General features: G+C 44.7%; 1 protein-coding gene and 1 long non-coding RNA gene across 3 annotated transcripts in view; both read right to left on the bottom strand.

Annotated features, from left to right (window-relative positions):
* Positions 1 to 109,681: 109,681 nt before the first annotated feature.
* On the bottom strand, positions 109,682 to 224,381 carry LOC142309876 (uncharacterized). 2 transcript variants are annotated; one of them, XR_012754024.1, is made up of 4 exons: positions 224,315 to 224,381; positions 224,140 to 224,227; positions 223,874 to 224,058; positions 109,682 to 110,344 (listed from the first exon to the last, which is right to left on the bottom strand). It is a non-coding gene; the product is annotated as an uncharacterized LOC142309876 (long non-coding RNA). The 2 variants fall into 2 exon arrangements; XR_012754023.1 differs by lacking the exon at positions 109,682 to 110,344 and having other exon boundaries at positions 223,314 to 224,058.
* Positions 224,382 to 243,885: 19,504 nt separating this feature from the next.
* Positions 243,886 to 288,358, bottom strand: part of URB2 (URB2 ribosome biogenesis homolog) — a 279,036-nt gene continuing 234,563 nt past the window's right edge. The window contains exon 9 of the mRNA XM_075351698.1: positions 243,886 to 244,363. Within this exon, the coding sequence (XP_075207813.1) occupies positions 244,163 to 244,363 (201 nt within the window). The 3' untranslated portion in view covers positions 243,886 to 244,162. The remainder of the gene's footprint in view (positions 244,364 to 288,358) is intronic.

The raw sequence follows: 288,358 nt of genomic DNA on the forward strand, positions 1-288,358 counted from the left end.
GTCCTCCATTTCATCATGTTCTCCTGCACCTTCCTCAACATTTCGCCTGCTACTATGCTCCCTTGTTGATCCCTGTCCCCCATGGTCCCATGCCTGCCGCGTTGGTGATGATGAACGTCTGGACCTTGGTGATGTAGTTGTGTCTTGCGCATATGAATCCTCCTGTAGTTCCTCTCCTTCCTGTTGTCCCACCCCCTGACTCCGAATAGTGTTTAGCGTGTGCTCCAGCATGTAAATGTCTGGAATTGTCATGGTGATAATTGCATTGTCAGCACTAAACATATTCGGCGACATGTCGAAACTGTGCAGAAGGGTGCATAGGTCCTTGATTTGAGACCACTCCATCAGGGTGATCTACCCCACCTCTGCATCTCGTTGGCCCAGGCTGTACGTCATGACGTATTGCACCAGGGCTCGACAGTGCTGCCACAGTCAGTGTAACATGTGGAGAGTCGAATTCCAGCGTGTCGGCACATCGCATTTCAGGCGATGAACCGGCAGGCCGAAAGACTTCTGGAGCGATGCAAGTCGCTCAGTAGCAGTGGTTGAACGGCGGAAGTGAGCAGACAGTTTTTGTGCCCTGTTCAGAAGGCCATCTAGGCCGGGATAGTGTGTTAAAAATTGCTGGACAACAAGGTTCAACACGTGAGCCATACAAAGCACATGTGTCACCTTGCCCAGGCAAAGGGCCGCACCCAGGTTTGCAGCATTGTCGCACACAGCCTTACCAGGCTGCAGGTTGAGTGGAGACAACCATTTATTAAACTCAGTCTCCAGAGCTGCCCACAACTCAGCCACTGTGTGACTCTTATTTCCAAGACATTTCAAGCTAAAGACCGCCTGATGCCATTGCGCTCTGCTGCCAGCATAGTAATGAGGGGTGCGTGATTCCTTCTGCGCAGTTAGATCGCTGGTGGCCTGACCAGGCAGGCTTGGGGCGGAGGTGGAGGACCCAGAAGAGGTGGAGGAGGCAGAAGCAGTGGCGGAACTTGGACAGACAGAGAATTGACACACAAGTCGTGGGGACGGCAAGACTTGTGCAGCAGACCCTTCACCATCTATCACCATAGTTACCAAGTGCCCAGTCAGCGACATGTAACATCCCTGTCCATGCTTACTGGTCCAAGTATCGTTGGTGAAATGCACCCGTTCACACACAGAGTTTCTCAAGGAAGCAGTGATGTTGTGTGTGACATGCTGGTGTAGTGCAGGCACACCTTTCTTAGAGAAGTAGTGGCGACTGGGCATCTGGTACTGGGGCACAGCGACAGACATAAGGTCTCTAAAATCCTGTGTGTCCACCAGACAGAAAGGCAGCATTTCAGTAGCCAAGAGCTTACAGAGGGATAAAGTCAACCTCTTAGCTTTGTCATGGGTCGCAGGAAATGGCCTTTTATTTGTCCACATCTGAGGGACAGAGATCTGGCTGCTGTGTGTAGACGGTGGTGAGTAGGGTGTCCCTGGAAAAATACAGGTTTGTGAGGAAAGTGCAGGCGTAGACATGATGTTGCCTTCATCCAACGTTGGTGCTATCGATGTCTGAGAGAGCTGTATACACGCACTTGTTTCCCCTTTCAAACCAACGGACGACCTACCAAGCAAACTGCCTGTTGCGGTTACAGTGGTGGAAGTTGTGCATGGAAAACCAGGTGTGACAGCTGTCCCCACAGTCCTAGAAGAAGAAGAGCATGCGGATGCACTGGAAGGGGAAGGCGGTGGACGGTTCGCTCCGCTAGGCCGCATTGCAGCACGGTGAGCTTACCACTGGGACATATGATATTTATTCATGTGACGATTCATGGAAGAAGTTGTCAAACTGCTGAGGTTTTGCCCTCTACTAACAGAATCACGACAAATTTTACAGATCACATAATTTGGCCGATCTTTTGCTATGTCAAAAAAGGACCAGGCTAGGCAAGACTTAGAGGGCATGCGACCTGCTGAGCCCCCCCGACTAGTGCTCAGAGGCACAGTGGTGGCTGAGGATGCAGTTGTAGATGTGCTACCAGTACTCCGACTCTGTCCAGGAAGGCGCAAGGTAACTTCGTCATCAGTTGCATCCTCCTCCACCGCCTCTGTTGACCTCCTCGAGTGCCTGACTGTGGGTTGATAGTAGGTGGGATCTAGAACTTCCTCATCAATTGTTGTGTTTGCACTCCCCTCCCCTTCAGACCGAGCCTCTGCCTGCCCTGACCGAATATTTAAGTTGTCATCCCAATCTGGTATCTGCGTCTCATTGTCATCAGTATGTTCCTCATTGTCTAATACAACAGGTATTTCAGTTTGTGAATAAGGGTCAACATTATGCTCTGAAACTTGTTCATCACGGCCTGAATCTGAGTCACAAAGGTTCTGGGCATCACTGCAGACCATTTCCTGGTCTGTACTCACTGTAGTTTGGGAGCAGACCTCTGATTCCCAGGCTATAGTGTGACTGAACAGCTCTGCAGACTCAGCCATCTCAGTTCCACCATACTGTGCAGGGCGGATGGAGACTTGAGAGCTGGGAGAAAGCAAGTGTGATTGGGATGACAACTCAGAGGACTGGTGTTTTTTGGATGCGGTAGTTGAGGTGGAGGAGAGGGCACTTGTTGGACCACTTGAGATCCATTCAAGCATTTTCTTTTTTTGGCCATCATCTACCTTTGTTCCAGTTGTTCGTGTCCGTAAAAAAGGGAGCACATTGGATTGTCCACGGTAAGTAGTAGACATCTTACTTTTGCTGGAAGATGGTCTATCTTCAGCAGATGTTAATGGAGCTTTGCCACCTTCCCCACGGACAAACCCTTTTTATCCTTTTCCAACACGCCTCTTCCCCTTTCCACCAGCATTTGTCAATTTGCCACTCATTTTGATTGCGACAAGATTGTGCACTTAAAATGTGGTAGTAAAAATTGAGAGGTGGTGTAGATTGCAGCGGTGGTCTATCTTTATTAACAGCAGAATAACCAACAATAACTATCCCTGACAATGCAACTACGGCCCTTAAACTGGCAGCATAGATTGCTAGTATAATGGCTTAGTAACAATGAGTTTCAGTGTGCAATGCAGAGGTGCTGCAAATAGCTTTGCACTAGTGGGACACTAATGGAAGTCCAACAGCCACTTTTAGGATGCCACTAAGTTTACTCAGTGTTTGCTAGTATAATGGCTTAGTAACAATGAGTTTGAGTGTGCAATGCAGAGGTGCTGGACATAGATTTGCACCAGTGGGACACTAATGGAAGTCCAACAGCCACTTTTAGGATGCCACTAAGTTTAATCAGTGTTTGCTAGTATAATGGCTTAGTAACAATGAGTTTGAGTGTGCAATGCAGGGGTGCTGCACATAGATTTGCACCAGTGGCACACTAATGGAAGTCCAACAGCCACTTTTAGGATGCCACTAAGTTTAATCAGTGTTTGCTAGTATAATGGCTTTGTAACAATGAGTTTGAGTGTGCAATGCAGTGGTGCTGCAAATAGCTTTGCACCAGTGGGACACTAATGGAAGTCCAACAGCCACTTCTAGGATGCCACTAAGTTTAATCAGTGTTTGCTAGTATAATGGCTTAGTAACAATGAGTTTGAGTGTGCAATGCAGATGTGCTGCAAATAGATTTGCACTAGTGGGATACTAATGGAAGTCCAACAGCCACTTTTAGGATGCCACTAAGTTTACTCAGTGTTTGCTAGTATAATGGCTTAGTAACAATGATTTTGAGTGTGCAATGCACAGGTGCTGCACATAGATTTGCACTAGTGGGACACTAATGGAAGTCCAACAGCCACTTTTAGGATGCCACTAAGTTTACTCAGTGTTTGCTAGTATAATGGCTTAGTAACAATGAGTTTGAGTGTGCAATAAAGAGGTGCTGCACATAGATTTGCACCAGTGGCACACTAATGGAAGTCCAACAGCCACTTTTAGAATGCCACTAAGTTTAATCAGTGTTTGCTAGCATAATGGATTAGTAACAATGAGTTTTAGTGTGCAATGCAGAGGTGCTGCAAATAGATTTGCACTAGTGGGACACTAATGGAAGTCCAACAGCCACTTTTAGGATGCCACTAAGTTTACTCAGTGTTTGCTAGTATAATGGCTTAGTAACAATGAGCTTGAGCGTGCAAGGCAGAGGTGCTGCAAATAGATTTGCATTAGTGGGACACTAATGGAAGTCCAACAGCCACTTTTAGGATGCCACTAAGTTTACTCAGTGTTTGCTAGTATAATGGCTTAGTAACAATGAGTTTGAGTGTGCAATGCAGAGGTGCTGCACATAGATTGCACTAGTGGGACACTAATGGAAGTCCAACAGCCACTTTTAGGATGCCACCAAGTTTACTAAGTGTTTGCTGGTATAATGGCTTAGTAACAATGAGTTTTAGTGTGCAATGTAGAGGTGCTGCAAATAGATTTGCACTAGTGGGACACTAATGGAAGTCCTACAGCCACTTTTAGGATGCCACTAAGTTTACTCAGTGTTTGCTAGTATAATGGCTTAGTAACAATGAGCTTGAGCGTGCAAGGCAGAGGTGCTGCAAATAGATTTGCATTAGTGGGACACTAATGGAAGTCCAACAGCCACTTTTAGGATGCCACTAAGTTTACTCAGTGTTTGCTAGTATAATGGCTTAGTAACAATGAGTTTGAGTGTGCAATGCAGAGGTGCTAGACATAGATTTGCACCAGTGGGACACTAATGGAAGTCCAACAGCCACTTTTAGGATGCCATCAAGTTTAATCAGTGTTTGCTAGTATAATGGCTTTGTAAGAATGAGTTTGAGTGTGCAATGCAGTGGTGCTGCAAATAGCGTTGCACCAGTGGGACACTAATGGAAATCCAACAGCCACTTCTAGGTTGCCACTAAGTTTAATCAGTGTTTGCTATTATAATGGCTTAGTAACAATGAGTTTGAGTGTGCAATGCAGAGGTGCTGCAAATAGATTTGCACTAGTGGGATACTAATGGAAGTCCAACAGCCACTTTTAGGATGCCACTAAGTTTACTCAGTGTTTGCTAGTATAATGGCTTAGTAACAATGAGTTTTAGTGTGCAATGCAGAGGTGCTGCAAATAGATTTGCACTAGTGGGACACTAATGGAAGTCCAACAGCCACTTTTAGGATGCCACTAAGTTTACTCAGTGTTTGCTAGTATAATGGCTTAGTACCAATGAGTTTGAGTGTGCAATAAAGAGGTGCTGCACATAGATTTGCACCAGTGGCACACTAATGGAAGTCCAACAGCCACTTTTAGGATGCCATTAAGTTTACTCAGTGTTTGCTAGTATAATGGCTTAGTAACAGTGAGCTTGAGCGTGCAATGCAGAGGTGCTGCACATAGATTTGCACTAGTGGGACACTAATGGAAGTCCAACAGCCACTTTTAGGATGCCACCAAGTTTACTAAGTGTTTGCTAGTATAATGGCTTAGTAACAATGAGTTTTAGTGTGCAATGCAGAGGTGCTGCAAATAGATTTGCACTAGTGGGACACTAATGGAAGTCCAACAGCCACTTTTAGGATGCCACTAAGTTTACTCAGTGTTTGCTAGTATAATGGCTTAGTAACAATGAGCTTGAGCGTGCAAGGCAGAGGTGCTGCAAATAGATTTGCATTAGTGGGACACTAAAGGAAGTCCAACAGCCACTTTTAGGATGCCACTAAGTTTACTCAGTGTTTGCTAGTATAATGGCTTAGTAACAATGAGTTTGAGGGTGCAATGCAGAGGTGCTGCAAATAGCTTTGCACCAGTGGGACACTAATGGAAGTCCAACAGCCACTTTTAGGATGCCACTAAGTTTAATCAGTGTTTGCTAGTATAGTGGCTTAGTAACAATGAGTTTGAGTGTGCAATGCAGTAGTGCTGCAAATAGCTTTGCACCAGTGGGACACTAATGGAAGTCCAACAGCCACTTTTAGGATGCCACTAAGTTTACTCAGTGTTTGCTAGTATAATGGCTTAGTAACAATGAGCTTTAGTGTGCAATGCAGAGGTGCTGCACATAGATTTGCACTAGTGGGACACTAATGGAAGTCCAACAGCCACTTTTAGGATGCCACTAAGTTTACTCAGTGTTTGCTAGTATAATGGCTTAGTAACAATGAGTGTGCAATGCAGAGGTGCTGCACATATATTTGCACTAGTGGGACACTAATGGAAGTCCAACAGCCACTTTTAGGATGCCACTAAGTTTAATCAGTGTTTGCTAGTATAATGGCTTAGTAACAATGAGTTTGAGTGTGCAATCCAGTGGTGCTGCAAATAGCTTTGCACCAGTGGGACACTAATGGAAGTCCAACAGCCACTTTTAGGATGCCACTAAGTTTACTCAGTGTTTGCTAGTATAATGGCTTAGTAACAATGAGCTTGAGCGTGCAATGCAGAGGTGCTGCACATACATTTGCACTAGTGGGACACTAATGGAAGTCCAACAGCCACTTTTAGGATGCCACCAAGTTTACTAAGTGTTTGCTAGTATAATGGCTTAGTAACAATGAGTTTTAGTGGGCAATGCAGAGGTGCTGCAAATAGATTTGCACTAGTGGGACACTAATGGAAGTCCAACAGCCACTTTTAGGATGCCACTAAGTTTACTCAGTGTTTGCTAGTATAATGGCTTAGTAACAATGAGCTTGAGCGTGCAAGGCAGAGGTGCTGCAAATAGATTTGCATTAGTGGGACACTAATGGAAGTCCAACAGCCACTTTTAGGATGCCACTAAGTTTACTCAGTGTTTGCTAGTATAATGGCTTAGTAACAATGAGTTTGAGTGTGCAATGCAGAGGTGCTGGACATAGATTTGCACCAGTGGGACACTAATGGAAGTCCAACAGCCACTTTTAGGATGCCATCAAGTTTAATCAGTGTTTGCTATTATAATGGCTTTGTAAGAATGAGTTTGAGTGTGCAATGCAGTGGTGCTGCAAATAGCGTTGCACCAGTGGGACACTAATGGAAATCCAACAGCCACTTCTAGGTTGCCACTAAGTTTAATCAGTGTTTGCTATTATAATGGCTTAGTAACAATGAGTTTGAGTGTGCAATGCAGAGGTGCTGCAAATAGATTTGCACTAGTGGGATACTAATGGAAGTCCAACAGCCACTTTTAGGATGCCACTAAGTTTACTCAGTGTTTGCTAGTATAATGGCTTAGTAACAATGAGTTTTAGTGTGCAATGCAGAGGTGCTGCAAATAGATTTGCACTAGTGGGACACTAATGGAAGTCCAACAGCCACTTTTAGGATGCCACTAAGTTTACTCAGTGTTTGCTAGTATAATGGCTTAGTACCAATGAGTTTGAGTGTGCAATAAAGAGGTGCTGCACATAGACTTGCACCAGTGGCACACTAATGGAAGTCCAACAGCCACTTTTAGGATGCCACTAAGTTTACTCAGTGTTTGCTAGTATAATGGCTTAGTAACAATGAGTTTTAGTGTGCAATGCAGAGGTGCTGCAAATAGATTTGCACTAGTGGGACACTAATGGAAGTCCAACAGCCACTTTTAGGATGCCACTAAGTTTACTCAGTGTTTGCTAGTATAATGGCTTAGTAACAATGAGTTTCAGTGTGCAATGCAGAGGTGCAGCAAATAGATTTGCACTAGTGGGACACTAATGGAAGTCCAACAGCCACTTTTAGGATGCCACTAAGTTTACTCAGTGTTTGCTAGTATAATGGCTTAGTAACAATGAGTTTTAGTGTGCAATGCAGAGGTGCTGCACATAGATTTGCACTAGTGGGACACTAATGGAAGTCCAACAGCCACTTTTAGGATGCCACCAAGTTTACTAAGTGTTTGCTAGTATAATGGCTTAGTAACAATGAGTTTTAGTGTGCAATGCAGAGGTGCTGCAAATAGATTTGCACTAGTGGGACACTAATGGAAGTCCAACAGCCACTTTTAGGATGCCACTAAGTTTACTCAGTGTTTGCTAGTATAATGGCTTTGTAACAATGAGCTTGAGCGTGCAATGCAGAGGTGCTGCAAATAGATTTGCATTAGTGGGACACTAATGGAAGTCCAACAGCCACTTTTAGGATGCCACTAAGTTTACTCAGTGTTTGCTAGTATAATGGCTTAGTAACAATGAGTTTGAGAGTGCAATGCAGAGGTGCTGCAAATAGCTTTGCACCAGTGGGACACTAATGGAAGTCCAACAGCCACTTTTAGGATGCCACTAAGTTTAATCAGTGTTTGCTAGTATAGTGGCTTAGTAACAATGAGTTTGAGTGTGCAATGCAGTAGTGCTGCAAATAGCTTTGCACCAGTGGGACACTAATGGAAGTCCAACAGCCACTTTTAGGATGCCACTAAGTTTACTCAGTGTTTGCTAGTATAATGGCTTAGTAACAATGAGCTTTAGTGTGCAATGCAGAGGTGCTGCACATAGATTTGCACTAGTGGGACACTAATGGAAGTCCAACAGCCACTTTTAGGATGCCACTAAGTTTACTCAGTGTTTGCTAGTATAATGGCTTAGTAACAATGAGTTTGAGTGTGCAATGCAGAGGTGCTGCACATATATTTGCACTAGTGGGACACTAATGGAAGTCCAACAGCCACTTTTAGGATGCCACTAAGTTTAATCAGTGTTTGCTAGTATAATGGCTTAGTAACAATGAGTTTGAGTGTGCAATGCAGTGGTGCTGCAAATAGCTTTGCACCAGTGGGACACTAATGGAAGTCCAACAGCCACTTTTAGGATGCCACTAAGTTTACTCAGTGTTTGCTAGTATAATGGCTTAGTAACAATGAGCTTGAGCGTGCAATGCAGAGGTGCTGCACATAGATTTGCACTAGTGGGACACTAATGGAAGTCCAACAGCCACTTTTAGGATGCCACCAAGTTTACTAAGTGTTTGCTAGTATAATGGCTTAGTAACAATGAGTTTTAGTGTGCAATGCAGAGGTGCTGCAAATAGATTTGCACTAGTGGGACACTAATGGAAGTCCAACAGCCACTTTTAGGATGCCACTAAGTTTACTCAGTGTTTGCTAGTATAATGGCTTAGTAACAATGAGCTTGAGCGTGCAAGGCAGAGGTGCTGCAAATAGATTTGCATTAGTGGGACACTAATGGAAGTCCAACAGCCACTTTTAGGATGCCACTAAGTTTACTCAGTGTTTGCTAGTATAATGGCTTAGTAACAATGAGTTTGAGTGTGCAATGCAGAGGTGCTGCACATATATTTGCACTAGTGGGACACTAATGGAAGTCCAACAGCCACTTTTAGGATGCCACTAAGTTTAATCAGTGTTTGCTAGTATAATGGCTTAGTAACAATGAGTTTGAGTGTGCAATGCAGTGGTGCTGCAAATAGCTTTGCACCAGTGGGACACTAATGGAAGTCCAACAGCCACTTTTAGGATGCCACTAAGTTTACTCAGTGTTTGCTAGTATAATGGCTTAGTAACAATGAGCTTGAGCGTGCAAAGCAGAGGTGCTGCACATAGATTTGCACTAGTGGGACACTAATGGAAGTCCAACAGCCACTTTTAGGATGCCACCAAGTTTACTAAGTGTTTGCTAGTATAATGGCTTAGTAACAATGAGTTTTAGTGTGCAATGCAGAGGTGCTGCAAATAGATTTGCACTAGTGGGACACTAATGGAAGTCCAACAGCCACTTTTAGGATGCCACTAAGTTTACTCAGTGTTTGCTAGTATAATGGCTTAGTAACAATGAGCTTGAGCGTGCAAGGCAGAGGTGCTGCAAATAGATTTGCATTAGTGGGACACTAATGGAAGTCCAACAGCCACTTTTAGGATGCCACTAAGTTTACTCAGTGTTTGCTAGTATAATGGCTTAGTAACAATGAGTTTGAGGGTGCAATGCAGAGGTGCTGCAAATAGCTTTGCACCAGTGGGACACTAATGGAAGTCCAACAGCCACTTTTAGGATGCCACTAAGTTTAATCAGTGTTTGCTAGTATAGTGGCTTAGTAACAATGAGTTTGAGTGTGCAATGCAGTAGTGCTGCAAATAGCTTTGCACCAGTGGGACACTAATGGAAGTCCAACAGCCACTTTTAGGATGCCACTAAGTTTACTCAGTGTTTGCTAGTATAATGGCTTAGTAACAATGAGCTTTAGTGTGCAATGCAGAGGTGCTGCACATAGATTTGCACTAGTGGGACACTAATGGAAGTCCAACAGCCACTTTTAGGATGCCACTAAGTTTACTCAGTGTTTGCTAGTATAATGGCTTAGTAACAATGAGCTTGAGTGTGCAATGCAGAGGTGCTGCACATATATTTGCACTAGTGGGACACTAATGGAAGTCCAACAGCCACTTTTAGGATGCCACTAAGTTTAATCAGTGTTTGCTAGTATAATGGCTTAGTAACAATGACTTTGAGTGTGCAATGCAGTGGTGCTGTAAATAGCTTTGCACCAGTGGGACACTAATGGAAGTCCAACAGCCACTTTTAGGATGCCACTAAGTTTACTCAGTGTTTGCTAGTATAATGGCTTAGTAACAATGAGCTTGAGCGTGCAATGCAGAGGTGCTGCACATAGATTTGCACTAGTGGGACACTAATGGAAGTCCAACAGCCACTTTTAGGATGCCACCAAGTTTACTAAGTGTATGCTAGTATAATGGCTTAGTAACAATGAGTTTTAGTGTGCAATGCAGAGGTGCTGCAAATAGATTTGCACTAGTGGGACACTAATGGAAGTCCAACAGCCACTTTTAGGATGCCACTAAGTTTACTCAGTGTTTGCTAGTATAATGGCTTAGTAACAATGAGCTTGAGCGTGCAAGGCAGAGGTGCTGCAAATAGATTTGCATTAGTGGGACACTAATGGAAGTCCAACAGCCACTTTTAGGATGCCACTAAGTTTACTCAGTGTTTGCTAGTATAATGGCTTAGTAACAATGAGTTTCAGTGTGCAATGCAGAGGTGCTGGACATAGATTTGCACCAGTGGGACACTAATGGAAGTCCAACAGCCACTTTTAGGATGCCATCAAGTTTAATCAGTGTTTGCTAGTATAATGGCTTTGTAACAATGAGTTTGAGTGTGCAATGCAGTGGTGCTGCAAATAGCGTTGCACCAGTGGGACACTAATGGAAGTCCAACAGCCACTTCTAGGATGCCACTAAGTTTACTCAGTGTTTGCTAGTATAATGGCTTAGTAACAATGAGTTTGAGTGTGCAATGCACAGGTGCTGCACATAGATTTGCACTAGTGGGACACTAATGGAAGTCCAACAGCCACTTTTAGGATGCCACTAAGTTTACTCAGTGTTTGCTAGTATAATGGCTTAGTAACAATGAGTTTGAGTGTGCAATAAAGAGGTGCTGCAAATAGATTTGCACTAGTGGGACACTAATGGAAGTCCAATAGCCACTTTTAGGATGCCACTAAGTTTACTCAGTGTTTGCTAGTATAATGGCTTAGTAACAATGAGCTTGAGCGTGCAAGGCAGAGGTGCTGCAAATAGATTTGCATTAGTGGGACACTAATGGAAGTCCAACAGCCACTTTTAGGATGCCACTAAGTTTACTCAGTGTTTGCTAGTATAATGGCTTAGTACCAATGAGTTTGAGTGTGCAATGCAGAGGTGCTGCACCTAGATTTGCACTAGTGGGACACTAATGGAAGTCCAACAGCCACTTTTAGGATGCCACTAAGTTTACTCAGTGTTTGCTAGTATAATGGCTTAGTAACAATGAGTTTGAGTGTGCAATGCAGAGGTGCTGCAAATAGATTTGCACTAGTGGGATACTAATGGAAGTCCAACAGCCACTTTTAGGATGCCACTAAGTTTACTCAGTGTTTGCTAGTATAATGGCTTAGTAACAATGAGTTTTAGTGTGCAATGCAGAGGTGCTGCAAATAGATTTGCACTAGTGGGACACTAATGGAAGTCCAACAGCCACTTTTAGGATGCCACTAAGTTTACTCAGTGTTTGCTAGTATAATGGCTTAGTACCAATGAGTTTGAGTGTGCAATAAAGAGGTGCTGCACATAGATTTGCACCAGTGGCACACTAATGGAAGTCCAACAGCCACTTTTAGGATGCCATTAAGTTTACTCAGTGTTTGCTAGTATAATGGCTTAGTAACAGTGAGCTTGAGCGTGCAATGCAGAGGTGCTGCACATAGATTTGCACTAGTGGGACACTAATGGAAGTCCAACAGCCACTTTTAGGATGCCACCAAGTTTACTAAGTGTTTGCTAGTATAATGGCTTAGTAACAATGAGTTTGAGTGTGCAATGCAGAGGTGCTGCAAATAGATTTGCACTAGTGGGACACTAATGGAAGTCCAACAGACACTTTTAGGATGCCACTAAGTTTACTCAGTGTTTGCTAGTATAATGGCTTAGTAACAATGAGCTTGAGCGTGCAAGGCAGAGGTGCTGCAAATAGATTTGCATTAGTGGGACACTAAAGGAAGTCCAACAGCCACTTTTAGGATGCCACTAAGTTTACTCAGTGTTTGCTAGTATAATGGCTTAGTAACAATGAGTTTGAGGGTGCAATGCAGAGGTGCTGCACATAGATTTGCACTAGTGGGACACTAATGGAAGTCCAACAGCCACTTTTAGGATGCCACTAAGTTTACTCAGTGTTTGCTAGTATAATGGCTTAGTAACAATGAGTTTGAGTGTGCAATGCAGAGGTGCTGCACATATATTTGCACTAGTGGGACACTAATGGAAGTCCAACAGCCACTTTTAGGATGCCACTAAGTTTACTCAGTGTTTGCTAGTATAATGGCTTAGTAACAATGAGTGTGCAATGCAGAGGTGCTGCACATATATTTGCACTAGTGGGACACTAATGGAAGTCCAACAGCCACTTTTAGGATGCCACTAAGTTTAATCAGTGTTTGCTAGTATAATGGCTTAGTAACAATGAGTTTGAGTGTGCAATCCAGTGGTGCTGCAAATAGCTTTGCACCAGTGGGACACTAATGGAAGTCCAACAGCCACTTTTAGGATGCCACTAAGTTTACTCAGTGTTTGCTAGTATAATGGCTTAGTAACAATGAGCTTGAGCGTGCAATGCAGAGGTGCTGCACATACATTTGCACTAGTGGGACACTAATGGAAGTCCAACAGCCACTTTTAGGATGCCACCAAGTTTACTAAGTGTTTGCTAGTATAATGGCTTAGTAACAATGAGTTTTAGTGTGCAATGCAGAGGTGCTGCAAATAGATTTGCACTAGTGGGACACTAATGGAAGTCCAACAGCCACTTTTAGGATGCCACTAAGTTTACTCAGTGTTTGCTAGTATAATGGCTTAGTAACAATGAGCTTGAGCGTGCAAGGCAGAGGTGCTGCAAATAGATTTGCATTAGTGGGACACTAATGGAAGTCCAACAGCCACTTTTAGGATGCCACTAAGTTTACTCAGTGTTTGCTAGTATAATGGCTTAGTAACAATGAGTTTGAGTGTGCAATGCAGAGGTGCTGGACATAGATTTGCACCAGTGGGACACTAATGGAAGTCCAACAGCCACTTTTAGGATGCCATCAAGTTTAATCAGTGTTTGCTAGTATAATGGCTTTGTAAGAATGAGTTTGAGTGTGCAATGCAGTGGTGCTGCAAATAGCGTTGCACCAGTGGGACACTAATGGAAATCCAACAGCCACTTCTAGGTTGCCACTAAGTTTAATCAGTGTTTGCTATTATAATGGCTTAGTAACAATGAGTTTGAGTGTGCAATGCAGAGGTGCTGCAAATAGATTTGCACTAGTGGGATACTAATGGAAGTCCAACAGCCACTTTTAGGATGCCACTAAGTTTACTCAGTGTTTGCTAGTATAATGGCTTAGTAACAATGAGTTTTAGTGTGCAATGCAGAGGTGCTGCAAATAGATTTGCACTAGTGGGACACTAATGGAAGTCCAACAGCCACTTTTAGGATGCCACTAAGTTTACTCAGTGTTTGCTAGTATAATGGCTTAGTAACAATGAGTTTCAGTGTGCAATAAAGAGGTGCTGCACATAGACTTGCACCAGTGGCACACTAATGGAAGTCCAACAGCCACTTTTAGGATGCCACTAAGTTTACTCAGTGTTTGCTAGTATAATGGCTTAGTAACAATGAGTTTTAGTGTGCAATGCAGAGGTGCTGCAAATAGATTTGCACTAGTGGGACACTAATGGAAGTCCAACAGCCACTTTTAGGATGCCACTAAGTTTACTCAGTGTTTGCTAGTATAATGGCTTAGTAACAATGAGTTTCAGTGTGCAATGCAGAGGTGCTGCAAATAGATTTGCACTAGTGGGACACTAATGGAAGTCCAACAGCCACTTTTAGGATGCCACTAAGTTTACTCAGTGTTTGCTAGTATAATGGCTTAGTAACAATGAGTTTTAGTGTGCAATGCAGAGGTGCTGCACATAGATTTGCACTAGTGGGACACTAATGGAAGTCCAACAGCCACTTTTAGGATGCCACCAAGTTTACTAAGTGTTTGCTAGTATAATGGCTTAGTAACAATGAGTTTTAGTGTGCAATGCAGAGGTGCTGCAAATAGATTTGCACTAGTGGGACACTAATGGAAGTCCAACAGCCACTTTTAGGATGCCACTAAGTTTACTCAGTGTTTGCTAGTATAATGGCTTTGTAACAATGAGCTTGAGCGTGCAATGCAGAGGTGCTGCAAATAGATTTGCATTAGTGGGACACTAATGGAAGTCCAACAGCCACTTTTAGGATGCCACTAAGTTTACTCAGTGTTTGCTAGTATAATGGCTTAGTAACAATGAGTTTGAGAGTGCAATGCAGAGGTGCTGCAAATAGCTTTGCACCAGTGGGACACTAATGGAAGTCCAACAGCCACTTTTAGGATGCCACTAAGTTTAATCAGTGTTTGCTAGTATAGTGGCTTAGTAACAATGAGTTTGAGTGTGCAATGCAGTAGTGCTGCAAATAGCTTTGCACCAGTGGGACACTAATGGAAGTCCAACAGCCACTTTTAGGATGCCACTAAGTTTACTCAGTGTTTGCTAGTATAATGGCTTAGTAACAATGAGCTTTAGTGTGCAATGCAGAGGTGCTGCACATAGATTTGCACTAGTGGGACACTAATGGAAGTCCAACAGCCACTTTTAGGATGCCACTAAGTTTACTCAGTGTTTGCTAGTATAATGGCTTAGTAACAATGAGTTTGAGTGTGCAATGCAGAGGTGCTGCACATATATTTGCACTAGTGGGACACTAATGGAAGTCCAACAGCCACTTTTAGGATGCCACTAAGTTTAATCAGTGTTTGCTAGTATAATGGCTTAGTAACAATGAGTTTGAGTGTGCAATGCAGTGGTGCTGCAAATAGCTTTGCACCAGTGGGACACTAATGGAAGTCCAACAGCCACTTTTAGGATGCCACTAAGTTTACTCAGTGTTTGCTAGTATAATGGCTTAGTAACAATGAGCTTGAGCGTGCAATGCAGAGGTGCTGCACATAGATTTGCACTAGTGGGACACTAATGGAAGTCCAACAGCCACTTTTAGGATGCCACCAAGTTTACTAAGTGTTTGCTAGTATAATGGCTTAGTAACAATGAGTTTTAGTGTGCAATGCAGAGGTGCTGCAAATAGATTTGCACTAGTGGGACACTAATGGAAGTCCAACAGCCACTTTTAGGATGCCACTAAGTTTACTCAGTGTTTGCTAGTATAATGGCTTAGTAACAATGAGCTTGAGCGTGCAAGGCAGAGGTGCTGCAAATAGATTTGCATTAGTGGGACACTAATGGAAGTCCAACAGCCACTTTTAGGATGCCACTAAGTTTACTCAGTGTTTGCTAGTATAATGGCTTAGTAACAATGAGTTTGAGGGTGCAATGCAGAGGTGCTGCAAATAGCTTTGCACCAGTGGGACACTAATGGAAGTCCAACAGCCACTTTTAGGATGCCACTAAGTTTAATCAGTGTTTGCTAGTATAGTGGCTTAGTAACAATGAGTTTGAGTGTGCAATGCAGTAGTGCTGCAAATAGCTTTGCACCAGTGGGACACTAATGGAAGTCCAACAGCCACTTTTAGGATGCCACTAAGTTTACTCAGTGTTTGCTAGTATAATGGCTTAGTAACAATGAGCTTTAGTGTGCAATGCAGAGGTGCTGCACATAGATTTGCACTAGTGGGACACTAATGGAAGTCCAACAGCCACTTTTAGGATGCCACTAAGTTTACTCAGTGTTTGCTAGTATAATGGCTTAGTAACAATGAGCTTGAGTGTGCAATGCAGAGGTGCTGCACATATATTTGCACTAGTGGGACACTAATGGAAGTCCAACAGCCACTTTTAGGATGCCACTAAGTTTAATCAGTGTTTGCTAGTATAATGGCTTAGTAACAATGAGTTTGAGTGTGCAATGCAGTGGTGCTGTAAATAGCTTTGCACCAGTGGGACACTAATGGAAGTCCAACAGCCACTTTTAGGATGCCACTAAGTTTACTCAGTGTTTGCTAGTATAATGGCTTAGTAACAATGAGCTTGAGCGTGCAATGCAGAGGTGCTGCACATAGATTTGCACTAGTGGGACACTAATGGAAGTCCAACAGCCACTTTTAGGATGCCACCAAGTTTACTAAGTGTTTGCTAGTATAATGGCTTAGTAACAATGAGTTTTAGTGTGCAATGCAGAGGTGCTGCAAATAGATTTGCACTAGTGGGACACTAATGGAAGTCCAACAGCCACTTTTAGGATGCCACTAAGTTTACTCAGTGTTTGCTAGTATAATGGCTTAGTAACAATGAGCTTGAGCGTGCAAGGCAGAGGTGCTGCAAATAGATTTGCATTAGTGGGACACTAATGGAAGTCCAACAGCCACTTTTAGGATGCCACTAAGTTTACTCAGTGTTTGCTAGTATAATGGCTTAGTAACAATGAGTTTCAGTGTGCAATGCAGAGGTGCTGGACATAGATTTGCACCAGTGGGACACTAATGGAAGTCCAACAGCCACTTTTAGGATGCCATCAAGTTTAATCAGTGTTTGCTAGTATAATGGCTTTGTAACAATGAGTTTGAGTGTGCAATGCAGTGGTGCTGCAAATAGCGTTGCACCAGTGGGACACTAATGGAAGTCCAACAGCCACTTCTAGGATGCCACTAAGTTTAATCAGTGTTTGCTAGTATAATGGCTTAGTAACAATGAGTTTGAGTGTGCAATGCAGAGGTGCTGCAAATAGATTTGCACTAGTGGGATACTAATGGAAGTCCAACAGCCACTTTTAGGATGCCACTAAGTTTACTCAGTGTTTGCTAGTATAATGGCTTAGTAACAATGAGTTTGAGTGTGCAATGCACAGGTGCTGCACATAGATTTGCACTAGTGGGACACTAATGGAAGTCCAACAGCCACTTTTAGGATGCCACTAAGTTTACTCAGTGTTTGCTAGTATAATGGCTTAGTAACAATGAGTTTGAGTGTGCAATAAAGAGGTGCTGCAAATAGATTTGCACTAGTGGGACACTAATGGAAGTCCAATAGCCACTTTTAGGATGCCACTAAGTTTACTCAGTGTTTGCTAGTATAATGGCTTAGTAACAATGAGCTTGAGCGTGCAAGGCAGAGGTGCTGCAAATAGATTTGCATTAGTGGGACACTAATGGAAGTCCAACAGCCACTTTTAGGATGCCACTAAGTTTACTCAGTGTTTGCTAGTATAATGGCTTAGTACCAATGAGTTTGAGTGTGCAATGCAGAGGTGCTGCACCTAGATTTGCACTAGTGGGACACTAATGGAAGTCCAACAGCCACTTTTAGGATGCCACTAAGTTTACTCAGTGTTTGCTAGTATAATGGCTTAGTAACAATGAGTTTGAGTGTGCAATGCAGAGGTGCTGCACATAGATTTGCACTAGTGGGACACTAATGGAAGTCCAACAGCCACTTTTAGGATGCCACTAAGTTTACTCAGTGTTTGCTAGTATAATGGCTTAGTAACAATGAGTTTGAGTGTGCAATGCAGAGGTGCTGCAAATAGATTTGCACTAGTGGGATACTAATGGAAGTCCAACAGCCACTTTTAGGATGCCACTAAGTTTACTCAGTGTTTGCTAGTATAATGGCTTAGTAACAATGAGTTTTAGTGTGCAATGCAGAGGTGCTGCAAATAGATTTGCACTAGTGGGACACTAATGGAAGTCCAACAGCCACTTTTAGGATGCCACTAAGTTTACTCAGTGTTTGCTAGTATAATGGCTTAGTACCAATGAGTTTGAGTGTGCAATAAAGAGGTGCTGCACATAGATTTGCACCAGTGGCACACTAATGGAAGTCCAACAGCCACTTTTAGGATGCCATTAAGTTTACTCAGTGTTTGCTAGTATAATGGCTTAGTAACAGTGAGCTTGAGCGTGCAATGCAGAGGTGCTGCACATAGATTTGCACTAGTGGGACACTAATGGAAGTCCAACAGCCACTTTTAGGATGCCACCAAGTTTACTAAGTGTTTGCTAGTATAATGGCTTAGTAACAATGAGTTTGAGTGTGCAATGCAGAGGTGCTGCAAATAGATTTGCACTAGTGGGACACTAATGGAAGTCCAACAGCCACTTTTAGGATGCCACTAAGTTTACTCAGTGTTTGCTAGTATAATGGCTTAGTAACAATGAGCTTGAGCGTGCAAGGCAGAGGTGCTGCAAATAGATTTGCATTAGTGGGACACTAAAGGAAGTCCAACAGCCACTTTTAGGATGCCACTAAGTTTACTCAGTGTTTGCTAGTATAATGGCTTAGTAACAATGAGTTTGAGGGTGCAATGCAGAGGTGCTGCAAATAGCTTTGCACCAGTGGGACACTAATGGAAGTCCAACAACCACTTTTAGGATGCCACTAAGTTTAATCAGTGTTTGCTAGTATAGTGGCTTAGTAACAATGAGTTTGAGTGTGCAATGCAGTAGTGCTGCAAATAGCTTTGCACCAGTGGGACACTAATGGAAGTCCAACAGCCACTTTTAGGATGCCACTAAGTTTACTCAGTGTTTGCTAGTATAATGGCTTAGTAACAATGAGCTTTAGTGTGCAATGCAGAGGTGCTGCACATAGATTTGCACTAGTGGGACACTAATGGAAGTCCAACAGCCACTTTTAGGATGCCACTAAGTTTACTCAGTGTTTGCTAGTATAATGGCTTAGTAACAATGAGTTTGAGTGTGCAATGCAGAGGTGCTGCACATATATTTGCACTAGTGGGACACTAATGGAAGTCCAACAGCCACTTTTAGGATGCCACTAAGTTTAATCAGTGTTTGCTAGTATAATGGCTTAGTAACAATGAGTTTGAGTGTGCAATGCAGTGGTGCTGCAAATAGCTTTGCACCAGTGGGACACTAATGGAAGTCCAACAGCCACTTTTAGGATGCCACTAAGTTTACTCAGTGTTTGCTAGTATAATGGCTTAGTAACAATGAGCTTGAGCGTGCAATGCAGAGGTGCTGCACATACATTTGCACTAGTGGGACACTAATGGAAGTCCAACAGCCACTTTTAGGATGCCACTAAGTTTAATCAGTGTTTGCTAGTATAATGGCTTAGTAACAATGAGCTTGAGCGTGCAATGCAGAGGTGCTGCACATAGATTTGCACTAGTGGGACACTAATGGAAGTCCAACAGCCACTTTTAGGATGCCACTAAGTTTACTCAGTGTTTGCTAGTATAATGGCTTAGTAACAATGAGTTTCAGTGTGCAATGCAGAGGTGCTGCAAATAGATTTGCACTAGTGGGACACTAATGGAAGTCCAACAGCCACTTTTAGGATGCCACTAAGTTTACTCAGTGTTTGCTAGTATAATGGCTTAGTAACAATGAGTTTTAGTGTGCAATGCAGAGGTGCTGCACATAGATTTGCACTAGTGGGACACTAATGGAAGTCCAACAGCCACTTTTAGGATGCCACCAAGTTTACTAAGTGTTTGCTAGTATAATGGCTTAGTAACAATGAGTTTTAGTGTGCAATGCAGAGGTGCTGCAAATAGATTTGCACTAGTGGGACACTAATGGAAGTCCAACAGCCACTTTTAGGATGCCACTAAGTTTACTCAGTGTTTGCTAGTATAATGGCTTTGTAACAATGAGCTTGAGCGTGCAATGCAGAGGTGCTGCAAATAGATTTGCATTAGTGGGACACTAATGGAAGTCCAACAGCCACTTTTAGGATGCCACTAAGTTTACTCAGTGTTTGCTAGTATAATGGCTTAGTAACAATGAGTTTGAGGGTGCAATGCAGAGGTGCTGCAAATAGCTTTGCACCAGTGGGACACTAATGGAAGTCCAACAGCCACTTTTAGGATGCCACTAAGTTTAATCAGTGTTTGCTAGTATAGTGGCTTAGTAACAATGAGTTTGAGTGTGCAATGCAGTAGTGCTGCAAATAGCTTTGCACCAGTGGGACACTAATGGAAGTCCATCAGCCACTTTTAGGATGCCACTAAGTTTACTCAGTGTTTGCTAGTATAATGGCTTAGTAACAATGAGCTTTAGTGTGCAATGCAGAGGTGCTGCACATAGATTTGCACTAGTGGGACACTAATGGAAGTCCAACAGCCACTTTTAGGATGCCACTAAGTTTACTCAGTGTTTGCTAGTATAATGGCTTAGTAACAATGAGTTTGAGTGTGCAATGCAGAGGTGCTGCACATATATTTGCACTAGTGGGACACTAATGGAAGTCCAACAGCCACTTTTAGGATGCCACTAAGTTTAATCAGTGTTTGCTAGTATAATGGCTTAGTAACAATGAGCTTGAGCGTGCAATGCAGAGGTGCTGCACATAGATTTGCACTAGTGGGATACTATTGGAAGTCCAACAGCCACTTTTAGGATGCCACTAAGTTTACTCAGTGTTTGCTAGTATAATGGCTTAGTAACAATGAGTTTTAGTGTGCAATGCAGAGGTGCTGCAAATAGATTTGCACTAGTGGGACACTAATGGAAGTCCAACAGCCACTTTTAGGATGCCACTAAGTTTACTCAGTGTTTGCTAGTATAATGGCTTAGTACCAATGAGTTTGAGTGTGCAATAAAGAGGTGCTGCACATAGATTTGCACCAGTGGCACACTAATGGAAGTCCAACAGTTACTTTTAGGATGCCATTAAGTTTACTCAGTGTTTGCTAGTATAATGGCTTAGTAACAGTGAGCTTGAGCGTGCAATGCAGAGGTGCTGCACATAGATTTGCACTAGTGGGACACTAATGGAAGTCCAACAGCCACTTTTAGGATGCCACCAAGTTTACTAAGTGTTTGCTAGTATAATGGCTTAGTAACAATGAGTTTGAGTGTGCAATGCAGAGGTGCTGCAAATAGATTTGCACTAGTGGGACACTAATGGAAGTCCAACAGCCACTTTTAGGATGCCACTAAGTTTACTCAGTGTTTGCTAGTATAATGGCTTAGTAACAATGAGCTTGAGCGTGCAAGGCAGAGGTGCTGCAAATAGATTTGCATTAGTGGGACACTAAAGGAAGTCCAACAGCCACTTTTAGGATGCCACTAAGTTTACTCAGTGTTTGCTAGTATAATGGCTTAGTAACAATGAGTTTGAGGGTGCAATGCAGAGGTGCTGCAAATAGCTTTGCACCAGTGGGACACTAATGGAAGTCCAACAACCACTTTTAGGATGCCACTAAGTTTAATCAGTGTTTGCTAGTATAGTGGCTTAGTAACAATGAGTTTGAGTGTGCAATGCAGTAGTGCTGCAAATAGCTTTGCACCAGTGGGACACTAATGGAAGTCCAACAGCCACTTTTAGGATGCCACTAAGTTTACTCAGTGTTTGCTAGTATAATGGCTTAGTAACAATGAGCTTTAGTGTGCAATGCAGAGGTGCTGCACATAGATTTGCACTAGTGGGACACTAATGGAAGTCCAACAGCCACTTTTAGGATGCCACTAAGTTTACTCAGTGTTTGCTAGTATAATGGCTTAGTAACAATGAGTTTGAGTGTGCAATGCAGAGGTGCTGCACATATATTTGCACTAGTGGGACACTAATGGAAGTCCAACAGCCACTTTTAGGATGCCACTAAGTTTAATCAGTGTTTGCTAGTATAATGGCTTAGTAACAATAAGTTTGAGTGTGCAATGCAGTGGTGCTGCAAATAGCTTTGCACCAGTGGGACACTAATGGAAGTCCAACAGCCACTTTTAGGATGCCACTAAGTTTACTCAGTGTTTGCTAGTATAATGGCTTAGTAACAATGAGCTTGAGCGTGCAATGCAGAAGTGCTGCACATACATTTGCACTAGTGGGACACTAATGGAAGTCCAACAGCCACTTTTAGGATGCCACCAAGTTTACTAAGTGTTTGCTAGTATAATGGCTTAGTAACAATGAGTTTTAGTGTGCAATGCAGAGGTGCTGCAAATAGATTTGCACTAGTGGGACACTAATGGAAGTCCAACAGCCACTTTTAGGATGCCACTAAGTTTACTCAGTGTTTGCTAGTATAATGGCTTAGTAACAATGAGCTTGAGCGTGCAAGGCAGAGGTGCTGCAAATAGATTTGCATTAGTGGGACACTAATGGAAGTCCAACAGCCACTTTTAGGATGCCACTAAGTTTACTCAGTGTTTGCTAGTATAATGGCTTAGTAACAATGAGTTTGAGTGTGCAATGCAGAGGTGCTGGACATAGATTTGCACCAGTGGGACACTAATGGAAGTCCAACAGCCACTTTTAGGATGCCATCAAGTTTAATCAGTGTTTGCTAGTATAATGGCTTTGTAAGAATGAGTTTGAGTGTGCAATGCAGTGGTGCTGCAAATAGCTTTGCACCAGTGGGACACTAATGGAAATCCAACAGCCACTTCTAGGTTGCCACTAAGTTTAATCAGTGTTTGCTATTATAATGGCTTAGTAACAATGAGTTTGAGTGTGCAATGCAGAGGTGCTGCAAATAGATTTGCACTAGTGGGATACTAATGGAAGTCCAACAGCCACTTTTAGGATGCCACTAAGTTTACTCAGTGTTTGCTAGTATAATGGCTTAGTAACAATGAGTTTTAGTGTGCAATGCAGAGGTGCTGCAAATAGATTTGCACTAGTGGGACACTAATGGAAGTCCAACAGCCACTTTTAGGATGCCACTAAGTTTACTCAGTGTTTGCTAGTATAATGGCTTAGTACCAATGAGTTTGAGTGTGCAATAAAGAGGTGCTGCACATAGACTTGCACCAGTGGCACACTAATGGAAGTCCAACAGCCACTTTTAGGATGCCACTAAGTTTACTCAGTGTTTGCTAGTATAATGGCTTAGTAACAATGAGTTTTAGTGTGCAATGCAGAGGTGCTGCAAATAGATTTGCACTAGTGGGACACTAATGGAAGTCCAACAGCCACTTTTAGGATGCCACTAAGTTTACTCAGTGTTTGCTAGTATAATGGCTTAGTAACAATGAGTTTCAGTGTGCAATGCAGAGGTGCTGCAAATAGATTTGCACTAGTGGGACACTAATGGAAGTCCAACAGCCACTTTTAGGATGCCACTAAGTTTACTCAGTGTTTGCTAGTATAATGGCTTAGTAACAATGAGTTTTAGTGTGCAATGCAGAGGTGCTGCACATAGATTTGCACTAGTGGGACACTAATGGAAGTCCAACAGCCACTTTTAGGATGCCACCAAGTTTACTAAGTGTTTGCTAGTATAATGGCTTAGTAACAATGAGTTTTAGTGTGCAATGCAGAGGTGCTGCAAATAGATTTGCACTAGTGGGACACTAATGGAAGTCCAACAGCCACTTTTAGGATGCCACTAAGTTTACTCAGTGTTTGCTAGTATAATGGCTTTGTAACAATGAGCTTGAGCGTGCAATGCAGAGGTGCTGCAAATAGATTTGCATTAGTGGGACACTAATGGAAGTCCAACAGCCACTTTTAGGATGCCACTAAGTTTACTCAGTGTTTGCTAGTATAATGGCTTAGTAACAATGAGTTTGAGGGTGCAATGCAGAGATGCTGCAAATAGCTTTGCACCAGTGGGACACTAATGGAAGTCCAACAGCCACTTTTAGGATGCCACTAAGTTTAATCAGTGTTTGCTAGTATAGTGGCTTAGTAACAATGAGTTTGAGTGTGCAATGCAGTAGTGCTGCAAATAGCTTTGCACCAGTGGGACACTAATGGAAGTCCATCAGCCACTTTTAGGATGCCACTAAGTTTACTCAGTGTTTGCTAGTATAATGGCTTAGTAACAATGAGCTTTAGTGTGCAATGCAGAGGTGCTGCACATAGATTTGCACTAGTGGGACACTAATGGAAGTCCAACAGCCACTTTTAGGATGCCACTAAGTTTACTCAGTGTTTGCTAGTATAATGGCTTAGTAACAATGAGTTTGAGTGTGCAATGCAGAGGTGCTGCACATATATTTGCACTAGTGGGACACTAATGGAAGTCCAACAGCCACTTTTAGGATGCCACTAAGTTTAATCAGTGTTTGCTAGTATAATGGCTTAGTAACAATGAGCTTGAGCGTGCAATGCAGAGGTGCTGCACATAGATTTGCACTAGTGGGACACTAATGGAAGTCCAACAGCCACTTTTAGGATGCCACTAAGTTTACTCAGTGTTTGCTAGTATAATGGCTTAGTAACAATGAGTTTCAGTGTGCAATGCAGAGGTGCTGCAAATAGATTTGCACTAGTGGGACACTAATGGAAGTCCAACAGCCACTTTTAGGATGCCACTAAGTTTACTCAGTGTTTGCTAGTATAATGGCTTAGTAACAATGAGTTTTAGTGTGCAATGCAGAGGTGCTGCACATAGATTTGCACTAGTGGGACACTAATGGAAGTCCAACAGCCACTTTTAGGATGCCACCAAGTTTACTAAGTGTTTGCTAGTATAATGGCTTAGTAACAATGAGTTTTAGTGTGCAATGCAGAGGTGCTGCAAATAGATTTGCACTAGTGGGACACTAATGGAAGTCCAACAGCCACTTTTAGGATGCCACTAAGTTTACTCAGTGTTTGCTAGTATAATGGCTTTGTAACAATGAGCTTGAGCGTGCAATGCAGAGGTGCTGCAAATAGATTTGCATTAGTGGGACACTAATGGAAGTCCAACAGCCACTTTTAGGATGCCACTAAGTTTACTCAGTGTTTGCTAGTATAATGGCTTAGTAACAATGAGTTTGAGGGTGCAATGCAGAGGTGCTGCAAATAGCTTTGCACCAGTGGGACACTAATGGAAGTCCAACAGCCACTTTTAGGATGCCACTAAGTTTAATCAGTGTTTGCTAGTATAGTGGCTTAGTAACAATGAGTTTGAGTGTGCAATGCAGTAGTGCTGCAAATAGCTTTGCACCAGTGGGACACTAATGGAAGTCCATCAGCCACTTTTAGGATGCCACTAAGTTTACTCAGTGTTTGCTAGTATAATGGCTTAGTAACAATGAGCTTTAGTGTGCAATGCAGAGGTGCTGCACATAGATTTGCACTAGTGGGACACTAATGGAAGTCCAACAGCCACTTTTAGGATGCCACTAAGTTTACTCAGTGTTTGCTAGTATAATGGCTTAGTAACAATGAGTTTGAGTGTGCAATGCAGAGGTGCTGCACATATATTTGCACTAGTGGGACACTAATGGAAGTCCAACAGCCACTTTTAGGATGCCACTAAGTTTAATCAGTGTTTGCTAGTATAATGGCTTAGTAACAATGAGCTTGAGCGTGCAATGCAGAGGTGCTGCACATAGATTTGCACTAGTGGGACACTAATGGAAGTCCAACAGCCACTTTTAGGATGCCACCAAGTTTACTAAGTGTTTGCTAGTATAATGGCTTAGTAACAATGAGTTTTAGTGTGCAATGCAGAGGTGCTGCAAATAGATTTGCACTAGTGGGACACTAATGGAAGTCCAACAGCCACTTTTAGGATGCCACTAAGTTTACTCAGTGTTTGCTAGTATAATGGCTTAGTAACAATGAGCTTGAGCGTGCAATGCAGAGGTGCTGCACATACATTTGCACTAGTGGGACACTAATGGAAGTCCAACAGCCACTTTTAGGATGCCACCAAGTTTACTAAGTGTTTGCTAGTATAATGGCTTAGTAACAATGAGTTTTAGTGTGCAATGCAGAGGTGCTGCAAATAGATTTGCACTAGTGGGACACTAATGGAAGTCCAACAGCCACTTTTAGGATGCCACTAAGTTTACTCAGTGTTTGCTAGTATAATGGCTTAGTAACAATGAGCTTGAGCGTGCAAGGCAGAGGTGCTGCAAATAGATTTGCATTAGTGGGACACTAATGGAAGTCCAACAGCCACTTTTAGGATGCCACTAAGTTTACTCAGTGTTTGCTAGTATAATGGCTTAGTAACAATGAGTTTGAGTGTGCAATGCAGAGGTGCTGGACATAGATTTGCACCAGTGGGACACTAATGGAAGTCCAACAGCCACTTTTAGGATGCCATCAAGTTTAATCAGTGTTTGCTAGTATAATGGCTTTGTAAGAATGAGTTTTAGTGTGCAATGCAGAAGTGCTGCAAATAGATTTGCACTAGTGGGACACTAATGGAAGTCCAACAGCCACTTTTAGGATGCCACTAAGTTTACTCAGTGTTTGCTAGTATAATGGCTTAGTAACAATGAGTTTCAGTGTGCAATGCAGAGGTGCTGCAAATAGATTTGCACTAGTGGGACACTAATGGAAGTCCAACAGCCACTTTTAGGATGCCACTAAGTTTACTCAGTGTTTGCTAGTATAATGGCTTAGTAACAATGAGTTTTAGTGTGCAATGCAGAGGTGCTGCACATAGATTTGCACTAGTGGGACACTAATGGAAGTCCAACAGCCACTTTTAGGATGCCACCAAGTTTACTAAGTGTTTGCTAGTATAATGGCTTAGTAACAATGAGTTTTAGTGTGCAATGCAGAGGTGCTGCAAATAGATTTGCACTAGTGGGACACTAATGGAAGTCCAACAGCCACTTTTAGGATGCCACTAAGTTTACTCAGTGTTTGCTAGTATAATGGCTTTGTAACAATGAGCTTGAGCGTGCAATGCAGAGGTGCTGCAAATAGATTTGCATTAGTGGGACACTAATGGAAGTCCAACAGCCACTTTTAGGATGCCACTAAGTTTACTCAGTGTTTGCTAGTATAATGGCTTAGTAACAATGAGTTTGAGGGTGCAATGCAGAGGTGCTGCAAATAGCTTTGCACCAGTGGGACACTAATGGAAGTCCAACAGCCACTTTTAGGATGCCACTAAGTTTAATCAGTGTTTGCTAGTATAGTGGCTTAGTAACAATGAGTTTGAGTGTGCAATGCAGTAGTGCTGCAAATAGCTTTGCACCAGTGGGACACTAATGGAAGTCCATCAGCCACTTTTAGGATGCCACTAAGTTTACTCAGTGTTTGCTAGTATAATGGCTTAGTAACAATGAGCTTTAGTGTGCAATGCAGAGGTGCTGCACATAGATTTGCACTAGTGGGACACTAATGGAAGTCCAACAGCCACTTTTAGGATGCCACTAAGTTTACTCAGTGTTTGCTAGTATAATGGCTTAGTAACAATGAGTTTGAGTGTGCAATGCAGAGGTGCTGCACATATATTTGCACTAGTGGGACACTAATGGAAGTCCAACAGCCACTTTTAGGATGCCACTAAGTTTAATCAGTGTTTGCTAGTATAATGGCTTAGTAACAATGAGCTTGAGCGTGCAATGCAGAGGTGCTGCACATAGATTTGCACTAGTGGGATACTATTGGAAGTCCAACAGCCACTTTTAGGATGCCACTAAGTTTACTCAGTGTTTGCTAGTATAATGGCTTAGTAACAATGAGTTTTAGTGTGCAATGCAGAGGTGCTGCAAATAGATTTGCACTAGTGGGACACTAATGGAAGTCCAACAGCCACTTTTAGGATGCCACTAAGTTTACTCAGTGTTTGCTAGTATAATGGCTTAGTACCAATGAGTTTGAGTGTGCAATAAAGAGGTGCTGCACATAGATTTGCACCAGTGGCACACTAATGGAAGTCCAACAGTTACTTTTAGGATGCCATTAAGTTTACTCAGTGTTTGCTAGTATAATGGCTTAGTAACAGTGAGCTTGAGCGTGCAATGCAGAGGTGCTGCACATAGATTTGCACTAGTGGGACACTAATGGAAGTCCAACAGCCACTTTTAGGATGCCACCAAGTTTACTAAGTGTTTGCTAGTATAATGGCTTAGTAACAATGAGTTTGAGTGTGCAATGCAGAGGTGCTGCAAATAGATTTGCACTAGTGGGACACTAATGGAAGTCCAACAGCCACTTTTAGGATGCCACTAAGTTTACTCAGTGTTTGCTAGTATAATGGCTTAGTAACAATGAGCTTGAGCGTGCAAGGCAGAGGTGCTGCAAATAGATTTGCATTAGTGGGACACTAAAGGAAGTCCAACAGCCACTTTTAGGATGCCACTAAGTTTACTCAGTGTTTGCTAGTATAATGGCTTAGTAACAATGAGTTTGAGGGTGCAATGCAGAGGTGCTGCAAATAGCTTTGCACCAGTGGGACACTAATGGAAGTCCAACAACCACTTTTAGGATGCCACTAAGTTTAATCAGTGTTTGCTAGTATAGTGGCTTAGTAACAATGAGTTTGAGTGTGCAATGCAGTAGTGCTGCAAATAGCTTTGCACCAGTGGGACACTAATGGAAGTCCAACAGCCACTTTTAGGATGCCACTAAGTTTACTCAGTGTTTGCTAGTATAATGGCTTAGTAACAATGAGCTTTAGTGTGCAATGCAGAGGTGCTGCACATAGATTTGCACTAGTGGGACACTAATGGAAGTCCAACAGCCACTTTTAGGATGCCACTAAGTTTACTCAGTGTTTGCTAGTATAATGGCTTAGTAACAATGAGTTTGAGTGTGCAATGCAGAGGTGCTGCACATATATTTGCACTAGTGGGACACTAATGGAAGTCCAACAGCCACTTTTAGGATGCCACTAAGTTTAATCAGTGTTTGCTAGTATAATGGCTTAGTAACAATAAGTTTGAGTGTGCAATGCAGTGGTGCTGCAAATAGCTTTGCACCAGTGGGACACTAATGGAAGTCCAACAGCCACTTTTAGGATGCCACTAAGTTTACTCAGTGTTTGCTAGTATAATGGCTTAGTAACAATGAGCTTGAGCGTGCAATGCAGAGGTGCTGCACATACATTTGCACTAGTGGGACACTAATGGAAGTCCAACAGCCACTTTTAGGATGCCACCAAGTTTACTAAGTGTTTGCTAGTATAATGGCTTAGTAACAATGAGTTTTAGTGTGCAATGCAGAGGTGCTGCAAATAGATTTGCACTAGTGGGACACTAATGGAAGTCCAACAGCCACTTTTAGGATGCCACTAAGTTTACTCAGTGTTTGCTAGTATAATGGCTTAGTAACAATGAGCTTGAGCGTGCAAGGCAGAGGTGCTGCAAATAGATTTGCATTAGTGGGACACTAATGGAAGTCCAACAGCCACTTTTAGGATGCCACTAAGTTTACTCAGTGTTTGCTAGTATAATGGCTTAGTAACAATGAGTTTGAGTGTGCAATGCAGAGGTGCTGGACATAGATTTGCACCAGTGGGACACTAATGGAAGTCCAACAGCCACTTTTAGGATGCCATCAAGTTTAATCAGTGTTTGCTAGTATAATGGCTTTGTAAGAATGAGTTTGAGTGTGCAATGCAGTGGTGCTGCAAATAGCTTTGCACCAGTGGGACACTAATGGAAATCCAACAGCCACTTCTAGGTTGCCACTAAGTTTAATCAGTGTTTGCTATTATAATGGCTTAGTAACAATGAGTTTGAGTGTGCAATGCAGAGGTGCTGCAAATAGATTTGCACTAGTGGGATACTAATGGAAGTCCAACAGCCACTTTTAGGATGCCACTAAGTTTACTCAGTGTTTGCTAGTATAATGGCTTAGTAACAATGAGTTTTAGTGTGCAATGCAGAGGTGCTGCAAATAGATTTGCACTAGTGGGACACTAATGGAAGTCCAACAGCCACTTTTAGGATGCCACTAAGTTTACTCAGTGTTTGCTAGTATAATGGCTTAGTACCAATGAGTTTGAGTGTGCAATAAAGAGGTGCTGCACATAGACTTGCACCAGTGGCACACTAATGGAAGTCCAACAGCCACTTTTAGGATGCCACTAAGTTTACTCAGTGTTTGCTAGTATAATGGCTTAGTAACAATGAGTTTTAGTGTGCAATGCAGAGGTGCTGCAAATAGATTTGCACTAGTGGGACACTAATGGAAGTCCAACAGCCACTTTTAGGATGCCACTAATTTTACTCAGTGTTTGCTAGTATAATGGCTTAGTAACAATGAGTTTCAGTGTGCAATGCAGAGGTGCTGCAAATAGATTTGCACTAGTGGGACACTAATGGAAGTCCAACAGCCACTTTTAGGATGCCACTAAGTTTACTCAGTGTTTGCTAGTATAATGGCTTAGTAACAATGAGTTTTAGTGTGCAATGCAGAGGTGCTGCACATAGATTTGCACTAGTGGGACACTAATGGAAGTCCAACAGCCACTTTTAGGATGCCACCAAGTTTACTAAGTGTTTGCTAGTATAATGGCTTAGTAACAATGAGTTTTAGTGTGCAATGCAGAGGTGCTGCAAATAGATTTGCACTAGTGGGACACTAATGGAAGTCCAACAGCCACTTTTAGGATGCCACTAAGTTTACTCAGTGTTTGCTAGTATAATGGCTTTGTAACAATGAGCTTGAGCGTGCAATGCAGAGGTGCTGCAAATAGATTTGCATTAGTGGGACACTAATGGAAGTCCAACAGCCACTTTTAGGATGCCACTAAGTTTACTCAGTGTTTGCTAGTATAATGGCTTAGTAACAATGAGTTTGAGGGTGCAATGCAGAGATGCTGCAAATAGCTTTGCACCAGTGGGACACTAATGGAAGTCCAACAGCCACTTTTAGGATGCCACTAAGTTTAATCAGTGTTTGCTAGTATAGTGGCTTAGTAACAATGAGTTTGAGTGTGCAATGCAGTAGTGCTGCAAATAGCTTTGCACCAGTGGGACACTAATGGAAGTCCATCAGCCACTTTTAGGATGCCACTAAGTTTACTCAGTGTTTGCTAGTATAATGGCTTAGTAACAATGAGCTTTAGTGTGCAATGCAGAGGTGCTGCACATAGATTTGCACTAGTGGGACACTAATGGAAGTCCAACAGCCACTTTTAGGATGCCACTAAGTTTACTCAGTGTTTGCTAGTATAATGGCTTAGTAACAATGAGTTTGAGTGTGCAATGCAGAGGTGCTGCACATATATTTGCACTAGTGGGACACTAATGGAAGTCCAACAGCCACTTTTAGGATGCCACTAAGTTTAATCAGTGTTTGCTAGTATAATGGCTTAGTAACAATGAGCTTGAGCGTGCAATGCAGAGGTGCTGCACATAGATTTGCACTAGTGGGACACTAATGGAAGTCCAACAGCCACTTTTAGGATGCCACTAAGTTTACTCAGTGTTTGCTAGTATAATGGCTTAGTAACAATGAGTTTCAGTGTGCAATGCAGAGGTGCTGCAAATAGATTTGCACTAGTGGGACACTAATGGAAGTCCAACAGCCACTTTTAGGATGCCACTAAGTTTACTCAGTGTTTGCTAGTATAATGGCTTAGTAACAATGAGTTTTAGTGTGCAATGCAGAGGTGCTGCACATAGATTTGCACTAGTGGGACACTAATGGAAGTCCAACAGCCACTTTTAGGATGCCACCAAGTTTACTAAGTGTTTGCTAGTATAATGGCTTAGTAACAATGAGTTTTAGTGTGCAATGCAGAGGTGCTGCAAATAGATTTGCACTAGTGGGACACTAATGGAAGTCCAACAGCCACTTTTAGGATGCCACTAAGTTTACTCAGTGTTTGCTAGTATAATGGCTTTGTAACAATAAGCTTGAGCGTGCAATGCAGAGGTGCTGCAAATAGATTTGCATTAGTGGGACACTAATGGAAGTCCAACAGCCACTTTTAGGATGCCACTAAGTTTACTCAGTGTTTGCTAGTATAATGGCTTAGTAACAATGAGTTTGAGGGTGCAATGCAGAGGTGCTGCAAATAGCTTTGCACCAGTGGGACACTAATGGAAGTCCATCAGCCACTTTTAGGATGCCACTAAGTTTACTCAGTGTTTGCTAGTATAATGGCTTAGTAACAATGAGCTTTAGTGTGCAATGCAGAGGTGCTGCACATAGATTTGCACTAGTGGGACACTAATGGAAGTCCAACAGCCACTTTTAGGATGCCACTAAGTTTACTCAGTGTTTGCTAGTATAATGGCTTAGTAACAATGAGTTTGAGTGTGCAATGCAGAGGTGCTGCACATATATTTGCACTAGTGGGACACTAATGGAAGTCCAACAGCCACTTTTAGGATGCCACTAAGTTTAATCAGTGTTTGCTAGTATAATGGCTTAGTAACAATGAGCTTGAGCGTGCAATGCAGAGGTGCTGCACATAGATTTGCACTAGTGGGACACTAATGGAAGTCCAACAGCCACTTTTAGGATGCCACCAAGTTTACTAAGTGTTTGCTAGTATAATGGCTTAGTAACAATGAGTTTTAGTGTGCAATGCAGAGGTGCTGCAAATAGATTTGCACTAGTGGGACACTAATGGAAGTCCAACAGCCACTTTTAGGATGCCACTAAGTTTACTCAGTGTTTGCTAGTATAATGGCTTAGTAACAATGAGCTTGAGCGTGCAATGCAGAGGTGCTGCACATACATTTGCACTAGTGGGACACTAATGGAAGTCCAACAGCCACTTTTAGGATGCCACCAAGTTTACTAAGTGTTTGCTAGTATAATGGCTTAGTAACAATGAGTTTTAGTGTGCAATGCAGAGGTGCTGCAAATAGATTTGCACTAGTGGGACACTAATGGAAGTCCAACAGCCACTTTTAGGATGCCACTAAGTTTACTCAGTGTTTGCTAGTATAATGGCTTAGTAACAATGAGCTTGAGCGTGCAAGGCAGAGGTGCTGCAAATAGATTTGCATTAGTGGGACACTAATGGAAGTCCAACAGCCACTTTTAGGATGCCACTAAGTTTACTCAGTGTTTGCTAGTATAATGGCTTAGTAACAATGAGTTTGAGTGTGCAATGCAGAGGTGCTGGACATAGATTTGCACCAGTGGGACACTAATGGAAGTCCAACAGCCACTTTTAGGATGCCATCAAGTTTAATCAGTGTTTGCTAGTATAATGGCTTTGTAAGAATGAGTTTTAGTGTGCAATGCAGAGGTGCTGCAAATAGATTTGCACTAGTGGGACACTAATGGAAGTCCAACAGCCACTTTTAGGATGCCACTAAGTTTACTCAGTGTTTGCTAGTATAATGGCTTAGTAACAATGAGTTTCAGTGTGCAATGCAGAGGTGCTGCAAATAGATTTGCACTAGTGGGACACTAATGGAAGTCCAACAGCCACTTTTAGGATGCCACTAAGTTTACTCAGTGTTTGCTAGTATAATGGCTTAGTAACAATGAGTTTTAGTGTGCAATGCAGAGGTGCTGCACATAGATTTGCACTAGTGGGACACTAATGGAAGTCCAACAGCCACTTTTAGGATGCCACCAAGTTTACTAAGTGTTTGCTAGTATAATGGCTTAGTAACAATGAGTTTTAGTGTGCAATGCAGAGGTGCTGCAAATAGATTTGCACTAGTGGGACACTAATGGAAGTCCAACAGCCACTTTTAGGATGCCACTAAGTTTACTCAGTGTTTGCTAGTATAATGGCTTTGTAACAATGAGCTTGAGCGTGCAATGCAGAGGTGCTGCAAATAGATTTGCATTAGTGGGACACTAATGGAAGTCCAACAGCCACTTTTAGGATGCCACTAAGTTTACTCAGTGTTTGCTAGTATAATGGCTTAGTAACAATGAGTTTGAGGGTGCAATGCAGAGGTGCTGCAAATAGCTTTGCACCAGTGGGACACTAATGGAAGTCCAACAGCCACTTTTAGGATGCCACTAAGTTTAATCAGTGTTTGCTAGTATAGTGGCTTAGTAACAATGAGTTTGAGTGTGCAATGCAGTAGTGCTGCAAATAGCTTTGCACCAGTGGGACACTAATGGAAGTCCATCAGCCACTTTTAGGATGCCACTAAGTTTACTCAGTGTTTGCTAGTATAATGGCTTAGTAACAATGAGCTTTAGTGTGCAATGCAGAGGTGCTGCACATAGATTTGCACTAGTGGGACACTAATGGAAGTCCAACAGCCACTTTTAGGATGCCACTAAGTTTACTCAGTGTTTGCTAATATAATGGCTTAGTAACAATGAGTTTGAGTGTGCAATGCAGAGGTGCTGCACATATATTTGCACTAGTGGGACACTAATGGAAGTCCAACAGCCACTTTTAGGATGCCACTAAGTTTAATCAGTGTTTGCTAGTATAATGGCTTAGTAACAATGAGCTTGAGCGTGCAATGCAGAGGTGCTGCACATAGATTTGCACTAGTGGGACACTAATGGAAGTCCAACAGCCACTTTTAGGATGCCACTAAGTTTACTCAGTGTTTGCTAGTATAATGGCTTAGTAACAATGAGTTTCAGTGTGCAATGCAGAGGTGCTGCAAATAGATTTGCACTAGTGGGACACTAATGGAAGTCCAACAGCCACTTTTAGGATGCCACTAAGTTTACTCAGTGTTTGCTAGTATAATGGCTTAGTAACAATGAGTTTTAGTGTGCAATGCAGAGGTGCTGCACATAGATTTGCACTAGTGGGACACTAATGGAAGTCCAACAGCCACTTTTAGGATGCCACCAAGTTTACTAAGTGTTTGCTAGTATAATGGCTTAGTAACAATGAGTTTTAGTGTGCAATGCAGAGGTGCTGCAAATAGATTTGCACTAGTGGGACACTAATGGAAGTCCAACAGCCACTTTTAGGATGCCACTAAGTTTACTCAGTGTTTGCTAGTATAATGGCTTTGTAACAATGAGCTTGAGCGTGCAATGCAGAGGTGCTGCAAATAGATTTGCATTAGTGGGACACTAATGGAAGTCCAACAGCCACTTTTAGGATGCCACTAAGTTTACTCAGTGTTTGCTAGTATAATGGCTTAGTAACAATGAGTTTGAGGGTGCAATGCAGAGGTGCTGCAAATAGCTTTGCACCAGTGGGACACTAATGGAAGTCCAACAGCCACTTTTAGGATGCCACTAAGTTTAATCAGTGTTTGCTAGTATAGTGGCTTAGTAACAATGAGTTTGAGTGTGCAATGCAGTAGTGCTGCAAATAGCTTTGCACCAGTGGGACACTAATGGAAGTCCATCAGCCACTTTTAGGATGCCACTAAGTTTACTCAGTGTTTGCTAGTATAATGGCTTAGTAACAATGAGCTTTAGTGTGCAATGCAGAGGTGCTGCACATAGATTTGCACTAGTGGGACACTAATGGAAGTCCAACAGCCACTTTTAGGATGCCACTAAGTTTACTCAGTGTTTGCTAGTATAATGGCTTAGTAACAATGAGTTTGAGTGTGCAATGCAGAGGTGCTGCACATATATTTGCACTAGTGGGACACTAATGGAAGTCCAACAGCCACTTTTAGGATGCCACTAAGTTTAATCAGTGTTTGCTAGTATAATGGCTTAGTAACAATGAGCTTGAGCGTGCAATGCAGAGGTGCTGCACATAGATTTGCACTAGTGGGACACTAATGGAAGTCCAACAGCCACTTTTAGGATGCCACCAAGTTTACTAAGTGTTTGCTAGTATAATGGCTTAGTAACAATGAGTTTTAGTGTGCAATGCAGAGGTGCTGCAAATAGATTTGCACTAGTGGGACACTAATGGAAGTCCAACAGCCACTTTTAGGATGCCACTAAGTTTACTCAGTGTTTGCTAGTATAATGGCTTTGTAACAATGAGCTTGAGCGTGCAATGCAGAGGTGCTGCAAATAGATTTGCATTAGTGGGACACTAATGGAAGTCCAACAGCCACTTTTAGGATGCCACTAAGTTTACTCAGTGTTTGCTAGTATAATGGCTTAGTAACAATGAGTTTGAGGGTGCAATGCAGAGGTGCTGCAAATAGCTTTGCACCAGTGGGACACTAATGGAAGTCCAACAGCCACTTTTAGGATGCCACTAAGTTTAATCAGTGTTTGCTAGTATAGTGGCTTAGTAACAATGAGTTTGAGTGTGCAATGCAGTAGTGCTGCAAATAGCTTTGCACCAGTGGGACACTAATGGAAGTCCATCAGCCACTTTTAGGATGCCACTAAGTTTACTCAGTGTTTGCTAGTATAATGGCTTAGTAACAATGAGCTTTAGTGTGCAATGCAGAGGTGCTGCACATAGATTTGCACTAGTGGGACACTAATGGAAGTCCAACAGCCACTTTTAGGATGCCACTAAGTTTACTCAGTGTTTGCTAGTATAATGGCTTAGTAACAATGAGTTTGAGTGTGCAATGCAGAGGTGCTGCACATATATTTGCACTAGTGGGACACTAATGGAAGTCCAACAGCCACTTTTAGGATGCCACTAAGTTTAATCAGTGTTTGCTAGTATAATGGCTTAGTAACAATGAGCTTGAGCGTGCAATGCAGAGGTGCTGCACATAGATTTGCACTAGTGGGACACTAATGGAAGTCCAACAGCCACTTTTAGGATGCCACCAAGTTTACTAAGTGTTTGCTAGTATAATGGCTTAGTAACAATGAGTTTTAGTGTGCAATGCAGAGGTGCTGCAAATAGATTTGCACTAGTGGGACACTAATGGAAGTCCAACAGCCACTTTTAGGATGCCACTAAGTTTACTCAGTGTTTGCTAGTATAATGGCTTAGTAACAATGAGCTTGAGCGTGCAAGGCAGAGGTGCTGCAAATAGATTTGCATTAGTGGGACACTAATGGAAGTCCAACAGCCACTTTTAGGATGCCACTAAGTTTACTCAGTGTTTGCTAGTATAATGGCTTAGTAACAATGAGTTTGAGGGTGCAATGCAGAGGTGCTGCAAATAGCTTTGCACCAGTGGGACACTAATGGAAGTCCAACAGCCACTTTTAGGATGCCACTAAGTTTAATCAGTGTTTGCTAGTATAATGGCTTAGTAACAATGAGTTTGAGTGTGCAATGCAGTGGTGCTGCAAATAGCTTTGCACCAGTGGGACACTAATGGAAGTCCAACAGCCACTTTTAGGATGCCACTAAGTTTACTCAGTGTTTGCTAGTATAATGGCTTAATAACAATGAGCTTGAGCGTGCAATGCAGAGGTGCTGCACATAGATTTGCACTAGTGGGACACTAATGGAAGTCCAACAGCCACTTTTAGGATGCCACCAAGTTTACTAAGTGTTTGCTAGTATAATGGCTTAGTAACAATGAGTTTTAGTGTGCAATGCAGAGGTGCTGCAAATAGATTTGCACTAGTGGGACACTAATGGAAGTCCAACAGCCACTTTTAGGATGCCACTAAGTTTACTCAGTGTTTGCTAGTATAATGGCTTAGTAACAATGAGCTTGAGCGTGCAAGGCAGAGGTGCTGCAAATAGATTTGCATTAGTGGGACACTAATGGAAGTCCAACAGCCACTTTTAGGATGCCACTAAGTTTACTCAGTGTTTGCTAGTATAATGGCTTAGTAACAATGAGTTTCAGTGTGCAATGCAGAGGTGCTGGACATAGATTTGCACCAGTGGGACACTAATGGAAGTCCAACAGCCACTTTTAGGATGCCATCAAGTTTAATCAGTGTTTGCTAGTATAATGGCTTTGTAACAATGAGTTTGAGTGTGCAATGCAGTGGTGCTGCAAATAGCGTTGCACCAGTGGGACACTAATGGAAGTCCAACAGCCACTTCTAGGTTGCCACTAAGTTTAATCAGTGTTTGCTAGTATAATGGCTTAGTAACAATGAGTTTGAGTGTGCAATGCAGAGGTGCTGCAAATAGATTTGCACTAGTGGGATACTAATGGAAGTCCAACAGCCACTTTTAGGATGCCACTAAGTTTACTCAGTGTTTGCTAGTATAATGGCTTAGTAACAATGAGTTTGAGTGTGCAATGCACAGGTGCTGCACATAGATTTGCACTAGTGGGACACTAATGGAAGTCCAACAGCCACTTTTAGGATGCCACTAAGTTTACTCAGTGTTTGCTAGTATAATGGCTTAGTAACAATGAGTTTGAGTGTGCAATAAAGAGGTGCTGCACATAGATTTGCACCAGTGGCACACTAATGGAAGTCCAACAGCCACTTTTAGAATGCCACTAAGTTTAATCAGTGTTTGCTAGCATAATGGCTTAGTAACAATGAGTTTGAGTGTGCAATGCAGAGGTGCTGCAAATAGCTTTGCACCAGTGGGACACTAATGGAAGTCCAACAGCCACTTTTAGGATGCCACTAAGTTTACTCAGTGTTTGCTAGTATAATGGCTTAGTAACAATGAGTTTGAGTGTGCAATGCAGAGGTGCTGCACATAGATTTGCACTAGTGGGACACTAATGGAAGTCCAACAGCCACTTTTAGGATGCCACTAAGTTTACTCAGTGTTTGCTAGTATAATGGCTTAGTAACAATGAGTTTGAGTGTGCAATGCAGAGGTGCTGCACATAGATTTGCACTAGTGGGACACTAATGGAAGTCCAACAGCCACTTTTAGGATGCCACTAAGTTTACTCAGTGTTTGCTAGTATAATGGCTTAGTAACAATGAGTTTGAGTGTGCAATGCAGAGGTGCTGCAAATAGATTTGCACTAGTGGGACACTAATGGAAGTCCAACAGCCACTTTTAGGATGCCACTAAGTTTACTCAGTGTTTGCTAGTATAATGGCTTAGTAACAATGAGCTTGAGCGTTCAATGCAGAGGTGCTGCAAATAGATTTGCATTAGTGGGACACTAATGGAAGTCCAACAGCCACTTTTAGGATGCCACTAAGTTTACTCAGTGTTTGCTAGTATAATGGCTTTGTAACAATGAGCTTGAGCGTGCAATGCAGAGGTGCTGCAAATAGATTTGCATTAGTGGGACACTAATGGAAGTCCAACAGCCACTTTTAGGATGCCACTAAGTTTACTCAGTGTTTGCTAGTATAATGGCTTAGTAACAATGAGTTTGAGGGTGCAATGCAGAGGTGCTGCAAATAGCTTTGCACCAGTGGGACACTAATGGAAGTCCAACAGCCACTTTTAGGATGCCACTAAGTTTAATCAGTGTTTGCTAGTATAGTGGCTTAGTAACAATGAGTTTGAGTGTGCAATGCAGTAGTGCTGCAAATAGCTTTGCACCAGTGGGACACTAATGGAAGTCCATCAGCCACTTTTAGGATGCCACTAAGTTTACTCAGTGTTTGCTAGTATAATGGCTTAGTAACAATGAGCTTTAGTGTGCAATGCAGAGGTGCTGCACATAGATTTGCACTAGTGGGACACTAATGGAAGTCCAACAGCCACTTTTAGGATGCCACTAAGTTTACTCAGTGTTTGCTAGTATAATGGCTTAGTAACAATGAGTTTGAGTGTGCAACGCAGAGGTGCTGCACATATATTTGCACTAGTGGGACACTAATGGAAGTCCAACAGCCACTTTTAGGATGCCACTAAGTTTAATCAGTGTTTGCTAGTATAATGGCTTAGTAACAATGAGCTTGAGCGTGCAATGCAGAGGTGCTGCACATAGATTTGCACTAGTGGGACACTAATGGAAGTCCAACAGCCACTTTTAGGATGCCACCAAGTTTACTAAGTGTTTGCTAGTATAATGGCTTAGTAACAATGAGTTTTAGTGTGCAATGCAGAGGTGCTGCAAATAGATTTGCACTAGTGGGACACTAATGGAAGTCCAACAGCCACTTTTAGGATGCCACTAAGTTTACTCAGTGTTTGCTAGTATAATGGCTTAGTAACAATGAGCTTGAGCGTGCAAGGCAGAGGTGCTGCAAATAGATTTGCATTAGTGGGACACTAATGGAAGTCCAACAGCCACTTTTAGGATGCCACCAAGTTTACTCAGTGTTTGCTAGTATAATGGCTTAGTAACAATGAGTTTGAGGGTGCAATGCAGAGGTGCTGCAAATAGCTTTGCACCAGTGGGACACTAATGGAAGTCCAACAGCCACTTTTAGGATGCCACTAAGTTTAATCAGTGTTTGCTAGTATAATGGCTTAGTAACAATGAGTTTGAGTGTGCAATGCAGTAGTGCTGCAAATAGCTTTGCACCAGTGGGACACTAATGGAAGTCCAACAGCCACTTTTAGGATGCCACTAAGTTTACTCAGTGTTTGCTAGTATAATGGCTTAGTAACAATGAGCTTTAGTGTGCAATGCAGAGGTGCTGCACATAGATTTGCACTAGTGGGACACTAATGGAAGTCCAACAGCCACTTTTAGGATGCCACTAAGTTTACTCAGTGTTTGCTAGTATAATGGCTTAGTAACAATGAGTTTGAGTGTGCAATGCAGAGGTGCTGCACATATATTTGCACTAGTGGGACACTAATGGAAGTCCAACAGCCACTTTTAGGATGCCACTAAGTTTAATCAGTGTTTGCTAGTATAATGGCTTAGTAACAATGAGTTTGAGTGTGCAATGCAGTGGTGCTGCAAATAGCTTTGCACCAGTGGGACACTAATGGAAGTCCAACAGCCACTTTTAGGATGCCACTAAGTTTACTCAGTGTTTGCTAGTATAATGGCTTAATAACAATGAGCTTGAGCGTGCAATGCAGAGGTGCTGCACATAGATTTGCACTAGTGGGACACTAATGGAAGTCCAACAGCCACTTTTAGGATGCCACCAAGTTTACTAAGTGTTTGCTAGTATAATGGCTTAGTAACAATGAGTTTTAGTGTGCAATGCAGAGGTGCTGCAAATAGATTTGCACTAGTGGGACACTAATGGAAGTCCAACAGCCACTTTTAGGATGCCACTAAGTTTACTCAGTGTTTGCTAGTATAATGGCTTAGTAACAATGAGCTTGAGCGTGCAAGGCAGAGGTGCTGCAAACAGATTTGCATTAGTGGGACACTAATGGAAGTCCAACAGCCACTTTTAGGATGCCACTAAGTTTACTCAGTGTTTGCTAGTATAATGGCTTAGTAACAATGAGTTTCAGTGTGCAATGCAGAGGTGCTGGACATAGATTTGCACCAGTGGGACACTAATGGAAGTCCAACAGCCACTTTTAGGATGCCATCAAGTTTAATCAGTGTTTGCTAGTATAATGGCTTTGTAACAATGAGTTTGAGTGTGCAATGCAGTGGTGCTGCAAATAGCGTTGCACCAGTGGGACACTAATGGAAGTCCAACAGCCACTTCTAGGTTGCCACTAAGTTTAATCAGTGTTTGCTAGTATAATGGCTTAGTAACAATGAGTTTGAGTGTGCAATGCAGAGGTGCTGCAAATAGATTTGCACTAGTGGGATACTAATGGAAGTCCAACAGCCACTTTTAGGATGCCACTAAGTTTACTCAGTGTTTGCTAGTATAATGGCTTAGTAACAATGAGTTTGAGTGTGCAATGCACAGGTGCTGCACATAGATTTGCACTAGTGGGACACTAATGGAAGTCCAACAGCCACTTTTAGGATGCCACTAAGTTTACTCAGTGTTTGCTAGTATAATGGCTTAGTAACAATGAGTTTGAGTGTGCAATAAAGAGGTGCTGCACATAGATTTGCACCAGTGGCACACTAATGGAAGTCCAACAGCCACTTTTAGAATGCCACTAAGTTTAATCAGTGTTTGCTAGCATAATGGCTTAGTAACAATGAGTTTGAGTGTGCAATGCAGAGGTGCTGCAAATAGCTTTGCACCAGTGGGACACTAATGGAAGTCCAACAGCCACTTTTAGGATGCCACTAAGTTTACTCAGTGTTTGCTAGTATAATGGCTTAGTAACAATGAGTTTGAGTGTGCAATGCAGAGGTGCTGCACATAGATTTGCACTAGTGGGACACTAATGGAAGTCCAACAGCCACTTTTAGGATGCCACTAAGTTTACTCAGTGTTTGCTAGTATAATGGCTTAGTAACAATGAGTTTGAGTGTGCAATGCAGAGGTGCTGCACATAGATTTGCACTAGTGGGACACTAATGGAAGTCCAACAGCCACTTTTAGGATGCCACTAAGTTTACTCAGTGTTTGCTAGTATAATGGCTTAGTAACAATGAGTTTGAGTGTGCAATGCAGAGGTGCTGCAAATAGATTTGCACTAGTGGGACACTAATGGAAGTCCAACAGCCACTTTTAGGATGCCACTAAGTTTACTCAGTGTTTGCTAGTATAATGGCTTAGTAACAATGAGCTTGAGCGTTCAATGCAGAGGTGCTGCAAATAGATTTGCATTAGTGGGACACTAATGGAAGTCCAACAGCCACTTTTAGGATGCCACTAAGTTTACTCAGTGTTTGCTAGTATAATGGCTTAGTAACAATGAGTTTGAGTGTGCATTGCAGAGGTGCTGGACATAGATTTGCAATAGTGGGACACTAATGGAAGTCCAACAGCCACTTTTAGGATGCCACTACGTTTACTCAGTGTTTGCTAGTATAATGGCTTAGTAACAATGAGTTTGAGTGTGCAATGCAGTGGTTATGCAAATAGCTTTGCCCCAGTGGGACACTAATGGAAGTCCAACAGCCACTTTTAGGATGCCACTAAGTTTACTCAGTGTTTGCTAGTATAATGGCTTAGTAACAATGAGTTTGAGTGTGCAATGCAGAGGTGCTGCAAATAGATTTGCACTAGTGGGACACTAATGGAAGTCCAACAGCCACTTTTAGGATGCCACTAAGTTTACTCAGTGTTTGCTAGTATAATGGCTTAGTAACAATGAGCTTGAGCGTTCAATGCAGAGGTGCTGCAAATAGATTTGCATTAGTGGGACACTAATGGAAGTCCAACAGCCACTTTTAGGATGCCACTAAGTTTACTCAGTGTTTGCTAGTATAATGGCTTAGTAACAATGAGTTTGAGTGTGCATTGCAGAGGTGCTGGACATAGATTTGCAATAGTGGGACACTAATGGAAGTCCAACAGCCACTTTTAGGATGCCACTACGTTTACTCAGTGTTTGCTAGTATAATGGCTTAGTAACAATGAGTTTGAGTGTGCAATGCAGTGGTTATGCAAATAGCTTTGCCCCAGTGGGACACTAATGGAAGTCCAACAGCCACTTTTAGGATGCCACTAAGTTTACTCAGTGTTTGCTAGTATAATGGCTTAGTAACAATGAGTTTGAGTGTGCAATGCAGAGGTGCTGCAGATAGATTTGCACTAGTGGGACACTAATGGAAGTCCAACAGCCACTTTTAGGATGCCACTAAGTTTACTCAGTGTTTGCTAGTATAATGGCCTAGTAACAATGAGTTTGAGTGTGCAATGCAGAGGTGCTGCAAATAGATTTGCACTAGTGGGACACTAATGGAAGTCCAACAGCCACTTTTAGGATGCCACTAAGTTTACTCAGTGTTTGCTAGTATAATGGCTTAGTAACAATGAGCTTGAGCGTTCAATGCAGAGGTGCTGCAAATAGATTTGCATTAGTGGGACACTAATGGAAGTCCAACAGCCACTTTTAGGATGCCACTAAGTTTACTCAGTGTTTGCTAGTATAATGGCTTAGTAACAATGAGTTTGAGTGTGCAATGCACAGGTGCTGCACATAGATTTGCACTAGTGGGACACTAATGGAAGTCCAACAGCCACTTTTAGGATGCCACTAAGTTTAATTAGTGTTTGCTAGTATAGTGGCTTAGTAACAATGAGTTTGAGTGTGCAATGCAGTAGTGCTGCAAATAGCTTTGCACCAGTGGGACACTAATGGAAGTCCAACAGCCACTTTTAGGATGCCACTAAGTTTACTCAGTGTTTGCTAGTATAATGGCTTAGTAACAATGAGCTTTAGTGTGCAATGCAGAGGTGCTGCACATAGATTTGCACTAGTGGGACACTAATGGAAGTCCAACAGCCACTTTTAGGATGCCACTAAGTTTACTCATTGTTTGCTAGTATAATGGCTTAGTAACAATGAGTTTGAGTGTGCAATGCAGAGGTGCTGCAAATAGATTTGCAATAGTGGGACACTAATGGAAATCCAACAGCCACTTTTAGGATGCCACTACGTTTACTCAGTGTTTGCTAGTATAATGGCTTAGTAACAATGAGTTTGAGTGTGCAATGCAGAGGTGCTGCAAATAGCTTTGCACCAGTGGGACACTAATGGAAGTCCAACAGCCACTTTTAGGATGCCACTACGTTTACTCAGTGTTTGCTAGGATAATGGCTTAGTAACAATGAGTTTGAGTGTGCAATGCAGAGGTGCTGCACATAGATTTGCACTAGTGGGACACTAATGGAAGTCCAACAGCCACTTTTAGGATGCCACTAAGTTTACTCAGTGTTTGTTAGTATAATGGCTTAGTAACAATGAGTTTCAGTGTGCAATGCAGAGGTGCTGCAAATAGCTTTGCACCAGTGGGACATAATGGAAGTCCAACAGCCACTTTTAGGATGCCACTAAGTTTACTCAGTGTTTGCTAGTATAATGGCTTAGTAACAATGAGTTTGAGTGTGCAATGCAGAGGTGCTGCACATAGATTTGCACTAGTGGGACACTAATGGAAGTCCAACAGCCACTTTTAGGATGCCACTAAGTTTACTCAGTGTTTGCTAGTATAATGGCTTAGTAACAATGAGCTTGAGTGTGCAAAGGGCAGAAGGGTATAGTGGCAGGGTTGTGGGTCAGTGTACAGGAAAGGAAGCCTCATTTTCTATCCCTCATAATGGGGAAATTCAGCGAGGAAGTCCCTGACCTTAGCTACACAGTTATCTTCTGTAGCTGTTAAAATCTGTTTCCACGGACCTGACTGTCACCTATGGCTCTGAGCCTGCTGTTATTATTAGCCCTTACAAGGGCTAATAGAAACTTCTATCCCTATTCTGTATAGCCCTGTGTGTAGAGTGTACACAGCAGTATCGGAGACAGGAGCTACGCCAGCGGTGACTGACACCCAGACGCAGAAGGCAGATAATGGCGTGCTGGAGGAAAATGTCCGTTTTTATAATGCAGGGACATGTGACATGGACACCCTATCACACATGCCGTTTCTTCTCTGGCTAAAAGTCCACTTAGCTGTGTGTATCTGGGATTGGCTGACATGCTGGCCCGCCCCACTACACGTGCGCGCTTAGGGAAGGAAGACAAGGAAAAAAAAAATGGTGATCGCCATTATCCCAGCAGCAGTGATCTGAATGCGCTGTTCCCGCACACTATACGCTGAAATTTCATAATAGTGTGAGTCACAGAGTGACTTACACTATTACAGCGGAAAGCCAGCTAGTAATTAGCTTGTCTTTTTGCTGCTAGAACCGTTCTCGAACGTAACTAGAACTATCGAGCTTTAGCAAAAAGCTCGAGTTCTAGTTCGATCTAGAACAGCCCCCAAAATCACTGGAACCGCGAACTGGAGAACCATGAACCACGAACAGCGCTCAACTCTAGCGGAGACACCATCACATGTTTCTCAATGCTGGCAGGTAACTAGCCAGGTCTTTCACCGGGAAGGAACAACCACGGAAAGGGCAGTCTCCAGTCACGGAGACCACCTATGCCAAAACATGGTATCCATCCACAGTCAGCTGTTTCGGGGTATTTGCCCCTCATCAGTGTGAAGTAGGAAACTGGCTAGTGGGAGCAATGCCTAGTAGAAGACAATATAGGTAAGGATGAGTGACCTTAGGGAGATCAACATCCAGCACTGCGGAGCACCATCACGTGTTTTCTCAACGCAGTGATTCTAGAGCAATGCCCCCTGGGAAATATGCAAATCAAAGAAGCCATGGAGACACCATCACATGTTTCTCAACACTGGCAGGTAACTAGCCAGGTCTTTCACCGGGAAGGACAACCACAAGAAGGGCAGTCTCCAGTCACGGAAACCACCTATGCCAAAACATGGTATCCATCCACAGACAGCTGTGTCGGGGTATTTGCCCCTCATCAGTGTGGAGTAGGAAACTCGCTATTCGGAGCAATGCCTAGTAGAAGACTATATAGGTAAGGATGGTTGACTTTAGGGAGATCTGGTTGTTCCTTCCCGGTGAAAGACCTGGTTAGTTACCTGCAAGCGTTGAGAAACATGTGATGGTGTTTCCGCGGCTTCCCTGTTTTGCATATTTCCCAGGGGGCATTGCTCTAGAATCACTGCATTGAGAAAACACGTGATGGTGCTCCGTAGTGCTGGATGTTGATTTCCCTAAGGTCAACCATCCTTACCTATTGTATATAGTCTTCTACTAGGCATTGCTCACACTAGCTAGTTTCCTACTCCACACTGATGAGGGGCAAATACCCCGAAACAGCTGTCTGTGGATGGATACCATGTTTTGGCATAGGTGGTTTCCGTGACTGGAGACTAGAGTTGAGCGCGGTTCGTGGTTCGTGGTTCTCCAGTTCGCGGTTCGAGTGATTTTGGGGGCTGTTCTAGATCGAACTAGAACTCGAGCTTTTTGCTAAAGCTCGATAGTTCTAGTTAAGTTCGAGAACGGTTCTAGCAGCAAAAAGCCAAGCTAATTACTAGCTGGCTTTCCGCTGTAATAGTGTAAGTCACTCTGTGACTCACACTATTATGAAATCTCAGCGTATAGTCTACGGGAACAGCGTGTTCAGATCACTGCGCTGGGATAATGGCGATCGCCATTTTTTTTTTTTCTGTTCTTCCTTCCCTCCCTAAGCACTCGTGTAGTGAGGCGGGCCAGCATGTCAGCCAATCCCAGACACACACACAGCTAAGTAGACTTTTAGCCAGAGAAGTAACGGCATGTGTGATAGGATGTCCATGTCACATGTCCCTGCATTAGAAAAACGGACATTTTGTTCCGGCACGGCATTATCTGCCTTCTGCGTCTGGGTGTCAGTCACCGCAGGTGAATCTTCTGTCGCCGATACTGCTGTGTACGCTCTACACACAGCGCTATACAGAATAGGGATTGAAGTTTCTTTCAGCCCTTGTAAAGGCTAATAACAGCAGGCTCAGAGCCATAGGTGACAGTCAGGTCCGTGGAAAGAGGTTTTAACAGCTACAGATAAGAGCGTCTGTGTAGCTAAGGTCAGGGAGTTCCTTGCTGCATTTCACCATTAGGAGGGATAGAAAGTGAGACTTCCTTTCCTGTACACTGACCCACAACCCGGCCACTGTACCCTCCTGCCCTTTGCATACTCAAGCTCATTGTTACTAAGCCATTATACTAGCAAACACTGAGTAAACTTAGTGGCATCCTAAAAGTGGCTGTTGAACTTCCATTAGTGTCCCACTAGTGCAAATCTATTTGCAGCACATATGCATTGCACACTCAAGCTCATTGTTACTAAGCCATTATACTAGCAAACACTGAGTAAACTTAGTGGCATCCTAAAAGTGGCTGTTGAACTTCCATTAGTGTCCCACTAGTGCAAATCTATTTGCAGCACCTCTGCATTGGACACTCAAGCTCATTGTTACTAAGCCATTATACCAGCAAATGTGAGCAAGGATGGTTGACCTTAGGGAGATCAACATCCACCACTGCGGAGACACCATCACGTGTTTCTCAACGCAGTGATTCTAGAGCAATGCCCCCTGGGAAATATTCAAAGCAAGAAGGCCTGCGGAGACACCATCACATGTTTCTCAACGCTGGCAGGAAACTAGCCAGGTCTTTCACCGGGAAGGAACAACCACGGGAAGGGCAGTCTCCAGTCAAGGAGACCACCTATGCCAAACATGGTATCCATCCACAGACAGCCGTTTCGGGGTATTTGCCCCTCATCAGTGTGGAGTAGGAATCTGGCTAGTGGGACATTGCCTAGTAAAAGACTATGTGAGCAAGGATGGTTGACCTTAGGGAGATCAACATCCACCACTGCGGAGACACCATCACGTGTTTCTCAACGCAGTGATTCTAGAGCAGTGCCCCCTGGGAAATATTCAAAGCAAGAAGGCCTGCGGAGACACCATCACATGTTTCTCAACGCTGGCAGGAAACTAGCCAGGTCTTTCACCGGGAAGGAACAACCACGGGAAGGGCAGTCTCCAGTCAAGGAGACCACCTATGCCAAACATGGTATCCATCCACAGACAGCCGTTTCGGGGTATTTGCCCCTCATCAGTGTGGAGTAGGAATCTGGCTAATGGGACATTGCCTAGTAAAAGACTATGTGAGCAAGGATGGTTGACCTTAGGGAGATCAACATCCACCACTGCGGAGACACCATCACGTGTTTCTCAACGCAGTGATTCTAGAGCAATGCCCCCTGGGAAATATTCAAAGCAAGAAGGCCTGCGGAGACACCATCACATGTTTCTCAACGCTGGCAGGAAACTAGCCAGGTCTTTCCTGCCAGCGTTGAGAAACATGTGATGGTGTCTCCGCAGGCCTTCTTGCTTTGAATATTTCCCAGGGGGCATTGCTCTAGAATCACTGCGTTGAGAAACACGTGATGGTGTCTCCGCAGTGGTGGATGTTGATCTCCCTAAGGTCAACCATCCTTGCTCACATAGTCTTTTACTAGGCAATGTCCCACTAGCCAGATTCCTACTCCACACTGATGAGGGGCAAATACCCCGAAACGGCTGTCTGTGGATGGATACCATGTTTGGCATAGGTGGTCTCCTTGACTGGAGACTGCCCTTCCCGTGGTTGTTCCTTCCCGGTGAAAGACCTGGCTAGTTTCCTGCCAGCGTTGAGAAACATGTGATGGTGTCTCCGCAGGCCTTCTTGCTTTGAATATTTCCCAGGGGGCATTGCTCTAGAATCACTGCGTTGAGAAACACGTGATGGTGTCTCCGCAGTGGTGGATGTTGATCTCCCTAAGGTCAACCATCCTTGCTCACATAGTCTTTTACTAGGCAATGTCCCACTAGCCAGATTCCTACTCCACACTGATGAGGGGCAAATACCCCGAAACGGCTGTCTGTGGATGGATACCATGTTTGGCATAGGTGGTCTCCTTGACTGGAGACTGCCCTTCCCGTGGTTGTTCCTTCCCGGTGAAAGACCTGGCTAGTTTCCTGCCAGCGTTGAGAAACATGTGATGGTGTCTCCGCAGGCCTTCTTGCTTTGAATATTTCCCAGTGGGCATTGCTCTAGAATCACTGCGTTGAGAAACACGTGATGGTGTCTTCGCAGTGGTGGATGTTGATCTCCCTAAGGTCAACCATCCTTGCTCACATAGTCTTTTACTAGGCAATGTCCCACTAGCCAGATTCCTACTCCACACTGATGAGGGGCAAATACCCCGAAACGGCTGTCTGTGGATGGATACCATGTTTGGCATAGGTGGTCTCCTTGACTGGAGACTGCCCTTCCCGTGGTTGTTCCTTCCCGGTGAAAGACCTGGCTAGTTTCCTGCCAGCGTTGAGAAACATGTGATGGTGTCTCCGCAGGCCTTCTTGCTTTGAATTATACCAGCAAACACTGAGTAAACTTAGTGGCATCCTAAAAGTGGCTGTTGGACTTTCATTAGTGTCCCACTAGTGCAAATCTATTTGCAGCACCTCTGCATTGCACACTCAAGCTCATTGTAACTAAGCCATTATACTAGCAAACACTGAGTAAACTTAGTGGCATCCTAAAAGTGGCTATTGGACTTCCATTAGTGTCCCACAAGTGCAAATCTATTTGCAGCACCTCTGCATTGCACACTCAAGCTCATTGTTACTAAGCCATTATACTAGCCAACACTGAGTAAACTTAGTGGCATCCTAAAAGTGGCTGTTGGACTTCCATTAGTGTCCCACTAGTGCATATCTATTTGCAGCACCTCTGCATTGCACACTCAAGCTCATTGTTACTAAGCCATTATACTAGCAAACACTGAGTAAACTTAGTGGCATCCTAAAAGTGGCTGTTGGACTTCCATTAGTGTCCCACTAGTGCATATCTATTTGCAGCACCTCTGCATTGCACACTCAAGCTCATTGTCACTAAGCCATTATACTAGCAAACACTGAGTAAACTTAGTGGCATCCTAAAAGTGGCTGTGGGACTTCCATTAGTGTCCCACTAGTGCAAATCTATTTGCAGCACCTCTGCATTGCACACTCAAGCTCATTGTTACTAAGCCATTATACTAGCAAACACTGAGTAAACTTAGTGGCATCCTAAAAGTGGCTGTTGGATTTCCATTAGTGTCCCATTAGTGCAAATCTATTTGCAGCACCTCAGCATTGCACACTCAAGCTCATTGTTACTAAGCCATTATACTAGCAAACACTGAGTAAACTTAGTGGCATCCTAAAAGTGGCTGTTGGACTTCCATTAGTGTCCCACTAGTGCAAATCTATTTGCAGCACCACTGCATTGCACACTCAAGCTCAATGTTACTAAACCATTATACTAGCAAACACTGAGTAAACTTAGTGGCATCCTAAATGTGGCTGTTGTACTCCATTTCTGCCCCACTGGTGCCAAGCTATTTGCAGCACCTCTGCATTGCACACCTAAGCTCATTGTACTAATCCATTATACTAGGAAACACTGAGTAAACTTAGTGGCATCCTTAAAGTGGCTGTTGGACTTCCATTAGTGTCCCACTAGTGCAAATCTATTTGCAGCAACTCTGCATTGCACACTCAAGCTCATTGTTACTAAGCCATTATACTAGCAAACTGTGCAGTCATTTTAAGGGCCATAGTTTCATTGTCCGGGATAGTTATTGTTGTTTTTTCTGCTGTCAATAAACGTAGACAACCGCTGCAATCTACACCACCTCTCAATTTTTACTACCACATTTTAAGTGGACATTCTTGTCGCTAGCAAAATGAGTGGCAAAATGACAGATGCTGGTGGAAAGGGGAACAGGCGTGTTGGAAAAGGAAAAAAAGGTTGTGTCCGTGGGGAAGGTGGCAAAGCTCTATTAACGTCTGCTGAAGATAGGCCATCTTCCAGCAAAAGTAAGATGTCTACTACTTTCCGTGGACAATTGGATGTGCTCCCTTTTTTACGAACACGAACAACTGGAACAAAGGTAGATGTTGCCCAAAAAAAGAAAATGCTTGAATGGATCTCAAGTGGTCCAACAAGTGCCCTCTCCTCCACCTCAACTACCGCATCCAAAAAACACCAGTCCTCTGAGTTGTCATCCCAATCACACTTGCTTTCTCCCAGCTCTCAAGTCTCCATCCGCCCTGCACAGTATGGTGGAACAGAGATGACTGAGTCTGCAGAGCTGTTCAGTCACACTATAGCCTGGGAATCAGAGGTCTGCTCCCAAGCTACAGTGAGTACAGACCAGGAAATGGTCTGCAGTGATGCCCAGAACCTTTGTGACTCAGATTCAGGCCGTGATGAACAAGTTTCTGAGCATAATGTTGACCCTTATTCACAAACTGAAACACCTGTTGTAATAGACAATGAAAAAGGAACATACTGATGACGATGAGATGCAGATACCAGATTGGGATGACAACTTAAATATTCGTTCAGGGCAGGAAGAGGCTCGGTCTGAGGGGGAGGGGAGTGCAAACACAACGCTTGATGAGGAACTTCTAGATCCCACCTACTGTCAACCCACAGTCCGGCACTCGAGGAGGTCAACAGAGGCGGTGGAGGAGGATGCAACTGACGACGAAGTTACCTTGCGCCTTCCTGGACAGAGTCGGAGTACTGGTAGCACGTCTACAACTGCATCCTCAGCCACCACTCTGGCTCTGAGCACTAGTCTGGGTGGCTCAGCAGGTCGCATGCCCTCTAAGCCTTGCCTAGCCTGGTCCTTTTTTGACAAAGCAAAAGATCGCCCAAATCATGTGATATGTAAAATTTGTCGCGATTCGTTTAGTAGAGGGCAAAACCTCAGCAGTTTGAAAACTTCTTCCATGAATCGTCACATGAATAAATATCATATGTCCCAGTGGGAAGCTCACCGTACTGCAATGCGGCCTAGCGGAGCAGACCATCCACCGCCTGCCCCTTCCAGTGCATCTGCGCGCTCTACATCTTCTAGGACTGTGGGGACAGCTGTCACACCTGATTTTCCACACACAACTTCCACCACTGTAACCGCAACAGGCAGTTTGCTTGGTAGGTCGTCAGTTGGTTTGGAAGGGGAAACAAGTGCGTGTGTACAGCTCTCTCAGACATTGATAGCACCAACGTTGGATGAAGGCAACATCATGTCTACACATGCACTTTCCCCACAAACCTGCATTTTTCCAGGGACACCCTACTCACCACCGTCTACACACAGCAGCCAGATCTCTGTCCCTCAGATGTGGACAAATAAAAGGCCATTTTCTGCGACCCATGACAAAGCTAAGAGGTTGACTTTATCTCTCTGTAAGCTCTTGGCTACCGAAATGCTGCCTTTCCGCCTGGTGGACACACAGGATTTTAGAGACCTTATGTCTGTCCCTGTGCCCCAGTACCAGATGCCCAGTCGCCTCTACTTCTCTAAGAAAGGTGTGCCTGCGCTACACCAGCATATCGCACACAACATCACCGCTTCCTTGAGAAACTCTGTGTGTGAACGGGTGCATTTCACCACAGATACTTGAACCAGTAAGCATCGACAGGGATGTTACATGTCGCTGACTGGGCACTGGGTAACTATGGTGATAGATTATTATTATTATTATTTATTTATAGAGCACCATTGATTCCATGGTGCTGTACATGAGAAGGGGGTTACATACAGAACACATATACAGGTTACAGTAGACAGACTAGTACAGAGGGAAGAGGGCCCTGCTCTTGCAGGCTTACATTCTAAAGGATTTTGGGGAGGAGACAGTAGGTGGGGTGTAGGTCGGGCGGCAGCTCCGCACGGTGGTCGGGCGGCAGCTCCGAACGGTGGTGAAGCAGTGAGGTCATTCAAGGTTATAGGCATTTCTGAACAGATGAGTCTTTAGGTTCCGTTTGAAGTTTGCAAGTGTAGTAGATAATCTGACGTGAGGCAAGGTGAAGATGGTGAAGGGTCTGCTGCACAAGTGTTGCCGTCCCCACGACTTGTGTCAATCGTCTGTCTGTCCAAGTTCCTCCACTGCTTCTGCCTCCTCAACTTCGTCTGAGTCCTCCACCACCGCCCCAAGCCTGCCTGGTCAGGCCACCTGGTCACTTCTGCTGTTCAACCGCCGCAGCTGAGCAACTTGCATCGCTCCAGAAGTCTTTCGGCCTGCCGGTTCATCGCCTGAAATGCGATGTGCCGACACGCGGGAATTCGACTCTCCACATGTTACAGCGACAGTGGCAGCACCGCCGAGCCCTGGTGCAATACGTCATGACGTATAGCCTGGGCCAACGAGATGCAGAGGTGGGGCAGATCACCCTGATGGAGTGGTCTCAGATCAAGGACCTATGCACCCTTCAGCACAGTTTCGACATGGCAACGAATATGTTTAGCGCTGACAATGCCATTATCAGCATGAGAATTCCAGTCATTTACATGCTGGAGCACATTCTAAACACTATTTGGACTCAGGGGGTGGGACAACAGGAAGGGGAGGAACTACAGGAGGATTCATATGCGCAAGAGACAACAACATCACCAAGGTCCAGACATTCATCATCACCAAGGCGGCAGGCATGGGACTGTTATGATCCGGAACCATGGAAGATCACCACAAATCATTGGCAAAAATGTGACAAGAGCCTTGGCAACTAATCTGGCCGCCATCCCCTTACAAACCAACACAACTAGAAGTAGCCGAGGGGTGAACTAACATCCTGTGCACCGCGAACCCAGCTGGAGAACTGACTATCCTAAAGGTAGGAAAGATGAATAACTCTCTGCCTCAGAAAATAGACAAGAGTAGCAAGCCCCCCACATTCAAAGACTGCGGTGATATAGGAAAAACACAATACACAGGTAGATGACAGGATTAGCAAAAAGGTGAGGCCCCCGCTGACTAAAATAGGAAAGGACAGGAAAGGGACTGATGGTAGCCAGAGAAAAACCCTGCAAAATACCAACTTCCTGATAGTACAAAAAGGCCCTCAGATCGCTTGATCTGAACTCCGTCCTATACCAGGTGCCCTTGTCATACCAATGAACAGAAAACAAGAATAATAACACATCCAACAAGCCATAAACATATGGACCCAAAGGAGCTATACTCCACACAGAACTGCAGGGAGTTCCTCAACAATCCACTGAGGGGAAAAATCCCTGGAAGGAAATAAACTGAAACCAACCACAACAAATGACAAACCCAGATAAGCAAAAGAACCAGGCAATAAATAAAGAGCAAGAACTTATCTGGAGTGGATGTGATGTAGAGCAGGATTAAGCAGGCTAGAGATACAAAGAACAACTGACATCCGGCAACAGCCTGCAATCAGACCAGGACTTAAATAAGCAGAGAGTTAGGAAAGGAAACACCCACTGCACAACCCACCTGGTCTCTGTCCAAACCCTTCCTGGCCACCAGAGGGAGCCTCCCAGCAGCCAAGACATAACTAACATTCACAACAGTACCCCCCCTTGAGGAGGGGTCACCGAACCCTCACCCATGCCACCGGGTCGCTCGGGATAAGCATGATGGAAGGCGCGAACCAACCTGTCCGCATTAATGTCAGAAGCCACAACCCAAGAGTTATCCTCCTGCCCATAACCCTTCCATTTCACAAGGTACTGAAGCTGACGCCTACTGCGACGGGAATCCAGAATTTTTTCAACCTCATACTCCAGATCCCCTTGTACCAAAACAGGGTCAGGAGGCGCTGCTGCAGGAACTGCCGGCTCCACATGTTTCTTCAACAAGGACTTATGGAAGACATTGTGAATCTTAAATGATGCAGGCAGAGTCAAACGGAAAGATACAGGATTAATAATCTCCAAAATCTTATAAGGTCCAATAAATCTGGGCTTAAATTTAGGAGACGGAACTCTCATAGGAATATTTTTAGAGGACAACCACACCATGTCCCCTACTTTAAACCAGGGACCAACAGTCCGACGCCGGTTGGCAAACTTTTGGGCAGTTTCTTGGGACTGAAACAATTTATCCACTACCTGCCCCCAAATCTGCTGCATTCTGTCGACCACCGAATCCATCCCCGGACAGTCAGACGCCTCAAGCTGCCCTGAGAGGAACCTAGGGTGATACCCAAAATTGCAGAAAAAGGGGGACACCAACGTGGTAGAGCTAGCTCTTTTGTTAAGGCCAAATTCAGCCAAAGGCAAAAACGAAACCCAGTCATCCTGATCCACAGAAACAAAACACCGTAAGTAGGTCTCCAGGGTCTGGTTAGCCCTTTCAGTCTGACCATTGGTCTGAGGATGAAACGCCGAGGAGAAAGACAGCTGAACACCCAATTTGGAGCATAAAATCCTCCAAAACCTGGATACAAACTGCACCCCTCTGTCAGAAACAATGTTTTCGGGAATACCATGCAAACGGACAACATGTTGCAAAAACAAAGGCACCAACTCTGATGAAGATGGCAACTTAGATAGGGGAACCAAGTGGACCATCTTGGAGAATCTGTCACAGATCACCCAAATCACAGTCATTTTCTGAGAGACGGGAAGCTCTGAAATAAAATCCATAGAGATGTGCGTCCAAGGTTTCTTAGGTACAGGCAAAGGCAATAATAGCCCACTAGAACGTGAACAACAGGGCTTGGACCTAGAACAAACTCCACACGACTGCACAAAACGACGGACATTTCGGGACAGGGAAGGCCACCAAAAAGAGCGTCTCACAAGATCCCGAGTACCAAAAATGCCAGGATGACCCGCCAAAACAGAGCAATGAACCTCAGAGAGTCCTGGGTCTCTCCATTGGTCTGGGACAAACAGTTTCCCTGTAGGACATCTCTCAGGTTTATCCCCCTGAAATTCCGCCAGTGCCAACCGCAGATCAGGCGAAATAGCCGAGAAAACTACACCATCATTCACCATCATCGGATAGTAGACGGTTCGACAACCTCCAAAGAGTCAGCGCAGAAACTCCTGGAAAGGGCATCGGCCTTAACATTCTTGGTGCCTGGCAAAAAAGACACCACAAAATTAAACCGGGTAAAAAACAAAGCCCACCTGGCCTGCCGAGGATTCAACCTCTTGGCCGATTCCAGATAGATGAGATTCCGGTGGTCCGTAAGCACCACAACTTGATGCCTAGCCCCCTCCAACCAATGCCTCCACTCTTCAAATGCTGCGGTGATATAGGAAAAACACAATACACAGGTAGATGACAGGATTAGCAAAAGGTGAGGCCCCCGCTGACTAAAATAGGAAAGGACAGGAAAGGGACTGATGGTAACTGTTATGATCCGGAAGCATGGAAGATCACCACAAATCATTGGCAAAAAGGTGACAAGAGCCTTGGCAACTAATCTGGCCGCCATCCCCTTACTAACCAACACAACTAGAAGTAGCCGAGGGGTGAACTAACATCCTGTGCACCCAGCCTGAAAACTAACTATCCTAAAGGTAGGAAAGATGAATAACTCTCTGCCTCAGAAAATAGACAAGAATAGCAAGCCCCCCACATTCAAAGACTGCGGTGATATAGGAAAAACACAATACACAGGTAGATGACAGGATTAGCAAAAGGTGAGGCCCCCGCTGACTAAAATAGGAAAGGACAGGAAAGGGACTGATGGTAGCCAGAGAAAAACCCTGCAAAATACCAACTTCCTGATAGTACAAAAAGGCCCTCAGATCGCTTGATCTGAACTCCGTCCTATACCAGGTGCCCTTGTCATACCAATGAACAGAAAACAAGAATAATAACACATCCAACAAGCCATAAACACATGGACCCAAAGGCGCTATACTCCACACAGAACTGCAGGAAGTTCCTCAACAATCCACTGAGGGGAAAAATCCCTGGAAGAAAATAAACTGAAACCAACCACAACAAATGACAAACCCAGATAAGCAAAAGAACCAGGCAATAAATAAAGAGCAAGAACTTATCTGGAGTGGATGTGATGTAGAGCAGGATTAAGCAGGCTAGAGATACAAAGAACAACTGACATCCGGCAACAGCCTGCAATCAGACCAGGACTTAAATAAGCAGAGAGTTAGGAAAGGAAACACCCACTGCACAACCCACCTGGTCTCTGTCCAAACCCTTCCTGGCCACCAGAGGGAGCCTCCCAGCAGCCAAGACATAACTAACATTCACAACATGGGACCATGGAGGACAGGGATCAACAAGGGCGCATGGTAACAGGCGAAATGTTGAGGAAGGTGCAGGAGAACATGAAGAAATGGAGGACGAACTGTCCATGGACATTAAAGACTCAGCGGATGAGGAGACCATGGTCAAATTTCAGTTGAAAGAGGTTGGGGGGAGATGTCAGAGGAAGAAAGCACGGTTAGCACCTCTATGCCACAAACACAGCGTGGACTTGGTCCGCATGGCTGCGCCAGACACATGAACGCCTTCTTGCTGCACTACCTCCAACATGACCCTCGTATTGTCAAAATTAGAAGTGATGATGACTACTGGCTTGCCACACTATTATATCCCCTGTACAAGTCCAAATTTTGTGACATAATTCCAGCCATAGAAAGGGACGCACATATGCAGTAGTATCAGCAAAAGCTGTTACTCGATCTTAACTCGGCTTTTCCACCAAACACCCGTGGTGCACGGAGTGAATCTCCCAGTTGTAACTCAACAAACATGGGACGGTCTCGTCATCTTCAACAGTCTAACTATACCAGCAGCACCGTATCTGGTGCTGGTAACAGCAATTTTATTGAATCTTTTCATAATTTTTTTAGACCATCCTTTGCAAAGCCACCAGAGACAACAAGTCTGACACATAGTCAACGGCTGGAGAGGATGATACAGGAGTATCTCCAAATGAACATCGATGCCATGACTTTGCAACTGGAGCCTTGCTTATTTTGGGCTTCAAATCTTGAAAAATGGCCAGAGCTATCCACTTACGCCTTGGAGATCTTGTCGCGTCCAGCTGCCAGCTGAACGTGTCTTCAGTGCTGCTGGGTGTGTGCTGACAGATAAGCGCACGCGTCTATCCAGTGACAATGTGGACAGACTAACGTTCATCAAAATGAACAAGTCATGGATCCACAAGGAATTTACTACCCCTGTGTCATCCTGGGGAGAGTAAATGCTTGTGTATTTTGAATGTGCTTGATGCAAATCTAGCTGTGAAGTGTACAACTAGGGCACAAGTGCTGCCACTGATGGGGTGTCTGTGTGGCCCAATTTTTGGAAAAAAGGGAGACTCCGCTTGGAGTAACCCTTGCTTGCAGTGTTTCTAAAAATGAATCAAGATGAACAGAGCTGGGATCAGCAAAGACTTTGCTACCTACCCCGGTGTCATCCTGGGAAGGCTTAAGGATGGCGTAATTTTGAATGTTGCTGCTGCAAATCTACCTGTGAAGTGTACAACTAGGGCACAAGTGCTGCCACTGATGGGGTGTCTGTGTGGCCCAATTTTTGAAAAAAAGGGAGACTCCGCTTGGAGTCACCTTGCGGTGTTTTGGATGATTTTAGAAGGGCATGCCATGCCTATATTTGTGTCTCGTCCTCTTTTTCCTCATAACGCTGTTTTGTTTTCGCATGAGAATTTGTTCTTGTCACTTTCCCATGTGTTTGTTTTGTGTTGTGAGTTGTTTGTCACCTTTTGGACACCTTTGAGGGTGTTTTCTAGGTGTTTTTATGTGTTTGTGATTGCCTCCCATTGTTTCCTATGCGGTTCGAGTGGTTCGCCGAACCGAACTTGAACGAGACCTCCGAACTGGAGCCGAACCACGACCGGTTCGCTCATCTCTACTGGAGACTGCCCTTCCCATGGTTGTTCCTTCCCGGTGAAAGACCTGGCTAGTTACCTGCCAGCGTTGAGAAACATGTGATGGCGTCTCCGTGGCTTCTTTGTTTTGCATATTCCTGAGGCTAAGTCCTCAGTTCGGGCTACAGCGCATGCTCCCACACTTAGTGCGAAAAGCCTCTTTGCACAGGTACTTGGACTCCGTGCCATGTCAAAGTCCTGTGTTGTGCCTAGACAGCATGCTGAAGCTGATAGTCTTTTTTCTGAGACTTTTGTTCATGCTACTGAGCATGCTCAGGCACTTAGTGCATCAGAGGCTTTGTCCGGTAATGAACTCTTTGGCCCTGCCAATGACGTGGCAGGCCCATATAGACCACAGGGCATCTAGTGTCCTGATGATGTGGCCAGGCCACTCCGGACTGGCTTGCAGAGGCCCGCCCCTATGACTTGTCACCTCATTATTGTTGGTCAGATGATGACTGGTGAGGTGTTTGGGTCGTGGCTGCCATGAGGTCATCATTGAAGTTGCGGTTACGAATAGGCCGCTGGTTATGTCACCGATGACGTGTCACTCTGCTTTTGTCTCCAGGAGGTGCATTGTGGTCCACCCTGGGTTGTGGCTGAACCAGGTTATAAAAGGGGCTGGAGCCAACAAGGAGGTGCACAGTCTTCTATTATGCTCAGAAACAGCACACCTCCATGTGTTGAACCCATTGCGGCTTTAGGCCAGAGGTAGGCAGGGATAGGGCGTCGGTGCAGGCCGCCACCACAGTTGGTAACGCAGAACAGTTAAGACCAGCTCCTGTCCTACCAGTCCTGCTAGTGCAGCCCAGTGGCATTAACTGAGCTGCTGCTGCTGTCCACAGGTGTGGCCCCTACGAACACAGACAGCGTGCCCAATGGCCCCTGTGTTGTTAACAGGGAGTTCCTGGGCTGGGTGTGTGTGTGGACCCTGTGACGCTAACAGGGATCCCAGTCTCCAGATCTGAGTGTCGTCTAACTTGGTTCAGGCTACTATTAGTTTCAGAGCCACCCAGTTCTGTATCCTCCGCCTAATCTTTGAGTTGCCAACATCTCCTTTTCCATCTGGGAGCACGGTGGACACCGACTGGTGATTGGGATATATACTTTTCTCTTTATTTTCTTCTTTATTTTTTTATATAGCGCTAACATAGTATATACCACCTTATCCAAATCTGCCAGTCCCCCCGTAACAGATGGTGTTTCTTCAGCAAATGTTACTGTTGCTTAACCACCAAGCCCACGGACACAAACTTTTTTCACCTTTCCAACACACCTGTTCCCCTTTCCACCAGCATCTGTCCGTTTTCAACTCATTTTGTATATGACCAAATTTGCAACTCTGCAGAGACACCCTACTCAACGCCGTCTCAGCACAGCAGCCAGCCCTCGGTCCCTCAGATGTGGATAAGTAAAAGACCATTTCCTCCTAGCCACGACAAAGCATTGAGATTCACTCTGTGCAGCACTGGTGTTTAGTGGAAAAGCAGATCTAAGATTGCGTACCACCTTCTGCTGATACTCCTGCATACGTGCGTCCCTTTCTATGGCAGGAATTATTTCCCCAAATTTTATCTTGTACTGGGGATTTAACAGTGTGGCAACCCACTAGTCAGCATTACTTCGAATTCGGACAATCCGATTGTCATGTTGTAGGTACTGCAGAATGAAGGCGCTCATGTGTCTTGCGCATCCAGGAGGACCAAGTCCTTGCTGTGTTGGTGGCGGAGAGGTGAGAATCATGCCTCCTTCCTCTGCACTCTCCCCCCAACCTCGCACAAACGAAATGTGAGCAAGCTCTCCGTCATCTGCTGAGTCTTCCATACCCATCGCCAGTTCGTCCTCCATTTCTTCATGGGCTCCTGCACCTTCCTCAACAGTTTTGCTGATACTATGCGCCCTTCTTAATCCCTCTCCCCCACCGTCCCATGCCTGCTGCCTTGGTTTTGCTGACCATCTGGACCTTGTAGATCTTGTTATCCCTTCCGCATATGACTCCTCCTGTACTTCCTCCCCTTCCTCTTGTCCCACCACCTGACTCCGAATAATGTTTAGAGTGTGCTCCAGCATGTAGATGACCGGAATTGTCATGCTGATAATGGCATCGCCAGTGCTAAACATCTTCGTCGACATTTGTAAACTGCGAAGAAAGGTGCATAGGTCCTTGATCTGACACCACTCCAGCAGCGTGATCTGCACCACCTCACAGATGCTGCAACATGTGCAGATTCAAATTCCAGTGTATCAGCACATCGCATTTCAGGCGGTGAAATGCCAGACCGAAAGACTTCAGGAGCAATGCAAGTTGTTGAGCTGCTGGGTGTGAACGGTGGAAGTGAGCACATAGCAAGCGTGGCCGCCACAGAAGCCCATGTAGGCCGGGATGGTGGTTTAAAAATTGCTGCACAACCAGGTTCAACACCTGAGCCATACAAGGCACGTGTGTCACACTGCCCTGACGAAGGGCTGCACCCAGGTTTGCATCATTGTCGCACATGGCTGTTAAAGTGTTAAGTCACCACCGGAGTACTCTCCAGCAACTTGTACTCCGATCGCCAGGTGACACCGTGTTCCTTTCGTACATAGTGCTGATGATGGGAGAGGAGTCGTTGCCAGCAGCGCCGGTGGCCGCAGCTTCTGCACAACCACTGGGCTGGGTTACCTTGAGATCTGCTGTACCACTGGCTGACTGTAGGTGGTGGTTGTCTCACAGCGGAAGTACCATTATTCACCTACAAACAATGGGAAGACACAACACCCTTTTTTATGCCCTTCCTGTCTGCTGACCACTGCCAGACATAGTTCTGAACTTCGGGTTCCTGTTCCACCCAGTTCTGTTTTGTGATTTTGTGTGCTGACTACGGCTTGTTTCCTGACTACGTCTCCTGCCTGCTGTTTATGTACCTCGTTGCCCGATCAGCATTTGACCTCTGCTTGTTTTCTGATTAAGTCCTGGCTGTCTGATTCTGTTCATGTTTCTCAATTCATGGTTTGACCCTGCCTGACTACTACTCTCTCGGACTTCAGCCTTCCACAGGTATTGATCACCTTGGGCCCTGTGTAATTCCACAGGGTTTCAGGGTTCAGGGGGTCCTGCTTGGTGAGTGGCTTCCCTCTAGCCTATCCTTTACAGCCCGTCTGTGTTGATCCAGGCAGGCATTACACCGTGCCCTCTGCAGAAGGCCATGTAGGCCGGGATAGTGGTTTAAAAATTGCTGGAAAACCAGGTTCAACACGTGAGCCATACAAGGCACGTGTGTCACATTGTCACAGCGAAGGGCCGCACCCATGTTTGCATCATTGTCACACACGGTCTTCCCTGGCTGCTGGTTGAGTGGAGACAACCATTGATGAAACTCGGTCTCACTCTTCAGAGCTTACTGTCCACAACTCCTCAGCGGTGTGACTCACATTTCCCATACATTTCAAAGTAAAGAGTCGACCGCCTGATGCCGTTGAGCTCTGCTGCCACCATAGTAAGGAGGTATGTGGGATTCCTTGTGCGCAGTTACAACGCGGGTGGCCTGACCACACAGGGTTTGGGTGGAGGTGGAGGACCCAGATGAGGTTGAGGAGGCAGAAGCAGTGTAGGAACTTCTACATACAGAGAAAGGATTAACACACAACTCGTGGGGACGTCAAGACTTGTACAGGAGACCCTTCTCCATCTCTCCCCATTGTAACCCATTGTAACGCCTCTGTCCATGCTTAGGTGGGCCAAGTATCTGTGTTGAAATGCACCCTGTCACACACAGAGTTTCTCAAGGAAACGGTGATGTTGTGTGCGACATACTGGTGTAGCGCGGGCACGCCTTTGTTGGAGAAGGAGTGGCCACTGGGCATCGGCTCTTGGGGCACTGCGATGGGCATAAGGTCTCGAAAATCCTTGGTTAAAAAGGTTGGAAACGCAGCATTTCCGTAGCCAACAGTTTCCAGATGCTGAAAGTCAACCTCAAAGCCATGTCATGCCCTTCTAAAAGCATATAAAACACAGCAAGGGGTCTCCAACCACAGTCTCGCTAGTTTCCAAAAATTGGGCCACACACACACCACTTGACTGGCATCAGTTGTCCCCCAGTTGCAATCTTCCAAAGATGCTTTGCATGAAGCACTCTCAAAAATACACCTGCCTTTCGCCTCCCCAGGATGACACAGGGGAAGAAAAGTCATCTCTGATCCATGACTTGTTCATCTTGGTTCATTTTTTTTAAAAAAAGGGGACTCCAACCACAGTCTCCCTTGTTTTCAAAAATTGGGCCACACACAAACACACACACACACACACACACACACACACCACTTGACTGGCATCAGTTGTCCCCCATTTTCAATCTTAAAAAGATGCTTTGCATGAAGCACTCTGACACAGGGGTAGAAAAGTCCTTGCGGGTCCATGATTTGTGGACAGATGCGTGCGCTTATCTGTCAGCACACCCCCAGCAGCACTGAAGACACATTCCAAGAGAATGCTGGCTGCGGGACATGACAAGATCCCCAAGGCATAAGTGGCGAGCTCAGGCCATTTATCCAGATTGGAAGCCTAAAATGAGCAAGGCTCAAGTTACACAGTAATGCCATCAATGTTCACTTGCATCTACTCATAGATCTGTGTCTCCTGCTCTTTTACCTCGTCCGGCTGTTTTGTTTTCGCATGAGTATTTGTCCTTGTCACTTTCCCATGAGTTTGTGTTGTCTTGTGAGTTGTTTGTCACCTTTTGGACACCTTTGAAGGTGTTTTCTATGTGTTTTTATGTGTTTGTGATTGCCTCCCATTATTTTTTATGGGGTTCGAGAGGTTCGTCGAACGGTTCGCCAAACCGAACTCGAACGCGGCCTCCGTTCGACGAACCGAGCCGAACTCGAGCCTCTAGAGGCTCGCTCATCTCTAGTGGTGACTAGTGTCAAAATATTTGGCTGGTGTTGCCTGATGTGGGACTGGTGTTGTGCGGGGCCCTATCTGTGACTACCTGCTTGCCAGGGTGTCATATTTACCTTCACTATCGTCCCATACGAGCACTCCCAGAGCCTATCACTACACACAGGAGCAGACCTCATTATACTCTAGCTATGTAATAAGATTCTAACACCTCATGCAGGTGCAGTGCACAGCACATTGCTACCAGGGCGCTATATGACAAACTAATCATGTAACACCTCTTGGCACGCACCCGGACAGGAACGCTCATAAACCTGGAAACACACAGCACTCTGTGACACGCTCAGACAATGGTGGACACCGCTCTGTATCTTGAAGATCTAAATCAAACAATCCTTAATCTCCAGCACGGTAAGGGACCATCTGACTAAACGACGTACCAGCGATTCCAACCATGATGTGACCTGGTCAGGATCGCTGGAGTGTTGCTACATGGTCGCTGGTGAGCTGTCAATGAGGCAGATCTCACCAGCGACCAGATACCAGCCACCAGCGACTCGTGGAAACGATGCTGCGCTTGGTAACCAAGGTAAATATCGGGTAACTAAGCAAAATGCTTTGCTTGGTTACCCGATATTTACCCTGGTTACCAGCGCACACTGCTTAGCACTGGCTCCCTGCACTTGTAGCCAGGGTACACATCGGTTACTAAGCACAGGCTTCGCTTAATTACCCGATGTGTAATCTGGCCACGTGTGCAGTGAGCAGGGAGCCAGCGCTGGCAGCCTGAGAGCGGCGTACGTTAGTAACCAAGGTAAATATCGGGTAACCAAGCAAAGTGCTTCGCTTAGTTACCCGATGTGTTCCTTGGTTACCAGCGTCCGCAGCTTCCAGACGCCGGCTCCCTGCTCCCTGCACATTCAGATCGTTGCTCTCTCGCTGTCAAACACAGCGATGTGTGCTTCACAGCGGGAGAGCAACGTCTAAAAAATGAACTAGCACTGTGTGTAACGATCAGCGATTTCACAGCAGGGGCTGCATCACTGCTTCATGTCACACACAGGGAGATCGCTAATGAGGTCACTGGTGCGTCACAAAAACCGTGACTCAGCTGCGATCTCGCTAGCAATCTCGCTATGTGAGAAGTACCCCTAAGGCACCCTTTCCTCACCAACTTCTTTTTCACAATGTGAATTTTTTTTACTTCTAGCGTTTTTCAATAGAGTTTTATGAACTGTGCATCAGGTTGCTGTGTGCCATAGTACTTGGCTCTGCTTGTGCTTTTTTTCACATCTTGTCATTATAACAAGCTTTATCATTATGCTATAATAACTTGGTACAATGATTTCATGTTTTTGTACTTTTCATATATACTTTATCTGGCACTGTTCATTGACTATGGTATTAATCGATATGTCTGATTTAAATAATGACATTATATGATAATATGAACCCCCGTTACCTTCAGGTCACCTCAGGGTATTCAGGGACCTCACGTGCTGGGAGTCTTCTGGTCTCAGGTATGTCAGGTTAACTTCAATAGGAATCGTGACGCCACTCTCGGTAATTGCGGTCAGGGGGTGACCGCCACTGCAGTTTAGAGAGCTTCTGGGGCCGATGGTAAATGAAGTCTGGTGTTATGGCTCCTGAGAGTGAGGCTGACCCCAGGGGCTCAGGTGTGTGTAGTACCACAGGTCGCAGAAGAACTCACACACAAGCTTTCAGGGTTTTTACTCACTTTCAGATGATAGGGTGAGACAACCCGGGCGATGCTATGACGAACCAGTTTGGAACCAGGTATCCTTCAGGCTGATCCAGGGGTGACTGCTGACTCACCTTCCTAGCCCTTCTTGTGTGGGGTGACCCCTGACTTGTAGTACTGCGGGGATCACCCAGGGAAGTCACAACTGCTGTTCTCCCCTTTCTGGCCCGTTTGCTGACAGTGTGGACCAAGTAATGCTGGCTGCTTGCCTTCTTTAACTTATGGGCCCCCTCGTTGCTGTTGATGCTGCGGACTCTGTGTGGTTCGGTGAGGTACATCCAGCACCCTCACCAACAGGTTTAGCAGGCCGAGTAGATGGGTTCCTACTCTAGGGACCTGTTTCCCCGTGCGGGCCTGGCCTACCGGTAGTCCTATTACTCAGCCACCTCTTCACTAGGTGGTTTTCAAGCAGCCCTCCTGGGTAGCCACTCTCCCCCGCCAGCAGCCACTACAGGGGCAGGGTCTGACAGTGTCCTGCTCTTATGCTCTACACCTCAGACGCGGCTCCTCCACTCCTCTCCTCTGACTGCCACTGCACACTCTCTAGCTTCCAGTCCCACTACCCAACACTAGCTGGGATGCGAGGGCTACGCCCCCTCCCTGGGTCTGCCCAGGGGTCCCCTCTAAGCTGTGTGTGTGTACTGGTTACTACATGTCTGTGTCTGTCAACACCCTAGTCAGCATTTGGGATTAGCTGTTTTGTACTGACTCAGCCTGAGTGCAGTTCTCAGTGGTGCCTGAACAGGTCAGGGGCGCCACAATATGTCTTTTCAAACCATAATTTTCCATGTTCCATTTTCTTATTTTCTCTTGATCATGTTCCATGGTTGTATGTATATATATATATATATATATATATATATATATATATATATATATATGTGTATATGCATATAACATTGATGAGATTAATGTATGAATATAGAGATACGGGTTAATGTACTTATCTTGTGAATTTGTGTTCTAATTACTGGATGTTCTTATGTTCTTTTGTAATTTGTATATTTTTTTCATATATCACCAGTGAATTGAAGAAGGTCAATAAATTGACCGAAAGGTCTTCACAACTGGATTGAAAATATAAAATAAATAATATCTGATTTTTTTCAATTGGAGTGCCTGGTTTTATTGATTATTATTACGGCTTTAGAACCTACCTGTGCACCCACTAATAGTCAGAAGTGACGTGTTTTTGTACAGTATTAGGTCTGCAGTCCGTTAAGGTTCCAGCTACTCTGGTTATTTTCTGGGTTTCCGAGTTATTGCTCTTTTTCTGATCCTCCTAGGTCACTGGATCAAAACAGTAGCATCGGCCATACCTAAGATTCTAGGGTACTCTAAAGAAGGAGAAAAGGAAAAAAAAAAAAAAAGAAAGAGGGCCGGAATTTTTTTTTTATGTGTTTTTAACTCTTTACAGTATCTCTGGGTGCCGTGGAGGATCTTGTGCTGCAATGGATGTTACACAATTAGCTGGGAGAGTCGATCAGCTTACGTCTCAGGTTAAGGATATATCCGATTACCTTGCCCAGACACCTGCTGTAGAACCTAAGATATCTTTACCGGATTTGTTCTCTGGGGATCGGTCTAAATTTTTGAACTTCAAGAACAAGTGAAGGTAATTTTTTGCCTTGAAACCTAAAGACCCCATTACACGCTACGATTTATCTGATGATATGTCGTCGGGGTCACGATTTTCGTGGCGCACTTCCGTTGTCGTTAACGACGTCGTTGTGTGTGACACCTACGAGCGACTCCGAACGATCTTAAAACTAGCGAAAATCGTTGATCGTTGACACTTCGTTCATTTTCAAAATATTGTTCATCGTTTCAAATGCAGCAGACATATTGGTACATTTGACACCCTGCCAACGACGAACAACATCTTAAGTGCATCCGTCATCAGCAACGCGGAAGTGTCGTTACGAGCAATGCTCGACGCCTCTTCCGCTCTGATTGGTGGAACCAACTGCGTTCTGATTTGGCAGCCATGGTTGATAAGGCGGACACAAAGTATCATTGACGTCCTTGCGACTGCCCGCAGTCCTGTGTGTGTTTCATTACAGAGCTCTGCTGTGACGTGTGTGTTATTTCATTTTCAGCAAATATATATTGTCCTATTTGGGTAGGTTTATATTTGTTTAAAATTGATTTTAATACCTTGTTTTTGTGCATACTTCCGGAGTTAAAAAAAACACTGAGCCCTATCCTGCATTGTTCACATGTTCATACACCTGTAAGCATATGTTGGCTGGTTTTTTTTTGTTTTTTTTTTTTTAAAAAACATTTAAAAATTTTGAAAAAATTTCTAAAAAAACCATCCAAGATGTTTGTTACACTAAAAACCTTTCACAGCGGGGGCATGCCTTGACATGGCCGAGTGAGGACGTGCACCATTCTAGCTCCACAGCACATCCAGCACAATCCACCGGCATCAGACCATTAGGATGGGCAAGACTAGCATCAAGCGATCCAGGGCACGCTCCTCTACCCGCCCGGGGCCACAGAGAAGCGACAACATCATTCCCTACCTGTCAGGAGTGAGGAATCTGTCAGCTGAGGCTCCCATGCGGCCTGCTCATGTACCGCCCCGCGGCCTTGGCTGCGGCCACCGAGCCGCTCGGATCCGTGCTCGCGTTCTACGGGTGGTGGCTAGAGCCTCTCACGGACCCGGGGTTCATGTCGCTCTGCAAGGGAGTTGGCGCTACACGCAGGGATGTGGGGTGTTTGGTTTTGGGATGATAGTTCGTGACGCCACCCACGGGTTGTGGTGATTGTGGACACCACCGCTGCAGTGAAGGTACGGGGACTCCTGGGAGCGGTGTAGTGGCGCAGCTAGGTGTTGACCCCTCCGTGGGTAGGAGATGTTGGTCCCGGGGCCCGGTTGGTGAGGGCCGGGGTGCAGGGCGCAGTGTTGCAGTGCAGCGCGGTGCGGTGCCTGATGGCACTGGTGTACTCACTCTGATATAAGACACTGGAGTCGCTGGTAAACCAAACGGAGTGATGAACGGGGCCCGCAGCCGGCTGCAGCTTTTCCAGTTAGGTTGGTAATGTCCGCCTTTCTCCTGCACCTGTATGTGAATCTTGACTCCTGTGCCTAGGCACTGGTAGTCCGCACCCCGGCGTGTAAGTGTCGTAGGAGCCCGTTTGCCCGCAGACGCTGGCCCCTTGGATCTCTAGCCTTTGGCAGTGGCACCTATCCGGACGGGTTGGGCTGTTGCCTTCAATCGGGACTTAGGTGGGAATGAACCCCTGAGGTCCAGACCGCAATCAGTTGATTTGACTATGGTGGTGGCTTATAGCCTAGCTCAGGGTCTGAGTACCCTGCCTGGTGCTCCGGTATCCAGTTGGTTCGGTTCCGGCGGGCCACTACCCTGTCCCGGTCCCTTACGGTTCCACCGGTCGTATTCCCGGTCTTCTGCAGGCGGCCACTACTGTCTGCCTGCCTGACTGATTGGGGGTCCTAGGCTCCAACCCAGGCCCCTAGCAAAACTGTGCTCCTTTCTCTCCAAACTCAAACTCTTTCTCCACTTGACTCTCCTGCCTCAGGCCAGCAGACTCATCGGGGGGCGTATCTATCCGCCTGACTCCGCCCACCTGGTGTGTCTGTCTGACTCTGAGGGAGGCAATCAGGTCTTTGTTGACTGATGGTACCTTACTGGGGTGGGGGTGTATGTGGTGTGTGTAGTGACCTGTGACCCCTGGGGGTCCAGGGCGTCACACTCAGGAGACGGAGCCGGAGGATGCGGCTGATATCCACGCGGCGGGGGAGGCAGGAACCTGCCACCATCAGGAGCCAGCCGAGGTCACTGTGGAGAGGGGTGAGTGCCGGGATGCCCCGGGAGGAGCCCCGATCCCAGACCCTGGGGGACGCTATGCAGGGGAACCGCCATCACAAGATGGCCGATGGAGCCAGCAGAAGGCCGCACTGCCAGAGGGATCCCTGTAGGGAGAAGCACCGGGCGGCTCCTGCGGGGGGGGGATGGAGACCCACATGAAGTGCTGCTTGCCTGGGCAGCTCCTATGTGTGACTCTATCTCTGCTGGGTCACAGTGTGGAGGAAGCACTGGAGGGCTGAGTGAGGCCTATACAAATGCACAAGATGGTGCACAAGCTGACAAAAGTCTCCCCTCTCCCCATCCCACAGATGAAACAGAGGCACCAGCGTGGGCATTACCGAGGGGGACCCCCACCTCCAGCAACTCACCTCAGTGGTCGTCGGGCTGTTCCTGGGCAGGCAGCCCCCCCTCAGGGCCCACACATATTGCCAGAAACGCTGCGCCATCTTGCTTCGGTGCCACACCAGCCTGCTCCCCAGCAGACAGGGCTTGTATCCTTGAGGGAGGTACCCCACATGTCCAGCGCACCACAATGGACTTTTTATGCAAATCCGTGTGGCCCTTACCAGATGGGACCCCCTGGCCCCTCCAATGGCCACTGTGGGAGATGATAGGCCGGCCTCTTTGGCGGATCTCCGCATGCTTCTTCAGGTGATACCTACTAAAAATGATATAATGGCCATGGCAAACCAAGTTGTGGCGGAGTGCAAACAGGAATTCGCACAATTCCGATCAGACCTTTCATCTCTCACCTCCAGAGTAGATGATCTCTCTTCCGCCCAAGATTCTAATACTGCTTACATACAAGTGCTGCAAACTAAACTACAAGAACAATCCAAGCAATTGTTTTCTCTACAACAAAATATTGATGACTTGGAAAATCGAAACAGAAGAAATAATCTCCGTGTAAGGGGCTTGCCCAAATCCATCGCTCCAGCGGACATTCCCTCAGTTTTGATCTCCATCTTCAACAATCTTCTCAAACGTCCACCGGGAACCAGAATCGAGCTTGATAGAGCTTATAGGGCGCTTCGTCCCATAGATCCAGAGAACCCCAGACCAAGGGACATTGTATGCCGCGTCCACTTCTATGGACTTAAATAAGCCATCCTGCAGGCGGCTAGAAAGAAATCCAGCCTTACCCATAATGGGAAGCCGATAAGGATCTTACCGGACTTGTCCAGACATACCCTGGCCCAGAGAACGGCCCTTAAACCTCTACTGGACTCCCTGAAAGAGAGGGGGATCCAGTTCCGGTAGGGCTTTCCCTTTTCCTTGTCTGTTCGCAGAGGTTCTATAAATCATGTCCTGCGTTCCCCGGAGGACTTGCCAGCATTTTTGTCCGGACTGGACCTGACAACTATGACTCTCCCCCTCTGGCCCGACACTCTGCTTCGTCCCTGGCACCCGGGGAAGAGCTCTGGGCCACCCAAAAATCCAACAGCACGTGAGCAGATGACGGGCCTGCCGCAGAGGGTGGACCGGCCTGGAGAGAGGAGGCACCCGCGCTTGGGTCCCCAGAGGTCTCGAGACCAGACCTGAGCAGACTATTCGTGTCCAACAGAAAGGTGACTGGTGTCTTGGGTATCCTCCTAGTGAGCCCAACTGCCCTACACCTGGGAGGATGATTATAGGGGGGGGACGACCTGAGACCCCTATGTGGCCCTTGGACGATTAATGTTTCCTCTTTTAGGTTATTTGCCCAGAAGTTCAAGTATTAATTGTCTACTCGGATGCCGGTATTTCATATAGTATCATCCGTTTATTAGTGCTTACTGTTTTTTTCCTTTACAGGAGCTGTTCTCATGCTATACCTTGCCATTTTCTCCCCACATAGGTCGGGAACCTCTGCCCTGCCGGTTTGTGTTGGGCATGCTCCCATGGTGCGCAATGGAGCGCCTTGAGCTAAGCGCAGAGACTGTCCCTCTGCTTGTTTGTGTGTTCTTTGTTTTCTCATCTTTTGTTTCTTTTCCGCCTTTTCTTTCCTCTAGTGGCTCTAGCACGCGGCAAACCCGGGCAAATGCCGGGGCCCTGGACAACCGGGGGGGGGCCCACTCGCGAGTGCCGGGGACCGCAGTCCTCGGCAGGAAACTGAGGCTTCCATCCCTTTAAGGTGCTGCATCTTCCTGGTTTGAACTTCATGTGTGGGCAGAGCTACCGCGCAATGTCCTGCTCCAGTCCCACAGCACAGATAAAGGAGGCGCAGTGCCAGCCAGTGACCCCCAGCACAGCACTACCCTCCGGCGCTGTGTGGGCCCCCTCTCCACCAGTAATTTGAGCGGTATGTTCTACACTCCTCCTCCCCACCCAATCTGTATATGCCCTGAGTCCCCGCTCCCCAATTTATGGACCCCAGTGAGTTGTATGGATTTCCCCCCCTCTGAGAGGTATGTATGTCCTGGCCCCCAGAGCTGTGTGGCTGTGTGTTCGGACCCCCCAGAGCCATGTGTGTGGGTCCCCCAGAGCCACGTGTGCACATTTCTCAGATGTCCCATCATAAGCTACAACCCCCTGCATTGTAAGGAGATAACTACAACTGTGTGTGGTGGACCAGAGCCGAGTGCGTGTCTAGATGGAGCAGAGCTGAGTGCGTGCCTGGGTGGAGCAGAGCCAAGTGCATGCCTGGGTGGAGCAGAGCCGAGTGCGTGCCTGGGTGGAGCAGAGCTGAGTGCGTGTCTAGATGGAGCAGAGCTGAGTGCGTGCCTGGGTGGAGCAGAGCCGAGTGCATGCCTGGGTGGAGCAGAGCTGTGTGTGTCTGCAGCAGAGCTGTGTGTATGTGTGCAGTAGAGATGTGTGTCTGTATGTCGCGGGCGGGGGCCAGTTCCCCGTCGCAGGGGCTGCTCGGGGAGATCACGCTCAGGTCCGATACCTTCTCCTTGGTGGCTCGAGTGGGCTGGACCCGGGGCTCAAGCAGCGCTCCTCGCCCACGAGGGAAAATGGGGATCGGGTTGGTGATCGGGTGGGTGAGTGGCCGGGGCCGCTATGGAGATTGTTCGTGACGCCACCCACGGGTCGTGGTGATTGTTGGCACCACCGCTGCTGATGATGGTGGGGGTTCCCGGGTGGCGATGTTGTGGCGCAGCTAGGTGTTGACCCCACATGGTGGCGTTCAACAAAGGAACAGGTATCATGACAGGAACGGGTTGGGTTCTTTAAAACTCTTCAACTTCGGGGATTAACTTACAGGGCATTGCTACCGTTGCGGCCGGGCGGACTGCCGGGGCCGATGTCCTCTGAATTGATTGCCGCTCCCATTGCGGCCGGGCGAACTGCTGGAGCCAACATCCTTTTTGTGGCAGGCGGGTCACTGCCAGCTGCTACACGGGGAGTCACCACCGAAACTTTGGGGTCCGCTGCTCCTGCGGCCGGAGCGGAGGCCGGCATCAGGCTTAGGAGCAGACACTCTCCATCTGCTCACCCTTGGTCTTTTCGTGGCACTCCTTCTAGCAACTTTTTAAAGTTTTCCTTTCGCTTCCGGTCCTCCGGAGCTTCACTTCTGCCCGCGTTCCCAGGGGGTGGAGCCTCTTTTTTGCACCCACCGCTCGGGGAAGACGACTCGAGCAGGAAACTTTCGCGGCCAAGATGGCAGATCCTTAGATTTTTCTGCGGGACGCCGCTGACGGAAACCACAAGGCGCACTTCTACTGGTAAGTAGACTGGTTCTATCCTGTTCGCAGAAGCCATGTTGTCGTGGGCGGGGGCCAGTCCCCCGTCGCAGGGGCTGCTCGGGGAGATCACGCTCAGGTCCGGCACCTTCTCCTTGGTGGCTCAAGTGGGCCGGACCCGGGGCTCGAGCAGCGCTCCTTCCCTACAAGTTAAAATGGAGATCGGGTTGGTGATCGGGTGGGAGCGCGGCCGGGGCCGCTATGGAGATTGTTCGTGACGCCACCCACGGGTCGTGGTGATTGTTGGCACCACCGCTGCTGATGATGGTGGGGGTTCCCGGGTGGCGGTGTTGTGGCGCAGCTAGGTGTTGACCCCTCCATGGGTAGGGGGGTGTGAGTTCCGGGGCCCGCTGGGGTGATGACGATGGAGCTGCTGGAGGGGTGCAGGGCAGGGCGGCGTAGCATGGCGCTCTCCTGAGGGCACTGGTGTACTCACTATCCAGATTAAAGTCACACAGAGTCCTTATAGTGAACCAAGGCCGGATGCCGGTAGCCTCTGCAGGGGTGTGCTTGGGTCCCACACATGGATGCACAGCAGGGGCCATTACAGCCACCTAGTCCAGTAGTCCAGGGCCCCAACCCCGGCTACCACTTTCCCCGGGGAGCTGAAAGTCTCCCCTGTCAGCTTTCCACTGACCTCAGCACAGACTGACTAAACTCTGCTCTAACACTTCCTCAATGCTTTCCAATCCCTCCCATTTTCCTGAGGAGGGGGGGAGTAGGGCCTGATTGGTTGGTGTGCATCTGTGTGAGGACTGTGTTGGTGTCAAGGAGGAGAATGGCCTGCACTTTGCTGGATTTCTGCAGGCTCTGTGACACCCTGGTTTTGCCAGGGCGTCACATGTGCAGTAGAGCTGTGTGTATATATACTGTTTAGGCAGCAGAGTGTGTATTTACTCTGGACAGCAGAGCTTTGTGAATATGTGCTGTTTGGGCAGTGCAGAAGAGATGTGTGTACAGCAAAGCTGTCTGTATAAATAGTCTTTGGACAGCAGAGATGTGTATGTGTGCAACAGAGATGTGTATGTGTGCAACAGAGATGTGTATGTGTGCAACAGAGATGTGTATGTGTGCAACAGAGATGTGTATGTGTGCAACAGAGATGTGTGTATATATATGCAGCAGAGCTGTGTGTGTGTTTGTGTCTGTACATATGCAGCAGAGATGTGTGCAACAGTGCTATCCATTTAGCGGCAGCCCATGCGAGGGTTCTTGACCTATTGCATGGCAGAGGCTCCAAGTTATGGGTAAACATTGCTCACGATGCATGCACCTTGTCGGTACCAACCCTGCCTTGGATCTGGCCCTTTCTGAACAAGAACAAACTCATGGTGGTTTATAATGTGAGGCAGACCTTACGAACCCTGCATGCTCCCGGGGGAAAAAATACTCTGATCCAACCACTGGGCCCGCTGATGCCAATAACCGATAACCCGAAGTTCCCCCCTGGTGCGTCTAATGCCCTTTTCCTGGGTGGTGCCAGACAGGCCCCGTTGCGCATGCTTCACGTGGCACCCCAGCGGATGGTTCTCCCACTCACTCTGGTCTTGGGGGACTGCCCGCCGAGGCCACGCTGTCTTTTTTCACATGCACAGCTTCAGCACTTTCTTTCATCTGCTAGTCAGTCACACGAGCCCACACAATCTATGTCACCCTTCGAAAATCTATGCACCTCTGTTCCCAGCCCCAAACACGCTATTTCGAGCATTTATAAGTTACTGTCCATCAATGATTCGGTCCACCTTCTTCCCTTTTGCAGAGCTTTGGAGAATGAGCTTGGACAGGTGTTCTCTAGAGAACAATGGGACTGTTGTTTCCATCTATCCCTCAAGTCAGCGACTGCCACCAGGTCCCAGGAGACAAGTTATAAAGTTGTCTCAAGGTGGTATAGCAGGGTTCCCCAACTCCAGTCCTCGAGAGCCGCCAACAGTACATGTTTTCAGGATTTCCTTAGCATTGCATGGGTGTTGGAATCATCAACTGTGCAGGTGATTAAATTATCACATGTGCAATACGAAGTAAATCCTGAAAACATGCACTGTTGGTGGCCCTTGAGGACTGGAATTGGGGACCCATGTGGTATAGGGTCCCCTCCTTTCTCCACAGGTGGTGCCCGGGGGTCCCAGATGTGCGTTGGCGTTGCGGACGGCAGGAGGGTACTATGACCCATATATGGTGGTCATGTACGGTCCTGGCTACTTTTTGGGACAGTGTCTTGAGAGCGACTCAGGAGATCTCGGGGGTGGCGGTGCCCAGACGACCCGAGGCCGTTCTCCTATATATATGTTCCCGCTGCCAAAAAAATATATAAACAATCGCTACTCAGACATCTCCTTCAGGTGGCCAAGACTGTTATACCTCGCCACTGGAAGACCGCCAAGTCACCTTCTGTGGAGGAATGGATAAGTGAGGTGGACATAATCTACCGGATGGAAAGAATTCTGGCCCAATCTCGTAATGATGTAGAGACCACCGTTATGAAGTGGTTCCATTGGGAATCTTTCCTGACTAGTCCTGGTTTCTGTAACGCGAGGTAAAATGTGATACGCACTCGTGTGAACAGAGTAATATCTTCTTGAGTGCTCTTTGGTTATGGGTCTTGGACCAGACGGGTATGGGTGTTCGTGGCATATCTGTCTCCTTCTCTATTACTCTCCCTTCCTTTTTCACTCTTTCCTTCTCTTTTTTGTTCCTTTTTTTAAGTGATTCCTGCCTCTGATGCAGTGGAAGATCGAGGGAAAAGATTGTGGGACTCGGCTACATTCGGTGCGAGTCAAATGTATTTAATATGATCACCTGAGTTGCAAGAGTACGTGATTTACGGACTATAGATTGTTGTTATTGAGTGCACCATGATGCTATTCTCTCTATTTTTGCATATCAATGATTGGAATTTCTTTTGTTATGAAAATCAATAAAATGTTACATTTGAAAAAAAAAAACCTTTCACAGCCTCCTACATACAATTGGTCAGGTAACGAATATGGGTTACCCAGTTTTGATGCATTTGCCTTTCAAATAATAGCACAGTGAAATACAGATATGTTCCTTTTGTGCCATGCATTTGTATCTTTTAAAGCTAAAACATTTGCCATGTCAGATGTTAGTGGCCTATGTTTAAAAATATGAAAGCCCTAGTGGCCTTCATACATACAGACCAAAAAAAAGCATCATTACAGTGACACATCCACAAAGGACTATGTTAAGCCACACTATCCTAACACACTTCGCCGTGTTCCACCTGCGTTTACGTTTGGTCAGAGACGCAGCCGTAGGTGCGTCGACTCGTTAGCCGAGCTGTGTCTCGGAACCTGCGTGATACCTGATTTTGCAACTTTACTCACAAAGTCGCAGAGGAGGAAAATATGGGACGCATCGTATGAATAGTGGATGGCATTAGATAGTGACGTCATGACGCCTCTTCCTGTTTCGGCCTACCCAGCCTACAATATAAGCGTCGGATTAACATAGTTAATAAGGATGGCATGCCGCCAGCGAGGCACTGTATGGGGTGAAGGCGAGGTAACATACATTGTGGATCGTATGGATGCCTTGGATTACGCTTGCCAAAGGGTGCATGAACGGCCCATGGCCCACAAAAGGGCAGTCCTGCGCAAGATCCGCTGAGGCCTAGCCAGCCAGTATGGAGTTGTCCGTTCAAGCAGGCAGGTCCGAAAAAAGTGGGTGGACGTGCTTTATCGGTCAGCATCAAGGATTGAAAATATCCGCACCTCTTTACGCAGGCAGCATGGTGAGTGTTTACTGTGTAAACATGTCATAGTCTTTTTACAAACATATAACCTTAATGCATCTTATGTATATGAAGTCAGGCGTGGCAGTGGCATGAGACCTTCACAAACGCAAAAGGAAGCACCCCGTCTGTTGCGGGGCCCTCATCATGACGCACATGCACATGACAACTCACATGTGTATCAAAAATGGTGCTTGACACAGCGATGATTAGCCATTACATCCACACTTGACACAGCAAGATATTATTTTTCTAGGATGTGCATAGGTCTGTACTGTTGGAGAAATATCCAGGGTTTGTTGAACACTTCTTGGTGTCTTTAGATATACCATGATCAGTAGGTTACCAGAATGAAAACATGGTGACCTTGCTAATTAATGGAGCTAGGTTGGCAAAAGTAATGTTGAATACATTATTATTCAAAGAACTAGGATAGACTCTTCATAGCTGTCATTTGTTGTCTCCATAAAATAGGACAAGAAATACCGCAAATGTAACAGCATGATGGGACCCTCTCACCTCCTGCCTCCCCATCCCCTATGTCGCGGACGGAGGAGGGGACGCTGCGCTCTCCCACTGCTCAGGTCCGGCCGCTGCTGCTGCGGCTGCTGCTCGGTGGTGGCTCGAGTGGTGGGCCGGATCCCGGGGACTCGAGCGGCGCTCCTCGCCCGTGAGTGAAAAGGGGATGGGGATTGGATGGTGGGGATTTGGTTATTGTCCGTGACGCCACCCACGGTTGTGGTGATATTGGTGACACCACCGCTGCTCTAGACGGGGATCCCGGGAGCGGTGACAGGGAGCAGCTTTTTTGTTAGTTCTCCCCTCCGTGGGTAGGGGGTTGGTTGTCCCGGGGCCCGGTGATGGGGTAGGGATGGATGGCAGGCGGGTTACAGGGCCCGGTGAGGTGCAGGGTTGCGGGGGCAGCGCTGTGCCGCATGGCACGGTGGTACTCACTCAGCCAATGATGAGGACACAGTTCTCGGTAAAACACACGGCTGGATGGACGGGTCCCACAGACGGCTGCGGTGTTGTTTCTCCTGGCAGGTTGATGGTGACTGCCTTTCCCTGCACCTATGTACTGTAAACGGTTCCAATGGGTTCCCACCGGTAACCCGCTCCCCAGCTTGGATATGGGCCGGAGGAGCCCCTTTTGCCCGCAGGCTCTGTCCCTGGGAACTTTAGCCTTGGCGGTGACTGTGTTTCCCTCTCTCGGTTGGACTGTTGCCTTCTGTCGGGACTTGGCTGCTGGGAAACCCAGGAGGTTCCCTTCGCTAACGAATTTGGCAAATTCACGGCGACTCCTAGCCTTGCTGGGGTCCGCAAGCCCCTACCAGATGGTGCTGGCTTCTCTTTGCGTACCGGTCCGGTACCGCCGGGCCACCGCCTGTCCACGGTCTTTACGGTAGGCTCCAATAGCCCACTCCTGCAGACGGTCACCACCGTCTGCCAACCTTGCTGATCCGTCCGGGCCACACACCCGGACCAACTTCTGTTTGCTCAGCTGCCACTTTCCTTCCTTCCACTTTCACTTCCCTAGCTGATCTGTCAACTTTTCCCGCAACCAGGACTGTGAACTCCTCGGTGGGCGGGGCCAACCGCCTGGCCCACCCCCTGGTGTGAACATCAGCCCCTGGAGGAAGGCAACAAGGGTTTTGTGTCTGACTGCGGTGTGCCTGACCGGGAGTGTGGGGTGTGTTGGTGTTGTTCTCTGTGGCCCCTGGCTTGTCCAGGGCGCCACACCTACAGGAACAGTACTTGTTCCCAGAGCCCTTCCAACGCAGCCACACCACCCCTTGCTGCCACCCCTCCTGTGTCCTTAAGCCCCTCGCCACCTGCAACAAGTTCTTCAACTGCCAACCTACCATCTGCATCAATGTCAACCCATTCCTCTCCAGGACAATGTAACTCACCTGCCTCAATTCAGGAGATAGGTGCAGGCTCTCCTCGAGGTAAGTTGCTGGCATAGTATACCTTGTCAGTGGTAATCATCCTTGTGACATGGATTGGCCAAGGTTGATTTCCAGTGTTCACATACGGCTGTTTTTGTGTTCATATAGCCTTTGGGGCCACAGAAACAGGATGGGAGATGAGTTCAGCCTCCGATACAGATGAGCACAATGACCGTCCCCACATTCGTAAGTGTACCTTTACCTTAAACGGGATAACTTTGTGGTTTTCCGTTTGAGAAATGTTAAAAAGGTTAAACCATCTCATACCATCTACAGGATACCCCAGAATCCGCGATGCGTGGGCATTAACAAGGAGGCTGAGGGCTGCAGCCCAAGAAAAGAAGATGTTGTTTGTCGTTACATGGAGGGCCTTGATGCGGCAAGACGCAACTGGTTTTAGCTATGTTAATTTTTTTTAAAGTTTAACTAAGGTTTGTTTAAAAAACACAACAATAAAAAACATGTTGACTTTGTTAAACGCTTTCTTAACTTCATGGCTAGACACAGCCATTAGGTCAAAATGCGACCTGTAAACACATATGACACACACAGCAAACATATGGAGTTAACTTTGAATAAACGTGAAATACAAAAGGGACAAATGCATGTGTGAGGACAACTGCCGGCCTGGTGTTAGCTTAAATCATGGTGTGTCAGTGATTAAGAGTAATGACACAGGACAGGTGATGGTTGTTTAAAAAAATAAAAAGGGATATGTATTGGAACATAGGGCAAGACATCTTATTAAAAGTGCCCAGCAAGAAAAAGGCCACTATGATCAACTGCAAGGAGAAAATGTGGACCATCATTGTGTGTTTGTGAGTTGGAAACTTGGCAAGTACCTTTTATACATGTGACCATTATTATAAACATGAAGTCAGAAACTATTTTTCACACCAAAAAAAAAAACAAGTTTAATCACATGATAACTATCACAAATCATAAGGTACAAAAAAAAATACACAACTGGGTTACAAATACATATTTAAAGACAAAATTGAAAAAAAAAGAAAGAAAAAAAAAACATACCTTGGAGAAGACAGAAAGGCGTAAAGAATTCCACACACACGAAACAGATCACACGTGCGGCATCGGGGCGGCCTTTTATTTCCCAGACAACCAATCACGTAACAGAAGACTGGAGGAGATTGTGACAGTATGGAAGTTGGGGCGTGTAGAGGGCGAGGCAATCACATGCCAGGGTGTATACTATGGTCAATTATACGCCTCTGTCTTTGCCGGATTCATTGGGATGAATGCTGTGTGACGGTGTCCACATGACCGCCTTGGTCAAACAATATATCGCTGAATGATGTAGCGTCGTTTGTTAGATGGGTACATGTGACCGCTACAAATTGACCTATGAGCGATCTCGACAAATTGTAGCAAAGATCTGGGCGTGTCCCATCGCTAACGAGATCGCTAGCGAGATCGCAAGCGATATTGTTGTGTGTAAAGAGGCCTTAAATACTCAGAGTCTTCCAGGCAGCGGGTTCAGATTGTTATCTCCCTGCTGCATGGTGACCCCAGGATTGGGCCTTTTCCCTGGCACCTGAAGATCCTGCTCTTGCTGATGTGGATTTCTTTTTTCAGGCTCTGGGGTTGTTATATGATGAATAGAGATGAGCGAACCGGCCGCGGTTCGGCTCGAGCTCGGTTCGCCGAACCGAGTTCTGGTTCGAGTTCGGGTCGGCGAACCGGTTCGGCAAACCACTCGAACCCATAGGAAACAATGGGAGGCAATCACAAACACATAAAAACACATTATAAATGTACACATACATTGCCATAACACTTACCTGTCCCCGGGATGCGTCCTGCACTCTGTCTCCTGCCGCTATTCCTCCCGATAATTGCTGCGTCCTCCTGTTAACCAGCAGTGATGCAGGACCTACGTGACGTCATCAAAATAGCATGTGACCAGTCACGTGTCTGTTATCTCATTGGCTACAGACTGGTCACATTACTATGACGCCTCATGCTAGGACCTGTCATTGCATCTCTCTGCTACATGGTGCACGTTTGCGTATCGCCGTGTATCTGCGACATGCTCTAGCACACGGTCAACTCCCCGCTCTGCTTCCCCGTTCCCTTAAGTTACCGTCACACTAAGCGATGCTCCAGCGATCCCACCAGCAACCTGACCTGGCAGGGATCGCTGGAGCGTCACTACACGGGTTGCTGGTAAGCTGTCACACAGGCAGATCTCACCAGCAACCAGTGACCAGCCCCCAGCCAGCAGCACGCGTGGAAGCGATGCTGTGCTTGGTAACTAAGGTAAATATTGGGTAACCAACCCGATATTTACCTTGGTTACCAGCGCACACCGCTTAGCGCTGGCTCCCTGCACTCCTAGCCAAAGTACACATCGGGATAATTACCCGATGTGTAGTCTGGCTATGTGTGCAGGGAGCAGGGAGCTGGCACTGACAGCGTGAGAGCGTCGGACGCTGGTAACGAAGGTAAACATCGGGTAACCAAGGACAGGGCTTCTTGGTTACCCGATGTTTACCGTAGTTACCAGCATCCGCAGAAGCCGGCTGCTGACCGGCTGACACAGCCGGCCAATAACGGAGATCACTGTTGCCATAGCAACGCGCTTGGTAGCAGTGACGGGGACGTCCCGCTACCAGCATGCAGCGGCACCGGAATCACGTAATCGGAGCAGCGTTGCTATGGCAACCCATGCCACCGCTTACAGCCGGGAGCCTGTGGTCACTCTCACAGAGTGATTTCTGCATGGAGCACAGCGTCTTCCCCCATGCAGCTGTGCTGTCTGATGGAGCAGAGAGAGCTGCATGTGTTGAAAAGGAAAGAAGACAGAAGAGCAGGATAGTGGAGGAGTGAGAGGGGGTAATAAAGATGGAGTCTCTAAGTGTGTCTGTGTATTTATTTCTATTAAAGATTTTTTTTTCTGTGTGGTGTTTTTTTTTAACCCTTTATTGGAGATTCTTAATGGCCGGGTCAAACATGCCTGACATTAAGAATCTCTGACTTAATACTAGCTTGTAAAACAAAGCCAGTATTAACTCATGATTACCCAACAAGCCACTCGGCTCCAGGGCTGTTGGAAGAATTGGATACAGCGCCAGATGATGGTGCTTCTATGAGAGTGCCATGTTCTGGGGCGGCTGCGGACTGCAATTTGCAGCAGAGGGGCCCAGAAACCTCGGGCTAACCTGTGCTGTGGATTCCAATCCCCAGCTGCCTAGTTGTACCCGGCTGGACACAAAAATAGGGTGAAGCCCACGTCGTTTTGTTTTTTTTTTACTTATTTCATAAAATTCATGAATTAAGTAAAAAAAGGGCTTCCCTATATTTGTAGTTCCGCCGGGTACAAATAGGCAGCTGGGGGTTGGGGGCAGCCGTACCTGCCTGCTGTACCTGGCTAGCATACAAAAATATGGCGAAGCGCACATCATTTTTTTTGTAGTTTTTTGGCAAAAAAAATAAAAAATGCTTCCCTGGATTTTCCATTGCCAGTGAAGGTAACACCAAGCAGTGGGGGTTATCAGCCAGTTGCTGCTTGGAGTACCCTTAGCTAGCAATACAAAAAATGCAGCGGGAGCCCATATATATTTTTTTAATTATTTATTTAAATAACTAAAAACAAAAAGGGCTTCCCTGTATTTTCATTGCCTGACATGACAGTGCTGTAAAAATAAATCTTTAAAAAAAATGACGTAGCGCTCCGCGGTATTTTTGATTCTCAGTGCAGATAAAGCAGACAGCTATGGGTTGCCACCCCCATCTGCCTGGCGTTACCTTGGCTGGCAATCAAAATACAGGGAAGCCCATTAATTTTTTCTATTTAAAAAATAGTTAAAAAAAAATGACGTTGGGTCCCCCCATTTTTGATAGCCAGCTAGGGTAAAGCAGACGGCTGTAGCCTGAAAACCACAGCTGGCAGCTTTACCGTGGTTGGGGATCCAATGTGGAGGTCACCCCAGGCTCTTTTTTTATAATTATTTTATAAATATTAATAATTACAAAAAAAAAGTAGGGTCCCCCCCAAATTGGATCACCAGCCAAGGTAAAGCGGACAGCTGTGGTCTGGTATTCTCAGGGTGGGAAGGTCCATAGTTATTGAGCTTCACAGCCTAAAAATAGCAGGCCGCAGGCACCCCAGACGTGGCGCATCTACTAGATGCGCCAATTCTGGCGCTTCACCCCAGCTCATCCCGTGCCCTGGTGCAGTGGCAAATGGGTAATAAATGGGGTTGATGCTAGCTGTAAAGTCACCTGACATCAAGCCCAGCAGGTTATGATGTCATGGAGTCTATCAGATACCCGACATCATAAACTGTCAGTACTAACAAAAAAAATCGACAAAAAAAATTTATTTGAAAAAACATTCCCCAAAACATTCCCTCTTTCACCAATTTATTGTAAGAAAAAAAATAAGGGGGTCCCACGACGACTCTGGACCGTCTAGAATATGGGGGGAGACACTCAGGGAACGTATCTGTCACGCTCCCCGGCTCCCGTGCCATGCTCCCCGGCTCCCCTGCCACGCTCCCCGGCTCCCCTGCCACGCTTCCCGGCTCCCCTGCCACGCTTCCCGGCTCCCCTGCCACGGTTCCCCGCTCCCGTGCCACGCTCCCGGGTCCCCCACTCCACAGCCTCCATGCTCCCTCACCTGCGTTCTCCAGGCAACCCGGTCCCCGCTCCCGGCGCCCGTCTGCGATGATGAGCCAGCCCAGCACTCCTGCCTCCTGTGCACCGCTTCCTGCTCTGGCTTCTGGCACCTGGGCCTCGCGCATTCGCATTAGGCGCGCGCGCGGTCATTGACCCTCTCTTAAAGGGCCAGCGTCCTCCAACAGGATATTGAAGATCCAGGTACAGGGTATATAGGGGGATCCTTTCCAAGTTGGTGGGGCCTGTTCTTTGTGTTTGCTAAGCTAGGAGTCAGGTCTCCCTGTGGCTTGTCCCGTACTTACCTATCTCTCTTGTAGAGTCACTCCTGTCTCGCCAACCGGTCCTGACAGTTCCAGAACCCCGAACGGTGACTGTCCGCCATCTCGTCAGTCCCTACCATCGCCGATCCCTGGATCCGTGTGGTGACCGACCTCCTCGCTCAGCTGGTTCCGGACTCTGCCTGACATCATCTCGGCCTCCGAACCTGAGCTCCATCACCTGGACTACTTTCAGAGACTCCGTGGTCCCAGGGACTTCTTCACTCCACTCCTCTGAACGGACTGTCCTGCTACCCGTAGTGCTCCGGCTACCGGGCACCTTGCCCTCGGTGGGGTGCTCAGTCCAGTGGATCCACCTCCTGGGCCTACCCGTCCTCCTGGTCCTAACAGTATCCCCCATTTTCTAGGAGTGAAGACCCTCCATGTGAGGAGTGTGGGTGCAATGAATCTGCACTCACTCTCCCCGGGTCCACAGCAGCAGAGTCCATGTCGTAACGGTTGCTACCAAAGCTGCAATGCCCTGCTCATGAGCTAAGGTCATGCCTAATCAGGAGAACTATTCTACATTTCCAAATATTGGTATTTGCTGATATTATTGCTATTCCACCTACTATATATTGGGGATAGGATCTTGGAGATGGAATACCCCTTTAAGTCCAGTTATCCAGCTGAATGAATACTAAACAACAGAGCTCGCTATTTATCCATGTTTTCTTGTTGCGTATAACGGACTCAAGTTCGGTAGTCGTTCAGCAGGGCAACTATAAAATCAAATACCTCCATTTGGAAATGTAGTATATAGCTCTCCTGATCAACTATGTTCCTTACCTCATGAGCAGGGCATTGCAGTAATAATAATAATTTATTCATTTATATAGCGCTATTAATTCCATAGCGCTTTGCATACATGGGGAACACTGTCCCCATTGGGGCTCACAATCTAAATTCTCTATTTGTATGTCTTTGGAGTGTGGGAGGAAACCAGAGTACCCGGAGGAAACCCACGCAAACATGGGGAGAAAATACAAACTCCTTGCAGATGGTGTCCTTGGTGGGAATTGAACCCAGGACCTCAGTGCTGCATGACTGCAGTGCTAACCACTGAGCCACCGTGCCACCCATTTAGCTTACAGATGCATAACCACCACTCACTGTGTCTGAACACAAGAAGCTGAGCTGACAGCCACTCTGTGCATGCGGCAGCATCTATTGTGAAGGAGAGGGCCGCGGGGGATCAACGCTGCGCATGGGACACCGGGGAACACCGGTGGGGTTATAGGGGGTGACCTGGCAGGGCCTGGGGAGGAGTTTTCTCAGAGGAGTAGGGTGAATGCGGCCGGCGGGCTGCTGTGCGCGCGGCCATCTTGGATTTCCGGGAGGGGGTCAGGGGGGACACTTTGGCGACACCGGGGGATTCGGAGGGGACCGGTGAGGAGATTTATCATGTTTGTTCATGCCAGATGGGAGATAAATAATTTTTTTCCGATGCTGTCATTTACTGTAACGTGATCATCGGTATACGGTGTATACCGGTGATCACATGAGCGGGGACCGGAAAAAACGGCCTAAATCATGATCTCCAGGGACTCAGCTACCCCCTGAAACCCTGGAGATTTTCTGACGCTGGGGGGCGCTATTCACTTATTTCTGCCTGCTGTTTATAAACGGCAGATCAGAATAAGGCTACATTCACACAACCAATCCGTTTTTGCGGTCCGCAAAAAAACGTTTGTTTTTTTTATGGGTGCATCCGTGTGGCATCTGTTTCTGTTCCATATACGGTCCGTATGCCATCCGTGTTCCTTCCGTTTGTTTGCGTACTGCAAAAAAACTGAAGGAGGGAAAATACATAAATTTACCCAGGATCTGTGATGCCCTGGACCCCCAGGGGTCACAGGTAACAACAAACACACAACACCACACACACCCCCACCCCAGTGAGGCACCAGCAGCCAACAAGTCCTGACCGCTTCCCTCAGGTCTAGCAAGGCACACAAGGTGGGCGGAGCCAGGCGGATAGGCACGCCCTCCGCGGAGTCTGCTGGCCTGAGGCAGGGAAAGGACAAGTGAGTCGAGTGGGGAGAGGAGTAAAAGTGGCGAGCTGAGAGTCAGGGGCCTAGGACGGAGCCTAGGACCCCTTGGAGCGGTCAGGCAGGCAGACGGTGGTGGCAGTCTGCAGGAGTCCGGTCAGGGACTGAACTGCGGAACCATAGGGATCGAGAAGAGGGTGGTGACCCTTCGGACCCGAACCGGGGAGCGAACAAGTCAACCGGAGCACCAGGCAGGGTACTCAGACCCCGTTCTAGCCCAGAAGCAACCGGGCTCAGACAAATCTACTGATTGCGATCTGGACCTCAGGGGTTCATTCCCACCCAAAGTCCCGATAGACGGCAACAGCCCACCGATTCCGGATAAGAGCCACCGACAAGGGACAGAGATCCAAAGGGCCAGTGCCTGCGGGCAAAAGGGCTCCTCCGATACCCAAAAGCCGGGGAGCGGACTACCGTTGCTGAAGCATAGGAGTCACTATAGCAAATTTAAAGGTGCAGGAGAAAGGCGACATCACCAACCTCACTGGGGACACATGTAGCCGACTGCGGGCACCGATCTACACCGAACTTGGTTTACCATTGACTCTGTGTGGTTTAATCGTGAGTACACCAGTGCCATCAGGCACCGCGCTGCAAGCGAGCCCCTGCGTCCTGCAATCCCCCGCTTCTGCCACCTGGCCCCGGGACCAACAAACCCCCTACCCACGGAGGGGTCAACACCTAGCTGTGACCCACCACCGATCCCGGACGAGACCCTGCACCCTCACCGCAGCGGTGGTGCCCATCACCTCACCACGACCCATGGGTGGCATCACGAACTGTTACCGGTCACTGCGGCTCCGGCCGTGAAACTGGTCCACCCCAAACCAAACTACCAAACCCCTCCCTTTCCAGAGCGACGTGGCTCCCAGGCCGGAGGCGCTCGAGCCACCGACAAGCCGAGCCTGCATCCGAGCGGCTCAGCGGAGAGCAGCCGAGCCCCCAGGGCGGTACAGATCCATAGCTTCAACCTACATGAGGCGGTCACATGTTCACAGTGCCATTTTTTACTGCTTTTCACAGTGTAGAGTGCTCTGGTGATTTTCTTGTGCTTGTACACTTCATATCAGTCTTTTCTATCATTATAATGGCAGAAAGACACATAATGTCCCACTCTCCTGCATTTTGTAATTTTGCACCCTTTGGTGCCTTTCATGCGGCACTAAGGGGTGCTTAGCCTTGTATTTAGCCAAAAAAATGAAAAAAAATGACATGGGGTTCCCCCTATTTTTGTAGCCAGCTAGGGTAAAGCAGACGGCTGCAGCCTGCAGACCACAGCTGGCAGCTTCACCTTGGCTAGTAATCCAAAACTGAGGGAACCTCACACTGTTATTTTAAATTAAATAAATAATTTTTAAAAAAAACACGTGGGGGTCCCCCCAAAATTGGATCACCAGCCAAGGTAAAGCAGACAGCTGGGGTCTAATATTCTCAGACTAGGGAGGTCCATGGTTATTGAGCTCTCCCCAGCCTAAAAATAGCAGGCCACAGCCGCCCCAGAAGTGGCGCATCCATTAGATGCGCCAATCCTGGTGCTTCGCCCGAGCTCATCCCGTGCCCTGGTGCGGTGGCAAACGGGGTAATATATGGGGTTAATACAAGATGTGTAATGTCACCTGGCATCAAGCCCTGGGGTTAGTGATGTCACGCGTCTATCAGATACCCGACATCACCAACCCAGTCAGTAATAAAAAAAATAGACGACAAACACATTTTTATTTGAAAAAACACTGCCCAACACATTGCCTCTTTCACCAATTTATTAGAAAGAAAAACAAATCCAGGTCTGCTGTAATCCAAGCGGTTACCATGACGATCTACACTGTCCCAGTCAATGAAGAGCAGGATGTTCCCCATTGGCTGGGAGAGCAATGCAGTGACTTGAGCTAACATCAATAGGTCAGCCCAGGTCACTGCAGGGGATGACAAGTGCTGCTGTCAGTGAGGTACATTACCTGCGCTGATCTCCTGCACTGCTAACAGCACCTGTCACTGACTTCAATGACCTTCACAGCCAAGTATCGCGAGCGGCCCGTGACGTCACCGCTAGTGACAGTCTCGGGTCGAAAGCGAGAGAAGGTGACGTGACAATCGGCGGCCATGGAGGACAGTGACAGCGCTGAGGTCAGGAGGGTGGGACTTCATCACCGCAGGTAAGCCGAGCAGGGCCATGTGTGCGGAGTGCGAGGTGGGCGGAGCCTAGCGGGACCATGTGTGCAGAGTGCCAGGTGGGAGGAGCCTAGCGGGGTAATGTGTGCAGAGTGCAGGTGGGCGGAGCCTAGCAGGGTAATGTGTGCAGAGTGCCAGGTGGGCGGAGCCTAGCGGGACCATGTGTGCAGAGTGCCAGGTGGGTGGAGCCTAGCGGGGCCATGTGTGCAGAGTGACAGGTGGGCAAAGCCTAGTGGGACCATGTGTGCAGAGTGCCAGGTGGGTGGAGCCTAGCGGGACCATGTGTGAAGAGTGACAGGTGGGCGAAGCCTAGCGGGACCATGTGTGCAGAGTGCCAGGTGGGCGGAGCCTAGTGGGGTAATGTGTGCAGAGTGCCAGGTGGGCGGAGCCTAGCGGGGTAATGTGTGCAGAGTGCCAGGAGGGAGGAGCCTAGTTGGACCATGTGTGCAGAGTGACAGGTGGGCAGAGCCTAGCGGGACTATGTGTGCAGAGTGCCAGGTGGGCAGAGCCTAGCGGGGTATTGTGTGCAGAGTGCCAGGTGGGCGGAGCCTAGCGGGATAATGTGTGCAGAGTGCCAGGTGGGCGGGGCCTAGCGGACCATGCGTGCAGAGTGACAGGTGGGTGGAGCCTAGCGGGGCCATGTGTGCTGGCGGTGGAGTGCAAAGTGGGTTGAGCCTAGCGGGGCCATGTGGCGCTGACGACGTCAGTGTCGTGGACTGCATGGCTGGGGACAGGTGAGTGTGAGTGTGTGTGTGTACATGCTGCATGCAGGAGGGGGCGGAGCGAGCTGAGCGGGGAAGTGTCGGCTTCCTGCACACGTAACTAGGATAAATATCTGGTTACTAAACAAAGCACTTTGCTTGGATACCCGATGTTTATCTTGATTACCAGCTTCTGGCAGGCTGCCAGCGATGGCTCCCTGCACACAGTAGCTGTAAAAAGCCCTGCTTTTGCTGCTAGAACCGTTCTCGAACGTAACTCGAACTGTCGAGCTTTTAGCAAAAAGCTCGAGTTCTAGTTCGATCTAGAACACCCCCCAAAATCACTCGAACCGTGAACTGGAGAACCGCGAACCGCGCTCAACTCTAGTCACAATGCACCCCGGGGAAGAAAGCAAAATATGGTAAGTCCCTCCATTTTAGTGGCTTCATGAAATGCAGAAAAGTCTTGCATGATATTGCAGAAGTGTTGCTAATTTGTGTGTATTTCACACATATCTTACTGTAGCAGACTAATCTTGAACAACACATGTCAGTAACATACTTAAATGTTTGTGACTGTTTTACCTTGCATGAAAATAATTTATATATGCTGTTTTTCCTTATCAGATAAATATGGCATGTTATTCTTCATATGCACTTTACCCAGAAATATCATTTGCATTACCTTAATGTTTGAATGTACACGTCTGTATACATCTATTTCTTACTTGGGATGTCAAAATCCATGTCCACACAGCAATGGCATTGTCTGTAATATTTACTTTTTTCAGCTTTTGTCCACAAGTATTAATATAGGGAATGTTTTACCTTTATTTTGTGGTTTGATGTTTCATTAATTATAAAACATGTATTCGTGGACATGATAATTGCAACATGTCTTAATCTTATAATAATCTTGTCTGAATTGCCATTTCATGTTTTAAAGTAGGTCATCATATTCATGGATACATGTCTCTGCTGTGTTTGTTCTTCAGGCCTAAATGTATTTGTTATATTAAGTATTATTATATTAATCTATATGTATAATTGCCTTATTCTGTCTGTCTGTCTTGCTCCAAAATAACGTCATTACAGTGACATCCGTTGGATTGGCCACGCCCCCCGCACGCATGGCCGCTCAGCCCGGCCACGCCCCTGGCACGCTGTGCCCGCTCGGCTACGCCCCTGGCACGCTGTGCCCACTTGGCCATGCCCCCGACACCCTGTGCCCACTTGGCCACACCCCCGGCACGCTGTTCCCGCTCGGCCACGCCCCCCGGCACCCCGTGCCCGCTCGACCACGCCCCCCAGCACCCCGTGCCCGCTCGGCTGCGCCCCGGCACCCTGTGCCCTCTCGGCCACGCCCCAGGCGTGCTGTGCCCGCTCGGCCACTCCCCCTGAATGCTGTGCCCGCTTGGCCACTTCCCCGAGACGCTGTGCCCGCTCGGCCACGCCCCCCGGCACCCTGTGCCCTCTCTGCCACACCCCAGGCCCCCCGCACACATTGGGCACCTCTACACCTATTAGACACCTCCCCACCAGGACGACTCCACTTATTAGACACCTCCACCCCGGACTACTCCTTCTTTTAGACACCTCCCCCAGGACTACTCCGCCTATTAGAGACCTCCCCCTCAGGACTACTTCTCCTATTAGACACCTCCCCCTCAGGACTACTCCTCTTTATTAGACACCTCACCCTCAGGACAACTCCTCCTATTAGACACCTTCCCCTCAGGACTACTCGTCCTATTAGACACCTCCCCCCAGGACTACTCCACCTATTAGACACCTCCCCCCAGAACTACTCCACCTATTAGACACCTCCCTCTCAGGACTACTCCTCCTATTAGACACCTCCCCCTCAGGAATACTCATCCTATTAGACACCTCCCCCCAGGACTACTCCACCTACTAAACACCTCCCCCCAGGACTACTCCACATATTAGACACCTCCCCCTCAGGACTACTCCTCCTATTATCCTCTCTCCCCAGGACTACTCCTCCTATTATCCTCCTCTCTCCCCAGGACTACTCCTCCTATTAGACTCCTCCCCCAGGACTACTCCTCCTATTATCCTCCTCTCCCCCAGGACTACTCCTCCTATTATCCTCCTCCCCCCCCAGGACTACTCCTTCTATTATACTCCTCTCTCCCCAGGACTACTTCTCCTATTATCCACCTCTCTCCCCAGGACTACTCCTCCTATTATACTCCTCTCTCCACAGGACTACTCCTCCTATTATACTCCTCTCTCCCCAGGACTACTCCTTCTATTATACTCCTCTCTCCCCAGGACTACTCCTCCTATTAGACTCCTCCCCCAGGACTATTTCTCCTATTATCCTCCTCTCCCCACAGGACTACTCATATTAGACTCCTCTCTCCCCAGGACTACTCCTCCTATTATCCTCCTCTCCCCCCAGGACTACTCCTCCTATTATACTCCTCACACCCCAGGACTACTACTCCTATTATACTCCTCTCCCCCAGGACTACTACTCCTATTATCCTCCTCTCCCCCCAGGACTACTCCTCCTATTATCCTCCTCTCCCCCCAGGATGACTACTCCTATTATACACCTCTCTCCCCAGGACTACTCCTTCTATTATACGCCTCTCTCCCCAGGACTGCTCCTCCTATTATACGCCTCTTTCCCCAGGACTACTACTCCTATTATCCTCCTCTCCCCCCAGGACTACTCCTCCTATTATACTCCTCTCTCCCCAGGACTACTCCTCCTATTATACTTCTCTCCCACCAGGACTACTCCTCCTATTATATGCCTCTCCCCCCAGGACTACTCTTCCAACACACACACACTGCACAAAACATACCTCACACACACACAAACCGCGCAACACACACAGCACCACACACACAATGCTGCAGAAACACAGTGCTCCACAAACAACGCAACACACACAACGCAACATACAAAAAAACACCGCTCTCACACACCCTCCCATCCAGAACATTTACAGCGCCCTACACAAACACTTGGCAACTACACACAACAGCATCTATATATATATATATATAAAACAAAAATCATACATTAACTACACAATACATTTTCTAGAATACCGGTGCGTTACAATCGGGCCACCTTCTAGTTTATTAATATTGTTCTTAATGAAGTCCATTAATGTTGTTATTTTTTTTTCTTTACTCATTACAGTGGATTTGGTTAAACGGCGCTGACGGACAGCTAGAGATCAATATCGCTGTGAATTTAATCCAGTCCCCACATCTGCTACTGCCTCCAAAAAAAAAAAAATATATACATTATGATAGGCTGAATTTTCAATTATGGAAGTTCCTAAGCAAGTTTTTTGTTGTATGCATAAATAGTATGTTTTTAAATATTACAAATTAAACTAACCATATCACTTTTTAAAAACAGTACAGAAGATAACTTTGAGGACAGTGATGAGGCACAATCCGCTGTGTTGTCTGCAACTTCCACATCAGCATCGGAGATGGAGCCTACATCATATCAGCTACCCACAAGCCAGAACAACAGCCAGGCTGAAGCAGATGAAGGTTCGTCAGATCCGGCCTTGGGAACTAGCCAATCCACTGCCCAATTTATACCCCAGCCAACAGGGCTCCAAAGTGGGCCATCACCTATTGCTGGCGATGCCAGCCCACAAACACACGCAGGCACACAGGCTAGATCCACAACACAAAACCTTCGGTCACTTGCACAAACATACCGTGGACTCAGACATAGGTGTCAAGAGGAAATGTGTTCCCTGCCAGAGATCATCGATACTAGAATACTAAACATGATGAATTCCCTTATCCCCAAGACTGATGGTGAGAGATTTTGTCGTTCCCTCTCACCCTCTCTTGCATTGGTAGCACCAGATAGACAGGACAAGTTGAGGGTGTCTATTATCATGCTTATATCAGCATGTCAATGTGAGCCTTAGCCCATATATGTGTTTGAAGTTATAGAGCAATAGCGAAATAATCCTCGTGGGCCACACAGTACCACTACACTCCACACAATAGAAACCCAAACTGTAGAAACCACATATAATGTACTCCAAACTATTCCTCAAGGCCAACACAAACACATTGGCCTACCTCATCATTAAGTTGTCATCCTCAACCAAGGCCTTCCATTCTACCTCTACATTCAGCTGCTTTATCAAACCAAATGTCTGCCCAACCACAATCCTATTTTTTTCAAGGGCAACATCAGGCACCGTTACAAACAACAATGTAATCTCAAAGCAACCTTACAAATGTTCCTAGACTAAACCAAATGCAAAGTCAACCCCCACCATACCATATGCAACATAGTCAACAGCAGCAGTACTATCAAAATCAGCCTTACCTAACCAACTTCACATCCACAGCCTCTCCCGTTGCAACCATATTTAGCACTATCACAAGTTCCCCACTCTGTACACCAACAACAACAGATATGTTTGTACAAACAACAGCTACTAGTACTGGAGGAAACACTATCCAGGCAGTTACTACAACATCTAGTGATGTTCATCTACCTTATTCTGTAGGTGACAATACCATGGAGAGTACACAGGATAACATCTCTAGTTTAGCTGTTTTATTGGACATATAGTTTTTCAACAAACAGTAATACCTACATTGCTAAATATTTCATAATTTTAAATTGTTTTCAACAATTACAAGATTAGAATGGGTTTCATCAACCATGACTTTTATATTTATGTTTTTTATGATTATGGACAAAAACTATTCAAATTAGCACTATTAGCTCAAATACATGACCAGCATGGTATGGCCTTGCATTTCCATTGCCAGGATGATATGACCATCTAAATACTTGTATATTTTGGGTACATTTTTGCTCGCACATAACCTATTACATTTGCATTCTTTCACCTTTTAAAAATTTAAATACCTGAGATTATGCAGTATCTGCATATATCCAGTTGCCATACTTGTTTTCCCATAGTGAAAAACATATTATATTTGCAAGACACTATGAGATAACACAGTATGGTGTTTATTATGGGCTAATATATCTCATAAATTATTTAAAACATTTAAAAAAATATATATCTGGAATATGAAAACATAAATACATAGCCAAATATAATTTTACATTATTTTTATATTTATTAATTTAATGTATGACCCATGTAACAATTACAACTCTAAAAGTTAAATTGTCATCTATACATAACATATAAAAACAAAGTTATGACAGAATATGTTTACAAATTAAACTAAAGTATTTCGACTTAGATAAAACTATGTATGAAAGCTTTTCTTGTTCCAAACATACTTTTTATTTTGTTTGTTCCTGAAAAAAAAAACAACCACAAAACAAGAAACATTCATTCTGTGTCACGTCACATTTAACATAAAATAATCTTTAAAATGGTTCCTAACTTCAACACCAGATGGGGCACCAGTGGTTCTTAACCTTCCATTCCCCACTAATGGGGCATTAAGGACAGGCATGTCATCAAAATCATTATCATTGTTGTCATACATTCTACAGTAGTTATGTAATATTACTGTAGCTTTAATGACAGCCTTGACTGTGTTGGTTGAAGCTGGATGGTGGTTTGATATATTCGCCATCTTGAAGCCATTATTCCGAATGCACATGCTACATAGCGACGTGCTCTGGCCAAGCTGCTATTAAATTTATATTTTGACCTGTCTAGGCCATGTCTAGGATATGGCCGCATAACATGCTGAGACAGGGCAAACCCCTGATCAGCAACCATGACAAATGGTGCATTGGGACCCATTGTACCAGGTAGAGGCCTTGGAGAAGAGAGGTTCATGTTTTCTAACATTAGACGCCTTGATAAACGTGAACAACGGAATGCATCAAAGGCACTGCCATATGCCCAAACGTCAACAAAAACAAAACAGTAATTAGTGTCTACCAAAGCAAGAATCACAACTGAAAAAAACTTTTGATAATTGAAATATCTAGTGGCAGAGTTTGGTGTTTTTTTCACTTTAACATGTTTGCCATCTAATGCGCCAACACAATTTGGAAATCTTGTTTGGTCAAAAAAATCTTCTGAAATGCGAATCCAATCCTGTGATGTAGGCTGCTGCATGATATGGTGCTTTACGGTTTCCCATATCACACTGCATGTATGGAGGATTATGATGCCAATTGTAGATCTCCCCAAAAGGAATTCAAAATGTAGGCTGTTGAAGGAATGTCCTGTGGCAGGGAATCTACAGTAGAAATAAAGAATGAAAAGAGCATACTGTATATGTTAACTGTTAAAGTCCAAATGTCTTGGCTATGTATGCATTAATACATAATTTTACTTTGGTTCTATTTGTTCCAAATATTAAAATATATATTGTATTTTTTGTTGTAAAAATTGGAAAATGATTTATTTTGCAATTAAACAAATATGTTTACAATAAGATTTAAATGTATCTTGTGTTTATCACACATCTCTACATGGTCAAAAACCATAGACATATCATAGGACATGGAACTAATAATAATAATAAATAATGATATAATAATAATTATATTTCAAAGGCAATGGCTAAGTTAACCAATAGTTTGAAACATTTATGCAAGTTTGGTTACAGAGTTTAAAATTTTAGACGCAAAAGCATTATTTAACTGTTTTAATTTGCACATTTAATAATTAGTACATATACCGTAAAGTCAGCAATAAGCGTTCCTCTGGGGAGATGCTGAGATGCATACAGGTGTCCTGATGTTGGAGATGGTCACGCAAAAGGGCCAAGATGTTATCAAAGCTCATTATGGTTAGTTGGCAGTAGGCGTGGAACTTCAAAGGATATTTTCTAATTTCACAATATAATGTATAAAAATGGCCATGAGTATTGCGTAGCATGACTAGGGGGTGGATCCACATCTGTTTCTCTCTTGTTGGTTGAAAATCTAGCATATGGCGCCATAAACCAAATCTCCGTGATATCAACCAGAGAAGATACATAGTACACTCATTTGAAAGAGACATCTTTGTGTCTGTTTATCAAGCTCATTTCAGCCTTTGAAATAAATTTAAACAAAGGTTACCAATTAGTAGGAATTATGGTAGCTGATAGTCCAATTCAACACAGCAGAATCTCATGAATAGAAATTTGCAACGTCAATTTCCAGCAGAAATGTATCAAGAAAAACGGACTACACACAGACATGACACGTACGTATCTCACGCATACACGGACATTAAACACGCACACACAGCGAGCATACACCATCACACGGATGTGACACATACCAGCGAAACGGACATAAAAAACGGAACACGGAACCAAAAAACGGAATGCGATACACGCACGTGTTTTTTGCGGAAGTGTGTTTCAGGCCTTATACACTGTGGCACTTTAATCACATTTTCCTTAATGAATCTATTTTAGACCTTCAAAAAAATTTTTTTCATTCTTAAAACTTGATATTGGTTTATATATGTTAGCCTGTGCAGTTCCATCTTCATGTCCACATTTTCACCCAATCTTTGACTCTTGTCATCCTGTGTTTTTAACAATTTATACTGTCTTAATAAAGGTGTTTTGATATTTTGTACTATATACTCCTTGTTCTCCTCTCTTATTCATTAACACCTAGGATTGTGTAGCACCCATTGGGCAGGGCAGGGGTTAAATTACTCGTCGCCGACCTGGTGATATCAGGTCTGGGGATGTCACGGGTGGCTCTGGCCTGCTTCGTGGCCCCGAGGCATACAATGAAAGGGAGGGGGAATGGAAGATGGGGTGATGGGGATAGTTTGTCTCGTGACACCACCTGTGGTACGTGGCCAGGGATTAGCCACCGCTGCGGGTGATGTCCTCCAGGGCTGATGGTGTCGCAGCAAAGATGGTTCTGTTCCCCACAGGTGGAGCGGGCCCCAGGGAAGATGATGAGGGTTGTAGTGATGGCTGGCATGGAATTGCAGGGCGCCGGAGCCGGTAATAAGAGGCAGAGTCAGCTGCTGTGGTTCCAGGTCTTTTTACTCACAGTTTCAATGCAGCCTCAGTGTTCCAGTCTCTGCTGTGATGTGCCCTAGCCAATCCCAGATCCTTTGGAGGTCAGTAACAGTCCGTTAATTCGAGGGCCCTTCCTTCTTGCGCTTTTAAAGATGAACTCCCGTGGCCTAAAGCTACTTGGGATCCCAGTACTTGTAGTTTTTAGCTTCCATCCCGTATGCAGGTTACACGGGTCCGCAGTGGGATCAGACTCTTTGAACCCGACACCAGTCCCTATGTGCCACTGTGCTCCGGGAACTAGTGGTGGTCAGAGGGACGTACAATCCCCCTGTCCTACAGATTCTGGTGATCCAACTTGAAGTCTGTTCCACCCTAGGGCTCTGCACCCTGCTCTGCGCTGGTCCCAAGGGAGCAATGAAGCTCTCCTCTTGGTGACTGAATTGTCTCCTTTGTCCCATGGGAGCTACCGAAGAACTCGTCTGCTCCTTTCCTCTCTTGCTGGAGAACTCCTTTTCCTGTTGTGTTGGCTCCTAACTTCCCCTGGTAGCTGCTCCTTCCCCAGTTCCCTGTTACTAGTGGGTGGCAGCCCCCATGTTTGGTGACTACCTTAAGACCCGACCCTAGCCCGATCCTCAATGGGGAGGGAAACCTGACTGTGTATATGAGTTTGTGTGTGTGAAATCGGAACCGACCTCCTCTGGATCCAGGATGAGTACCACACTTAAGTGAGATGTAGTACCCTGTGGCGATTGAAGCCTCAGAGGCACCACATTTGCAGATCCTAGTTCCATGAGGGTTTCCCCCACCTCCTACATCAATTTCTGCACCCCCTCCTCCATTACCAAATTGATGTCAATATCAGTCGCATGCTGGAAGCTCTGCTGAAATTAATTTCTTTAGGTTACAAATAGCACATTGAAAGCTATGCAGACAGATCTGTGGCTGAACCTACAACCAGTCATGGTCGTGAGTGATAATGACTGTAACTTGGTGGTGGCTTTGTAGCTTAGCAAGCTCGCATACATACAATGCCTGGTCCGTGTGCTCAATTTAGTGATTCAGCAGTTTTTGAAACCCTACCCAGATTTGCCTGAGCTACTTGTGAAGGTAGGACGCATGTGTGCTCATTTCAGCAAGTCAACTACAGCTGCCACTGGTCTGGCAGTGCTGCAGCAGCACTTGCAAGTGCCAGCTCACCGACTAATGTGTGACGTGCTGGAGCTCCACATTATGCTTGCTGGCAAGGCTCTGTGAGCAGCAGATGACAGTAGTTGACTACCAGCTATAATATACATATATATACCTGTCGGTATTTCAGTCAGCTTTTGCGCATACGAAGCGACAATTGATCAAGGATGTCTGACATCTGTAAGGTTTTACAAAACTTTGAAGACTCAACCAAGATGGTGAGCGGCAATGACATTATAATCAGTGCAACCATTCAGCTTTTATGTCTACTTAAACATTCGCTGCTCACAATTAAATAGGAAAAGACATTTGGATCAGGTGGAGATGGAGGGTGAAAGTAAACAGGGTGGTACTACACAGCCTAACTTCAGTTCATCTTCTCAGCATGGATTGGGTTATAATGAGGGTGAGGAACAGAAGATGGTTGCCTGCACTACAGAGGGTACTACCCACACCAGCTTCATCCTGTCTGTTCAACATGGATGGCTGAAAAAGAGGATGAGAGAGAAGAAGAGGAGTTGAAGAGTTGTCCTGGTGATGACAGGGGAGTCTTGACTGTTGGGGTTCTTGCACACATGGCTGACATAATGTTCTGCTGCCTTTTCTGTAACCCTCATCTTATACGTTTTATAAACAACAATGCTTATTGGTTGTTTATGTGACGCCCCGGCCTATCAGGTCATCACAGGGTATTGTGCAATCTGTCCTTCTGCATGATATCCACCTCCTCCTTGATTACGGGTCCCAGACCTTTGGTGTTGCTAAGAACAAGCTAATTAAAACCCTAGGAACACTCTGCACCACACCCACCAGACACACCAGTGGACAGCCTGAGGGGAATAGGGTCGCTCACTTGGGGGGTTGGTTCGGGGAGGTCAGGAGTGTTAGGAGACAGTCAGTGGAGTGGTGACTCTTAAGAGGAGAGGTCACAAATCAGTTAAGCAGACACTCTTGAGAGGAGAGGTCAGGAGCTGGGCTCCGTGAACTACTAGGTGGCAGATGTTGGTCTGGGCCTGGTAGGAGCTGGACCCCGGTTGCAGGGGATCGTGAAAATGGGCACGGACTGTCGAGGAGGACAGCCGGCGGCCTTGTGCCATCACCAGGCAGGAACCAGGGCATGACGGGGTACGTGGACCGTAGGCCAGGAAGTAGCTTCAGGTGTCCTGGTAATTTACCCGATGAGGATGGAGCCTTCAAGATCCGTTCTCCACCCGCTCCAAAATCGGGGTACTAGCGCAATGAGAGGGATAGGACTTTCCCACTACATAGTCTAGAAAATCCCAAGGGTGAACCCTGAGAGCAAGCTCACCCAGTTAGCCATACTGGTGCGCGGGAACCGTTTAGTTCTATGCTAAAAGGGACCAACTACAGAAAAGAGGTGCCAAGGTCAAGGTCACAGGTTAACTAGCAACACCAATGGGCACGGGATCCAGGCGGTCTCCTTCTCTGCTGCAGTGGCATCAAGAACTTTGGTTTACCACGGTTGTCAGCGTCAGCATTATTGGACTGAGTGAGTACGCAATTAACCCTTACCAGCCCGATGGCACCTCCCCGACACCTTCACCGAGTCCCGGTCAATTGAAGCCCCTGCCTGCGTGAGTGCCCAAACCCCTGCTGCCATGCCATCGGTCCCTGGAGAGACACCCGGCGCGGCGACGCTGAACCAGGCCGCAGCCCCGCCAGGCTCGGCCCGCCAAGCCCAGGCCGCCGCAGCGATGCCCTGACCGGCCCGCCAAGATCCCGACGCAGCCGTGACGCCCATCCACACCGCAGGTGCGACGCTAGACCAGGACGTGCCCCGCCAGGATCGGCCAGCCAAGCCCAGGCCGCCACAGCGATGCCCTGCCCGGACCACCAAAATCCCGCCGCAGCCGTGACGCCCATCCACATTGCAGGAGCGACGCTGAACCGGGCCGCAGCCCCGCCAGGCTCGGCCCACCAAGCCCAGGCCACCGCAGCGATGCCCTGCCCAGCCCGCCAAGATCCCGCCGCAGCCATGACGCGCATCCACACCGCAGGAGCGACGCTGAACCAGGCCGCAGCCCCGCCAGGCTCGGCCCGCCAGGATCCCGCCGCAGCAGCGACGCTTATCCACGCCGCAGGAGTGACGCTGACCCAGGCTGCCGCCATGCTAGGCGTGGCCCGCCAAGAACAGGCCGCCACAGCGACGCCCTGCCCGGCCCGCCAAGACCAGGCCACCGCCATGCAAGGCGCGGCCCGCCAAGACAAGGCCGCAAGGCCATCTACCCCGGCCTGTAAAGGCAGAGCAGATGCTGCTCCCCAGCCCAAGGAATTGGGCCTCCCATCCCCACCGAGTGAAAACCTCGAGTATGTGAGGTTGAAGGCGGATCTGGAGGCCCGTTTCCCAAAGGAGATGGTGAACCAATATCTGCTCCCTCCGCGATCCCACAAGAAGGCTCCAGCGACATCCACGATAAAAAGCCCACCGCCCTGGCCTGCTGATGAGAACCCATCCCCAGCGCTACAATGTGAGGAGTGCTCAAGTGCACTAAGGGGGAGGAGAGGCCCAGAGCCAGAGATGCTGCCGTACTCCCGCTAGGATGAGGAGAGCCCGACACCCTCAGAAGAAGAACCTCTGGCCATCACCATATCAAGTATGCATGTAACCTGGGAGCCTGCAGTACAGAAGAGCCCCACAACCAGAGCTCAGCACCGTGCTCGCGCAAGATCAGCCGCCACACAGCAGTCCCCAGACCGGTATGACGTCACCACCAGAGACTTGGAAGAGAAGCAGTCTTTAAGGAGAGCTAAATCCGAGGTCAGAGGTCCTTTTTGCTGTGGAGTTGTGGAGAAGTTCAGCTTGAAAAGTGGATACGGCTTCATAATCGCACCTGGTGTCAGAGAAGGAATCTTAGTCAGCCGGAGAGATGTGAGAGCCCACTTGCCAAGAGGACATCCAGGAAGAAACTTGCAGATGGGAGATCTGGTCGAGTTCACAAAGCACCAAGGTGAACACAGCTGGTATGCACTAGATGTGGTGCCATGCCCTAAAAATCCATATTGTAGCCCAGCAGTTTCCAACCAACCAACAATAAAGTCAAGAGAAACAACAGCAACAGCGCAAGAGAAAAAGTCAACAGAAATAACAGAACAAGAACAAGAAAACGAAACAGAAACAGAAGAAGTTAAAGACAAAGAACCAATTGATGACACTACCACTGATAATGACGACAGACATGTAGCAGACGACAGGTGCCACAGCCCTACAGGCCCAGGCCCTGGTGAAATGGAGGAGTAAAGAAATAAAGAAAAGTACAGCAGTTTACAGTTTGCAACGTTAATGTTCAAGAGATGCGCCCACATGAACTAATGTGAGAAATTGCCATTTTTGCACCAGGTTTTGTGCACTTTATCTATGGGCCATAGGCTATGAACTGGCTATAGCCACAAACTCTCGCAGTGTATATAGTTACCCCAGAGGCACAACCACTACCAGAGCCAGCCTGTTTAGGTGCCTGGCTCGCCTGTGACCAGGGAGCACGCCTGTTTATGGGGCCTGGCTCTCCACCACAAAGAGGGTACCCTGTTTGCATCAACTGTTGGAGCCGCCTCTACATTCCTGCCAGAAGAGGCCAAAGACGCGGCTCCACAAGACACGGTATACCTGAAAACCACCAGACAAAGAAAGCTGCCTCTACATCCTGCCAAAAGTGGCGTGGCTCAACCGGAGACAAAGATTGGAGGAAAGGTCTGGGGAAAGTGATGGCCCAGACCTGGTTGCTAAAGGAACCGGTGACCTCCCTCCTGAGAGGGTTTTGGGTGGGTTAACGGACTTGTGGGTGGATGGTGGTGGAGAATGGTACCTGGTATGTTTTACATGTTTTAAATGTTTTTATTGTTTTATGCATTTAAAATGTTGTCTTGCAGCCCAAGGACATGCTGGTGATAACTAAGGGGGAATGTGGCGCCCCTGACCTGGTCAGGCACCACTGAGTACTGCACCCATGATGGGGGCAGTACAATACAGGTAATCCAGAAGGCTGACCAAGGTGTGACTACACAGGCGCATAGTGATCAGGTCTCACACATCTACCTTTGAGTGGACCCCTGGGGAATCCAGGAGGGGGCGTAGCCTCCATCTCCACTCAAGGGGTGTGGTAGAGAGCCTGGTTGCTAGGTGGTGTAGGCAAGAACAGGAGAGGAGGAACAGTAGTGAGCCAGTTGACTGTGCAGCTCAGGTAGAGCAGTCGCAGTAAGAGGACCCTGGAGCTGTGGTAACCTAACAGTGTCCACGCAGTGACTACCGACGGGGGAGATCGGTCCCCTGGTAGTGCTACCTGAAATCCACCCAAGGCTAGAGAGAGCAAAGTGGTGGCAGAGTAAGGGGACTGCCAGGGAAGTATCAGGCCTGCAAGGGTAACAGGTCCCAGTGCAGAGTTAGATTCACCTTTTTCTGCCAAACCTGCCTGAGGGGGCACTTCAGACCCTCAAGACAACACCATAGAGTTCGCAGCCACGTAGCAAAGAGAGGGCCCATAGTTCACAGGAGCCAAGCAGCCGGAGTGACCTGGTCCAGGCTACAAGCAAACGGGCCAAAAAGAAGGGGAGAGAGGCGCCAGCAACTTCCCTGGGCAACCCCAGCAGGGCTTCAAGCAGGGGTTACCCCAAAACACAAAGGGCTAAGGAAGGCGAGTTGGTAGTTACCCTCACCAGTCAGCCGGAAGGACACCTGGTTCCAGCCTGGTTCATCCCAGCTACACCCGGGTACTCACCCTGCCACCATCAGTGAGTAAAAACCCTTAAAGACTGCCTGGACTGTGTCTGAGTCATTCTGTGCCTTGTGGTTCCACACACTCACACAGGGCACTGGGGCTTGCCCCACTCTCGGGAGGCCACTACAACTGACTGCACCCATCATCAGCCCCAGGTACCCCTTAATCTGCAGTGGCGGTCACCCTGACCGCAATACCGAGAGTGGCGTCACGAAAATCCTAAATAGAAGGTTCCCCACCTGTGACCAGACTGTTCCTCCACGTGGAGTCCCTGAAGGTAATGCACCGCAGCTACACCAACACCTGTGGGGCTTCACAGAAGATTTTCTTCTCAACTCCTGTCTCCCAGCCAACCCTAACCTCCCACGCGCAGTCCGAGTTAGCTCCTCCCCCATGCATGGGACTCCTACCACTGCAGTCATTGGATGACTGCACAGGGGAAACGTAATCCTCTGAGTGCTGCCTGTCAGCGGGTTTTCACAATATCCTACAGTACTTAATATACATAGAAAATTACATTTGTGCGAAATACTCTAGATTTCTGGTATCCCAAGAAGATGACCACTTTGTGGGATACCACATATCTGTCATACAGAGTTTTGCACAAACTTCGCCAACTCTCATGGCGGCGGCGGGCTCTGTTCACATTGCAGATTCTGACACTCCACCCAATTGCTTCTCTGGTGTTTGGGATCAACACAGGCAAACTCTCATGTCAACCTGCTGTGTGCTGATTCACATTAAGGCTAGCGGGAGTTAATCTCTGCTAGGTTAGGTACCTTTGATCACATGTGGTGGGGAAGCCAATCACATCTGCTCTCCTTCTATTTAAGCTGGATGAAATCTTCTAATCATTCCAGGTATAGTTTCTGTGCTGGTCTGTGTGGTGTCTCAGATTCTTTGATGAAAACTGTTCTTGTTGTTTTGCAACTTCCTTACAACTCTTGTGTTTCTCCTGCAATCTCTTATTGACTTTACCTATGTGTTTGCGCGCAGTGTGACAGAGCTTTGGTTTTCCCTTGTCTGTCTATATCTGTGACTTTCATTACACTCCTGTACCATCCCTCCATGGAGGGAAGGGGAAGCAATTCAAGAGTAATCAGGAGCACGCCAGGAAGGAGACTCAGTCATCCCCACCATTAGGGTATCCATAAGAATAGGGATAGCATAAGACCCTCTAGCTTGAGAGACAGCTTAGGGGCCCCAGTTCCCCGCTATTCCAGAGTCATCATGACAGTATTGGAGTCCATCTTTTTTGTAATTTTTGGCATAGGGTTTGTGTGTTTCGGAATCTCTCATTCATAAATTAAGCAGAATGTGTCTATGTCACATACACCACATGCCCAGATAAGGTAGTAAAATGTTAAAATTACATTTACCGGTGACTACCAGTGGGTGTGTTTTTATTTTCACCTCTACTATGTTATCTACTATATTCATAGGCAATGGGAAAATACGGTGAGAGATGGCCCTGCTATTAAAAGGTTGAGGAGGTGTTTTATTTTTCTCATTTTAATTTTGGGTTATATATGTGACGCCCTGGCAAAACCAGGTAGTCACAAAAGTAGTCCACCCTCCTTGATATCACCAAAAACCCACACCCAGGTACAACACACAGCCATTAAAGCCTAGCCACCCCCTCATGATAATGACACACCAGTGGGCTGGATCAGGCGGATGAGAACGCCCACCTAGGGGTCCTGAGGTGTCAGGGGCAGGAACACAACAGTTTCATAGTTTTTAAGGTTGAAGGGAGACTCTAAGTCCATCTAGTTCAACCCGTAGCCTAACATGTTGATCCAGAGGAAGGCAAAAAAAACCCCAATGTGTCAAATAAGCTCCAATGGGGAAAAAAATCCTTCCTGACTCCACATACAGCAATCAGACTAGTTCCCTGGATCAACACCCTGTCATAAAATCTAATATACATAACTGGTAATATTATATTTTTCAAGAAAGGCATCCAGGCTCTGCTTAAATGTTAGTAGTGAATCACTCATTACAACATCATGCGGCAGAGAGTTCCATAGTCTCACTGCTCGCACAGTAAAGAATCCTCATCTGTGATTATGATTAAACCTTCTTTCCTCAAGACGTAGCGGATGCCCCCCTGTTCCAGTCGCAGGCCTAGGTGTAAAGAGATCTTTGGAATGGTCTCTGTACTGTCACCTCATATGTTTATACATTGTGATTAGATCCCCCCTAAGCCTTTGTTTTTCCAAACTAAATAACCCCAAGTTTAATAACCTGTCTTGGTGTTGCAGCCCACCCATTCCTCTAATAATCTTGGTCGCTCTTCTATCTACCTGTAAGATTATGCTATTTATAACCTTCTATACTTTTGCTATCAAGAAAAGCATCCATTCCTCTCAAATTTATTCAGTGAGTTGGCCATCACCACTTCCTCAGGAAGAGAGTTCCAGAGCCTCACTGCTCTTACCGTGAAGAACCCTCTTCTATGCTGATGTAGGAATTTTCTTTCCTCCAATCGAAGAGAATGCCCCCTTGTTCTTGTCATAGTCCTTGGTACAAACAGATCATGGGAGAGATCTCTATATGGCCCTCTGATATATTTGTACATGTTTATTAGGTCTCCCCTAAGTCTTCTCTTTTCTAGAGTAAATAGACCTAATTTTGATAACCTTTCCGTGTATTGTAATGCACCCACTCCATTTATTATTTTAGTAGCCCGCCTCTGAACCCTTTCAAGTTCAGTAATGTCTTTCTTGAGCACCGGCGCCCAAAATTGCACACAATACTCCAAGTGTGGTCTGACGAGTGATTTGTACAGAGGAAGAATGATGTTTTCATCTCGTGCCCCCAGACCTCTTCTAATGCATCCCATCACCCTATTTGCTTTGGTGGCTGCTGCCTGACACTGGGCACTCCAATTTAGCTTTTATTGACTAAGATGCCTAAGTCTTTTTCCATGTCTGATTTCCCCAGCAGTTTCCCATTTAGTAAGTAATCGTAGCATCTGTTTCTCCTTCCCATGTGCATAACCTTACACTTATCTGTGTTAAACCTCATTTGCCATTTTTCAGCCCAATTCTCCAATTTACTCAAATCCATCTGTAGTTGCAAACTGTCCTCCTTTGTGTTAACTACCTTACATAGTTTTGTATCATCTGCAAATACTGATATTTTACTCTGTAAACCATCCACCAGATCATTAATAAATATATTAAATAGTAGGGGGCCCAATACAGACCCCTGTGGCACCCCACTAGTAACCCTGGCCCAATCTGAGTATGCGCCATTAATAACCACTCTTTGTTTTCTACCACTAAGCCAGCTACCTACCCATCTACACACATTTTCCCCGAGCCCAAGCTTTCACATTTTACTTAGCAGTCTTTTATGTGGGACAGTGTCAAATGCTTTACCGAAGTCGAGATAAATGACATCCAATGATTCTACTCGGTCCATGTGAGAGCTTACATCCTCATAGAAGCTGATCAGGTTAGTTTGACAGGAGCAATCCTTCATAAATCCATGTTGATATGGAGTTAAACAATTATTAACATTGAGACATTCCATAATAGTATCCCTTAAAAACCCTTCAAACATTTTACCCACAACAGATGTTAAGCTTACCGGCCTATAGTTTCCAGGTTCCCTTTTACACCCTTTTTTGAATATTGGTACCACATTTGCTAGCCGCCAATCCAGTGGAACAGACCCAGTTTCTATAGAGTCTTTAAATATAAGGAATAGAGGCCTGTCTATCACATTACTTAACTCCCTTAATACCCGAGGGTGAATGCCATCAGGGCCTGGTGATTTGTCAATTTTAATGTTACTAAGTCGGTTCTGCACTTCTTCCTGGGTTAGGCAGGTCATACTTAATGAAGCGTTTACATTATCACTCTGGATTTCCCGTGGCATATGATTTTCCTGTGTGAACACAGTTGAGAAAAAAGTATTTAAAACATTTGCCTTTCCCACATCGCTTTCTATGATTTTACCCTCATTGTTCTTTAAAGGGCCAACACCATCAATTTTAATCTTTTTTCTGTTTATATAATTAAAGAATAGTTTGGGCTTTGTTTTGCTTTCCTTAGCAATGAGTTTCTCAGTTTCTAGTTTTGCTAAATGTATTTGTTTTTTACACATTTTATTTTTTTCTCTATATATTTTTAATGCTTCTTCGCTGCCTTCTTGTTTTAGCTTTTTAAATGGCTTTTTCTTATTATTCATTGCCCCTTTTACATCCTTATTTAGCCACACTTGTTTTCTCCTGTTCCTAGCCCTTTTATTTCCGTATGGCATGGCTCGCTCGCAGTGGGTGTTTAATACCGATTTAAAAATTTCCCACTTATTTTCTGTGCTCCCATTTTTGAGGACATTGTCCCAATCAATTTGGCGAAGGTCTTCTCTAAGCTGATCAAACTTTGCTTTCCTGAAATTCAGCGTTTTTGTAACCCCCCTCCAAGGCACCTTACTGAAGGACAAGTGGAATTGTATTATATTGTGGTCACTATTCCCTAGGTGCCCATTTACTCGTACGTCTGTTATTCTATCTGGCCTGTTGCTTAAAATTAAGTCCAGAAGGGCTGCCCCTCTAGTTGGGCCCGGCACAAGTTGGGACAGATAATTATCCTTAGCTACTGACAGAAGCCGGTTTCCTTTCTGAGATACGCAGGTTTCAGTTTCCCAGTCTATATCAGGGTAGTTGAAGTCACCCATAATAATCACCTCATTGTGATTTGCTGCTTTGTCTATTTGTTTCAATAATACATTTTCAGTGGTTTCTGTTATATTTGGTGGCTTACAACAAACCCCTATGAGGATTTTATTAGTTTTCCCTCCTTGTATCTCTACCCATAGAGACTCCACCTCTTCATTTCCCTCTTGAATATCTTCTCTTAGTCTGGGCTTTAAACTGGACTTTATATATAGACAGACTCCACCCCCTTTCCTTTTTTTCGATCCCTCCTAAACAATTCATATCCTTGCAGGTTAGCTGCCCTGTCATAACTGTCATCTAACCATGTCTCAGTTATTCCTACTATGTCGTATTTTTCCTCATACATTACCAGCTCCAGTTCCTCCATCTTATTGGTCAGGCTTCTTGCATTGGTCAGCATGCAGGAAAGAAGTTTTGCTCCCCTTTTAGCTTCCTTCTTAGTACCCTGTCTTGGGTCCTCTTTACGGCATCTAGTATCCTTGATTAGTTTGTCCTTCTGCTGCATGTTCTTGTCTGCTGTTTTTTCTCCCATCCCCTCTTCTTCTAGTTTAAAGCCCTCCTGATGAGCGTGGCAAGCCTTCAAGTGTGGAGTTCAGTTCAGACAGATCAAGTTTGAGTTTGGACAAGTTTTGAGTTGTAGTGGAATGGAAATGAAGTTCAGACTGAGAAGTGTAGTCAGGGATAGAGGCCCTTGGACTACCCGGCAAAATGGCAGACAGTAAACAGGGCCACAGGCGACAGAGATCCAGTTGCGGGAGACCTTAAGTGGACTGGGGCAGGGTTGTAGCCCGCCGGTGCCGACAGTGGGAATCCGGTCTGGAGGCCGTTCACAGACTGGGTGCCTGGACCCTAGGACGAGGAAGGCTGCATGCCCCTTGTTAATCAACCAGCAGATGACGAGGTTTCAGGCCTTATTCTCCAGAAGCCCAGAGAACAAAACGGAAGCCCAATGCGGGGGATAAGGTGTCCATCAGAACCCACAGAAATCCCAAGGGTCAGATTTCGTGGGCCACAGCTCCCAAACATACACAGTACCGGGAGTGGACTTCCCCGTTCCATGTGGAGTCGTCCCACAGAAGAGACAAACACAGAGTGCAGGAGGTAGGGACACCTGTTTGCTACACCCGGGTGTGGGACCCGAATACACCCCCCAACGGCGACCGGTCACTGACAACTTGGTTTACCACTTGACTTGTGTGTGATTACTGAACTGTGAGTACATCATTGATCCCCGGTCCAAACCGGCACGCCACCTCCAGCAGACATTACTCCCATGTACTGACAACGGACCCCGGGACTACACCTCTACTACCCGTGGAGGGGATCCCATCTTGCTTCCCTGCTCCATCAGCCCGGGCGCCCCATCACCAAGCAGCGGTGGTTTCACCATCCCTCACCGCAACCCACGGGTGGTGTCCCCGACACATCAAATCCCCTGTAAATATCCCCCCTTCTGACGGTTGTGAGGACAGACGGTCGTGCGAGCCCGGGTCCAGTCACCACTCGAGCCGCAGCAGCAAACTCGGATCCGAGCGGCCCCAGAAGCGGCAGCGGCCCCCGCCCGCAACATATACATGCCATTATAGTGGAAAGAATGTTTCCTAACGTTTTTCCTGTAAAATCCATTTTATTCTTGGTTTTGTATGTTTTATTGTCACTCTTTAAAAAGTCAAGAGATGCATCCAAGTATCTTCATCATTCTGTTCCCATTCCATTTGAATGCTGTTTTCATTCACTTCAGCAATTTTTCCTGCCTCCCCAGCCCTGCTGTTAGGATCTTCCGGAAAAATGCTCGAGTTTCCCATTGACTTCCTTTATACTCAGTACTTGAGTCGAGCCGATCCAAGCATCTGACATGCTCGATTCAAGTACCAAGCACATTAGCATTTTGTGCTCGCTCATCACTATTAATACTGCACCCATTTTAAACAATTGAGATCCCTGTTTCATATGCAAAGGGGTCCTCTAAACCTTATCTTTATCTATCTCTTGTAATTGTAACTTTTATTTTACATACATTTTCCTTTTACTCAAATTATCCATAAAGACTGGATCTTTGAGGAATATTATCCATATCATCTAGGCCTTAATGTATTTCTTGGAGAGTAGCGACTTTTTTGCTGCCTTCCTTGACATCAGGCCAGCCTCTGAAAGCTTTAATCGAACTGTGCCTGCAGATACACTTAAACCTGCGTACTGCCATAGCTGAGTAAGCTCTTCACTGATGTTGAACCCCATAGCTGAATTCTCTTTAGAACAGGGGCTGGGTACTTACTGGACCTTCTTGGGCAACCTGAAATGTTCTTTATAGAAACTGAACCTCTGTATTTGAAGTTTTTAATGATACAGTATATGGTTGATTAAGCCATCTTACAAGCAACAGCGTCCTTGCCTTTAGAGGCCTTTTGCTGCCACGCAATAATGACTGAACATATTTCTGGGGATATAAGCATGTTAACAGAATAAAACAACCTTTTCATGCACCAGCCCACTTTTAAAACAACCTATCTGCTCTTATAATATAATCAGCATGACAGAGTGATTTCAACTGCCTTATCCTCGTTAACACTTTCCTGAGCTAATAAGATCACTGAAATTATGTAAGTAGGTTATTTTTGGGGCCAAGGCTGAAAATCAGTTGGAATGGGGGTTTGTGATGAAGATAATTTCATGATACGTTTTTGCACTTCATCTGATCACTCTTTATGACAGTTTAGAATTATGTAAATTTTTACTACAAATACAGAAGTAGCCTCAAAACTTTTTGCTACGACATTTTACGTGCCACCTTTTGCCACCTGTGCAATGTTATTAATATTTCAGATAATGAAATAACACTAAACAAACTACAGATAAAAATATATATGAATCAGAAGCAATTCAATTGTGTGACAGTCTTTTACAAAGTGGATATTCAAATTCATTGTTCAAAGGGAATGTATCATCAGAAAATATATATTTTTTAATTTTTTGCAATTTTTTTTCCCTTATGACCATCTGTATTTTAAAAACTAACAGACATACAGTAGATAAAACAATATGGTAAAAAAGAGAGAGATACGGGTTTAATGCTGCACTAGAAACCACAAGAATCCAAGGATAAATGATGAAATCTTTTTTCTTTATTTCTGCAGGTCAACCTGTGGAAATGGATCGCAATTAAAGAATCTTTCTTTCTTCTCTTTTTTTCTCCTTTTTTTTCCTTTTCCACATCCCATGTGGCTCTGAGTCATAGGTTTGCTGACTCACAACGTGGCACATCCTAGGCGTGTATATAATACTCCTATTTTGTGGTCGTTGCTATATTGTTCCTTTTGTTTTTTGTCCTGATGAAGAAGACAGATATGTCTTTGAAACGAGTTGACCTGCAGAAATAAAGAAAAAGGATTTCATCATATATCCTTGGATTCTTGTGGTTTCTAGCGCAGCATTAAACCCGGATCTCTCCCTTTTTTACCATATTGTTTTACCGCTTTCGTCGGGGCTGCTGCTGACCACCATTTGAAATATGACACAATTTCATCAGGTGAGTGTGCCTTTGGCACCCTATCTGTGAAATCCCATATCGGGTAAGACCCTATGTGTACTTTCTCTTCCACAGATAAATAAGACATACAGTAGAAGCATTATTTTTGTTTGCTTAGATTTAGATCTGCTTAATGTGCACATTCATTGTACAAAACTTCTGTATACTGCATATAATAAATGCACATACTTTTCACTTTCACACTGGCCGCTGCGGCTATTGTATATTGATACTTCCTTTGTTTTCAAGAAATCCAAATGTACATTAGTGTAAAAGACTTAATCAGACCCTAACATTGGTATTTAAGCATGTGTGAAGGACGTGGAAGCAGTGAAATTACTTATTGTGATTGGTGGATATTGCATGATTCTGGAATGTCTGACTAAAGACCTTACCACAAACCAACCATCCCCCACCTGTTGAGGATTAGAATTGAGTAACCAAAAATACTTAATTCAGCCATTTCATAGACTCATGTATATAGTTTAGTAGATGTAAACAAACATATATTTATGCATGCTTTTGTTTTTTACTAATATATATATGCTTTCATATATATAAAAATATATATATATATCATATATATATATATATATATATTGTGAGACTGTGACCGGGGTTATCTATGACGGCCGGTATGTCTCGCCCCGGTTGTGCTCACTCCATGATAGAAAGTAAATCCACTCTAGGGTTAATGCTGTTTCCCTACAGGCTGAAGGAAGGGTTAAATGGAAACAGGAACGAGGGGCAGAGGTGCCGGGTGTGAGGGAGTGATCACAACTCCCTGAGTCTCTGCTGGAGAGACATGTATATTGCTGTGGATTTTTGTTTGGACATTAAACACCGTGTGCTGTGAACCTATATGCCTGGATCCCGTGTCTTCTGCTGCGCAGCCGACCGCGCTACCTCACAATATATATATATACACATATACTGCATATTCAGTGTTTTTTCCTTAATACAATATAAAAGCACATGTAACCTAAAGATGGCTGCCACATTCTGTCTACACCCAAGATGATGAACAAAGGAGAATTTCTAAAGTTTGGACTGACCAATCCAGCAGAGACTATGCAAATTCCTATACATCCTGAGTCCAGCCGGCGATACTTGATTGGACTATACTTTGTCTACACCCTTTACTTCTCCTGAACTGTAAAACGTTTTAGGAACAATAAACGAGTAGTAGCTCTAGCATCAGTCATGGAGAAGGTTCATAACTGATTCAGTGTCCGTTATTGTTCTTTCTCGCTGTGGACATGACAATAAAATTTGGACACGGCAGTCAGACCTTAAGAGACCCATTTGTAGTCTCACCTCTCACCTCAACAGCTGGCGCTCCAAACGTGGAGCCACCTAAAGAATAATTATTGGCTGAATTTCACTTCCGGATAGAGGAGGCCATTTCCTAGTACCCGAGTGTCCCCCGACAAGGAGAACTGATCACTCTCAAAAAACCCACATGTGAGCTTCATATACATTGTATGTGTTGTTCTGCTTGTGGGTCGGAGGATTTTCGGAGAAAGGTTTGGGTTTTGATCTGGGAGAGGAGTTACACTGCGACCTACAGTGTGCCGATTTTTATTTTTGCCGGTGGCCTTGAAAACAAGGAATAACTCAAACTCCCTGAGTGCCGGGTGTAGGTCATTGGGATCTGACTGCTTGTGTATATACGGGCTATATATGGAGGTATATATATGAATATAAGGGCTGTGTGTCTATATGTATATAGGAGTTGTGTGTGTATATATAATATATGTAGGTAGTGGTTACTCCAGTGACAGAGGAATTTTTTAGCAGCAGAGGGAGGGGGGCTGGGAGCTCCAACCTTTTCACAGGGATAACGAGAGGGCTTGTAATTTCCCAGCTCTTACCCAGTCCTCAAAGGGTCAATTACCCGCATAGCTGCAGTCTTTACACAGAGCGGGAGGGGGACACAAAGGAGGGTGGTCAGTGACCTGGAGCTGCGAATGAGGAATTTTTAGTGGGAGAAGCAGGGGCCTGTTGCCCACAGCCTCAGCGAACTGACAACTGTGATTAATTAGGAATAGGAGAAGGGGGGCTAGAACAGTGAGAGAGACTGAGTGGACTAAAAGTTGCAGCTGTGAGTAATTAGCAGCAGAGCAAGCAAAGGAGCTGTAGTGATCTGTAGGAAGGACTGAGTGATTTGTTTGGAATATGAATAGAGTAGAAGGAAACTAGCGTAATCCACCCTGTGTTTATGTAACACATCCACTGCTCATATAAGCGAGGAGGGGGAAGGGTTCAGGTGAATTAAAGTGTTAGAATCACCGCATTCCCCTGTGTATTCAGACACGCGCCACTGTTGTGATTAGAATGTATTAGAAAGATTCACAACGAGTTGGGAAAGGATTCAAATTGGAGTTGGCCAATCCAATTAGAGCACTATGTATACTCTGTTCAAGAAGAGATTGTTTTTTCCTACAGGAGCTGAGAATTGCAAGAGGTTGTATAAATTGGTGGGTTATGATGGACATGGGTAGTGTAAAGAATCTACGATGAGATTGTGAAGTTATCACTCCTTAGTTCAGTTTCAAAGATGCTCCTAACAGGATTATTCTAACAAAGGAAAGATGGGGAAGAGACTGGCAGCACCCCCCCCCCCTCTTCGCGAGGTGGAATGCACACTGCCCGCACATCTGGAAAGGGGGGCTAGACAGCTCCGGAGAAGTAGCAGAAAGAAAAAAAAAAAACTGACCAAGTGTTAAATGTACATGTAATTGTGCTGGATTTTCTATCTTACAGCACTTTTTGATAATTGGAAGATTTTTGGGATTCTTTTAGCCTAGTGAGAATATTGAGAGTTTACAAGTACAAAATGTGTTATTTTGAATCCCTTGTTCTGCATAGGAATCAAGCATAAATGCATAATAATGTAGACACTCTCCGTATACACCCAGCTTAGCCACGCCCCTCTCAGTGGTTCTTTGTCCAAAGTTCTCAACCCATCCCCTTTAAACTTTTTTTTTTCTTTTTTGGGGGGAGGGATGTTCTCTGGTATATATGACTAATATATTTGAATAAGTATAAAATAGTATATTTGTTTACTCAGCTATCCAAAAAATGCAAGTCAGAGATAAATAAGTGAAACTTTTAAAGAATTGGTAAATAGAAAGAGGTAACTGCCCGTATAAAACAATTAGTATTCTAAAAGTCCAGCAGCATTATATCTTAAAATAGAATAGAGGCGGATAAATATATATCTTTGTACCGTGTTAGCTAATCTAAAAATCTTAAAAGACTTACCCCAGTGGTGTTAGAAGGTATCATATCCATTTGTAAAAAGAAAAAAATATATAATGCATCCAGCGGAGATGTGTATTGTGGAGAGTAGAGGTTTCAAGGCTATGTTTTCTTTAAAACAGAAGATGAGTTTTTTTTCCCCTTTGCTCTGGCTTCTACTAAAAGATAAGGATGGAATGTGGCCTTCCCAAATGGTGAAGTAAGTTCTGTTTAACCCTTAGGCTATGACCGCACTTTGTTTTTTACCTGCTTTTTTGCTGCTTTTTCAACTGCAGGGTTTAATGCTAAAATGGATGTGTTCTGCTTTTCAAGCATAGTCTATGGGAATTTGGGATTCTTGTCCGCGCTATGCTGTTCAAAATGCTGCCTTTTTGTGGTAGAAATTTGGGCAAAAACTCTGCTTTTCAAAGAAGCAACATGTCAATTGTTTTTGCCATTTGCGTTTTGAACTGCAAAGCAGAGTTTTTGCCCAGAAAATTTCTGCCACAAAAAGGCAGCATTTTGAACAGCATAGTGTGGACAAGAAACCCAAATTCCCAAAGACTATGCTTGCAAAGCAGAACACATCCATTTTGGCATTAAATGCTGCAGTTGAAAAAGCAGCAAAAAAGCAGGTAAAAAGCAAAGTGCGGACATAGTCTTAGAGTTCAGGATTTTACATTTTAATATCCTGCTAATACCTGAATGATTAAATTAACTTTGTATGGAAAATCAGATTTTTTGAGAGATGCGAATTAGTTTCTGTGTTGTTTTGTTTTTTTATGGCGATTTATTCGAACAATATATTTTTATTTTGTGACTCTGCATACAGACTCCACCCCCTTTCCTGTTTTTACGATCTCTTCTAACCAATTTATATCCTTGCAGGTTATCCGCCCAGTCATAGCTGTCATCTAACCATGTCTCAGTTATTTCTACTATGAAAGGTTTTCCTTTCTTTTATAGATACAGTATATACGAACTGTGTTGTCTATCGTAAGGTTTCAAAATTCCCCAGCAATGTATATTGTTGTAGAGATATAAGTTATTTCCAGTGTTTCACCAACTTTAGTTTCTAGTACGTAGCTAATTTATTGCCTGCTCTTTTCATTTTTCTTTTAGAGAATAGCAGCATAAAAACTATGAATTTTTGCCAGATTGGTACACAAAAACAAAAAAAGAAAAAAAGGGGGGAGAAGTCATCGTCATCGATTATATTTTTCCAGCAGTAGAGGGCGCAGCAGACATATTATACAAGTTCTGAGGCTCACCCTTCCCCCGCAAGTCATATTTACTGGATTACTATTGGCATATCTGTTAACAGAAATAGGGAAATCTTATCCTATATGTTTATTTATTTATTTAGTATTTTCAGTCATGTGAAGTATAGATGACCACTAATTGTATTAAGGTCAGACTTAAAGTTTTAAGAATGATCTAATGTATGTTTTTAGTTTTTTTGTTTTCATAGATGGAACAAGATGTTAGTCGATTCTACACTGGATATGCTACTGTTTACACAACATGAGGTAGTCTAAATTTGAACCACTTCCTCCCCTCCTATTGGTACAGGAGGCAGTGATGTATTAATGTTTTCTCTGGATGGGTACAATAGGAGTGGGTAAGATGGTTAAATGTCTTTGTAGGTTGTATATTTTTCCTGTTGTCCAATGAGCCAGGTATACTGAAGATAACGTCTAGACCTGAGCTGACGGTGATGGAGCCAGAGGAGATGCTCGCACAGGTGTAGCCGACAAACAAGTAATGAACGGGCCTAGAGTTGAGAGTCTTTCACCAATTCGGACCATACCTCGGTGGCACCTGTCACGTTGTTAGTGACACCTGCCAATCCTTGTGTTCTTAAATCCCTACAGGAACAATCAATTCAACAAGGAATGGAGTGTGACATGCAGGGAGCCAGCTGACTGAGGAAGGTCTGTGGATAAAGGGTGGTAAGCTTTTTCTGCCATGAGATCTCTTCTCAATGATGGCCCAGGTAACATTTGTGAAAGACAATTGTCAGTGTGTGATTTGGTGACACCAGGGTTCAGTACTCAGGTGGACAGAGTCACCCAGTCTTGTAAGATATGTGCCTAAAACGAAGTGAGAACTGTAAAGAATCTGCAGAAACACCCTGCACCTGCTCTACCCATTTTTAGAGACTGCAAACTGATTATAAATATATATCTAGAGCACGTTGTATGCAAGTCTGTGCGTGTTGTGTAGATTTCTCTCCAGGTTTGGTCAGAGGCATTCCAATGTGGAAAACGACATTATTGCTGAGAAGCACATGATGGTGGTATGTAAACAAGAAAAAAGATCGGTTTACAAAAAAGTGTATATTTTATAGAAAAGTGGAAACTGGCAAATCGTGAACAAAATGTATGTTTTGTTTTCTTTTAGTAATAAACAGGTCTCTATGTAAGATGTTTTTTGGTTTAGCACAGGCATGCACATCTTTATATATTTGACTAAATAGTGTGATAAACAGGTGTATTCTCCAATTCCAGATTTTAAATCAGAGCTAGTAGTATATGGTTTTCGGTCAGGAGACTGATTGATCCTAAAGGACAAGCGAGAAAGAGCCATGAGTCAAAACTAGATGAGCTGATCCAGTTTCTCCTAACCACGTAAAATTTTGATGAAGCTTGAGGGCAGGACAACATGGATCCACGTCTTGAATTGCAGAAGGGTCGATCAACCAGAGCTGCACTGAGCATCCTGCTCATATTTATCCTTTTCAAAAGACCTGTACAGTATCAGACCATCATTGCCAAAACAGTTAGAAGAGAGGACTTAGAGAACCTTGGGACATGGGAAAGCCCCACTACAAAGGGTGAGGATTCGTCTAGGAATCCTTGGTCTCAAACCGGTGAAGAAAACCCTTTCCCCTCTCCGCCCATGCCTCAACGTTCAATTAAGCAGGTTTTCACAACAGATCTTTCTACCTCTCTTCCTAAGGGAACACAGTACCCTTAGTATCCGGAAATGGCAGAAATAAGTCTTTAGGGGGGACTGTTGAGGATAAGAATTTGAGTAACCAAAAATACTTAATTCAGCCATTTCATAGACTCAGGTATATAGCTAAGTAGATGTAAACAAACACATATTTATGCATGCTTTTGTTTTTTACTAATATATATGTGTATATATACCGTATTTTTCGCTTTATAAGACACAATTTTCCTCCCAAAAATTTGGGAGGAAAATGGGGGGTGCGTTTTATAATCCGAATATAGCGGTATCTGGGTGTCCTGTCTGTGCGGCGATCTGGCGTCCGGGTGCCTGTGGCTACGTGCAAGCGGCCGAGTACCTGTGCTTGCGTGCGGTGGCAGCCGGGTACCCGTGGCTGCGTGTGGGAGGCAGCCGGGTGCTGTGTGCGGGCGGCAGCCGGGTGCTGTGTGCGGGCGACAGTCGGGTGCCCGTGCGGGCATCAGCCGGGTCCTGTGTGCGGGTGGCAGCCGGGTGCTGTGTGCGGGCAGCAGCCGAGTGCTGTGTGCGGGCGGCAGCCGAGTGCTGTGTGCGGGCGGCAGGCGGGTGCCCGTGCGGGCATCAGCCGGGTCCTGTGTGCGGGCGGCAGCCGGGTGCTGTGTGCGGACGGCAGCTGCCACCTGCCCTCACACGGGCACCCGCACGCAAGCACAAGTACCCGGCCACTTGCACGCAGGGTGGGCTGGCAGCCAGCTGGCTGCCACTCTGTGCGTGCGGGGCGGGTGGCTGTGCACTGCAGCAAGTTACCCAGTTTGTCCGCGGTCCCAGTTTCAAATGATGGCGCCAGGAGCGAGCGCATGCGCAGATGGAGCTCTTGGATGAGAGCTCCATCTGCGCCCGCGCCATCATTTGAACCGGGACACTCACAGCATCGGCCTGCTGCACGACTCACCCGCCGCTGCTGCCGCCGCCGCCACCACCACGGATCCCGTGGCTCCTGCCACCACGGTGTCCCGCGGCTCCTGCCACCCCGGACGCCACCGCGCCTGCCACTACCGCACCTGCAACCACAGACGCCACCGCACCTGCCACCACGGACCCCGCTGCCACTGATCCGCCGCACCTGCCAGCACAACCTCTGCCTCCTGTGACCCCGCTTCACCACCGCTGCTGCCCCCCTCAAATTACAATGAATTTTGAATGAAAATAAAAATAAAAATAAAAAATGTAAATATTAATGAAGAAAAGAAAATATTTTGGTGTTTAAAACACATATAATGAATTATTCAGATTAAAAACACAATTTTTTTTTTAGATAATAGTTTAAACATCATGCACTTATATGAAAGAGTCACTTCCAGTTATATTGCACTTAAAAAAAGAGAAAAAAAAACAAACAAAAAATCAGATAAAATAAATCCATATACATTTAAACATTCTCTATCACATTGTTCAAACCATCTGGGTATAAGGTTTTCAGCTTAAAAATCCAATAGGACTCCTTCCTATTTAATTTTTTTAAACTGTCACTATCGTACTCTGCAATTCTTTCTACAGGGGGTCACTTTGATATCAAATTTTTTTTTGATGTTTGATTAACAGGTGTCTGGAGAGACTATGTTTAAGAAAACCTTTTTTCGCATTGTGCCTGTGGCCATTCATGCAAGACCACACTGTCTGTGTGGTGTGCCGCCCCCATGTCAGCAGCCGAGCTGCTCGAATGCGGATTTTCAGTGGCTCGAGGGTTTCCAGACCCGGGGGTCATGCGGCCACTGAAATGAAGGGGGTATTTATAAGAGATATTGACGCCACCCGTGGTATGTGGTAATTAGGAGTACCACCGCTGCAGTTGGGGAGTACCCGGGGGTGATGGAATGGGGCAGCCAGGTGTTAGAAACCCTCCATGGGTAGAAGGGAATACCCCGGGACTCGGTGGTTGAGGGGAACGCCCTTGGGTGCAAGGGGGGGGTCACTTTGGTACTCACTCAGTCCATTAAGCAGACACTGACAACTGGTAAAACAAGTCTCTGGACACCGCTGCCACTGAGGGGAGCTTAGTTCGGGTCCCGTCCCCAATGGTGCTGCCTGATGATCCTTGACCTGCCTCCTGGCACTAAGTTTACTTCTCTGGTGGTCCCGGTAGTGTGAAACTTGCCGGGTCCCGCTCCCCACTATAGCTAAGTGTGGGAGCTTGCTCTCAGGGGTCATGCTTGGGATTTTCTGGACCGTTTTTGGATTGGAAAGACCTATCCCCCTCGTTGCGCTAGTGCCCCGATTTTGGAGCAGTTGGGAATGACTCTTGAAGGCTCCGTTCTCCTCGGGTAAATTATCGGGTTGCCTGAAGCTACTCCCCGACCTAGGGTCCACGTACCCCGTTGTGCCTTGATCCCGGACCGGTGATGGTGCAAGGCCACCGGCTGTCCTCCTCGACAGATCCATGCCCCTTGCCACGATTACCTGCGACCGGGGATCCGACCCCTCTAGGCCCAGACCACCGTCTGCCACCTAGATCGTTTCCTGGGAGCCCCGCTCCCGACGTCCTGAGAGGGAGCGGGGCTGTGTCAAAAAGAGAGTAGTCTGAGGAGTGAAAGTGAGACTTTCACTCCTCAGACTACTCTCTTTTTGACACTCCTCACCTCCCCTTTCCAACCTCCCAGGTGGGCAACTCTATTCCACTCAAGCCGTCCACTGGTGTGTTTGTTGGGTGTGGTGCAGGGTGTATTTAGGGTTTGATAAGCTGATGTAGGCAACGCAATATAAATAAACAATACCAAAAAACACGGACAAGTCCGTGCCATAATCACAATATGGATGAAGCCATATACAGATTGATATTAAGCAAAGAAGAGAAATTCTGTACAACGACTAAATAGTAAAATTGTATATTTTATTGATGAAAAATAGCTAAAAAGCAGACAAACATTTTAAAATAGAATTAGCAGAGACAATAAATGGTGAGTACCACAAGATGGCGCCCTCACACCACAATAGGTATATGGTAGCACATGCTACATATAAATACACTGCACATAAAGGGCTAAAAAGCCAAGATTGCATATAGATGAAATGTGCTGCTACACATTAGGTGCCTGTTACTTTCACATCACAAGACAAAGTGTCAAAATTCTGTAACAAGGCACTAAGTATACATTGCAACCAAACATACCTAAATGGTGAATGGGAGCCCAAATCCCCGACCCATAGGTTTCGGTATATCTCCTTCTTCCGGGGGTGGTCTCTAATTAAAAAGTCTAACCTTATAAAGGGTGAGTATCCAATCACTATCCACGTTGACCCTGACCAATCAGGCCATATATGGATCCTCTTCATGGATGGAACACACCCCATCCAGTGACGCTGTATCAACTAAACCAATTTCATGCCTATCACCTCACGGATGTACGCGTTGTGTAGCACGTGGGGGTGTGGCCAGGACCCCCACGTGCAAACACACGTGGAACGCCGCAATGTATTTCCCATATCATTGGTGACGCCGTACCGGAAATGACGTAATATAACCTCTGCGTCACCACAATAGGAACGCCCACATCCTGTGACCAGCAGAGGCATGCCACTGGTCTGTTTGGTGGGTGTGGTGCAGGGTGTATTTAGGGTTTGATAAGCTGATGTAGGCAACGCAATATAGTTAGGGACTCAAAACCAAGGAGGTGGATACTGCACGGGAGGACAGATTGTGCAATACCCTGTGACAACCCGATAGTCCAGGGGCATCACATGTGGTGTAGCCAACGTATTGAAGACCACATTCACAGGTGACCACGTAAACTACATGGTCACTGTCACATGTGTAAAATTCGTTCAATCATTGCAATCTGTATTCAATTTCATCTACACTTAGATTTGGCGCCTCGTTGTCTTCCTCATTTTTCTTTTTATTTATTCTTTGATATCCAGAAATGCAACCTCATTTAAGTCTACAGAAGTGCAAGGGGTTCAGTGCTCAGAGACTTGGCCAAGGTGACGAAGGCTCAAATCTTACCACCACGGAAGAAGACACTGAAGGTTAAATGTCACGGCTGGGCCAAGATGTATCTTACAACAGATTTTAAAAGATTTTATGGACTGATGAGATTAGAGTGACTCTTGACTGACCAGATCGATGGTCCCCATTGTTGGATCAGTAACGGACACAGACCTCCACTTCCATTCATACACCAGCAAGGTGGATGTAAGGTACTACTGGATGGAGATCGCCACGGAGAGGAGGCACCAGACCAGAGAGCAGTAACACTTATCTTTTTGGCCCGCCCCCTAGGTGAGTATTATAAAGGTGTTTTTATGTTATACACAGCAGCCTGGGCTCTTATATACAGTATTCTAGAATAATGTATATAAGAGCTCCCTGATGGTGGCCACAGCTCATAAGCTAAAACTTGGTGACAGTCAGGTACCCTTTAGAGATGAGCTAGTTGGGCCTCTTCAGTTTGAATTTAGACTCAAAATCAGCTCCTACACCTACTGCCAGCTTTAGAAGACACTTTCTTTGAGACTGAGTATAGAAAAATATCTGCATCTCTCAGGAAAACCAAGATTTTATCCAGAAAAATGCTCCATCATATGCACTGACGTTTCCACTGCTTGGCTGCCAGTAAAAGCTTTATAGATTCTCTGCGGTATCTGGGAGATAAATTACCCCTAGCTATAAGTCGGTATATCAAGTGAACTTCCAACCCCTGATAAGAGAGTTAGAAACTCAGCTCAAAAAGTGGTCCTTTGCAGATCTCATTCCTTGATAAAATTGCCACGGTTAAAATGTGTATCCTCCCTAGATTCCTTTACCGGTTTGAGACGCTTCCGGTACGGGTTCCTATGGTGGTTCTAAAAAAAGTGAAATCTTCCCTCATGCAATTTATATGGCACTCGGGGAGGCATCGTATCCCAGATTCAGTCCTCTGCGTGCCTCGTGCAAGGGGGGGCCTGTCGTGTACGAGTCTCGCTCTTTATTCCTACACCTCGCAGCTACACTGTTTAACTTCGTGTACAACCCTTCCCGCCTACATCAAGTGGATGGAGATCGAGAAGCTGTGGCTTGCTTCTTTTCATCCGAGCTCCCTGATATGGGGTCACCCTTATGATATACCCTCTAAGGTTTTTCTAGGACCAATGGCACTTACAAGGGATGTATGGCGACACTGTAGAATGAGATTCCATTTAGCAACTCTCTCCTCTCTTTTGACTCCTTTTCTGTTTACCCCTCACATTACTGAGGGTATGGGCTCGGGGGTGGTGGGTGAATGGACGAAGGCCGGGCTTTTCTGGTTTTGTGATATAGTAAACCCAGTTACACTAAAGCTAAAGTCTTTCACCGAACTACATGACCAACACAGTTTGCCCTTCCACCTATATTTTTCATATCAGCGGATTGCACACTTTTTTTCAGATATCATGAGGAGGGAGGTGCCACCTCATCCATAAGAGTTTGAGAGCCTATGTTCCAGACAGAACTCGACCAGAGGCCTGATTTCAGCTATTTACTCTATACTGGCAAATGGGATTGCATTAGGATTAGTTTCACATTCATACATGAAGAGCTGGGAGGGCTGGGTGGGCCGTTCTTTAATGGAGGCAGTTTGGTTAGTGGTGTGCTCTAGGACTTTCCGGTCCTTTGCTAGCACTCTTTATAAAGAGAACCAAGTTAAGGTTCTTATTTTGTGGTATCACACCCCAGATCTTCTGCACAGGTTTAATCATGCCTACCCAGACAGTTGTTGGAGATGCGGTGGGGGAGGGGCATCCTTATATCACATTTTTTGGACGTGCCCAGGGATTATGGGTTTTTGAGCAGAGGTAGAGTCTTTAATAGGAAAGGTGCTGGGTAGGGGAGTAAGTAGAGACCCGGTGGCATATTTATTGAATGTCCTTCCATCGTCACTAGGCAGGAATTAAATTAAACTTGTCTTGCACATTCTTACAGCTGCTAAATGTTTGATATCACTATTTTGGAAGAGCGTAGCCCCTCCATCAATTTCTGACCTATGTGCAAGGATTCAAGATGTTAGAGTCATGGAGCTCTTGACAGCACAGCTCCACGACACGATGGATAGGTTTACTATCATATGGACTGCCTGGGACGTCTTTATAGACACTTTTCAAATTTAATGGAATGCCTAGAGATGTACCATCTTGATCCCTGAATGTTGTGCCATGGAGGGAAGTTGTTTAACCTGCTATATTTCTCGTTCTATGTATGTGATATTATGATTTTTTTAAGCAGAGTGTAGTCTTGATTTGAGTCCGGCTATAAGATTTGAGTCGATACTGTTCTGATGTATAGTTTTGCTTATCTGTGAACTGATGTACCTCCTGATTACCTGTGATTGTTTTCATAATTGGAATGTTTTTTCTTGATTGTAAAAATCTTTTTCCGAAATAAAAAGTTGATAAAAAAAAAGCCTTATAGATGAAAAAATGACATAGCTAATTCCTTACCAGACCTATTCTCTTTTGAGAACTTGTGGGTCCTTCTTAAAACAAGAGATTTACGAATAAAGAAAATTGTAAACCTCAACAAACAGCCTCTGGGAGGCTGTGGTTGGTGCTGTTCATTTAAATCTCAGACTGTGATATGAATTGTGGTTTATATACATGAAATATGCCGTCTTTACCTGGCCTAACTGGCTCAAAACAGTGCAAGAAAAAAAAACAAAGAAAAAAACTATAAAACACAAGTGTACATCCAAACACAGGAGTGAATACAAACAGATGATAAAGTAGAATGAAAAAAATGCATGTTAATCCAAAATTAGGTTGTTTTTTTTTTTAAATTGGCCAAGCATGGGTTTTCCTTTGCTTGTTTTTTTTAAATACAACCTAAAATTGGATTCAATGTATTCTTAGCTCAGTATGTTTACCCTTATAAATATTTTCAGGAAGAAGTTATTGTACTGTCAGAACCTTGACAAGAATTGAAAAACAGCCGCTCCCACCTCTCATAAGGGATTCCCTGGAATTCAAACTCCACCAGTTACAAGTATGTAATTCTTAATGTCCTTTCAATTTAGAGTTTAGATCATGGAAAGGTTATTTTTCTTCAGACAATAACTATTGTGAATATTGAAGGCCTTCTACGTTTGAGAGCGAAGAAAGAAAGCTCGTAACTTCCTCTTGAAGAGGAAGGAAGTAATAACTGATTTGTTTTACAAAGGTGATCATCTCCCATAGAAAATAGCTGCTGGTTTTGAATACTGGGAGCAATAAACTGATCACAGACAGGAATTCTGTATCAATTTAAACGTGGTATTTTAATATTACAAAAATGTGGGGAAAATTATACATGAGATTACATACATTAATACTTTAAACTAACAGTTAAAAATAGCAAAAAAATCTGTAAAATTTTGTGTGCGCTTTTTTACAGATCAAAAAATTCTTTTGTCACTTTAAATTCTAAATATTGTAATTACTGGGGGTTTTAATATGCATCATCTCTGATGCAGAATACTGTGTATTTGCATGGAGGTAAGCAATTTTATGTAATATGCAATTTTGCATATTGAATAACTTGAAATGGGCTCTATAGCAACTGGGGCAATGTATCATACACTACATTGCTTTTTCCATCGGCTTCAGAATTTTGATGAAAATACATTAAATTCTTAACTAGAGATGAGTGAACTTGTTGTATAAAGGTTCGCCAATCTCAAATTTGCTATGAGCTTTGGCCAGTCCTGCTAGGGCTTGGAAAGCCAAACAATTTACCCAAAAGTCAGCAATGTTCGATTTTGTTTGATATCAGTTTGTAGCTTTTCTAATACTTTACTATTACTTTGGCTACTATAGTGGGACTGTATGACGAGAGGGAGGACATATTTTATGATGGGAAGGGGTAGAGAGAGGTAAGAGGATGGCAAATTTTTTTTTTTCATAAAGAGGTGGTCCACTACAAAGCATAGTGTAGCACCCAGGGATATGGGGTACTCGGTTCCAGGCAGTGTACGTCTTGAGAATGTCACGATCGGGGCCGTTACCCGGTTCCGTGCTCTGGACCCTATTTGTAAAGGGGATATTTACAGGGGATTTGTGATAAAGTTATTTGTGACGTCACTTACGGTGTTGCAGCTAAATGTAGGGAGCCGCAACTGCTGAATGTCTTTACTGGGGCTGATGGTATTAGCAGCTAGTATGGTTGTCCTTCCGCAAGTAGGGTATTGCCCCAGCGGGTGTATGGTGTAGTGGGCGTCAGAAGAAGGAGTCCAGACAGGTATTTAGTGCAACTGGTTTACTCACTTTAGATGTTAACTGGTTGCCCGAGGCCGGCTGGTTTCGCCTCCAGGTCCCCTTCATCCCAGTGCTAGTCTGGTTCTCTGGTACCTTCTTCCCCTGCACCTGTCTTTGGTAAATGAGTCCCCATGGTATAGAACACTGGGGGTCTCCGCAGTGGTGGATGTTGATCTCCCTAAGGTCAACCATCCTTGCTCACATAGTCTTTTACTAGGCAATGTCCCACTAGCCAGATTCCTACTCCACACTGATGAGGGGCAAATACCCCGAAACGGCTGTCTGTGGATGGATACCATGTTTGGCATAGGTGGTCTCCTTGACTGGAGACTGCCCTTCCCGTGGTTGTTCCTTCCCGGTGAAAGACCTGGCTAGTTTCCTGCCAGCGTTGAGAAACATGTGATGGTGTCTCCGCAGGCCTTCTTGCTTTGAATATTTCCCAGGGGGCATTGCTCTAGAATCACTGCGTTGAGAAACACGTGATGGTGTCTCCGCAGTGGTGGATGTTGATCTCCCTAAGGTCAACCATCCTTGCTCACATGTGGTTTGTTCACTTCCGTCCGCCTGACAGTAGCGTGAACCCTGTGGGGTTTGAGTCTCTGGTCCTGTCCCCGGTTCTCCCGTTGCTATTGAGTCTTCGGATTCTTTGGGGACAGCAAGGTCCTTGATGGTCCCCTTTGCTGTGCAGGTGTTAATAGGTCGTCTTGAAGCTCTTTCCTATGCTAGGGTCCTGTACCCCGTCGGAACGTAGTTCTGGGAGTACTCCACCAGCAACCACCTCTCCTGGTGGTCACCATTAACCTGAGAAAGGGTGTCACTTCACTTCCACCTTCAGACTTACAGTCACTACTGAACTCTCTGTGTCTGCTCTCTTTCACTGCATGCTTCCTTCTCCGTTCTCACTACTGTCTTCCCGTGGTCCCGACTACTCTCCACAGTCTGCCCATCCCACATGGTCCCGCCTCAGAGATGCCAGGTCAACCTCCAATTCCGGAAGTTGACATGACATCCCCAGACATCAGAGGGGTCATTGCAAACCACTTCATGTGATGGGGATGAGCGGACAGCAATAGCGCCGCTCACAGGCAGAATTGACAACAGAAGGTATTTAGAAAAAACCTTCTGTCACAGCTTTACATTGATAAGGCCACTTTGCTTTGTAGTGGACTACCTCTAACTTTGTGTGGATTTTCCAGCAGCCAATCAGGGTGCAGAAAACATCTATAACATTCAGACAGAAGAGCTTGTGTCATTGGTTGCCTAAGTCACATGTCCCTCTACATATAAAATGAGGACATGTCGCGCTGGTGCCATTTTGTGATTACTAAATCTTAAGGAAGGTACTGTAGGCTCTAGACAATTTAACCCCTTCAACCCCGGCCACTAAAACACCCTTCTGACCAGCCCATTTTTTGTAATTCTGATCAGTGCCACTTTTACAGGTTATAACTCTGGAATACTTCAATGGATCCTGGTGATTCTGAGATAGTTTTTTCATGATATATTGTACTTCTTGACAGTGGTAAACTTAGGACAATATTTTTTGCTTTTATTTGTGAAAATGTTTGAAATTTGGCAAAAATTTTGCAATTTCAAACTTTGAAAGTTTATGCCCATAAATCTAAGAGATATGTCACACAAAATAGTTACTAAATAACATTTCTACATGTCTACTTTACACGAGAGCAATTTTTGAAACATTTTTTTTTATTAGGAAGTTATAAGGGTTCAAAGTTCATCAGCAATTTCTCATTTTTTCAACGAAATTTGCAGGACCATTTTTTTAGTGACCACATCACATTTGAAGTGAATTTGAGAGGCCTTAGGTGAGAGAAAATACCAAAAAGTGAACCAATCTAAAAACTGCACCCCTCACACTGCTCAAAATAACATCCACAAAGTTTATTAACCCTTTAGGTGCTTCACAGGAACCAAAGCAATGTTGAAGGAAAAAAATGAAAATTTTACTTTTGTACCCATAAATGTTACTTTAGCCATAAAACTTTGAATTTTCACAAGGCTATCAGGAAAAAATGCACCATAAAATGTATTGTGCAATTTCTCCTGAGTACACAGATACCTCATATGTGGTCGAAATCAATTGTTTTGGCGCATGACAGAGCTCATAACTGAAGGAGCGCATTTGACTTTTCAAATGCACGGGTGCCGAACAGTGATGTGATCGGCCGTTGCAGGACGCACATGGATGAGGTGCAAAAAAATGACAGGGATAAGAACAAAAATAAAGTCGTACCCAAAATTGGGCATGGCTGCAGATCCGTGATTTGCATCCTGATCAGCGCTCGGCCGTTGTGTACCGCCCTGGGGCTCGGCCGGCTGCCGAGCCGCTCAGATCCGTGCTCGTCGGTGGGTGGCTCGAGCTCTGCATGGACCCGGGGGATCCGCCGCCTCTCTGAAAAGGGGGGTTGTGCACTGGCGCTACGTGCGGAGATGGGGTGGTTTGTTTCAGATAGAGTTCGTGATGCCACCCACGGGGTTGTGGTGAATGGATTGACACCACCGCTGCCGTTGACTAGGCTCCCAGGTAAGGTGTTGCGCAGCTTAGGTGTTAACTTCTCCGTGGGTAGGGGGTGGTGGTCCCGGGGCCCGAGGGGTTGATTTTGTGCTGCTGCAGGGCAGTGTTGATGCAGTGCGGTGCAGTGCTCGGCCCGAGGGCACTGGTGTACTCACTATTACAGATACACTGGAGTCTCTGGTAAACCAACAAGATGGTGGACGGTGCCCGCAGCCGGCAGCGCTTCTTCCCTTTTCTTTGGGTTGGTGGTCTCTGCCTTTCTCCTGCACCTCAGTGTGTAGATTCGACTGCCTTCGCTTCAGCGAGGGTAGTCTGCTCCCCTGCTGTGTGTGTGCTGGGGAACCCCATTTGCCTGCAGACGCTGGCCCTTTGGATCTCTATGCCTGGGCGGTGGCTCTCTATCCCTCTTGGGGGGCTGTTGTCTTCAGTCAGGCCTTGGATGGGAAAGGACCTTAAGTCCAGGCCCCAATCAGTTAATTCGACTCGGTCCAGTGGCTTCTGGGCCTCGTACTGGGCCTGAGTACCCCTCCTGGTGCTCCAATTTCCAATGGGTTCCCCGATTCGGTACTGGCGGGTCACCGCCCGTCCCCGGTCCTTACGGTTCCACCGGCTGTAATCCCAGCTCCTGCAAGCGGCCACCACCGTCTGTTTCCTGGCCACAGGGTATCCGGGCTATGACCCAGACCCCTGACAGACGTTTACTCCTTCTAACATTCTCCCTACTCCTCTCCTTCCTCTCCCTACTCCTTTCCTTCCTCTCCCTTTCACTCTCTCCTCCGTCCTTTGCTGTTTTTCCGCCCCATGGGTGTGAACGTCACAACCTGAGAGGGGAAACTCAGGGTTTTAGGTTGGCTGCTGGAACCCTTTTTAGCGGAAGGTGTTTGTGCAAGGGCCTACCTGTGACTACCTGGCTAGTCCAGGGTGTCACAGTTGCAGCACGCACACAAATGAGGTGCAAAAAAAAAAAATTATACTCACAGGTCCAGAGTATTAGGAGGAGGGTCACTGAACAGAGGAACTGCAGGAGTTATAGTAGGCAGAAAGATGGACGGCTTATTACAGGAGCAGGCAGTAAGAAAGCAAGGTCAGCGAGGACCCAGCAATGGAGGCAGATGCGATCGGATCTCTGTCACAGAAGACCTCGGATGACCCGGTGGCAGCAGGCAGGGGATGTCAAAAAGGGACAGCAGAAAATGAGGGAAGGATCGCACTGACCGCAGGAGGAGAGAACGTAGGGGTAGCAGATTGGCGGGCAGATCTGTTGCAGGGGGGCAGGGTGGCAGATCGGGAGCAAGAAACAGCAGGGGACATCATTTGAAAGCCATTGCTATGGCAATCAAATGAATTTTAGGCAGTAAAGTTAGTATACTGAATTTTGTGTGCCACCAATCGGCATCTCATCATCTAGTAATAGCTAATTGTGTGCTTCAGCTGAAACGTGCTATTTCTGCATCTAAATAGGGCTACATCTGTGTTAAATCTCCAAATTGCTATTTCTGCATCTAAATAGAGCACCTCCATGCTCCAGGTTAAAATTGTCATTTAATCACCTAAATAGTAATTTTTTTTTTAGTGATAGGTGACTGAATAGGTGTGGGACTAGGGTTGTAAAACAGTTGCTTAAACAAGGGAAAAGATATATCAAACATGAGTGGGAAATCCTGAGGTCATGCTGAAAGGGGGATTAAGCGTGGTGTTCAAGGTGTACGTGGGGTTGGTGCTAAAGTTTCTGAAAGCGCTACTGAACAAACACCGGCTTGTCCTAGCAAAAGACAACTGACAATTTTTGTTGCTGGACGGGCTACTCCTCCCCCTTTCTTTGGCAGCCGCACAGTTGTATGACTTTTAGATTTGGGCCAGAAAGAGCATGTGTTACAGTGGATGGCAAGTACTGCATAAAGTGGCCTCTCCTCTTCCTCCAGCTCAACTTCACACACTGTACAGTCTTCAGAGGTGGCACCCCAATTACCCTTGTTTCCCCCCATCACAACTCTCTAAATGCCCAACTAACTGTGATGAGTCTGCAGTGCTTTTCACACATTCTATTCCATGTGCATCAAAGGTCTGCTACAAAGACTTTGACTCAAGAGGCGGAAAGAATCTGCACTGATGCTCAAAATGTTTGTCAGTTGGATACAGAGTTGGACAAAGTAGGTAGCAGAATCCAGACCCTCATCAGCAAATGTTAAGCCCGGAGGTAGAGGAGATGATGATGATGATAATGATGAAGAGACTGAGATACAAGAGGTGCATACATACTGTACTGTGGTGTCTGGGCAGGAAGAGGAGGGTGACTGTCAGGGTGATGAGTGGGATGACAAAGAGGATGATGATGAGGTTGGAGATACCATTTGGTGTGAACCCAGAGGCATGTAGCTGAGTAGCTTAGCAGTGGAGGTGGAGGAGGAGGAAGATGAGGAGGTCATGTTGCTGATTCGCACACAAACACATAGTGATGCAACCACGACAAGCACTGCATTCCTCAGCCACAACTCTGGCTGTGGCCAGCAATGGTCGCAGATCTGCAGTTCGCAGAAAGGGTTGCCTAGCCTGGGCCTTTTTTGAGACCACAAATGATTACCAAACTTTTGTTATCAGGCAACTTTGTAAACCTCAACTCAGTAGAGGCAAAAATTGCAGTAATTTGACTAATACATGCATGAACTAGTACATGCTCTACCAACGTACAATACTCTGGTAATTTTACTGCGCTAAAACGTGGCCTAGCGGTTATCCCCAACCACCGGCCACCCACCAACCGTCTGTGTTGCTTTTTCCTCCTCTGTCACCATCGAAAGTGTACTCACACAGGTCTCCGGCCGCAGAACCTCCACTTGGTTACCCAATACATAGTAACAGGGTAACATAGTTTCTAAGACTGAAGAAAGACCTTATGTCTATCTAGTTCAGCCTAGTTATAGTGCAGCTGTTCTGCAGTGTTAAACCAGAAGAAGGCAAAAACTTACAGAATAGATGCCAATTTTCTCCATAGGGAAAAAAAATCCTTCCCGACTCCTAAGCTGGGTCAAATATCTACCTGTAATATTATGTTATTCATAACCTTCTATACTGTTGCTATCAAGAAAAGCATCCTTTCTTTTCTTAAATTCATTCAGTGAGTTGGCCATCACCACTTCCTCAGGAAGAGAGTTCCAGAGCCTCACTGCTCTTACCGTGAAGAACCCTCTTCTATGCTGGTGCAAAAATGTTCTTTCCTCCAATCGAAGAGAATGCCCCCTTGTTCTTGTCACAGTCCTTGGTACAAACAAATCATGGGAGAGATCTCTGTATTGCCCTCTGATATACTTGTACGTATGTCTCCCCTAAGACTTCTCTTTTCTACAGTAAATAAACCTAATTGTGATAACCTTTCTGGGTATTGTAATGCACTCACTCAATTAATTGCTCACCCGTGTGGCTAATGGATTGAGCCTGCTCTCAGGGTTCACAGGTAGGATTTCTTTGGACTGTATTGGGAAAGTCCTATCCCATCGGTGCACTAGTACCCCGATTTTGGAGCGGGTTGGGGATGACACTTGAAGTCTTCGCCCCCATCGGGTAAATTACCGGGAATATATGAAGCTACTTTCCGGTCTGGGGTCCACGTACCCCGTCGTGCCCTGGCCCCTGCCTGGTGATAGCTCAAGGCCTCCAGATGCCCTCTTCGGTTGTCCGTGCCCCCTGACACTATCTCCTGCGACCAGGGTTCCAGCTCCTACCAGGCCAGACCAACGTCTGCCACCTAGTACACAGGAGCTCTCCTCCGTGGCCTCTCCTCTTGAGAGCCACCACTGCACGTCCTCTCCCTTCACTCTCCAGGACTCCACTCTCTCTCTGTCACTTTTCTCACTTGTCCCTCACCAACCCATGTGAGCGGCCCCTATTCCCTTCAGGCCCCCCAATGGTGAGTCTGGTAGGTTGAAGTGGGAAGTTTCCCTAGGATTTTTGAATTGGACAAGTTTTTGCAACACCAAGGATCGGGACCCATAACCAAGTAGGGTGGATACTGTGCAGAAGGGCAGGTTGCACAATACCCTGTGACGTACTGATAGGCCAGGGCGTCACAGTGGTCTCACAAGTGATTTGTACAGAGGGAGAATTATGTTTTCATCTCGTGTCCCCAGACCTCTACTAATGCATCCCATGACCCTATTTGATTTGGTGTCAGCTGCCTGACACTGGGCACTCCAATTTAGCTTCTTATTGACTAAGATGCCTCTTTTTCCATGTCTAATTTCCCCAGTAGTTTCCCATTTAGTAAGTAATCGTAGCATCTGTTTCTCTTTCCCATGTGCATAACCTTACACTTATCTGTGTTAAACCTCATTTGCCATTTTTTAGCCCAATTCTCTAAATTACGCAAATCCATCTGTAGTTGCAAACTGTCCTCGTTTGTGTTAACTACCTTACATAGTTTTGAATCATCTGCAAATACTGATATTTTACTCTGTAAGCCATCCACCAGATCATTAATAAGTATATTAAATAGTAGGGGGCCCAATACAGAACCCTGTGGTACCTCACTAGTAACCCTGGCCCAATCTGAGTATGCACCATTAATAACCACTTTGTTTTTCTATCACTAAGCCAGCTACCTATCCATCTACACACATTTTCCCCTAGCCTAAGCTTTCTCATTTTACTTATCAATCTTTTATGAGGGACAGTGCCAAATGCTTTACCAAAGTCGAGTTAAATAACATCCAATGATTCTCCTCGGTCCATTTGAGCGCTCACATCCTCATAGAAGCTGATCAGGTTAGTATGACAGGAGCCATCCTTCATTAATCCATGCTGATATGGAGCTAAACATTTATTAACATTAAGACATTCCATAATAGTATCCCTTAAAAACCCTTCAAACATTTTACCCACAACAAATGTTAAGCTTACCGGCCTATAGTTTCCAGGTTCCCTTTTAGATCCCTTTTTGAATATTGGTACCACATTTTCTTGCCACCAATCCAGTGGAACAGACCCGGTTTCTATAGAGTCTTTAAATATAAGGAATAGAGGCCTGTCTATCACATTACTTAACTCTCTTAATACCGAAGGGTGAAAGCCATCAGGGCCTGGTGATTTGTCAATTTTAATGTTACTAAGTCGGTTCTGCACTTCTTCCTGGGCTAGGCAGGTAATATTTAATGGGGCATTTACATTATCCTTCTGCATTTCCCCTGACATATCCTTTTCCTGTGTGAACACATTTGAGAAAAAAGTATTTAAAACATTTGCTTTTCTCACATCGCTCTCAATGGTTTTACCCTCTTTGTTCTTTAAAAGGCCAACACCATAAATTTTAATCAATTTACTGTTTATATAATTAAAGAATAATTTGGGATTTGATTTGCTTTCCTTAGCAATGAGTCTCTCAGTTTCTACTTTTGCTAAATGTATTTGTTTTTTACCCATTTTATTTTTTTCTCTATAACTTTTTAATGCTTCTTCGCTGCCTTCTTGTTTTAGCTTCTTAAAAGCCTTGTTCTTATTATTTATTTCCCCTTTTACATCCTTATTTAGCCACATTGGTTTTCCCCTGTTCCTATCCCTTTTATTTCCGTATGGTATGGCTAGCTCGCAGTGGGTGTTTTAAAAATAAAAACTACTGATTTAAAAATTTCCCATTTATTTTCTGTGCTCCTATTTTTGAGGATATTGTCCCAATCAATTCGGTGAAGGTCCTCTCTAAGCTGATCAAACTTTGCTTTCCTGAAATTCAGCATTTTTATAACCCCCCCTCCAAGGCACTTTACTGAAGGACAAGTGGAATTGTATTCTATTTTGGTCACTATTCCCTAAATGCCCATGAACTCGTACTTCTGTTATTCTATCTGGCCTGTTGCTTAAAATTAAGTCCAGAAGGGCTGTCCCACTAGTTGGGCCCTGCACAAGTTGTGACAGATAACACAAGTCTGCGACTAAAAAGCTGTTTGATTATTTTCATCTAATTTAAATGTATTTTGGTGTGCTCAAAATGAAAAAAATATTGAAAAAAATCCTGGACGTCAGGCATTGCCACAAAATGCAAAATTATCTTCAAATTTAGTAAATTTTTCATAATTTGTTTTCTTTTTTTTATAGGGTTTTGAAAGTCAAAATTACTATTAATTAATTCACATCAATGAATTGAAGATATACAGTTAGGTCCAGAAATATTTGGACAGTGAGACAATTTTCGCGAGTTGGGCTCTGCATGCCACCACATTGGATTTGAAATGAAACCTCTACAACAGAATTCAAGTGCAGATTGTAACGTTTGATTTGAAGGTTTGAACAAAAATATCTGATAGAAATTGTAGGAATTGTACACATTTCTTTACAAACACTCCACATTTTAGGAGGTCAAAAGTAATTGGACAAATAAACCAAACCCAAACAAAATATTTTTATTTTTAATATTTTGTTGCGAATCCTTTGGAGGCAATCACTGCCTTAAGTCTGGAACCCATGGACATCACCAGACGCTGGGTTTCCTCCTTCTTAATGCTTTGCCAGGCCTTTACAGCCGCAGCCTTCAGGTCTTGCTTGTTTGTGGGTCTTTCCGTCTTAAGTCTGGATTTGAGCAAGTGAAATGCATGCTCAATTGGGTTAAGATCTGGTGATTGACTTGGCCATTGCAGAATGTTCCACTTTTTTGCACTCATGAACTCCTGGGTAGCTTTGGCTGTATGCTTTAGGTCATTGTCCATCTGTACTATGAAGCGCCGTCCGATCAACTTTGCGGCATTTGGCTGAATCTGGGCTGAAAGTATATCCCGGTACACTTCAGAATTCATCCGGCTACTCTTGTCTGCTGTTATCTCATCAATAAACACAAGTGACCCAGTGCCATTGAAAGCCATGCATGCCCATGCCATCACGTTGCCTCCACCATGTTTTACAGAGGATGTGGTGTGCCTTGGATCATGTGCCGTTCCCTTTCTTCTCCAAACTTTTTTCTTCCCATCATTTTGGTACAGGTTGATCTTTGTCTCATCTGTCCATAGAATACTTTTCCAGAACTGAGCTGGCTTCATGAAGTGTTTTTCAGCAAATTTAACTCTGGCCTGTCTATTTTTGGAATTGATGAATGGTTTGCATCTAGATGTGAACCCTTTGTATTTACTTTCATGGAGTCTTCTCTGTACTGTTGACTTAGAGACAGATACACCTACTTCACTGAGAGTGTTCTGGACTTCAGTTGATGTTGTGAACGGGTTCTTCTTCACCAAAGAAAGAATGCAGCGATCATCCACCACTGTTGTCATCCGTGGACGCCCAGGCCTTTTTGAGTTCCCAAGCTCACCAGTCAATTCCTTTTTTCTCAGAATGTACCCGACTGTTGATTTTGCTACTCCAAGCATGTCTTCTATCTCTCTGATGGATTTTTTCTTTTTTTTCAGCCTCAGGATGTTCTGCTTCACCTCAATTGAGAGATCCTTAGACCGCATGTTGTCTGGTCACAGCAACAGCTTCCAAATGCAAAACCACACACCTGTAATCAACCCCAGACCTTTTAACTACTTCATTGATTACAGGTTAACGAGGGAGATGCCTTCAGAGTTAATTGCAGCCCTTAGAGTCCCTTGTCCAATTACTTTTGGTCCCTTCAAAAAGAGGAGGCTATGCATTACAGAGCTATGATTCCTAAACCCTTTCTCCGATTTGGATGTGAAAACTCTCATATTGCAGCTGGGAGTGTGCACTTTCAGCCCATATTATATATATAATTGTATTTCTGAACATGTTTTTGTAAACAGCTAAAATAACAAAACTTGTGTCACTGTCCAAATATTTCTGGCCCTGACTGTATAATGCCAAAAAAATATAACTTTCAAAGAAAGGAACTTTCAGAGTGTGCTAATGAAACCAGCATCAACATTTTGCAAGCTGAATGAGAGGGCTCTGACATGCCCGGGCTTGTTTCAATTGTTTTATCTTTGTTCTCGCCTATTCACACTTTTTAATCTCAGTTCGTTAGCTCTTCATATTCAACCGTGTTTCCCAAAATTAGCATTATGGCACAGCGGAAGTGTATTAATTCACCTGACAGTTTCTGTTACATTTGTGGTGAATATACAGTGTTGAAGCAACAGCTGAATATTACAGACTTTGTGAAAAAAGAGGTGCCACCTCATCCATCAGAGTTTGAGAGCCTATGTTCCAGACAGAACTCGACCAGAGGCCTGATTTCAGCTATTTACTCTATACTGGCAAATGGGATTGCATTAGGATTAGTTCCACATTCATACATGAAGAGCTGGGAGGGCTGGGTGGGCCGTTCTTTAATGGAGGCAGTTTGGTCAGTGGTGTGCTCTAGGACTTTCCGGTCCTTTGCTAGCACTCTTTATAAAGAGAACCAAGTTAAGGTTCTTATTTTGCGGTATCAGACCCCAGATCTTCTGCACAGGTTTAATCATGCCTACCCAGACAGTTGTTGGAGATGCGGTGGGGGAGGGGCATCCTTATATCACATTTTTTGGACGTGCCCAGGGATTATGGGTTTTTGAGCAGAGGTAGAGTCTTTAATAGGAAAGGTGCTGGGTAGGGGAGTAAGTAAAGACCCGGTGGCATATTTATTGAATGTCCTTCCAGCGTCACTAGGCAGGAATTAAATTAAACTTGTCTTGCACATTCTTACAGCTGCTAAATGTTTGATATCACTATTTTGGAAGAGCGTAGCCCCTCCATCAATTTCTGACCTATGTGCAAGGATTCAAGATGTTAGAGTCATGGAGCTCTTGACAGCACAGCTCCACGACACGATGGATAGGTTTACTATCATATGGACTGCCTGGGACGTCTTTATAGACACTTTTCAAATTTAATGGAATGCCTAGAGATGTACCATCTTGATCCCTGAATGTTGTGCCATGGAGGGAAGTTGTTTAACCTGCTATATTTCTCGTTCTATGTATGTGATATTATGATTTTTTTAAGCAGAGTGTAGTCTTGATTTGAGTCCGGCTATAAGATTTGAGTCGATACTGTTCTGATGTATAGTTTTGCTTATCTGTGAACTGATGTACCTCCTGATTACCTGTGATTGTTTTCATAATTGGAATGTTTTTTTCTTGATTGTAAAAATCTTTTTCCGAAATAAAAAGTTGATAAAAAAAAGCCGTATAGATGAAAAAATGACATAGCTCATTCCTTACCAGACCTATTCTCTTTTGAGAACTTGTGGGTCCTTCTTAAAACAAGAGATTTACGAATAAAGAAAATTGTAAACCTCAACAAACAGCCTCTGGGAGGCTGTGGTTGGTGCTGTTCATTTAAATCTGAGACTGTGATATGAATTGTGGTTTATATACATGAAATATACCGTCTTTACCTGGCCTAACTGGCTCAAAACAGGGCAAGAAAAAAACCAAAGAAAGAAACTATAAAACACAAGTGTACATCCAATCACAGGAGTGAATACAAACAGATGATAAAGTAGAATGAAAAAAATGCATGTTAATCCAAAATTAATGTTTGTTTTTTTTTTTTAAATTGGCCAAGCATGGGTTTTCCTTTGCTTGTTTTTTTTAAATACAACCTAAAATTGGATTCAATGTATTCTTAGCTCAGTATGTTTACCCTTATAAATATTTTCAGGAAGAAGTTATTGTACTGTCAGAACCTTGACAAGAATTGAAAAACAGCCGCTCCCACCTCTCATAAGGGATTCCCTGGAATTCAAACTCCACCAGTTACAAGTATGTAATTCTTAATGTCCTTTCAATTTAGAGTTTAGATCATGGAAAGGTGATTTTTCTTCAGACAATAACTATTGTGAATATTGAAGGCCTTCTACGTTTGAGAGCGAAGAAAGAAAGCTCGTAACTTCCTCTTGAAGAGGAAGGAAGTAATAACTGATTTGTTTTACAAAGGTGATCATCTCCCATAGAAAATAGCTGCTGGTTTTGAATACTGGGAGCAATAAACTGATCACAGACAGGAATTTAAAAAATTCTGTATCAATTTAAACGTGGTATTTTAATATTACAAAAATGTGGGCAAAATTATACATGAGATTACATACATTAATACTTTAACCTCATAACGACGGCCGTACGACTTAAAGCGGTGGCAAAACAGGGTACTTATTCTGTTCCGCCGCTTTAAAGCGGCGGCCCGAAAAAACCCTGTAGCGCCCCCCAGCGACCGAAAATCTCGGGGGTTTCAGCTACCGGGGGTAGCTGAGACCCCCCCAGATTATGAATCGGGGTGTTTTTTCTGGACCCCGTTAATGCGATCGCCGGTATACACCGTATACCGGCGACAACATTAAAAAAAAATAAATGGCCGGTAAAATTGATTTATTTCTCATCTGACGTGATCAAACATGTCAGATGAGAAATAAATATGAGCCCTTAGTGCCCCCAAAGCCCCCGGTACCGGAGAGTCCCCCCACCACCCCTACCCCCCCCTCCGGAAAATCCAAGATGGCGCCGACGTGCGCTGAAAACTCCCGCCGCCGCCGGCTCTGCATTCATTTCCCTTCGATCTGAAATGATCAAAAATTTCAGATCGGAGGGAAATGTCCTCCCCCTGACCCCTCCTCCGGTACACCGGAGAGCTCTGGTCCCCGGAGCCCCCTCCGGTCTCCAGAGCCGCCTCCCCCCTCCCCCCTCCGGAGCGCGGAAGATGGCGGCCGCATTCATCCTGCTCTTTCTGCCGCATGTGACACGTCACATGCGGCGGAAAGTTGTCCCCAGGTCCCGCCGTCACCCCCCGTCACCCCCCCCAGCCCCCGGTTTTACGTTACCTGGCTGCTGGTGCTCCGGCCCCGCGATCACGCCGCCTCCTTCTTGAAAGCTGGCGGCGCATGCGCAGACAGCGGCTGTCAGCTGGATCCCTGCAAGCAAGGATGCTGACGTCGCTACTGCACAAGCTGCTCCACTGTGGACCGGGGGAGGGTGAGTGCGGTAATCTGCAGCCACACTCCTCACATGGAGAGACTGCTGTTCTAGAAAATGGGGGGTACGTTCTGTGAGCGTGCCCCCCATATTCTAGAAGATCCAGAGTTGGCGTGGGACCTCCAAAATGGATTACAGCGACCGAAATTTATTTATTTTCAATAATTTGGTAAAAGAGGAATGTTTTGGGGAGTTTTTTTTTCAAATAAATTTTTTTTTGTCTTTATTTTTTTCTATTACTTGACTGGGTTAGTAATGTCGGGTATCTGTTCAGATGCCGTGACATCACTAACCCCAGGTCTTGATGCCAGGTGACATTACAGCTGGTATCAACCCCATATATTACCCCGTCTGCCACCGCACCAGGGCGCGGGATGAGCTGGAGCGAAGCGCCAGGATTGGCGCATCTAATGGATGCGCCACTTCTGGGGCGGCTGCGGCCTGCTATTTTTAGGCTGGGAAGAGTCCAATAACCATGGCTCTTCCCACCCTGAGAATACCAGACCCCAGCTGTCCGCTTCACCTTGGCTGGTGATCTAATTTGGGGGGGACCCCACGTTTTTTTTTTTTTAAAAAAACGCCTGGGGAGCCCTCCAAATTGATCACCAGCCAAGGTGAAGCTGTCAGCTGTGGTTTGCAGGCTACAGCTGTCTGCTTTACCCTAGCTGGCTATCAAAAATAGGGGGGACCTAAGATTTTAATTATTAATTTTTTGGGGGGCTAAATACAAGGCTAGGCACCTTTTAGTGCCACATGAAAGGCACTAAAGGGCGCCAGCTTAGAATATGCAGGGGGTGGGACGTTATATTTGTTTGACATCTATCCATTCATCCATTGTAGCATTTTAGGCTGTGCGCCCACAATCGGGATTTGCAGCGTTTTGGGCGCAGAGTGTTTTCCCTGCGTCCATAGCGCTGCGTTGTGCAGTAGAAGCACAGTGGAAGGATTTTTAGAAATCCCGTGCCCAATGTGCTTCTTTTCTCCGCAGCATACACTGACCTGTGGCGCAGCTTCCCGAGCCTCAGCATGTCAATTTATGCTGCGGAGATGAGTGTTCTCTGCAGGTAGCATAGAGCTCCACAGCGGCCTGAACCCAAATCGTGGGCACGGGCAGCTGCGTTCTCCCGTGGACAACACTCACATCTCTGCAGGAAGGCTGACACTGTATACTAGACGCCGTGTCGCTGGATCATGGCCACATAGCCTAAAAGTGAGACATTTGTTGCTACAGCAACATTTTTGTGAAGTACCTGTGAATTCAAAATGCTTACTATACTCCTGAATAAAATCCAGTTTCCAAAATGGAGTCACTTGTGGGGGGTTTCTAATGTATAGGTACCCAAGGGGCCCTGCAAATGTGACATGGTGCCCGCAATTTATCTCAACTTTTCCAGAATTCAAATGGTACGCCTTCCATTCCAAGCCCTCCCATTTATCCAAACAGAAATTTTTGGCCACATGTGGGGTATCCCTGTGCTCATAAGACATTGGATAACAACCTGTTGGGTCCACGGTTTGTTGTTGTCTCTTGAAAAAGTGAGAAATTTGATGCTGAAGCAACATTTTTGTGAAAAAAATGAAAATTTTCAATATGGCAACCTAAGCTTATCAAATTCTGTGAAGTATTCGTGGATTCAAACTGCTCACTATACACCTAGATAAAAGCCTTGAGGTGTCTTGTTTCCAGAATGGAGTCACTTGTGGGGACAGCCACTGTTTAGGCACCTCAGGGGCTTTCCAAATGCAACATAGCGTCTGCTAATGATTCCAGCTAATTGTGCAGTCAAATGGCGCTCCTTCCCTTCCGAGCCCTGCCATGCGCCCAAACAGTTGATTTCCACCACATATAAGGTATCGCCAAACTCAGGAGAAATTGCACAATAAATGTTATGCTGAATTTTTTCCTTTTACTCTTGTAAAAAAAAAAGCTACCTGGTTGAAATAACAATTTTGTGGTAAAATTTTTTTTTTTTTTTTCATGGCTCAACGTTATAAAATTCTGTGAAGCACCTGGGGGTTCAGGGTACTCACCAAACATCTAGATAAATTCCTTGAGGGGCCTAGTTTCCAAAATGGGGTCACTTGTGCGGGGTTTCTGCTGTTTAGGTACCTTAGGGGTCCTCCAAATGTGACATGGTGCCCGCAATCTTTTTCAGCCAAATTTCCTTTCCAAAATTCAAATATTGCTCCTTTCGTTCCAAGCCCTCCCATTTGTCCAAACAAAGGTTTCAGAACACATGTGAGGTATCACCGTGCTCATAAAAAAGTGGTTAACAAACCTTGAGGTCAAATTTTTGGAATTACCTCTTGAAAAAGTGAGAAAATTGATGCTAAAGCAACATTTTTGAGAAAATTATTAAAATTTTCAATATGACAACGTAACGTTAACAAAATCTGTGAAGTACCTGTGGACCTAAAATGCTCATTATACCCCTAGATAGAAGCCTTGAGGGGTCTAGTTTCCAAAATGGTGTCACTTGTGAGGGGTTTCTTCTGTTTAGGTACCTTAGCGGACCTGCAAATGCAACATGGTGCCCGCAATCTATTTCAGCCAAATTTGCTTTCCAAAATTCAAATATTGCTCCTTCTGTTCCGAGCCCTCCCATCTGTCCAAACAGAGGTTTCTGACCATATGTGGGGTATCGGCGCACTCATAAGAAAGTGGGGAACAAGTTTTGGGGTCCATTTTGTTGTGTTATTTCTTCTAAAAGTGAATAAATTTGGGTTAGAGCAACATTTTTAGGTAAAATTTAATTTTTGCTTTTTTTCATTCCACATTGCTTTTGTTCATGTGAAGCACCTGAAGGGTTAATAAACTTCTTGAATGTGGTTTTGAGTACTTTGGGGGGTGCAGTTTTTATAATGGTGTCACTTTTGGGTATTTTCTGTCATCTAGCCTATTGAAGTCACTTCAAATGTGATGTGGTCCCTAAAAAAATGGTTTTGTAAATTTTGATGTAAAAATGAGAAATCGCTGATAAACTTTGAACCCCTGTAACTTCCTAACGAAAAAAAATGTTGTTTCCAAAATTGTGCTGATGTAAAGTAGGCAAGTGGGAAATGTTATTTATTAACTATTTTGTGTCACAGAAATCTCTGGTTTAACGGTATAAAAATTCAAAAGTTGAAAATTGCAAAATTTTCAAAATTTTTGCCAATATTCAATTTTTTTCATAAATAAACGCAAAAAATATTGTCCTAAATTTGGTACTAACATGAAGTCCAATATGTGACGAAAAAACAATCACAGAATCACCGGGATCCGTTGAAGCGTTCTAGAGTTATAACCTCATGAAGTGACACTGGTCAGAATTGCAAAATTTGGTCTGGTCATTAAGGTGAAAATTAGCTCCGTCACTAAAGGGTTAAACTAACAGTTAAAAATAGCAAAAAAATCTGTAAAATTTTGTGTGCGCTTTTTTACAGATCAAAAAATTCTTTTGTCACTTTAAATTCTAAATATTGTAATTACTGGGGGTTTTAATTTTAATATGCATCATCTCTGATGCAGAATACTGTGTATTTGCATGGAGGTAAGCAATTTTATGTAATATGCAATTTTGCATATTGAATAACTTGAAATGGGCTCTATAGCAACTGGGGCAATGTATCATACACTACATTGCTTTTTCCATCGGCTTCAGAATTTTGATGAAAATAAATTAAATTCTTAACTAGAGATGGGTGAACTTGTTGTATAAAGGTTCGCCAATCTCAAATTTGGTATGAGCCTTGGCCAGTCCTGCTCGGGCTTGGAAAGCCAAACAATTTACCCAAAAGTCAGCAATGTTCGATTTTGTTTGATATCAGTTTGTAGCTTTTCTAATACTTTACTATTACTTTGGCTACTATAGTGGGACTGTATGACGAGAGGGAGGACATATTTTATGAGGGGAAGGGATAGAGAGAGGTAAGAGGATGACACATTTTTTTTTTCATAAACAGGTGGTCCACTACAAAGCATGGTGTAGCACCCAGGGATATGGGGTACTCGGTTCCGGGCAGTGTACGTCTTGAGAATGTCACGATCGGGGCCGTTACCCGGTTCCGTGCTCTGGACCCTATTTGTAAAGGGGATATTTACAGGGAATTTGTGATAAAGTTATTTGTGACGTCACTTACGGTGTTGCAGCTAAATGTAGGGAGCCGCCACTGCTGAATGTCTTTACTGGGGCTGATGGTATTAGCAGCTAGTATGGTTGTCCTTCCGCAAGTAGGGTATTGCCCCAGCGGGTGTATGGTGTAGTGGGCGTCAGAAGAAGGAGTCCAGACAGGTATTTAGTGCAACTGGTTTACTCACTTTAGATGTTAACTGGTTGCCCGAGGCCGGCTGGTTTCGCCTCCAGGTCCCCTTCATCCCAGTGCTAATCTGGTTCTTTGGTACCTTCTTCCCCTGCACCTGTCTTTGGTAAATGAGTCCCCATGGCATAGAACACTGGGGGTCCCCGGTCTGTGGTTTGTTCACTTCCGTCCGCCTGACAGTAGCGTGAACCCTGTGGGGTTTGAGTCTCTGGTCCTGTCCCCGGTTCTCCCGTTGCTATTGAGTCTTCGGATTCTTTGGGGACAGCAAGGTCCTTGATGGTCCCCTTTGCTTTGCAGGTGTTAATAGGTCGGCTTGAAGCTCTTTCCTATGCTAGGGTCCTGTACCCCGTCAGAGCGTAGTTCTGGGAGTACTCCACCGTACTCCACCAGCAACCACCTCTCCTGGTGGTCACCATTAACCTGAGAAAGGGTGTCACTTCACTTCCACCTTCAGACTTACAGTCACTATTGAACTCTCTGTGTCTGCTCTCTTTCACTGCATGCTTCCTTCTCCGTTCTCACTACTGTCTTCCTGTGGTCCCGACTACTCTCCACAGTCTGCCCATCCCACATGGTCAACTAGTGGACTGGAGTGGCTCCACCTCTAGGCAGCCATCCGTTGGTCCCAACCTAGCTACGTACCATTGTATGGGGGATTGTTGGGGAAAACTGGGATTACCTGGGCTTTTGTTGGTACCAGCACTGGGGTTCTGGGTCCCTAGGGGGGTAGGCCCTGCATCCTTGTGGGGATGCAGAACCTTGTAGCACCCTGAGGTCATCAGGGGCGCTACAATAGTGGCCACAGTGATGTAAAGCTGTGACACAAGGCTTATCATGAATACCTTCTGTTGTCAATTCTGCCTGTGAGCAACACTATAGCTGTCTGCTCAATCCCCATCGGTTGCAGTGACCTCAGATGTCTGCTGATGTCATGCCAACTTCAGGAATTGGAAGTTGACCCGGCATCAATGAGGCAGGACCCAGTCTCCGTGAGTGACTTGGCTGAGGGCAGAGTTTCACCACACATCACAGTGCAGCATCATTTGTACTTGCAGCTCTCTGTGGTGAAGGAGAGAACACACGAGATAATGTGCTGTGACGTGTTCGGAAACCACCCACAGCCCAGTCACTCACAGAGACTGGGTCCCGCCTCAGAGATGCCAGGTCAACCTCCAATTCCGGAAGTTGACATGACATCCCCAGACATCAGAGGGGTCACTGCAAACCACTTCATGTGATGGGGATGAGCGGACAGCAATAGCGCCGCTCACAGGCAGAATTGACAACAGAAGGTATTTAGAAAAAACCTTCTGTCACAGCTTTACATTGATAAGACCACTTTGCTTTGTAGTGTATTACCTCTAACTTTGTGTGGATTTTCCAGCAGCCAATCAGGGTGCAGAAAACATCTATAACATTCAGACAGAAGAGCTTGTGTCATTGGTTGCCTAAGTCACATGTCCCTCTACATATAAAATGAGGACATGTCGCGCTGGTGCCATTTTTTGATTACTAAATCTTAAGGAAGGTACTGTAGGCTCTAGACAATTAGCTTAGGGATTTAACCCCTTCAACCCCGGCCACTAAAACACCCTTCTGACCAGCCCATTTTTTGTAATTCTGATCAGTGCCACTTTTACAGGTTATAACTCTGGAATGACCATACAAATAAGCGAGGGGGAGGTGTGTGTCTATATGTAAAATTATCCTTAAAACCCATCCTGCGTGACAACATATGTGAGGGTACTGAGAATGTAGAGTCCCTATGGGTGGAGATAAGGGGGGGAGAATGAATAATAAAATACTGATAGGGGTGTGTTATAAGACGCCGAATATTATGGAAGAGGTAGAGAATCTCCTCATAAAGCAAATTGATAAAGCAGCGAGTCTCGGAGAGGTAATTATTATGGGGGACTTTAACTATCCTGATATAAATTGGGGAACAGAAACTTGCAGTTCCAGCAAAGGAAATAGATTTTTGATAACAATGAAAGATAATTACCTTTCACAAATGGTACACGACCCCACAAGAGGGGAAGTACTACTAGACCTTGTACTAACCAATAGGCCAGACCGCATATCAAATATACAAGTTGGGGGTTACTTGGGGAATAGTGATCACAAAATAATAAGTTTTCATGTATTCTTTAGTAAGATGTCTAGTAGAGGGGCTACAAGGACACTAAACTTCAGGAAAGCAAATTTTAAACGGTTGAGAGATGATCTTAGTGCAATAAACTGGGATGATGTACTAAGTAATAAAAGTACACAAAGCAAATGGGAGACTTTTATGAGCATCCTGAATAGGGCTTGTGCAGAAAAATATACCCTATGGGAACAAACATGCTAAAAATAGAAGGAAACCCCTATGGCTAAATAGAGCTGTAAGGGAAGCAATAAAAGAAAAACAGAAAGCCTTAAAAGAATTAAAGAGGGTAGGTAGTGATGAGGCATTATATAATTATAGAAAATTAAATAAAATATGTAAAAAGCAAATTAAGTTAGCTAAGTTTGAGACAGAGAGACTCATTGCGAGAGAAAGTAAAAATAATCCTAAAATATTCTTTAACTACATAAACAGTAAAAAACTGAAAAGCGATAGTGTTGGCACAATTAAAAACAGTCTTGGTGAAATGGTGGAAGGGGATGAGGGTAAAGCCAACCTGCTGAATGACTTTTTTTCTACGGTTTTTATACAAGAAAATGCCATGGCAGATGACATGACCAGTGATACCATAAATTCACCCTTGAATATTACCTGCTTAACCCAGCAGGAAGTACGCCGCCGCCTCGAAATCACTAAGGTTGACAAATCTCCGGGCCCGGATGGCATACACCCCAGAGTACTACAGGAATTGAGTTCTGTGATAGATAGACCATTATTTTTAATCTTCTCAGATTCCTTAATAACAGGGTCGGTACCGCAGGACTGGCGCATAGCAAATGTGGTGCCAATATTCAAAAAGGGGACAAAAACTGAGCCGGGAAATTATAGGCCGGTAAATTTAACCTCTACGGTTGGTAAAATCCTTGAGGGTTTCTTGAGAGATGCTATACTGGAGTATCTCAAGAAAAATAACCTTATGACAGAGTATCAACATGGGTTTATGAGGGATCGATCCTGTCAAACTAATTTGATCAGCTTCTATGAAGAGGTAAGTTCAAGCCTGGACCAGGGAAATGCAGTGGATGTTGTGTATATGGACTTTTCAAAAGCTTTTCATAGTATCATAGTATCATAGTATCATAGTTTTAAGGTTGAAGGGAGACTCTAAGTCCATCTAGTTCAACCCGTAGCCTAACATGTTGATCCAGAGGAAGGCAAAAAACCCCAATGTGGCAAACAAGTTCCAATGGGGAAAAAATTTCATTCCTGACTCCACATCCGGCAATCAGACTAGTTCCCTGGATCAATACCCTGTCATAAAATCTAATATACATAACTGGTTATATTAAATTTTTCAAGAAAGGCATCCAGGCTCTGCTTAAATGTTAGTAGTGAATCACTCATTACAACATCATGCGGCAGAGAATTCCATAGTCTCACTGCTCGTACAGTAAAGAATCCTCGTCTGTGATTATGATTAAACCTTCTTTCCTCAAGACGTAGCGGATGCCCCCGTGTTCCAGTCGCAGGCCTAGGTGTAAATAGATCTTTGGAAAGGTCTCTGTACTGTCCCCTCATATATTTATACATTGTGATTAGATCTCCCCTAAGCCTTCGTTTTTCCAGACTAAATAACCCCAAGTTTAATAACCTGTCTTCGTATTGCAGCCCCCCCATTCCTCTAATAATCTTGGTCGCTCTTCTTTGCACCCTCTCCAGTTCAGCTATGTCCTTCTTATATATCGGTGACCAGAATTGTACACAGTATTCTACGTGCGGTCGCACTAGTGACTTGTACAGAGGTAGAACTATATTTTTTTCATGAACACTTATACCTCTTTTAATACATCCCATTATTTTATTAGCCCTGGCAGCAGCTGCCTGACACTGTCCACTAAAGTGAAGTTTACCATCCACCCATACACCCAAGTCTTTTTCTGTGTCTGTTTTACCCAGTGTTCTACAATTAAGTACATAATCATAAATGTTATTTCCTCTACCCAAGTGCATGACCTTACATTTATCTACATTAAACTTCAATTGCCACTTCTCAGCCCAATCCTCCAATTTACATAAATCTCCCTGTAATATAAAATTATCCTCCTCTGTATTGATTACCCTGCAGAGTTTAGTATCATCTGCAAATATTGAAATTCTACTCCGCATGCCCCCAACAAGGTCATTTATAAATATGTTGAAAAGAAGCGGGCCCAATACTGACCCCTGTGGTACCCCACTATGAACTGAGACCCAGTCCGAGTACGTACCATTAATAACCACCCTTTGTTTCCTATCACTGAGCCAGTTTTTAACCCAGTTACACATATTTTCCCCTATCCCCATTATTCTCATTTTATGTACCAACCTTTTGTGTGGCACCGTATCAAAAGCTTTTGAAAAGTCCATATACACAACATCCACTGCATTTCCCTGGTCCAGGCTTGAACTTACCTCTTCATAGAAGCTGATCAAATTAGTTTGACAGGATCGATCCCTCATAAACCCATGCTGATACTCTGTCATAAGGTTATTTTTCTTGAGATACTCCAGTATAGCATCTCTCAAGAAACCCTCAAGGATTTTACCAACCGTAGAGGTTAAACTTACCGGCCTATAATTTCCCGGCTCAGTTTTTGTCCCCTTTTTGAATATTGGCACCACATTTGCTATGCGCCAGTCCTGCGGTACCGACCCTGTTATTAAGGAATCTGAGAAGATTAAAAATAATGGTCTATCTATCACAGAACTCAATTCCTGTAGTACTCTGGGGTGTATGCCATCCGGGCCCGGAGATTTGTCAACCTTAGTGATTTCGAGGCGGCGGCGTACTTCCTGCTGGGTTAAGCAGGTAATATTCAAGGGTGAATTTATGGCATCACTGGTCATGTCATCTGCCATGGCATTTTCTTGTATAAAAACCGTAGAAAAAAAGTCATTCAGCAGGTTGGCTTTACCCTCATCCCCTTCCACCATTTCACCAAGACTATTTTTAAGGGGGCCAACACTATCGCTTTTCAGTTTTTTACTGTTTATGTAGTTAAAGAATATTTTAGGATTATTTTTACTTTCTCTCGCAATGAGTCTCTCTGTCTCAAACTTAGCTAACTTAATTTGCTTTTTACATATTTTATTTAATTTTCTATAATTATATAATGCCTCATCACTACCTACCCTCTTTAATTCTTTTAAGGCTTTCTGTTTTTCTTTTATTGCTTCCCTTACAGCTCTATTTAGCCATAGGGGTTTCCTCCTATTTCTAGCATGTTTGTTCCCATAGGGTATATTTTCTGCACAAGCCCTATTCAGGATGCTCATAAAAGTCTCCCATTTGCTTTGTGTACTTTTATTACTTAGTACATCATCCCAGTTTATTGCACTAAGATCATCTCTCAACCGTTTAAAATTTGCTTTCCTGAAGTTTAGTGTCCTTGTAGCCCCTCTACTATACATCTTACTAAAGAATACATGAAAACTTATTATTTTGTGATCACTATTCCCCAAGTAACCCCCAACTTGTATATTTGATATGCGGTCTGGCCTATTGGTTAGTACAAGGTCTAGTAGTGCTCCCCCTCTTGTGGGGTCCTGTACCATTTGTGAAAGGTAATTATCTTTCATTGTTATCAAAAATCTATTTCCTTTGCTGGAACTGCAAGTTTCTGTTCCCCAATTTATATCAGGATAGTTAAAGTCCCCCATAATAATTACCTCTCCAAGACTCGCTGCTTTATCAATTTGCTTTATGAGGAGATTCTCTACCTCTTCCATAATATTCGGCGTCTTATAACACACCCCTATCAGTATTTTATTATTCATTCTCCCCCCCCTTATCTCCACCCATAGGGACTCTACATTCTCAGTACCCTCACATATGTTGTCACGCAGGATGGGTTTTAAGGATGATTTTACATATAGACACACACCTCCCCCTCGCTTATTTGTACGGTCATTCCTGAATAGGCTATAACCCTGTAAATTAACAGCCCAGTCATAGCTCTCATCCAGCCATGTCTCTGATATCCCCACTATATCATAATTTTCTTCCAACAATATTAATTCTAATTCCTCCACCTTATTTGTGAGGCTTCGGGCATTAGTGTACATGCACGTTACGTATGACTCTGTACCTATATTCCTGCTTACTGTATTGACTGTCCTAACCCTTCCCCCCGTACCACCCCCAATTTCATTACTTGTGCCCTGGTCACTATCTGCACTACATTCCCCTTCTATAAAGTGAATACCCTCGCCCCCCATTCCTAGTTTAAACACTCCTCCAACCTTCTAGCCATTTTCTGCCCCAGCAGAGCTGCACCTTCCCCATTAAGATGCAGCCCATCCCTAGCATAGAATCTGTAGCCAACTGAAAAGTCGGCCCAATTCTCCAGGAACCCAAAACCCTCTTTCCTACACCAATTCTTGAGCCACCTGTTAACCTCCCTGATCTCTCTTTGCCTCTCTGGTGTGGCTCGTGGCACAGGTAGTATTTCCGAAAATACCACCTTTGAGGTCCATGCTTTAAGCTTACAACCTAATTCCCTGAAATCATCTTTAAGGACCTTCCACCTACCTCTAACTTTGTCATTTGTGCCAATATGTACAATGACCGCTGGGTCCTCCCCAGCCCCTCCCAGTAATCTGTCAACCCGATCAGCGATGTGCCGAACTCGAGCGCCAGGAAGACAACACACTGTTCGGCGATCCCTGTCTTTGTGACAGATTGCCCTATCTGTCCCCCTAATAATTGAGTCCCCCACTACCAGTACCTGTCTTGCCTGCCCTGCACTCCTATTCCCCCCCTTACTGGAGCAGACACTCCTCTGGCGTTCAGAGGTCATGCCTTGCTGCAGCAATGCTACCCCTGTAATGACATCCCCCTCATCTGCCAAGTTTGCAAACCTATTGGGGTGTGTCAGTTCAGGACTAGCCTCCCTAGCACTTTTCCCTTTACCCCCCTTTCTAACTGTCACCCAGCTACCTACCTCACCGTCCTGCCGCTCCCTACTACGATCCTCCCCCACATCTGACCCAGCAAGCTGCTGCTCAGTGAGCAGCACACTCCTTTCCATATTGCTAATGCATCTCAGAGTTGCCAGCTGCTCATTTAGATCCAGTATCTGGGCTTCCAAACGTGCAACTTGCGCACATCTCGAACAACAGTATGCACCCTCGAACGGCTTTTCAAGGACTGCATACATGAGACAAGATGTACACTGGATCGCATTAGCAATAGTGGAGCACATTTTCTAATGGGGATAGCACTAAACAAATGTTAAGTAATTAAACAACTAAATACAAACAATTCTATTCACACTTACTTTTGCTCACACTTTGCTCACTCACGCTCACAATGAAGAAGACAGGCTAAAATTCGCGCGCCGCTAGGCGCGCGGCTTTCAGAAGTCTTCCTTCCGGCTGTAACGGCCAAAACCCGGTTCTCCTTGAGCTCGCGGTGACTCTTCACTTATCCCAGAAGGCACTGGGAATATGCAAATTATCCTCGCAAGACTCCTTCCCTGGCTTTCAGAAGTCTTCCTTCCGGCTGTAACGGCCAAAACCCGGTTCTCCTTGAGCTCGCGGTGACTCTTCACTTATCCCAGAAGGCACTGGGAATATGCAAATTATCCTCGCAAGACTCCTTCCCTGGCTTTCAGAAGTCTTCCTTCCGGCTGTAACGGCCAAAACCCGGTTCTCCTTGAGCTCGCGGTGACTCTTCACTTATCCCAGAAGGCACTGGGAATATGCAAATTATCCTCGCAAGACTCCTTCCCTGGCTTTCAGAAGTCTTCCTTCCGGCTGTAACGGCCAAAACCCGGTTCTCCTTGAGCTCGCGGTGACTCTTCACTTATCCCAGAAGGCACTGGGAATATGCAAATTATCCTCGCAAGACTCCTTCCCAAGACTTCCTTCCCTTTTGATACGGTGCCACACAAAAGGTTGGTACATAAAATGAGAATAATGGGGATAGGGGAAAATATGTGTAACTGGGTTAAAAACTGGCTCAGTGATAGGAAACAAAGGGTGGTTATTAATGGTACGTACTCGGACTGGGTCTCAGTTCATAGTGGGGTACCACAGGGGTCAGTATTGGGCCCGCTTCTTTTCAACATATTTATAAATGACTTTGTTGGGGGCATGCGGAGTAGAATTTCAATATTTGCAGATGATACTAAACTCTGCAGGGTAATCAATACAGAGGAGGATAATTTTATATTACAGGGAGATTTATGTAAATTGGAGGATTGGGCTGAGAAGTGGCAATTGAAGTTTAATGTAGATAAATGTAAGGTCATGCACTTGGGTAGAGGAAATAACATTTATGATTATGTACTTAATTGTAGAACACTGGGTAAAACAGACACAGAAAAAGACTTGGGTGTATGGGTGGATGGTAAACTTCACTTTAGTGGACAGTGTCAGGCAACTGCTGCCAGGGCTAATAAAATAATGGGATGTATTAAAAGAGGTATAAGTGTTCATGAAAAAAATATAGTTCTACCTCTGTACAAGTCACTAGTGCGACCGCACTTAGAATACTGTGTACAATTCTGGTCACCGATATATAAGAAGGACATAGCTGAACTGGAGAGGGTGCAGAGAAGAGCGACCAAGATTATTAGAGGAATGGGTGGGCTGCAATACCAAGACAGGTTATTAAACTTGGGGTTATTTAGTTTGGAAAAACGAAGGCTTAGGGGGGATCTAATCACAATGTATAAATATATGAGGGGACAGTACAGAGACCTTTCCAAAGATCTTTTTACACCTAGGCCTGCGACTGGAACACGGGGGCATCCGCTACGTCTTGAGGAAAGAAGGTTTAATCATAATCACAGACGAGGAATCTTTACTGTACGAGCAGTGAGACTGTGGAACTCTCTGCCGCATGATGTTGTAATGAGTGATTCACTACTAACATTTAAGCAGAGCCTGGACGTCTTTCTTGAAAAATTTAATATTACCAGTTATGTATATTAGATTTTATGACATGGTATTGATCCAGAGAACTAGTCTCATTGCCGGATGTGGAGTCAGGAAGGAAATTTTTTCCCCATTGGAACTTGTTTGCCACATTGGGGTTTTTTTGCCTTCCTCTGGATCAACATGTTAGGCTACGGGTTGAACTAGATGGACTTAGAGTCTCCCTTCAACCTTAAAAACTATGAAACTATGAAACTATGAATGCTTCAATGGATCCTGGTGATTCTGAGATAGTTTTTTCATGATATATTGTACTTCTTGACAGTGGTAAACTTAGGACGATATTTTTTGCTTTTATTTGTGAAAATGTTTGAAATTTGGCAAAAATTTTGCAATTTCAAACTTTGAAAGTTTATGCCCATAAATCTATAGCCCGCTACACAAGCTTCAATATATCTCACAATCCGTCGTTGGGGTCAAGTTGTAAGTGACGCACATCCGACATCGTTTGTGAGGTATCTGCGTGTGACAGCTACGTGCGATCAGGATTGAACGCAAAACCGTTGATCGCAAACACATCGTATCTTTGTCTAGAATTGAGCGTTTTGTTGCAGGAACCTAGTCAATTGTAACATGTGACATCCCTCATACGATTTTGGTGTCTGATGCTATGAGCGCAGGTGTGCGCTCTGCACCGCAGCTTAAAAAAGGTCCGCTTCAGAGCGCAGCTGAAAAGCTGCGTTCTGAAGCGCCTCACAATGTCTGTCATTCACTAATCTCTGTCAGTCGGTCACTATCTCTGTCCCTCACTCTCTGTCCATGTCAGTCTATCTCCCTCTCTCATATACTCACCGATCCCCGATCCCCGGCGCTGCACGGTGTTCACACTGCTCCGGCGGCTTTTACTGTTTTGAAAAAGCCGGCCGCCCATTAAACATCGGGAAGAGCTGGGTACAGTCCCAGAACTGTCGCATATAATGTATGCGGCAATTCTGGGCGGCTGTTGGCTGATATTGTTAGGCTGGGGGGCTCCCCATAACGTGGAGCTCCCCATCCTGAGAATACCAGCCTTCAGCCGTATGGCTTTATCTGGCTGGTTTTAAAATTGGGGGGGACCGCACGCCGTTTTTTTTAATTATTTAATTATTTATTTCACTACACAGTATAGACACGCCCACCGGCTGCTGTGATTGGGTGCAGTGTGACACCTGTCACTCAGCGTGGGGGCGTGTCTCACTGTAACCAATCATAGGCGCCGGTGGGCGGGGAAAGCAGGGAATACGAGATTGTTTAATGGGCGGCCGGCTTTTTCAAAACAGTAAAAGCCGCCGGAGCAGTGTGAACGCCGTGCAGTGCCGGGGATCGGGGATTGGTGAGTATGAGAGAGGGCTGCTAACTTCAGTCACTTAGGAGATTAGCGGTCACCGGTGAGCCCTTCACAGGTGACCGCTAATCAGGGCGCGACACAGACAGAGCCGCAGCATGACCGTGAAGTCGGGTGAAGTTCACCCGAGTTCATTCTGACAGTGCGGCTCTGTCTGTGTCTGCTGTCATCTGCCATTCAGCTCTGCTACATGGCTGTCTGTGTCTGCTGTTAGCGGCCATGTAGCAGAGCTGAACGGCAGATGACATAGTAAAAACGCATCCCTACACATTACACACGCTTGGCAAGTCTATAAATAAAAAAAAAAAAAAGGTGCCCAATGCATACGTCACAGAACACATGATCTAAAGGATCGCACACAAAATTGATCAATTTAACATAGACTACTAACGCACGTGTGACAGCAAATGAACGACCTATGTGCAATCTCATAAGATCCCGTATGCAACCTGGGCGTGTCACATCGCAAATGCGATTGTACAACTAATTGCAACGTGTAAAGTGGGCTTAAGAGATATGTCACACAAAATAGTTACTAAATAACATTTCTACCATTTTTTTAGTGACCACATCACATTTGAAGTGAATTTGAGAGGCCTTAGGTGAGAGAAAATACCAAAAAGTGAACCAATCTAAAAACTGCACCCCTCACACTGCTCAAAATAACATCCACAAAGTTTATTAACCCTTTAGGTGCTTCACAGGAACCAAAGCAATGTTGAAGGAAAAAAATGAAAATTTTACTTTTGTACCCATAAATGTTACTTTAGCCATAAAACTTTGAATTTTCACAAGGCTATCAGGAAAAAATGCACCATAAAATGTATTGTGCAATTTCTCCTGAGTACACAGATACCTCATATGTGGTCGAAATCAATTGTTTTGGCGCATGACAGAGCTCATAACTGAAGGAGCGCATTTGACTTTTCAAATGCACGGGTGCCGAACAGTGATGTGATCGGCCGTTGCAGGACGCACATGGATGAGGTGCAAAAAAATGACGGGGATAAGAACAAAAATAAAGTCGTACCCAAAATTGGGCATGGCTGCAGATCCGTGATTTGCATCCTGATCAGCGCTCGGCCGTTGTGTACCGCACTGGGGCTCGGCCGGCTGCCGAGCCACTCGGATCCGTGCTCGTCGGTGGGTGGCTCGAGCTCTGCATGGACCCGGGGGATCCGCCGCCTCTCTGAAAAGGGGGGTTGTTCACTGGCGCTACGTGCGGAGATGGGGTGGTTTGTTTCAGATAGAGTTCGTGATGCCACCCACGGGGTTGTGGTGAATGGATTGACACCACCGCTGCCGTTGACTAGGCTCCCAGGGAAGGTGTGGCGCAGCTTAGGTGTTAACTTCTCCGTGGGTAGGGGGTGGTGGTCCCGGGGCCCGAGGGGTTGATTTTTTGCTGCTGCAGGGCAGTGTTGACGCAGTGCGGTGCGGTGCTCTTCCCGAGTGCACTGGTGTACTCACTATTACAGATACACTGGAGTCTCTGGTAAACCAACAAGATGGTGGACGGTGCCCGCAGCCGGCTGCGCTTCTCCCCTTTTCTTTGGGTTGGTGGTCTCTGCCTTTCTCCTGCACCTCAGTGTGTAGATTCGACTGCCTTCGCTTCAGCGACGGTAGTCTGCTCCCCTGCTGTGTGTGTGCTGGGGAACCCCATTTGCCTGCAGACGCTGGCCCTTTGGATCTCTATGCCTGGGCGGTGGCTCTCTATGCCTCTTGGGGGGCTGTTGTCTTCAGTCAGGCCTTGGATGGGAAAGGACCTTAAGTCCAGGCCCCAATCAGTTAATTCAACTCGGTCCAGTGGCTTCTGGGCCTCGTACTGGGTCTGAGTACCCCTCCTGGTGCTCCGGTTTCCAATGGGTTCCCCGATTCGGTACCGGCGGGCCACAGCCCGTCCCCGGTCCTTACGGTTCCACCGGCTGTAATCCCAACTCCTGCAAGCGGCCACTACCGTCTGCTTCCTGGCCACAGGGTATTCGGGCTATGACCCAGACCCCTGACAGACGTTTACTCCTTCTAACTCTCTCCCTACTCCTCTCCTTCCTCTCCCTACTCCTTTCCTTCCTCTCCCTTTCACTCTCTCCTCCGTCCTTTGCTGTTTTTCCGCCCCATGGGTGTGAACGTCACAACCTGAGAGGGGTGACTCAGGGTTTTAGGTTGGCTGCTGGAACCCTTTTTAGGGGAAGGTGTTTGTGCAAGGGCCTACCTGTGACTACATGGCTAGTCCAGGGTGTCACAGTTGCAGCACGCACACAAATGAGGTGCAAAAAAAAAAAAATTATACTCACAGGTCCAGAGTATTAGGAGGAGGGTCACTGAACAGAGGAACTGCAGGAGTTATAGTAGGCAGAAAGATGGACGGCTTATTACAGGAGCAGGCAGTAAGAAAGCAAGGTCAGCGAGGACCCAGCAATGGAGGCAGATGCGATCGGATCTCTGTCACAGAAGACCTCGGATGACCCGGTGGCAGCAGGCAGGGGATGTCAAAAAGAGACAGCAGAAGCTGAGGGAAGGATCGCACTGACCGCAGGAGGAGAGAACGTAGGGGTAGCAGATCGGCGGGCAGATCTGGGGCAGGGTGGCAGATCGGGAGCAAGAAACAGCAGGGGACATCATTTGAAAGCCATTGCTATGGCAATCAAATGAATTTTAGGCAGTAAAGTTAGTATACTGAATTTTGTGTGCCACCAATCGGCATCTCATCATCTAGTAATAGCTAATTGTGTGCTTCAGCTGAAACGTGCTATTTCTGCATCTAAACAGGGCTACATATGTGTTAAATCTCCAAATTGCTATTTCTGCATCTAAATAGAGCACCTCCATGCTCCAGGTTAAAATTGTCATTTAATCACCTAAATAGTAATTTTTTTTTTAGTGATAGGTGACTGAATAGGTGTGGGACTAGGGTTGTAAAACAGTTGCTTAAACAAGGGAAAAGATATATCAAACATGAGTGGGAAATCCTGAGGTCATGCTGAAAGGGGGATTAAGCGTGGTGTTCGAGGTGTACGTGGGGTTGGTGCTAAAGTTTCTGAAAGCGCCACTGAACAAACACCGGCTTGTCCTAGCAAAAGACAACTGACAATTTTTGTTGCTGGACGGGCTACTCCTCCCCCTTTCTTTGGCAGCCACACAGTTGTATGACTTTTAGATTAGGGCCAGAAAGAGCATGTGTTACAGTGGATGGCAAGTACTGCATAAAGTGGTCTCTCCTCTTCCTCCAGCTCAACTTCACACACTGTACAGTCTTCAGAGGTGGCACCCCAATTACCCTTGTTTCCCCCCATCACAACTCTCTAAATGCCCAACTAACTGTGATGAGTCTGCAGAGCTTTTCACACATTCTATTCCATGTGCATCAAAGGTCTGCTACAAAGACTTTGACTCAAGAGGCGGAAAGAATCTGCACTGATGCTCAAAATGTTTGTCAGTTGGATACAGAGTTGGACAAAGTAGGTAGCAGAATCCAGACCCTCATCAGCAAATGTTAAGCCCGGAGGTAGAGGAGATGATGATGATGATAATGATGAAGAGACTGAGATACAAGAGGTGCATACATACTGTACTGTGGTGTCTGGGCAGGAAGAGGAGGGTGACTGTCAGGGTGATGAGTGGGACGACAAAGAGGATGATGATGAGGTTGGAGATACCATTTGGTGTGAACCCAGAGGCATGTAGATGAGTAGCTTAGCAGTGGAGGTGGAGGAGGAGGAAGATGAGGAGGTCATGTTGCTGATTCGCACACAAACACATAGTGATGCAACCACGACAAGCACTGCATTCCTCAGCCACAACTCTGGCTGTGGCCAGCAATGGTCGCAGATCTGCAGTTCGCAGAAAGGGTTGCCTAGCCTGGGCCTTTTTTGAGACCACAAATGATTACCCAACTTTTGTTATCAGGCAACTTTGTAAACCTCAACTCAGTAGAGGCAAAAATTGCAGTAATTTGACTAATACATGCATGAACTAGTACATGCTCTACCAACGTACAATACTCTGGTAATCTTACTGCGCTAAAACGTGGCCTAGCGGTTATCCCCAACCACCGGCCACCCACCAACCGTCTGTGTTGCTTTTTCCTCCTCTGTCACCATCGAAAGTGTACTCACACAGGTCTCCGGCCGCAGAACCTCCACTTGGTTACCCAATACATAGTAACAGGGTAACATAGTTTCTAAGACTGAAGAAAGACCTTATGTCTATCTAGTTCAGCCTAGTTATAGTGCAGCTGTTCTGCAGTGTTAAACCAGAAGAAGGCAAAAACTTACAGAATAGATGCCAATTTTCTCCATAGGGAAAAAAAATCCTTCCCGACTCCTAAGCTGGGTCAAATATCTACCTGTAATATTATGTTATTCATAACCTTCTATACTGTTGCTATCAAGAAAAGCATCCTTTCTTTTCTTAAATTCATTCAGTGAGTTGGCCATCACCACTTCCTCAGGAAGAGAGTTCCAGAGCCTCACTGCTCTTACCGTGAAGAACCCTCTTCTATGCTGGTGCAAAAATGTTCTTTCCTCCAATCGAAGAGAATGCCCCCTTGTTCTTGTCACAGTCCTTGGTACAAACAAATCATGGGAGAGATCTCTGTATTGCCCTCTGATATACTTGTACGTATGTCTCCCCTAAGACTTCTCTTTTCTACAGTAAATAAACCTAATTGTGATAACCTTTCTGGGTATTGTAATGCACTCACTCAATTTATTATTTTAGTATCCCTCCTCTGAACCCTTTCAAGTTCAGTAATGTCTTTCTTGAGCACCGGAGCCCAAAATAGCACACAATACTCCAAGTGTGGTGTGCCGCCCCCGCACCAGCAGCCGGGCCGCTGCTCGGATCCGCGGTGGCTTGAGGGGTCTCCGGACCCGGAGGTCGCGCAGCCACTCGATGCAAGGGGGACTATGTACAGGGGGGATAGAATGTTCGTGAAGCCACCCATGGTGCGTGGTAAGGTGTAGTACCACCGCTGTTCTTGGGGAACCCGGTGACGATGGTGCGGTAGCCTGATGTATAACCCCTCTGTGCGTTGGGGGTTCGTGTCCCGGGGCCCAGTGATGGTGTGGTGCTGGGGTGCCATTGGGAGTAGGAACAGGGGTTCTCAGTGTACTCACTCAGTCCAGATAACCACAACGACAGCTTCTAAACCAGAATTCTGAGCACCACTGCAGCTGGTAGGGAGCACGCTTGGGTCCGTGCCCTTGGTGTTGCTGTTGGTCTGTTGCCCTGCCCTTGGCACCTTTTCTCTGTTGGACCTGTTGGTGTAAAACTCTCTGGGTCCTGCTCACCCGTGTGGCTGGGTTCACAGGTAGGATTTCTTTGGACTGTATTGGAAAAGTCCTATCCCATCGGTGCGCTAGTACCCCGATTTTGGAGCGGGTTGGGGATGACACTTGAAGTCTTCACCCCCATCGGGTAAATTACCGGAATACATGAAGCTACTTTCCGGCCTGGGGTCCATGTACCCCGTCGTGCCCTGGCCCCTGCCTGGTGATAGCTCAAGGCCGCCGGATGCCCTCTTCGGCTGTCCGTGCCCCCTGACACTATCTCCTGCGACCAGGGTTCCAGCTCCTACCAGGCCCAGACCAACGTCTGCCACCTAGTACACAGGAGCTCTCCTCCGTGGCCTCTCCTCTTGAGAGCCACCACTGCACGTCCTCTCCCTTCAGTCTCCAGGACTCCACTCTCTCTCTGTCACTTTTCTCACTTGTCCCTCACCAACCCCCCATGTGAGCGGCCCCTATTCCCTTCAGGCCCCCCAATGGTGAGTCTGGTAGGTTGAAGTGGGAAGTTTCCCTAGGATTTTTGAATTGGACAAGTTTTTGCAACACCAAGGACCGGGACCCATAACCAAGTAGGGTGGATACTGTGCAGAAGGGCAGGTTGCACAATACCCTGTGACGTACTGATAGACCAGGGCTTCACAGTGGTCTCACAAGTGATTTGTACAGAGGGAGAATTATGTTTTCATCTCGTGTCCCCAGACCTCTACTAATGCATCCCATGACCCTATTTGATTTGGTGTCAGCTGCCTGACACTGGGCACTCCAATTTAGCTTCTTATTGACTAAGATGCCTCTTTTTCCATGTCTAATTTCCCCAGTAGTTTCCCATTTAGTAAGTAATCGTAGCATCTGTTTCTCTTTCCTATGTGCATAACCTTACACTTATCTGTGTTAAACCTCATTTGCCATTTTTTAGCCCAATTCTCTAATTTACGCAAATCCATCTGTAGTTGCAAACTGTCCTCGTTTGTGTTAACTACCTTACATAGTTTTGTATCATCTGCAAATACTGATATTTTACTCTGTAAGTCATCCACTAGATCATTAATAAGTATATTAAATAGTAGGGGGCCCAATACAGAACCCTGTGGTACCTCACTAGTACCCTGGCCCAATCTGAGTATGCACCATTAATAACCACTTTGTTTTTCTATCACTAAGCCAGCTACCTATCCATCTACACACATTTTCCCCTAGCCTAAGCTTTCTCATTTTACTTATCAATCTTTTATGTGGGACAGTGCCAAATGCTTTACCAAAGTCGAGTTAAATAACATCCAATGATTCTCCTCGGTCCATTTGAGCGCTCACATCCTCATAGAAGCTGATCAGGTTAGTTTGACAGGAGCCATCCTTCATTAATCCATGCTGATATGGAGCTAAACATTTATTAACATTGAGACATTCCATAATAGTATCCCTTAAAAACCCTTCAAACATTTTACCCACAACAAATGTTAAGCTTACCGGCCTATAGTTTCCAGGTTCCCTTTTAGATCCCTTTTTGAATATTGGTACCACATTTTCTTGCCACCAATCCAGTGGAACAGACCCGGTTTCTATAGAGTCTTTAAATAAAAGGAATAGAGGCCTGTCTATCACATTACTTAACTCTCTTAATACCGAAGGGTGAAAGCCATCAGGGCCTGGTGATTTGTCAATTTTAATGTTACTAAGTCGGTTCTGCACTTCTTCCTGGGCTAGGCAGGTAATATTTAATGGGGCATTTACATTATCCTTCTGCATTTCCCCTGACATATCCTTTTCCTGTGTGAACACATTTGAGAAAAAAGTATTTAAAACATTTGCTTTTCTCACATCGCTCTCAATGGTTTTACCCTCTTTGTTCTTTAAAAGGCCAACACCATAAATTTTAATCAATTTACTGTTTATATAATTAAAGAATAATTTGGGATTTGATTTGCTTTCCTTAGCAATGAGTCTCTCAGTTTCTACTTTTGCTAAATGTATTTGTTTTTTACCCATTTTATTTTTTTCTCTATAACTTTTTAATGCTTCTTCGCTGCCTTCTTGTTTTAGCTTCTTAAAAGCCTTGTTCTTATTATTTATTTCCCCTTTTACATCCTTATTTTGCCACATTGGTTTTCCCCTGTTCCTATCCCTTTTATTTCCGTATGGTATGGCTAGCTCGCAGTGGGTGTTTTAAAAATAAAAAGTACTGATTTAAAAATTTCCCATTTATTTTCTGTGCTCCTATTTTTGAGGATATTGTCCCAATCAATTCGGTGAAGGTCCTCTCTAAGCTGATCAAACTTTGCTTTCCTGAAATTCAGCATTTTTATAACCCCCCCTCCAAGGCACTTTACTGAAGGACAAGTGGAATTGTATTCTATTTTGGTCACTATTCCCTAGGTGCCCATGAACTCGTACTTCTGTTATTCTATCTGGCCTGTTGCTTAAAATTAAGTCCAGAAGGGCTGTCCAACTAGTTGGGCCCTGCACAAGTTGTGACAGATAACACAGGTCTGCGACTAAAAAGCTGTTTGATTATTTTCATCTAATTTAAATGTATTTTGGTGTGCTCAAAATGAAAAAAATATTGAAAAAAATCCTGGACGTCAGGATTTGCCACAAAATGCAAAATTATCTTCAAATTTAGTAAATTTTTCATAATTTTTTTTCTTTTTTTTTTTTTTATAGGGTTTTGAAAGTCAAAATTACTATTAATTAATTCACATCAATGAATTGAAGATATATAATGCCAAAAAAATATAACTTTCAAAGAAAGGAACTTTCAGAGTGCGCTAATGAAACCAGCATCAACATTTTGCAAGCTGAATGAGCGGGCTCTGACATGCCCGGGCTTGTTTCAATTGTTTTATCTTTGTTCTCGCCTGTTCACACTTTTTAATCTCAGTTCGTGTTAGCTCTTCATATTCAACCGTGTTTCCCAAAATTAGCATTATGGCTCAGCGGAAGTGTATTAATTCACCTGACAGTTTCTGTTACATTTGTGGTGAATATACAGTGTTGAAGCAACAGCTGAATATTACAGACTTTGTGAAAAAAGTATACTTCGCATATTTCAGACTAAAGCTTGGAGATCAAGATAAAGCTTGAGCACCTCATAAAGTGTGCAAACGGTGTATTGAGGACCTCCGAAATTGGTTCAAGGGTAAGAAAAAAGCTTTCCATTATGGGATTTGTGGCGCCCTGGACAAGCCAGGACGTCACAGATACTGCAACAACACTCCCCACACCCCGGCTAGGCACACCGAAGTCAGACAAAAATCCTTGTTGCCTCCCTCCAGGGGCTGATGTCCACACCAAAGGGTGGAGCCAGGCAGTTGGCCCCACCCGCCGAGGAGTTCACAGTCCTGGAGGCAGGAAAAGGCAGTTCAGTGTAGTTTGGAGAGAAGTCAGATTAGTTGAGAGAGTGAAGTGGTAAAGGAGCAGACTGACCGTGTCCGGGTACGTGGCCCGGGCACATACAGCATGGTTGGCAGACAGTGGTGACCGTCTGCAGGAGGGGCTGATTGACGTGAACCGTAAGGACCGGGGATGGGCAGTGGCCCGCCGGTACCGGATCGGGGAACGAAGAGTAGCCAGCACCAGTCGGCAGGGCCTACGGACCCCGACCAGGCTAGGAGTCGCTGTAAAACCGGTCAAATCCGTCAGCGAAGGGAACCTCCGGGGTTTCCCAGCAGTCAAGACCAGATTGAAGGCAACAGCTCAAACCGTGAAGGGAAATACAGTCACCACCAAGGCTACAGTTCCCAGAGACAGAGCCTGCGGGCAAAAAGGGGCTCCCTCAGCATCCATCCAAGCTGGGGAGCGGGTTACCGGTGGGAAGCCATCGGAACCGAGAACTTAACACAGGTGCAGGGAAAGGCAGTCACCGCCAACCTACCGGGAGGAAAAACACCGCAGCCGTCTGTGGGACCCGTCCATCCAGCCGTTTGTTTTACCGGAGACTTTGTATTCATCATTGGCTGAGTGAGTACCACTGTGCCGTGCGGTACCGCGCTGCCCCCGCGACCCTGCACCTCCCCAGGTACCGTAACCCACCTGTCATCTCTCCCTCACCGGGCCCTGGGACAACCAAACCCCCCTACCCACGGAGGGGAAAAACAACATCCAAGATGCTCCCCGTCATCGCTCCCGGGATCCCCGTCCAGAGCAGCGGTGGTGTCACAACCTCACCACAACCGTGGGTGGCGTCACGGACAATAAATCCCCAAAACCAATCCCCTTTTCACTCACGGGCGAGGAGCGCCGCTCGAGTCCCCGGATCCGGCCCACCGCTCGAGCCACCGAGCAGCAAGCGAAGCAGTAGCAGTGCCGGACCCGAGCGTGGTGAGCGCAGAGTCCCCTCCCCGCCCGCGACAGATTCCTATGGTATGGCGAGAGCAAAAGAACTATAGTGACAATTGTTACTTTTGTTCATGCGATGTGAAAGGGTATAATTAAAAATGGAAGCATTCCATTTCATACCCCAATATTCACTCAGCAATTCGTCCCATCCTCCATGGCACAGATATACCAGTACCCAAGGCCCCTGCTATCTTGGAAGAGATAACTATGTCCGATGAAAGTGGAATCATACCTGAACCAGATGAATCAAGTTCTGACTTTGAAGATGATACAAGACCAAAATTGTTTTCCCAGGAGGAGATGAATGATTTGGTGAGAGACTTCAATCTTCCTTAAGATGCCGCTGAGTTATTTAGCTCATGGCTCAAAAGCAAGAATTTATTGTTGCCAGGATTGTCTTTTTCATGGTTCATATAGATCTGAAAATAAGGAGCGCTGATAGTGTAACACCAAAGTGATCAGTGGGGTATACCTAGAAAATATACACTCACCTGAATCAGTTGTGACAGTCACAACCACTAGTGCGCATGAGATAATGGCGTCTGCTGCAGCCCCACGTGGATGAGCATACAAGATAGGGCAGAGAAGGGGTTAATGCTGCGCATCAGCCAAATGAAGACGTATAATGTTGATGAAGATGAGTATTCTTTTATTTCATAGGTCTACGCGTTTCGAGGTGAAACCTCTTCCTCAGGACCAGTGCATCAACAACAAGTACAACATACATGAAGATGACAGATATATATACACACAACTGGTGAAAAGAACCGCCTACTGAAAGAAAAAAATCAGCGGGAAGATCCTCCAACTGCATGACATGGCAAATTCATAGTAGTACATCAAATTCACATATATTCAAGGATAACATATTATTGTGCAAATAATAATAAATCTATAAACGTTAATAAAGAAAATTACAAACATAATAAAGAAAGAAAAAAAGACAAAAGTGTATGTGTGTGTTTTATAAAAGGACTAGAACCCTTATGTGGGTGATAGCCCTATAATCAAAATCCAAGTCACCATTCTAGTGGTGATCACCATCAATAGTTCCACAAAAAAGACCAAGAAAAGAAGAACCAAGAAGGAGCAGAAACAAAAAGAAGTGTGAATCGGACAGACCTCTTTATTAGGGTCTCCAAATAGTGATTAGAACACTTGAAGTGAACAGAACAAGGAGTTCACCAGTGCCACAAGAAAAAACATATACTGAAAAATGCATGTTCGTGTGTATGAAGGATTGTTCACAAGAAAAAATATATATGACTATTTTTTTATATAGAAAATATATATAGTGATAATATGTTAATTTATATACACATGTGTATGCACCTAGAATTAAATGTGTAAAAACCCGAAAATATGTATCATAAAAATATGTAAATATATATACGTAACATAAAATATACAGTTAGGTCCAGAAATATTTGGACAGTGACACAATTTTCGCGAGTTGGGCTCTGCATGCCACCACATTGGATTTGAAATGAAACCTCTACAACAGAATTCAAGTGCAGATTGTAACGTTTAATTTGAAGGTTTGAACAAAAATATCTGATAGAAATTGTAGGAATTGTACACATTTCTTTACAAACACTCCACATTTTAGGAGGTCAAAAGTAATTGGATAAATAAACCAAACCCAAACAAAATATTTTTATTTTCAATATTTTGTTGCGAATCCTTTGTAGGCAATCACTGCCTTAAGTCTGGAACCCATGGACATCACCAAACGCTGGGTTTCCTCCTTCTTAATGCTTTGCCAGGCCTTTACAGCCGCAGCCTTCAGGTCTTGCTTGTTTGTGGGTCTTTCCGTCTTAAGTCTGGATTTGAGCAAGTGAAATGCATGCTCAATTGGGTTAAGATCTGGTGATTGACTTGGCCATTGCAGAATGTTCCACTTTTTTGCACTCATGAACTCCTGGGTAGCTTTGGCTGTATGCTTGGGGTCATTGTCCATCTGTACTATGAAGCGCCGTCCGATCAACTTTGCGGCATTTGGCTGAATCTGGGCTGAAAGTATATCCCGGTACACTTCAGAATTCATCCGGCTACTCTTGTCTGCTGTTATGTCATCAATAAACACAAGTGACCCAGTGCCATTGAAAGCCATGCATGCCCATGCCATCACGTTGCCTCCACCATGTTTTACAGAGGATGTGGTGTGCCTTGGATCATGTGCCGTTCCCTTTCTTCTCCAAACTTTTTTCTTCCCATCATTCTGGTACAGGTTGATCTTGGTCTCATCTGTCCATAGAATACTTTTCCAGAACTGAGCCGGCTTTATGAGGTGTTTTTCAGCAAATTTAACTCTGGCCTGTCTATTTTTGGAATTGATGAATGGTTTGCATCTAGATGTGAACCCTTTGTATTTACTTTCATGGAGTCTTCTCTTTACTGTTGACTTAGAAACAGATACACCTACTTCACTGAGAGTGTTCTGGACTTCAGTTGATGTTGTGAACGGGTTCTTCTTCACCAAAGAAAGTATGCGGCGATCATCCACCACTGTTGTCATCCGTGGACGCCCAGGCCTTTTTGAGTTCCCAAGCTCACCAGTCAATTCCTTTTTTCTCAGAATGTACCCGACTGTTGATTTTGCTACTCCAAGCATGTCTGCTATCTCTCTGATGGATTTTTTCTTTTTTTTCAGCCTCAGAATGTTCTGCTTCACCTCAATTGAGAGTTCCTTAGACCGCATGTTGTCTGGTCACAGCAACAGCTTCCAAATGCAAAACCACACACCTGTAATCAACCCCAGACCTTTTAACTACTTCATTGATTACAGGTTAATGAGGGAGCATTGCAGCCCTTAGAGTCCCTTGTCCAATTACTTTTGGTCCCTTGAAAAAGAGGAGGCTATGCATTACAGAGCTATGATTCCTAAACCCTTTCTCCGATTTGGATGTGAAAACTCTCATATTGCAGCTGGGAGTGTGCACTTTCAGCCCATATTATATATATAATTGTATTTCTGAACATGTTTTTGTAACAGCTAAAATAACAAAACTTGTGTCACTGTCCAGATATTTCTGGACCTAACTGTATTTATATAAAAAGGTCCTGATGGATGATAAAAAGTGAAGACCAGAAAAAATTAATTTCTTTAAAAATTTACTATAATTTTTTTTTTCATATTAAAATTATTAAAAATTACACCTCTAAGAACTATTTATTAAAAACAAACTTTCTGTGACAAAAAGATTTACACTGAAAAAGTATTAGATCCACGGAGGAGGAAGAGAGACAGACAATTACTACTGAGTCCGTATTATACTAAAAGCTCCGGAGCGAGCGCTATACCAGAGCGTTGATCAGATCAGGTCACATAAGTTCAGACCGTGAGAATATAGTTACTGCGCATGTCCTGCCAAGTAACTGGGTCACATAAGTTCAGACCGTGAGAAAAAGATTAGTGCGCATGCCCTGACCGGCAACTAAAGTGCAGGATTCCATCATATAGAAACCAAGTGACAGAGAACCAGAAAAACAAAAATCCTGAGATGAAAAACAGTGCAGGCACATCATCCAATGCATCAAAGGTGCATACGTAGCCCAAGAGAAGAAAAAGGTCACAATTTAAATAGTCTTTCAATCATGCTTCAAGACGCAAAAAAAGCTACTCGAAGAAACTACAAGAGAGGACAATCATGTATGTGAAGGAGCAGATGACTGATCAACAAAAAGGCAATCCCAAACGGAACGGAACCAAAAACACAAAGTATATACATAAAGGGATCACTCATATATATCAAGGATCACACCACACTAAAATTTCCATTAAAAGGAATAAAAATGCTTATAAAATAATTAAAATATAGACCTATGAATATGGGTATAAATACAGAAATAAAATCAATCAAATAGAAACAATAAAAATAGATATATAATTCAATAAAATAAATCCGTCACTTCATTAAGACCCATGGGACTAACGGTGTTCAACTTGTAAATCCAAAAAGTTTCTTTTTTACTCAACATTTCAAACCTATTGGGAATGTTCGTAGGGATCTGTTCAATGGGAGTAATAGTGAAAAGGACCTTTTTATCATGTTCCAATGTACAATGACGGGAAAGTCCATGAAAAAGGAAGCCTTTTTTAACATTATGTCTGTGTGAATTTAGACGGTTGTGCAGTGCCTGTATCGTCCTCCCCACATATTGTTTCCCACATACACAATCAATCAAATATACCACAAAGTCAGATTGACAGGTCATGTGTCCCTTTATAGAAAAAAGTTCTGGCTCCCCGTTGGGGCCAAATCTCCTTCTCTGGTGTCTAATAGTGTTACAGCATAAACATTTATTTGAAAAACATTTGAAAACACCCATGGGAAGGTCAACCGCTTTATTAGTAGTGGGAGTTTTGAGTCTACTCGGTGCCACCACATTTCGGATAGTGGGCGCCCTTCTAAAGGTTATGCCAGGGTGATCAGGGATATTGTTTCTCAAGACCGGATCATTTGTGAGAATATTCCAATATTTGGTTAAAATTCTCCTAATGGACACATTGTCCTGACTAAAAGTAGTGATAAAATTTGATGTAAAATCATTGAAAACATGTTCCCTTGTATTGGGTAAAATCAGGAGTTCCTGTTTCAAACCTCGGGTCTCCTTAAAAGCATTCTTGAGAAGTTTTTTGGGGTAATCCTTCTCCGTAAAACGGTTCAATATAGTTTTTGCCTGGATTTCAAAATCCTCATCCATGGTACAATTTTTTCTGATTCTCCTATACTGGTTTTTGGGTATATTGAGAAGCCATTTATTATAATGGCTACTATTATAGTGTATATAGCCATTTGTGTCGACTTTTTTGAAAAAGGTTTTTGTAATTATACGGTTCTCTTTATGTGAGATAGTAAGATCCAAAAAATCAATGGTATTGTTGTCCATACATGGTGAGAAAACCAAGCCCCAACTGTTATTATTAATATGTGTAATAAATTCGGAGATATTATCATCCCTATTATCCCAGATCAAGAACAGGTCGTCTATATATCTTTTATAAAATACAATGCAGTTTTTAAAAATAGAATTATAGATAAAAATAGACTCAAAGATCCCCATAAATAAATTAGCATATGTAGGTGCTACTTTACTACCCATCGCGGTCCCAAGGGTCTGCTGATACAAAACATCCAGAAAAGTAAAAAAATTGTTCTTAAGAATAAAACCCATACTCTGCAGGACAAAATTTTTTTGTATACGTGGAAGTCTAGGGTCATTATCAATAAACAGTGAGAAACATTCTAAACCCAGATCATGATTGATATTCGAGTATAGTGCAGAAACATCCATAGTAAGGAAATAATAAGAATCCCTCCATTGTATATATATATATATATATATATATATATATATATGTGAGTGATCCCTTTATGTATATACTTTGTGTTTTTGGTTCCGTTCCGTTTGGGATTGCCTTTTTGTTGATCAGTCATCTGCTCCTTCACATACATGATTGTCCTCTCTTGTAGTTTCTTCGAGTAGCTTTTTTTGCGTCTTGAAGCATGATTGAAAGACTATTTAAATTGTGACCTTTTTCTTCTCTTGGGCTACGTATGCACCTTTGATGCATTGGATGATGTGCCTGCACTGTTTTTCATCTCAGGATTTTTGTTTTTCTGGTTCTCTGTCACTTGGTTTCTATATGATGGAATCCTGCACTTTAGTTGCCGGTCAGGGCATGCGCACTAATCTTTTTCTCACGGTCTGAACTTATGTGACCCAGTTACTTGGCAGGACATGCGCAGTAACTATATTCCCACGGTCTGAACTTATGTGACCTGATCTGATCAACGCTCTGGTATAGCGCTCACTCCGGAGCTTTTAGTATAATACGGACTCAGTAGTAATTGTCTGTCTCTCTTCCTCCTCCGTGGATCTAATACTTTTTCAGTGTAAATCTTTTTGTCACAGGAAGTTTGTTTTTAATAAATAGTTCTTAATGGTGTAATTTTTAATAATTTTAATATGAAAAAAAAAAAAAAATTATAGTACATTTTTAAAGAAATTAATTTTTTCTGGTCTTCACTTTTTATGATCCATCAGGACCTTTTTATATAAATATATTTTTTATATAAATATATTTTATGATACATATATATTTACATATTTTTATGATACATATTTTCGGGTTTTTACACATTTAATTCTAGGTGCATACACATGTGTATATAAATTAACATATTATCACTATATATATTTTTTATATAAAAAAATAGTCATATATATTTTTTCTTGTGAACACTCCTTCATACACACGAACATGCATTTTTCAGTATATGTTTTTTCTTGTGGCACTGGTGAACTCCTTGTTCTGTTCACTTCAAGTGTTCTAATCACTATTTGGAGACCCTAATAAAGAGGTCTGTCCGATTCACACTTCTTCTTTTTGTTTCTGCTCCTTCTTGGTTCTTCTTTTCTTGGTCTTTTTTGTGGAACTATTGATGGTGATCACCACTACAATGGTGACTTGGATTTTGATTATAGGGCTATCACCCACATAAGGGTTCTAGTCCTTTTATAAACACACACATACACTTTTGTCTTTTTTTCTTTCTTTATTATGTTTGTAATTTTCTTTATTAACGTTTATAGATTTATTATTTTTTGCACAATAATATGTTATCCTTGAATATATGTGAATTTGATGTACTACTATGAATTTGCCATGTCATGCAGTTGGAGGATCTTCCCGCTGATTTTTTTCTTTCAGTAGGCGGTTCTTTTCACCAGTTGTGTGTATATATATCTGTCATCTTCATGTATGTTGTACTTGTTGTTGATGCACTGGTCCTGAGGAAGAGGTTTCACCTCGAAACGCGTAGACCTATGAAATAAAAGAATACTCATCTTCATCAACATTATACGTCTTCATTTGGCTGATGCGCAGCATTAACCCCTTCTCTGCCCTATCTTGTATATTTTTTATGGTTCAGACATCGTGAAGACGAGTTTGTTCCTTACTTTGCCCAGGAAGATAAGTTGGTTTATTGCATCGATGTCGAAGGTTTGATGGGTCAATTCAAAATCCAATATGATTCAGCGCAATGGTGTCTTTTTATAGATTCTTCAAAAAGAAGTCTCAAAGCAGTTTTACTCCACAACGGCGGTTTTTATGCTTCCATCCCTGTAGGTCATTCCGTACACCTCAAGGAAACCTACGAGAACTTGGAATTGGTTCTTAGTAAACTTAAATATGAAGACCACGGGTTGGCAACTGTGCGGGGAAGTCTTGTACATGCTGCTCGGGCAACAAGCTGGGTATACCAAATACCCTTGTTTTCTGTATCTATGGGACAGTCGAGACCGACAAAATCACTGGACCAAGAAGAATTGGCAGCTGAGGGTGCACACAGTTGGTGAAAAAAATGTCCTCCGAGAAACTTTGGTTCCTCCCCATAAAGTTCTTCTACCACCTCTCCACATCAAATTGGGATTCATGAAGCAATTCGTAAAATTACTTCCAAAAGATGGAGAATGCTTCAAATACTTGGTCGCCAAGTTTCCAGGCCTCTTGGAGGCAAAATTGAGGGAAGGTGTGTTCGTCAGACCAGACATTTGAAGGCTTATAGCTTATCAAGAGTTTATCAATACCATGACGCATCCTCAAAAAGAAGGGTGGATTGCATTTAAAGAGGTCGTAGAGAAATTTTTAGGCAATAACAAAGACCCTGACTACAAACAAATCGTCGGAATAATGCTGAAAGCATTTCAAGCTTTAGGTTGCCTGATGAGTTTGAAAGTGCATTTCCTCCATTCTCACCTTGACAACTTTCCTGAAAATTTGAGAGCTGTGAGTGAAGAGCAAGGTGAACGATTCCACCAGGACATTAAAGAGATGGAAAGAAGATACCAGAGGATGGAGCATTACAATGATGGCAGAATACGAGAAGATACCAGGGAAGATGGAGCATTACAATGATGGCAGACTGCTGTTGGACGCTTCAGAGACATTACAGATGCTACTCACAAGCGTAAATGTACCAAGAGAAGCCTCACGGGGAAGAAGAATCGATTTTAGTGTGTGTTAGTGAGCTCATTGCAGTTAAAAAAATGATTTTCATGAAACATTTATAATAAAAAAATTAATTTTATGAGTCTGTTTTCATTTATTTTGAAGTACTGTCTTATTTAACATGGTTATCTAAATTGTCAGAAAACATGATGTCCTATGACAAAAGGGAGGTCATTTTCGGATTCAGCGCACTCAAAAACATAAAGATTACGTGTACTAACCAAAACAGCTTTTGAAAAAAATGTTTTTGCAGACCTGTGTAATTATTAGGGATGATCGAATACCCTATTATTCATTTCGCCGAATATCTGATGAATACCTCGCCGCTATTCGAGTATTCATGAATATTCGACCCCCAATGCAAGTCTAAGGGAAACCAGTTCATGTTGGACCCGTCGGTGAGCTGTGGTGACTGAGGAAAAGGCTGAAATGGATGGGAAAAGGCAGAAACAGTATGGGCACAGCCTGTATTCATCCAAGATGGCGCGCATACAAACACGCCGCCAGCATTCACCCTCCTCTGATTTCTGTCGCATGTGCCATTACACATGCGACAGAAAGCTCCTCCCCAGGTCCAGCTAAGTCACCCACCATACCCCACCGGAGTTTCCTGGTGTTCCCCCGGTATTTTTAACTTTTTGCAGCGTTGATCCCCCGCGTACCTCCTCCTTCACAATAAACGCTGGGCACATGCGCAGAGAGCGGCTGTCAGCTGAGCTCTGCTTCCTGTGTTCAGTGAGAGCTGTGCTGGTTACACGGACACTGCTGCTGTGACCCGAGGAGGGTAGGCGCAGATTCTTTGCACCCACACTCCTCACATCTGGGTCTGCACTCCTAGAAAATGGGGGAAACGTTCCCTGGGCGTGCCCCCCATATTCTAGAAGGTCCAGAGTTGTCATGGGACTTTCAAAATGGATTACAGGGAATTTTCTTTTCCTTTACAATAAATTGGTGAAAGAGGGAATGTGTTGGGGAGTGTTTTTTCAAATACTTTTTTTTTTGTTGTCTATTTTTTTTTCTATTTTTATTACTGACAGTTGGTGATGTCGGGTATTTGATAGACGCCATGACATCACAAACTACTGGGCTTGATGTCAGGTGACATTACACATCTGCTATCAACCACATTTATTACACCGTTTGCAACTGCACCAGGGCAACGGGATGAGCTGGAGCGAAGCACCTGGATTGGCGCACCTAATGGATGCACCACTTCTGGGGTGGCTGCGGCCTGCTATTTTTAAACTGGGAGGGGCCAATAACTATGGACCTTCCCACCCTGAGAATACCAGACTACAGCTGTCCGCTTTACCTTGGCTGGTGAACCAATTTAGGGGGAACCCCATTTTTTTTATTATTATTATTTATATATAAATAATTATAAAAAAGATCCTGGGGGCACTCCAAATTGGATCCCCAACCAAGGTACAGTTGCCAGCTGTGGTCTACAGGCTGCAGCCATCTGCTTTACCCTAGCTGGCTATTAGGCTAGGCACTATTTAGTACCACATGAAAGTCACTAAAGAGTGCCAGCGTAGAATATGCAGGGAGGTGGGACATTATATATGTGTTTGACATTGATCTCCCTGGTTATCTATCTATCTATCTATCTATCTGTCCTTTTTTATCAATTTATCTACCTATCAATCTATCCCTCTATCTATCTATCAAATCAAATCAAATAAGCTTTATTGGCAGGACCAAATACAAATTAGTTTTGCCAAAGCAAGTGTACATTAGGGACTGGGGCTGTGGGGATGGTGGGTGGGGACTGTAGGAAGAATGGATGGGGCACTTCTAGGGTGGGGGCTATGGAGGTCCATGGCTTATGATGGGGCATATCCAGTGTGGGGACTGTAGTAAGGATGGATGGGGCATATCAATGGTGGGGGCTGAGGGGCCACATCTGGGATGGGGGGCTACGGAAGTCCATGACTTATCATAGTTCTCTTTCTCGAAATTTATGACATTCGCTCACATACCGCGCTGCTATCGCCACTCCGCTCTCTACTTTCCCCAGCAGGATATATATTTTCTCTTCCTCCTTCATGGAGCTGAAATCCGGGAAGAGATGGGAGAGTCTCCTGAAGTGAGTGTCCCTCACTGCTGAGTACTTGGTGCAGTGTAGCAGGAAGTGGGTTTCATCCTCCAGGGCCTCCAGGTCACAGTGTTGGCACAGTCTGTCCTCCCTGGGCTTGTAGCTCTGCTTGTGTCAGCCGGATTCGATGGCTAGACTGTGGGCACTGAGTCTATATCGGCTCAGGGTTCTGCGGTCTCTGGGGTCTGGGAGTTTTTCCAGATATGGGGCCAGTCTGTAGTCTTTCTGTAGTCTCTGATACGTGATCAGTTTCTGTGAGGTGTTGATGTCGGTCCTCCAGTCATTGACATACCTCTCCTGGCCCTCGTCTACCATCTAACTGATTCTGGTTCTTGTCAGGCTGCTGTGATTAGTTATTTTGTCCAGTTGGGTTTGGGAGGACGGTGCCAGGGGTCCTGGTTCATCTGGACCACGTATATATATCCGAGCTTTGTGGTGATGGGAGCTTGGATTGCTATTATGTAGATGAGCCTGAAATGATAGTGACATCTTCAGAGCTGCTAGGTGTAGAGGGAATCTGCCCAGCTCGGCTCGACAGGCACTGTTGGAGGTGCTTCGATGGACCTGGAGAAGGTGCTTACAGAATTCCAGGTTAAATATTTCTGTTGGGCTGGAATCCCATCTTGACCAATCTGGGTAAGTGTGAGGGCCCCAGACTTCGCTGCCGTACAGGAGGATTGAGGCGATGATGGAATCGAAAATTTTTAGCCAGACCCTCACTGGTGGCTTCAGATGATACAATTTCCTTCGGATGGCATAAAAGGTTTTGCAGGCCTTGTTTTTTAGGGTCTCTATGGCTTGTTTGAAGCTCCCTGACTGGTGAATTTCCAGGCCCAAGTATGTGTATTTGTCTGTTCCTGTAAGAGTGCAGTTGTTTAGGACAAATGGAGGATGCTGGACAAATCTTCTTTTTCTCTTCTGGAACACCATGATGTTGGTTTTCTTTAGATTGATCGGTAGTGCTCATGTGAAGCTGAATTTCTCCAAGATTTGTAGGTTGTCTTGAAGACCTTTCTCGGTTGGTGACACCAGCAGTAGGTCATCTGCATAGAGCAAGAATTTCACCTGGGCGTCATGGAGTGTGAGACCTGGAACAGGTGAAGATTCTAGGGCAGTAGTCAGCTCATTGATGTAAATATTGAAGAGCATTGGACTTAGGCTGCAGCCCTGTCTGACTCCTCGGCTCTGCTGGAAATAAGCCGTTCTTCTACCGTTCACACTCACGCTGCAGAGGTTCTCGGTGTAGGAGCTTTTGATGACATCGTAGGCCTTTCCTCCTATTCCGCTTTCCAGCAGTTTCAAGAACAAGCCCGGGTGCCACACTGAGTCAAAGGCCTTTTTAAAGTCTACAAAGCAGGCGTATATCTTCCCATGCTTTGTATTGTGGACATGGCTCTGAATGAGACTGTGCAGGGTGTAGATGTGGTCTGTGGTGTGGTGGTTTGGCACAAACCCTGCTTGGCTTTTGCTCAGGACATTGTGCTTGGTAAGGAAACTGAGAATCCTTTTGTTTAGGATGCTGTTGAACAGTTTTCCCAAGTTACTGCTGACACATATGCCTCTGTAATTGTCAGGGTCATACCTGTCCCCACTCTTGTGGATCGGTGTAATGAGTCCTTGGTTCCAGGTACGAGGGAAGTAGCCAGCACTCAGCACAATGTTGAACAGTTTAACCATTGCAGCTTGAATTTCTGGTGGGCTGAACTTCAACATCTCTGGAGGGATTCCATCCAGACCACTAGATTTTTTACACTTTATGGAAGTGATTTTCTTTGCAACTTCCTGTAATGTAATTGGTGTGTCCAGTGGGTTTTGGAAATTTTTGATTTTCTCCTCCATTGCCTTTAGTTTTGATGTTATGTTTAACTGCTCTTGGCTTAGTCCTTCTTTTGGGATGTCTTTGTAGAGGTCTCTGAAGTACTGGAGCCAGATGTTGCCATTTTGGATATGGGTGTCATTCTTTTTCTTGCTCTTCGTGTCCATGTGGTTCCATATTTCCCAGAAGGAGTTGTCTTGGAACGCGTCTTGGAGTTGGCTAAGTTTGGTAGAGATGTAGCTCTGCTTTTTCCTCCTGAGGATGGTTTTGTACTGCCTTTGTATGGTGTCATAGGCTTCCCTCAGGTCTGGGTTGTTGGGGTCTCAGTGTTTATTGTTTGAGGCTGTTCTCAGGGTCTTTCGAACGGCTTCACACTCTTTGTCAAACCAACCATTGATCTGCTTTTCTTTTGGCATCTTGTAGTTGATTTGTTTGACGTCGGACAATTTGGCCATGGTGTGGAATATTTTGTTGAGGTCTTTTGCAGCTTGATTCACTCCTTCTGGGTTTGACTTGTACTTGTAGCTGTAGAAGTTGTGGAGCATCTCCTGTATTTCGGGTTTGTTGGGAGCCTCTTTATATTTTATTTCTGATGTCTTAAACCATTTATAGGATGGAGGTCGGTTGTAGAGGCTGCTCTGCTGTGACTTTTGTGTGGATCGTTTCTCTGTAGATTTCATGTACAGGAGAAGTTGACTGTGGTCTGACAGGTGCGTTTGTGGGGTGACTATGAAGGCGCTAATATTTGCCGGGTCCATATCTGTAATGGCGTAGTCTACTACACTCCTTCCTACATGGGAGTTTAGTGTATATCTTCCCAGTGAGTCTCCCTTTGTACGTCCATTAAGAATATGAAGACCTAAACTTTTACATAAGTTCAGGAGCTTTTTGCCACTTTTGTTGACTGTACTGTCATAGCTCTTTCTCTCTGAGTGTTCTGAGTCGTGACTGTCATTCTCTGCCCCAAATATGTAGATGTATCCATCTGTGGCCAGAAAGTCATTTTCTCTCCCTGTTCTTGCATTGAGGTCTCCAAAGATGAGAACTTTTCCCAGGACCTGATAATGGGTGGCTTCTTCTTGTAAAATCTCAAAGCCGTCTGGATTGAAGTAGGGGGACTCTGGCGGTGGTATATAGGTGGTGCAGAGGTAGACATCGGACTGAGAGGTGAGGATGGAGCTGCTGATTCTGATCCATATGTGGCTGCCTCCTCTCTTCACTGGTTTGATGTTCTGGTGGAGCTCTTCTTTATACCAGATCAATATTCCTCTTGAGCAGCAGCCCTGTTTGATGTTTTTATTTTTCAGGGCAGGGACAGAGATTTCCCTGTATCCGATTGGCACCAGAGATTCGTTTTCAGCCCTGGTCCATGTTTCCAGGAGGATCTGAATGTCTATATTTTTAAGTCTTTGAATAAAGTCGGGGTCATTTGTTTTACATCCAAAGGCCGAGGTGCTCAGGCCTTGGATGTTCCAGCTGCTGATTGTGAATGAGGTAATTTTTTTTTTTCTATATACCTCATGTGTATATACCTTGTAATGAGTGTGGCTGTGTAAGACACTCTGGATTTACGACTAATTTATAGATGTGTTAGGTTTGATCCAGTGACAGTAGTTTCCTGCACAATGTGCTGAGCAGGGTTCTAATCTCTTCCATATCTCTGCTCTGTGTGGGGCTGATGGTCCTCTCCATGGTGGTCTCCTCCTCTGATGGCCCGATTTTGGGTGAAGGGCTTTGTTTCTGGCATCCTGTGATGAAATTGGGGTTTCCTGTCTTTTTATTGTTGGGGGTCTTTCCATGGGATTTTTGTTGTTGTTGAGTCCAGGCATGGGGTCTCTGTTTAGTATAATGTCCTTCAGTTCTTTGGCCAGAAGGCTGACCCCTTTTTTGTTTAGGTGCTTGTCATCATAGAGGTGTTGGTGATTTATGGAGGGGTGTTGTGCCAGGATCACGTCGGGCACAGCCTTGATTCTTGTGGTCAGGTCCGTGTTGATGCTCTGGATAGTTTGGCTGGATACATCATTTCTTGGGAGCAGAGATGATAGAATTATTTTGCTGTCCGGGAATTTTAGTTTTGCCGTCTTTACTAGTTGGGTCAGTTGTCCTGCGATCTGCTGGTGTTGAGCTGGCAGATTGTTTGTTCCTGTGTGTATAAAAATATGATTTGGGCTTGTAAACCGTGGGTTATTGATGACTGCTGTCACTTGCTCAATAGTTCCACAGCGGATTTTATTGACCCTTTTTCCTGGGAATAGTCGCCGTGTATTCAGGTAGTTCCCATTTGAGTCCATTATTAGGATGGTATCAAAACTTTGTGAGGTCCCGGGTGTGATACGTGGGTGATGGGGAGATAAGGTATGCACACCAGTGACTATGGAAGGGGAATACATGGAATAGCAGAAACTGCTGTGTGAATACTGACATGAAAAATTCAATAGCTACATGTAAAAATGAAATGTGAAAAATGGAACCTGCATTACTGCCATGATTATATGAATAAAGAGAAATTTAGCTACTGAATTGATCAATGCAATAGAGCCCCAACACTACGCCAAAGTATTTCTCTACGTTGGGGTCCCTAGCTTGTGTGTGTCCTCTCATGCAGTTAAAAAACTTACCGTGTATGGGAAGCTGAGACCCAGGCTATATATACGATGTGGATTGGCAATAGGTGTGTATGGGGAGGGTTCACAAACGAAAAACTACTAACATTAAGGAATAACGTTTGGAACTCCATTCTATGTCTGAACTGGGTGCAAAAAACCTAAAAAACATCACTATGGGGAGATATAGTATGCACACCAGTGACTATGGAAGGGGAATACATGGAATAGCAGAAACTGCTGTGTGAATACTGACATGAAAAATTCAATAGCTACATGTAAAAATGAAATGTGAAAAATGGAACCTGCATTACTGGCATGATTATATGAATAAAGAGAAATTTAGCTACTGAATTGATCAATGCAATAGAGCCCCAACACTACGCCAAAGTATTTCTCTACGTTGGGGTCCCTAACTTGTGTGTGTCCTCTCATGCAGTTAAAAAACTTACCGTGTATGGGAAGCTGAGACCCAGGCTATATATACGATGTGGATTGGCAATAGGTGTGTATGGGGAGGGTTCACAAACGAAAAACTACTAACATTAAGGAATAACGTTTGGAACTCCATTCTATGTCTGAACTGGGTGCAAAAAACCTAAAAAACATCACTATGGGGAGATAAGGTATGCACACCAGTGACTATGGAAGGGGAATACATGGAATAGCAGAAACTGCTGTGTGAATACTGACATGAAAAATTCAATAGCTACATGTAAAAATGAAATGTGAAAAATGGAACCTGCATTACTGCCATGATTATTATAGTAGTTTTTCGTTTGTGAACCCTCCCCATACACACCTATTGCCAATCCACATCTTATATATAGCCTGGGTCTCAGCTTCCCATACACGGTAAGTTTTTTAACTGCATGAGAGGACACACACAAGCTAGGGACCCCAACGTAGAGAAATACTTTGGCGTAGTGTTGGGGCTCTATTGCATTGATCAATTCAGTAGCTAAATTTCTCTTTATTCATATAATCATGGCAGTAATGCAGGTTCCATTTTTCACATTTCATTTTTACATGTAGCTATTGAATTTTTCATGTCAGTATTCACACAGCAGTTTCTGCTATTCCATGTATTCCCCTTCCATAGTCACTGGTGTGCATACCTTATCTCCCCATAGTGATGTTTTTTAGGTTTTTTGCACCCAGTTCAGACATAGAATGGAGTTCCAAACGTTATTCCTTAATGTTAGTAGTTTTTCGTTTGTGAACCCTCCCCATACACACCTATTGCCAATCCACATCGTATATATAGCCTGGGTCTCAGCTTCCCATACACGGTAAGTTTTTTAACTGCATGAGAGGACACACACAAGCTAGGGACCCCAACGTAGAGAAATACTTTGGCGTAGTGTTGGGGCTCTATTGCATTGATCAATTCAGTAGCTAAATTTCTCTTTATTCATATAATCATGGCAGTAATGCAGGTTCCATTTTTCACATTTCATTTTTACATGTAGCTATTGAATTTTTCATGTCAGTATTCACACAGCAGTTTCTGCTATTCCATGTATTCCCCTTCCATAGTCACTGGTGTGCATACCTTATCTCCCCATAGTGATGTTTTTTAGGTTTTTTGCACCCAGTTCAGACATAGAATGGAGTTCCAAACGTTATTCCTTAATGTTAGTAGTTTTTCGTTTGTGAACCCTCCCCATACACACCTATTGCCAATCCACATCGTATATATAGCCTGGGTCTCAGCTTCCCATACACGGTAAGTTTTTTAACTGCATGAGAGGACACACACAAGCTAGGGACCCCAACGTAGAGAAATACTTTGGCGTAGTGTTGGGGCTCTATTGCATTGATCAATTCAGTAGCTAAATTTCTCTTTATTCATATAATCATGGCAGTAATGCAGGTTCCATTTTTCACATTTCATTTTTACATGTAGCTATTGAATTTTTCATGTCAGTATTCACACAGCAGTTTCTGCTATTCCATGTATTCCCCTTCCATAGTCACTGGTGTGCATACCTTATCTCCCCATAGTGATGTTTTTTAGGTTTTTTGCACCCAGTTCAGACATAGAATGGAGTTCCAAACGTTATTCCTTAATGTTAGTAGTTTTTCGTTTGTGAACCCTCCCCATACACACCTATTGCCAATCCACATCGTATATATAGCCTGGGTCTCAGCTTCCCATACACGGTAAGTTTTTTAACTGCATGAGAGGACACACACAAGCTAGGGACCCCAACGTAGAGAAATACTTTGGCGTAGTGTTGGGGCTCTATTGCATTGATCAATTCAGTAGCTAAATTTCTCTTTATTCATATAATCATGGCAGTAATGCAGGTTCCATTTTTCACATTTCATTTTTACATGTAGCTATTGAATTTTTCATGTCAGTATTCACACAGCAGTTTCTGCTATTCCATGTATTCCCCTTCCATAGTCACTGGTGTGCATACCTTATCTCCCCATAGTGATGTTTTTTAGGTTTTTTGCACCCAGTTCAGACATAGAATGGAGTTCCAAACGTTATTCCTTAATGTTAGTAGTTTTTCGTTTGTGAACCCTCCCCATACACACCTATTGCCAATCCACATCGTATATATAGCCTGGGTCTCAGCTTCCCATACACGGTAAGTTTTTTAACTGCATGAGAGGACACACACAAGCTAGGGACCCCAACGTAGAGAAATACTTTGGCGTAGTGTTGGGGCTCTATTGCATTGATCAATTCAGTAGCTAAATTTCTCTTTATTCATTTAATCATGGCAGTAATGCAGGTTCCATTTTTCACATTTCATTTTTACATGTAGCTATTGAATTTTTCATGTCAGTATTCACACAGCAGTTTCTGCTATTCCATGTATTCCCCTTCCATAGTCACTGGTGTGCATACCTTATCTCCCCATAGTGATGTTTTTTAGGTTTTTTGCACCCAGTTCAGACATAGAATGGAGTTCCAAATGTTATTCCTTAATGTTAGTAGTTTTTCGTTTGTGAACCCTCCCCATACACACCTATTGCCAATCCACATCGTATATATAGCCTGGGTCTCAGCTTCCCATACACGGTAAGTTTTTTAACTGCATGAGAGGACACACACAAGCTAGGGACCCCAACGTAGAGAAATACTTTGGCGTAGTGTTGGGGCTCTATTGCATTGATCAATTCAGTAGCTAAATTTCTCTTTATTCATTTAATCATGGCAGTAATGCAGGTTCCATTTTTCACATTTCATTTTTACATGTAGCTATTGAATTTTTCATGTCAGTATTCACACAGCAGTTTCTGCTATTCCATGTATTCCCCTTCCATAGTCACTGGTGTGCATACCTTATCTCCCCATAGTGATGTTTTTTAGGTTTTTTGCACCCAGTTCAGACATAGAATGGAGTTCCAAACGTTATTCCTTAATGTTAGTAGTTTTTCGTTTGTGAACCCTCCCCATACACACCTATTGCCAATCCACATCGTATATATAGCCTGGGTCTCAGCTTCCCATACACGGTAAGTTTTTTAACTGCATGAGAGGACACACACAAGCTAGGGACCCCAACGTAGAGAAATACTTTGGCGTAGTGTTGGGGCTCTATTGCATTGATCAATTCAGTAGCTAAATTTCTCTTTATTCATATAATCATGGCAGTAATGCAGGTTCCATTTTTCACATTTCATTTTTACATGTAGCTATTGAATTTTTCATGTCAGTATTCACACAGCAGTTTCTGCTATTCCATGTATTCCCCTTCCATAGTCACTGGTGTGCATACCTTATCTCCCCATAGTGATGTTTTTTAGGTTTTTTGCACCCAGTTCAGACATAGAATGGAGTTCCAAACGTTATTCCTTAATGTTAGTAGTTTTTCGTTTGTGAACCCTCCCCATACACACCTATTGCCAATCCACATCGTATATATAGCCTGGGTCTCAGCTTCCCATACACGGTAAGTTTTTTAACTGCATGAGAGGACACACACAAGCTAGGGACCCCAACGTAGAGAAATACTTTGGCGTAGTGTTGGGGCTCTATTGCATTGATCAATTCAGTAGCTAAATTTCTCTTTATTCATATAATCATGGCAGTAATGCAGGTTCCATTTTTCACATTTCATTTTTACATGTAGCTATTGAATTTTTCATGTCAGTATTCACACAGCAGTTTCTGCTATTCCATGTATTCCCCTTCCATAGTCACTGGTGTGCATACCTTATCTCCCCATAGTGATGTTTTTTAGGTTTTTTGCACCCAGTTCAGACATAGAATGGTGTTCCAAACGTTATTCCTTAATGTTAGTAGTTTTTCGTTTGTGAACCCTCCCCATACACACCTATTGCCAATCCACATCGTATATATAGCCTGGGTCTCAGCTTCCCATACACGGTAAGTTTTTTAACTGCATGAGAGGACACACACAAGCTAGGGACCCCAACGTAGAGAAATACTTTGGCGTAGTGTTGGGGCTCTATTGCATTGATCAATTCAGTAGCTAAATTTCTCTTTATTCATATAATCATGGCAGTAATGCAGGTTCCATTTTTCACATTTCATTTTTACATGTAGCTATTGAATTTTTCATGTCAGTATTCACACAGCAGTTTCTGCTATTCCATGTATTCCCCTTCCATAGTCACTGGTGTGCATACCTTATCTCCCCATAGTGATGTTTTTTAGGTTTTTTGCACCCAGTTCAGACATAGAATGGAGTTCCAAACGTTATTCCTTAATGTTAGTAGTTTTTCGTTTGTGAACCCTCCCCATACACACCTATTGCCAATAAACATCGTATATATAGCCTGGGTCTCAGCTTCCCATACACGGTAAGTTTTTTAACTGCATGAGAGGACACACACAAGCTAGGGACCCCAACGTAGAGAAATACTTTGGCGTAGTGTTGGGGCTCTATTGCATTGATCAATTCAGTAGCTAAATTTCTCTTTATTCATATAATCATGGCAGTAATGCAGGTTCCATTTTTCACATTTCATTTTTACATGTAGCTATTGAATTTTTCATGTCAGTATTCACACAGCAGTTTCTGCTATTCCATGTATTCCCCTTCCATAGTCACTGGTGTGCATACCTTATCTCCCCATAGTGATGTTTTTTAGGTTTTTTGCACCCAGTTCAGACATAGAATGGAGTTCCAAACGTTATTCCTTAATGATACGTGGGTGAAGCTGGGGGTCTGTGCTGGAGATTTTGCTGGTGGCTGGTTCTCTTTTCTTTTCTCTTTCTCTGGTTTGTGGTTCACTTATGTTATTTTCAGGAGCATTCATATTGTTGGAGTTATTTGGTATCTCAGTGTCCTGGCCAGTGGAGGCCATGGTGTCTGTACTGGTGTTAGTTACCATAGCTCCCTCCTGGCCAGCGGAGGCCATGGTGTCTGTACTGGTGTTAGTTACCATAGCTCCCTCCTGGCCAATGCAGGCTATGGTGTCTGTACTGGTGTTAGTTAACATAGCTCCCTCCTGGCCAGTGGAGGCCATTTTGTCTTCACTCCTCTGTGTTTCTATGGTGTTCTCCTGTTTCAGGTGTCCAGGAGTCTTCAGCTCTGTTATCTCCTGTCTCAGTGGGGCATTTTCTTGCTGCAGTCCACACATTTCGCTTCTTATTTCCTGCAGAGCCGATCTGTATTCACATTTCAGTTTGTTTATCTCATTCATTACTTGGTCATTTGCATTTCTGTCACCAAGGTTTCTTTGAAGTTCTTCTTTAAATTGTACAAAGTCTCTTTCTAGTTGAGATAAACAGCCTCTGAGGGTCTCCGGTGAGGGGTGTGAGGTGTTGGGGGCTGCAGTTCTGTCTCTGGAGGTCTCTGTAGAGGTGAAGGTGGCTGCTGGGGTTTGTTGTTCTTTGCAATTTTGTGCCTGGAGTTTAATTTGAGAAAAACTGGCTTCAAATTTCTGTAAGTTTTCCTCAGTTCCTTGTACCATGATTTTCCCATTATTGTACACATTTATGGTCAGTGAGTTGGTCTCGTCTTCTTTTTGGTTTCTAATTCTGAGCCGGCCCTTATTAATGCCGCCCTTGGATATATGCTTATATTGATTGCACAGAGCGGTGTGCCAGGCTAAAGCTGGGTTCACACATAGAGACAGCGACATCGCTGTTACGTCACCATTTTCTGTGACGTAACAGCGACCTTGTACGTCGCTATTATGATCGCTGCTTTGCTGTCAAACACAGCAGAAGCAGCATCGATCATAACGACACGTGTCGCTGTGCTACATGTGCAGAGAGCAGGGAGTCGCGCTTAGCGCTGGCTCCCTGCTCTCCTAGCTACAGTACACATCGGGTTAATTACCCGATGTGTACTGCAGCTACATGTGCAGAGAGCAGGGAGCCGCGCACACCGCTTAGCGCTGGCTCCCTGCTCTCTTAGCTACAGTACACATCGGGTTAATTACCCAATGTGTACTGCAGCTACATGTGCAGAGAGCAGGAGCCGTCACTGGCAGCAAGGGCGGACGCTGGTAACGAAGGTAAATATCGGGTAACCAGGGAAAGGTCTTCCCTTGGTTACCCGATGTTTACCGCAGCTACCAGATGCCGGCTCCTGCTCCCTGCTCGCTTCATTTCGTCACTCTCTCGCTGTCACACACAGAGATGTGTGCTTCACAGCGGGAGAGCGACGACCAAAAAATGAAGCTGGACATTCAGCAACGAGCAACGACCTCACAGCAGGGGCCAGCTCGTTGCTGGATGTCACACACAGCGACGGGACGTTGCTGCAACGTCACAGAAAATGGTGACGTAGCAGCGACGTCGTTGTCGTCATCGCTGTGTGTGACACCACCCTAAGGGTTGGTCTGTGTAGAATAATAAATTGTTTTTTCTTTTATCTTCCTCTTTAGAGGTAAAATCAGCAAAGAGGGTCTCTGGATCTTCTCTAGTCCTGGCATGTTTTATGGCTTTCTTTGCTTGAATGGTCTTGTGCCCTTCAGAGTATGTGATCTCCAGAATGTCTGACCCCCTGGTGTCCTGTGTCTCCAGCTCTGCTCTCTGCCCAATTACTTGTATTACATTTATATTTTCCATTTTTATAATAATAATCCTTATTTATCAGAGATGTAATTACAGCACTGTCTGTAGGTTGTGTTATGGATGGAGGATGGTCCTACCTTTGGATGTGCAGATCTCTGGGTGTCAGTCTGGAGTCCTCCTGTTGTATGTGACCTGTCCTTCAACAGGTTTTTTTCTTATGTCCTTTATATCCTCTATTTCTTCTTTTTTCATAAAAATCTTTAGTCCAGCTCAGTCCAGCTCACTTTTCTTTTCCACGGAGTTCAATTTTTCCAGGTTTTGTCTTACTGTTTGCTCATTACATGGTATAAATGATGAAAAACTCAGGAGCTCATCTTCAATGCTGCTTACTCCTAGGAATGGTGGGCGGGATCTATCTATCTATCCCCCTATCTACCTATCTATCCCTCTCTCCATCTTTCTATCTATCATCCCTCTATCTATCTATGTATCCCTCTATCTACCATCTATCTATCCCTCTATCTATCCCTCTATCTAAACATCTATCTATCAATCAATCTATCTATCCCTCTCTCTATCTATCTTCCTATCTATCTATCCCTCTATCTATCCATCTATGCCTCCATCTATCCATATATCTATCCCTCTATTCATCTATCTATCCATCTATCTATCTATCCCTCTATCTATCTAGCTATCCATCTATCTATATATTACTCTATCTATCTATCTATCTATCTATCCATCTAGCTATCTATTCCTATATCTATCTATCCAACTATCTATCCCTCCATCTATCTATCCCTCTATCTATCCTTCTATCCATCTATCCCTATATCTATCTATCTATCTATCCATCTATCTATGCCTCTATCTATCTATCCCTCTATTCATTTATCTATCCATCTATCTATCTATCCCTCTATCTATCTGTCTATCTATATATCTATCCATGCCTCCATCTATCTATCCCTCTATTCATCTATCTATCTATCCCTCTATCTATCTATCCCTGTATCTATCCCTCTATCTCTCTATCTATCCCTATATCTATCTATCCATCTATCTATCTATTCCTCTATCTATCCATCTATCTATCCCTCTATCTATCTATTCCTCTATCTATCTATCTATTTATCCCTCTATTCATCTATCTATCCATCTATCTATCTATTTATCTATCTATCCCTCTATCTATCCCTCTATCTATCCCTCTATCTATCCCTCTATCTATCCCTCTATCTATCCATCTATCTATCTATCTATTTATCTACAGTTAGGTCCAGAAATATTTGGACAGTGACACAATTTTCGCGAGTTGGGCTCTGCATGCCACCACATTGGATTTGGAATGAAACCTCTACAACAGAATTCAAGTGCAGATTGTAATGTTTAATTTGAAGGTTTGAACAAAAATATCTGATAGAAATTGTAGGAATTGTACACATTTCTTTACAAACACTCCACATTTTAGGAGGTCAAAAGTAATTGGACAAATAAACCAAACCCAAACAAAATATTTTTATTTTCAATATTTTGTTGCGAATCCTTTGGAGGCAATCACTGCCTTAAGTCTGGAACCCATGGACATCACCAAACGCTGGGTTTCCTCCTTCTTAATGCTTTGCCAGGCCTTTACAGCCGCAGCCTTCAGGTCTTGCTTGTTTGTGGGTCTTTCCGTCTTAAGTCTGGATTTGAGCAAGTGAAATGCATGCTCAATTGGGTTAAGATCTGGTGATTGACTTGGCCATTGCAGAATGTTCCACTTTTTTGCACTCATGAACTCCTGGGTAGCTTTGGCTGTATGCTTGGGGTCATTGTACATCTGTACTATGAAGCGCCGTCCGATCAACTTTGTGGCATTTGGCTGAATCTGGGCTGAAAGTATATCCCGGTACACTTCAGAATTCATCCGGCTACTCTTGTCTGCTGTTATGTCATCAATAAACACAAGTGACCCAGTGCCATTGAAAGCCATGCATGCCCATGCCATCACGTTGCCTCCACCATGTTTTACAGAGGATGTGGTGTGCCTTGGATCATGTGCCGTTTCCTTTCTTCTCCAAACTTTTTTCTTCCCATCATTCTGGTACAGGTTGATCTTTGTCTCATCTGTCCATAGAATACTTTTCCAGAACTGAGCTGGCTTCATGAGGTGTTTTTCAGCAAATTTAACTCTGGCCTGTCTATTTTTGGAATTGATGAATGGTTTGCATCTAGATGTGAACCCTTTGTATTTACTTTCATGGAGTCTTCTCTTTACTGTTGACTTAGAAACTGAGAGTGTTCTGGACTTCAGTTGATGTTGTGAACGGGTTCTTCTTCACCAAAGAAAGTATGCGGCGATCATCCACCACTGTTGTCATCCGTGGACGCCCAGGCCTTTTTGAGTTCCCAAGCTCACCAGTCAATTCCTTTTTTCTCAGAATGTACCCGACTGTTCATTTTGCTACTCCAAGCATGTCTGCTATCTCTCTGATGGATTTTTTCTTTTTTTTCAGCCTCAGGATGTTCTGCTTCACCTCAATTGAGAGTTCCTTAGACCGCATGTTGTCTGGTCACAGCAACAGCTTCCAAATGTAAAACCACACACCTGTAATCAACCCCAGACCTTTTAACTACTTCATTGATTACAGGTTAACGAGGGAGACGCCTTCAGAGTTAATTGCAGCCCTTAGAGTCCCTTGTCCAATTACTTTTGGTCCCTTTAAAAAGAGGAGGCTATGCATTACAGAGCTATGATTCCTAAACCCTTTCTCCGATTTGGATGTGAAAACTCTCATATTGCAGCTGGGAGTGTGCACTTTCAGCCCATATTATATATATAATTGTATTTCTGAACATGTTTTTGTAAACAGCTAAAATAATAAAACTTGTGTCACTGTCCAAATATTTCTGGACCTAACTGTATCTATCCATCTATCCCTCTATCTATCTCTCTATCTATCCCTATATCTATCTATCTATCCATCTATCTATCTATTCCTCTATCTATCTATCCATCTATCTGTCCCTCTATCTATTCCTCTATCTATCCCTCTATATATTCCTCTATCTATTTATCCCTCTATTCATCTATCTATCCATCTATCTATCTTCCATCTATCCATCTATCTCTCCATTATCTATCCCTCTAGCTATCCATCTATGTATCTATCTATCCATCTATCTATCACTATCTATCTATCCCTCTATCTATCTATTCATCCATCTATTTATCCCTCTATCTATCCCTCTATCTATCCATTATCTATCTATCTATCTATCCATCTATCTATCTATCCCACTCTCTATCCCTCTCTCTATCTATCCCTCTATCTATCTCTCTCTCTCTATCTATCCCACTATTTATCTATCTATGCCTCTATCTATCCATCTATCTATCCCTCTATCTATATATTCCTCTATCTAACTATCTATCCCTCTATCTATCCATCTATCTATCAAATCAAATCAAATCATATAAGCTTTATTGGCAGGACGAAATACAAATTAGTTTTGCCAAAGCAAGTGTACATTAGGGACTGGGACTTTGAGGATGGTGGGTGGGGACTGCAGGAAGGATGGATGGGGCACATCCAGGGTGGGGACACATCTAGGGTGGGAGCTATGGAAGTCCATGGCTTATGATGGGACATATCCAGGGTGGGGACTGTAGGAAGGATGGATGGGGCATATCCAGGGTGGGGACTGTGGGGGCACATCTAGGGTGGGAGCTATGGAAGTCTACGGCTTATGATGGGGCACATCCAGGGTGGGGACGTTGGGGGATATGGAAGTCCATGGCTTATCATAGTTCTTTTTCTCTAAGTCTATTACATTCGCTCACATACCGCGCTGCTATCTCCACTGCGCTCTCTACTTCCCCCAGCAGGATATATGTTTTCTCTTCCTCCTTCATGGAGCTGAAATCCGGGAAGAGATGGGAGAGTCTTCTGAAGTGAGTGTCCCTCACTGCTGAGTACTTGGTGCAGTGTAGCAGGAAGTGGGTTTCATCCTCCAGGGCCTCCAGGTCACAGTGTTGGCACAGTCTGTCCTCCCTGGGCTTGTAGCTCTGCTTGTGCCGGCCGGATTCAATGGCTAGACTGTGGGCAATGAGTCTATATTGGCTCAGGGTCCTGCGGTCCCTGGGGTCTGGGAGTTTTTCCAGATATGGGGCCAGTCTGTAGTCTCTCTGTAGACTCTGGTACGTGGTCTATCTATCCCTCTATCTATCCATCTATCTATCTCTGCCTCTATCTAACCATCTATCTATCCCTCTATTCATCTATCTATCCATCTATCTATCTATATATCTATCTATCCATCTATCTATCCCTCTATGTATCCATCTATCCATCTATCTATCCATTATCTATCTATCCCTCTATCTATCCATCTATCTATCCCTCTATCTATCTATCTATCTATCTATCCCTCTATCTATCCATCCATCCATCTATTTATCCCTCTATCTATCTATCTTTCTATCTATCAAATTCTAATATGCTTTATTGGCAGCACCAAAATACAATTAGTATTGCCAAAGCAAGAGAAATACAGTAATGCTGGTCAAATCTCCTTTTTCTCTTCTGGAACACCATGATGTTGGTTTCTTTAGGTTGATCGGTAGTGCCCATGTGGAGCTGAATTTCTCCAAGATTTGTAGGTTGTCTTGGAGGCCTTTCTCGGTTGGTGACAGCAGCAGTAAGTCATCTTCATAGAGCAAGAATTTCACCTGGGCGTCATGGAGTGTGAGACCTGGAACAGGTGAAGATTCCAGAGCAGTAGCCAGCTCATTGATGTAGATATTCAAGAGCGTTGGACTTAGGCTGCAGCCCTGTCTGACTCCTCGGCTTTGTTGGAAATAGGCCGTTCTTCTACTGTTCACACTCACACTGCAGAGGTTCTCGGTGTAGGAGCTTTTGATAACATTGTAGGTCTTTCCTCCTATTCCGCTCTCCAGCAATTTCAAGAACAAGCCCGAGTGCCACTGAGTCATAGGCCTTTTTAAAGTATACAAAGCAGGCGTATATCTTCCCATGCTTTGTATTGTGGACGTAGCTCTGAATGAGACTGGGCAGGGTGTAGATGTGGTCCGTGGTGCGGTGGTTTGGCACGAACCCTGCTTGGCTTTTGCTCAGGACATTGTGCTCGGTAAGGAAACTGATAATCCTTTTGTTTAAGATGCTGTTGAACAGTTTTCCCAAGTTACTGCTGACACATATGCCTCTGTAGTTGGCAGGGTCATACCTGTCCCCACTCTATCTATCTATACCTCTATCTATCCCTCTATCTATCTATCCTTCTATCTATATCTCCCTCTATCCCTCTATGTATCTCTCTATCTATGCCTCTGTTGCGGGCGGAGGAGGGGACGCTGCGCTCTCCCACTGCTCGGGTCCGGCTGCCGCTGCTCTGCGGCTGCTGCTGCTCAGTGGCTCGAGCGATGGGCCGGATCCGGGGACTCGAGCGGCGCTCCTCGCCCGTGAGTGAAAAGGAGTGGTTTGGGTTTTGGGGATATTGTCCGTGACGCCACCCACGGTTGTGGTGATTGTGTGGACACCACCGCTGCTCTGGACGGGGATCCCGGGAGCGGTGACTGGGAGCAGCTTTGTTGTTATTTCTCCCCTCCGTGGGTATTGTCCCGGGGCCCGGTGAGGGGGTAGGGATGGATGGCAGGCAGGTTGCGGGGCCTGATGAGGTGCAGGGTCGCAGGGGCAGCGCTGTGCCGCACGGCATGGAGGTACTCACTCAGCCAAATGATGATGACACAGTTCACGGTAAAACAAGCAGCTGGATGGACGGGTCCCTCGGACGGCTGCGGTTGTTCCTCCCTGCAGGTTAGTGATGAATGTCTCTCCCTGCACCTAAGTTCAGTGTTGGTAGCGATGGGTTCCCACCGGTAACCCGCTCCCCGACCTGGATATGGGCCAAAGGAGCCCCTTTTGCCCTGGGAGATGGTTGCCTTTGGCGGTCGCGGTGTCTCCCGTTCACGGTTGGACGGTTGCCTTCTGTCGGGACTTGACTGTTTGGAAACCCGGAGGTCCCCTTCACTAATGGATTTGGCAAATTCACGGCGACTCCAAGCCTTGCCGGGATCCGAAAGGCCCCTGTCAATGGTGCTGGGTTCTCTTTGTATGCCGGTCCGGTACCGCCGGGTCTCCACCCGTCTACGGTCTTTAAGGCAGACTCCAATCGGCCTCCACTGCAGACGGTCACCACCGCCTGCCAACCTTGCTGTCCTGTCCGGGCCACACACCCGGACCAACTTCAGGCTCTTTGCTGTCACTTTTCTCCTCTCTACTACTTTCCTCCTTCCACTTCCTCCTCCAAACTCTGTCTCTCCTCTCACTTCCCTAGCTTCACTCTAACTGCCTGTGTTTTCCCTCCTCCAGGACTGTGAACTCCTTGGTGGGTGGAGACCAACCGCCTGGCTCCACCCCCGGGTGTGGACTACAGCCCCTGGGGACGGCAACAAGGATTTTGTGTTTTGTCTTTGATGTGCCTACAGGGAGTGTGGGGTGTGGTGGTGTTGTTACCTGTGGCCCCTGGCTTGTCCAGGGCGACACACCTCTATCTATCCCTCTATCCATCTGTCTATCTATCTATGCCTCCATCTATCCATCTATCTTTCCCTCTATTCATCTATCCCTCTATCTATCCCTCTATCTATCTATCCATCTATCTATCTATATATTCCTATATCCATCTATCTATCACTCTATCTATTTATCCATCCCTATATCTATCTGTTTATCCTCTATTCATCGATCTATCCATCCATCTATCTATCCATCCCTCAATCTATCCATCCCTCTATCTATCCATCCCTCTATCTATCCATCCCTCTATCTATCCATCCCTCTATCTATCCATCCCTCTATCTATCCATCCCTCTATCTATATATCCCTCTATCTATCTCTCTACCTATATATCCCTCTACCTATCCCTCTATATATCTATCCCTCCATCTATCTATCCATCCATCTATCTATCCTTCTATCTATCCATCTATCTATCCCTCTATTCATCTATCTATCCCTCTATCTATCCATCTATCCATCTATCTATCTATATATTCCTCTATCTATCCATCCCTCTATCTATCCCTCTATTTATCTATCCCTCTATCAAACCCTTTATTTATCTATCCCTCTATCTATCTATCCCTCTATCTATCTATCTATCCCTCTATCTATCCCTCTATCTATCTATCTATCCCTCTATCTAACTGTCTATCTATCCCTCTATCTATCCATCTATCTATCCCTCTCTCTATCTATCCATCTATCTATCCCTCTATTCATCTATCTATCCCTCTATCTATCTCTCTATCTATCTATTCCTCTATCTATCTATCTATCAATCCCTCTACCTATCCCTCTACCTGTCTATCCCTCTATCTATCTATCCATCTATCTATCCTTCTATCTATCCCTCTATCAATCTACCCCTCTATCTATGTATCTATCTATCCCTCTATCTATCTATCTATCTGTCTATCCCTCTATCTATCCATCTATCTATTCATCTATCTATCCCTCTATCTATGTATCTATCTATCCATCTATCTATCCCTCTATATATCAAATCAAATCAAACCAAATAAGCTTTATTGGCAGGACCAAATACAAATTGGTTTTGCCAAAGCAGGTGTACATTAGGGGCTGGGGCTGTGGGGATGGTGGGTGGGGACTGTAGGAAGGATGGATGGGGCACATCCAGGGTGGGGACTGTGGGGGGCTCTTCTAGGATGGGGCTATGGAAGTCCATGGCTTATGATGGGGCATATCCACGGTGGGGACTGTGGTAACGGTGGATGGGGCATATCCAGGGTGGGGTCTGAGGGGCCACATCTGGGATGGGGGGCTATGGAAGTCCATGACATCATAGTTCTCTTTCTCGAAGTCTATGACATTCGCTCACATACTGCGCTGCTATCTCCACTGCGCTCTCTTCTTCCCCCAGCAGGATATATATTTTCTCTTCCTCCTTCATGGAGCTGAAATCCGGGAAGAGATGGGAGAGTCTCCTGAAGTGAGTGTCCCTCACTGCTGAGTACTTGGTGCAGTGTAGCAGGAAGTGGGTTTCATCCTCCAGGGCCTCCAGGTCACAGTGTTGGCACAGTCTGTCCTCCCTGGGCTTGTAGCTATATCTATCTATCCATCTATCTATCCCTCTATATATCTATCTATACATCTAAACATTAACCATGACATACAAAGCCATGCACAACCTGTCTCCTCCCTACATCTGTGACCTAGTCTCCCAGTACCTACCTGCACGCAACCTTAGATCCTCACAAGATCTCCTTCTCTGCTCCTCTCTTATCTCCTCTTCCCACAATCGTGTACAAGATTTCTCCCGTGCATCCCCCATACTCTGGAACGCTCTACCTCAGCACATCAGATTCTCCACGACCGTGGAAAGCTTCAAGAGGAACCTCAAGACCCACCTCTTCCAACAAGCCTACAACCTACAATAGCCCTCAGCCCAGTAGACCACTGCGCAACCAGCTCTGTCCTCACCTATTGTACCATCACCCATTCCCTGTAGACTGTGAGCCCTCGCGGGCAGGGTCCTCTCTCCTCCTATACCAGTCTGTCTTGTACTGTTAATGATTGTTGTACGTATACCCTCTTTCACTTGTAAAGCGCCATGGAATAAATGGCGCTATAATAATAAATAATAATAATAATAATAATCTATCTATCCATCTATCCCTCTAACTATCTATCCCTCTATCTATCCCTCTCTCTATCTATCCATCTATCTATTCCTCTATCTATCCATCTATCTATCCCTCTATTCATCTATCTATCTATCCATGTATCTATCCCTCTATCTATCTATCCTTCTATCTATCTCTCCCTCTATCTATCCCTCTATGTATCCCTCTATCTATCCCTCTATCTATCTATGCCTCCATATATCCATCTATCTCTCCCTCTATTCATCTATCTATATATCCCTCTATCTAACTAGCTATCCATCTATCTATATATTCCTCTATCTATCCATCTATCTATCCCTCTAGTTATCTATCCCTCTATCTCTATCTATCTATCTATCCCTCTATCTATTCATCTATCTATTTCTGAAATCAAATCAAATAAAATTAAATCAAATAGGCTTTATTGGCAGGACCAAAAAACTATTAGCATTGCCAAAGCAAAAAAAGAAGTGTGAAAGGGGAGTGGGTTAGGATTGTGGGGATGAGGTGTTGGGGCTACAATTTAGGGAATGATGATGATGGTCCATTTGGAGGTCTTCAGTACCCTTCATCTTATGACAAGTGGAGACATATTGGGCGGCGATCTCCACCATTGATTCCTCTTTCCCCAGTAGGATACGGAATTTCCTCTCCTCATCTATGGATGGAAAGTCCGGGGTATGAGCGGTAAATTTGTGGAAGTATGAGGCCCTCACTGCTGAGTTTTTGTTACAGTGCAGCAGGAAATGCGCCTCGTTTTTATCGTATTTATCTACCTATCTATCTATATATCCCTTTATCTATCTATCTATTTATCCCTCTATTTATCCATATATTCATCTATCTATCCCTCTATGTATCCCTCTATGCATCCCTCTATGCATCCCTCTATGAATCCCTCTATGAATCCCTCTATGTATCTATCTATCCATCTATCTATCTATCCCTCTATCTATCCCTCTATGTATCTATCTATCCATCTATCTATCTATCCATCATCTATCTATCTATCTATCTATCCCTCTATCTTTCCCTCTATTTATCTATGTATCTATCTATCCATCTAGCTATTCCTCTATCTATCCATCCAACTATTTATCCCTCTATTTATCCCTCTATCTAGCCATTATCTATCTTTCTATCCCTCTATCTAGCCATCTATCTATCTATACCTCTATCTATCTATCTATACATCTATCTATATATTCCTCTATCTATCCCTCTCTCTATCTATCTACCATCCATCTATCTATTTATGTCTCTATCTATCCATCTATCTATCCCTCTATTCATCTATCTATCCATCTATCTATTCCTCTATTCATCTATCTATCCATCTATCTATTCCTCTATCTATCCCTCTATCTATCTGTCTGTCTATCCCTCTAGTTATCCCTATAGCGATCCCTCTATCTATCTATCCATCCCTCTATCTATCTATCCTTCTATCTATGTATCTATCTATCTATAAATCCATCCATTTATCCCTCTATCTATCCCTTTATCTATCTATCTATCCATTATCTATCCCTCTATCTATCTATTTATCCCTCTATCAATCCCTTTATCTATCTATCTATCCATTATCTATCACTATCTATTCATCTATCTATCCATTATTTATCTATCCCTCTATGTATCAATCTATTTATCCCTCTATCTATCTATCCCTCTATCTATCCATCTATCTGTCTATTTATGAAATCAAATCAAATAAAATCAAATCAAATAGCCTTTATGGCAGGAAAAAAAAACTATTAGCATTGCCAAAGCAAAAAAAGAAGAAGTGTGAAAGGGGAGTGGGTTAGGGTTGTGGGCATGGGGTGTTGGGGCCACAATTTAGGGAATGATGATGATGGTCCATCTGGAGGTCTTTAGTACCCTTCATCTTATGACAAGTGGAGACATATTGGGCGGCGATCTCCACCATTAATTCCTCTTCCCCCAGTAGGATACGGAATTTCCTCTCCTCGTCTATGGATGGAAAGTCCGGGGTATGTGCGGTAAATTTCTGGAAGTATGAGGCCCTCACTGCTGAGTTTTTGTTACAATGCAGCAGGAAATGCGCCTCATTTTTATCGTATTGATCTACCTATCTATCTATATATTTATCTATCCCTATATCTATCTATCGATTTATCCTTCTATTCATCTATGTATCCCTCTATGCATCCCTCTATGTATCCCTCTATCTATCCCTCTATCTATCCATCTATCCCTCTCTTTCCCTCTATCTATCTATGTATCTATCTATCTATCCCTCTATCTATCCCTCTATCTATCTATCCATCCACCTATTTATCCCTCTATTTATCCCTCTATCTAGCCATTATCTATCTAGCCATCTATCCCTCTATCTATGCCTCTATATATCCATATATCTATCCCTCTATCTATCCATACATTCTTCTATCTACCCCTCTATCTATCCCTCTATCTAACTGTCTATCTATCCCTCTCTCTATCTATCTATCCATCCATCTATCTATTTATGCCTTTATCTATCCATCCATCTATTCCTCTATCTATCCCTATATCTATCTATCCCTCTATCTATCCCTTTTATCTATCTATCTGTCTGTCTATCCCTCTATCTATCCCTATAGCTATCCCTCTATCTATCCATCTATCCTTCTATCTATGTATCTATCTATCTATCTATCTACCCCTCTATCTATCCCTCTATCAAATCAAATCAAATCAAATCAAATAAGCTTTATTGGCAGGACCAAATACAAATTAGTTTTGCCAAAGCAAGTGTACATTAGGGACTGGGGCTGTGGGGATGGTGGGTGGGGACTGTAGGAAGGATGGATGGGGCACATCCAGGGTGGGGACTGTGGGGGCACTTCTAGGATGGGGGCTATGGAAGTCCATGGCTTATGATGGGGCATATCCACGGTGGGACTGTGGTAACGGTGGATGGGACATATCCAGGGTGGGGATTGGGGGGCCACATCTGGGATGGGGGGCTATGGAAGTCCATGGCTTATCATAGTTCTCTTTCTCGAAGTCTATGGCATTCGCTCACATACTGCGCTGCTATCTCCACTGCGCTCTCTTCTTCCCCCAGCAGGATATATATTTTCTCTTCCTCCTTCATGGAGCTGAAATCCGGGAAGAGATGGGAGAGTCTCCTGAAGTGAGTGTCCCTCACTGCTGAGTACTTGGTGCAGTGTAGCAGGAAGTGGGTTTCATCCTCCAGGGCTTCCAGGTCACAGTGTTGGCACAGTCTGTCCTCCCTGGGCTTGTAGCTCTGCTTGTGACGGCCGGATTCGATGGCTAGACTGTGGGCACTGAGTCTATATCGGCTCAGGGTCCTGCGGTCTCTGGGGTCCGGGAGTTTCTCCAGATATGGGGCCAGTCTGTAGTCTCTCTGTAGTCTCTGGTACGTGGTCAGTTTCTGTGAGGTGTTGATGTCGGTCCTCCAGTCACTGACATACCTCTCCTGGCCCTCGTCTACCATCTTCCTGATTCTGGTTCTTGTCAGGCTGCTGTGATTGGTTATTTTGTCCAGTTGGGTTTGGGAGAGCTGTGCCAGGGGTCCTGGTTCATCTGGCCCACGTATATATATCAGAGCTTTGTGGTGATGGGAGCTTGGATTGCTCCTCTGTAGGTGAGCCTGAAATGATAGTGACCTCTTCAGAGCTGCTAGGTGTAGAGGGAATCTGCCCAGCTCAGCTCGACAGGCGCTGTTGGAGGTGCTTCGATGGACCTGGAGAAGGTGCTTACAGAATTCCAGGTGGAATATTTCTGTTGGGCTGGAATCCCACCTTGACCAATCTGGGTAAGTGTGAGGGCCCCAGACTTCGCTGCCGTACAGGAGGATTGGGGCAATGATGGAATCGAAGATTTTTAGCCAGACCCTCACTGGTGGCTTCAGATGATACAATTTCCTTCGGATGGCATAAAAGGTTTTGCAGGCCTTGTTTTTCAGGGTCTCTATGGCTTGTTTGAGGCTCCCTGACTGGTGAATTTCCAGGCCCAAGTAGGTGTATTTGTCTGTTCCTGTTAGAGTGCAGCCGTTTAGGACAAATGAAGGATGCTGGTCAAATCTTCTTTTTCTCTTCTGGAACACCATGATGTTGGTTTTCTTTAGATTGATCGGTAGTGCCCATGTGGAGCTGAATTTCTCCAAGATTTGTAGGTTGTCTTGGAGACCTTTCTCGGTTGGTGACACCAGCAGTAGGTCATCTATCTATCTATCCATCTATTTATCCCTCTATCTATCCCTCTAGCTATCTATCCATCTATTTATCCCTCTATATATCCCTTTATCTATCTATCTATATATCTATCTATCCATTATCTATCACTATCTATTCATCTATCTATCCATTATTTATCTATCCCTCTATTTATCCATCTATCTATCTATCTATCTATCCCTCTATCTATCTATCTATCCATCTATTTATGAAATCAAATCAAATCAAATAGGCTTTATTGGCAGGACCAAAAAACTATTAGCATTGCCAAAGCAAAAAAAGAACTGTGAAAGGGGAGTGGGTTAGGATTGTGGGGATGGGGTGTTGGGGTCACAATTTAGGGAATGATGATGATGGTCCATTTGGAGGTCTATAGTAGCCTTCATCTTATGACAAGTGGAGACATATTGGGCGGCGATGTCCACCATTGATTCCTCTTCCCCCAGTAGGATACGGAATTTCCTCTCCTCGCCCATGGATGGAAAGTCCGGGGTATGAGCGGTAAATTTCTAGAAGTATGAGGCCCTCACTGATGAGTTTTTGTTACAGTGCAGCAGGAAATGCGCCTAGTTTTTATCGTATTTATCTACCTATCTATATATTTATCTATCCCTATATCTATCTATCTATTTATCCTTCTATTCATCTATGTATCCCTTTATGTATCCCTCTATGCATCCCTCTATGTATCCCTCTATCTATCCCTCTATCTATCCCTCTAATTATCTATGTATCTATCTATCTATCTATCTATCCATCTAGCTATCCCTCTGTCTATCCATCCACCTATTTATCCCTCTATATATCCCTCTATCTAGCCATTATCTATCTATCCCTCTATCTATCCATCTATCTATCAATCCCTCTATCTATCCATATATTCTTCTATCTATCCCTCTATCTATCCCTCTATCTGTCTATCTATCCATCTATCTATCCCTCTCTCTATTTATCTATCCATCCATCCATCTATTTATGCCTCTATCTATCCATCTATCTATCCCTCTATTCATCTATCTATCCATCTATCTATTCCTATATCTATCCCTCTATCTATCCCTTTTATCTATCTATCTGTCTGTCTATCCCTCTATCTATCCATCTATCTATCCTTCTATCTATGTATCTATCTATCTATCCCTCTATCTATCCCTCTATCTATCTATCCATCTATTTATCCCTCTATCTATCCCTCTATCTATCTATCCATCTATTTATCCCTCTATCTATCCCTTTATCTATCTATCTATCTATCCATTATCTATCACAATCTATTCATCTATCTATCCATTATTTATCTATCCCTCTATTTATCCATCTATCTATCCCTCTATCTATCTATCCCTCTATCTATCCATCTATCTATCTATTTATGAAATCAAATCAAATCAAATCAAATAGGCTTTATTGGCAGGACCAAAAAACTATTAGCATTGCCAAAGCAAAAAAAAAAGAAGTGTGAAAGGGGAGTGGGTTAGGGTTGTGGGGATGGGGTGTTGGGGCCACAATTTAGGGAATGATGATGATGGTCCATTTGGAGGTCTACAGTACCCTTCATCTTATGACAAGTGGAGACATATTGGGCGGCGATGTCCACCATTGATTCCTCTTCCCCCAGTAGGATACGGAATTTCCTCTCCTCGCCCATGGATGGAAAGTCCGGGGTATGAGCGGTAAATTTCTAGAAGTATGAGGCCCTCACTGATGAGTTTTTGTTACAGTGCCGCAGGAAATGCGCCTAGTTTTATCGTATTTATCTACCTATCTATGTATCCCTCTATCTATGTTTCCCTCTATCTATGTTTCCCTCTATCTATGTATCCCTCTATCTATGTATCCCTCTATCTTCTAGCCCTCTATCTATCGATCTATGTATCTATCTATTTATCTATCTATCCATCTATCTATCCCTTTTATCTATCTGTCTGTCTATCCCTCTATCTATCCCTCTAGCTATCCCTCTATCCATCTATCTATCCCTCCATCCCTCTATCTATCCCTCTATCTATCCCTCTATCACTATCTATTCATCTATCTATCCATTATTTATCTATCTCTCTATCTAACCATTTATCTAACCATCTATCTATCCCTCTATCTATCTGTATATCCCTATATCTATCCCTCCATCCCTCTATCCATCCCTCTATCCATCTATCTCTCCCTCTATCTATCCCTCCCTCTATATATCCATCTATCTATCTATCCCTCTATTCATGTATCTATCCATCTATCACTCTATCTATCCCTCTATCTATCTATTCATCTATCTATCCCTCAATCTATGTATCTATCTATCCATCTATCTATCCCTCTATATATCTATCTATCCATCTATCTATCTATCCCTCTATATATCTATCTATCCATCTATCCCTCTAACTATCTATCCATCTATCTATTTATCCCTCTATTCATCTATCTATCCATATATCTATCCCTCTATCTATCCTATCTATCTCTCCCTCTATCTATCCCTCTATGTATCCCTCTATCTATCCCTCTATCTATCTATGCCTCCATCTATCCATCTATCTCTCCCTCTACTCATCTATCTATCCCTTTATCTATCTAGCTATCCATCTATCTATATATTCCTCTATCTATCCATCTATCTATCCCTCTAGTTATCTATCCCTCTAGCTATCTATCCCTCCATCTCCATCTATCTATCTATCCCTCTATCTATTCATCTATCTATCTATCTATCTACCTATATTTATGAAATCAAATCAAATCAAATAAAATCAAATAGGCTTTATTGGCAGGACCAAAAAACTATTAACATTGCCAAAGCAAAAAAAGAACTGTGAAAGGGGAGTGGGTTAGGATTGTGGGGATGGGGTGTTGGGGTCACAATTTAGGGAATGATGATGATGGTCCATTTGGAGGTCTTCAGTACCCTTCATCTTATGACAAGTGGAGACATATTGGGCGGCGATCACCACCATTGATTCCTCTTCCCCCAGTAGGATACGGAATTTCCTCTCCTCATCTACGGATGGAAAGTCCGGGGTATAAGCGGTAAATTTCTGGAAGTATGAGGCCCTCACTGCTGAGTTTTTGTTACAGTGCAGCAGGAAATGCGCCTCGTTTTTATCATATTTATCTACCTATCTATATATCTATCTATCCCTTTATCTATCTATTTATCCCTCTATTTATCCCTCTATTCATCTATCTATCCCTCTATGTATCCCTCTATGAATCCCTCTATGTATCTATCTATCCATCTATCTATCCATCATCTATCCCTCTATGTATCTATGTATCTATCCATCATCTATCTATCTATCCCTCTATGTATCTATCCATCATCTATCTATCCCTCTATCTTTCCCTCTATCTATCTATCTATCCATCTAGCTATCCCTCTATCTATGCCTCTATCTATCTATCCATCTATGCCTCTATCTATCTATCTATCCATCCATCTATCTATATATTCCTCTATCTATCCCTCTATCTATCGATCCCTCTATCTGTCTATCTATCCATCTCTCTCTATCTATCTATCTATCCATCCATCCATCCATCCATCCATGTCTCTATCTATCCCTCTATTCATCTATCTATCTATCTATCCATCTATCTATTCCTCTATCTATCCCTATATCTATCTATCTATCCCTTTTATCTATCTGTCTGTCTATCCCTCAATCTATCCCTCTATCTATCCCTATAGGTATCCCTCTATCTATCCATCTATCTATCCCTCCTATCTATCTATCCATCTATCTATGTATCTATCTATCTATCTATCTATATATCTATCCATCTATTTATCCATCTATCTATCTATCCTTATATCTATCTCTCTATCCCTTTTATCTATCCCTCTATCTATCCCTATAGCTGTCCCTCTATCTATCCATCTATCTCTCTATCTATCCATCCAATCTATCTATCCTTCTGTCTATGTATGTATCTATCTATATATCTATCCATCTATTTATCCATCTATCTATCCCTTTATCTATCTATCCATTATTTATCTATCCCTCTATTTATCTATCTATCCCTCTATCTATCTATCTATCTATCCATCTATCTATCTATTTATGAAATCAAATCAAATAAAATCAAATCAAATAGGCTTTATTGGCAGGACCAAAAAACTATTAGCATTGCCAAAGCAAAAAAAAAAGAAGTGTGAAAGGGGAGTGGGTTAGGGTTGTGGGGATGGGGTGTTGGGGCCACAATTTAGGGAATGATGATGATGATGGTCCATTTGGAGGTCTTTAGTACCCTTCATCTTATGACAAGTGGAGACATATTGGGCGGCGATCTCCACCATTGATTCCTCTTCCCCCAGTAGGATACGGAATTTCCTCTCCTCGTCTATGGATGGAAAGTCCGGGGTATGAGCGGTATATTTCTGGAAGTATGAGGCCCTCACTGCTGAGTTTTTGTTACAGTGCAGCAGGAAATGTGCCTCGTTTTTATCGTATTTATCTACCTATCTATCTATATATTTATCTATCTATTTATCCCTCTATTCATCTATGTATCCCTCTATGCATCCCTCTATCTATCTATCCATCCACCTATTTATCCCTCTATTTATCCCTCTATGTAGCCATTATCTATCCATCTATCCCTCTATCCATATATTCCTCTATCTATCCCTCTATCTATCCCTCTGTCTATCTATCCATCTATCTATCCCTCTATTCATCTATCCATCTATCTATTCCTCTATCTATCCCTATATCTATGTATCCCTCTATCTATCCCTTTTATCTGTCTGTCTCTCTATCCCTCTATCTATCCCTCTATCTATCTATCCCTCTATCTATTTATCCCTCTATCTATCCCTTTATCTATCTATCTATCCATTATCTATCACTATCTATTCATCTATCTATCCATTATTTTTCTATCCCTCTATTTATCCAACTATCTATCTATCCCTCTATCTATCCATCTATCTATCTATTTATGAAATCAAATTAAATAAAATCAAATCAAATAGGCTTTATTGGCAGGACCAAAAAACTCTTAGCATTGCCAAAGCAAAAAAAAGAAGTGTGAAAGGGGAGTGGGCTAGAGTTGTGGGGATGGGGTGTTCGGGCCACAATTTAGGGAATGATGATGATGGTCCATTTGGAGGTCTTTAGTACCCTTCATCTTATGACAAGTGGAGACATATTGGGCGGCGATCTCCACCATTGATTCCTCTTCCCCCAGTAGGATACGGCATTTCCTCTCCTCGCCCATGGATGGAAAGTCTGGGGTATGAGCGGTAAATTTCTAGAAGTATGAAGCCCTCACTGATGAGTTTTTGTTACAGTGCAGCAGGAAATACGCCTAGTTTTTATCGTATTTATCTACCTATCTATGTATCCCTCTATCTATGTATCCCTCTATCTTCTATCCCTCTATCCATCCATCTATTTATCCCTCTATCTAGCCATTATCTATCTTTCTATCCCTCTATCTCTCCATCTATCCCTCTAGCTATCTATGCCTCTATCTATCCATCTATCTATATATTCCTCTATCTGTCCCTCTATCCATATATCTATCCCTCTCTCTATCTATCATCTATCTATTTATGCCTCTATCTATCCATCTATCTACCTATCCCTCTATTCATCTATCTATCCATCTATCTATTCCTCTATCCCTCTATCTATCCCTTTTATCTGTCTATCTATCCATCTATCTATCCCTCTATGTATATGTATCTATGTATCTATCTATCCCTCTATCTATCCATTATCTATCACTCTATTAATCTATCTATCCATTATTTATCTATCCCTCTATCTAACCATCTATCTATTCCTCTATCTATGCATCTATCCCTCTATCTATCTATCTATCTATCTATGCCTCTATCAAATCAAATCAAATCAAATAAGCTTTATTGGCAGGACCAAATACAAATTAGTTTTGCCAAAGCAAGTGTACATTAGGGACTGGGGCTGTGGGGATGGTGGGTGGGAACTGTAGGAAGGATGGATGGGGCACATCCAGGGTGGGGACTGTGGGGGCACTTCTAGGATGGGGGCTGTGGAAGTCCATTGCTTATGATGGGGCATATCCAGGGTGGGGACTGTAGTAACGGTGGTTGGGGCATATCCAGGGTGGGGATTGGGGGGGCCACATCTGGGATGGGGGGCTATGGAAGTCCATGGCTTATCATAGTTCTCTTTCTCGGAGTCTATGACATTCGCTCACATACCACGCTGCTATCTCCACTGCGCTCTCTTCTTCCCCCAGCAGGATATATATTTTCTCTTCCTCCTTCATGGAGCTGAAATCCGGGAAGAGATGGGAGAGTCTCCTGAAGTGAGTGTCCCTCACTGCTGAGTACTTGGTGCAGTGTAGCAGGAAGTGGGTTTCATCCTCCAGGGCCTCTAGGTCACAGTGTTGGCACAGTCTGTCCTCCCTGGGCTTGTAGCTCTGCTTGTGTCGACCGGATTCGATGGCTAGACTGTGGGCACTGAGTCTATATCGGCTCAGGGTCCTGCGGTCTCTGGGATCCGGGAGTTTTTCCAGATATGGGGCCAGTCTGTAGTCTCTCTGTAATCTCTGATACGTGGTCAGTTTCTGTGAGGTGTTGATGTCGGTCCTCCAGTCACTGACATACCTCTCCTGGCCCTCGTCTACCATCTTCCTGATTCTGGTTCTTGTCAGGCTGCTGTGATTGGTTATTTTGTCCAGTTGGGTTTGGGAGAGCTGCGCCAGGGGTCCTGGTTCATCTGGCCCACGGATATATATCAGAGCTTTGTGGTGATGGGAGCTTGGATTGCTACTCTGTAGGTGAGCCTGAAATGATAGTGACCTCTTCAGAGCTGCTAGGTGTAGAGGGAATCTGCCCAGCTCGGCTCGACAGGCACTGTTGGAGGTGCTTCGATGGACCTGGAGAAGGTGCTTACAGAATTCCAGGTGGAATATTTCTGTTGGGCTGGAATCCCACCTTGACCAATCTGGGTAAGTGTGAGGGCCCCAGACTTCGCTGCCGTACAGGAGGATTGGGGCAATGATGGAATCGAAGATTTTTAGCCAGACCCTCACTGGTGGCTTCAGATGATACAATTTCCTTCGAATGGCATAAAAGGTTTTGCAGGCCTTGCTTTTCAGGGTCTCTATGGCTTGTTTGAAGCTCCCTGACTGGTGAATTTCCAGGCCCAAGTAGGTGTATTTGTCTGTTCCTGTTAGAGTACAGCCGTTTACGACAAATGAAGGATGCTGGTCAAATCTTCTTTTTCTCTTCTGGAACACCATGATGTTGGTTTTCTTTAGATTGATCGGTAGTGCCCATGTGGAGCTGAATTTCTCCAAAATTTGTAGGTTGTCTTGGAGACCTTTCTCGGTTGGTGACACCAGCAGTAGGTCATCTGCATAGAGCAAGAATTTCACCTGGGCGTCATGGAGTGTGAGACCTGGAGCAGTTGAAGATTCTAGAGCAGTAGCCAGCTCATTGATGTAAATATTGAAGAGCGTTGGACTTAGGCTGCAGCCTTGTCTGACTCCTCGGCTCTGCTGGAAATAAGCCGTTTTTCTACCGTTCACACTCACACTGCAGAGGTTCTCGGTGTAGGAGCTTTTGATAACATTGTAGGTCTTTCCTCCTATTCCGCTCTCCAGCAATTTCAAGAACAAGCCCGAGTGCCACTGAGTCATAGGCCTTTTTAAAGTCTACAAAGCAGGCGTATATCTTCCCATGCTTTGTATTGTGGACGTGGCTCTGAATGAGACTGTGCAGGGTGTAGATGTGGTCCGTGGTGCGGTGGTTTGGCACGAACCCTGCTTGGCTTTTGCTCAGGACATTGTGCTCGGTAAGGAAACTGATGATCCTTTTGTTTAGGATGCTGTTGAACAGTTTTCCCAAGTTACTGCTGACACATATGCCTCTGTAGTTGGCAGGGTCATACCTGTCCCCACTCTTGTGGATCGGTGTAATGAGTCCTTGGTTCCAGGTACGAGGGAAGTAACCACCACTCAGCACAATGTTGAACAGTTTAACCATTGCAGCTTGAATTTCTGGTGGGCTGTACTTCAACATCTCTGGGGGGACCACTAGATTTTTTACACTTTACAGGAAGTTGCAGAGAAAATCACTTCCATAATGTAATTGGCGTGTCCAGTGGGTTTTGGAAGTTTTTGATTTTCTCTTCCATTGCCTTTAGTTTTGATGTTATGTTTTCCTGCTCTTGGCTTAGTCCTTCTTTTGGGATGTCTTTGTAGAGGTCTCTGAAGTACTGGAGCCAGATGTTGCCATTTTGGATATGGGTGTCATTCTTTTTCTTGCTCTTTGTGTCCATGTGGCTCCATATTTCCCAGAAGGAGTTGTCTTGGAGGGCGTCTTGGAGTTGGCTAAGTTTGGTAGAGATGTAGCTCTGCTTCTTCCTCCTGAGGATGGTTTTGTACTGCTTTTGTATGGTGTCATAGGCTTCCCTCAGGTCTGGGTTGTTGGGGTCTCTGTGTATTGTTTGAGGCTGTTCTCAGGGTCTTTCGAACGGCTTTACACTCTTTGTCAAACCAACCATTGATCTGCTTTTCTTTTGGCCTCTTGTAGTTGACTTGTTTGAGGTCGGACAATTTGGCCATGGTGTGGAATATTTTGTTGAAGTCTTTTGCAGCTTGATTCACTCCTTCTGGGTTTGACTTGTACTTGTAGCTGTAGAAGTTGTGGAGCATCTCCTGTAATTCCGGTCTGTTGGGAGCCTCTTTATATTTTATTTCTGATGTCTTGGACCATTTATAGGATGGACGTCGGTTGTAGAGGCTGCTCTGCTGTGGCTTTTGTGTGGATGGTTTCTCTGTAGATTTTATGTACAGGAGAAGTTGGCTGTGGTCTGACAGGTGCGTTTGTGGGGTGACTATGAAGGCGCTAATATTTGCCGGGTCCATATCTGTAATGGCGTAATCTACTACACTCCTTCCTACATGGGAGATTAGTGTATATCTTCCCAGTGAGTCTCCCTTTGTACGTCCATTAAGAATATGAAGACCTAAACTTTTACATAAGTTCAGGAGCTTTTTGCCACTTTTGTTGACTGTACTGTCATAGCGGTTTCTCTCTGAGTGTTCTGAGTCGTGACTGTCGTTCTCTGCCCCAAATATGTAGATGTTTCCATCTGTGGTCAGAAAGTCTTTTTCTCTCCCTGTTCTTGCATTGAGGTCTCCAAAGATGAGAACTTTGCCCAGGACCTGATAATGGGTAGCTTCTTCTTGTAAGATCTCAAAGCTGTCTGGATTGAAGTAGGGGGACTCTGGCGGTGGTATATAGGTGGTGCAGAGGTAGACATCGGACTGAGAGGTGAGGATGGAGCTGCTGATTCTGATCCATATGTGGCTGCCTCCTCTCTTCACTGGTTTGATGTGCTGGTGGAGCTCTTCTTTATACCAGATCAATATTCCTCCTGAGCAGCGGCCCTGTTTGGTGTTTTTATTTTTAAGGGCAGGAACAGAGATTTCCCTGTATCCGATTGGCACCAGAGATTCGTTTTCAGCTCTGGTCCATGTTTCCAGGAGGATCTGAATGTCTATATTCTTCAGTCTTTGAATAAAGTTGGGGGTCATTTGTTTTACATCCAAAGGCCGAGGTGCTCAGGCCTTGGATGTTCCAGCTGCTGATTGTGAATGAGGTCATTTTTTTTTTTTTTTCTATATACCTCATGTGTATATACCTTGTAATGAGTGCGGCTGTGTATCTATATCTATCCATCTATATCTATGCCTGTATCTATCCATCTATCTATATATTCCTCTATCTATCTGTCCCTCTATCCATATATCTATCCCTCTCTCTATCTATCCATCTATCTATTTATGCCTCTATCTATCCATCTATCTACCTATCCCTCTATTCAGCTATCCATCTATCTATTCCTCTATCCCTCTATATATCCATTTTATCTATCTGTCTATCTATCCCTCTAGCTATCCCTCTATGTATCTATCTATCCCTCTATCTATCCCTCTATCTATCCATTATCTATCACTATCTATTCATCTATCCATTATTTATCTATCCCTCTATCTAACCATCTATCTATCCCTCTATCTAACCATCTATCTATCCCTCTATCTATCCCTCCACCCCTCTATCAATTGCTCTATCCATTGCTCTATCCATGTCTCTATCCATCTATCTCTCCCTCTATCTCTCCCTCTATCCATCTATCTATCCCTCTATATATCCATCTATCCCTCCCTCTATCCCTCCCTCTATCTATCCCTCTAACTGTCTATCTATCCCTCTATATATTTATCCATCTATCTATCCCTCTATCTATCCCTCTATTCATCTATCTATTCCTCTATCTATCACTATATCTATCTATCCCTCTATGTATCTATCTATCTATCCATCTAGCTATCTCTTTATCTATCCCTCTATCCATCTATCCATCCATCTATTTATCCCTCTATCTAGCCATTATCTATCTTTCTATCCCTCTATCTATGCCTTTATCCATGTATGTATCTATCAATTTTTCCATTACTCTATCTATCCCTATATCTATCTATCCCTCTATCCGTCTATCTATCCCTTTTATCTATCAATCTATGTATCTATCTATCTATCTATGTATCTATCTATCCATCTAGCTATCCCTCTATCTATCCCTATCTACCTATCCATCCATCCATCTATTTATCCCTCTATCTAGCCATTATCTATCTATCTTTCTATCCCTCTATCTGTCCCTCTATCCATATATCTATCCCTCTCTCTATCTATCCATCTATCTATTTATGCCTCTATCTATCCATCTATCTACCTATCCCTCTATTCATCTATCCATCTATCTATCCCTTTTATCTATCTATCCCTCTATCTCTATCCCTCTAGCTATCTGTCCATCCCTCTACAGTTAGGTCCAGAAATATTTGGACAGTGACACAATTTTCGCGAGTTGGGCTCTGCATGCCACCACATTGGATTTGAAATGAAACCTCTACAACAGAATTCAAGTGCAGATTGTAACGTTTAATTTGAAGGTTTGAACAAAAATATCTGATAGAAATTGTAGGAATTGTACACATTTCTTTACAAACACTCCACATTTTAGGAGGTCAAAAGTAATTGGACAAATAAACCAAACCAAAACAAAATATTTTCATTTTCAATATTTTGTTGCGAATCCTTTGGAGGCAATCACTGCCTTAAGTCTGGAACCCATGGACATCACCAAACGCTGGGTTTCCTCCTTCTTAATGCTTTGCCAGGCCTTTACAGCCGCAGCCTTCAGGTCTTGCTTGTTTGTGAGTCTTTCCGTCTTAAGTCTGGATTTGAGCAAGTGAAATGCATGCTCAGTTGGGTTAAGATCTGGTGATTGACTTGGCCATTGCAGAATGTTCCACTTTTTTGCACTCATGAACTCCTGGGTAGCTTTGGCTGTATGCTTGGGGTCATTGTCCATCTGTACTATGAAGCGCCGTCCGATCAACTTTGCGGCATTTGGCTGAATCTGGGCTGAAAGTATATCCCGGTACCTTCAGAATTCATCCGGCTACTCTTGTCTGCTGTTATGTCATCAATAAACACAAGTGACCCAGTGCCATTGAAAGCCATGCATGCCCATGCCATCACGTTGCCTCCACTATGTTTTACAGAGGATGTGGTGTGCCTTGGATCATGTGCCGTTCCCTTTCTTCTCCAAACTTTTTTCTTCCCATCATTCTGGTACAGGTTGATCTTGGTCTCATCTGTCCATAGAATACTTTTCCAGAACTGAGCTGGCTTCATGAGGTGTTTTTCAGCAAATTTAACTCTGGCCTGTCTATTTTTGGAATTGATGAATGGTTTGCATCTAGATGTGAACCCTTTGTATTTACTTTCATGGAGTCTTCTCTTTACTGTTGACTTAGAGACAGATACACCTACTTCACTGAGAGTGTTCTGGACTTCAGTTGATGTTGTGAACGGGTTCTTCTTCACCAAAGAAAGTATGCGGCGATCATCCACCACTGTTGTCATCCGTGGACGCCCAGGCCTTTTTGAGTTCCCAAGCTCACCAGTTAATTCCTTTTTTCTCAGAATGTACCCGACTGTTGATTTTGCTACTCCAAGCATGTCTGCTGTCTCTCTGATGGATTTTTTCTTTTTTTTCAGCCTCAGGATGTTCTGCTTCACCTCAATTGAGAGTTCCTTAGACCGCATGTTGTCTGGTCACAGCAACAGCTTCCAAATGTAAAACCACACACCTGTAATCAACCCCAGACCTTTTAACTACTTCATTGATTACAGTTAAATACATGTATTCCAACAGTGTATTTTATCCACAATGCATAAGTCCCTTAAATGGGACGCTGCATGTGTGGGACCGAGCTACTCAGAATATAAATCAAAAACAGGAGGAGAGGAGTAAAGATGCTTCAAACAGTATGTATTTTTCATGCTTATTTATTAATAAATTTCATATATCAAAAACATGATGAAAAAATACATATACCATTATATACAAGATATAGACAAGATAAGGCTAAGAGGAGAGATCTTAAAAGGTACATGCATAACCTGCAAGAACTCATGCAGAGAATCTTAAAAATCCGAAAATCATATCTCAAAGTTCCAAATATGCTCAAAAATATGCACCATGTGTCAGCTGCTGACGTGAATGCCCGGCAGTTACACAGTGAGTAGTTATGCTCAAGGTCTCCTTATGCCTACTATATGGAGCCACAGGGTTTATCTTAATCTAGAGAGCCAAATTTTATTTAGTTGATATAGGAATATCAGACAGCCACAATTGTGTGTAAATACCCCAAAATTCACATAACAACCAACTATACCCGGGGTCTGCTTGATCATGCCAGTATGAGGAAAAGTGTCATATAATAAATGACTATCAATTTGTGTATCAATTAACCTCAGCAGGATCACAGACACCAGGGTACAATGATATGTCTAGTCAATCTCAGGCCAACCACAATTGTATGCATCTGATCAAAAATCCATGACCAAGGAGCTTACATAAATCATTATGCATCCATAGTAGGCACATTAGATGTCTTAGAATGATTATAAAAGGGCCCTGTCCCTGCACAGCCAGATATTGCCAAGCATTATAAATTATACTCAAAGAGGATCCACTATATAAGGGGAATAAAATCAAGGCAATCAAGGCATATGCACAGCAGGAGCCCCGTGCACATTACATTCAACAGGAGAATTACGTCTCACAAACACTAGTCGCATAAAAAGGAACTATATGAATCCCAATATTAATACCAATATTAATGATGGCTGCAAGGAGGTCCTGTCCCCACACTGCACAATACCGCTGAGCACTTCTATGTTGCACTTTAAATCAATTGTATGAAAGTTAAATCACAGCAGTAACGGCAAATGCGCACAGGAACCCCGTACATACCATCCTCTGCAGAAAAGATACTGGCAGGTTAGTCAGATGAGAAGGGGTTAATCCCCAAGAAAACCTCCAACGTACGTTTCACAAAACCTCTTGTGTATTGTTGCTTCGTCAGGGAGTCATTGATTACAGGTTAACGAGGGAGATGCCTTCAGAGTTAATTGCAGCCCTTAGAGTCCTTTGTCCAATTACTTTTGGTCCCTTGAAAAAGGAGGCGGCTATGCATTACAGAGCTATGATTCCTAAACCCTTTCTCCGATTTGGATGTAAAAACTCTCATATTGCAGCTGGGAGTGTGCACTTTCAGCCCATATTATATATATAATTGTATTTCTGAACATGTTTTTGTAAACAGCTAAAATAAAACTTGTGTCACTGTCCAAATATTTCTGGACCTAACTGTATCCATCCCTCTATCCATCCCTCTATCCATCCCTCTATCCATCCCTCTATCCATCCCTCTATCCATCCCTCTATCCATCCCTCTAACTAACTGTCTATTCATCTATCACTCTATTCATCTATCTATCCATCTATCTATTTATCACTCTATTTATCCCTCTATCTAGCCATTATCTATCTATCTTTCTATCCCTCTATCTATCCATCTATCCCTCTATCTATGCCTCTATCTATCCATCTATCTATCCCTCTATCTATCCATCTAACTGTCTATCTATCCATCTATCTACCTATCCCTCTATTCATCTATCCATCTATCCCTCTATCTATCCCTCTATCTATCCCCCTATCTATCCCCCTATCTATCCCCCTATCTATCCCCCTATCTATCCCCCTATCTATCCCCCTATCTATCCCTCTATCTATCCATCTATCTATCCCTCTATCTATCCCTCTATTCATCTATCCATCTATCTATCCATCCCTCTATCCCCCTATCTATCCCCCTATCTATCCCCCTATCTATCCCCCTATCTATCCCCCTATCTATCCCCCTATCTATCCCCCTATCTATCCCCCTATCTATCCCCCTATCTATCCATGTATCTCTCCCTCTATCTATCCCTCTATCTATCCATCTATATATCCCTCTAGTTATCTATCCTTCTAGCTATCTATCCCTCTATCTCTCTATCTATATATCCCTCTATCTATTCATCTATCTATCTACCTATATTTATGAAATCAAATCAAATAAAATCAAATAGGCTTTATTGGCAGGACCAAAAAACTATTAGCATTGCCAAAGCAAAAAAAGAAGTGTGAAAGGGGAGTGGGTTAGGGTTGTGGGGATGGGGTGTTGGGGCCACAATTTAGGGAATGATGATGGTGGTCCATTTGGAGGTCTTTAGTACCCTTCATCTTATGACAAATGGAGACATATTGGGCGGTGATCTCCACCATTAATTCCTCTTCCCCCAGTAGGATACGGAATTTCCTCTCCTCGTCTATGGATGGAAAGTCCGGGGTATGAGCTGTAAATTTCTGGAAGTATGAGGCCCTCACTGCTGAGTTTTTGTTACAGTGCAGCAGGAAATGAGCCTCGTTTTTATCGTATTTATCTACCTATCTATCTATATATCTATCTATCCCTATATCTATCTATCTATTTATCTCTCTATTTATCCCACTATTCATCTATCTATCCATTTATGTATCCCTCTATCTATACCTCTATGTATCCCTCTATGTATCTATGTATAACTATCCATCATCTATCTATCCCTCTATCTTTCCCTCTATCTATGTATCTATCCCTCTATCTATCCATCCAACTATTTATCCCTCCATTTATCCCTCTATCTAGCCATTATCTATCTATCTTTCTATCCCTCTATCTATCCATCTATCCCTCTATCTATCCCTCCATCGATCCCTCTAACTGTCTATCTATCCCTCTCTCTATCTATCCATCCATCTATCTATTTATGCCTCTATCTATCCATCCCTCTATTCATCTATCTATCCCTCTATCTATTCCTCTATCTATCCCTATATCTATCTATCTATCCCTCTATCTATCCCTTTTATCTATCTGTCTGTCTATCCCTCTATCTATCCCTCTATCTATCCCTATAGCTATCCATCCATCTATCCCTCTATCTATCTATCCATCCTATCTATCTATCCTTCTATGTATCTATCTATCTATCCATCTATCTATCCATCTATTTATCCCTCTATCTATCCCTCTATCTATCTATCTATTATCTATCACGCTATCTATTCATCTATCTATCCATTATTTATCTATCTATCCCTCTATCTATCCATCTATCTATTTATGAAATCAAATCAAATAAAATAAAATCAAATAGGCTTTATTGGCAGGACCAAAAAACTATTAGCATTGCCAAAGCAAAAAAAAAGAAGTGTGAAAGGGGAGTGGTTAGGGTTGTGGGGATGGGGTGTTGGGGTCAAAATTTAGGGAATGATGATGGTGGTCCATTTGGAGGTCTTTAGTACCCTTCATCTTATGACAAGTGGAGACATATTGGGCGGCGATCTCCACCATTGACTCCTCTTCCCCCAGTAGGATACGGAATTTCCTCTCCTCGTCTATGGATGGAAAGTCCGGGGTATGAGCGGTAAATTTGTGGAAGTATGAGGCCCTCACTGCTGAGTTTTTGTTACAGTGCAGCAGGAAATGCGCCTCGTTTTTATCGTATTTATCTACCTATCTATCTATATATCTATTTATCCCTGTATCCCTCTATGTATCCCTCTATCTATCCATTTATCTATCTATCCCTCTATCTATGTATCCATCCATCTATTTATCCCTCTATCTAGCTATTATCTATCTATCCATCTATCCCTCTATCGATCTATCCATATATTCCTCTATCTATCCCTCTATCTACCCCTCTATCTAATTGTCTATCTATCCATCTATCTATCCCTCTCTCTATCTATCCATCCATCCATCTAACTATTTATGCCTCTATCTATCCATCTATCTATCCCTCTATTCATCTATCCATCTATCTATTCCTCTCTCTATCTATCCATCCATCCATCTAACTATTTATGCCTCTATCTATCCATCTATCTATCCCTCTATTCATCTATCCATCTATCTATTCCTCTATCTATCTATCCCTATATCTATCTATCTATCCCTCTATCTATCCCTTTTATCTATCTGTCTGTTTATCCCTCTATCTATCCCTCTATCAATCTATCCATCTATCCCTCTATCTATCCATCCTTCTATCTATGTATCTATCCATCTATCTATCCCTCTATCTATCTCTCTATCTATCCATCTATTTATCCCTCTATCTATCCCTTCATCTATCTATCTATCTATCCATTATCTATCACTCTATTCATCTATCTATCCATTATTTATCTATCCCTCTATCTATCCATCTATCTATCTATTCATGAAATCAAATCAAATAAAATCAAATCAAATAGGCTTTATTGGCAGGACCAAAAAACTATTAGCACTGCCAAAGCAAAAAAAGAAGTGTGAAAGGGGAGTGGGTTAGGGTTGTTGAGATGGGGTGTTGGGGCCACAATTTAGGGAATGATGATGATGGTCCATTTGGAGGTCTTTAGTACCCTTCATCTTATGACAAGTGGAGACATATTGGGCGGCGATCTCCACCATAGATTCCTCTTCCCCCAGTAGGATACGGAATTTCCTCTCCTCGTCTATGGATGGAAAGTCCGGGTTATAAGCGGTAAATTTCTAGAAGTATGAGGCCCTCACTGATGAGTTTTTGTTACAGTGCAGTAGGAAATGCGCCTAGTTTTTATCGTATTTTTCTACCTATAAATCTAGGTATCCCTCTATCTAGGTATCCCTCTGTCTAGGTATCCCTCTGTCTAGGTATCCCTCTGTCTAGGTATCCCTCTACCTAGGTATCCCTCTATCCCTCTATCTTCTGTCCCTCTATCTTCTGTCCCTCTATCTTCTGTCCCTCTATCTTCTGTCCCTCTATCTTCTGTCCCTCTATCTTCTGTCCCTCTATCTTCTGTCCCTCTATCTTCTATCCCTCTGCCTATCCCCCTGTCTATCTCCCTGTCTATTTAACTATCCATCCATTTATCCCTCTATCTATCCCTTTATCTATCTATCCATTATCTATCACTCCATTTATTCATCTATTATTTATCTATCCCTCTATTTAACCATCTATCCCGCTATCTTTCCATTCCTCCAGCTATCCCTCCAGCTATCCCTCTATCTATCCATCTATCCCTCTATCTATCCCTCTATCTATCCATCTATCCCTCTATCTATCCATCTATCCCTCTATCTATCCATCTATCCCTCTATCTATCCATCTATCCCTCTATCTATCCATCTATCCCTCTATCTATCCATCTATCCCTCTATCTATCCATCCCTCTATCTATCCCTCTATCTATCCATCCCTCTATCTATCCCTCTATCTATCCCTCTATCTATCCCTCTATATCTATCTATCCCTCTATCATCTATCTATCCATCTATTTATCCCTCTATCTATCCCTTTATCTATCTGTCTATCTATCCATTATCTATCACTCTATTCATATATTCATCTATCTATCCATTATTTATCTATCCCTCTATTTAACCATCTATCTATCCCTCTATTTAACCATCTATCTATCCCTCTATCTATCCCTCTATCTATCCCTCTATCTATCCCTCTATCTATCCCTCTATCTATCCCTCTATCTATCCCTCTATCTATCCCTCTATCTATCCCTCTATATCTATCTATCCCTCTATCATCTATCTATCCCTCTATTTATCCCTCTATCTATCCCTTTATCTGTCTATCTATCCATTATCTATCACTCTATTCATATATTCATCTATCTATCCATTATTTATCTATCCCTCTATTTAACCATCTATCTATCCCTCTATTTAACCATCTATCTATCCCTCTATCTATCCCTCTATCTATCCCTCTATCTATCCCTCTATCTATCCCTCTATCTATCCCTCTATCTATCCCTCTATCTATCCCTCTATCTATCCCTCTATCTATCCCTCTATATCTATCCCTCTATATCTATCCCTCTATATCTATCCCTCTATATCTATCTATCCCTCTATCATCTATCTATCCATCTATTTATCCCTCTATCTATCCCTTTATCTATCTGTCTATCTATCCATTATCTATCACTCTATTCATATATTCATCTATCTATCCATTATTTATCTATCCCTCTATTTAACCATCTATCTATCCCTCTATCTATCCCTCTATCTATTCCTCTATCTATCCCTCTATTTATCCCTCTATCTATCCCTCTATCTATCCCTCTATCTATCCCTCTATCTATCCCTCTATCCCCCTGTCTATCCCTATATCTAGCACCTCTATCTATCCATCTATCCCTCCATGTATCTACCTATCCATCTATCCCTCCAAATATCCCTCTAGCTATCCCTCTAGCTATCTATTATCTATCACTCTATCTATTCATCTATCTGTCTATCCGTTTATCATTCTATCCCTCTATCTATCCTTCCATCTATCCATCCATCTATCCCTCCATCTATCCCTCCATCTATCCCTCCATCCATCCATCCATCTATCCTTCCATCCATCCATCTATCCTTCCATCCATCCATCTATCCTTCCATCCATCCATCTATCCTTCCATCCATCCATCTATCCTTCCATCTATCCATCCATCTATCCCTCCATCTATCCATCCATCTATCCATCCATCTATCCATCCATCTATCCTTCCATCCATCCCTCCATCTATCCATCCATCTATCCATCCATCTATCCTTCCATCCATCCATCCATCTATCCTTCCATCCATCCATCTATCCTTCCATCCATCCATCTATCCTTCCATCCATCCATCTATCCTTCCATCCATCCATCTATCCTTCCATCCATCCATCTATCCTTCCATCCATCCATCTATCCTTCCATCCATCCATCTATCCTTCCATCCATCCATCTATCCTTCCATCCATCCATCTATCCTTCCATCCATCCATCTATCCTTCCATCCATCCATCTATCCTTCCATCCATCCATCTATCCTTCCATCCATCCATCTATCCTTCCATCCATCCATCTATCCTTCCATCCATCCATCTATCCTTCCATCCATCCATCTATCCTTCCATCCATCCATCTATCCTTCCTTCCATCCATCCATCTATCCTTCCATCCATCCATCCATCTATCCTTCCATCCATCCATCCATCTATCCTTCCATCCATCCATCCATCCATCTATCCTTCCATCCATCCATCTATCCTTCCATCCATCCATCCATCTATCCCTCCATCTATCCATCCATCTATCCTTCCATCCATCCATCCATCTATCCTTCCATCTATCCATCCATCTATCCTTCCATCTATCCATCCATCTATCCCTCCATCTATCCATCCATCTATCCCTCCATCTATCCCTCCATCTATCCTTCCATCCCTCCATCTATCCATCCAGCTATCCTTCCTTCCATCCATCCATCTATCCTTCCATCTATCCATCCATCTATCCTTCCATCTATCCATCCATCTATCCCTCCATCTATCCATCCATCTATCCCTCCATCTATCCCTCCATCTATCCCTCCATCTATCCCTCCATCTATCCTTCCATCCATCCATCCATCCTTCCATCCATCCATCTATCCTTCCATCCATCCATCTATCCTTCCATCCATCCATCTATCCTTCCATCCATCCATCTATCCTTCCATCCATCCATCTATCCTTCCATCCATCCATCTATCCTTCCATCCATCCATCTATCCTTCCATCCATCCATCTATCCCTCCATCCATCCATCTATCCTTCCATCCATCCATCTATCCTTCCATCCATCCATCTATCCTTCCATCCATCCATCCATCTATCCTTCCATCCATCCATCTATCCTTCCATCCATCCATCTATCCTTCCATCCATCCATCTATCCTTCCATCCATCCATCTATCCTTCCATCCATCCATCCATCTATCCTTCCATCCATCCATCTATCCTTCCATCCATCCATCTATCCTTCCTTCCATCCATCCATCTATCCTTCCATCCATCCATCCATCTATCCTTCCATCCATCCATCCATCTATCCTTCCATCCATCCATCCATCTATCCTTCCATCCATCCATCTATCCTTCCATCCATCCATCTATCCTTCCATCCATCCATCCATCTATCCCTCCATCTATCCATCCATCTATCCTTCCATCCATCCATCCATCTATCCTTCCATCTATCCATCCATCCATCCATCTATCCTTCCATCCATCCATCCATCTATCCTTCCATCCATCCATCCATCTATCCTTCCATCCATCCATCCATCTATCCTTCCATCCATCCATCTATCCTTCCATCCATCCATCTATCCTTCCATCCATCCATCTATCCTTCCATCCATCCATCTATCCTTCCATCCATCCATCTATCCTTCCATCCATCCATCTATCCTTCCATCCATCCATCTATCCTTCCATCTATCCATCCATCTATCCCTCCATCTATCCATCCATCTATCCATCCATCTATCCATCCATCTATCCTTCCATCCATCCCTCCATCTATCCATCCATCTATCCATCCATCTATCCTTCCATCCATCCATCCATCTATCCTTCCATCCATCCATCTATCCTTCCATCCATCCATCTATCCTTCCATCCATCCATCTATCCTTCCATCCATCCATCTATCCTTCCATCCATCCATCTATCCTTCCATCCATCCATCTATCCTTCCATCCATCCATCTATCCTTCCATCCATCCATCTATCCTTCCATCCATCCATCTATCCTTCCATCCATCCATCCATCTATCCTTCCATCCATCCATCCATCTATCCTTCCATCCATCCATCCATCTATCCTTCCATCCATCCATCCATCTATCCTTCCATCCATCCATCTATCCTTCCATCCATCCATCTATCCTTCCATCCATCCATCTATCCTTCCATCCATCCATCTATCCTTCCATCCATCCATCTATCCTTCCATCCATCCATCTATCCTTCCATCCATCCATCTATCCTTCCATCTATCCATCCATCTATCCCTCCATCTATCCATCCATCTATCCATCCATCTATCCATCCATCTATCCTTCCATCCATCCCTCCATCTATCCATCCATCTATCCATCCATCTATCCTTCCATCCATCCATCCATCTATCCTTCCATCCATCCATCTATCCTTCCATCCATCCATCTATCCTTCCATCCATCCATCTATCCTTCCATCCATCCATCTATCCTTCCATCCATCCATCTATCCTTCCATCCATCCATCTATCCTTCCATCCATCCATCTATCCTTCCATCCATCCATCTATCCTTCCATCCATCCATCTATCCTTCCATCCATCCATCTATCCTTCCATCCATCCATCTATCCTTCCATCCATCCATCTATCCTTCCATCCATCCATCTATCCTTCCATCCATCCATCTATCCTTCCATCCATCCATCTATCCTTCCTTCCATCCATCCATCTATCCTTCCATCCATCCATCCATCTATCCTTCCATCCATCCATCCATCTATCCTTCCATCCATCCATCCATCCATCTATCCTTCCATCCATCCATCTATCCTTCCATCCATCCATCTATCCTTCCATCCATCCATCCATCTATCCCTCCATCTATCCATCCATCTATCCTTCCATCCATCCATCCATCCATCCATCTATCCTTCCATCCATCCATCCATCTATCCTTCCATCCATCCATCCATCTATCCTTCCATCCATCCATCCATCTATCCTTCCATCCATCCATCCATCTATCCTTCCATCCATCCATCTATCCTTCCATCCATCCATCTATCCTTCCATCCATCCATCCATCTATCCCTCCATCTATCCATCCATCTATCCTTCCATCCATCCATCCATCTATCCTTCCATCTATCCATCCATCTATCCTTCCATCTATCCATCCATCTATCCCTCCATCTATCCCTCCATCTATCCATCCATCTATCCCTCCATCTATCCCTCCATCTATCCTTCCATCCCTCCATCTATCCATCCATCTATCCTTCCTTCCATCCATCCATCTATCCTTCCATCTATCCATCCATCTATCCCTCCATCTATCCATCCATCTATCCATCCATCTATCCCTCCAGCTATCCCTCCATCTATCCCTCCATCTATCCTTCCATCCATCCATCCATCTATCCTTCCATCCATCCATCTATCCTTCCATCCATCCATCTATCCTTCCATCCATCCATCTATCCTTCCATCCATCCATCTATCCTTCCATCCATCCATCTATCCTTCCATCCATCCATCTATCCTTCCATCCATCCATCTATCCTTCCATCCATCCATCTATCCTTCCATCCATCCATCTATCCTTCCATCCATCCATCTATCCTTCCATCCATCCATCTATCCTTCCATCCATCCATCTATCCTTCCATCCATCCATCTATCCTTCCATCCATCCATCTATCCTTCCATCCATCCATCTATCCTTCCATCCATCCATCTATCCTTCCATCCATCCATCTATCCTTCCTTCCATCTATCCTTCCTTCCATCCATCCATCCATCTATCCTTCCATCCATCCATCTATCCTTCCTTCCATCCATCCATCTATCCTTCCTTCCATCCATCCATCTATCCTTCCTTCCATCCATCCATCTATCCTTCCTTCCATCCATCCATCTATCCTTCCTTCCATCCATCCATCTATCCTTCCATCCATCCATCCATCTATCCCTCCATCTATCCATCCATCTATCCTTCCATCCATCCATCCATCTATCCTTCCATCTATCCATCCATCTATCCTTCCATCTATCCATCCATCTATCCCTCCATCTATCCCTCCATCTATCCATCCATCTATCCCTCCATCTATCCCTCCATCTATCCTTCCATCCCTCCATCTATCCATCCATCTATCCTTCCTTCCATCCATCCATCTATCCTTCCATCTATCCATCCATCTATCCCTCCATCTATCCATCCATCTATCCATCCATCTATCCCTCCAGCTATCCCTCCATCTATCCCTCCATCTATCCTTCCATCCATCCATCCATCTATCCTTCCATCCATCCATCTATCCTTCCATCCATCCATCTATCCTTCCATCCATCCATCTATCCTTCCATCCATCCATCTATCCTTCCATCCATCCATCTATCCTTCCATCTATCCTTCCTTCCATCCATCCATCTATCCTTCCATCTATCCATCCATCTATCCCTCCATCTATCCATCCATCTATCCTTCCATCCATCCATCTATCCTTCCATCTATCCTTCCTTCCATCCATCCATCTATCCTTCCATCCATCCATCCATCTATCCTTCCATCCATCCATCCATCTATCCTTCCATCCATCCATCCATCCATCTATCCTTCCATCCATCCATCTATCCTTCCATCCATCCATCTATCCTTCCATCCATCCATCCATCTATCCCTCCATCTATCCATCCATCTATCCTTCCATCCATCCATCCATCTATCCTTCCATCTATCCATCCATCCATCCATCTATCCTTCCATCCATCCATCCATCTATCCTTCCATCCATCCATCCATCTATCCTTCCATCCATCCATCCATCTATCCTTCCATCCATCCATCCATCTATCCTTCCATCCATCCATCTATCCTTCCATCCATCCATCTATCCTTCCATCCATCCATCCATCTATCCCTCCATCTATCCATCCATCTATCCTTCCATCCATCCATCCATCTATCCTTCCATCTATCCATCCATCTATCCTTCCATCTATCCATCCATCTATCCCTCCATCTATCCCTCCATCTATCCATCCATCTATCCCTCCATCTATCCCTCCATCTATCCTTCCATCCCTCCATCTATCCATCCATCTATCCTTCCTTCCATCCATCCATCTATCCTTCCATCTATCCATCCATCTATCCCTCCATCTATCCATCCATCTATCCATCCATCTATCCCTCCAGCTATCCCTCCATCTATCCCTCCATCTATCCTTCCATCCATCCATCCATCTATCCTTCCATCCATCCATCTATCCTTCCATCCATCCATCTATCCTTCCATCCATCCATCTATCCTTCCATCCATCCATCTATCCTTCCATCCATCCATCTATCCTTCCATCCATCCATCTATCCTTCCATCCATCCATCTATCCTTCCATCCATCCATCTATCCTTCCATCCATCCATCTATCCTTCCATCCATCCATCTATCCTTCCATCCATCCATCTATCCTTCCATCCATCCATCTATCCTTCCATCCATCCATCTATCCTTCCATCCATCCATCTATCCTTCCATCCATCCATCTATCCTTCCATCCATCCATCTATCCTTCCTTCCATCTATCCTTCCTTCCATCCATCCATCCATCTATCCTTCCATCCATCCATCTATCCTTCCTTCCATCCATCCATCTATCCTTCCTTCCATCCATCCATCTATCCTTCCTTCCATCCATCCATCTATCCTTCCTTCCATCCATCCATCTATCCTTCCTTCCATCCATCCATCTATCCTTCCTTCCATCCATCCATCTATCCTTCCATCCATCCATCCATCTATCCCTCCATCTATCCATCCATCTATCCTTCCATCCATCCATCCATCTATCCTTCCATCTATCCATCCATCTATCCTTCCATCTATCCATCCATCTATCCCTCCATCTATCCCTCCATCTATCCATCCATCTATCCCTCCATCTATCCCTCCATCTATCCTTCCATCCCTCCATCTATCCATCCATCTATCCTTCCTTCCATCCATCCATCTATCCCTCCATCTATCCATCCATCTATCCATCCATCTATCCCTCCAGCTATCCCTCCATCTATCCCTCCATCTATCCTTCCATCCATCCATCCATCTATCCTTCCATCCATCCATCTATCCTTCCATCCATCCATCTATCCTTCCATCCATCCATCTATCCTTCCATCCATCCATCTATCCTTCCATCCATCCATCTATCCTTCCATCCATCCATCTATCCTTCCATCCATCCATCTATCCTTCCATCCATCCATCTATCCTTCCATCCATCCATCTATCCTTCCATCCATCCATCTATCCTTCCATCCATCCATCTATCCTTCCATCCATCCATCTATCCTTCCATCCATCCATCTATCCTTCCATCCATCCATCTATCCTTCCATCCATCCATCTATCCTTCCATCCATCCATCTATCCTTCCATCCATCCATCTATCCTTCCATCCATCCATCTATCCTTCCATCCATCCATCTATCCTTCCTTCCATCTATCCTTCCTTCCATCCATCCATCCATCTATCCTTCCATCCATCCATCTATCCTTCCTTCCATCCATCCATCTATCCTTCCTTCCATCCATCCATCTATCCTTCCTTCCATCCATCCATCTATCCTTCCTTCCATCCATCCATCTATCCTTCCTTCCATCCATCTATCCTTCCATCCATCCATCCCACCATCTATCCCTCCATCTATCCCTCCATCTATCCCTCCATCTATCCCTCCATCTATCCCTCCATCTATCCCTCCATCTATCCCTCCATCTATTTATGCCTCTATCTATCCATCAATCTACCTATCCCTCTATTCATCTTTCCATCTGTCTACCCCTCTGTCTACCCCTCTGTCTACCCCTCTGTCTACCCCTCTGTCTACCCCTCTGTCTACCCCTCTGTCTACCCCTCTGTCTACCCCTCTGTCTACCCCTCTGTCTACCCCTCTGTCTACCCCTCTGTCTACCCCTCTGTCTACCCCTCTGTCTACCCCTCTGTCTACCCCTCTGTCTACCCCTCTGTCTACCCCTCTGTCTACCCCCCTGTCTACCCCCCTGTCTACCCCCTGTCTACCCCCCTGTCTACCCCCCTGTCTACCCCCCTATCTACCCCTCTATCTACCCCTCTATCCACCCCTCTATCCACCCCTCTATCTACCCCTCTATCTACCCCTCTATCTATCCCTCTAACTATTTATCCCTCTAACTATTTATCCCTCTATCTATCCATTTATTTATCCCTCTATCTATCCCTCTATCCATTTATCTATTTATCCCTCTATCCATTTATCTATTTATCCCTCTATCTATCCCTCTATCTATCCCTCTATCTATTCATCTGTCTATCCATTATCTATCTATCCTTTTATGTAACCATCTACCTTTCTATCCCTTTATCTATCTTTCCATCTATCTATCCCTCTATCTATCCATCGATCTATCTATCTATCCATCCCTCTATCTAACCATTATCTATCACTATTTATCTGTTCATTTCAGGACAGCAGTATTGCGCAATAGGGTCACCATATGCGAGAAAAAATTTAAAATTTAACTTTTAATTAAATTATTCATAAAAATGAGGATACTCCTCACTGACAAACAAACAAACAATACAAGAATAGGTTTGGCCCCTCCTACTTTTCAAGAGTTCAATGCAAACCACAAGTAGACTAGTACCGCTAATATAAAGTGGAACTTTTTGCCCATAAATCAGGTGCCAGTTTCATAAAGTCCACTGATAAATAAAGAAATGGAATTCTCACCAATTTCTGATATACCACATATTAAATTCGAATGGGTTCAGGCATCCTCCTGGCGGAACCTCATGATTATGAAATTGTACCTCCCAACGCGTTTCGTTAGAAAAGCAAACTCATCAGGGGAGCTTATAATTGTGGCAATTACATCTCAGATCTCATAAAAAATGAGTCCAAAAATTCATCATATGCTGAAACAAAACATATATAGAATAACAATAAGTATCAGCATATCAATGGTTAATCACACAATCATATGTGGAGAAACTCACCAAAGATCATAGACTCAAAACAGGAGTCATATGTGCGGTAAATCCAATTCAGGTCCCACAAGCCATGGACCTCACTTTCAATGGCATGCTGAAATACATTTATAGATAAACAGACATCAGCATGTCAGGAACGATTCATTCCATGACAGCATGCAGACAGAGCAGGGGGACTCACCACATGGCAGGAGCGGCCGTGCTTCTCGCTCTAACAAGAGAGCCACCGCAGACTGTCAGGGTTTAAATGTTCCCACCCTGCACCAGCGTGTGACGTGGTTTCCGCCCATTCCGGTCACATGACCGCAGACGAGCACACCACGTCATGATGTTTACACTGTAGCCGTGGTGATGTGCACCTCCCCTCAACAAGTCATGTGACAGGACGTCACACAAACAAGGGAGACAGCCCGATATAATCTTTATTTCTATAGCGCTAACATATTCCGCAGCGCTTTACAATTCAGGAGGATCATATACAAACAGTTATAACAGTAACAGTTATAGAAAATACAATATTTAGAGAGAAATAAAGACAACCCTGATTGTGAGATTACAATCTAGAATGAGATATGGGGGGGGGGGGGGCAAGGTACAAGTGCTTATTTACAATGACAATCCAGCCATCTCAAGGAAATGGGGGATAGATAATGGTTTCCTGGACCAGTTGGTCAGAACCTTGAGGTGCATTTGGGTGCCATGGCGTTTGACATGGAGTTATGTTGTGAGAAGTTGTAGAGGGACTATGTGAATTGAATCTGATTAGAGAGTGTGATAGGCCGCCCTAAAAAGATGCATTTTTAGGGTGCATCTGAAGCTGAGCAACTTGTGATTTGTCCTAACTTCTTGGGTTAGAGCGTTCCAGAGGGTTGGTGCAGCTCGGGAGAAGTCTTGGATCCGGGAGTGGGAGCTTCGAATTAGTGTGGATGTTAGTCGAAAGTCATTTGCAGAGCGTAGAGAACGGGTGGGGTGATAGACAGAGAGGAGGGTGGAGATGTAGGGGGTGCCACACTGTGGAGAGCTTTGTGGGTGAAAATAAGCAATTTGAATTGAATCCTATGATATTTGGGCAGCCAGTGCAATGACTGGCAGAGAGCAGAGGCATCCGAGTAGCGATTAGCCAGATAGGTGACCCTGGCTGCTGCATTAAGCATGGACAGTAGAGAAGAGAGTCTAGTGAGCGGGAGACCAATTAATAGAGAGTAAAGGGGGCTTTACACGCTGCGACATCGCTAATGCGGAGTCGTTGGGGTCACGGAATTTGTGACGCACATTCGGCCGCATTAGCGATGCCGTTGCGTGTGACACCGACAAGCTATTTTGCATCGTTGCAAAAACGTGCAAAATCGCTAATCGGCGACATGGGGGTCCATTCTTAAAAATCGTTACTGCAGCAGTAACGAAGTTGTTCCTCGTTCCTGCGGCAGCACACATCGCTGCGTGTGACGCCGCAGGAACGAGGAAGCTCTCCTTACCTGCCTCCCGGCTGCTATGCAGAAGGAAGGAGGTGGGCGGGATGTTACGTCCCGCTCATCTCCGCCCCTCCGCTGCTATTGGGCGGCGGTTCAGTGACGCTTCAGTGACGTCGCACGGACCGCCCCCTTAGAAAGGAGGCGGTTCGCCAGTCACAGCGACGTCGCCGGACAGGTAAGTATGTGTGACGGGTCTGGGCAATGTTGTGCGGCACGGGCAGCGATTTGCCCGTGTCGCGCAACAGATGGGGGCGGGTACCCACACTAGCAATATCGGGACCGATATCGCAGTGTGTAAAGTAGCCTTTACAGTAGTCAAGGCGAGAGTGGATCAGGGCCACACTGAGGGTTTTTGTCATTTCCATTTTGAGAAAGGGGCAGATTCTAGAGATGTTCTTGAGGTGCAAGTGGCAGGAGCAGGCAAGAGATTCTATGTGGGAGGTGAAGGAGAGATCAGTGTCAAGTATAACATCCAGACAGCGGACTTGCTGCCTAGGAGTTATTGTGGTGCCACACACAGAGAAGGAAATGTCAGGTTTAGGAAGGTTGGAAGACGGAGGAAAAAGAAGTTCAGTTTTGGAAAGGTTAAGTTTCAGATAGAGAGCAGACATGATGTTGCAAACTGCAGTCAGGCAGTCACTTATGTTCTGTAGTACAGCGGGGGTGAGCTCAGGGGATGAGGTGTATAGCTGTGTGTCCTCAGCATAAAGATGGTACTGAAAGCCAAATCTGCTGATGGTCATTCCAATTGGGGCACTGTAGAGGGAGAAAAGAAGAGGTCCCTTGGACCGAACCTTGAGGGACGCCAACAGTGAGAGGAAGAGGAGAAGATGTGGAGCCAGCAAATGATACACTGAATGAGCGGCCAGAAAGACAGGAAGAGAACCAGGAAAGAACAGTGTCCTTTAAGGCGATAGAATGGAGCATAGAGAGAAGGAGATGGTGGTCAACAGTGTTGAAGGCTATATGGAGATAAGGTATGCACACCAGTGACTATGCAAGGGGAACACATGTAATAGCAGAAACTGCTGTGTGAATACTGACATGAAAAATCCAATAGCTATATGTAAGAATGAAAATGTGAAAAATGGAACCTGCATTACTGCCATGAACATATGAATAAAGAGAAATTTAGCTACTGAATTGATCAATGCAATAGAGCCCCAACACTACGCCAAAGTATTTCTCTACGTTGGGGTCCCTAGCTAGTGTGTGTCCTCTCATGCAGTTAAAAAAAAAAACTTACCGTGTATGGGAAGCGGAGACCCAGGCTATATATGCGTATCATGTGGATTGGCAATAGGTGTGAGTGGGGTGGGTTCACAAACGAAAAACTACTAACAAATAAGGAATAAGGTTTGGAACACCATTCTAAGTCTGAACTGGGTGCAAAAACCTAAAAAAAACCATAAAAAAACATCACTATATGGAGATAAGGTATGCACACCAGTGACTATGCAGGGGAATACATGTAATAGCAGAAACCGCTGTGTGAATACTGACATGAAAAATCCAATAGCTATATGTAAGAATGAAAATGTGAAAAATGTAACCTGCATTACTGCCATGAACATTTTTAACTGCATGAGAGGACACACACTAGCTAGGGACCCCAACGTAGAGAAATACTTTGGCGTAGTGTTGGGGCTCTATTGCATTGATCAATTCAGTAGCTAAATTTCTCTTTATTCATATGTTCATGGCAGTAATGCAGGTTCCATTTTTCACATTTTCATTCTTACATATAGCTATTGGATTTTTCATGTCAGTATTCACACAGCAGTTTCTGCTATTACATGTATTCCCCTTGCATAGTCACTGGTGTGCATACCTTATCTCCATATAGTGATTTTTTTTTAGGTTTTTGCACCCAGTTCAGACTTAGAATGGTGTTCCAAACGTTATTCCTTATTTATTTAACAGTGTTAAAGGCAGCAGAGAGGTCAAGAAGGATAAGCAGAGAGTGGTCACCATTGCGTTTTGCTGTCAAAAGGTCATTGGTCACTTTGACAAGGGCAGTTTCTGTTGAGTGTAAAGGGCGGAAGCCAGACTGTAAAGGATCTAGAAGAGAGTGGGTGGAAAGGTAGCGAGTGAGGCGAGAGTAGACCAGGCGCTCCAAGAGTTTGGAGATGAAGGGCAGATTGGAGACTGGTCTGTAGTTGCTTGTGCAGGACGGATCAAGATAGGGTTTTTTTTTAATAATGAAGTAATGATAGGGTGTTTGAGGGAGGAAGGGAAGATACCAGAAGAGAGAGAGAGATATTGAAGATTTTAGTTAGGTGAGTGGTGACAACCGGAGAAAGCGACTGGGTAAGAGGTGAGGGGAAGGGATCAGTAGGGCAAGTGGTAGGACGAGAAGAGGATAGGAGCCTGGAGACTTCCTCCTGTGACTGGGTCAAATGTGGAAAGTGAGCTGGATGGGAAAAGGGGAGGGATGGGATTCATAACGCTTAGTGGCTGGGAGCTGATCTCTTGGCGGATGTTTTCTATTTTCTCTGTGAAATACGAGGCAAGGTCATCAGCATGAAGGTCTGTGATATGGGTCTGTACTTTGGGACTGAGTATGGAGTGAAAGGTGTTAAAGAGCTTTTTTGGATTGTTGGATAGTGAGGAAATAAGGGTGGTGAAGTAGGTCTGTTTGGCGAGGTGAAGGGAAGAGTTGTAGGTCCTTAACATGAACTTGTAGTGGATGAAGTTTTCTGGTGTGCGGGTTTTCCTCCATAGGCGTTCGGCACTCCTGGAGCATCGCTGGAGAAATAGAGTTTGGGATGTGAGCCAGGGCTGTTTTACTCTGTGTTTGGTCTTTCTGAAGGTGAGGGGCACTACTTGGTCTATGGTACTTCTGAGTGTGTCATAGTAGTACTTTACAGCAAGATCAGAACAGGAAAGTGAGGAGATAGGGGACAGTGATGAGTGTAGAAAGTCTGTAAGTGTCTGAGAGTCAATGGCCTGTATGTTTCTCAATGTGTGATAGGTGGGAGTATGCTGGGGTGGGCGAGGGTTTGTGAGCTTAAAGGAGAGGATGTTGTAGTCAGAGAGGGGAAGAGGTGAGTTGTCAAAGTCAGAGATTGAGCAGAGGCAGATAAAGACCAGGTCAAGGGTGTTACCATCTTTATGTATCTCAGAGGATGAGAGCTGTAAGAGGCCAAGGGAGGTGGTGAGAGATAGAAGCTGGGACCTCATAGGATGGGAATGAGAGTAATGGAGCTTGGGGGGATGACCTGGAAAGTAAATTGTGGGGACAGGAGTAAGCCGACTCCACCACCATGTCTGTTTTCAGGTCTTGGTGAATGGGAAAAGTGTAAACCACCGTGAGAGATGGCGGCAGGGGAAGTAGTGTCAGATTCCTGAATCCAGGTTTCAGTGAGTGCTAGCAGGTTAAGAGAGTTATTGAGAAGGTAGTTGTGGATGTAAGGAAGCTTATTACATACAGACCGTGGATTCCAGAGAGCACAATTAAGAGAGGGAAGTGAGGGTGTACAACTAATGTTAATAAGATTATCAGGGTTTCTATGGGAGGTGGGGGAGGGGGTAGAGTTAGCATGGGGTGAACCGGGATTAGGAGAGATATCACCTGAAAGAAGTAGGAGTAGAAGGAGAAAGATCAGATTGTTTTTGGACTTGTGGCATGGCTTTTTCTGCAAGACCCTGGGGCACGAAGGATTTAGATTAATCAGATAGGTGAAAAGAGCCCAGGAGCCGTACATAGGGGAGGGGAGGAGGGAGGGACTGATGTGGATGAGTGGTGATGGAGGGGGGATAGGGCGGTGAAAGTGGACAGTAAAAGCATATAGGATGTTAGAGATGTAAATAATAGTCATGGTTGAAACAGAAGGTGTTAAAGAGTAGTTTACCTGCCACTTGCCCTGACTAACTGCCATTGAAATAACTCCCCAGCACTTAGCAACAATGGCGCTTTGCATAAGATGGCACGCATGCAGGCACCCCCACACGCGTGCACCCCTTAAGAAAGCCCCAGATATATAGGGAAAGCTAGAGGAATAGGTAAGGGGGATTGTGGGAGGTCAGCTTGTTAAGGGAAAGTAAAAAAAGGTAATCACACCAGGTAATAATTAGTGAATCAAAGGGAACAGAACATTTTACATCCAGCCTGACTCCAGACTACACAATCACACCTTCCACCATCAGATAACATTTTCAAAGAGGAAAATAGTCATACATCAGTGAGTATCAAACTAAATGTAAATGTGACATAGCAAAAGTTACAGCAAGCAGGATTATAGTTGTACCAGAAAAGAGGGTTCAGCAGAGATATAATGCAGGATATATGGAGTTACAGCAAGCAGGATTATAGTTGTACCAGAAAAGAGGGTTCAGCAGAGATATAATGCAGGACATATGAAGTTACAGCAATTAGGATTATAGTTGTACCTGTGTAAAGAGAGATGAGATGGATGTTAGTCCATTGCCATTGAAATAACTGCCCAGCACTTAGCAACAATGGCACTTTGCATAAGATGGCACGCATACAGGCACACCACACATCTATCTATTCATCTATTTATCCCTCTATCTATCCATCAATCCATCTATCTATCCATCAATCCATCTATCTATCTATCCATTATCTATCTATCCCTCTATGTAGCTATCTATCCATCCATCCATCTATCCCTCTATCTATTCATTATCTATCTATCCATTATCTATCACTCTATCTATTCATCTATTAATCTATCTATCCCTCTATCTAACCATCTATCTATCCATCTATCTATCCATTATCTATCCATCTATCCCTCTATCTATCCATCTATCCATTATCTATCTATCCATCTATCCGATAGATGGATGGATAGATGGATGGATAGATAGATATAGATGTATAGATAGATAGCTAATAGATAGAGGGATAGATGGATGATAGATTGATGGCTAGATTGATGGCTAGATTGATGGCTAGATTGATGGCTAGATTGATGGCTAGATTGATGGCTAGATTGATGGCTAGATTGATGGCTAGATTGATGGCTAGATTGATGGCTAGATTGATGGCTAGATTGATGGCTAGATTGATGGCTAGATTGATGGCTAGATTGATGGTTTAGATTGATGGATAGATTGATGGATAGATTGATGGATCAATATCGTGTTTCCCCGAAAATAAAAGACCTCCCCTGAAAATAAGACCTCCCAGGACTTTTCAGGGAAGATTTAATATAAGACATCCCCTGAAAATAAGACCAAGTCGTGGTCAATAATGAAGTGTCATGCAGCGGTGAAAGAGTTAAAGACACTGCAGGACACTTCATTATAGATAGCGGGCACCCCCAGAAGAGAGAGAGGGGAGCCAGCACGATCTGAAAATGGCATGCATCATATAAAAAGTGCAAATTCACAGATTTATTCCAACTGTACTGTAATATAAATGAGATTTTTAGCAAATAATTGATCAATTCTTTGAGCCACCCCTGCCAACGTCACGGCAAATCTCAATAGGGGGGTCCTACTCTATATTCTGTATTTCATGTGCCATGCGGCCTCCTAGATAAAGTTAAAAGCAGAACCATAATGGAGCACACATACCTGTAACCTGTATATATAACCGCTTCTATGTTGCAAAAGAGGCAATTGTGGATAGAGGCCAGCCCAGGTCCCAGCATGTGGAGCAAGCTCTACACATACCAGGACTATATCAGAACTGACCCTCCCAGTGCCAGAGAGCAACCATTGATAAAGGCGGACCAGATCCAAGTATGGTGCTTAATTAGCAATGCCTGTGGAAAGGGTGAGGCAACTGAATGTGTACAGCTACCAGCAGGAGGAATATATTGCAAACCAAGATCAGGCGTGCATAGCATGGTGGTGACCAGCCACCAGACATTTGTAGCATAACTACAACCAAACAGAGAGAGAGGGGAGCCAGCACGATCTGAAAATGGCATGCATCATATAAAAAGTGCAAATTCACAGATTTATTCCAACTGTACTGTAATATAAATGAGATTTTTAGCAAATAATTGATCAATTCTTTGAGCCACCCCTGCCAATGTCACGGCAATTCTCCAACCCCCAGAAGAGAGAAGACAGAAGAAAGAAGACCCCCGATCATACTTGCCAGACGCCAACCGGGAGCAGGTGAGCGCAAGGTCCTGTGGGGAGGAACAAACACACACACACTACAGATCGCAGCCACACACACACACACATCAGATCGCAGCCACACACACACACATCAGATCGCATCCACACACTCACAACATCCAGTGATATCACTTGCTTCTCGGCGGCGATACTGTGTGAGCAGTGATCTTCCAGGACCTTCCGAGGATCACATGGCCGGAATCATGTGGTATCTCCGGATGTTGTGAGTGAGTGTGAGGAAAGAGTTAACTTTTTATTGGTTCGAAAAATCATAGAAATTCATTCTCCTTTGCAAAGCAAGACCAGACTTGTTTACGTAACAGACTTTGAGAAAGCTTCAAGGACGCAGAATGTTTTGCCTTAAAGGAGAGATAACACTTTGCTGGGAAGAAACTGTGTGTTGCTGTGAAAATAAAATTTATGTTATGGGAACATGTAATTCATGCTTGTGACGAATCTAGACTAATGAATATGTTACATAGTTACGCCCTAATTAATTTTGTATAACCTTGTATGTCAAAACAAAATCAATACAGTTCTTTTTGGAGCGCACATCTCCAGCTTTATGTGTATAACAGCGTCTGCCTGTATCTCATTCAAGGCTGAGGGAAAGCAGGGGGGGGGGGTTACCGGGACTCCCTCTGCATTAGGTCATCACTGGCAAAAGTTGTGACCGTTTGGTCAACCTAACATTTCTGGCGCCCGAAAGCAGGGACCCGTTTCCCAGGACCCAGTGGACCGCCATCCAGAGGACGAGGTGACCAGACGTGGGGACCAGAAACACTTGGCCAGGTAAGAGTTGAACGCTTTCTGCTCATTTCTCTTCTCCCCATCTCTGCTATCCCCCCTCCTCAACGTGCAAGAGGGACACTGTAGGAAATACTGGGTAATTGGCGGGTCACTGCTGAACTCAGAGAACTTTTGCCAGCAGATGTTTTCTGTGTCCTTGTCTGCTTCTCTGTGCTTTGCCTTTGTTGTCTGTCCAAGATCAGAGGAGTTGGTAACATCTGGTTCATCCAGGCTAAAACTGTGCACCCATGGCCAGGCCGGACACCTTCGGGCTACGGAGCGAGTGCAGTGGGACCACTGCCAGTGCTAAAACCACCTTCGGACGAACCAGATAACCAACTCCATTGGCCCTCAAGTCAATGAGTGTTGCTAAGGGAATAGTGTGTCTGCCCTGTCCAATGGATGTGATATTCACTGCCCTAGCGTTAGTTGGACTAGCCCTGTTTGACATTGCTATCGGATATAGAGTGTAGCTCTGGTACAAGAAGGGTAACCCACCACCATTCAACATACTCAGCCCCCTCTGAACAAAGTTAGGACCCCACCTTAGTAGGAATACAGATAAGGAGTCAGTCTCCGGGTACTTCCAGGATAGGTGAGGCTAGTCCAAGGGACGTTCAAGGGTCTAAAAGCTGAAGAAGATAGACGAAGAATGGGTCAAGGAAAATCAAAAGACAGAGCTGGATGCACCCTGCAACATCTCATTATGTGTTATCATGGCAAAAGAACAGCCAGTCAGTCCAAGGAAGTTTTTAAGACATTTGGATTGAAGGGGAAGGATCAATTGGACCCCAACAAATGGGACAAAATAAGAGCTACTAGAGCAGGAGTAATAGCAGATAAATCATGGACTGAACTGGTCAGAACTCTTTCTAACATGGCCAAGACAGACCATGATCAAGGTTGGATATACCATGAAGAATCAGACACATGGAAAGAAACTGAGAAGAAGGCTAATAACGATCAGCAGCCTCCTCCGTACCTCTCAACTACTTCTGCAACAACTCCAAAAATAGCAGGACCCCCGGGATGGACCTGCACCAACTGTGGCCAACAAAATCCGGACTGGAGTGAAACATGCCTAGCCTGTGGAGCCCCACAGCACAAGCCACAGCACCAGTGCCTCTTTATCCCGTAGTGGAAAGAAGAGTCCTAATAAGACCACCTGTTAATCCACAAAACCCAGATGCTCCCAGAGATGCAGTTCCTCGTACGTATGAAGACTACGTACCCTGGACTACAAGCGGACAGATGGCTTTCCTGCAAAATGCTCCAGACCCGACTAGAAACCAAGTCAGTTTTTCACGTTACCTGAACCAAATACAGGTCTCTTACAGAAGCACTTGGTTGGACATGGAGGGTTTATGTAGAGTTAAAATGTCTCCTGAAATGTCCTGTCAGATGGGCAGTAAGTTTGGCATACATGTTCCAACTGATACCCGTACTGTGGAATCGGGCCAAGACTTCATGACAAGACTCAATCTTTTTTGTGCCCAGGAGCAAAGAACTAAGGGCACAATGGGACCAGTGCATCAAGGGCCTGTGGAGAATGTCAGCTCATTTTATTACAGATTGATGCAGTCATTTGCAGATGAAGGGTTTGACTTACAAGAAGGCGCAATACGTCGCCTGATGGTAAGATCCTTCATGGATGGAATACATGCACCTCTGGCAGATAGATTGAAAGTATGCTGCCCTGAATGGAGAAATATGGAAGACCTAGATCTTCTAGTCAACAAAGCAAGTGGCTTAGAAACCGACGCAAAGGATAAAAGGACCAAGAAGAAAGTTGTCATAGCAGCAGTGGACGGTCAGCCAGAAGGCACAAGAAAGAAGGCACTGACCTGCTACTATTGTGGGATCAGAGAACATGTGATCAGAGACTGTAGAAAGAAGAAGAGGGACACTCAAAACCAGCCCGAGATTCAGGAAGAAAAGACTGCCTGACTTGCGGCAGCACGGGATAGGGATGTCAGAGGTCCATTTATACACGTCCCCCTTCAAATTGGCAACAAGGAAATAAGGGCTCTGGTGGACTCAGGAGCCTCCCGCTCCATACTCCCCAGGAACCTGGTGCCTGAAGGCTCCATCTCATCTGAAGCTACTGTAGTATCCGGTTTTGATGGACAAGCCCAGATAATCCCAATAATACATCCATTGAAGGTGAAACTGGGACTACACATGTTCGTGTCCAAATTCTTAGTGTCCCCGCTGGGTGGAGATGCCCTAGTGGGAGCAGGTGTACTCTCAAGATTACAAGCACAGATTGTCTACAATGAAGATGGATCTGCTATCCTGCAAATTCCGGAAGATATTCCAGAAGAAGTCCTGTGCACTCTTCAAATGATCGAAGATCAATCAGAATCTGATGCCACACAGGAAGCAAACACGAATCCTGTACTTCTACAAGTTCCTGCAAAACTCTGATCCACATCGAAAACTGACCTCGGCACACTACAGGTGCCCCCCGTAAAAGTTTCAGTCAAGCCTGGAATTACCCCACCACAGCTGATCCTCTTAAAGCTCAACAGGAAGCTGCTCTGGATCACCAAATAAAAGAACTGCTGAAGTCGGGAGGTCTCAGAACTACTAAGTCTCCTTACAACACTCCGCTGTTTCCTGTCAAGAAAAAACAAGTGAAGAAAGGTGACCCAGTCACGTACCGGATGGTACACGATTTGAGGGCAGTGCATACTGCAGCCCCTCACTCCTGTTGTTCCTAATCCACATACACTACTCATACAGGTACCGGCAACATCTACCCATTACATGGTCATAGACCTTGCTAATACCTTTTTCTCAGTACCACTGGACCCAGCATGTCAAGATCTTTTTGCATTCACACACAAGCAAAATCAATACACGTGGACAAGGCTGCCAGAAGGGATGCAGCATTCCCCTACGCTATATACTCAGGCTATGAGTAATGTCCTTCAAGGTTGGCAGCCCCCTGACCGCTGTGTCCTCCTCCAGTACATGGATGATTTACTACTGTGCTGCTCAAGCGAAGAAAAATGTATAACGACTTCAATAAGTCTTATCTTCCTAGCAGAATCAGGATGCAAAGCGAGCAAGGAGAAATTACAATTCTGCAAAACGAAGGTCACCTTCCTGGGATACTGTCTCTCTGCAGAACAAAAACATCTAAGTCTGGACAGACAAGAAGTAATCAGGAAGGCAAATGTCCCTAGGAATCTCAAGCAACTCAGAGGATTTTTAGGACCAATATCATTCTGCAGACAGTGGATTCCTAATGCGTCACTACTCATGCAACCATTGTATGACTGCACGAAGATTGTTCCATTTTCCCTCACAGAAGAAGCCTGACAAAGCTTTCAACAGCTCAAGGAACTAGTGATTGATGCACCTGCTTTGGCCCTACCAAACTATGATCTCAACTTCTATCTGTTCGTAGCAGAGCTTCAAGGATTTGCCGTAGGAGTACTCACCCAGAAGACGGACAAACATCATATAATCGGGTACTACTCCTCTCAACTCGACGTCGTCACCAAAGCAGCACACACCTATGTCCGTGCTGTCACAGCAGTTTCAAACATACTACAGAAAGCATCCGAAATCTCACTGGATTTCCCGACCACCATCCTTACCAGCCATGACATCTATGCTGTTCTCAATCAAGTGCAGCTGAAACACCTCTCCATGGCAAGACAAGTCAGACTTCAGTGCACGCTGTTGCTACCCCCAAACATCTCATTCGCTCGAGTAACCAGTCTAAACCTTGCTGATCTGCTAATCTTCACAAGTTTAGAAGGGGGGACAGAGGAAGAAAGTGACAAACGTGCCAGCGCACCATTTGACCACGATTGTCAAGAACTCATAATAATAATATAATATTTATTCACTTATATAGCGCTATTAATTCCACAGCGCTTTACATACATTGACAACACTGTCCCCATTGGGGCTCACAATCTAAATTCCCTATCAGTATATTTTTGGAGTGTGGGAGGAAACCGGAGTACCCGGAGGAAACCCACGCAAACACAGGGAGAACATACAAACTCCTTGCAGATGTTGTCCTTAGTGGGACTAGAACCCAAGACCCCAGCGCTGCAAGGCTGCAGTGCTAATCACTGAGCCACCGTGCTGCCGAGATGCTCATCCAACATGAGGCAAAGCCCCTGCACAATATTCAGACAACACCGCTTACAAATCCAGACTTTGAACTTTTTGTGGATGGAAGCAGATATGCCGATGACACAGGCAAGTTCCACACCGGATTTGAGGTAGTAACTCTATATGCAGTCTTAGCCAAACAACCGCTACCTCCGCACATATCTACCCAAGAAGCGGAACTTCTCGCCCTCATCTGGGCCATTGAGTTTCTGGAAGAATGAACAGCGAACATCTACAGGGACTCAGCCTATGCACACGGGATTGTGCACGATTTTGGCACTATCTGGCAGACTAGAGGATTCCTCACAGCAGCAGGAAATCCCATCAGGCATGGAGCCTCAGTGAAGAAACTAATGGAAGTAGCCTTGATACTAAAGCAGCTGGCAATCATAAAGGTTGCTGCCCACACCAAGGCTCAAACACCCGAGGCAAGGGGAAATCGCTTAGCCGACCAAACAGCAAAACAAGCAGCCTCACTCCCTTTGAAGGAGACGGAAACAGTGTCAACGATGGAGGAAGAAACGCAGAACCTCTCTGAGACACAGGAAAACGCCTCTGAGGAAGAAAAGGCCGGATGGTGGGCCAAGGGGGCAGAAAAGGTGGAGGGGATTTGGCGCCTAAATGGACTTTCCGTCCTGCCACACAGGTGGTTCCCTGCCATTTTCCAAATACTTCACTACCCTATGCACGGTAGCACAAACTCAATCATTAACCAGATGCAAGCTCATTGGGTAGCCCCCGGCTTCAGACAATACGCCTCCCAGAGAATAAAAGCTTGTCACATCTGTCAACAGCATAATCCAGGCCAGCTAACTAAAACCCCGCAAAGACACATGCCAAAGACGTCTGCCCCATTCCAAAGAGTACAAATAGACTATATCCAGTTGCCAAAACATGCCATCTACGAGTTTGTACTTGTCTGTGTAGACCTCTTCTCAGGATGGCCAGAGGCCTACCCTGTCAGCTCAGCCACGGCCAAAATCACAGCAAAAAACTGGCCTGTGAGCTGGTACCCCAGTTTGGACTCCCCGAAGTCATAGAGTCAGAACGAGGTACCCATTTCACTGGACAGGTTTTCCAGAACACCTGTTCCCTGTTAGGCATTCAGTCAGCCTTACACACACCTTACCACCCACAGTCATCAGGGAAAGTGGAAAGGTTAAATGGAACCCTAAAGCTCAAACTATCCAAGGCAGTGGAGGAGACTGGTAGACCATGGACAGAATGTCTCCCCATAGCTTTTTACTCCATAAGGACCACCCCGCAGGGAAAGCACAGGCTCTCACCCTTTGAAATACTTTTTGGTAGTGCACCCAGATTAAGATGCTACTTCCTGCAGGAGTTACACCTGCAATATGATAGCCTAATGTCTTATGTTGTTTCCCTGAAGAAGAGACTAACTGAAACCCACCAAAGGGTCTATTCTTCTCTACCTAATCCTGATGCTGTTCCAGGAACCCACTCCCTAAAGCCTGGTGACCGGGTCTACTTAAAGGAGTTATCCAACATACACTCCAAAAAAAAATATGATACTGTCTGCAGAGCCGTGTGTCTAATCCTATCCTGTGTGATACTGTCTGCTGAGCTGTGTATCTAATCCTATCCTGTGTGATACTCCTGCTGTCCTTGGTGACACTTTAGACATTTGTGGTCACCAACAAAATGGCTCTGCACTGTGTCCCTACATGTCATTCTCTGTTATCACTCAGATGACACTAAACACTCAGATTGGGAGGGGGGAGGAGTGCCATCACACACAGGAGAGCAGACTCCGCCCACTTTACTGCAGGCTGTAATGTGAGCTTTTTATACAGTCGGATTTCTGTAGGATTTAAGCAGCTGCTTCCTCTAGTGTTTAACAGTGGAAAATACCAAACTTAATTTTTTTAATATTTTGCTCAATTAAGGTTGGCTGTTGGTTGGCTTCAGAAGATGGTCAAGAGGATGAGGACTCTCTACCTGATCTCGTGGAAGCAGCGAGAGCCCCATCCACTGTGGAACAGGTTCCCCTGGGAGATCACCTGGATTCCTTACAGAAAATCCAGATGCTGGAAGTGCTTCAACAGAGACGGGCTGCTTTCTCATCCCAACCAGGTCAAACCACCGTCACCCAACATCATGTGGAAACTCAGGGCATCCGTCCCATACAACAGGCTCCTTACCGGGTCCCTGAATCAGTTCGAAACACCATGCAGCACGAACTGGAGGAGATGTTACAGCTTGGGGTAATCCAGACCTCCCATAGCCCTTGGGCCTCCCCTGTGGTGTTAGTACCCAAGAAGGATGGGAGTACTCGATTTTGTGTGGACTATCGGCGACTAAACGACCATACCGTCAGCGATTCTTACCCAATGCCTCGTATTGACGAACTTCTAGACCGACTGGCTGGGTCCCGATATGTCAGTACCTTGGATCTCAGTAAGGGATACTGGCAGATCCCTCTAACGGAGGAAGGGAGAGAACGGTCCGCTTTTATAACCTCCTTTGGTCTGTATGAATTTCTAAACATGCCTTTTGGAATGAAAAATGCCCCGGCCACCTTCCAGAGAATGGTGGACCAGATCCTCCGGGGATGTGGTGACTTTGCTTGTGCCTACTTGGATGATATCGCCGTCTTCAGCCAGACGTGGGAGGAACATCTGAATCAAGTAGCAGTTATTCTGGACCTGATTCTTGCAGCCGGCCTAACCATTCGACCCGATAAATGCCAATTGGGGATGGGGGAAATCCAGTACCTAGGGCATAGAGTGGGAGGAGGGAAGCTCCGTCCTGAGCCTGCCAAAATCCAGGTTATTAGAGACTGGCCTGTACCCCAAACTAAGAAACAAGTTATGGCTTTTCTGGGCACTGCCAGTTATTACCGAAAATGTGTTGCTCATTTCAGCACTGTGGCCAAGCCTCTTACCGGCCTGACCAAGAAAACAATGCCCCAACTGGTGATCTGGATTCCAGCCTGTGATGAGGCTGTTAACCGGCTGAAGAATGCTCTGATCTGCGATCCTGTCCTGGCTGCTCCAGACTACAAGCGGAGATTTATTGTGCAAACGGACGCCTCTGCTTACGGACTGGGAGTTGTCAGCCAGGTGAATGCAGCTGGGGACGAACACCCCAACGCCTATCTCAGCCGGAAACTGCTGGACCGAGAAGTGGCCTATGCAACTGTTGAAAAAGAATGTCTGGCTGTAGTGTGGGCCCTTAGGAAACTAAGGCCGTATCTGTATGGGCGAGAATCCACTGTGGTTACTGATCACAATCCCCTCACCTGGCTGAACAGAGTCTCTGAGGACAATGGACGCTTATTACGATGGAGCCTAGCTCTGCAGCCCTATAACTTTACCATACAGTATAGAAGAGGCAGCCAACACCAAAATGCAGATGGACTGTCCAGGCAAGAGGAGCCTTTTGAGTCCTGTCAGCCATGCCTGCGTGTACTTAACCAGCGACCTGTAGAGGTCCCTAGTACGTACACAAGTTGGGAGGGAAAGGGATTGTCATGATGTATGTGCTTTTCTCCCTCCCATATTTTTTGTATAAGATGCCATGTGATGTATTTTACCTTCTCACTGTATTTGCTGTAATACTAGGTCAGGATGTGATGTAACTTTCCTTTGGTTGTACTTACTGAACACTTTAAAATGTCTTGGGATGTAAGTAACCATACCTTCCCCCATCTCCTGTGTCTCTGGGCCCATAATGCAATTATCTCTTGTCCACACAGCCAGGGGAACTTCCCATTGTTTTGTAAGCAGTGGATAACGCCAACTACACAAACCTGTAGACATCTCGGAGCCAACCTTCTAGAATCTTCTAGTGGGCCCAACCATTGCATAGACCCCTACCCTTGAGGGGCGGGCCCACGAGCTCAGACAATACACTCCTGTTTCTAAAGCTGGTGTCACACACAGCGACAACGACAACGCTGCTACGTCACCATTTTCTGTGACGTTGCAGCGACGTCCAGTCGCTGTCGCTGTGTGTGACATCCAGCAACGACCTGGCCCCTGCAGTGAGGTCGCCGGTCGTTGCTGAATGTCCAGCTTCATTTTTTGGTCGTCACTCTCCCGCTGTGACACACACATCGCTGTGTGTGACAGCGAGAGAGCGACGAAATGAAGCGAGCAGGGGCCGGCGTCTGGCAGCTGCGGTAAGCTGTAACCAGCGTAAACATCGGGTAACCAAGGGAAGCCCTTTCCCTGGTTACCCGATATTTACCTTCGTTACCAGCCTCCGCCCTTGCTGCCAGTGCCGGCTCCTGCTCTGTGCACATGTGGCTGCAGTACACATCGGGTAATTAACCCGATGTATACTGTAGCAAGGAGAGCAAGGAGCCAGCGCTAAGCAGTGTGCGCGGCTCCCTGCTCTCTGCACTGTGACATGTAGCTGCAGCACACATCGGGTAATTAACCCGATGTGTACTGTACCTAGGAGAGCAAGGAGCCAGCGCTAAGCGCGGCTCCCTGCTCTCTGCACATGTAGCACAGCGACGTTATGATCGCTGCTGCTTCTGCTGTGTTTGACAGCTAAGCAGCGATCATAACAGCGACTTACAAGGTCGCTGTTACGTCACAGAAAATGGTGACGTAACAGCGACGTCGTTGTCGCTGTCGCTTAGTGTGAACCCAGCTTAAGTGCAGTTGGGAGCTGAGTTTTGAAGAGGAAGGGAGCGAGATCTGATTCTGCGGACAGTTCTCGCCGTCCAGTGGATTGTGTGGGATTTCTGGGGCTCTGAAAAGGACTATTACGTTGTGATCTGGCACTTTGGATTATCGGGAGGTGCCTCCGAATCGGTTTTATTTGGACTTGTCGTGTGCTGTTCCTGTATTCCTGTTAGTAAACCTGTTGGATCATCCTCGGCCTGTTGTCTCTCCTAGCTCTGCTGTACACCCCGTCACAACGAATATGGTCGGGCACATTTATTAACGCTATTATCCTGTAGATTAACCAAATATCTGCAGGTAAATAGACTCATCAGGCATGAGAGGGTTTTGTTTTTGATAGATATTTTTGAACATTTTCTGACTTTTTTTCCCCATATCACAATTTATTTTGTAAAATAAAAACTAGAAATATTGAAATTTTCACTCTGCCCACTGGGGCTTTTTTGTAGTCAAACTTCCCGTTTCAGAAAATCTAAATTTTGCGCAATTAACAGATTCCAAGACTATCTTTGGTATTCAAATATCTAATTAACATGTATAAAAATCATTGTGAAGGGAGGGGAGAGTAAAGGTAGCTGTTATATCCCGTACTGTGATTGGTGGATCCATTATTTTTTACCATAACCAAAAAATTATCATTGGTTTGGCAATACATCCAAGGATGTAAGCAGGGGGTGCCGACAATTGTAGTTTTGCATGAAATCCTTATGATTATTGCATCATATATTAAAGCATCACTGTAGTGTTTTGTTTTGGTTCCCAAGCACTAGAGTATTTTCACTTTTACAGACGTGGCTCCGATCCTGCAGCACTATCTTGTATTCACAACTTCTGACTGGCCAGAAATCAGATGTTACATCACAAACTCTCAATGCAAGACTATGAGAGCCAAAACAAGCCTCGCAGACTTGCATGAAAGAGCAAGAAAAAGACTGATGGCACATCCTATCTTTCTAATGTGAACAGGTGCAAAATGAATATGAAACATAGCACTGCAGTGTGCAACTGTCTCCTTTTTGTTGCTAAGATATGTGGGACAACCAATACAGGAATATAGATATGCATTACTGCTATGAAAAAACATGTAAAAATTGAGATACTTGGACTCACATAAAATCTGGCCAATTTTGTTTACTAAGTATCTAAATTTTTACATTTTTTTTTTCATAGCAGTAATGCATGTCTATATGCCCATATTCATTGTTACACAAATCTTAGCACTCAAGTGTGCAACGGTCTCCTTTTTGTAGCATGGAAGAGTGACTTCTGGTTTGCTCCATGAAACACTGCCAGAGACCAACTGGATCGGTGGGAATAGAAGGTGAAGATGCCTAAGGGTAACTGTAAGACCATTGGCAGGCATCTTAGATTTAAAGCATGATTCGAGCGGTAACAACCAAAAAAAAAATGCTGAAATGGTTGCTTTTCTATGCATATGGTGCGTAGTGTGAGTGTATTAATATACCGGTAGTTATTGCAGTCTTTTTCAGGGTCCAGTGCCATTCTGTTCTACTTCTAAGTGATGTCACTGCTCTTCAGACTGTGTTTTACACTGAACTCTGTGCGAATCAGAAGTTGCTTTTACAGTGTCTATGGAGAGCCAGAATGAGGCTCCTTAGACATCAATGGTAAAAGACTTCTTGCTCACGCATATGGTTGCAGTGAGGCCACAGTTTCTGCAACACTCTTGTAGGGGGACAGCAGCTTTGCACAATCTGGGTGGCTCTGCAGCTGTTGCAAAACTACAGTTACCAACATATCAACCTGTCCAAACATGAAAGAAGTACCTTTGCAACAGTTGCATTTCCACATTTACAGGTGTCCCTGCAGAGGAATTTGCCTATGTTAAATGAAATCTGTCAGGTGATTTTTTTTTTGCAACATACTAAATGGTATCCTGAAAGAGTTTGGGAAGCCCTTTCAGGATGTGTGACTTATTGCTCTACCTTCTCCGTCTTTCTTGCTGTAAGCTCCGGTAAATTCAGTGTTGTGCCGGCTAGTCAAGTAGATGTTAATACAAAATGAATATTCACTGCTCCAAATGTCCATAATTCCACCCACTTCTTGGTATCGGCACCAGTGATCGTAAAAATCTTCACAGTCATTTACTGCCACTGACCTCAGTGCTGAGAGGTGGGCGGGATAATGGGTGTAGTGAGCAGTGAATACTTATTTTGGATTAACATCTGATTTACTAGCAGATGTAAGACACAATTTACCGGAGTTTACAGCAAGAAAATCAGAAAAGGTAGAGCAATAGAAGTTACATATTCCGTTCCTGCCTCCCTTACTTCGCACGGGTGGGCTGGGACATCCCATTCTCCCAGCCAAGGGTGCACATCATAACCCCACTCCGCTTGCTGGTTTCCTGCAGCGGTGACTCTGCTCTTGCCTCTTGTGATCCTGCTCCACCGACAACTTCCCCACCCCCACAGTGAGCCAGGTAAGCTAAATTCAGACTATAAGATGCACCCCATTTTCTTCCCAAAGTGTGTATTAGTCTGAAAAATCTGGTATTTAAGAATGGAACAGTTTCCAATGAACTTGTCCGTTTAGAATACAAAACGTGGACAACCATCTTTTTCACATCAATACAAATCAAAAGGACTTCATTACATCAGCTCTAATTAAGCAATTTCTATTTAACATTTATTTTCTATTGGTTTTATGCCTTCAACTTATTCCGCAATGCGTAAAATAGACTGTCCAGAATTTCTCTCATATACACATCCTAGGCCCAATTTGACTGAAATTGAATAAGCTTATAAGTTTTTGGAGAGTGGACTTGTAGTCCTCCATGCAGATGTTCTCCTAACCTGGATTGAAATTCACCAGTGTTACAAATATCCAGAGACAACTACTGAACCGTCACTGCGCTGTATATTTTCCATCTTCTTGATTCCTTGTTTTGTATTGGGAAGAGTAATCATGGTACAATTCTTTAAACACTTCTCGTGCTCCAATTTGTAAGGATGTGTTTAAAAATTTAACATCACGATCAATACAAAGATCCAAGATATGAAATATTCCTTCTGTCAAACACTTTTTAACTTCAGGCTGAAGTGTCACCTATATGAAAACAATACAAAAAGTGTTTACAGTCTAAACGTTGATAAGCATTTTACAAAATATGACTTAACTTCTTCCAATTTAGGATTTAATAGGACATCCTCTGTTGGGTCATCGTGTATGGTGCGGGCTCAGGAGCTGAGTACGCACCATACTTGATATATATCTTATTTCTATCAATCACTGACAGCAGCATTTAAAGCATAACCATCATTTTAGCTTTAATTTTATAAATCAATAGTGCACATGAAAATAAGCAACTTTGTAATATATCTTATAAAACAAATTTGCTTTTTTTTTCAGAATTGGTCATTTATCTAAATTCTGAGGTAAAATCGGTATTCAGTGAAGACTTTCCCATTACTGAGATAGGAGATGGCACTGCTAAGATTTTATGTAAACAAAAGAAGGAAGAAGGTGTGGACCTCTACCTCTAGCTCCTCCCTCCATCATAGAATCTCATCAGTAACAACGGTCATCTTTAATCTCAGTAATTGGAAAGTCTGTCTTCATAGAATACAGATTTGCAAATGTTAATAATGAATGATCTAATCTGGCAGAGAAAGAAGCAAATTTGTCTGATACGATATATTACAAATGTTCTTATTTTAAAGTGTACTATTGATTTACAGGATAAAAATTAAAACCACGGTTACACTCAAGTGGCGTAACTAGAGTTTGATGGGCCCCGGTGCAAAGTTCGGACCCGGGCCCCCCCGCCCACCGACAATTGGGGTACGGGATGACACAGGCACTCGGGGTACGTGATAATCACGGTGAGACTTGGCTCTTACCCTCAGCACCCAGGTTTCCCACGATCTAAAAACCCTCTATCAGCATCCAGCTTTCCTATGTTCTGATATCCAACTTGTCATCGCCACCCAGCTTTTCCATGCTCTGCTATACATCTTTCCCTCAGCACCCAGCTTTCCTATATCAGAGCATGGGAAAGCTGGGTGCTGAGAGAAGATTATAGCAGAGCATGGGAAAGCTGGGTGCTGAGGGAAAGAGCCTTTTTCCCTCAGCACAAAACATTTGAATCCCATGCTTGTATCTTTGTCCCCCCTCGTATATAGTTCTCCAAATACTGTAATGGCCCCCACACAGCCTTCCATATAGTATAAAGGGTCTCACATAACCCTTGATATAAAAGAATGCACCTCCATAGTTCTCCATGTATTATATTGCATTTCCCATAGTTCTCCATGTATTTTATAATTCACCCCATAGTACTCAATAGATTATACTGCACCACATAGTGCTCCATGTTTTATAATGCACCCCCATAGTCCATGTATAAGGTAGCCTCCATAGTCCTCCATATATTGTAATGAAGCCCCCATGGTCCTATATGTGTTATAATGTGTCGCGGGCGGAGGAGGTGACGCTACGCTCTCCCACTGCTCGGGTCCGGCCGCTGCTGCTGCTGCTCGGTGGTGGATCGAGCGGTGGGCCGGATCCCGGGGACTCGAGCGGCGCTCCTCGCCCGTGAGTGAAAAGGGGATGGGGATTGGATGGTGGGGATTTAGTTATTGTCCGTGACGCCACCCACGGTTGTGGTGAGATTGGTGACACCACTGCTGCTCTAGACGGGGATCCCGGGAGCGGTGACAGGGAGCAGCTTTGTTGTTAGTTCTCCCCTCCTTGGGAAGGGGGTTGGTTGTCCCGGGGCCCGGTGATGGGGTAGGGATGGATGGCAGGCGGGTTGCGGGGCCTGACGAGGTGCAGGGTCGCGGGGGCAGCGCTGTGCCGCACGGCACGGTGGTACTCAGCCAATGATGAGGACACAGTTCTCGGTAAAACACACGGCTGGATGGACGGGTTCCACAGACGGCTGCGGTGTTGTTTCTCCCGGCAGGTTGGTGGTGACTGCCTTTCCCTGCACCTATGTACTGTAAACGGTTCCAATGGGTTCCCACCGGTAACCCACTCCCCAGCTTGGATATGGGCTGGAGGAGCCCCTTTTGCCCACAGGCTCTGGCCCTGGGAACTTTAGCCTTGGCGGTGACTGTGTTTCCCTCTCTCGGTTGGACGGTTGCCTTCTGTCGGGACTTGCCTGCTGGGAAACCCAGGAGGTTCCCTTCGCTAACGGATTTGGCAAATTCACAGCGACTCCTAGCCTTGCCGGGGTCCACAAGCCCCTAAAAGATGGTGCTGACTTCTCTTTGCGTACCGGTCCGGTACCGCCGGGCCACCGCCCATCCACGGTCCTTACGGTAAACTCAGATAGGCCACTCCTGCAGACGGTCATCACCGTCTGCCAACCTTGCTTATCTGTCCGGGCCACACACCCGGACCAACTTCAGTCTGCTCACTTTCCACTTTCCTTCCTTCCACTTTCACCTCCCTCACTGAACTCTCTGCTTTTTCCGCTTCCAGGACTGTGAACTCCTCAGTGGGCGGGGCCAACCACCTGGCCCACCCCCTGGTGTGAACATCAGCCCCTGGAGGAAGGCAACAAGGGTTTGTGTCTGACCTCGGTGTGCCTGACCGGGAGTGTGGGGTGTGTTGGTGTTGTTCTCTGTGGCCACTGGCTTGTCCAGGGCGCCACATTCCCCCTTAGTAAAATGCAGACCGTCCGCGGGCTGCCCGTCCATCACTGCTTTTATTTTCACCAACTGAAAAGATAAACAGTGATTACAAGTAAAATAACATCTTCCCACATCGGGAGATACTCTTACTTAAAACGTTACTTAACGGTTACAGCTTCCGCTCTCTCCCACCCAAGCAACCTGGCCCTGATGCTGCCCCTAAGCAAACAGGCAGCACCCCTTGACCCCAGTCCAGCACAAGTTGCCCGAGCGGGTTCTGTCCTTTTCAGGGGACCCACGTCCATGGGGAACCCCTGAAACCCCCAGAGGATCGCCACCGGTTCCGGTGGTGGCTGGGCCCCAGCCTGCTCCACTGCGGGCCCTTCCTCCAATCTGCCTCTCCGGAGGCGGTAACGGTATAAGCCATAAAACATTATTATTTACATGCCACAAGTTTGTGGTTGCCCTGCTAGTTCTCGGGCCTGTTCGTAGTAGTTTCTACGCTTAATTTGAAACGGGGGGTCCCAACGGGGACCAGTTGCCAGCAACGACCGATTCTAATCAAGCAGCAAATCAGATGAATCTTCGGTTAATCCTTCTTTTCATTCTTTCAAAACTTTAAACGGTACTTTTAACACACACACACACACACAATTTTTCCCCCTTTTAAAGAGCAGTTTCCCTGTACCTAAGTGGGGGTCTACCTAGGTTGGGACGAGTGGACCTCCGGGGTCCAGTGTCAGTGGGGACAGGCAGTGGGGCAGAGGGAACAATCAGTTCCTCTTCCCTGCTATCGTGTGGGGCAGGCGGAGGCATAGGGGAGCTGGGTACAGGTTCATCCCTGGGCACTGGCTCATGGTCGACCACTTCCATCACTTCCTCATCCACGGGTTGTGGGAACAGTATCACTGGAAGATTCACCGCGCCATTCTGTGTAGGCCAGTCCGCTGGGAAGTCACCCATCACGGTGTGGATTACCTCTTTTGCCTTCTCCGCCGGTTTAGGAACCGGAACTTCAGCCGCTGCCCTCAATGCTGGTGGGGACCTCTTTAGATGGTCCCGGGAAACCGTGGCCAAAGTGCCCCCTTGGTCATGACTGATCTGGTAGGCCTTCCCATCTTCCCATCCTGTGGGCTGTATGACATATGGGGTTTGCTCCCATTGATCATTCAGCTTGTGGGTCCTCCTCTTTCGCTTCAGCACTACATCTCCAGGCTGGAAAGGGCCAGCAGACGCCTTCTGGTTGAAGCGCTGCTCCTGTTGTTCCCGACTCTGACTCAAGTTCTTCTCAACATATTCCTGAATCTGTAGGTACTGCACCTTCCGCTGAGTGTCCCATTCAGCTGTCGAAGGGAGTGCTTCTGGGGCTTCCAATCCCATGTCCAGATCCACCGGTAGCCGGCCGGGGCGAGCCCTCATCAGGTATGCTGGGGTGCATTTCGTTGAGCTGGAAGGGATATTGTTGTACATATCGACCAAGTCAGGTAGCTTCTCCGGCCACAGGTTCCGCTCTTCTAGCGGCAACGTCTTGAGTAGGCCCAGGACCAGGTGGTTCATCTTTTCACACATGCTGTTGGTTTGGGCATGGTAAGGCGTGGTCCGGATCTTCTTGCAGCCGTACAACTGACAAAATTCATGGAACACCTCCGCTTCAAAGGCCGGGCCTTGGTCAGTAAGCACCTTCTCAGGGTATCCATGTTGTCGGCAGAAATAAGCCTGGAACGCTCTAGCGGCGGTACGGCCAGTTAGGTCTTTGACTGAGACAACCACCATGAACCTTGAATAGTGGTCTACAATTACATGGTCCAGGGCGACCAGCTCCAGCGGTTGATGTGTAACGATCGGGTGTAGGGGCGCCTTCTGGCTGGCTTCGTCCTTCCTTCTCAGCGTGCAGGGGCCACACTCTCGGCACCAGGCCTCTACAGATTCCCGCATTCCACTCCAATAGAACCGCTCTCTCAACAGCATTTCCAGTTTCTTCCATCCAAAGTGTCCAGCACCATCATGGTACGCTTCTAGGACGGTGGGCACGTTAGCTTGGGGAATCACCAACTGGCGGATTTTCTCACAAGTCTTCGGGTTAATCAGCTCACGGTATAACTTCCCCTGGTGTAGATACAGCTGGGTCCGTTCTCGCCACACGCGTTGGGCTTCAGCTGGGGCGGCAGGGTCTATTCCAGCAGCGCCTTGTTCCACCAAGATCTTGACTAAGCGAACAGCGGGTGCCTGGTCCTGAGCTTCTTGCCACTCCTGGCTGGGCAGCGGGTCCAGGTTTACACGTTGTTGATAGACATGCACCTTCTCAGTCGGTGGCTGATGAAATGCGGGCAGCTCAATCTCTTCGAGGTCGTCATCCTCAGGCCCTTCTTCCAACAAGTGGGGCATCCGAGAGAGTGCATCGACATTAACGTTAGCACGGCCGGCCCTGTACTTGATGGTGAAATCGTAGTTGGCTAGCCTAGCCACCCACCGCTGTTCCAACGCGCCCAGCTTGGCGGTGTCCAGGTGGGTCAGCGGGTTATTATCTGTGAAAGCGGTAAACTTAGCTGCTGCCAGGTAATGGCGAAATCGCTCGGTGATAGCCCACACCAGTGCCAGGAGTTCAAGCTTGAAAGAGCTGTAGTTCTCGGGGTTCCTCTCAGTCGGTCGAAGCCTTCGGCTAGCATAAGCAATCACTTTTTCTTTTCCATCTTGGACCTGGGATAGGACTGCCCCTAAGCCTACATTGCTGGCATCGGTGTAAAGGATGAAGGGGTGGTTGTAATCAGGGTATGCTAGGATTTCTTCTCCGGTCAGGGCCGCTCTCAGCTGACGGAAGGATTCCTCATGCCTTTCCTCCCACACCAATGGGGCTCCTAGGGGTCTACCACCTTTGGTCTGTCCCACGAGGAGGTCTTGCATGGGGGCAGCCATCTTCGTGTACCCCTTGATGAAGCAACGGTAATACCCCACCAGGCCAAGGAACTGCCTCACCTCCTTCACCGTGGTCGGCCTCGGCCAGTCCTGAATGGCGGTGATTTTCTCAGGGTCAGGGCCGACACCCTCTGCACCGACCACATGCCCTAGGTACTGCACTCTGGGTTTCAGCAGATGACACTTGGAGGGCTTCAACTTCATCCCATATTTGGCAAGGGACGCGAACACCTCAGCTAGGTGCTCCAGGTGGGCTTCATATGTCTGGGAGTACACAATCACATCATCCAGGTACAGCAGGACGGTCTCAAAGTTTAGATGTCCCAGACAGCATTCCATCAGCCGTTGGAAGGTTCCAGGGGAATTGCACAGCCCGAACGGCATGCTATTAAACTCGCAGAGTCCCATAGGGGTAGCAAATGCAGTCTTCTCTCGGTCTTCTGGTGCCACAGCCACCTGCCAGTACCCACTGGTGAGGTCAAGGGTGGAAAAGTAATTCAAGGGTGGAAAAGTAATTAGCGGTTCTCAGCGCAGCCAGAGATTCCTCAATGCGGGGCAGAGGGTAAGCGTCCTTATGTATTATCTGGTTAATTTTTCGGTAATCCACACACATCCGCATGGTGCCATCCTTCTTCTTAACCAGTACAAACGGGGTGGCCCAGGGACTACAGCTGTCCCTAATAACCCCTGCCTCCTTCATGTTCCTCAACATGTCCTTGGCACATTGGTAGTGTGCAGGGGGAAATAGGCCTGTACCTCTCTTTGATAGGGGGATGCTCACCGGTGGGGATATGGTGTTGAACCCCTTTAATCTGCCCAAAGTCTAGGGGATGTTTGCTAAAAACCCGCTCATACTCCCGTACAGTGTTATGCTCACCGTTTCTTCCATTCCACCGCCGGCATCATGGTTCTTGTACTTCCTGGGTACATCGCGATGTCCTCGCGGTGAACAACAAGAACCATGAGGCCGGTGATGGAAAGGAATGTAAGGTGAGCATATAATATGTGTACCTTCCGTTTTATCGCCAGCCTCCTGGGTCCTGTAGTTCGCCGCTCCGCTCCACTCCAGGCTGTGCATCGGCATCCATAGCGACGAAGCAGGAACTTCCTGGTTCCTGTCACCGCTACTCAAAGGCAGCGCGCTGGCCAATCAGAGGCAAGCGGCTCTGCCTTTGACGTCAGCGCTCTGGCCGCGGAAGTTCCTCTCTCGTTGTTATGGTAACCCGATACACAGCCTGGGCCCGTACCAGAGAACAGCAAGTCCCAGGAGACCGGCGATGGAACGAAAGGTAAGGTGAGCATATAATATGTGCGTGCGTGCTTGTGTGTGTTTGTACGTGTTTGTGCATGTGTGGAATGATAGAATAGGGGACCAGGATGGGACATTTAACAGGTTGCGGAACGAATTGTCAGCATTGCAATGATTTCCTATGGGAAATCTTGCTCTGCTGAACGAGTAACTTGGTTAACAAGCACAGTCCCAGAACGGATTGTTCTCGTTAAGCAAGGTTCCACTGTGTGTATGTATGTATGCATATATAATATATATATATATATATATATGTATATACATACACATTATATATATATATATGTGTGTGTATATATATATATATATATATATATATATATATATATATATATATATATATATATATTGTGTGTGTGAGATGGTAAAATCCTGGTGGAGGGGTGACATTTTTCACTTATGCTGTTAACTTCAGTCATGTGAAACCCGGAATGTAAGCTCCAACTTCACTATGGTGCTGGCTGATAGGGTTGATCGGCCATGACATGGGCTGGGTTTTTTTGAGAGCAGTCAAAGAGATGGGTGTGGGATGGCTGTTCACATATCGCCACCTCAGGGAGTGGCCCAAGAGATAAAAGCAAGGCCTCTGGGATCACTCAAGTGTTCTGTGTTTTAGAGGAAGCAGTTTCTCCTCTTTGTTGCTCTGTGGGAACAGAGTGGAACCGCACACCATGGCGGGGGGAACACGCAGTGTATGGACTGTGCTTACGTTCTTTTGTTTTTCTTTTATGCCGTTAAGGCTGTTTTGTGCTGGCTGGTTTATGAAGTTAATATAAAAGCTGAAATGTAAATGGAAAGCATTCCTGTGACTACCTCAAACTGCAGCTGAGTGAGTGGATCTACTACAATTGGTGTTAGAAGTGCGGGCAGGATTCCCAAGAGCACATGTGATTGCTGTGCACAAACCGGATGTCTTGGGTGAAGGCAGCTATAAGCCAGGAAGCACATTTAGACAAAATGGAGGATTTGATTAAACACTTGTGCAAGTCCAACAGCAGCAGCAAACACAGCAACAGCAGCAGCTGGCACAGCAGAAGACTAATAAGCTGCTGATACAGCAGATGCAGCAACAGCAGCAGCTGGTACCGCAACAGTAGGAACAGCAGCAGCAGACGGGATCTGGTTGAGGTAATCTGTGGCCACCACCACCGTTCCCACCCCCGAGTCCAGATAATGGAAACCATGCAGAGAAGGTGGTAAGACGAGCATTGCAAAAAATGACTGCGGGTGGATGATGTCAAAGCATATTTAACAGTCGTTGAAAGGATCGCAGGTCGGGAGACGTTGTCACAGGATAAGTGGGCAGAGGTGCTGGCCTCATACTTAACTGGCGAGCCACAAAAGGCTTATTATGACTTTGCCATGCAGGACTAAAATCCAAGTTAAAAATAGAGCACAGAGAAAAAGACAAGTCCTGCACCACTCGTACGTTCCTGTTACCACGTGGGCTCACTCACATGTGGGGAGGTCCAGCTCCAGCTGACCAGAGTCGGGTGCAGCGTGCAGGTCAGAACACAGGTAGAAGTTCCAATAATCAGCGGGTAAGAAGGAAAACTGACCGAAAATCTGCTGCTATGCCGATATTTCTTTATTTAGACATCAAGGTGCAGGATAAATCACTGATCAACTGAAATCACTGTTAACAACAACATAATAAATCTGTCGGATCATGTGCGTACAAATGATATGACATCCGTTTTGTCCAAAGGGTTAAATTTTTGTGTCCCAGAGGGGTTCAATTTTGTAGAGTTCAAAATTGATCTATTCAAGGCTATAAGGAAGATTCATTTATTTAAACATTTCCATCAGATGTCCACCAATACAAATGCTGTTCCTGAGGGCGAGTTACCATGCACAGTATGTGATGGAGTCTCTGGTGTGACGGGGGCTTTTGACTCTGCCACATTACATTAGGCCAGACTACTGCTTAGTCTAAATGATCCCATACAAGAGTCTGAATGGGATGTAAATCAAATAATTAGTGAACCGATGAGGTTTAATAAAGGCAATAGATCAAATTTTTGTCCTCCAACTGCGCATGGTAACTTGATTGATTTGTTCCAAGATTCTGTATTAAAAGAGGTGGAAGCCTTGATGTATCCAATTCTTGATATGAATTTAAATAAGGGTGAATTAGCTGCAGTTAAAACAATGCGCACTTGGGACGATACAATATTCCGCGAAGCGGATAAAGGAGGCAATATAGTACTCCTGTCCCGAGAAATGTATCTACAAGAATGTTTGACGCAACTGCAAGATCGATCTACATATAAGCCCTTATTGTCTAACCCTATTGGTGAATACAAAAAACAGCTCACACGGTTCTTTGATAAATACGTGACTCTTGGTTTTCTTTCCCGTACACAAGCAGAAAAATTGATCCCACCTTTTCCGACAAGGCCCCACTGGTATTGTATACCGAAGATACACAAAAATGAAAAAAAAAAACAAAAAACACCGGGCGTCCGATAGTGGCAGGGATAGGCTCACCAAAGGTGGTGTCACACACAGCGACGACGACAACGACGTTGCTGCTACGTCACCATTTTCTGTCATCCAGCAACGAGCTGGCCCCTGCTGTGAGGTCATTGCTGAATGTCCTGCTTCATTTTTTCGTCGTCGCTCTCCCGCTGTGAAGCACACATCCCTGTGTGTGACAGCGAGAGAGCGACGAAATGAAGCTAGCAGGGAGCAGGAGCCGGCGTCTGGCAGCTGCAGAAAGCTGTAACCACTGTAAACATCGGGTAACCAAGGGAAGACCTTTCCCTGGTTACCCGATATTTACCTTCGTTACCAGCCTCCGCCGCTCTTGCTGCTAGTGCCGGCTCCTGCTCTCTGCACATGTAGCTGCAGTACGCATCAGGTAATTAACCCTATGTGTACTGTAGCTAGGAGAGCAAGGAGCCAGCGCTAAGCAGTGTGCGCGGCTCCCTGCTCTCTGCACTGTGACATGTAGCTGCAGTACACATCGGGTTAATTAACCCGATGTGTACTGTAGCTAGGAGAGCAAGGAACCAGCGCTAAGCAGTGTGCGCGGCTCCCTGCTCTCTGCACATGTAGCGACGTTATGCTGCTGCTGCGTCGCTGTGTTTGACAGCTAAGCAGCGATCATAACAGCGACTTACAAGGTCGCTGTTACGTCACAGAAAATGGTGACGTAACAGCGATGTCGTTGTCGCTGTCGCTATGTGTGAACCCAGCTTAACGGAGCCACTCTCCCACTATCTGAACTGGCTGTTAAGGCCATTATTACCACACATCCCCTCGTATGTGAAAGACAGTGGGGATTTTTTATCCCTAATAAAGGGGATTACATGGCAGGAAGGTTTTTGTTTAACAATTTATGTGGAAAGCTTATATACACGCATTCCACAAATCTTGGGAATTGAGGCAGGGACATTGTAGCACGAAGTGGAAAAAGTCCACTTTTTGTAAATTTGTGGGTGAGGCGCTCGATTTTGTGCTGTTGAAGAATGCATTCATGTTCCTAGAACAGTGGTATGTGCAGTGCGGGGGTACCGCAATGGGTACCCCCGTATCTTGCGCCATGGCAAATATTTTTCTGGGATATTTTGAAAGCAGATATATGTTTGACAGTGCCAACCCATACTTAAAAGATATCAAACAATTCCTGAGGTATGTGGACGACGTGTTCATGGTATGGGACGGAACGGAGGAGGCTTTCTCCAATTTCGTAGCCTATCTCAATAACACCATCATGAACATGTCGTTCACCTCTATCTATGGCGGTAATGCTATAAATTTCTTGGATGTAGAAGTTTGGGTAATGGAGGACAGATTGCTTACAAAAGTTTTTCGAAAACCAACTGCCTCAAACTCTTTGCTCCATTTCCAAAGCGCCTACCCCCATTACACAAAAAACGCGTTGCCCTATGCTCAATTCCTAAGATTAAAAAGAACTAACAATACCGATGCGGCTTTCTCGAATCAGGTTAGTGATTTAAAATCTAGATTACAAGAACAAGGTTATCCTAATACTGTTATTGACACAGCTTATAGAAAAACGTTATCAGAAGAGTCCCGTGTTTATCAAGGCAACGTTGTTGATAGCAGCAAAAAGAAGAATAAGAATGTTGACAAAAGATTTATGTTCAGCTTCAAGTATGGCCCTATGTTTGATGTTATAAAAAAAAAGCTTTGAACAATAACTGGCACATCCTTGAGAGAGACCCCGATTTAGACACCATGACCATGTCCAAGCCTTTAGTTTCTTATAGACGAAGTCATAATCTGAGAGATTTGCTGGTCAGGAACAGGTTAATGAGTCCAAGAACTTGGCTAGATAGACAATCCCCAGTGGGGAATTATAAGTGTGGACAATGTAGATTTTATGCCCTGCACCTGACCGGCAATTGTCTTCAGATCGGTTCCCATTCACATCATATAAAACAATTTATATCATGCAAAACAAAATTTGTGGTTTATATAATATTGTGGCCCTGTGGTAGATTCTATATTGGAAAAACCATTAGATGCCTTTTTGTTCGTTTTAGGGAACATTACAACTCAATTCTGACAGGGAAGGGCTCCCCTAGACTGATAGAACACATACGAGAATCGAATGGAAGTAATCCTGACACCCTGCGCTTCGCTGGTTTAGTGAGGGTATCTTTGCCTCCACAAGGGGGTGACCTCCATAAACTATTATTGCAGATGGAGGCAAGATTAATAATAAGCACAGGGCAGTCTTGGAATGAACGACCGTAACGATTTAGCAGTTTTTTTATGATGGGTGTTTCTCTGTTCTAAGTACAGAGTAGTCTCAATATTGGTATTAATAATATGAAAAAATTCAACAATATGTATGTATGTATGTATGTGTGTATGTATGTACTAATAAATATCTTGTACAATAATTATGAACAAATTATGTTATATCAAAAAATGTATATACCAAAAAAAGTATATTCTATTGCCCTGTGTTTTTTGTAGAAAATTGGTTTCTGTGTTTTTGATTCTGTGTGTTTTTAAATGGTGTAAAAGATTGCAAAAAAACTGTAGAAAATGTCTTTTCTTGCAGTGCACATTTTATTGTATATACACTTCACTTTGTGTAATGGAATCCAGCTCACCCACGTCTGACCTCACCGCACCTCAGACACGGATCCGGCCCTGCCCTGGCCGCAGCAATGAGAAAATGAAGGAAAGCGATCCAGCTGAGTGACCAGGTGATTTATTCAGTGCAGTACAGACATGGCATAGTCGTGGTTAACGCGTTTCTGGCTTAACGCCCTTAATCATAACCATTGGTTATGATTAAGGGCGTTAAGCCAGAAACGCGTTAACCACGACTATGCCATGTCTGTACTGCACTGAATAAATCACCTGGTCACTCAGCTGGATCGCTTTCCTTCATTTTCACACTTCACTTTGTACTTGTATTCATGTGCGGTGAGTTTACCTGGATGCGCTCCCCTATTTAAGGAGGGCTGGACTTAACCCACATGTGGACCCGTAGAAGCCTAATTACAGGCAAAACGCGAAACGGCCGTCGTCCGCAGCGAGGGGCCGCATCCACGTTTCCTCCCGCCCTGCTTTTATCCTGCACCTTGATGTCTAAATAAAGAAATATCGGCATAGCAGCAGATTTGCGGTCAGTTTTCCTTCTTACCCACTGATTCAAGTTAAAAATAGAGATAGTAGCACGCTTGAGAGTGATTTTGTCTGTCAGGGCGCAAAGAGTACAGCACTGGGCTTATCACAGCGACAAACCACCTTATTCCCAAATGTTCCATCTGCTGCATCTTGTCCAGAAGTGGTTGCAGCTGGAATCCTCCACACCAGCCCAGATGGTCGAGCACGCGTTTATGAGTACATTTAATCACTCCCTGCCAATACCAGTGTAAACCTGCGTTGCCCAGGTAGACCTCCGGAATGCGAATGACCTGGTTGGCCTAGTGGAAAGGTACCAGATGGTCGAGAAATCCATAGGGAAATCAGCCATCAGCGCTTCCACCTACTGGTGTACCCGAAAGCAGGCCGACTCTCAAAAACAGGGTACTAGAGCCACAAGGGAGGTTCGCCCACGGTCCCAAGGGGCAGGTGAGGGTTTACAGAAGACTCCAGCTCGGAACACAATGTGTTGGCGGTGTCATGGCCCAGGTCACATAGCTGTTCAATGTCCCCTTACCACTGAGCCAGCGGACTGCAGCACAGGCCAGCGCTCCTCATGTTATGCTTATTTCGTCTGTACTATTGACTGTCACCCCAGCGAGGGCCCACAGGCATGTTCCATAACTATAAATAGCATACTAGTGATGGGGCTCTTGGACTCAGGGAGTATGGTGACCTTGATAAAGGCCACACTTCCATACCGGCTGATATCTGGGAAAAGGGTGTGCGTCTGCTGTATTCATGGGGACACCAGGGACTACCCTGTTGCCAGTGTGACAATCACAACGAACTGCAGCACTAAGTCTCATGAGGTCGGAGTAGTAGGAGACCTTCCACACGCAGTGATAATAGGGAGGGATGTCTCCTTATTTTGGAATTTGTGAGTAATGGTGGGGTTACCCTGTGTCTCAGAGGGACCCCAGGTTACCCCTAACGAGACTTCATCGTAGTCGGATGATTTCCCAGTGTGTGCTGGTTGGTGACAAGAACGACAACAACCCCTGAGGCCAACATCCCGGAGTTGGGGGTGTCTGAAGGGAATTTTGGAACAGCTCAGATGAGGGACCGTACCCTGAAAAGGGCCTTCAAGAATGTCACTGTTTTAAATGGGATTGCTCAGGAGCCAAAGGTCGACACCAAGGGCCACCCATATTTTGCAAAGAATAGGGACTTGCTTTATAGGGTTGCCAAGATAAGGGGTGAGAACATCTTGGCATAGATAAAACCCAAGAGTGAATCTTGCAGAGATTCTACTTGCCCGGTTGTCCCCGAGAAATGTATGACTATTGCCGTTCCTGCCCCACCTGCCAGGTCCTGTTTGATAGAATTGCAATTCTGCCAGGTCAAGTCTGCCAGTGGGCATCAATATATTCCGGTCATCCGAGACTATGCGACACTGTACCCAGGAGGCAGTGCCACTAATGTTGCAAGGGAGTTGGTCCATATCTTCTCTAGGACGGGACTGCCAAAAGACATTCTGACGGACCAGGGACACCATTTATGTTCAAAGTGATGTGGGAGTTACATAAGGCCCTCCAGATCACACAACTGAAGACATCGGTGCACCATCCACAGACAGACGGCCTAGAAAGATTTAACAGAACCTTGAAGGACATTCTCCGAAATGTTGTAGAAAAAGATGGACAAGACTGGGATTGTCTACTTTCATACCTGATGTTCTTCATTAGAGAAGTTCCCCAAGCCTCTACAGGGTTTTCTGAGTTTGAACTCTTTTATGGCCGACATCCTCAAAGTCTTTTGAACAAAGCGAAGAATATCTGGGAAGCTGAGGTTAAACCCTATAAGAGCGTTATCGAACATGTGGTACAGATGCAAGAAAGAATTGCAAAGGTGATGCCTACCGTGAAGTACAGTCTTCACCAGGCACAGGAGGGCCAGGCAAGGGTAATCAATAATTCGGCAAGGGTGAGACAATTATACAATTCAACCCTGATGACCGAGTGTTAGTACTGATCCATACGGTGGAAAGCAAGGGCCATACGAAGTGGTGGAAAAACTTGCCAAAAGGGAACTATAAGGTTCACCAGCCCAGAAGGTGAAAGCCTTACCGAAAATACCATGTCAACTTAATCAAGCTGTGGCGGGATAGGGGGCCAGTTAAAACTGTCTGGAGGCTATCCATGATGCTGATATCAAAGATGTCATGGTGGCAGACACACTATCATTGGCCCAAAAACAACACTGTCGAGAGCTCCTCCAGCAAAATCTAGACCTGTTTTTGGAATTGCCAGGCTTTACGCAGGTAGTAGAGCATGAAATTCCGACGGAACAATATGTGCAGATGAACCTAAAACCATATCGGATCCCTGAGGCCCGTCGAGAGCTCATTTCCAAAGAGGTAAAGCAGATGTTGCATCTGGGAGTCACTGAGGAGTCTAAGAGCGGGTAGTCCAGCCCGATTATCTTTTTTTTTTTTTTAAATCAGATAAATTTTTATTGCATTTTAAAACTTTCAAAAACATAAATTGTGAGGGTAGTCCTCACACATACTCCCTCCCCTCTTCCTGTCGACAGTCTCCCCCCTCCACTCTCTACATCCCTCTTTATTCACATAATGACCTGCCCTCCTTATTTCTCAGCCACTGCGATCTTTCCTTTCCAACCTATAGTCTAAATATCCTATCTTTCAGTAGATCAAATGACGCTAATCCTGGAAAGTCCAGCCACTTGCTCCAGATCTTCTCATATTGAGTTCTCCTTCCCCTTTTAATATAAACATTTTTCTCCATATAAATAATATAATTCACTTTTTCAACAAATTCCTTACGTGTCGGTGCTTTTTCAGATAGCCAATACAAGGCAATTCGTTTCCTTGCTGCATACAACAATCGTGCCACTGCCAGTTTCACTTGTTCATCCACCCCTACTTCATCCACATAGCCCAGCACACACACCAGCGGGTTTCTGGGTAGGTCCACTTGCATCACAGATTTAATTAAATTTAACACTGTGATCCAGAACCCTTGTAAACACTGGCATTCCCACATGTGCATGATCCCTAATTCTTCCACAGTACATTTTGGACACTTGGAATCTGTTCTCACTCCCACTTTCTTCATCCACACGGGGGTTCTATATACTCTGTATATAACATATAATTGCGATAGCCGTTTTGCCTCGCTCAGAGATATTTTGATGACATATTGCAAAATAGACTCCCATTTCTCCTCCCCAATTTCTCCCAAATCTTCCACCCACCTTGCATATGCCCCAATTTGTTGCCTCGCAACTGACATGGACAGAAGTCCCCCGTAGACCATCGATATACATCCTGCCGTCCCTCTCTGCGTCCCTAATATATTAATTACACTATCTGATTGTATAACAATTGGTGTTATTCTGTTCTGCGATTCAAATGCGTGACGTAGCTACAGGTATTTATAAAACATACTATGTCCCAGTGGGAAGTCTTTTAGCAGTACTTCAAAAGTCTTAAATATGTTTCCATCCATCACTTGGGAGAGGTACCAGATACCAATTCTCCTCCATTGCCCAAATTCTTTAAGGGATAAAAATTCCGGAATGTTGGGGTTGTTCCACATGGGGGTATATCTAGTGAACCCGGTTACCTGTCTCATCTGTTTGATCTTACCCCATTCTTTATCTGTCAACTGTATAGTAGGATATAATGTAGAGTGTGGACGAAACTTTCCCGCCTCAAGACTTGCCAGCAGAGGACCTTTTCCGATCACATACTGTAATATTTTCCCCGCCGAGGTCTCCAAACCTGTCACACCCCACCCCACCATGTGTTGGCTCTGGGCAGCTAAGTAATAGCACCAAGGATTAGGTAAAGCCAGTCCCCCTTCGTCTTTTGGTCTCTGTAAATATTCTAAGCTCATCCATGGGCGCTTCCTTCCCCAGATTAAGCCTCGGAAAATAGAATTTATTTTATAAAACCTACTTCTTGGTAGCCATGCCGGGGCATTATGGAGCACATAGAGCAGTTGGGGCATTAGTATCATTTTAGCTAAGTTGACTCTCCCCACCACCGAAAGGTACAGTTTGGACCAGGCCAGAATCTTTTGTTTGAACTTAAGTAAAAGGGGGGTGATATTAAGACATTCATACTCAGCCAGTTTATTGGATATCATAATTCCCAGATATTTAAACTCTGACACCACCTGAACCGGAGCACAAGTCACCGCTACATTGGAAGGCGTTTCATCTAGTGGCATCAAAACCGATTTGTCCCAATTTATCGTGAGCCCTGATATCCTTCCAAAGTTAGATATGACCCTCATTACCGCCTCCAAGGAACTCCCTGCATCTGCCAGAAACAATAATAAATTGTCCGCATATAAGGCCACTTTCTCCTCCACACTCCCATATCGGTAACCCACTACACCAGGATCCCGCCGCATCACCGCCGCCAGTGGTTCGATAGCAATAGCAAACAGGGGGGAAAGTGGGCACCCCTGCCTTGTGCCCCTATAGAGAGAAAATCTATGTGACATGCTGCCATTTGCCCTAATTCTTGCCTTAGGAGCAGAGTACAACAGCTGCACCCACCTAATATACACTTCCCCAAACCCCATTGATCACATCGTAGCCCATAGGTACCCCCACTCTACGCTGTCAAAAGCTTTGGCCGCATCTAGGGAGAGAATAACCTGCCTCCCCTTATTTTCCGCCGGTATCTGCATATTCAGGTACAGTCTCCTAAGGTTAGTTGCCGTGGATTTGTTGGGCATAAACCCTGCTTGATCTGGGTGTATTAGGGATGTAATGACTTTGGTGAGCCAATTTGCAAGCATCTTAGCCAGGAGCTTTACATCCACGGTTAATAGTGAAATCGGTCTGTAAAGGCTGGCAAACCCGGGTCTTTGCCTTCTTTAGGGAGTACCACAATTATTGCCTCCTGCATAGACGGCATCAGCTCTCCTCTTTCCAGACATGAATTATATACCTTAAGCAGCACCGGCAGTAAAAGCTCCCTATGTTGCTTATATACTTCAGCCGGAAACCTATCTACCCCCGGCGCCTTATCATTCGCCATATCACTCAGAGCTAGCTCCAACTCCTCTAAGTCAAATGGCTTGTCTAGTAACTCTCTAGATTCCCTTGAGAGGACTGGCACCTGAGCTCTGCCTAGAAATTCATACACCTTCCCCGCCTCCGGGTGCACCTTGATTGAGTATAGATCAGAGTAGAATGTTTCTAGTACTTTTAGGATCCCCGAGGTGTCCGTGACAACTGCCCCATCTACTGACTGTAACCGTGCAATATATGTCGATTCCCTCTGTGCCGCAGCTATCACTGATAATAGGTGACCCGCCCGTTCTCCATTCTCAAAGGACTGCATGGTTTGAAACATTTTCTTTCTCTCCGCTGCCTGTATGGTCAATCTATTAACCATCTTTTGAGCTGCCTTCATCCTAGCTTTTGCCGCCGGCGTGGGGTCTGATATTAAAGCATCTTCCGCCTCCCCCAATTCCTGAAACGCAAGCGGATTCTGCCTTCTTGCCTCCGACTTTACCTTAGATATACCCCTTATATACAATCCCCTCAAGTATGCCTTCATTGCCTCCCAAACCATTCCAATAGATGCTGATCCTTCATTGAACTTAAGGTATTCCCTTAAACTATCACTAATAACCCCCCCCCCTTCTTCCACTAATTGTAACCAAAAGGGATTTAATTTCCATAAGGGTCTATTTTGGTTTTGTTGTTCCCCCCAGGTCTATTTCTACACACAGGGGCGAATGATCTGATACCGTCCTGGGGAAGTATTTAGTACCCACTACCAAACCTTGCATTGCTTCATTGCCCAAGGCCAGATCAATGCGCGACAGGGATGAGAACGTAGCCGAATAACAGGAGTATTGATACACTTCCGGATGCCGAGTCCTCCACAGGTCAATTAGCGCCTTTTCTTGAAGTAAATTACCGAATGGTGTACAGTTACCCCCCATTTTTCGTACCTCATGTCTCCCTTTGTCCCAATGTGAATTCGGAATATTATTAAAATCTCCCATTATCATAAAGGGAACCCCCGGAAAGTCTGCCAATAAATTTATCAGACTGTGAAGTAGTTTGCTGCAATATGGCGGAGGTATGTATAGGGATATAATTACTACAGCTCTTGTCCCCAGCCTACAGGAAGGACATACATACCGCCCATCTTTATCCACGATGACCTTTAGAAATTCAAACCGTGCGCCTGAGCGTACTAGTATACTGGCCCCTCTGGAGTATGCACAATATGTAGAATGATACCCCACCCTGAGCCACCTTCTATCCAGTAGATGCAGCTTCTCCGGTATCATGTGTGTTTCCGGCAAGCAAATTAGGTCAGGTTTTTCTGTGCGTAAAAATTGAAATACTGCTTGCCTTTTGATGCTAGAGGCTAAGCCCTTAACATTCCAACTAATTAGCTTAATGCGTCCCGCCATATGATTGACAAATTCTCGTTCTCCCAGAGCTCCTTAATAGGCCAAATGAGACTGTCGACCGGCCCACCCTCCCCCCCCACTATAAACACCCCCCACAACAATAAACATAGTAACACATCGTTGCCACCAGTCCCCTTTGTATCAGGGACAGAGGGCATATGTTTGCCTTGGCAAGTCTGCCAGATACCGTGTCCATCTTTTGTCGTGTTTCCTCTTTTACGACGGACAGGGCCCTATCAACCATCAATAACACTAGAATCAGGACCTCCAGAAGGAGGGGCGGACCCCGCCTGTTTGTCGTGCACGGTATTCGGCTGTCCATCTGATCAGTATTGCAGTCCTGCCATATTCTCGCAATGCCCCTTTTTTTTTTTTTTTAATCTTAAGGGGGAAGAACGAAAGCAAATTAAGGGAAAGAAGAAGGGAAAAAAAAAAAAGGGAGAAAGAAAGGGGGAGGGGAAGTTGGTAAAACAAAGAAGAGAAAGAGAAAAGTAGTATAAGAAGAAGACAGAGGGTGGAATAAGAGCAGCGAGAGGGGAGAAAAAGAAAAACAAAAAAAAGAGGGGGGGGGGAATAAAAATGAATTCAGTATTTATGCATTGCGAGTCCAGTATGAGTTGGAAAGTCCCTTTCCATAGCCAGGATTCCATTTCCTCCCATCCTCAGTGGTGTTTGCAGACCCCTTTCATCTAGAGTCCATTAAATGTAGATTTAAATTTAGATTGCCGAGGTTACAAAAAAAAAAATAAAAATAATAATGTTTTTTAAAATTGTCAAACAGGAACTCCTCCCCGGTAACCATAGCATAGTATTTTTCCTCTACACCACTGCACGCGATGAGGGGTAGGGTGTCCCCAAACGTCAGTCTCTAGCTTCCCCTTCACGACCCTCCCGCCGCAAGCGTTGTTCATTGCTATCCAGCCATCTTAGCACTTCCTTAGTATCCAGGAAAAAGTGCACTATTCCTCCAGCTACCACTCTGAGTTTCGCCGGGTACATCATGGAGTATACCAGATTCAGTTGTCTCAGCCTTCTCTTGATGTCAATGAACTTGGCTCTTTGCTTTTGCACTTCTATGGAGTAATCTGGAAAAATGGATATCTTGGAGCCATTGATGATCAGGTCTGGGTGTCCTCTGGCATGCTTCAGGATATTATCCCTGTCTCTGTAGTGCAGTATTTTGGCCAGGACAGGTCGCGGTGGGTGTCCAGGAGGCAGGGGGCGGGTGGGAACCCTATGGGCTCTTTCCACCGCATATAGAGGGGTGAGATGCTCAGATCCAATTTTACTTTTCAGCCATTCCTCAAAAAATTCAGTTGGGGATGTACCTTCCACTTTCTCTGGGACACCAATTATTCTCAGGTTGTTACGCCTCTATTTTCAAGGTCATCCGTTTTTGCTAGGAGTGCTGCTATTTGCTGTGCTGCACGCTGCCCGTCTCTGTCAGATCCTGCCATGCGGTCCTCCATGATACTGACTCTCTGCTCAACTTCTCCTGTTCTCTCACTTCATGAAGCTTGTGCCGCATGGATGCCATGTCTTCTCTCAGGCTCCCCAGCTGCAGGGTCACCTCAGTAATAGATGCTCTGCATAACATTACTGCTGTGAGGATGTCTCTCAGTGTGGGCTCTTCAGGGATATTCTGTGTCAGCTTCCCTAGCTGAGCTGCCTGAGATCTGGGATTTGTCTCTGCTATGCAGGCCTGAGCTCCCTCGCTGCTCTCACCCCTCCCCCCTCCTTTACTCAGCACCATGCTGTCTGCAAGTCCCATATTCATCTGCAGCTCACCTCTCACTGTCTCTCTGTGATGGGCACCGCTCTCCTGCCTGGCAAAACGCTCCAGCCGTGTTGCAGCCTGTCTTCTGGTCTCCTCAGCGTCTGCACCATTATCTTTTCTCTGCTCCATGCTGCCCACGGCACCATCTTGATTCTGCGCCTCCACTTCTCCCACCTGCTTTTTCGGCCCCCTCCTTGTCATATCTGTGTGAGTAAGCAATGCAATCAGGTCAGGGGAGTCAGAGGGTCGTCCAGCTGCAGCCTGTGACTTCTGAGAGCGTTTTCTGGGTTTCTTCCCTAGGGATTTTCTAGATGCTTGGCAGGAGCTACAGGATCTGCTTCCACTCACATACTGTGCTAGGCCACGCCCCCAGCCCGATTATCTTAGTACCAAAACCATATGGCGAATGGAGATTGTGCAATGATTATCAGAAGCTGAATGAGGTATCGAAGGATGCCTTGGGTTGATGAAGTGATTGAGAGGCTAGGGGCCAGCGCAGTAGTGGATACGGAAAGTAATCGTACCCCTTTAAATTTTTCACTGTTTTATTGCAGCCATTTGGTAAATTCAAAAAAGTTCATTTTTTTTCTCATTAATGTACACTCTACACCCCATCTTCACAGAAAAAAAAAAATCTAATTTTGCAAATTTATTAAAGAAGAAAAACTGAAATATCACATGGTCATAAGTATTCAGACTAGAGATGAGCGAACCTCTGAAGGCTCTAGTTCGGCGAACCTCTCGAACCCCATTGAAAACAATGGGAGGCAAACAAAAACACATAAAAACACATTATACATGTACACATACAGTTATTAAACATTGCCATAACACTTATAGGTCCCCGCAACGCGTCCTGAACTCTGTCTCCTGCAGCTTTTCCTTCTGATAATCACTGCATCCTCCCAGTAACCAGCACCGATGATAAGACCTATCGTGACGTCAAAATAGCATGTGACCAGTCACGTGTCTATTATCTCATTGGCTACAGACTGGTCACATGGCTAGATGTCATGCTAGGTCCTTTCATTGCATCTCTCCGGTACGCGGTGCTCGTTTAAGCATGTCCTTTTACCGGCGAGATGCTCTGGCACATAGTCGGCTTCCCCGTCCATGCATGTGGGCGCTCTTTACAGAATCAGCCCACATGCAAGGACTAAATGCCACAGCCAGTGAATTGCGGCACCGGGAATCACGTGATTGGAGCACCATTGCTATGGTAACCCACCTGTCAGTGGTGACGTTACCGCTTACAGCACGCAGCTTCTGCTCACTCACTGAGTGAATAGACTGCACGGAGCAGCAGCGTTCTGCCTCCCATGCAGTGCTGGCTGATGTAGCAGAGCTGCATGGGTTGAAGGAGAAAGAAGACAGAAGAGCCGGATCATGGAGGGCTGACAGGGAGTAATAAACATGGAGTCTCTAATGTGTGTCTATTTATTTCTATTAAAGTATTTTTTCTCTCTGTGGTGTCTTTTTTTTTTAACCCTTTATTGGAGATTCTTAATGGCCGGGTCAAACTTGCCTGACATTAAGAATCTCTGGCATAATACTAGCTAGTAAAACAAAGCTAGTATTAACTTATTACTACCCAGTAAGCCACCCGGCTTCAGGGCAGCGCCAGATGATGGCGCTTCAATGAAAGCGCCATTTTCTGGGGCGGCTGCGGTCTGCAATTCGTAGCAGAGGGGCCCAGAAAGCTTGGGCTAACCTGTGCTGCGGATTTCAATTCCCAGCTGCCTAGTTGTACCTGGCTGGACACAAAAATGTGGCGAAGCTCATGTCGATTTTTTTTTTTTTTTTAATTATTTCATGAGATTCATGAAATAATTAAAAAAGGGCTTCCCTATTTTTTTTTTAGTTCCCAGCCGGTTACAAATAGGCAGCTGGGGGTTCGGGGCAGCCGTACCTGCCTACTGTACCTGGCTAGCATACAAAAATATGGCGAGGCCCACGTCATTTTTTTGGTGGGCAAAAAACTCCTGCATACAGTCCTGGATGAAGTATGCTGAGCCTTCTAGTTCTGCAGCTGCTATCTGCTCTCCTCCATGCAGACAGACAACAGACAGCAGTTGCAGTACTACAAGGCTCAGCATACTCCATCCAGGACTCTATGCAGGTGTTTTTTGACCCCCCAAAAAATTACGTGGGCTTTGCCATGTTTTTGTATGCTAGCCAGGTACAGCAGGCAGCTACGGGCTGCCCCCAACCCCCAGCTGCCTATTTGTACCCGGCTGGGAACCAAAAATATAGGGAAGCCCTTTTTTTTTTTTTTTTTAATTATTTCATGAATTTCATGAAATAATTAACCCCTTCACGACCGCGGGCCGTAAAATTACGTCCTATTTTAACGTGACTTAACGACCAGGGACGTAATTTTACGGCCTAAACTTCATTTGATTGCCGTGGCCATAGCAACGGCTTTCAAATGATGTCCCCTGCTGTTTCTTACAGCAGGGGACCTTTGCTTGACCCCAGGGGGGGCGGCATCGCCACCCCCTATCGACGATCGATGTGATTGGCTGTTCAAATCTGAACCGCCAACCACATCGATCGCACTAATTTCGGCAAAAATAATGCCCGAATTAGTGCGATCCTGTGAGATCCAGCTATGAGATGCCGCAGCTGCTGCAGCATATCATAGGTGGACCTCAAACATGCCGCCCCCAGCCCCTGCAGCACTGATTGGAGCGATCGTGCTATGACGCGCAATCGCTCCAATCAGTGTGCAGTGGGGCGGTCTGATCTGCCGGTGGCCGCCCTCCCCAGGCCTGTGCTGGCCTGTGAGCCCTCCCCCAACATGTCTGCAGCGTGGAGTGGCTGGTACTTTTGGTACCACGCCACCGCTGCTGCCGCCGCCGCCGCCTCTGATGTCTCCGCCGCTGCAGCTCTAATGGTAAGTATTCCGCTCCCTGCGCGCTCCCGTGAAGGCCCCTGCCCGTGCCCCCCCCGATCTGCCCCCCTACGCCCCGATCTGCCCCCCTACGCCCCGATCTGACCCCCCGGCATCCCGATCTGCTACCACCGCTGCTGCTGAGGTCACCGCTGCTGCTGCAAAGTGAGTACTGTGCTCACTTTGCAGCCCGTGCGCGCTCCCGTGTTGCCCCTGCGCGCTGCCGTGATAGCCCCTGCCGTGCCCCCCCCGCGATCTGCTCCCCCCAACCACCCCCCCCCCCGACATCCCGATCCGCTCCCCCCGCGATCTGACTGCCTCCCCCATTATTTCTATTCTGCTTCTGCAGCTCCCTCTCCGGTCTCCCCCCCTCCCCCTCTGCTCTCCCCCCCCTCCCCCTCTGCTCTCCCCCCCTCCCCCTCTGCTCTCCCCCCCCTCCCCCTCTGCTCTCACCCCCCCCTCTCCCCCTCTGCTCTCCCCCGACGTCCTCTTACCTGTCTTCACCGGCCTGATCACATCTGCGTCCATCGCTGGGTCCTTCCTGGGCATTCTGCTGATCTGCCTGCTGCTCCTGTAAAGCTGTCCATCTCTCTGCCATCTGTTCCTCTGCAGCTCTTCTGGTCAGTGATCCTCCTGCTAGTCCTGTGGGTACTGTGAGTATAACTTTTTTTTTTTTTCCGTATCCCCTGTCCATTTTTACACCTCATCCGTCCGTGCGTCCCGCCAAGCGCTGATCAGGGATGCAGATAACGAATCGGCATCCCTGCTCAATTTTCGGCGTGACTTTTTTTTCCGTATTCACGACGCTTTTTGTATCGCATCGGTCCGTGCGTCCCGCCGAGCGCTGATCAGGGATGCAGATAACGGATCGGCATCCATGGTCAATTTTTGGCGTGACTTTTTTTTCCGTATTCACGACGCTTTTTGTATCGCATCGGTCCGTGCGTCCCGCCGAGCGCTGATCAGGGATGCAGATAACGGATCGGCATCCATGGTCAATTTTTGGCGTGACTTTTTTTTCCGTATCCCCGACGCTTTTTGTATCGCATCCGTCCGTGCGTCCCGCCAAGCGCTGATCAGGGATGCACATAACGGATCGGCATCCATGGTCAATTTTTGGCGTGACTTTTTTTTCCGTATTCACGACGCTTTTTGTATCGCATCGGTCCGTGCGTCCCGCCGAGCGCTGATCAGGGATGCAGATAACGGATCGGCATCCATGGTCAATTTTTGGCGTGACTTTTTTTTCCGTATCCCCGACGCTTTTTGTATCGCATCCGTCCGTGCGTCCCGCCAAGCGCTGATCAGGGATGCACATAACGGATCGGCATCCATGGTCAATTTTTGGCGTGACTTTTTTCCGTATTCACGACGCTTTTTGTATCGCATCCGTCCGTGCGTCCCGCCAAGCGCTGATCAGGGATGCACATAACGGATCGGCATCCCTGCTCAATTTTTAGCGTGACTTTTTTCCGTATTTGCGACGCTTTTTGTATCGCCTCCGTCCGTGCGTCCCGCCAAGCGCTGATCAGGGATGCACATAACGTATCTGCATCCATGGTCAATTTTTGGCGTGACTTTTTTTTTTACGTATCCCCGACGCTTTTTTTTTATCGCATCCGACCGTGCGTCCTGCAGCGGCCGATCAGTGCACTGCGTCTGTGCGTTTGAAAAGTCAAATGGCGCTCCTTCTCTTCTGAGCCCCGCCATGCGCTCAAACAATTACTTTCCACCACATGTGAGGTATCTGCGTACTCAGGAGAAAATGCACAATACGTTTTATGGTGCATTTTTTCCTGATAGCCTTGTGAAAAAAAAAGCTACCTAGTTGAAGCAACCGTTTTGTGGTAAAAAAAAAATTTTTCTTTTCACGGCTCAACGCTATAAACTTCTGTGAAGCCCCCAAGTGTTCAAAGTGCTCACCAAACATCTAGAAAAATTATTTGAGGGCTCTAGTTTCCAAAATGGTGTCACTTGTGGGGGAGCTCCACTGTTTAGGCACCATAGGGGGTCTCCAAACGTGACATGGCGTCCGCTAATGATTCCAACCAATTTTGCTGTCAAATGGCGCTCCTTCTCTTCTGAGCCCCGCCATGCGCCCAAACAATTACTTTCCACCACATATGAGGTATCTGCGTACTCAGGAGAAAATGCACAATACATTTTATGGTGCATTTTTTCCTGATAGCCTTGTGAAAAAAAAAGCTACCTAGTTGAAGCAACCGTTTTGTGGTAAAAAAAAAAATTTTTCTTTTCACGGCTCAACGCTATAAACTTCTGTGAAGCCCCCAGGTGTTCAAAGTGCTCACCAAACATCTAGAAAAATTATTTGAGGGCTCTAGTTTCCAAAATGGTGTCACTTGTGGGGGAGCTCCACTGTTTAGGCACCATAGGGGGTCTCCAAACGTGACATGGTGTCCGCTAATGATTCCAACCAATTTTGCTGTCAAATGGCGCTCCTTCTCTTCTGAGCCCCGCCATGCGCCCAAACAATTACTTTCCACCACATATGAGGTATCTGCGTACTCAGGAGAAAATGCACAATACATTTTATGGTGCATTTTTTCCTGTTACCCTTGTGAAAAAAAAAGCTACCTAGTTGAAGCAACCGTTTTGTGGTAAAAAAAATTTTTTCTCTTTTCACGGCTCAACGCTATAAACTTTTGTGAAGCCCCCAGGGGTTCAAAGTGCTCACCAAACATCTAGAAAAATTATTTGAGGCCTCTAGTTTCCAAAATGGGGTCACTTGTGGGGGAGCTCCATTGTTTAGGCACCTCAGGGGGTCTTCAAACCCGACATGGCGTCCGCTAACAGGTGCAGCTAATTTTGCACTCAAAATTTCAAATGGCGCTCCTTGCCTTCCGAGCACTGCTGTGTGTCCAAACATTTGATTTCCACCACATATGAGGTATCTGCGTACTCAGGAGAAAATGCACAATACATTTTATGGTGCATTTTTTCCTGTTACCCTTGTGAAAAAAAAAGCTACCTAGTTGAAGCAACCGTTTTGTGGTAAAAAAAAAATTTTTTCTTTTCACGGCTCAACGCTATAAACTTTTGTGAAGCCCCCAGGTGTTCAAAGTGCTCACCAAACATCTAGAAAAATTATTTGAGGCCTCTAGTTTCCAAAATGGGGTCACTTATGGGGGAGCTCCATTGTTTAGGCACCTCAGGGGGTCTTCAAACCCGACATGGCGTCCGCTAATGAGTGCAGCTAATTTTGCGTTCAAAAATTCAAATGGCGCTCCTTCCCTTCCGAGCTCTGCCGTGCGCCCAAACAATTGATTTCCACCACATATGGGGTATCAGCGTACTCAGGAGAACATGCACAATAAATTGTATTGTGTACTTTCTCTTTTCTCCCTTGTAAAAATGAAAATTTTATGGCTAAAGTAACATTTTTGTGTTAAAAAGTAAAATTTTCATTTTTTCCTTCCACATTGCTTTGGTTCCTGTGAAGCACCTAAAGGGTTAATAATCTTATTGGATGTGGTTTTGAGCAGTGTGAGGGGTGTAGTTTTTAGAATGGGGTCACTTTTGGGTATTTTCTGTCACCTCGGCCTCTCAAAGTCACTTCAAATGTGATGTGGTCCCTAAAAAAATTATTTTGTAAATTTTGTTGGAAAAATGAGAATTTGCTGATGACCTTTGACCCCTTCTAACTTCCTAACGGAAAAAAAATTTGTTTCGAAAATTGCGCTGATGTAAAGTAGACAAGTGGGAAATGTTATTTAGTAACTATTTTGTGTGACATATCTCTCAGATTTATGGGCATAAATTTTCAAAGTTTGAAATTTGCGAAATTTTCAAAATTTTCGCCAAATTTCCTAAATTTTCACAAATAAACGCAAAAAATATCGGCCTAAATTTACCACTGACATGAAGTACAATATGTCACGAAAAAACAATCTCAGAATCGCCAGGATCCGTTGAAGCGTTCCAGAGTTATAACCTGTCAAAGTGACACTGGTCAGAATTGCAAAAAATGGCCTGGTCATTAGGGTGTTTTAGTGGCCGGGGGTGAAGGGGTTAAAAAAAAAAAAAAAAATGATGTGGGCTTTGCCCAATTTTTGTGTCCAGCCAGGTACAGCTGGTGATTGGAATCCACAGCTCAGGGTGACCAAGCTTTCTGGGCACACCTGCTGCGAATTGCAGTCCGCAGCCATCCCAGAAAATGGCGCTTTTATAGAAGAGCCATCTTCTGGCGCTGTATCCAACTCTTCCAGCTGCCCTGGTGACGGGTGGCTCGCTAAGTAAAAATGGGGTTAGGGCTAGCTTTATATTATCAACTGGCCCCAAGCCCAAAATTCATGGTGTCCCGCCAATATTAGACATGGCCACCATGAATTTCTAGTACAGATAAAAAAAAACACAACACACAAAAAAATATTTTTATTAGAAATAAATCACAACACAATTAGTGGTTCCATCTTTATTGAAATAAAGAACCCCTCTCCACAGTAATCCTGGGTCAAGGGTCCCGCGCCGTCCAATCTGGATCCAATATCATCTGATCGGTTTGCTGGAAGGCAAAGCGATCAGATAATGTGTCAGGTTCAAGGGCCTGAATCACATGACAGCAGCTGATTGTATAAACGGCTTTTATACAATCAGCTGATGCATCAGTGCAAAAAAAAAACCTACACACTTCAGTGCAGACTCCTATCCGACAGCATCACATCATCATCATCACATCAGCTGATAGTTTAGCCAGCCGGGCGGTAAAAAGCCGGCCTCACCGCTCGATTTATAGTGTCAGCTGACTCCGTCAGGTGACCGCATCAGCTGATCATCGCCAGATCTGAGAGGGGAGAAGAGAGAGAGAGGGGAGAAGAGAGAGAGAGGGGAGAAGAGAGAGAGAGGGGAGAAGAGAGGAGAGGAGGGAGAGGAGAGGAGAGAAAAGAGAGGAGAGAGAAGATAGAAGAGAGGAGAGAGAGAGAAAGACAAAAAGAGAAAAAGAGGAGAGAAGAAAGAGAAAAAGAGAGAGGGAGAAAGGGAGGGAGAGAGAGGGAGAGAGAGAGGAGAGGGAGAGAAAAAGAGGGAGAAGAGAGAGAGAAGAGAGAAAAGAGGGAGAGAAAAAGAGGGAGAGGAGAGAGGGAGAGAAGAGAGAGGGAGAGAAGAGAGGAGAGAGAAGAGAGGAGAGAGAAGAGAGGAGAGAGCAATGCAGCCTCATTCCGTGAACTGCTCCGATTTTAGAGGTGTGTCCTGCGGCTCACAGCTGATATCCGGCTCCTCCCCTCAGTGCATAATTAAATCGAATTATAATTATAAATAAATAATATTTTAAAAATAAATTAAAATTGTTTTCCGGGACAGCCGGGAACTAATGCTTCTTAGGCGGTAGCTCCATCCATTGAGCCACTGCCTGTAATGAGAAGCAAAGGCAGATTTGGTAATCTTTAGCTCTATACTGCAGGAGATAATCTAGAAGCAGATTGTTCAGCTGCAAGGATGGAAGGATGGATGGGCGGGCAAACACCGGCAGTACCGCACTCATCACCGCAACACACGCAGGCACTACAACCCCCATCATCCTCCCCTCCGTGCAGAATTACATTAAATTATAATTATAAATAATTATAATTTAAAATTAAATTAAATTCTTTCCCGGGACTAGAACTTGTGAACTACTGCTTCTTAGGCGAGTACTCTATCCATTGAGCTACTGGCTCTAATGAAAATCATAGGCAGCTTTGGTAATCTTGATGTCTGCATTGCCGACTGAAGTCTCTGGTGACCGCACAATTCACTTCATTGCTACATGGAGCTGATACACAGCGATCGTGTTCCACGGTGCTCCTGTATCTTCATGTAGCAGAGCTGACAGTGTCGTGTGGATTACGTCGGACCTGGAGGGGTATTTCAGATTTTAATAAAATGGTGAAACAGGGTGTTTTTTTTTGTGTTTTATTCCAAATAAAGGATAAGGATTTTTCGCTGTGTATGTTTCTTTACTTTCACTTACAGTTTAATCATGGAAGGTATCTCAGGGAGACGCCGGCCATGATTAACTCATTATTACCCCGATTGCCACCGCACCAGGGCAATTCGGGATGAGCTGGGTAGAGTCCCGGGACTGCCGCATCTAATAGATGCTGGGTGATATTGTTAGGGTGGTGGGCTCCCCATGATGTGGTGCTCTCCATCCTGACAATACCAGCCTCCAGCCGTGTGGCTTTATCCTGGCTGGTATCAAATATGGGGGGAACCGCATTTTTTTTTTTAATTTATTTATTTATTTTACTACACGATATAGAGCCGCCTGCCGGCGGCTGTGATTGGTTGCAGTGAGACAGCTATCACTCATTGTGGGGGCGTGTCTGACTGCAACCAATCATGGGCGCTGGTGGGCGGGGAAAGCACAGAATAACTGATTGAATGATGAAGCGGCAGCCATTTTCAAAAGAGGAAAAGACGCCGCAGATTTCTAACAGCCATGCAGCGAGACGCCCATGATCAGTGAATAGGAAAGAGAGGGATTGTGCTGGGGACGCAGAACACATGCAGACAGCAATGTGTGCACATAGCCTTACTGTGAAAAGCCACACTTTTGGTGCTGGAACCGTTCGCGAACGTAACTCGAACTTCCGAACTTTTACCAAAACGTTTGAGTTTGTCGAACGACTCGAACCGCCCCCCCCCCCCCAAATCACTCGAACATGAAATTGGCGAACCTCGAACATCACTCATCTCTAATTCAGATCCTTTGCTCAGACACTCATATTTAAGTCACATGCTGTCCATTTCCTTGTGATCCTCCTTGAGATGGTTCTACTCCTTCATTGGAGTCCAGCTATGTTTAATTGTTTAATTAAACGGATAGGACTTGATTTGTAAAAGGCACACACCTGTCTATATAAGAGCTCACAGTGGATGTCAGACCAAATGAGAATCATGAGGTCAAAGGAACTGCCCAAGGAGCTCAGAGACAGAATTGTGGCAAGGTACAGATCAGGTCAAGGTTACAAAAGAATTTCTCCAGTACTCAAGGTTCCTAAGAGCACCATAATCCTTCAATGGAAGACGTTTGGGACCACCAGAATTCTTCCTAGACCTGGCCGTCAAGCCAAACTGGGCAATCATGGGATAAGAGCCTTGGTGAGAGAGGTAAAGAAGAACCCAAACATCACTGTGGCTGAGCTCCAGAGATGCACTAGGGAGATCAGAGAAAGTTCCACAAAGTCAACTATCACTGTAGCCCTCCACCAGTCGGGCCTTTATGGCAGAGTGGCCCAATAGAAGCCTTTCCTCAGTGCAAGACACATGAAATTATTTAAACCAAATTATCCCAATAAAGCTTATAATTTGATAAAAACGTTATCTTGTCATCTTTATCTAGTATTAATTCAGGCACTTCTAATGAAGAGATACCAACTTCCTCATATGGTATGATGACGAGACAAAATACACAGAAAGGTGCCACGAAGAGAAAACAAGATTATAATGGTGATGCTGGTCCTACTGAAAATAAAGTCCTGAAGGTAATTAACTTATCTGAGATTCCTCTCACAGAGGCTCAGGAATCAGTATTATCCTTTGGGCTAAAATTTTGTCCATCTGCAAATTTTGATTGCTTTAATGCAATCAAAGATACATTTTTGTTTGCACGGAAACTCCTCCTTAAAAAACATTTTTCTAAACAACCCTTATATTCTCCATTTTCTACAGAGGAGGAATTGGAAGCGGTACGGGTACTAGAAGAGCTTCTTCAGGAACAGACTAATGGAGATTTTGGTAAGTTTCCAGAATTTATAAAGAAAAAAGGAAAAATGTTTCCTCTCCTGTCAGGTAGTTCAGCTGTGGAAATGTTCACCATGATGGTCTGTGAGGAGTTTTATAAAATGCCCAGTCATAAAATGTATGACAATTTGACTAGTGCCCAAAGGAAAGCTCTGAATGAGTTGTCAAAAATGGAAGGTGTGATCTTTAAGCCCTCAGATAAGGGGGGCAATATTGTTGTGTGGCCTGCCCAGAAATATGAGAAGGAGGCATATCGCCAACTAAGGGATAATAGTTATGAAAAATTGGAAAATAATCCAACTAAGAGGTTCCAAGAGGAACTGTTTGGAATTTTGAATTTGGGTTATCAGAATGGCGTTATTCCAAAGAAGATATGGGAGGGTTTGAAAGTTTTTGAACCCACTGTGGCCACAATATATTTCCTCCCCATGGTCCACAAGGACATATTGAATCCCCCGGGTAGACCCATCGTATCGGGGAATGGGGCCCTTATTGAACCAGTCTGCAAATTTTTAGATTACTACTTGAGACCATGTGTAAGTGATCTACCATCGTATATTAGGGACTCGACAGAAGTTTTACAGCGGTTGGACAGTGTCATCTTGGAACCAGATAGGTTTATTGTGACATGTGATGTCGAGTCCCTTTATACATCTATAAAACATGAAGATGGTTTATTTGCTGCTAAATATTTTCTTTCTATGCGTGGTCTCAATGGGGATTTGTTGGATTTTCTGATGGAATTGATGGAATTTGCACTAACCCATAATTTTTTCCTATTTAAGAATCAGCATTACTTGCAGAGGAGGGGCGTGGCCATGGGGGCGGCTTTCGCCCCTTCCTATGCAAATTTATTTTTAGGGTTATGGGAAAAAGAGTGTATACCCATCAATGAGGCATCCATGGGTGGGTCTATTGTATCTTGGATGAGATTTATCGATGATGTCCTTTTTGTATGGCAAGGATCAAGAACGGCGTTGGACGCGTTCTTGCGTACTTTAAATACAAATAATAACAATATCCGCTTAACCCATAGGATCGAACAGAAGACTATTGATTTCCTTGACTTGAAAATATCTGTGGATCAGGATGGTACTTTACATACGACAATATTCCGTAAAGAAACTAGCATTAATGCTTATCTACATGCAAGATCTGCACACCCAGCTCATGTGATAAAAGGAATACCCACTGGACAGTTCATTCGTGCACGTCGTATCTGTGACAAGGATGAGGAGTTTGAAAGGGAGGCAGTAGAGCTCCAGAAGAGGTTTGTACAGCGGGGGTACAAACAAGATTGTATTCAGAAAGGATACAACCGGGCTAGAGGTAGTAAAAGGAGTGATTTACTGATCCCAAAGAAAAAATCTAATGATCAGGAAATTGTCCGTCTTATTACCAACTATCATGGTAGATGGAACGATATGATAAAAATTTTTCAAAAGTACTGGCCAATATTACAACAAGATCAGGATATCAGAAAGTTTATATCTGATGTTCCTACTGTTACAGCTAGAAGGAATAAAACCATTGGTGATTCTATTGTACGAAGTCATTATGTTCCTCCTAAGCCCGGCTTTCTTTTTCAGTCCTCAGGTCCGAAATGGGGATCATGGACGTGTGGGGGCTGTTCTGTGTGTCCTGTTATTTTGAAGACAAAGACCTTCTGGAACTCCGCGAGAACTCGGGAATTTGAAATTGTTCATCACATAAATTGCAAAACAGAGGCGGTGATATATCTTGCGACGTGCCCTTGTGGACTTTTTTATGTGGGTATGACCTCAAGGGAATTAAAGGTCTGTATCCAAGAGCACATACGGGATATTAAGTCTGCATATGAGGTTAGATCTGATGACTTTGAGGCCATCAAGAAGCTGAAGCCATTGGCTAGGCATTTTCGTAATAAACATCCTGATTCATGGAAGGGGTTGAAAGTTCAAGGAATCGATCGGATCCATATGGGTTTAAGAGAAGGAGATGTAAAGACCCGCTTGCTGCAAAAGGAATGCCGATGGATCACTATTCTTAGAACAATTGTACCTTTTGGACATAATGAACAATGGGGCTTTGGTAGCTTTTTATGATCTGGATATTCTGTATTCTGCATTGACTAAATGGAGCAAGGTTTTTGATCAATATTGTATAGTGGTAAATGAATTGATATGAAGTGGTTTAAATTGTAATGTGGGGTGAGTTTTCTTATTTAATAAAGTTGATCTGGCGTCGGGTGGGTTTATGTATGGGCTTATGTGGTTTTTAAGGGGCCTAGTATGGATTGGTTGTTAATAAATTACTGTGGGCTTTGAGATACTGATGTGGTAGAGTGTAGTATTTATTGGTAATTTAATGGATTGATCATTAAATGAGATTTTTTACATTGGTCAATTTTTTAGTATTATTATTCTTTATTATTTATTTTTTATTAATTCATATTATTTTCACTTTCACTTTAGCATTCAGATATAAATCTTATTTTTATTTTTCACTTTTATCTGTAATTATCATTGGTTGCACTACTTTTTATGGATATATTTTTATCCTCGTGTCTTCACTTATATATGTTATATATATATATTTTTTCATCACTTTCACTTGTTAATATATATATATTTTTCATCACTTTCACTTGTTAATATATTTATCTCACATTTATATATAAATATATATTTTTACATATATATATATATTTTATTATTAATTATGCACATATATATTTTTGCATCGTATTGGTTACATTCACGTGCACTTTTTTATTGATAATAATTAAATATTAATTTTACATATATATATTCTTTTTATATATATGTTTTTTAATTTGTTGTGCATGTATGTATATGCATTGTATGATTATATTTATAATGTGAGTATGCATGACTGTGTGGATATAAAGGTTTGTTATTGGTATGAATAATGTATGGGTTATGTTGTGCCCTGTGAATGTTATTTGCCCGGTGATTATGTTATTTCGTCTGACGTCTTTGGGTTTTCCATGGATGCACTTTCCCCCCCTCCGCATCATCATATTGTTGATAATAGTGACGTAGGTTGAGGTGGTGCGTCCCTGGATTTCCTGTTAGGGCGGCTTCACAATGCGGTCATGTGACCTGGTTTAAAAACACGTGATATTCCCCATGCTGCGCGCCGCTTGTCTGCGTCCCGGCGGTTGCTAGGGGACGCGTCTCCCTCGACCGCGTCATCGCATGCCTGTGCGCGTGCGTGTGACGTGGCCGACGGTGACGCGCTCTTGAACTTCCGGTCTGGGCGCTGACATGGTGGCGCCACATATGAAAGTATGGGGCGCTTGATTAATTATACATGTGTGCCGGTCCTATATAAGAACGCTCACTGCCTGCCTCCACATCACTCCCTGAGGAAGCGGTGTGAAACACGTGTTGGAGTGGCTGGCAGGGGAGCAGTATTGCACTACTAATATGACAGCAGGTCTGGTATTGTTATGAGCAAAGTACTTTAATGGGCAGCGATTTATGCAGATCATTTGGTATCATTATATGGGGATGGTGTTAGCTGCCTGTTAATGCTCTTGTTGTACATTGAATTTGTAATTGCCTGCTAGGACTAAGGTATTTTAATATATATGGTTCCTACTGTTGGTGTAGTACGTGCTCCCCTTGCCTTGATTGATTTTTTTAAAAAAAAATTTTAAAAAATGTTTGTGTCTATGTTTTTTATATATCATCAATAAAAGAACGTTTTTATCAAATTATAAGCTTTATTGGGATAATTTGGTTTAAATAAGCTGTTGGTTTATCCCGGTTGGATATTGAATTGTGGTGATTTATGGTCAACTCTTCTAATTTTGGTGATTTATGGTCAACTCTTCTAATTTTGGGTTTATGTATTGTTGTAGAAGGACCAAATCAAATAATGGACTTTAAAAGCAGAGACAGTAATTGGATGTTACAAGTAACTAAAGTTTTTGGTGATGGTGGTAATACGGCACCTGTGGAGGTTGTTACCACTGGTTTGATGGATCAGAGGCTATTAAAAGACTTGTTGTTCCGCCGAATGAAAACTTGGTGGAATAAAACGTCCTTGGAGCAATATTTACTCAAACAAATGGTTCCAAGAGGATTGAGAATCCAGGTACATCCAGCTTTCCCCATTGAGGATAATGGATTATTGGACAGATGGGAAGAAGCTTGTATAAATTGCTCCAAGAAATTTATAGAAATTTTGATTGAACATGATACGAAGTCATTGCAGAATACAGAGGAACAGATTAAACAAGTCCAACTTAGATTGCAGCAGAATTTAAGTACAGAAAACAGATTGAAGTTCGAACAAGAAATTGAAACCTCTTTTCCTAAGTGGGAGGCGGATATTCAACAACTTAAAATGGACAAAATTTAAACGAGATATGGGAGACTACCAAACAAACCAGGTCTTTAAGTGGAGAATGAGGAAATTGAAAGCCAGGTCCCATTCCATGTCATCTAATTCAGATCCTTTGCTCAGACACTCATATTTAAGTCACATGCTGTCCATTTCCTTGTGATCCTCCTTGAGATGGTTCTACTCCTTCATTGGAGTCCAGCTATGTATAATTGTTTAATTAAACGGATAGGACTTGATTTGTAAAAGGCACACACCTGTCTATATAAGAGCTCACAGTGGATGTCAGACCAAATGAGAATCATGAGGTCAAAGGAACTGCCCAAGGAGCTCAGAGACAGAATTGTGGCAAGGTACAGATCAGGTCAAGGTTACAAAAGAATTTCTCCAGTACTCAAGGTTCCTAAGAGCACCATACTCCTTCAATGGAAGAAGTTTGGGACCACCAGAATTCTTGCTAGACCTGGCCGTCAAGCCAAACTGGGCAATCATGGGATAAGAGCCTTGGTGAGAGAGGTAAAGAAGAACCCAAACATCACTGTGGCTGAGCTCCAGAGATGCACTAGAGAGATCAGAGAAAGTTCCACAAAGTCAACTATCACTGTAGCCCTCCACCAGTCGGGCCTTTATGGCAGAGTGGCCCAATAGAAGCCTTTCCTCAGTGCAAGACACATGAAATTATTTAAACCAAATTATCCCAATAAAGCTTATAATTTGATAAAAACGTTATCTTGTCATCTTTATCTAGTATTAATTCAGGCACTTCTAATGAAGAGATACCAACTTCCTCATATGGTATGATGACAAGACAAAATACACAGAAAGGTGCCACGAAGAGAAAACAAGATTATAATGGTGATGCTGGTCCTACTGAAAATAAAGTCCTGAAGGTAATTAACTTATCTGAGATTCCTCTCACAGAGGCTCAGGAATCAGTATTATCCTTTGGGCTAAAATTTTGTCCATCTGCAAATTTTGATTGCTTTAATGCAATCAAAGATACATTTTTGTTTGCACGGAAACTCCTCCTTAAAAAACATTTTTCTAAACAACCCTTATATTCTCCATTTTCTACAGAGGAGGAATTGGAAGCGGTACGGGTACTAGAAGAGCTTCTTCAGGAACAGACTAATGGAGATTTTGGTAAGTTTCCAGAATTTATAAAGAAAAAATGTTTCCTCTCCTGTCAGGTAGTTCAGCTGTGGAAATGTTCACCATGATGGTCTGTGAGGAGTTTTATAAAATGCCCAGTCATAAAATGTATGACAATTTGACTAGTGCCCAAAGGAAAGCTCTGAATGAGTTGTCAAAAATGGAAGGTGTGATCTTTAAGCCCTCAGATAAGGGGGGCAATATTGTTGTGTGGCCTGCCCAGAAATATGAGAAGGAGGCATATCGCCAACTAAGGGATAATAGTTATGAAAAATTGGAAAATAATCCAACTAAGAGGTTCCAAGAGGAACTGTTTGGAATTTTGGATTTGGGTTATCAGAATGGCGTTATTCCAAAGAAGATATGGGAGGGTTTGAAAGTTTTTGAACCCACTGTGGCCACAATATATTTCCTCCCCAAGGTCCACAAGGACATATTGAATCCCCCGGGTAGACCCATCGTATCGGGGAATGGGGCCCTTATTGAACCAGTCTGCAAATTTTTAGATTACTACTTGAGACCATGTGTAAGTGATCTACCATTGTATATTAGGGACTCGACAGAAGTTTTACAGCGGTTGGACAGTGTCATCTTGGAACCAGATATGTTTATTGTGACATGTGATGTCGAGTCCCTTTATACATCCATAAAACATGAAGATGGTTTATTTGCTGCTAAATATTTTCTTTCTATGCGTGGTCTCAATGGGGATTTGTTGGATTTTCTGATGGAATTGATGGAATTTGCACTAACCCATAATTTTTTCCTATTTAAGAATAAGCATTACTTGCAGAGGAGGGGCGTGGCCATGGGGGCGGCTTTCGCCCCTTCCTATGCAAATTTATTTTTAGGGTTATGAGAAAAAGAGTGTATACCCATCAATGAGGCATCCATGGGTGGGTCTATTGTATCTTGGATGAGATTTATCGATGATGTCCTTTTTGTATGGCAAGGATCAAGAACGGCGTTGGACGCGTTCTTGCGTACTTTAAATACAAATAATAACAATATCCGCTTAACCCATAGGATCGAACAGAAGACTATTGATTTCCTTGACTTGAAAATATCTGTGGATCAGGATGGTACTTTACATACGACAATATTCCGTAAAGAAACTAGCATTAATGCTTATCTACATGCAAGATCTGCACACCCAGCTCATGTGATAAAAGGAATACCCACTGGACAGTTCATTCGTGCACGTCGTATCTGTGACAAGGATGAGGAGTTTGAAAGGGAGGCAGTAGAGCTCCAGAAGAGGTTTGTACAGCGGGGGTACAAACAAGATTGTATTCAGAAAGGATACAACCGGGCTAGAGGTAGTAAAAGGAGTGATTTACTGATCCCAAAGAAAAAAATCTAATGATCAGGAAATTGTCCGTCTTATTACCAACTATCATGGTAGATGGAACGATATGATAAAATTTTTTCAAAAGTACTGGCCAATATTACAACAAGATCAGGATATCAGAAAGTTTATATCTGATGTTCCTACTGTTACAGCTAGAAGGAATAAAACCATTGGTGATTCTATTGTACGAAGTCATTATGTTCCTCCTAAGCCCGGCTTTCTTTTTCAGTCCTCAGGTCCGAAATGGGGATCATGGACGTGTGGGGGCTGTTCTGTGTGTCCTGTTATTTTGAAGACAAAGACCTTCTGGAACTCCGCGAGAACTCGGGAATTTGAAATTGTTCATCACATAAATTGCAAAACAGAGGCGGTGATATATCTTGCGACGTGCCCTTGTGGACTTTTTTATGTGGGTATGACCTCAAGGGAATTAAAGGTCCATATCCAAGAGCACATACGGGATATTAAGTCTGCATATGAGGTTAGATCTGATGATTTTGAGGCCATCAAGAAGCTGAAGCCATTGGCTAGGCATTTTCGTAATAAACATCCTGATTCATGGAAGGGGTTGAAAGTTCAAGGAATCGATCGGATCCATATGGGTTTAAGAGGAGGAGATGTAAAGACCCGCTTGCTGCAAAAGGATTGCCGATGGATCACTATTCTTAGAACAATTGTACCTTTTGGACTTAATGAACAATGGGGCTTTGGTAGCTTTTTATGATCTGGATATTCTGTATTCTGCATTGACTAAATGGAGCAAGGTTTTTGATCAATATTGTATAGTGGTAAATGAATTGATATGAAGTGGTTTAAATTGTAATGTGGGGTGAGTTTTCTTATTTAATAAAGTTGATCTGGCGTCGGGTGGGTTTATGTATGGGCTTATGTGGTTTTTAAGGGGCCTAGTATGGATTGGTTGTTAATAAATTACTGTGGGCTTTGAGATACTGATGTGGTAGAGTGTAGTATTTATTGGTAATTTAATGGATTGATCATTAAATGAGATTTTTTACATTGGTCAATTTTTTAGTATTATTATTTATTATTTATTTTTTATTAATTCATATTATTTTCACTTTCACTTTAGCATTCAGATATAAATCTTATTTTTATTTTTCACTTTTATCTGTAATTATCATTGGTTGCACTACTTTTTATGGATATATTTTTATCCTCATGTCTTCACTTATATATGTTATATATATATATTTTTTCATCACTTTCACTTGTTAATATATTTATCTCACATTTATATATATATATATATTTTTACATATATATATATTTTATTATTAATTATGCACATATATATATTTTTGCATCGTATTGGTTACATTCACGTGCACTTTTTTATTGATAATTAAATATTAATTTTACATATATATATTCTTTTTATATATATGTTTTTTAATTTGTTGTGCATGTATGTATATGCATTGTATGATTATATTTATAATGTGAGTATGCATGACTGTGTGGATATAAGGTTTGTTATTGGTATGAATAATGTATGGGTTATGTTGTGCCCTGTGAATGTTATTTGCCCGGTGATTATGTTATTTCGTCTGACGTCTTTGGGTTTTCCAGGGATGCACTTCCCCCCCCCCTCCGCATCATCATATTGTTGATAATAGTGACGTAGGTTGAGGTGGTGCGTCCCTGGATTTCCTGTTAGGGCGGCTTCACAATGCGGTCATGTGACCTGGTTTAAAAACACGTGATATTCCCCATGCTGCGCGCCGCTTGTCTGCGTCCCGGCGGTTGCTAGGGGACGCGTCTCCCTCGCCCGCGTCATCGCATGCCTGTGCACGTGCGTGTGACGTGGCCGACGGTGACGCGCTCCTGAACTTCCGGTCTGGGCGCTGACATGGTGGCGCCACATATGAAAGTATGGGGCGCTTGATTAATTATACATGTGTGCCGGTCCTATATAAGAACGCTCACTGCCTGCCTCCACATCACTCCCTGAGGAAGCGGTGTGAAACACGTGTTGGAGTGGCTGGCAGGGGAGCAGTATTGCACTACTAATATGACAGCAGGTCTGGTATTGTTATGAGCAAAGTACTTTAATGGGCAGCGATTTATGCAGATCATTTGGTATCATTATATGGGGATGGTGTTAGCTGCCTGTTAATGCTCTTGTTGTACATTGAATTTGTAATTGCCTGCTAGGACTAAGGTATTTTAATATATATGGTTCCTACTGTTGGTGTAGTACGTGCTCCCCTTGCCTTGATTGATTTTTTTTAAAAAAAAATTTAAAAAAATGTTTGTGTCTATGTTTTTTATATATCATCAATAAAAGAACGTTTTTATCAAATTATAAGCTTTATTGGGATAATTTGGTTTAAATAAGCTGTTTGTTTATCCCGGTTGGATATTGAATTGTGGTGATTTATGGTCAACTCTTCTAATTTTGGGTTCAAGACACATGAAAGCCCGCATAGAGTTTGCAAAAAAAACTCATGAAGGACTCCCAGACTGTGAGAAATAAGATTCTCTGGTCTGATGAGATGAAGATAGAACATTTTGGTGATAATTCTAAGGGGTATGTGTGGAGAAAACTATGCAATGCTCATCACCTGCCCAATACAATCCCAACAGTGAAATGTGGTGGCCGCATTATGCTATGAGGGTGTTTTTCAGCTGCAGGGACAGGACAACTGGTTGCAATTGAAGGAAAAATGAATGCGGCCAAGTACAGAGATACCCTGGAAGAAAACCTCTTCCAGAGTGCTCTGGACCTCAGATTTGGCCAAAGGTTCACCTCACAACAAGATAAGGACTCTAAGCACACAGCTAAAATAAAGTAGTGGCTTCAGAACAACTCCGTGACCATTCTTGACTGACCCAGTCAGAGCCCTGAACTAAACCCAATTGAACATCTCTGGAGAGACCTGAAAATGGCTGTCCACCAATGTTCACCATCCAACCTGACGTAACTGGAGAGGATCTACAAGGAAGAATGGCCGAGGATCCCCAAATCCAGGTGTGAAAAACTTGTTGCATCATTCCCAAGAAGACTTATGGCTGTACTAGCTCAAAAGGGTGCTTCTACTCAATACTGAGCAAAGGGTCTTCAATTATGACCATGTGATATTTCAGTTTTTCTGGTTTAATAAATTTGCAAAAATTTCTACATTTCTGGGGGGTTTTCTGTCAAGATGGGGTGCAGAGTATACATTAATGAGAAAAAAATGACATTTCAATTTACTAAATGGCTGCAATGAAACAGAGTGAAAAATTTAAAAGGGGTCTGAATACTTTCCGTACCCACGGTATATATTATGCGTGCGCGCGCGCGCACACACACACACACACACACACACACACACACACACACACACACACACACACACACACACACACACACACACACACACACACACACACACACATACATACATACACTATATCTCAAAAGTAAGTACCCCTCTCACATTTTTGTAAATATTTTATTGTATCTATATATCTTTACATTGGACAACATTGAAGAGATGACACTGATACAATGCGAAGTAGTCACTCTGCAGTTTGTATAAGGCCTAGTACACACGGTGAGTAAAATCGGACGAGTGGAATGCGATAAAAAAAAATAAATAATTGCATTCCAAACAGACGAATGTTACTCTATCAGGCAGTTCAAATCTGCGGGTTTTTTTTCTCAGACAGAATCGAACAGAGAAAATCGCAGCATACTGTGAGTGTATGCGAGAGCTGTATTAATTTACACACATACAAGTTTGTGGGTGCGAGTGAAACTTCGGATTGCACTCGGATAACATACAAGTACAGTGCAATATAAGCATCAGCATATATCATCCTAACCTGGATTGAAATTCACCAGTGTTACAAATATCCAGAGACAACTACTGAACCGTCACTGCGCTGTATATTTTCCTTCTTCTTGATTCCTTGTTTTATAGTGGGAAGAGTAATCATGGCACAATTCTTTAAACACGTCTCGTGCTCCAATTTGTAATGATGTGTTTAAGAACTTAACATCATGATCAATATTCATTCTGTCAAACACTTAGCAGGTTTTTGACATGTAATCTGAGCATTATAATGTAGGAGTAGAGTTCCTGATTCCAGCAATCACTTACTGGGCTGTGTTTTGCTGTTTCAATCCAATAAGGAGGACTATAATTAGAGGGCAACTTTGCATATGATTCCAAGTCCATCCACATCCCAGCACTGATTAGGTCTCTGTCACTATATTGTGTACACAGAAAGCTGTGGAGTGGGCAGGGTTATGAACAGCTCAACATCTGAGCTCTTCTAGATCTTCAGCAATGAACTAAGTGATACATAGCTAGAATCAGGTCTCTGTCCCTATCTCATACTGCTGGCAGATTACATAGCAAAAACCTGCACCTGCTGAGAGGTTTCCTTTAAAATAAGCGGTACCCTCCTATTAAACTGACAAAGTTCCCCCAGTTCAGTCCACTATTCATTATGGATGGTTAATTTCAAAAGTAACGTTCAATTATCATTGTGAGACCAAGAAATGCATATGTAAGGGGGTCCTGTGACCGTGTGTCCCGCCCTGAATTCATCAATTGTCATTATAGAACAATAATGCAAATCGTGTTGACGTGCATATTGTGTTTATGCTTGACTTGCAGTTGTGGCCATCTGATGGCTAGTTGTAGGTACTGCTAATTAGCAGGGTATTGGAGGTTGCCTAATGACAGGGACAGTGAGACAGTGAACAGTTAAGGCTACTTTCACACATCCGGCTGTAGCAGTGCGGCACAATCCGGCGCTCTGCTGAAAAAACGAAACCGTTTTTTGCGGCCGGTTTCGTTTTTTCCAGCATTGACTTGCATTGGCGCCGCATTGTGCCGCATGGGCTTGCGTTCCGTCCGGTTTTTGCCGCATACGGCAGATTTAGCCGATGCGGCGGCCGGATGGAACGTTCCCTGGCACGTTTTTTGCTCCGGCAAAAAAAAACCCGCATCGCGCCGCATCCGGTCGCTGCGGCGCATTTTTCAATGCATGCCTATGGACGACGGATGCGGCAAAAACCACATCCGGCCGCCGCATGCGGTTTCTTCCACTGCGCATGCTCAGTAGCGTGCCGCAACCGGAAAAAAAACGGACGGGCCGCATGTAAAAACTTATGCAAAAGGATGCGGTGTTTTCGCCGCATAGGTTTCACAGCCGGATTGAGCCGCCCTGCTCAAATCGGATGTGTGAAAGTAGCCTAAGAGGACTGGGAGGAGCCACCTGCAGAAGATTGCCAGGCTCAGACTGAGTTGAGGAGAGATGAGCAAACCCATGAAAATTTAGTTCACTGGGTGCACCCGAACCGTACCTCCATGGGTTTGGACTTGGCCTGAGCGCCAATGGAAGTCACTGATTTTCAGAGTGGGTCTCCACCCACAGTCAGCCAGCCATAAACAGAACACTCCCAGGGGAGGAAGGAAGTAAGGGCAGGCAGACAGGGTCCCCCCACCCCCATTTTTTGAGTTGTTACCCCCAGTGCAAGTTGCTTACAGTGTTTGAACTGCTCGCACCGGGGGTAACAACTCAAAAAATGGGGGTGGGGGCAGCTGAGCACAGCAATGCTTACGCGAGTAGTCAGCCAGCTTACATAAAGCACATGAATGCGAACCCTGGGGGGTTTTTGTTTTGGTTTTAAAAAAAAAAAACAAAAAAAAAAAAAACGGCGTTCAGCCTGAAAACCAAACCTTGGGTTCACTTATCTGTAAGGATAAGTGAATGAAGAATCAGGATTGTGTTAGCCAGCTAAATACCGCAGATCCAGAGAGTAGGTAGCTGTGGTAAGGCCAAAATAGTAAAGACTAACACCTGAATGGGACAACAGACTACACCTATCCCACTGTAATGAGTACCAGACCCCAACCCAGGCAACTCAGTTTGCGACTGTTTTGAGCGGTATTATTCCTATAGCAGT

Source organism: Anomaloglossus baeobatrachus, chromosome 5, assembly GCF_048569485.1.
Source record: "Anomaloglossus baeobatrachus isolate aAnoBae1 chromosome 5, aAnoBae1.hap1, whole genome shotgun sequence".
Taxonomy (NCBI): Eukaryota; Metazoa; Chordata; class Amphibia; order Anura; family Aromobatidae; genus Anomaloglossus; species Anomaloglossus baeobatrachus.